Source organism: Rhinatrema bivittatum, chromosome 11 (assembly GCF_901001135.1).
Source record: "Rhinatrema bivittatum chromosome 11, aRhiBiv1.1, whole genome shotgun sequence".
Lineage (NCBI taxonomy): Eukaryota > Metazoa > Chordata > Amphibia > Gymnophiona > Rhinatrematidae > Rhinatrema > Rhinatrema bivittatum.
This window is the reverse complement of record NC_042625.1, coordinates 43,176,798-43,380,984: the sequence shown is the minus strand read 5'-3', so window position 1 is coordinate 43,380,984 and position 204,187 is coordinate 43,176,798. Positions and strand designations below refer to the sequence as shown.

Here is a 204,187-nt window from a genome sequence, read left to right as displayed (position 1 = left end):
AGGGAAGAAACAAGAGGCTTTACGAAGAGAAACCAAAATGGGATTTTTCTTTGGTTCAGACATGGAATCTGCCTCAGGTACTCTCAGCATTATTAAGGTCTGGGAAATCAGAGCCAGCAGTTCATCTCTATGGAAGAACTGTAGCTTAGTCCTATACTGCTCTAATCCTGGAGGAATTTCACCATCCTCAAGAGTCAGGATCCGCATCATCATCCCTGCCATCCGGATCTTTATTGGATAGTCCCGCTGCCACTCTAATCCCAGCACTTACCAGTCAGTCCAGGCAAGGTTTACACCTGTGGGAGCATTAGACAGGGCTGAGAACTGCACCTGAAGAAAGGATTGCAATCTCTGGAAAAACTTTACCCATGAAAATGTAGAAATATCCAGACCAGAAAGTACCTGAGGTGGACTCACTGAGCTGCTTTTCCCTGCTGAAGAACCAGTTAGGGGAGTTCCAAAATCAGGCACCGCACCTACATTCCAGACCTACCTCCAGCTGGGAAGAACTAGGCTTAGTGAAATCAGAGGAAGATAATTCTCCCTCAGCCTCCAACCAGCGCAAGGACAAGTCAGTAGGCACTTCTGGTTGAGATGCCCGAATATGACAAGCAGTGCAAAGAGAAAGACGCTTAGATATCTTAGATACAGGTGCCATTAGGCTGGCAGCATGCTGAACGGTGACTGGAAGCATGTGTTTTTTGTTGGGTTTTTTTTAGGCAGCCAAAAATTCTAGGTATCCAAGACCTAGGCGTTCCTAAGATAGGCACCGTAAAAAATTAAGTGCACAGCAACACTCAACTCAAGTGCAGAGGTAAATAGATGGCCACTTAAGGCACCACTTAACTTGAACGCACAGACTACTAGGCCTGCCTATGCGTCCAAAAAGTGGACACACAGCTAGATACACACACCGAACTGACAATCCTGTAGAGGGTAGCCTAAAGAAAGTGCGCAAAATGTTGTTGAGGCCTACCATGCGGCGCGCAGCGAAAAAGCCTCAGAGCAGGGCCTAGTCTACAAAGTCTGCTCAGCCCGCCAGGCTGCCCACATGCCTCGACCTCCCATGGTGCACTGAGCATGGAGACCAGGGGAGAGAGGAAGCTCTACAGCAAAATATTCTCCTTCTCTATCTCTGTATTTTTTTTTTTTTAAACTTACCTAACCTTAGCCTTCCCTAGCTGAGTACAGAAACAGTCTCCGGCTGCGGGGGGGGAGAGGGTATTTGCCTTTCAGCTGCTTAACAGCTAAGTCCACGCTGGCTGAAAAACCAGCTACCGGACCAAGGCACTCATTTGAGGGACCACAGAAATCACCTCAACTGGGGGAGGGACCTTTTGGTGTCACCACAGGAGAGCGAGGCAAATTTATTTTCCTTATTTCTCCTTTTATTTTTTAAATCGAAGCAATCCCCAGTAGGGAGATGCATGTCCACCATCTGCTGGAGACGGAGAATACTGGCAGGCTGTCACTGCAAGGGTATATACTGATGTCAGTTTACTCCATCTCCATCTGCTGGTAGAGATGCATAACCCACTTGTTCTGGATTCATCTGACTGAACGCTAAGAAAAGGGTGTATATCTCCATCCCTGGTCAGTTTTAGGATCTGATGACTCAGTTCTCCAGCATCTGGTATAGGTGGTCTTATTGGTGGGACCTGTGGCCCAGAGAGCATAAAAGGTTCACCAGGACCTCATCAGTGCACCTTGAGAAATGACTCAGATAGCTGTCAATACACCAATGGTTACACTGATGTACTTCCAGGGCAATGTTTCCTCCAGAACGCGCAGATGCCCTACTGGCACATATTTGGATGCTGCTTCAATGACACTTCTGATTTGATTGCTAGTCCTGTTTATTACACCTCAACATTGTCATACATAGGGGTTCAAATGCACCCCTTAACAATACTAAGTGCTGTACATCGATGGAGGTTTCCATGAGCTTCTGTAGTCCATGCTGGTGTCTCAATTAACTCACAAATCTTTGAAAAAGTGATTCTGGGTATAGCGCAGGTGGGAACAGGATCCTAGTAATGTCTACTGGTGGAGACACCTTTACACTGCAAGGTGGTTTGAAACCTCTCAGCAGTAACACTGCTGTTACTGTCACATCTCCTAAAATGTTTTCCTGATTATAACATTCTCTGTTATTTATTTGGGTGCTATATTTTATTTTACTGTTTGATATTAAATTCTTATGACTGATCATTGTATCTTAATGTTGACCATATGTTCTTTGTCCTATGTGGGTGGGTGGATAATCAAACAAGCAATGAATCTCCATGTCTCATGAGAGGCATTCACCAATTCCTCCCTCCTGTCCCCCCCCCCCCCCCCCCCCAAAAAAAAATTTTTTTTGAATAATCCAATTTCAAATACTTTTATTTTTCTCATTGGTGATATACAACTTAAAAAGTCAATAAGAGAAACAAAACATAAAACACATACGAAAAAAATTATTAAATATAATAACAACAGAAAATTGCTCAACATGTTCAGCATTACTTTCCAGGCAGTAATGCAGAATGGGGTCACGCTAACCCAACCAGGGCCAGGAGTCAGCTCATGCGAAGGTCTCCTGAAATCTATAAAGAGATGCTACATACAATGGCTGCAACTGTAACCAACGAGCAGAACACGAGGGAGCCGCTGCTTTACCCAGGGCTGCTGGTTCTTGGGTTCTTGCATGCCTCTGGCTGCCAACAGCAATAATAAATATTACAACTAGTGCAAGCCTATTATTTATGCGCACTCCCATAAAAAAAAAATTCACAAACGTGATGCCGAGGAGAAAAGACATCCACTTTTTGTGTTTGTTTTTAATCCGAGCAGATGAGCTAAATGTTCAAGTACTGAGAGAAAAGAAAGGTCTGTTGGTTGAAAGTCTGTAAACCACTTTTTTTTTTTGGAATATAAACATATTCAGCAATGCATGTGTAAAACAAATATGGACAGACATACACACTTCGAGTGGCAAAAGACTGCTCCCGAACGGAGGGAGTGACTGATGGCTGTATCCTCAGCAGAGGGGCAATACTGCTCCTGGGAATTGCTACTGCCCTCAACGGCCCAGTATCTCCTTATATTAGTGTCGGGCAATATCTGCTTCCCAAAGGGGTCTTCAAAACTAGGAAAATTCATTTTGGTGCTGTCATCCCATCAAACTTTGACTGCTGTGTGAACTATTACCTTGAGGGCAATAATTCAGCCTAGCTGGTCTTGTGACTTTTCTCCACGCTTAGCTGATTTAACGAGGACTTTCTTGGTGCATTCAAGTAACTTAAGGTACAGTTGGAAAGTTAGTGCTGAGTTGACAATTCACCCATCCTTGTAGTGGACAAAGCTTCCCGCCCTTCACAAGAGCTGAGGGGGAGAGGATGCAGTCTCCATCAGCGCTCGGCAGTGCATGCATAATGTGTACCAAGTATTCCTGCAAGTGGTACTCTCCCCAGTCGGGAATCACTAGGAATTAATTTTGGTTCCAGCAGCAGATACCAGAGTCCCTCCTTTTCTCTCGCTGCTACACTGGATCACCTGCTCTCCTGTTTAAAGTGGGCAGCAACAGAGAAGACATGGGATGAGCATGAGGTTAAAAAGAAACCCATGGAACCCATCTTTAAGCCTGTCTAGGATGTGCCTGCCTTGAGCCTGTACGCAGAAGTGCTACAGCCAATGAATTTGGAATGGATATTCAAAAACCCACTGAGCACAGGAACCTGGAACCTTTTTGAACTTGCTTCCGAAGGTGGAGGGCACTACTATGCTATGTACCCGCCATAACCGGGTAAGCTGACCGGCTTATCTTTCCATCGATATTCAGCCGCACTCCAGATGTGAGTGAGATTTGTGCAGCCAGAGTTACTTTGAAAGCCAGCTCCAGGAACGCCTGTGACCCAGCCCCCGTTTTAGCCTGCTAAATCTGTGTGGCGTACATTTCTAGCCAGCTAAAGGGGATGCATTTTTAAACAGGTCTATTTACCCAGCCAGTTAAATCTTTTGAATACCAACTCCCATGCACATTTTTGCCACAGTAAAAATAGTCATAGCTCCGAATTTCAGTAGCATCTTTTACTCACACAGGACATCAATGTGGGTGGGAATTTTGCCAAACCCACCTTATAGTTATAAACTGCCTAGTTACAGAGGAGCTAATGTGACTTGGTCAAGGTAAAAGTGCCACTGGCAACAGCAGGGGGTCTCAAATCTATGCATTCCCACCTCTTATAGTAACTAAGCCATATCTCAGAAAAATTCTAGAATGAGCTTGTTCTCTGCTGAAGAACATTCTCCCAGGATCTTTCGATGCGGATGGATCTTCTCCTTCGGCAGGCATTTGGATTCAATAGGAAACGTGATTTACAGCTTCCTCATCTTTTTCCAATGGAGGTTTTTAGTTTCATAAAACTTTTTTTTTTTTTTTCAGAGCCCTGTAAAAGTGAATCATTCCTGGACACACCAGGTCAGGGGACATGAGGGTTTATCATAGGTTAGAGCAAGTTACCCTGGTTACACTGCCTACAATACTGCCATGATCTCTGAAAACCCGAAAAAACACAACATCGAACTGTCAACTGGTGCACTCGCACATTCACACTATACACCTGTCTCAGTCATTCACACGGCCACATATTAATATAAAAACAAAACAACTCAACATGAACACTACAAAGATTTAAAAAATACACTTGGGAAGGTTGCATTGTCTGTGTGAAGTGTAGTAATATTCCACGGCTTGCGCTCCAGTTCTAGAACGCACAGAGAGGCATATTACATCTGTCCTTGAAGAGAAATGTAAGCATTTCTTGATATTGGATTTCAAGTTGGCTTTGGCAGATCGGGGTGCGATAGTTTCTTCCTGTGATTGCTCAATTATTGTCTTGTACCAGATAGCATACAGATAAAATGTATAGAAGACACACATATATATATATATATATATATATATGTACCCTAGTAGTGCAATACAAAAAATAATGAGGAGGTGGGAGGGGACAAGGTAATAAAATAACAGCATTCGTCATTCTGATGTGTCAGAGTTCTTATGTCTCCCAGCGATGCAGCTCAGCTTTTTAACGTCTTTGCTGTATGTAAAGTGCACCTGCAACTCACAAAGCATGGACGGGTTTTGCTGACATTGCGATTGTCCGAAAGCCGACTGTAACCAGAAGCAAAGAGCAGGGTCGCTGGGTAACAAAGTCAGTTTACAATCTTGCTATTAAAGACAGAAGAGGAGCATCCATTCTTGAACCTGCGGTACTTCGGCAGCCTACATCTTGGTGCAGGGATATGTTTATTCTAGCTCCCTGGATTCAGAGTCTCCAAAAGACCGGTAGGAGAGAGAAGAGCCTCATGCTCCATAAACCAAGGTTTCCTGCTTCTGTGAGATTTCATTTTGGCCATAAAAGCCACATTTTTAACTTAGTAAGAGTGAAGACAGTGATAACATGGTGTATGCTACACTTCTACATTTCTCTGTGTGCATATAGATCTATAGCTGAAAACAGAATGCAATTTTGCCTTCCATATTGTCCATGTGATAGTTGTATCAAACTTCATCTTCCTGTGTTTTTCACAATAGTTGCAAAAAGCAGACGTAAGACTGTACTGGCCAATTGGACATGCATCCACACATATTGAATGTGTACACACGTACATGCATATTTTCGGCTGTCTTCACTAAAGTTTTTTCATTGTGTCAGTGCACCTGAAGTTAGCTGAATGCCGGAACGTGTGTTCTCACATCATCTTGGAATGATGCATTTACAACACAGGAAGGTAAACTGTCACTGCAGGATTCACTGTACATGCAACTAACCAAGCACAGGACTGAGGGGAGAAAGCCAAGATCACCAGACAGCTTCCTATTGACTTTCAGAGCAAGGAATGCTGAAATTGGTTTTATGATAGGCTTTCCAGGTGTGGAACCTTTCTCCGTTCCGCCTTGATTATGCAACAGTGCTGATCCAGGGAAGGTGGGGGGAGGGCATGATAAACTGCCATCATTTTTAAGAACTGCTTTGTCTTTTCACAACTTGAACGACCATGGCACTGTTTCTCACCTCCTAGGCTTCTCATCAACTGGCAGTCTGCATTGAAGCCATATCAGGAGCTTCAGGAGTTTGTATGGGGTAGGAGGTGGAACACAGGTCGTTCTTGTCTTCACCAGTGTGTTCACAACACAGCCACATCCAAGGGCCTGGAAATAAAGGATGAGCCAGCTTATGCTCAGAGCTCACGAGCCATGGATTTGACCGAACACGAGTTGCAGGTCTTGGGCTGGGCTATCCCCAATACAGCGATGCGGCCCTTCAGCAAAGGATGCAATAAATTATGTTCAGCAAATGGCCGGCCGTGTGGAAGGAAGGTGTGGGAATCATGCACAAGCCCCTGACTCCAAAGCTGAAAGTCTTCTTTCAATGCACATTTTACCTGCAGAAGAAGAGGCAGACAATGAGCATTCTGTCCCCATCCACATGACATGATAATTTAGTTAACATTTGTTATAGGCCTTAAGCAGAGTACAGATAAAGCAGAGTTGCTTATCTGTAACAGGTGTTCTTCAAGGACAACAGGATGTTAGTCCTGACACATGGGAGACATCAGCAGATGCAGCCCATACCCAGCATGCCCTACACCACGCGCCCACACGGGGTCCCTCTTCAGTCTCGTAACAGAATTACAGTTAAAATAAAAAATAGAAACATAGGAGAAACCCTACTTCGCGGGGTGGCAGGTGGGTTTTGTGAGGATTAACATCCTGCTGTCCTCGAAGAATACCTGATACTGGTAAGCAACTCCGCTTTCTCAGAGGACAAGCAGGATGGTAGTCCTCACACCTGGCTGAATCCCTAGCTACAGGCTGTTCCCCAACACAAAAGGGGACGAACGGATACCTAACCAGGTGCCAATAGGCCCAACACCGGTGCTGTTGGTAACAGAGAGGGAAACAGTCTGAACCCAAACAAAGGGCTCTAGGTTGGGGGAGTTGGGTTCTCCATCTCAAATAGGTTCCGAAGGACAAACTGAATGTGTGGAGAGAACTCCACATTGCAGCCTTGCAGATCTCCTCCATGGGAACTGCTCACAAGTGGGCCACTGATGCTGCCATGGCTCTGACAGAATGAGTCTTGACACGAACCCCAAGATGTAGTCCCACCTGGGCACAACAGAAGATGCTGCCATGGCTAAACTTTCAAAAGGGAAACTTTGATAAAATGAGAAAAATTCTTAGAAAAAAACTGAAAGGAGCAGCTACAAAAGTAGAAAGTGTGCAAGAGGCGTGGTCATTGTTAAAAAATACCATCCTAGAAGCACAGTCCAGATGTATTCCACACATTAAGAAAGGCGGAAGGAAGGCAAAACAATTACTGGCATGGTTAAAAGGGGAGGTGAAAGAAGCTATTTTAGCCAAAAGATCTTCATTCAAAAATTGGAAGAAGGATCCAACTGAAGAAAATAGGATAATGCATAAACGTTGGCAAGTTAAATGTAAGACATTGATAAGACAGGCTAAGAGAGCATTTGAAAAGAAGTTGGCCGTAGAGGCAAAAACTCACAGTAAAAGCTTTTTTAAATATATCCGAAGCAGAAAGCCTGTGAGGGAGTCAGTTGGACCGTGAGATGATCAAGGAGTTAAAGGGGCACTTAGAGAAGATAAGGTCATCGCGGAAAGATTAAATGATTTCTTTGCTTCGGTGTTTACTGACAAGGATGTTGGGGAGGTACCCGAACTGGAGAAGGTTTTCATGGGTAATGATTCAGATGGACTGAACCAAATCACAGTGAACCTAGAAGATGTGGTAGACTTGATTGACAAACTGAAGAGTAGTAAATGTCGATACCAACTTCTGTAATAAAATCGCTAAACATTTTGAAACTAAAGTACTTAACATTTCTGCTGAATTCTCAAACCTTCCTTATCCCACTCAAAAAAATGAAGTACCCAGTCAATCATGGTCAGAATTCACCCCTACCTCAGACACTTCTATTCTAGCCATTATAAACAAACAAAAACCCTCCAACTCCCCTTATAATCCATGCTCTGGAGCCTTTTTCAAAGCTCTCAAACTTGAAGCCTGCTCTTTTCTTACTCTTCTAGTTAATCAATCTCTAGAATCAGGTGAATTCCCCCACACTTTAAAAAAGACCTCTATACTACCAATCTTAAAAGCTAAAGCAAAAGATACATCTGATCTCAACAATTACAGACCTATAGCATCTCTTACTTCCCTGGCCAAACTAATAGAATCTGTAGTACTCCATCAGTTAACCGATTTTCTTACAGAGCACAATATTCTTCATATTAATCAACATGGATTTAGAAAAGGTCATTCCACAGAAACACTTCTTCTATCCTCTTTTGATACTTTTTTCCGTGCATTCGACTCATATACAGACTACATTATAGTTTTCTTAGATATATCAGCAGCATTCGATACCATTAATCATCAGATACTCATTTCAGGTCTTCAAAACATAGGCATCACAGGTACAGTTTTGAACTGGTTTACATCCTTCCTCTCCAACCGACCTCAACAAGTCAATTATAGTCAGCACTGCTCTTCCCCATATATCATTAATTCCGGCGTTCCTCAGGGCTCATCTCTTTCTCCTATTCTGTTCAACATATACCTACTTCCTTTATGCTACATTCTATCCTCTCTTAATCTTCAGTTCAAAATTTATGCAGACGACATCCAATTTTTTGTCCCATATAAATCATCCTGGTCAGACACTCTATCTTTAGTTTCTCTATACTTATCTACAATCAACTCTTGGCTCTCCCACAATCGATTAAAACTGAATCCAGCAAAAACTGAGCTCGTATACTTAACTTCCATCTCTGATTCTTCATTAGGTCCACCATCACATCTTACAATTAATAATGTTACTATCCCCATAACACGCTCTGCTATAAGCCTAGGTGTAAACATTAATTCAGATCTTTCTCTAAAACAACACATATCCTCACTTACAAAAAAATCGTTTTTCAAACTACGTCTGTTAAAACATCTTCGTCCTCTACTATTTTACCGAGATTACAGAACCATTCTTCAATCCTTAATCTTCTCTGGCTTAGACTATTGTAATGCTCTCTTCCTAGGATTGTCAGACTCTTCAACTGATCCAAAACTCTGCAGCCCGGATACTAACCAGAACATCTTTACGTCATCATATCACCCCTATTCTACAATCATTACACTGGTTACCCATAAAGTTCAGAATAAAATACAAAATTCTCTCTATTATCCATAGTTTAATTCATAACCATAATCATACTTCTACCTGGCTTTGTTCAATACTGCGCATATACAAACCGACGCGACACTTAAGATCACTTAACCAAAATTTACTAGATATCCCTTCTCCTAAACAAGCCAGATTAGACCTCACTAGAAAAAGAGCCTTTTCAATAGCCGGTCCAACACTTTGGAACACTTTACCAAACCATCTTCGCTCGATATCCAACCCTGCACATTTCAAAAAATCTCTCAAAACATATCTTTTTCAACTTGCATTCAACACGTCTTCTAATTAAACTTAATCATCAATACCGAAATTACCCTCTTAAACATAGTTACACCCATTACAATCCCATTTATACTACACATAACTACAACATACCTGCTCATTCACACGTTTCCAACTATCATACCCTTCTCCCTTCTTCCCTTTATCTCATATAATTTTTACGCTCTATTTTCTCCCACTTCCCCTTCCTCCTCCCGTTCCCCCTCCCCCCCTTTTTCCCCTTTTCCCCCAAAACAATAAGCCCATGGTTCCAAACTTTTTATATTTTTAATAACCTTATATACTAGCATTCTGTCTAGTTATTACCAATTTTTATGTAAAGTTTAAAAATTCCATTTATTTTGATTATTTTATTTTTGGTTTTAAATCTGTGAACCGTTTTTGATAAAATTTCTTTTTTAAAAAACGGTATATAAATACTTTTTAAATAAAAAAATAAATAAATAAATAACCTGGACCGGATGGTATACACCCCAGAGTTCTGAAGGAACTAAAAAATGAAATTTCAGACCTATTAGTAAAAATTTGTAACCTATCATTAAAATCATCCATTGTACCTGAAGACTGGAGGATAGCTAATGTAACCCCAATATTTAAAAAGGGCTCCAGAGGCAATCCTGGAAACTACAGACCGGTTACCCTGACTTCAGTGCCAGGAGAAATAGTGGAAAGTGTTCTAAACATCAAAATCACAGAACATATAGAAAGACATGGTTTAATGGAACAAAGTCAGCATGACTTTACCCAAGGCAAGTCTTGCCTCACAAATCTGCTTCACTTTTTGAAGGAGTTAATAAACATGTGGATAAAGGTGAACCGGTAGATGTAGTGTACTTGGATTTTCAGAAGGCGTTTGACAAAGTTCCTCATGAGAGGCTTCTAGGAAAACTAAAAAGTCATGGGATAGGTGGCGATGTCCTTTCGTGGATTACAAACTGGCTAAAAGACAGGAAACAGAGAGTAGGATGAAATGGACAATTTTCTCAGTGGAAGGGAGTGGGCAGTGGAGTGCCTCAGGGATCTGTATTGGGACCCTTACTTTTCAATAAATTTATAAATGATCTGGAAAGAAATACGACGAGTGAGATAATCAAATTTGCAGATGATACAAAATTGTTCAGAGTAGTCAAATCACAAGCAGATTGTGATAAATTGCAGGAAGACCTTGTGAGACTGGAAAATTGGGCATCAAAATGGCAGATGAAATTTAATGTGGATAAGTGCAAGGTGATGCATATAAGGAAAAATAACTCATGCTATAGTTACACAATGTTAGGTTCCATATTAGGTGCTACAACCCAAAAAGAGATCTAGGCATCATAGTGGATAACACATTGAAATCGTCGGTTCAGTGTACTGCGGCAGTCAAAAAAGCAAACAGAATGTTGGGAATTATTAGGAAGGGAATGGTGAATAAAACGGAAAATGTCATAATGCCTCTGTATCGCTCCATGGTGAGACCGCACCTTGAATACTGTGTACAATTCTGGTCGCCGAATCTCAAAAAAGATATAACTGCGATGGAGAAGGTACAGTGTAGGGCTACCAAAATGATAAGGGGAATGGAACAGCTCCCCTATGAGGAAAGACTAAAGAGGTTAGGACTTTACAGCTTGGAGATGAGACGGCTGAGGGGGCATAAACATGTGAGGTCTAGAACGGGTAAATGTGAATTGGTTATTTACTCTTTCGGATAGAAAGACTAGGGGGCACTCTATGAAGTTAGTGTGTGGCACATTTAAAACTAATCGGAGAAAGTTCTTTTTCACTCAACGCACAATTAAACTCTGGAATTTGTTGCCAGAGGATGTGGTTAGTGCAGTTAGTATAGCTGTGTTTAAAAAAGGATTGGATAAGTTCTTGGAGGAGAAGTCCATTACCTGCTATTAATTGAGTTGACTTAGAAAATAGCCACTGCTATTACTGGCAACAGTAGCAGGGATAGACTTAGTTTTTAGGTACTTGCCAGGTTCTTATGGCCTGGATTGGCCACTGTTGGAAACAGAATGCTGGGCTTGATGGACCCTTGGTCTGACCCAGTATGGCATGTTCTCACGTTCTTAAAAAAAAAGCTGGGTGGACTGTTTGAGCTTCTGTCCACTCCAGGTAGAAGGCTAAAGCTTGCTTGCAGTCCAAACTGTGCAGTAGTCTTTCGCCTTGGTGCAAATGGGGCCTGGGAAAGAAAATTAGCAGGACGATTGACTGGATAAGATGGAAATCCATCACCACCTTAGGCAGGAACTTAGGGGGCATATGCAAGACCACTCTGTCATGTTAGAAGTTAGTATAAGATGGATAAGTCACTAAGGCCTAAAGCTCGCTGACCCTGTGCGCTGAAGTGACCAGCACCAAAAATATGACCTTCCAGGTGCACAGCAGCTCAAAAGGACCTTTCATCAGCTGAGGCAACACCACGTTGAGGTCCCAAGACATAGCGGGAGGCCTGAGAGGAGGCTTCAATTGAAGCAGGCTCCGCATGAAATGTACAACTATAAGCTGTACAGAGATGAGCGTACCATCTACACCCATGGTGGTATGTGCCAATCGCACTAAGATGAACTCTGACGGAGTTGTTTTTTAAGCCAGCCTCCGATAGGTGTAGAATGTAGTCAAGCAGTTTTTGTGTGGAACAGGAGAACGGATTTAGGGGCTTCTGTTCACATCACATGGAAAACTTCCTTCAGTCCCTAGGACTTTCTAGTGGAAGGCTTTCTGGAAGCTACCAGGACCCCAAGATACATCCTCAGAAAGATCAAGTAGCTGCAGGATTAACCTCTCAAGATCCAGGCTGTGAGCGACAGGGTCTGGAGGTTGGGATGCCGCAACCTGCCCTGATCTTGTATGATGAGATCTGGGGAAATCACCAGTCTGATCGGTTTCCGGATGGATAGCTCCCACAGGAGTGGAAACCAGACCTGTCTCGACCAATGAGAGACTATGAGGATCATAGTCCTTTGTCCTTGCAAAGCTTCAAGAGTCTTCACTGCTTAGGGAATTGGAGGATACACATAAAGAAAATCCCTGCCTCGATGACGGGCAAGGGCGTCCAAGGCTGGTTTGTCATCTGACCTGGACAGGGAGCAGAACCGAGGTACCTTCCGGTTGCAGGGGGACGTGAACAGATCTTATTTTTGGGTCCCCCAGAGGCAGAAAACCCGATTCGCTACCTGCTGGTCTAGGGACCACTCATGGGATCTGAAAGCTCGACTCAGCCTGTCCGCTATTTTGTTCTTCATTCCAGCCAAGTACATGGCCTACAGCACCATCCTCTGGGCTAGGGCCCAGGACCAGATCTGGACCGTTTCCTAACAAAGGAGGTACGATCCCATGCTTAACTGCTTGTTGACATACCAGATTGCTACTTGGTTGTTGGTCTGGATCAGGACAACTTTCTTGGACAGCTGATCTCTAAAAGCCCATAGCGCGTACCTGATCACCCAAAGCTCCAGGAAGTTGATGTGACAAGAAAGTTCCTGCGCGGACTATAGCTCTGGGTGCCGAGACCATCTACGAGACCCTACCCCAGGATAGCTGCATCTGTGGTTAGCACAATTTGAGTACAGAGACTCCGAAAAGAAATCCCCTGTTCCAGATTGGAGAGTACCTGCCACCAGGACATAGAGTCCTGGAGACACAGCGTGACTCGGATGCAATCCTGGAGGCTCTGAGTGGCCTGGCACCATTGCAGCCTCAAGGTCCATTGGGCTCTGCACATGTGTAAGCGTGCCAAGGGAGTGACATAGATGGTCGCAGCCATGTGACCCAACAGTCTCAACCTGTGCCAAGCTGAAATCTGCTGGCTCAGTTTCACCTCTGTCGCAATGGTCACCATAGTAACAGCCCTCTAGTGAGACAGAAAGGCCCTGGCTTGAGCCGTGTCTATCAGGGCTCCAATGAAGTCCAATTGAGGTGACAGCCTGAGTTGGGACTGTGGGTAATTGAGAATGAACTTTAGTGACTCCAACACCCTAATGGTCAAGCGCAAGGACCTGGTGGCCCCTGCCTGAGCCAATTGACCAGCCAATTGTTCAGATACAGGAAAACATGCACTCCCAGTCTGCGGAGGTGTGCCACCACCACGGCCAGGCATTTTATGGAGACCCGTGAGGCAGATGCGAGCCCGAACAGCAACACCTGGTACTGGAAGTGCTGTCTTCCCACCATGAATCGTAGATACTTTCTGAGACCAGGGAAGATCTCGATATGAGTGTATGCGTCCTTTAGGTCGAGGAAGCATAGCCAGTCCCCTTTTTGCAAAAGGGGGAACAGGATGCCCAGGGAAACTATCTTGAACTGAAGAGGGACCCAGTGTGGACCCGTGATATAGGGCATACTGGGCATGCTCAATGTGCCTAGTCAAAGTTTCTAGAAAATTGACATAAGTTTTCCGCATCGAGCTCCATCTGATGATTTCACCCATGTGTGAGGACTACCATCCTACTTGTCCTCGGAGAATAACATTCAAAATAAAAACCAAAAAACATAAAATAAAATACAGGAGAAACAGTACAGGGATGTATACAATGAAGAAGGAGAAAGTAATTCAATCCAATAACTCCCCTCAGGTGTGGACAGGCAAGCAGGAATACAAGCACCTTGGGAAGTTTTCCTGAACTCCTGCTAGGCTCCTCCCATCTTCTTTTTATAATTAATATTTTTATTAAAGACAATGGTAAGAAACAAACATGTATAGATAACATTGCTTGGCAAATAAATTCAGATGCATATACAAAGTGTGCAATAAACTGAAATATCACTCAATTCCGTGAGGACAAAGACAAATGATAAATAAATAAACAAAGATATACTTCTATCAGATAAAATGTAAGATCCAAATACATAATATTATGTAAGCAAATTAATACAAATCAATAAAATTAGCAATGCCTCAGAAGTGTGTCTTGGTTGTTAGGTTTTTTTAAACCCCTACCCTCCCTCCCGCCCGCCCATCATTTTACACTTTACATCTTAGAGGTCCCATATTTAGAGAGACAACTAGATCAAAATAATTATACAAAGTGGGGCAAGAAACATGGAAAAGGGAGCACATAATACCAGATTTTATATCACAGGTGTACAAAATATCAGAGTAAAAGAATCTACATTTTTAGTTTTAGCCTCCTTCCAGCGTACATAAGGAGCCCAAATCTCATTGAATTTAGCAATATAATTGTTTTTGAATGCCGTGATTTTGCCCAAGCGATACATACATTAGATCCAGCCGCGGTCTTATATCTATAAGTTTAGGAACTTGATGGGATTGCCATAACCTTGCAATTTTGCTGCGGCAGTAACCATACCATGTTATACTAGCTTTTGTTGCGGTTTGTCTCCAATCGGTATTGGGGCATTTAACAGGGTATGTAAAGGAAGCAAATCAAATAATAAATGTAAAATCTATTGCAGCTACTAAGACTCCTCCTGCCAAAATTGCTGGATAAGAGGGTAATCCCACCAAGGGTGAAAAAAGGAGCCTAAACTGAGACAGCCCTTCCAACACCTATCTGAAATTATGGGAGGGAACTTATGTACCCTTTCAGGAGTATAATACCAGCGTAGCAAGACCTTATATCCATTTTCTATAAGATTAGCCAAAATAAGACCTTTACCAGTAGCCAGAAATATAGCTCTCCATTATTCCTCTGGTAGTTTATGTCAAATATCTTGTGCCCAGGCTCTTATGTACATTGGTTTGAACTGAACTTCTCGATTTAAAAGAAGATACAACGTGGACAAAACTTTTACCATCTTATCTGCATTTCTACACATTGATTCAAACATAGAGACCCCTTTACATGAATTATTCATCATTTGAGAACTGAGTATAGAGTCTTAATTGTAAGTAAGCAAACACTTCACTATCCGGTAGTTCATATGAACGTTGTAATCTGGAAATTCTAGAAGGCATGGACGCCCCATTCATGCTCCCAACAAAGGATTCCCCTCTGCTTCCATAATTTATAGGATGGAGACACAAGTCCAGGAAGAAAGGTAGTATTATGTATAAAGATGTGCTATGATAATAGTCCCTATGGCCAGTCAAGTGTATTTTCCAGATCTTCCACACATGAAGTGTGTGATGCACCAAAAGGGGAACCGCATCTAAGCTCCTCCAAGTCTTTTTAGGTTGCCACACCATAGCAGTTAAAGGCATTGACCCTATTACTGCCTGTTCTAAGACTACCCAAGGTTTCTGAGCACTAACCTTATGCCACTTTATAATAGCCCTGAGGTGAGAGGCCGCATGATAACATATGAGATTAGGAACACCCAAACCTCCTTGACTTTTAGATTGAAGAAGGACAGTTTTGCAACTCTGGGTTCCATATAAACTGCATGACTCTCCTCTGCCAGTGTTTCAATACGGCAACAGGAACTTCTATGGGGAGTGTTTGGAACAAGTAGCTTATTTTGGGCAAAACATTCATCTTTATTGTTGCTGTTCTGCCCAACCATGAGATATGATATCTATCCCATTCTTCCAAACCTTTGTAGATTCATGCTAGCAGTGGAGGATAGTTCAGCTGAAATAAATCCTGGCTGATATCAATATAGACCCCTAAATATTTTATTTTGTGAGAAGACCATTTACAAGGAAAATGTGCCTGAAGTAACCTTAAGAACATAAGAACATAAGAAAATGCCATACTGGGTCAGACCAAGGGTCCATCAAGCCCAGCATCCTGTTTCCAACAGTGGCCAATCCAGGCCATAAGAACCTGGCAAGTACCCAAAAACTAAGTCTATTCTATGTAACCATTGCTAATGGCAGTGGCTATTCTCTAAGTGAACTTAATAGCAGGTAATGGACTTCTCCTCCAAGAACTTATCCAATCCTTTTTTAAACACAGCTATACTAACTGCACGAACCACATTCTCTGGCAACAAATTCCAGAGTTTAATTGTGCGTTGAGTAAAAAAGAACTTTCTCCGATTAGTTTTAAATGTGCCCCATGCTAACTTCATGGAGTGTCCCCTAGTCTTTCTACTATCCGAAAGAGTAAATAACCGATTCACATTTACCCGTTCTAGACCTCTCATGATTTTAAACACCTCTATCATATCCCCCCTCAGTCGTCTCTTCTCCAAGCTGAAAAGTCCTAACCTCTTTAGTCTTTCCTCATAGGGGAGTTGTTCCATTCCCCTTATCATTTTGGTAGCCCTTCTCTGTACCTTCTCCATCGCAATTATATCTTTTTTGAGATGCAGCGACCAGAATTGTACACAGTATTCAAGGTGCGGTCTCACCATGGAGCGATACAGAGGCATTATGACATTTTCCGTTTTATTCATCATTCCTTTTCTAATAATTCCCAACATTCTGTTTGCTTTTTTGACTGCCGCAGCACACTGAACCGACGATTTCAATGTGTTATCCACTATGACACCTAGATCTCTTTCTTGGGTTGTAGCACCTAATATGGAACCCAACATCGTGTAATTATAGCATGGGTTATTTTTCCCTATATGCATCACCTTGCACTTATCCACATTAAATTTCATCTGCCATTTGGATGCCCAATTTTCCAGTCTCACAAGGTCTTCCTGCAATTTATCACAATCTGCTTGTGATTTAACTACTCTGAACAATTTTGTGTCATCTGCAAATTTGATTATCTCACTCGTCGTATTTCTTTCCAGATCATTTATAAATATATTGAACAGTAAGGGTCCCAATACAGATCCCTGAGGCACTCCACTATCCACTCCCTTCCACTGAGAAAATTGCCCATTTAATCCTACTCTCTGTTTCCTGTCTTTTAGCCAGTTTGCAATCCACGAAAGGACATCGCCACCTATCCCATGACTTTTTACTTTTCCTAGAAGCCTCTCATGAGGAACTTTGTCAAACGCCTTCTGAAAATCCAAGTATACTATATGTACCAGTTCACCTTTATCCACATGTTTATTAACTCCTTCAAAAAAGTGAAGCAGATTTGTGAGGCAAGACTTGCCCTGGGTAAAGCCATGCTGACTTTGTTCCATTAAACCATGTCTTTCTATATGTTCTGTGATTTTGATGTTTAGAACACTTTCCACTATTTTTCCTGGCACTGAAGTCAGGCTAACCGGTCTGTAGTTTCCCGGATCGCCCCTGGAGCCCTTTTTAAATATTGGGGTTACATTTGCTATCCTCCAGTCTTCAGGTACAATGGATGATTTTAATGATAAGTTACAAATTTTTACTAATAGGTCTGAAATTTCATTTTTTAGTTCCTTCAGAACTCTGGGGTGTATACCATCCAGTCCAGGTGATTTACTACTCTTCAGTTTGTCAATCTGGCCTACCACATCTTCTAGGTTCACCGTGATTTGATTCAGTCCATCTGAATCATTACCCATGAAAACCTTCTCCATTACGGGTACCTCCCCAACATCCTCTTCAGTAAACACCGAAGCAAAGAAATCATTTAATCTTTCCGCGATGGCCTTATCTTCTCTAAGTGCCCCTTTAACCCCTCGATCATCTAACGGTCCAACTGACTCCCTCACAGGCTTTCTGCTTCGGATATATTTAAAAAAGTTTTTACTGTGAGTTTTTGCCTCTACAGCCAACTTCTTTTCAAATTCTCTCTTAGCCTGTCTTATCAATGTCTTACATTTAACTTGCCAATGTTTATGCTTTATCCTATTTTCTTCTGTTGGATCCTTCTTCCAATTTTTGAATGAAGATCTTTTGGCTAAAATAGCTTCTTTCACCTCCCCTTTTAACCATGCCGGTAATCGTTTTGCCTTCTTTCCACCTTTCTTAATGTGTGGAATACATCTGGACTGTGCTTCTAGGATCGTATTTTTTTTAACAATGACCATGCCTCTTGCACACTTTTTACTTTTGTAGCTGCTCCTTTCCGTTTTTTTCTAACAATTTTTCTCATTTTATCAAAGTTTCCCTTTTGAAAGTTTAGCACGAGAGCCTTGGATTTGCACACTGTTCCTTTTCCAGTCATTAAATCAAATTTGATCATATTATGATCAATATTGCCAAGCAGCCCCACCACCGTTACCTCTCTCACCAAGTCCTGTGCTCCACTGAGAATTAGATCTAAAATTGCTCCCTTACTTGTGAAGAGGAAATCGTTATCAGAGGCCATCCGGCCTGGGATAAAGCCTGCCTGGTCTGAATGTATACTGGAGGACATAAAAACATTAAGCCTATCAGCTAGAATCTTAGCCAAGATTTTTAAGTCAATGTTTATGAGAGATATAGGGCAGTACGACCCACAAACCATGGGATCTCAACCCGGCTTTGCTAGTATGGTGATACCGGCCAAATTAGAATTTTGTAGGAGTGTATAATCACCTCTGAGAGAACTGAGCATCCTAGTTAGGGGAGGGATGAGAGAGTCTGAAAATTTCTGGTAGAATCTGGCCGTAAAGCTGTCCAGGACTGGAGATTTACCAGGTTTAAGCTTCTTAATGGCATGCATTACTTCAATATGTGTCATTTCCCTATCAAGACCATGGCGTTGCATCTCTGTCATTGTAGGTAAAGAGACATCAGCTAGGAAATCATCTATCATCCCCAGCTCAATAGTTGAATTTGCACTGTAGAGCTCTGAATAAAAACGAAGGCATCGCTGCCTAATATCCTTATTGGCAGTTAATAGATTGCCCCACTTGTCCTTAATTTTGACTACATTATTTTGTGTAATTTTCCCTTTCAATCTATTGGCTAACAATTTGCCCACCTTATTACCACCCTCGAAGTATTTTTGAAGTGCTAATTCCAGACGATGAGCAATCATCGCAGAATCCATCTCAGCCAATTTTGTTCTACAAGGAGCCAAATGTTGCAAATCCTGATTAGAAAGTGTCCTCTTATGAGATTTTTCAATGGAAGATAGATGGTCTATTAACATTTTTCTCTCCTTTTCCACCAGGTTTTTCACATAAGTGGCTCTTGCGATCAAATGCCCTCGAAGTACCACCTTTAGACAGTCCCAGACTACTACCGGAGACATGTCCTGAGATTCATTGTTTTTTAAATAGTTCTGAATAGTTTCCATTAATTGCAGTCGACAATCCCCATCTTCCAGCAATCTATCATGCAACCTCCAATATAGTTGGCCTTTATCATAGTTATGAAAATGCAAAAGCAGCCAATTGGGGCATGGTCTGACCATGTTATGGGTTCAATATCAAATGCTGTCATCCTATTAACTATACCTTTATCCACAAGTAATAAATCAATGTGTAAATAAAATTTATGTGGGCAAGAAAAATAGGTATAATTCCTGGATCTTGGAAATCAAGATCACCAGACATCTATAATGTTCTCTCGGGAGAGGAGTAATTTTAAGCTACATCAACTAGCCCAAGAGTCCAGGGAGGAGCCAAAAGAATTAACCAAGGCTGGGTTTAAAGTAACATTAAAATCCCCTATAATTATATATCCAACTGCTTTCTCTTTAAGAGCTTCACCCAATGGATAGAAAAAGGGACCTTGCTTGAAGGCGGGAGTCTTCTGTGTCCTTGTGTCCCTCCAGTGATGGTAAGGAAATGGATTGATTCAAGTGAAATTGTAAGAAGGAGGGGACAGTGCGAAGCTGTACTGTTCCTGGAGTAAATCGAAGGAATGGTTTCCGACAGGATAGTGCCTGTAGTTCCGAGATGCGACAGAGTACCGTCTTTAGTGTTAATAGGCGTAGCGACAGACTGCGCATCGGTCTGAAGGACGGTCCTGCTAGGAAGTCCAATATTAGATTGAGGTTCCATAGAGGGACCAGCCACTTTAAGGGAGGTCGGAGTTGTTTAACCCCTTTTAGGAAACAGGCCAAGTCCGGATGTGCCAACAGATGGTTTCCGTTCACCTCAGCCCTGAAGCAGGGGAGGGCTGCTACTTGGACCTTGAGGGAGTTGAGAGACAACCCTTTCTTCAGGCCGTCCTGTAAAAATTCCAGAATCATGGGGATCTTGGCCATTCACAGGGGTACCCCACGGCCCTCGCACCAGACCTCAAATATTCTCCAGATCCGTATGTATGCCAGGGACGTTGAGAACTTCCACGCGCGAAGCAAGATGGCAATCACGGCCGCCGAGTAACCGCACTTCTTCAGGCGAGCCCTCTCAATGGCCAGACCATAAGAGAGAATTGAGACAGATCTTTGTGAAGAATCAGGCCCTGCTGGAAAAGGTCCCTGTGTGGGGGAGGCACAGAGGACTCCCCACGAGGAGCCTTCGCATGTTTGCATACCACGGGCATCTGGGCCAATCTGGGGCCACTAGGAGGACTAAACCTCTGTGGTGTTCTATTTTGCGGATGATCTTGCCCAGTAGAGGCCATGGGGGGAAGACATACAGTAAGTCCTCCTCTGGCCTGGTCTGGATGAGGGCGTTGATCCCTTGGGAGTACTGATCTCATCTGCGACTGAAGACCTGGGAGACTTTCGCATTATGAGTTGTGGCCAGTAGGCCATGGCCGGGAGGCCCCAGCGATTCACAAGAAGCTGGTAGCCTTTGGTTGACAGCGTCCATTCCCCCGGTTCCAGGCTTTCCCTGCTGAGGACATCCGCTGTTACGGTGTCTTTTCCTGCGATGTGAGAGATCGAGATCCCTTGTAGGTTTAACTCTGCACATTCCATAATGGGATCAATTTCCAAAGACACCTGATGGCTCTTGGTTCCGCCCTGGCGGTTGATGTAGGCAACCGTTGTTATGTTGTCCGACATCACCTGGATCGCTTGCCCCTGGAGCCTGTGGCTGAACTGCAGGCATGCTAGTCTGACTGCTAGAGCTTCCAAGCGGTTTATGTTCCAGCTTGCCTCTTCTTTGGTCCATTGTCCCTGGGCTGTCAGTTCCTGACAGTGAGCTCCCCACCCTTGGAGGCTCGCGTCTGTCATGAGGACGATCCAGTTTGCTGGGGATAGGTTTACGCCCTTGCTTAGGAGGATTTCCTGTAGCCACCACTGGAGCAGAGAGCATACCCTCCATTGGTAGGTGGAGGCAAATCGAGTAGTCTTGGGACAGTGGGTTCCACTGTGACTGTAAGGAGCTTTGGTGAGGTCGCATGTGAGCCCTCACTCACGGTACTACTTCCAGTGTTGATGCCTTGAGGCCGAGGACCTGAAGATAGTCCCACACCTTGGGGTGCATTGTGGTTGTCAACCGGCGTACTTTTTATCATGCCCATCAGTTTCCTCCTCCTTGGGGGAGGGAGGAAGACCTTGTTCTGCTTGGTATCGAATCAGGCCCCCAGGTACTCTAAGGACTGGGAGAGCTTGAGGCTGCTCTTGTCCATGTTCACGACCCAACCGAGTTCCTGTAGGAGGGACCTGACCCTGCTGGTCACCTGAAGGCTCTCTTCCAATGACTTCATCCTGATCAGCCAGTCAATCAAGTAGGGGTGCAACAGGATCCCTTCTTTCTTCAGCGCTGCCGCCACAATCTAGGGACTGTTGCCAGACCAAAGGGTAACGCCCAAACTGGTAATGGCGGCCCAGGCATGCAAAGCGTAGAAAATGCTGGTGGTCTTGATGGACTGGAATATGAAGGTAGGCTTCAGAGAGGTCCAGGAAGATTAAGAACTATCCCGGCTGCACTGCCATTATGATGGAGCGGAGAGTTTCCATGTGGGAGTGCAATATCCGCAGATGACGGTTGACGCTCTTGAGGTCCAGGATGGGCCTGAATGTGCCTTCCTTCTTGGGCAAGATAAAATAGATGGAATAACACCACATATTTACTTGGGGTGTGGGTACCGGAGTTATAGCCCTCAGACTGATGAGCCTTCAGTGTGGATTCCACTGCCAGTTTCTTGAGCTGGAAGTGGCAAGGTGAAATCATGAACCTATTCCGAGGGATGCTGCGAAATTCCAGAGCGTAGCCTTCTCGTATGATGTCCAGTACCCATTTGTCGGACGTAATCTTGACCCACTGCTGGTAGAAGAGGTAGTCGACCCCTATCTCCTCTTCCCGTAGATGGGTGTGCCCAACTTCATTGGGAAGCTCGGATCGAGCCTGAGTCCGAACCTGTCCCTCTTTTGGGTTGCCGGTTCTGAAAGGACTGAGACCTCCCCGAGGGAGGAGGTGACTGGAACGATGGGTTGCTGTAGGGCTGGAGGTGCTGGAAACCCCTGGACCGACCCCTCATGGGAAAGGGGCGCTGAGACCTCTTTTTCCTGTCTTCCAGTAGTCCGAGGCACTGGAGATTCGCCCCATCTACTGGCTAGCTTCTCCAACTCACTTTCGAATAGGAGGGATCCCTTAAAGGGCATCTTTGTGAGGTTCACCTTAGAGGTTGCGTCCGATGACCAGTTCCGCAACCATAGCCGTCTTCTGGCCGCCACCACTGAGGCTACTACACTGGCCGAGGTACGCACTAGGTCTGAGCTTGCATTGGTTAGGAAGGCTGCAGCGGGTTCAATCACCTCTCCGGCATGTAGCCCAGAGCTATCTGCCTCTCTTGAGAAGAGCAAGCAGGAGCGAGCCACCAGGGCACAGCAGGAAGCGATCTGTAGTTTCATTGCCATCGCGTCAAAGGCTTGCTTCAGGATGGATTCTAACCGCCTAACGTGAGCATCCTTCAAAGCTGCCCTTCCCTCAACAGGGATGGTTGTTTGCTTTGAGACGGTGCAGACCATGGCATCCACTTTGGGAAAAAGCAGGCATTCCTTGACCGCTGGGTCCAGAGAATACAAGGCCTCCAAGGCCTGACCTCCTTTAAAGCTTGCCTCCGGGGCTTCCCATTCCAGGTCAATCAATTCCTGGATGGCTTCCAGCACTGGGAAATAGCAAGAAGCTTTACGAAGAGACACCGGGATGGGGTTCTTCTTTGACTCCGCCATAGGGTCCGTGCCTGAAACTCCCAGTCTTCAGGGTCTGGGAGACTAGTGCCGGTAATTCATCTCTGTGGAAGAAACGAAGCATAGTCCGGTATGGTTCCAGGCCTGGAGAGATTTCCCCGTCCTCCAGTGGATCCCCATCAGCATCCGTGGTATCTGGATCCCTGTCAGGGATACTCTTGGTGAAGCATGGCATGTCTCGTGGCCCGCAGGCAGGGCCAGGAGAGCGAGGCCCCTCCCAGTTGGGGTTCAACTCGGAGAGGGACCAGAGCTGACTGCGCCTGAACAAAGGCTTGGAGGCCCTGAAAAAATTCCAACCAAGAGAAGGCCGCTGGATTCATATTTGTTCCAGGGGAATCAGGGTGGGGGCCACTGAACTGCCCTTTCCCGGAGAGGCCGCCTTCCCACAATTGCTCAGGTCCGGGGAGCTATCGGATAAGGTCGCGGATGACTCATCCTCCAACTGGGATGGGCTGAGTTTGGAAAATTTTTGAGAATCCAGCCCTCCCTGGGCCGCTTCACAGTGCTGAAACAGGCAGGATTCCAGGTCAGACTGTGTGGCTCTAAAATGGCAGGCCGCACAGAGAGAGTGTCGCCTGAGCTTCTTTGCTGCTGGAGCCATAGCCTGTGTGGCTTGTGCGTTCAGCCGGTTATTACCTATCGTGCACGCACTGACTCGCCTTGGCGCCATATGTCTAAGTGGTTGGTTGTGCGCGCGGTTATGCGCGCAGCTATGTGCGTATTTACGTGCACATTAAGCGCACAGGCCAGCCCACACCGCTCATAGACAGCCGAAGGGGGAAAATGTCACCTTACTAAACCGCGTGCAAGGTGGCACCGACACAGATCGCCATGGGGAGAGTCGACCGAGCCAAAAACGGGGCCTAGCCCATCGAGCAGGCCGCTCAACCTCCTCGGAACCCCCTTCCCTTGCCCGAACGGAGATCGTGAACGAAATCTGTACAGCGTGCCGAGCAAAGAGACCAGAGGAAAGACTTATCGAAGCCCTTCCACGTCTCTGGATCGGAGGAGATCGTCTCTACAAACCTGGTCTCAGCACTCACCGGCTTACAGAGATGATCTCCGGCTGCGGGGGGGGAGGGCTTTGGCCTTCATCACCACGCTCGGCTTCTGCACCCGCTGCCTTTCAGCTGCTTCAGCAGCTAAGTCCACACCGGGAAGCGGCTACCGGACCAAGGCACACCTCTGAGGGATCTTAGAAATCACCTCAGGAATTCTCAACTGGGGGAGACTCTTAGATATCGCCGCAGGAGAGCGGGTAAAGGTAAAAATTTCTTTCTTTATGTTAGTGCTGCAATCCTGCTAAACCGTGCTAGTGTGAGGATATCATCCGCATCTGCTAGGAGAATGAGAGATATTGAAGAGCTGAGGTCACTGCAGGGGTATATCTAGGGGGACGTCAGCTTTGAAATCTGACTCCATCTCCCATCTGCTAGCAGAGGAACACATAACCCACTGGTCCTGAGTCCATCTGGCTACACGCTAGGAAAGCACATATTACCCCACTCCCTCTTCCTTGTCTCCATTGCACAAAAGCTCTATGTATCACTGGTGTCACCCTCAGCAGTACGAGCTACACTCCTCCAAATACCAGCTTGCCTGGTTCTTTGTCCTGTAAAGCACTTACACTTGGTGATGTTCTCTATGTCCCCCTGCTCAGTCATGAAGTTCAGGATCCCGTCCATCAGCAGCAGCGCCTTGTGGTACCGCTGCACACAGTCCTCCCGGTGATGGAACATCTCGTCTAGTGCGGCAGACTGCACCTGTAGCAGGAGCACAACCGTCGCCGTTATATATCACCCAACAGACTGGACACAGGGCTGTGTTATCACTAAGCGATCCAGCTGCCCTTTCATGCTGCAGCCATTGGGTGTCAACATTCACATGACTTGACGGGTTCCAGATCATTCATTCATATGCAAGTAAGATGCTCTCACCCATACCAGGGCAGAAAAGAAAATGGGCGTTTTCCCTCAGGGTCCCGAAGGGAAAGGATACAATTAGCTAGCAGCAGTGCCACTTCCTGCCTCCCTTACCATCTGCACGGCATAGCTGAAGATCAGTTTCTCCGCAGTAATGCTGTTGATCCGATCCATCAGCTTCTGTTTGTCAGCGAAGAAGCGCTGCAGACGCAGATTCAGGCAGTGGCAGGACGAGACGCTGGATTTATACAGCTCATTGAGCTTCTTTACCACTGCAAGAGAGAGAGAGAGGAGAAGATGCCTTTCATCCTCTGCTTTCTGCCTTCTTACCACACTACATCTTCTCTCTCATGTGCTGCCTGCCTGTATGCCATTAACTGGTTAGCAAAGCTTAATATTTAATTTCATTTACATTGTTAAATGGACATAAACAGAAATTTAAAACCGTTAAATCGGCACAGAACCACAGGCTCTCCGATGCCGGCTAGTGGGGTCCTTACCATGTTTGACAGTCGAGGAGAGGCACAGCTTGCCGGCTTTGATTTGCTCCATGGCTGTTTGCAGGCCCACAGAGAGAAGCTCTGCTGCCTTCAGGTACAGCACCAGCTGCTCTGCGTAACTGGGAAGGAAAATTCAAATCACTCAGTGAACTCCGCTATAGCGTGTCCTCTACCCAAATGTTTGTAGAGACAAACGATTCTTAGCAAGAAAGACAGCAACCCGGGATAGACAGATTTAAAAAAATGGTGTTTCACACAGAAAGGGAACAACGTGTCTGCTTTTAAATGAGGAAACCAGGGATGCTGAAAGGACAGACAGGCTTCAGTGAGGGAGGGGGGTTCTGAGTGGAGAGAAAAGCTCCTCCTTCCTACAGAGTGTAGCACTGAGCGAGGGGTCTGCAGGACTGAGCAGCAAAGATGAGGACATTGTAACGATGAAGGGGACAGGACTTTGGCATAAAATCAATGCAGACAGGGAGGGGAAATGAGATCCCGAGGCATGGGTGAAGCTGTCACAAATTCCCTTTCTGTCTTAATCCCTGCATCACTGGGACAAGGAAAGCAGAAAGGGACTTAAGTGGTAGAAAGACAGAAAAGTGTGACCAGTTTACTCCCTCTTTCCACCAGTACAGCTGGTTTTGCACACAAAGGCTTCTTATGCTTGTGTTAAAGCTCACATGCTGAGCAAACGGAGCATCTGACTAAATGATGGCTCACTTCTGAATTCTGCGGTTCCCAGTAGTTTATGCTGGATTAAATTTAGGAAGGCGAGGTCATTGAAATGCAAAGGCCTAGGGGAGGGGCTGGGCTGCTGTGCGTTCTTACCTCCACTCTCTGCTAAGCAGGCTTATCTGATCCGCTACGACACTCTCCTGGAGCTGGTACTCGGATGTCACTGAGCAGCCGACCTCGCTGGTGCTGCCCTTCACTGCAGCGATCTCCATCACAGAGTGTACAAAGGCCAGAGTGAAGCGCAGGCTGTGCAAGATCTCCGTGTGCTCCTGCTGTTAAGGAGACCGGCGATACGGAGGTCAGTGGTGGTCATCGGGCCAGAGTCACCGCTAACGTGATCAGCAGTTGAAGAACCGGGTGCAATCACAGGCTGCATCCCATAAAGCTGCTGAACCTGAACATGACCTGCAGCAAGCCAAGCTCCGCCTTATTCCCAGCATCAGTGGGAGCAAGCAGCGGGAGGCAGCCAGGAAATGTGAACCTTGGGCAGGGGGTTTCAGAAATAGACAGGAAGCAATCTCCTGCTCTCCTACTCATGCAGGCAGTCTGCAGGCACAGCTCTTCAGAGCTGGCAGAATACATGCGACTCTTCTTTCCCAGTTTGCAAAAGCCCCCCTTAAAGCAGTAAACTAGAAATCTGAAGTATTTCTCTCTCACACCAAGAAGCAATCTTCTGCTCTCCTACGTAGGCAGGCAGTCTTGGTGAATGTCACTTAACGTTCCCCGCTGTTGCTGCTCCCCACACAGCCCTGCCAGCTCACCTCAGTCATAAATTTTAGCTCTGCTATTAAACTGACAAAATCATATTCTTGTTGTGAGAGAGAAATACTTCAGGTTTCTAGTTTACTGCTTTAAGGGAGACTTTTGCAAACTGGGAAAGAAGAGTTGCATGTATTCTGCCAGCTCTGAAGAGCCGTGCCTGCTGCGGGGATGATGCAAGTGGAACACACTGAAGACTCCAATGCAGCCCAGAGGCAGGCGTAAAACAGTCTTGGTGCCATCAAGTCAACGTACAAACTCACCACAACTGCAAACAGTCCCAGGTGAGAAAAGGTTAGCTAAATTGTACGTCTGTACGGGTGGGCTCTGTTCTTCATGAGTTTGTAAGCACAGAAAGCTCAACGGCTTTCTTAAGGTCAGTCACTCACACTTTGTATGGATTATGGGGGATCAAGTTCCCATATTTCCCGTGGTAAGGGGGTGGCCGCTTTCCCATTTTATGTAGAACCCCCCTGGCTGCCGTGTGGACTCCCACACTTAACTATCTGGAATGTAGACACTTCTGAACCTCCGATACAATCCTGACAGATGTATAATTTTTTAGTTACCAAAACGCTTAATAGTTGCTTGATGTGGACTTTTTTTGGTTTTTCTGGGCAGGGGATTGAGGGTAGGAGATGGCCATATCTCTCAAAGTTTGTAGTTCTGCATAGGCCATACTGACATTCTGGAAGTAAAATATTTTCCCTTCTGACATACAGAGAAGACTCTGTCGCTGGGAGGAGGGGGAACAGAAATAATTCCATGTATTCTGTGAAACCCTCTTTTCTCTGTCCTAGCACACTCTTGCTCTCTCACTCGGTGGTGAGAGTACTCCTTTGTGCTCAGCCTATCCCGGGCCACGATGGTATATACTCACCTCCATGAGCGTTTCTTCGGGCAGCTCGGGCACCTCGAACATCACTGCACCCTCCAGATTGGCCGCTAAAGAGTCAGCAAAAGGGTAGCGGAGGCTTGAGGGTCCTTCCAGCACGTCAACGCCAGCTCCTAGGAGAAAATGTCTGCCACTGAGGGACCCCCCAGAGCTCTGGGAGCTGGAAGACCCCACTGCAGAGAGAAAAGAAGGCTCTGATCACCCCGGGCATTAATACCAGAGGAGGAAAAGCAGCCGGCACTATGCAAATGAAAAGCCTGGAAACCTCAGAGTGCTCACTGCTCTTACTGGATCTCAGACACTGCTGATGCTCCGCTGGTGCAACCGAATTGCTTGGGATCTATTCAAGAGTGAAAACAATCCTGCAGGACCCTCCTGCCTCTCCTCCCACCCCACCCTCCGTCTCACATTCTCGAAAGTCATCACATTCAGCTGCCATTTAAGTTGTCCTGTACGGTAAGAAACACTGCCCGGTTTTTAGGCTGACCTATTTAGTTTAAAAAAAAAAAAATCTATCACCGCTGTCAATTGGCTGCCTGTTGTTCTGCGTTATACACACCAAATTCCCTAATTCTGCTATCAACTGTGAATTGGATTTACAATTTTATTATTATTAATAATAATAATAATAATGTTAAGGAAAACTCGTTGCTCCTTGATTTAGAGCACTGTGGTGAGGTGAGCAAAGAGAGGAAGCGCACAGAGGTCTTTCGGGGATGGGATGGCTGCAATACTAGGAGGCAGATCTTCACCTGAGAACAGCCGGGTCCTGGTAGTTTGGGGCGGTGTGGTACCACCAGGTGGGGATCCCACAGTGAAGAGGACTGGCGTGGGGCTGAGCGAGCTTCCTGCCTGTGCAGCGGTCTGCAGGTTTCCGCTGTAACCCGGAAAGGGAGCTGAATGAGGGAGAGAAAGAAACACAATGTCTTATTGATATACCTGTCACCTCTGTATGCCACAAACTTCAAGAAAGATGCCTGCAAAAGTAATTAACTACACCTTCCTGTCCAGACCTGGCATGGCCCCAACCTAGTTCCAGGGATGCTGACTCAGAAAAGGCAGGCCACACAAAAACCTTATTTATGTCACGGCAGCATATACCACATGCTTGCTCGCTTCCTCCTCCTCCAATGGGCAAGTTGGTTCTGCCACTGTTTTGCACTTTAATCATTCATAAAAGGAGAGCCTTGAATTCAGAGCACCCTACAGTGTTTCACATTTCAAACCCAGGAATGGATGCTGTGTAGCTAAGACCTGGAAGGGGGTTACAATGACAGCTGAAGTACAAACACAACACACAGGTAAGAAAATGTTATGTTCTGAACTTTTTCGAATCGGTTGGAAGGAAGAGAAGGACAGGGAGAACAGGTGAGGGACACCGCTCCCCCTCCCCCAGCCAGCTTTTCACTCCGCCATCCACGTCCATCCCCACAGGAAGCCAAGCAGCATCCATCACTGGATCCCCAGGTCACTAACTGTACCCATTGCTGGACCGTTGTCTACATGCCACAAACTGCAGCAGCAAGCGTGTGCTCTGAAAGAGCGGCATTTTCTCAGTGTTATCATTTCAAGGGTTCCAGCTGGGGATGGGAATAGGAGAAATAACAGGAAAACAGAGTCTATGACTTTACACTGCAGGGCCTGCCAACATCCATAAGCCAGAGGTTTACTTGGAGCTGATGAAAGCCACGGGTGACTGAAACCACAGGCTAAGGAGCCCAAAAGGTGAAGCCAGGGCCATGTTACCTGTTATCTCCATCGGTTTCTCGGCATTAAGGCTGTCGTTACTGCCAGTGTCTGGGACTTGACTTCCAAATGCAGCTTTCAGCAGCAGGTCCGTCAGCCTGCCAGTGCTAAAGGATCTGACAATCAGAAGAGAAAGATGTGGGGTTTTCTGTTAAGACACTTTCAAAGCTGCTGTTCTGCTTTTGTGCTTGCCAACTCAGGTTAGAGGATGGTATTATTCACCCTTGAAATCACATGGATGGTTTCTAGTTAACCCCTTAAGAGTTAAGCAAGCCATAAACTTGCTCACCAACCCACAAGGTAAATGATAAGCCCTGGGGAACTAACTCCTTATCGGCCTTCTTACCTGCCAAAAGGCCCTTTGGTATCCTCCAGGTGCCGCAGCCCCAGGCCTGCCTGCTGGCAGTGGTAGCGCCCCATCTCCTTGAGGTCTGGAAGGGTCTTGTTACGGGTTGGGGTCATCACCATTCCCTGGTGCGCCAGCAGCGTGATCAAGTTCTGGGAAGTCGGTGCCTTTTGGAACTCGAACGGTGATATGGTCTTACAGGAAAGACAAACAGAGGGCAGATTAGCACCTGATATCGGAGAGACTGTGTCTGATCCGATTCAGTGGCCCATTATGCTTAGAAAGCCAGCATTCTTTTTTCCAATGTATTCTCCCTTTATTAAGAATGGATATCTTCTCCAGTCTAATCCCAACATTTCCACATCTTGCTCAACTAGGAGAAGGCATTTAAGTAAAGAGCAACCAGGCCTACCAACTTAAAACCCCCTTCATTCTGTCGTTACCACCAGTCTTATTGCGGTGTCTGAACCCTACCACCCGCCCCAGCTAGCCGTGCTTCCTTTAATTCAAATTTATATGGGCAAAGCTTCCTTGGTCCCTTTCAAGATACCTGCAATATAACGATTCAGAATGCACCCAAAGCTTTTAACTTTGCTGGGTCCAGGAAAGGATTCCACGTCAAGTTACCTTTGTAGGGGAGCCTAGTATGGTTGGCAAGGGGCTTCTCTGCATGAATTCAGACAGCTTGGGCGAAGACCTCATCTGCCTGTAGGGCTGCAGGGGCTGACTGGCCAACGAGTGGCCACTGTTAGGTACCACAGGTTCTGAATGCAGCTTCTTCATCTTCTGCCTGCAGGACTGCACGTCTGACAGGTTGGGGGCACTGTGGAGCCTGGAGCCCAGACCTCGGAGACAGTGCTCTGGTGTGGAAGTGCCTGGGGATCCCAACACATACACAAGTTCATGCAAACACAAAACCAGGGCAGTAAATCCTACTACTGCTGTTTATCCCTGTGCTTTGCCCCGCTCTTTAATCTCTGTGCTTCCCTTTATCTTTTTTCCTCTAAACCTTGTAAATTATGCCTAATATGAGTTGCAGGTCCTTCATAGCTTTAACAGATAGGAAAATTGATTCTTACCTGCTAATTTTACCTGATCCAGAAATCCTCACCAACTACCGCCCCATATCAAACCTTTCATTCCTAGCCAAAACCATTGAAAAAGTTATACACACCCAACTAGATGATTATCTGGAGTCAAACAACATCCTACATCCATCCCAATTTGGATTTAGAAAAAACCTAAATACAGAATCTCTCCTCATCTCCCTAAATGACATTATCATCAGAGGCTTTGACAAAGGTGAAAAATACCTACTCATACTCCTTGACCTCTCAGCCGCTTTCGACACAGTAAACCACAATATACTGTTAGAACGACTGTCAAATATTGGCCTTTCTGGTAATACATTACAATGGTTCTCGTCCTACCTCTCTGAACGTACATACCAAGAAGTGATCAACAACCAGGGCAGTAAATGATTGACCTCAAAACTGGAGTTCCCCAAGGTTCAGCCTTATCTGCTACCCTCTTCAACATATACCTCCTACCCATCTGCCAACTACTAAAAGATCATGGAATCGCACATTTCCTCTACGCTGATGACATTCAGCTTCTAATTCCCATACAAAACTCAATTGAAGACGCATACAAAAAAACCTCAGATATACTTATCTCAATCAAGCATCTACTAAACTCCCTGAACTCATAATCAACTTTGACAAAACTGAAATCATACTCATGGATAAAAAACCCAATCCAACTCCGCAACCCCTGACAATACTAGATAAACAAATGATAACGATAATCCCTACCACCCATACCAGGAACCTTGGAGTTACCATCGATACTGATCTCTCTTTCAAATCCCAAATAGTAAATAAAATGAAAGAAGGATACCACAAGCTACTAACCCTAAGACATATAAAGCCATTTCTCAACCCTTCTGACTTCAGAACCGTCCTGCAGCTGCTTATTTTCTCCACCTTCGATTACTACAACTCATTACTTATTGGAATCCCTTCATCATCCCTCAAACCACTCCAAAATACTGCAGAATTCAGCTGCCAGAATCCTTACAGGAAAAAAAAGAAACGAACACATAACACCCATTTTATCCTCTCTTCACTGGCTACCTATTTCTGCACGAATTACCTACAAATCAATGACCATCATTCATAAAATCCTAAATGATGATCTTCATGGACTAAAAGGCTTAAACATAACCCCCCAAAACCCACAAAGAAACCTACGCTCTAACAACGCAGGATTCTTAAACATCCCCACCTTAAGAGTCGCTCATCTTTCAACTACACAAGAAAGAGCATTTTCCATTGCCTCCCCCAAAATTTGGAACACCCTACTCAAAGAACTGAGGACCCAGCACATCCTGAAAACATTAAAAAAAGACCTAAAAACATTTTTATTCCGCAAACTCTATTCTAACTATCTGACACCTGATCATCCCAGCCCTCAACAGAACTCGCAAGCATAATCCTCCTCTTCATGCTCTCCTGATGTACCCTCCTTTTTCACCCCTCCCTGCTCTCTCACTTGATTCATTAAGTTCATTGAAAATGTTCTCCTCACTATTCTGTTATTCAACTACTAAGAAAAAATGTTTACTGTTCACAATACTCTACTGTTCCCAACTACCATGTTAACTCCATTTGATTGTATGCTAATTGCATATTTTGTAAACCGTTATGATGGCTCTACCGAATAACGGTATATAAAACTCTACAAATAAATAAATAAATAATTTTTGTTCCGGTAGTACCACAGATCAATCCAGAATCCTGGGTTTTGCCTCCTTGCCAGCAGATGGAGACAGAGAAAGTTTCAATGACACTGTACATAACCCAGTGTGCCACCTACAGTCCCTCTGTACTGATCTGTACCCAAGCCAAGATGACAGCAACAACCATAAATTTCTAATCAAGCTTCTAAGCAAACTCGCTCCCCTCCAACGAGCTGGAAGAAGGTGAAGTTGCCCAAAAAGTCAATGGAAAACTCATTTCCCAAATTTAACATAAGCGATCAGCATTGAAAACCTCCAACAACTCCGCACTATATACAAAGCAACAGTACAAGCGGCGGATTCTCCCCCCCAGTAAATGGGTGGGTCTCTGGACTGATCTGTTGTACTACAGGAACGAAAATTAGCAGGTAAGAACCAATTTTCCTTTTCCTGTATGTACCCAGATCAGTCCATACTCCTGGGATGTACCTAAGCTCCCCTTAACTTGGATAGGATGTGGAGAGTTCCGCTTGTAGAACACATCAAAGCACATGGAAGCCGGAGCCTCAACATCCAAGTGATAATGCCTAGCAAAAGTGGGGAACGACTTCCCAATAGCCACCCAGCAAATTTCATGCGGAGAAACCTACTGTGACTCAGCCCAAGAAGTCGCCTGAGAACGCATCAAGTGCACCTCTAAAGCCCCCGGCAGCGGCTCCCTTTAGAAATGTAAGTTAACTTGATCGCTTCCTTCAGCCACTGCACAATTGTAGAATTAGACAACTTATTTTCCTTCTTTGGACCACTCCACAGTACAAAAAGGTGATACGATCTACAAATAGGTGATTGATCTATGGAAATCATAAGTGACCTTTAGATACCACAATAATACATACCTCCAACCTAAGCATGAGGCATAAAGGAATCTAAATCCATAAAAGCTGGAAGCTCTACTGTCTAACTAAGATGGAACGCTGAGACTACCTCAGGCAGAAAAGAAGACACTATGCATATAGATATCCCTGAATCAGACATCTGTAGGAAGGGATCTCAACACAACAGCGCCTGAAGCTCTGAAATTCTCCTGGCTGAACAAATAGCCACCAGGAAAACCATTTTAAGAGTCAAGTCCTTAACCGTAGCTCTCTTTAGTGGTTCAAACCAAGCTCTTTAGTGGTTCAAACCATGCCTCACACAATCCTCTAAGGACTAGATTCAGATTCCAATATGGACAAATGTTTTGCACCTAAGGCGCAAGTTCTTAACTCCCGAAGGAACCATAGAACATCTGGATGTGTGGACAGAGGATACCCTTGCACCTTACCCCGGAGACAACCCCATGTCGCTACCTGGACACTCAGAGAGTTAAAGGCCAGTCCCTTGACTAGAACCTTTCTGCAGAAAAGCCAAAATATCCAACACTGTAGTCTGACAGACTGAGGCTGCACTCCGTCAACAGCAGACCAGGACTCGAAGATCTTCCAAATTCGCACATACGTCAAGGATGTAGAAGGTGGAAATAACCACTTCGGAATATCCCCTCCATCTCAGTTGTCTCCTCTCATAAGCGAAGCCGCAAGACAGAAGTGAGCCACCTGACCCAAAAATATTGGGCCCTGGTGGAAAACAGTCAACTGATGTCTCAACCTCAGGGGCCCATCTATGGCCATGTTGATCAGATCTAGCTGATCCACCAGAGGCTATGGGAGGGAAGACAAAGAAGAATCCCTCGAGTCCACAGCAGCACCAGAGCTCAGATTCCTTTGTACTGTTCAGCGGCTGTAAAACCACAAAGCCTTGGTATTCTCTTTGGTCGAGATATTCCCATCTTCCGTGAATGAGACACAACGCTGCTTCTGACAGCTCCCATTCCCTGGGGTCTAACTTTCTCCAACTGTTTAAAAAAGGATTGGATAAGTTCTTGGAGGAGAAGTCCATTACCTGCTATTAAGTTTACTTAGAGAATAGCCACTGCCATTAGCAATAGTAACATGGAATAGACTTAGTTTTTGGGTACTTGCCAGGTTCTTATGGCCTGGATTGGCCACTGTTGGAAACAGGATGCTGGGCTTGATGGACCCTTGGTCTGACCCAGTATGGCATTTTCTTATGTTCTTATGTACCTGAACGTTGTTCACTCCAGCAGTGTGAGACACTGCCAGCCGCTCCAAGTATTGTTCTGCCCAGAGAATCAACTCCTGGGCCTCTCGAGCTGCTGCCCGATTCTTGGTTCCACCTTGACAGTTGATGTAGTCCACTGTCGTCTCATTGTCTGATAGGAGCCATACTGGATGACTGTATAACCTTGGCAGACAGGCAAGCAACACGAAATGCACCGCTCTTGTCTCTAACCAATTGATAAGACATGAACCCTCCTGTTTCAACCACTGGCCCTGTGCCTACTGATCTTGCCACACTGTCCTCCATCCAGAGAGGCATCCATTGGTGGTGACTATTATCCAATTAGGAATCTCCAATTCTGCACCACGCTCGAGATTGATGCAAGTAAGCATCATGAAAGACTGTCCCTGGCTTCCCCTTCTAACGGAAGAGGAAGGCGAAACTCTTCCAATAGTGGATTCCAGTGGGAGAAGAGCCCCCGCAAAGGCTGCATATATGCGAAAACCCAATGCATTAATTCCAATGTTGATGCCATAGAACCCATGTCTGTAAATAGTCGAAGACCCTAGGCACCAATAGCTCTAGCAGAAGCCTAATCTGATTCTGCAATTTCAGCAATCTCTTTCCTTGAGAAACACTCTCTCAGCCACTGTGTAGAACTGAGCTCCCAGATACTCCAGAGTTTGTAAGAGGACTAAATGGTTCATTGCTAGGTTCACCAAGCTCATTGGTAACTTTTGTACTGATTGTCGACAGAAGTCATTTGATTTCGCACGAATAAGCCAATCATCCAGGTTCTTGTGGCCAGGTTTGGCCTCTGTTAGAAACAGGGTGCTGGGCTTGATAGACCCTTGGTCTAACCCAGCATGGCAAGTTCTTATGTTCATATATGGATATACCAACATACCCTCCTTTTGCAATGCGGCTGCCCCCACCACCATCATCTTGGTGAAGGTACGTGGAGCCGCTGCCAGCTGAAGGGAAGGGCTCGAAACTGAAAATGTTCCCTTAGGATAATGAACCTCAGAAATCTCTGGTGCTCCAGCCTGATGGCTATGTACAGATACGCCTCTGTCAAGGCGAGAGTTGCCAAGAACTCTCCCTTGCGTACCGCCACTATGACGGACCTCAGAGTTGGACCTCAGCGTTTCCATGTGGAAACGGGGAACCCTGAGAGCTGCATTTACCTTCTTTAAATCCAATATCTCTTGAATTAGATACAGGGGGGAAAAGAAAAAGGATACTTAATTTAATTAAAATTGACCTCTGGCCACACTAAGCATGTTCAGGGTCTGAGCCAACAAACTCAGCAAGACATCTCTGTGAAAAAAGAAAAAAGCTGAGCTGAGTCCAAAGCGGCTCTCAATCATATGCAATTTCTCCCTCTTCTAGAAGTGAGAAAGCCAATTCCCCATCAGAATCCTCTGATGTCTCATGATCCACACCCCCTTGAACATTACCAGGGACAGCCTCCCTGCAGCATTTTCCCGCTGTGACTGACAAATGGGAGGCATAAGCATGTGATCCTTAAACAGTAGGTTGCTTCGCCTTCGCTGGGCACCCCTGCAGAAAGGTCTACAGGTCCTAGAAACAATCCACCCAGGAGGCAGCGGATGAATCTATTCCAGAGCCCATAGGCCCAACATTGCTCTCTCCAACCTCTCTCGGGGAAGCTTCTGTCCTTGAGAACAAGGGAGGAGAACTGACCATTGCCTCGCCTCCCACTCCACTCCCCCTCCAGAGAAATCATAGGTCAAGGGGAAGTTCCAACATAGGCAGAAGCTGTAGCAGTCAAATCGCTTTGAGCATCTAAACAGCACTGATACAAATGGAAAGAGAGTGAGGACTGAAAAGCTATCAGATGGCAAACCTCACAGATAGCAAGGTGCTTGGACCTGTTCATCCCCAGCGCCTAGTTCTCCTGAACTTTGCTTTAGGCAGCCTCCTGTGTGCACACCAATGCCACCTAGGTGTACACGCAGACCCCTCCAGGATGCACACAAATACATGCTGAAGACTAGATCACGGTCATACACTCACAAGTACAAGCACAAATACACGCTTATATAGGCCATAGTCATACAGGCACGTTTAGGTTGCAGTCTTATGCGTTCAAGTACCTGCGCAAATACGCACTCAAGACCCTGTGCAAATATGTGCTCAAGTCTAGGTCGCAGACGTACACGCTCAAATCTAGGCCACGGCCTTAAGCGCACAGGTCCAAGCACATGCAACTACCATGTGGTGAGAATGTGCACACATGCCTACACACGCGAAAAAAGAACCGCTGCAGTGGCCTACCACACGGCTAAGTAAAGCTTGCCTGAACCTTTAGCGCGTTTAGGCCTGGATTTATTTATTTATTTATTTAACATCTGGCACCGAAAATCATCAGCCTGAAGAGCTTCTCAACAGCTCAAGCCTCTTGACTGGCCGAGAATCCATGGAAACTGGGGCCAAGAACCAGCATCTTGCTTAACATGCTTTGCGTATAAGCAAATTAAAACCAGCAGACGACCTCTACCAAAACCAGAGACTCATCAGTGCAAGTGCCTCTCTGCACCTCCATGGGACAGGGAACTACTGGCAATAATAGGAGGGGATTCCCCTGCCTCTTCCACCGACGCTGCTAGGGAATCGAAAATGGCTGCCAGTTCTACATTGACGGGGAAAGCCTCAGCACTAGAGACCCCGTCACCCACGAAGCTTGTTCTACCGGTGTGGTCATGCTCGACGCACACCCCCGAATGCTTTTGCTGCACGCACACGCTGTTCCCTCCCGCATCCGCGGCACCACCAGCACCTCAATGGCAAGCAAGGGAACAGTCCTTCAGCACCACGGAGCCAACACCCGGTCTCCTCCACAGGCAGAGAAGCTGCTGAAAAACCTCATCGCTGAGGTCCCCGAACTGCTACGGTCGCTCCCCCCTGGAACTCTAATGCTGCTCAGATTCCTCTAACTAGTTCCTTGTTCTCTTTTTTTTTTTTTTTTGCACTCTCTGAGAACAAATAAAGATACACAGGGGCAGATGCCAATAATCCGTGCATAAAAGCGAGTGAGCGAACGGGTCTCCCTAATAAATGAAAGTATGACCCTGGAAAGTATTTTAACTGTTTCAAATAACTGTGCTGTAGAAAACATTGCAAATATTTTCATGGATGCTAATTCACATTGGCATAGCAGTGAGATAGGTGCTCAATTGGGCACCAAGATGGATGCTCGGGTGCCGAAAGGCACCTAGCCAGGGATGAACATGGACACTCGGGCTCTGAGCTAGGCGCTTTCTTGGTCATGAATCTATACGATCGGGCGCCTAGCTAAGCACTTGGTTGTGAATCTATACAATTGAGCGACCAGAAAGGCACCTAGCTAATTACCAATCTTGCCGCTCAGGTGCTGAGCTAGGCACTCTTCTGGCCATGTAGATGGCCGCTCAGGTGCCGAGCTAGGCGCTCATCTGGTCGCAATTCTGGCCACTCGAATGTCGAGAAAAGCGCCTAGGGAAGTACCTACTTAAGCTAGCCGTTCCAAAGCCCAGAAAAGCACCTAGCTAAGCTGGCCACTCAGACGCCAAGATAGGTGCTCAGTTAGGTGGTTTCCAGGACACTCGGACACCGACATAAGTAGGCCCCTCCGAGTCGGCGCTGACACAACTCATGCCCTGACTGGGACGGTAAAAAACCAGCATTAAAAAACCCGCACTAGCATTAGCGCGGCTCCCTGCATTGCCTTTGATTAGCTAATCACCTCCTTTGCATGTCATTAGTATGCATTCGCGCAGGAAAATCCGTGGCTCTGTAAGCGCGTTCGTACACGCTTTTTTCCTGCGCACAAAACCCTTATTACATCCCCCTATAGGGCTTTGCGCGGGAAAACTCATGTACAAACCCGCAGCAGCTTCAGCGCAAATTATTACATCGGCCCCAAAGAAACTAATACTTTCTTTTGGTGAAGAGATTCAGGTTCCAGGAGCGCAGGCCGCATGGCAGATCAGAAAAGAGCCAGACCACTGCCAGCAGATTCCGCCGCTGCCTGATGAGGGATCTGGACCCCCAGATGTTCACCCCAAGGACCTCTGGACCGAGCCATTAGATGGGTCACCAACCCCTTGCTTGTCTGCCTGAAACCAGGAGGATCCAGAAATCTTGTCTTTTAAACTTCTTTTTTTTTTCCTTCTCTCCATACTGCAGGTTTTACACCATCTACCATCTGCTGGAGACAAAGCAATACTTAGGGACTGCAGGTGACACACTAGGTTATATGGCAGTGTCAGTTAAACTTTCTGTTTCCATCTGCTGGCAGGGAGGCAAAACCCAGGAGTCTGGACTGATCTGAGTACGTACAGGGAACTTTGGAATACAGTGTGTTTGAAAAATAGGAGATAACTAGCATGAGGTCAATATTCAAAAGCCATTTAGACAGATAAATGAAAAGTTGTCTAAATAGCAGAATGGGGATATTAAACACTGTATGCAGCTAAATTCTAGCTACATAATGAGGTACGTGGCTAGAATTTAGTCGCATAAGTCAGAGGTGTTCTGGAGGCAGGCGGGAGGCGTTTCGGGGAGGAGTGGAGTCAGCTGCATAACTTATATTACTAACTCTGGTTGTGCAGCTGTCCTGTCCTCATAAACATATGCAGCTAATATTGAGATAGCTGGGAATATTCAGTGGTGCGATAGCCGGTAGGTTTATCTGGCTAACTAGTCGAGCCATTCAGTGGCTGAATATTCGCCAGCATGTGAAGAGATTAAGATATGTGGGGGTATGGACGAATGGGAAAAGGAAAGGACAGTGAAAAGAGGAGCTGGGGACTGATCAATCAACTTTTAAAGCAAAGGTCCTGTGATGGAGATTTATCACCCTGTGTCCAGATTCACCCAAAAGCCTGCAACTGGATTCTGGGTCACAGTGTACTGTTGGCTGGAATGAGGGACCTCTCTCATTGATAAGAGAAATGCAGGAGGGATGGAAACGTACCAGGCATGGGCGTCCTGCTGCTAGTCTCTCCTCCAGACAAACACGGCTGCTCCGGGATGGTGCCAACTTTAGGAGACACAAACAAGAACCAAAGATGTAGTGCATACAAGAACCTGTTATATCCCGTGAACATATCAGGGTGTAAGGGGGGAAGGCACTTTAACATCTCTCCCTGAGACCCAAGACAACTTGGCCCCTACAAGAAACACTGGATTTCAGACCCCATATAGTTAATTCCATCAATTCTACATCATTGCTCTGCTTATAAAACACCAAAGATACCAACAATAGCAATAAAATAGTCAGAATCAGCCGTAGGCATGAATTTGAAGCACTTTTCAATTTTTCACTGATCAGGTGCTGGTGAATTTCACCACGGCATTCACATGGAGTTTGTGCCTCTGAACAGATGGATGGCGTGAACCACCGCATAAGTGCTTGTTACACGTGCTGAAAAGTGCTAACAATAAAATCCCATGAAAATCATAATCTGTCGCTCAGTGCCCCCCCTGCAGGGAAGCCAGGGTTCCAATCCCACTGACGCTCCTTGTAACCTTGGGCAAGTCACTTCTCCCTCCATAAAGGTTTACTCCTTTAGTAAATGCTGAGAAAAATGCTTAGTAAACAAGGCCCAGAGACTTAAGTCCTTGGGGAAAAGGTAATAGTTATTGTACCCAAATGTAACATGCCTTGAAGTCAACTAAATCCAAATAAGTAGATAAATACTCAACTAGGCTGTGTTTATTCTTGCTCAGGGGCAAGTGAGCACCAACTTGTTTGCTAATTTTCTACAACACAGGTATTCTGTTTCCGATGCAAAATAAATCATCTTAGTAAGGTCACAAGTGACTGTCTCTTTCCTTGACTACAATCTTGTGGACAATACACATGCAAGCCCGCCTGCTGGCTAGTACATTTTTCTGCAGATCTCTCCTCCTAGGGATTTGAAGAATGACATCAACATTAAGCAAGGTCTCGCTAGGCTTTCTAAAGGAAAATTGGTTCTTACCTGCTAATTTTCGTTCCTGTAGTACCACAGATTAGTCCAGACTCCTGGGTTTATGCATCTTTGCCAGCAGATGGAGACAGAGAAAGTTGCACTGGCACTGCTTCATAAACCCCAGTGCCACCTGCAGTTCCTCAGTATTGATCTGCACCCAAGCATAAAGTAGAAAGGCCAATGCAAAACCAACTAATTAAAAGATTTAGGACTACTAAACTGCTTCAAACAAGTCTGTATGCATAAAAACAATACTACAGCTGAGCGGACGACTCTCCACCTTCTCCAATTGGACAGGTTCTGGACTGATCCATGGTACTACAAGAACGAAAATTAGCAGGTAAGAACCAATTTTCCTTTCCCTTTACGTACCTGGATCAGTCCAGACTCCTGGGATGTACCATAGTCCCCTACTTAGAGTGGGACATAAAGAGTCTCAGAACACTCTCACCAAAGGAAGGAGAACCTGAATCTCCCACATCCAAACGATAGTGTCTTGCAAGCCGCTACCCTGAAAATCTCCTGAGGAGACACCAGTTACACCTTCGCCCAGAAGGCCGCCTGCGAATGAGTAGAATGAGCCCGCAAGCCCTCTGGAATTTCACGACCGCAAGTAATGTAAGTGGACCCAATCGCCTCTTTCAACCAACACACAATAGTAGCCTTAGAAGCTTTGAAACCTTGTTTCGCGCCACTCCACAAAACAAAAAGGTGGCTGGACCTCCTGAAATCATTTGTCACCTCGAGATAGCACAACAGAGCTCGCCGAACATCTAACCGCTTGAGCTCCTTTGCATGTGGAGAAGATGCATCTACAAATGGAAAGGCTGGAAGCTCCACCGTCTGATTCACATGAAATGCGGAAACCACTTTTGGCAAAAAAGAAGGCACTGTCCTCAACAAAACCCCTGAATTCGAAATCTGAAGGAAGGGGTCCTGACAGGACAATGCTTGCAACTCCAAAATCCTTCTAGCTGAGCAAATAGCAACGAAAAAAACCACTTTGAGAGTGAAGTCCTTCAGTGTCACTCTCCACAGAGGCTCAAAGGAGCCAAACACAAACCTCAGAGGACCAGATTACGGTTCCAGGTTGGACAAACTCTTCTGATCAGAGGACGCAAATTCTTTGTTCCTCTAAGGAACCTAATAACATCTGGATGAGCTGAAATAGTGGAACCATCAATCTTACCATGAAGGCAGCCCAAGGCCACCACCTGTACTTTAAGCGAGCTGCGAGACAAGCCTTTAGCAAAACCATCTAGGACAAAATGTCAGGGACGGAGGACTTGAGGGCATGGACTCCATTAGCAGAGCACCAGGACTCAAGCACCTTCCATACTCTAATGTAAGCCATATTAGTGGATTTTCTTCTGGCTTGTAATAATGTAGCTATGACTGTCTCTGGATAACCTCTATGCCTTAACCGCCAACTTTCAAAAGCCATGCCGCTAGACAAAAGTGAGCAGCCTGGTCTGAAAATATGGGACCCTGACAAGAAGGCCCGCCAGATGACCGAAGCAAATCGGCCCATCCACCGTCAAGTTGATCAGATCCACGAACCACGGACGTCGCGGCCACTCTGGAGTGACCAAGATCACCTTGCCACGATGTTTCTCTATGCGACGCAACACCTTGCCCACTAACGACCAGGGAGGAAACACATAAAGTAAGGACCCCTTTTGGCCAAGGCAGATCGTCAATGCCTTCAGCTCCGAGCTTATGCATCCAACTGAATAATCAAAACGCCTTGGCATCTTGACGAGTCGCCATTAAATCCACATGAGGAGATCTACACCGATCTTGGATGAGCTGCATCTCGGCTTCCGACAATTCCCACTCGCCTGGGTCTAACTGAATCAGACTCAAGAAATCCACTTGAACATTTTCAACCCCGACTATGTGGGACGCAGTTATGTGCTCTAGGTGCCTCTCTGCACACCGAATTAACTCTTTTGCTTCCCGTGCTACTATCTGGCTCTTGGTTCCACCCTGCCGATTGATATAAGCCACTGTCATCACATTGTCTGAAAGAATCCTCACCGATCAACCTCTCACCAATGGCATCAACTCTCGCAAGGCTAGACGGATCGCCCTGGTCTCCAATCGGTTGACAGACCAAGCAGATTCTCTCGTGGACCAGGTACCCTGGACTGAGTGACGCTGAAAAACTGCTCCCCAGCCAGAGAGACTGGCCTCGGTAGTAACTATCATCCAGTCCGGGACTCAAGGTCCACTCCTCAAACAAGATTGGAAGTCTGATGCCACCAAAAAAGGCTCTCTCTTGCAAAGCCCTCGAGAGGCAACGGTAGTTGAAATTCCTCTGAGACCGGCTTTCAACGAGCCAAAAACGCTCTCTGTAACAGTCTCATATGGAAAAACGCCTGCGGTACCAACTCCAGGGTTGAAGCCATCGAGCCCAGAACCTGCAAATAATCCCAGACCTTGGGTACATGCAACTCCAACAATCGGAGAACTTGACTTTGTAGTTTTAGAACTCTCTCCTCTGAAAGATACACTTTGCCGAGCAGTGTCGAACTGAGCACCCAGGTTCTCAAAGGACTGAGACAGTGTCAAATGACTCTTCACCACGTTTACCACCCAACTGAGTGACTGAAGAACATCGAGAACCTTGTGAACTAATTGGTGAGAGAGAGCTTGCGACTTCGCCCTGATAAGCCAGTTGTCCAGATATGGGTACACCAGAACTAATTCCTTCCAAAGCGCTGCTGCTACCACTACCATCACAGTGCATGAGGCTGTGGCCAGTCCAAAAGGAAGGGCCTGAAACTGAAAATGTTGCCCCAGGACCATGAAGCGTAGAAAACGCTGCAAGTCCAGCTGGATGGGAATGTGTAGCTAGGCCTCCGTGAAATCCAGTGAAGCCAGAAACTCCTCCTTGCGAACCACCGCTATCATGGATCGCAAGGTCTCCATCCATAAGCGCGGCACACTGAGCACTGCATTCAAATTGAGCATTGGACGAAACGTACCATAAGAACATAAGAAATTCCCATGCTGGGTCAGACCAAGGGTCCATCAAGCCCAGCATCCTGTTTCCAACAGAGGCCAAACCAGGCCACAAGAACCTGGCAATTACCCAAACACTAAGAAGATCCCATGCTACTGATGCAATATATAGCTGTGGCTATTCCCTAAGGGGTAGATTTACAAAAAGGGCGCCCTCGCGTACTTTTGTAGGCGCATCAGGCGCAAACAAAAGTACGCGGGATTTTAGTAGATACGCGCGTAGCCGCACGTATCCGCTAAAATCCTGGATCGGCGCGCGCAAGGCTACCGATTTCGTGTAGCCGGCACGCGCCGAGCTGCGCAGCCTACCTCCGTTCCCTCCGTTCCCTCCGTGGCCGCTCCGATTTCGGAGCGGCCACAGAGGGAATTCGCTAACGCCCTCACCTCACCTTCCCCTCCCTTCCTCTACCTAACCCACCCCCCCCAGGCCCTGTCTAACCCCCCCCCCTACCTTTGTTGGGGGATTTACGCCTCCCAGAGGGAGAAGTAAATCCCCGCGCACCAGCGGGCCGCTGGCGCGCCTAGACGCAACCTGGGGGCGGTTCCGGAGGGCGCGGCCACGCCCCCGGACCGCCCCGGACCGAAACCACGCCACCGGGCCTGCCCCCAAAACGGCGCGCCGCTCGGCCCCGCCCCCCTCGGAAAACCCCGGGACTTACGCGAGTCCCGGGGGCTCTGCGTGCGCCGGTAGGCCTATTGAACATAGGCGCACCGGCGCGCAGGGCCCTGTTCACGTAAATCCGGGCGGATTTACGCGAGCAGGGCTCTTAAAATCCGCCCCTAAGTAAACTTGATTAATAGCCGCTAATGGACTTCTCCTCCAAGAACTTATCCATACCTTTTTTGAACACAGCTACACTAACTGCACTAACCACATCCTCTGGCAACAAATTCCAGAGCTTTATTGTGCACTGAGTGAAAAAGAATTTTCTCCGATTAGTCTTAAATGTGCTACTTGCTAACTTCATGGATTGCCCCCTAGTCCTTCTATTATTCGAAAGTGTAAATAACCAAGTCACATCTACTCATTCAAGACCTCTCATGATCTTAAAGACCTCTATCATATCCCCCCTCAGCCGTCTCTTCTCCAAGCTGAACAGCCCTAACCTCTTCAGCCTTTCCTCATAGGGGAGCTGTTCCATCCCCTTTATCATTTTGGTTGCCCTTCTCTGCACCTTCTCCATCGCATCTATATCTTTTTTGAGATGCGGTAACCAGAATTGTACACAGTATTCAAGGTGCAGTCTCACCATTGAGCAATACAGAGGCATTATGACATTTTCCATTTTATTAACCATTCCCTTCCTAATAATTCCTAACATTTATTTATTTATTTATTTATGTATGTTCTTTTTTATACCGAAATATAGCTGGGTGCCTTCATTCCGGTTTACAGTGTAACAAATTCATTACATTGAACAGCTAAATTATAAATTATAGTACAATACAACGAGCAAATATATATATAACATCTCAGCAAAAGCAGAAAAAAAAAAAGAAGAAAAACATTCTCTTTGCTTTTTTGACTGCTGCAGCACACTGAGCCGACGATTTTAAAGTATTATCCACTATGATGCCTAGATCTTTTTCCTGGGTGGTAGCTCCTAATATGGAACCTAACATCGTGTAACTACAGCAAGGGTTATTTTTCCCTATATGCAACACCTTGCACTTGTCCACATTAAATTTCATCTGCCATTTGGATGCCCAATCTTCCAGTCTTGAAAGGTCCTCCTGTAATGTATCATAATCCGCTTGTGATTTAACTACTCTGAATAATTTTGTATCATCCGCAAATTTGATAACCTCACTTGTCGTATTCCTTTCCAGATCATTTATATATATATTGAAAAGGACCGGTCCAAGTACAGATCCCTGAGGCACTCCACTGTTTACCCTTTTCCACTGAGAAAATTGACCATTTAATCCTAGTCTGTTTCCTGTCCTTTAACCAGTTTGTAATCCACGAAAGGACATCGCCTCCTATCCCATGATTTTTTAGTTTTCTTAGAAGCCTCTCATGAGGGACTTTGTTAAACGCCTTCTGAAAATCCAAATACACTACATCTACCAGTTCACCTTTATCCACATGTTTATTAACCCCTTCAAAAAAATGACTACAAAATAGATGGAAAAGTGTCCCGTGCGAACTTCCTCAGAGAGAACTGGGATTACAGCTCCCAAGCACAGGAGACGATCTAGGGTCTCCCGAACCACTGATTGCTTGCTCACGGGACTGCAGGGGGAAATTAGAAAGAGTCCGCAAATGGGCAGAGCAAATTCTAAAGCATAGCTGTTTCTTACCACACTGAGAACCCACTGATCCTGCGTACTTCGGGTCCACTCATCGTATAATTGAGTTAAGCGACCTCCTATAATAGGAACGACGGAGTGGACCAGCCTTGCCTCAATGCGAGGAATTACCGCCAGCCATAGACCCTCCAATGGCTCCTCAGAACGGCCTTTAGGCACCCGAAAGGACTGACCTCAAGGAGAGAACTGCCTCTGAGAACCGGGCACGGCCCTCGAGGGCCTCGATCTCCTATCGGATCGAAACCGAGATCGCACCTGAAAAAACTTTTGGCTTTAGGCTTATCCTCGACAAACAGAGGGCCTTATTATCTCCGAGTGACTATATCAGCTGCTCGAGATCTTCCCCAAACAAAAGGTGACTCTTGAAGGGCAGCAAGCCTAACTGCACCTTGGAGGAGACGTCCACTGCCTGGTTACGCAACCAGAGCAATCTTCTGGCTGCCACAGCAGAAGCCATAATCCTAGAGGAGGTACGTATAAAATCACAGAGAGCATCCGCCCCTTAAGCCACGGCTGCCTCAGCCCTGTCTGCGTCTTCCCCCGACTTCAGTAGGCTTTCCTGCATCAGTTGCACCCAGCAGAGGCACGCACGCTGCATGAAACTAGTACAAATCGCCGCTCGCAAACCCAAGGCTGAGACTTCAAAAATCCGCTTGAGGCGCACCTCTAACTTATGATCCTGCACGACCTTTAACACCGCTGAACCTATCATGGGGCTAGGTGGTCCTCTTAGTAGCCACAGACACTACAGCATTGACCTTAGGGAGAGCAAAATACTCCAAGTCCTGCTCCGGTAAGGGATAGAGCCTCCCCATAGTCCTACCTAATTTTAAGCCAGAATCGGGAGTCCCCCATTCTGTTTCTACTATCCTCTTAACCGACTTGTGGTATGAGAAGCACATCAGAGGACCCCCTCAACCCATCTAGGACCAGGTCCGCTCTCTCCAAATCCAGGTCCTCTTGGGGCATCTTGACCCCTAACACCTGAAAAGCCAAAGGGAGCAATGCATCCAGTTCTTCTCTCTTAAAAAGGCGCACCACCTTCGGGTCATCTGCCCTGGGAATAGGAACTACCGGGTCGTCTCCTTGTTCCGCATCCCCAGCTGCTGGATCAACCAGATCCACCGGTGCTCACTGGCTGGGCCGGTAGGGGCTGGGAATGCCTGACTTCACCAGCAGCCTGTTGCCTGGTTGTTGTTGTGGAGCAACAATACAAAATCAGTTGAACAAAGTCTCACTGCTCCAGCCCCTCCAGGGCATGAGGCAGGGACCGGCAGCAAAGGGCTTTCCTCCCCCTCTAGCTCCCCTGATCGTTCCCAAAGTCCGACCGGGCTGGAGACAAACGTGGAGGACCTTCTCCCACCCTCCCTGACAGCGCAGGAACAGCTGCTGAAAAATCCAAGATGACCGCCATTTCCGCACCATCCGGGTAAGAAGCAGGGCCTAGCCCAGAACCCAGGCATAAATCCGGCACTGAATCGCCCGACCTGCGACACTGCTTTGCAGCTGGGAGTCTGTCAGAAGAACCCTCCCCGCCCTCAGCACAACCGGCATAGAGCCTGTCCCTGTTAAGCCACGATCGAACAGAGCCGCACATGCAGCATGAGGCACCGCGGGCCTTTACTGAGGGGAGAAGCTTCCCAACGCGGGGAGACCCAGAAACTACCTGAAAACTCTAAAATAGCAAACCCCCCCTCGCAATTCCAGCCCCTCTCACTGCCAAACTGAGAGGAGGAAGTCGCCCGCACAGCCATGCTGTGCCCCGTTACCTGACTGAATCAATCACCCCTTTGTTTTTTTCAATAAAAACTTTACCTCACTGAGACACAGAGCCTATAAAAAAAAAGCAAATCTCAGGAACAGGGGAACAAAACCTCATTGCAGCCTGCAGCCGCCTGATCGGCCTCGTGAAGGGGAGGGATCTGGACAACCAGATTTACACCCCACGGGCACACAGACGAGCACACAGAAGGGCACCAACCCCCGGCTCGTCCGCCTCAACGGTACAGGGTAGAACCCACTAGGATTCCTAAAAAGAAATAAAGGAGGAAGACTCAAGAGAAAAAAAGTTATTCAAAACTGCAGAAAGGAAAATTAGTTTCTTTCCTGATAATTTTCGTTCCTGTAGTACCAAGGATCAGTCCAGACACCTGGGTTGTGACTCCGCACCAGCAGGTGGAGACAGAGCAAAACTTGTCGGGCTTCCCTACATATAGTAAGGTGCCACCCACAGCCTCTCAGTCTTACGTAATGTCAAAGCAAATTTAACAACCAAAATATCTAACTAGATCGCCCTAACCAGGGCCGGTACCCGTCCGTAACCAAGGGACACGAACTATAATCCAACCGCAACAATTGAAGCCACCGAGCAGACTCTCCGTTACTTCAGATCAAAAAACAGCGGGCGGGATCCTGGACTGATCCTTGGTACTACAGGAACGAAAATTATCAGGTAAGAAACTAATTTTCCTTTCCCTGTACGTACCAGGATCAGTCCAGACACCTGGGATGTACCAGAGCCGCATTACTGAGGGTGGGAACCTGAGAGTCCCGCTCGGAGAACTCTCTCTCCAAAACCCCCAGAATCCAATGCCTGGACATCCAACGTCTAGGAAAAAAAATGCGTAATGACTACCAAGTCGCCGGTCTGCAGATTTCCTGAGGAGACACCTGAGAAGACTCCGGCCAAGAGGCGGCATGTGACCTAGTCGAGTGAGCCCAAAGGCCCACCGAAACCGGCTTCCCTCGAAGGATGTAAGCCGAAGCGATAGCCTCCTTGAGGCAACGCGCAAAGTTGTCCAGAAAGCCGCACCACCCCTCTTTGGGCCAAAACACCACCCAAAGAGGTGGCCGGCGACTCGGAACGGGTTAGTGACCTCCAGGTAACGAAGGAGGGAGGACCCTACGCACATCGAGTATCCGAAGACCCTTCATCTCTGAACTGCTCTCCTGCGGGAAGCAGGGAGCTCCACCGACTGATGTAAATGAAAAACCGATACCACCTTAGGCAATAAGGAGGGAAACGTCCTTAAAGAAACCCCTGAACCTGAGATCCGGAAGAACGGCTCCCTACATGATAGAGCCTGCAACTCGGAAACTTGTCTAGCCGACGCGATGGCCACAAGGAAGACTGCCTTCAGTGTGAGATCCTTTAGTGTCGTTCACCTTATAGGTTGAAACGGAACCGAACATAAGGCAGAGAGCACCCCAGTGAGGTTCCATGACGGACAAGGCTGACGCAACGAAGGACGTAAAGGCTTAGCTCCTCGAAACCGAGCAATGTCCAGGTGAAGGGCCCGGGATACCCCCTGCCCCTTGAACCCGAGACAACCGAGAGCCGCCACCTGAACCCGAAGGGTACGACAAGACAGACCTTTCGAAAAGCCCATCTGAAGAAAAGCAAGTACGGCGGACACGGAGCTAACATAGTGTCCACCCTACGATTTCTGCACCAGTTCTGAAATACCGCTCAAACACGCCCATAGGCTAAGGACTTAGACTGTGTCCTAGATCTCAACAAGGTGGCCACCCCCGCACCCGAGTATTCCTTAATTTAGCAAGCGCCTCCTCTCAAACGCCATGCCGCGAGACAGAAGTGATCCGCGTCCTTCAAACAAAACGGGGCCTTGATGAAGGAGAGCCGCGGACCCTTGAAATCGCAGGGGAGGCTCCACCGCTAAGTGAAGTAGATCCGCAAACCATTAGCCAAGCCGGCTGTACCAAAATCACGTCCGCCGGATGCAACGCTATCCTTCGAAGGACCTTGCCTATCAGGGGCCAAGGAGGGAACACGTACCGCAAGACGTCTGTGGACCAGGGGAGCACTAGCGCAACGACTCCTTCGGCACCCCTTTCTCTCCGTCGACTGTAAAATCGTGGAACTTTCGCGTTCTGAGCGGTGGCCATCAGATCCAAGCGTGGCAGACCCCACCTTTTGCAGATGAGGCGATACGTCTGCCAAGTCCCATTCTCCTGGATTCAGAGGATGGCGACTGAGAAAATCCGCCTGAACGTTGTCCACTCCGGCGATGTGAGACACCGCGATGCTGCTGAGGTTCTGTTCCGCCCCGCCCATCAAGCGGTGCGCCTCTTCCGCCACTAGCTGGCTTCTTGCCCCCCCCTTGGGGGTTGATGTATGCCACAGATGTCGCGATGGCCACAGATGTCGCGATGTCCGACAACACCCTGACCGCCTTTCCCCGGATTAGGGGAAGGAAGGAGTGCAGCGCCAGTGTTACTGCCCTCGTCTCCAGACGGTCGATGGACCACCGTGACTGAGCTCTGGACCTTTGTCCTTGTACCGAGTGTCCCAGGCAGACCGCTCCCCAACCCGGAGAGACTGGCATCTGTCGTGACCACCGTCCAGTTGGGCACTAGTAAAGGAATTCCGCCCGTCAGACGGTCGGTATGGAAGGACCATTGAAGACTGTCCCTCGCCTCGTCCGTGAGCGGTAGCGGAAGCTGAAAATCCTCCGACACCGGCTGCCAACGGGAGAACAATGCTGATTGCCAACGGACGCAGATGCGCAAAACGCCCAGGGCACCAAGGCTGACGTAGAGGCCATAGAGCCTAACACCATCCGGTAATCGCGAACCAGGGGCATACGAAGGGACAGCAAACGTTTCACTTGACACTGCAGCTTGAGCACCCGCTCCGAAGGAGAGAGACACCTTGCCCTGTTTGGTATCGAACAGCGCCCCCAGATACTCCAAGGACTGAGTGAGCACCAACCGACTCTTGGCCAGATTGACCACCCATCCGAGGGAGCGCAAGAGCTGTAGGACTCTGCCGACCGCCTGCCGACACTGTATTGCGGACTCTGCTTGGATGAGCCAGTCGTCCAGATAAGGGTGCACCCGTAGTCCTTCTCTCCGGAGCTGGGCTGCCACCCTCACCATAACTGTGGGAAAGGTGCTGGGGAGAGCTCTAAATAGGTAGTGTCTGCCCAGCGCGCAAAAACCTGAGGAACCTCTGCTAAAAAACTGCTGCTTCGGTAAGATCCAACGACCCCCGGAATTCCCCCGGTCGCACAGCGGTCACCACCGACCGGATCATCTCCATTTTGAACCGTGGAATGCGAAGCCACCTGTTCACCCCTTTCAAATCCAAAATTGGTCTGAACGTGCCCTTTTTCCTTAGCACGATGAAATAAATGGAGCACCGGCCCTTTCCTTGGCGTCCGTGAGGCACCGGAGCTATTGCGGCCAGGGCATCTAGCCGTCAAAGAGTTTCCCTTATCGCTGCGTGCTTGACGCAGCCCGTACACGGGGACACGAGAAACTTGACTACAGGAACTCGTACAAAATCCAAGACGTAACCTTGACTTATCACGCTGAGAACCCACTGGTCCGATGGTAGGTAGGATCACTCCTCGGAAAACAAGGCCAACCTGGCCTCGACGTTCGGCACAGCCGCCCGAACTTGGACCGAGAAATGAACCGCCCTCGTTTCATTGGGGCCCCTTGGACCCTGCTCCCGCCGAGGGTCCACGCCGCCTCCCAATCCTTCTAATCCGAAAGTACTGAGGCCAAGACGACGTTCTGGAGGAGGCTTGTAGGACGATCCGGACGTTCTCTGCGGCCGCGATCTTCTATTCCCTCGAAATCGAGTCCGATAGGCGAGCCCCGGGCCTGTCCTCTGGCAGTTGAGAACCTTATTCTCTTCGATCGATTGCAACAGGTCATCTGCCCTTAAAAGGCAGCGCACCCAGGTGAGCTTTTGTAAAGAGCCGTCCGCCGCTCAATTGCGAAGCCAGAGAAGCCGGCGAACAGCCACCGCTGAAACCATGGACCTGGCCGACGGGCGCTGCAGATCATATAGAGTATCCGCACTGTAGGCGATCACCGCTTCCAGGAGATCCGCTGGCGCCAATGTCTCTTCTGAGGGCCCCGCATTGGTCAGCAGTACCTGGGCCCAGCGAAGTCACGCTCGCAGGGCAAAGTTATTACAAACAGCCGCCCGGACTCCCAGAGCCGAGACCTCAAAAACGTTTTTAAGCTGCAGTGCTAGCTTTCTATCCTGGATATCCTTAAGTGCTGTGGCCCCTGTGACAGGATCTCTTCGTCGCGGCCAAACACCGCTGCGTCCACTCTCGGAAGGCGAAGGAGGTCCAACGTATCCTCCGGTATTGGATACCGTCTGTCCATGGCTTTGCTCACCTTCAGGCCCCACTCAGGGGTGTCCTATATCGGACGCTGAACCACAGTACTGGGTCCATATTGGCCCCTCGCCGGGTCTCTACCGGCGGAGCCACCACATCCAGCTCCTGGAGAATGGCCGGAAATAGCAGCGCTAGCTCCTCTCTTCGAAATAACCGGACCACCTTAGGCTCATCGCCGACAAGTGCCAGAGTTCCCTGTCCGGTGCCCGGCTGACCTGGACTCTCTGCATCCGGTTCATCTGCCCCCCCCAGGGACTAAACCGACAGATCCGCAAGCTCTGAATCCGTAGACTCGCTGTCCGGGTCCTGAGTGGCGCCCCGCACCGGGCGCTTCCCCTTTGGTGAGCCAAGGTTCCTCTGGGCCGCTCTCTGGGGCCCTGGACGGTCCTCAGGACCCCTCGACTCCATCCTTCTGGAACGGTTACATTTTAAAAACCTTGCCCAGGAGAAGCGCAAAAATCTTCTGAGACAAACGCCTGCGCCCCAGAGGACTCTTCATCCGCACTGCCCTCCCCCGGCGACGCAGCCCCTTCCGGTGAGCCGCCCCCGGGTGGTCGCTGCAGCGGGGAAAGTGTAGGAGGTAGGCCGCCATTCCCTGCAGCTCTCCTCGTGGCCTCCTGCACTGCTCCTAAAATGGCCGCCGTTCCCGCGCTAAGCGAGAACGGGACGGCACTGCCTTCCTCACGCGGGCTCCGCCGCGGCGGCGATCGCGCCCTCCGAGATCGGCCCCCGACCGACCCCTGACGGCCCCTCGCCGCCCGAAACGCAGAAAAGCAAAACCCCGTTGCGAGACAGCCGCGCGCGCGCCTAACCGCACACGGGACAAGAAGAGCCCCGAGGCATCCCTCTAACGCGCCAAAACGAAGGAACGTCAAAGTCAACTAAATCTACTTTAATTAAAAACAAAACTTGCGAACCGCGGCGCGGACGGAAGGAACAGAGAGCTGGCGAGGTCAAAAATTAAAAACGAACATTTTTTTTTTTTTTTTTTTTTGTACTTACGCTGCATCTGCGCTGTCCCCGGTCCTGATGTCCTGCTCCCGCGGGGGTGAGTGAACCGGGCTCCCCGGTGTCACCCCCGACGCTGCTGCCTGCAAAAGGCCGGGCCCTCGACCCTCAGCAGCGGCCTCGACCAGGGGAGGATGGTCCCCTCAGGACCTTACAACCCCCCTGGGAGGCGTCCATGACGAGGGAGTCTTCTGAATCTTCTTCTTCTCTTGTTTACCTTTTTTTTTTTTTTTTTTTTTTTAACTTTTCCAATAAAATCCAAACAAATCCAACCAAATCCAATAATCCCTGACTAGCTAACTTCACCCAGGGATCCCAGAGGCTGTGAGTGACCCTGCCCCAGCTGCTGGAGACAGAGAAAGACTGAGAGGCTGTGGGTGGCACCTTACTATATGTAGGGAAGCCCGACAAGTTTTGCTCTGTCTCCACCTGCTGGTGCGGAGTCACAACCCAGGTGTCTGGACTGATCCTGGTACGTACAGGGAACTGCAGATTTAGCACCCTCTGCTGGAAACAGAGAAATACTGCGGAACTGCAGGTGGCCCTAGGGTTTATGTAGCAGCGTCAGTGAAACTTTCTCTGTCTCCATCTGCTGGCAGGGATGCATAAACCCAGGCGTCTGGACTGATCCGGGTACGTACAGGGAACAAAGGTTTAGCTCTCATGAAGTTGCCCATCATGGGGGTAAACCTACAAGAAGTTCCAATGGGCTCTCCCCGGACTGTTTTCCTTGTGTAACACTAGGAAAGTTTGCAAGGGAGGCAGGATAGCATGGACCTCCTGCAAAGCAGACAGTCAGAATGGGCTGTAGGCTACAGTGATACGCTGTAGGCTTGGGATGGATTGTGACACAGATGGGAGACACTGCAGACCTGTATCGTTGAAGATAAACTGTAGGAGGGAGAGGAAACAGCACAGTCCTCCGCAGACTGAAACAAGAGCTTTCATCAAGTCAACAAGGCACACAAGTCTGAAGTCCATTCTTACCCTGAGGGACCAGCATATACGGTTTAGCACCTCCAAACGAAAGCCTTCTGCACCCAGGCGTGGCAGAATGCTCTGTGAGGAAAGGGGGCGAAGCACCCGCCTTCCCAAAACCGAGTGGGCTTGTGCTGCTTGACCTCCGCACCGGGCCAGACCTGTTTGGAAACAAAAGCTTTCCATGAAATCCCACAGCAGTTCGAGGGAGGAATCCGTGAATACTCTTCGTGCGTCTAACGTGCACTTGGCAAGGCAGCAAACATTAAATACAGGGGTCAATTTTCAAAGGGAAGTGCTTTACCCCAGGAAAACTGCTTTGAAAATTGTGGCGTTTCCTCCCCACCCCACCCCCCAGCATGCGAAAGGGAGTGAGGCCCAGAAAAGAAGGCCCAGGGATTGCATTTTTTAAATCCCCACCCGCAGGGAATACACGGACTGTGAGGCTCTGACCTTGGAGGGTGGAAGGCCTGAGGGTCAGACTATGAGATTTTACTATTGGAAGGGGAGGAACACAGATAGGGGGGGGGGGAGGTGGGACACAAATTGAAAATCTCTTACTGCAGGGAGATGCGTAGAAGGCGAGATTCTTACCTTGGGGAGGTACAAGGATTGTTAGATTGCAGATTCTGTTCGATCCTCATGTAGTTTTGGATCTGTGTGGGCACCGGGATGGGAAGGGACGGGCTGGGTTTGCTGCCTGAACAGGAGCCTGGCCTGCTGCAAAAAGCAGAATGCAAAGAAGACTGAAATGGAAGGAGGGCATTTCCCTGCCTTTCACAAAGTGCAACTGGATCCCTGAGACCAGGAAAGCTTGAGCAGAGGCAGTACTGGGGCATTTCATGCAGGTCTGTGTCCTGTGATGACCTTCCCTCTGCAGCTTTAACATTGTGAAATGGACTTTGCATATCTTCCATTCTCAGGCTGGGGAGAGGGGTTTATCAGTTTCTATATTTGGTCTCTGTTGGGTGTGTAAGGAGTAATTACACTGCACCCTGTAAAACCTTAACTGACCTGCTCTGTGAGTGAAGGGGGGGGGGGGGGGGGCGGGGGCAGGAGGTGAGAAAAGCTGCCTGAGATAAGAAATTAATCCCCATCCACACAAAGGTCTGCTCTGATCCCAGCCGAGGCTATTCATTTTCAGAGGTTTGGAGGCAGGGCAGGGCAGGGCAGGGTAGGGTAGGGTAGGGCCGGGCCCCCCCCCCCCCCCCCAGGCAGTTTCATATCTGCCAAACAAGAGCCCTGAGCAGAAGAAAGCGTCCTACAGGCTGTGTGTGCTCTACCACAGAGAGCAGAGAGCGGGCACCGCTTCACCACCATCCCTGACAACAAAAGCAGCTCCACACAGGGCAAGCTCATGGGTGCCACCATCCCAAGGGACAAGGGAAGCTACAAACTTGTGTCTGACGAGCAGGCACACTCGTGGAGGAGAGGCCTTGTGGCCAAAGCAGTGGGCATCCAGGGCTCAAACCCCACTCATGCTCCTTGTGACCTTGGGCAAGTCACTTCATTGCCTCAAGTCCAAACTTAGGGCCGGATTTACCAAGCACTTTCCCCCTAGACACAGAATGGGAGAAAAGCCTTAGTAAATCCGGCCCCTAGATTGCGAGCCCTCTGAGGACAGGGAAATACCTGCATGTCACTCATCCTGAGTTATCAATGAAAAGGCACGAGCTAAATCTAAAAAATACAAGCCGGGGGCTCCACCAAGATCCACCTATTTCTGCTTGCTTTGAACAATATGTAAAAGAAATACGCCTCCAAACACAAGGGGGGTAAACATAAACTAAAGTAAAACCTGCATTTAAAGCACAAATAAATTAAGTCTTAACCAAGAAAGGCTGCCAGGTCATACTGTGGTGTGGTGTGGTGCAGGTGATGCATTCTGGCAGCGCTGGGAGGGGCACTGCAGCTGCCAGGGGGAGGCTCACACGTCACACAGCTAAGTCTTGTTCTGTCTTACCCCGATGGGCTAGGAGAGCCGCAGTAAGGTGGAGAAGGGGATGGGGTTCTTCCCTGACTCTCAAGGCCTGCTGACGTCACCAGAGAGCTCCTGAAAAAGAGAGAAAGGGTGCAGGAGGGAGAGGGTGAAAAGACCCCAGAGAGACAGAAAGGGGGGGGGAAGGGAGAGAAAATATTCTTCAAATGTTTGGAGAAACTTTGCAGCTCTTGACGGTTAGGAAAATTCTGTCATTCCCCAACTCAATTTGCAAGACAAGCAGTGTCTTCAGAGCTGTGACTGCAGGGGGCGCTGCAGTAAATCCAGACTTCAGTTTATGTATGGTCTATGCATCACTTGGTTCTGAAGGCTTAAAGCCCAAAAGAACCAAACTGTTAAAATGCTGTGCATGCATCCGATGAGCTGAACGCAAGCTTCAGAAAGGCACAGAGAAAACTACATAAGAACCTAAGATTTGCCACACTGGGTCAGACCAAAGGTCCATCAGACCCAATAATCCTGATCCCAACAGTGGCCAATCCAGATCACAAGTAACTGGCAGGATCCCAAGAGGTAGATAAATGCCGGGCTGCTTATTCCAGGGATAAGCAGTGGATTTCTGCAGCTCCACCTTAATAATGGTTTATGAACATTTCCTCCAGGAACTTGTCCAAACGCAACTACACTAACAGCTTTCACCACATCTTTAGCAACAAATTCCAGAGTTTAATTATACGTCGAGTAAAAAAAATATTTTCTCCGATTTGTCTTAATTGTATTACCTAGTAATTTCTAGGCTTGTGCGTTCGTTACATCGGTTTCGGCGGGCACACCAACCTTCTGGTACACGTGGGAGAACGGAGTATGCATTAATTGAGATCCACGCATACTCTCCGTTTGCGAGGTAGGCGGGTACCCACTGAAACAGAGGTAATGAATGCACATCCCTAGTAACATCATTGCGTGCCCTCTCGTCTTTGTACTTTTTAAAAGAGAGTAACACCCGATTCGCATGTACTCGTTCCAAAAGTGCTCCCGGAGTGTGTAACAGCAACGTCAAGGGTCTCCCCTGATACAGCGGTAACTGATGGTGCAATGGAAAGCAATAGACGCCTCCTCCCTCCACCCACTCCTGGGGCCACCCAAAATGTGGCTGCAGTCAGGACAGGAAGCATAAAGCATGAGGCACCGGGTAACAGCCCTAACAGCAGTCTTATGTAAGTTCTACACAAAAAATTGATGTTAGAAGAGCAGCAGTTAAGCATGCGTGGGACAGCTGTGGGGGTGCAGTAATAAGAGGAGCTTAGAAAGTAGGGGATGGAAGCAAAAAGGGAAGAGGTGTGTGATGAGTGCCGGGCAAGTTTTAAAGCCATTATGTGTAGATCACATGGCACACTGGATGGCCAGAGAGGGGGGGGGAGACAAAGCCAACACGCCCAGAGCGGCGACAGGGCAGCAGCAAGCTTTCGCAAAGAGGAGGCAAGGGCTCTGGGAGAGATTCTCAAGCAGGGAGACTGAGTGGGGCAAATGGTGCTCATCTGCCAACATCTCTTGTTATTAGAGCTAAAACACATCCCTGATCACTGCAAGCAGTTCACAAGGACCCCGGGACCCCGCCGTTAGGCACTCTGGCAAAGCTGCTCCCTTTATAGCTTCCATCTTGCCTGAAGCATCAGTGTAAATTCTCCCACTGTAGCACCCATGCTATTTGGGTCCCAAACAGTAGCTTTATAAAGAGGGTCTAGTGACCTGCAAGTCTAGTAGAAAAGGGGCTCTGATGCTCCGGGATTTCAAGTCTAAAGCTGCAACAACCTGCCTTACCCACTGTACATCAGGCTGTCCTGAACAGGCTTCCCTCCTGCAGCCTCGGCGGTGAGATCACCTGCATAGCAAACAAGCAGAGCGAAGGATTAGGTTTACCTATGAGGCAATGGGGTGCTGTTGTCAGGCAAGCTTTAACCAGTGAAAATGTTACCATGACACCCATGTGGTATCAATGAACTTCCTGGTCAATCCAGTATCTCCCCTCTGATAGCAGCACAAAAAATAGCGCTAAGGATACCCTAGTGCCTTTCATGTTTTACATTACTGAACAGAGCCTTTCAGAGACAAAGCAAGACTGGAACCAATCAAACGCTTTAATTTTTCCAGTAAACTCATCCCTCACCATCTCTACCATCCCTCCCTACAGCCAGGCGTTGACTGTAATGAAACAGAGTAGGAAAGTGACAAAGATGGTGGTGTCCAAACAATGCCACTCACCAATAAGCTGTGCTTCAAAAAGCCACCCACAATATTTTCTGCTTCCTTATTCTAGCTCTTTTCCATTTCACATGGTACTCGAGAGTTTGCGATGGAGAAGAGCCAAACTGAACAGTATCACAAGGCTCCCCACCTCGTGGTGTGGATGACAATCACCCGCTGTACGCACCGCAAGCGGCTTAAAGCATAATTCTCAGGAGAAACGCTACTCTACAAACACTTTGCATCATTTAAAAGAAGAGTGTGTTTTTGCTTTATTTTCAGATTTTATCTTGGTTCTTCACATCCCGCCTGAGATTAGGTGTGGTCAAGCTTGGGCAAAGAGGACATGCCGTACAAGACTGGCCTGCGAGCCACTGGCACGTCACAGGCTACCTACTGGCTTCTGACTGTCTAGTGCTTCAGACTGAAAGTCAGCAATCGGGCTTTGGAGGATCTGAGGGAGAGCCCCCTTCTGTCTGTTTCAAGAGCGACGGCGCTGATGCGGTCCAAGTCCCCTGCCTGAGCTGACTTTGCAAGAAATGTAATGACAGCCTAAACCCGTCCCAGCGCATCCCCATAAGAGAATTTCCGGGTCACTTCTCTGCAACATTTCATCATTGCACATATTCTGCTTCAGGTAAGCCCCTGCTGGGTCCCCTCAGCATCCACCAGGGTCGGGTAGGCCAAACAGGAGAATGGCAAAGCAAACGTCACTAAAAAAGATTGGTGAAATCAGTTTCTTTCTCTGTAAGGCTGAATCACGGGAGAATGGGAGCTACAGGGTCAATATTTAGAAGAGTTAGTTGGTTAAAATCATCCTTTAACCAGTTAAAACTTCCTCTCAGATGTCTAAGATCTGTTGGCATAAAATTGCCGAGAGCACAGATTTAGCCAGACATTAAAGGGGCTGGGGCATGCCCAGAGCGGGGGTTTTCAAACTTTAGCTAGTGAGCCTAATATCTAGCACTAACCGATTAAATCTGTCCATTTAATTGTGATCACACAAATAGCTATCCTAAATCTAATTGCATGAGCTTTGTGCGATTAGATTTAAATGAATATTCAGCCCGCAACTTTAACCTCTTAGCTGCAGCTGAATATCCAAAAGTATCCGGGTAACCTTGCCTCTGAGCAGCTCTTGAAATATCTATCCCTACGTCTCCAGTTCTTAGTTAAGAAGCAGCAAGCAGTCAAGGCCCCTGAGGGGACTGCTCTGAAGAGCTGCTCCGGAGGCTGAATGGACAGTATCAGTCTATATACCTCCATCAGTTACATTAGTTTAAAATAACAAAAGTGCATCCCATGATTCCCCAAAAATAAAACTGTGTGTCCCATACTGATGATCTTACTGTTTGTCTGAGTGCATGAGACCAAAAGCAGAAAAACAAACTATGAAGTTATCAGCAATGCAAGTCGGAACAGCGAGGCAGCCAAAGGTTCGTCTTTAAGAAACATCCACAAAGCCTGCATTACTGGGCAGGCTGAAACCAAACCCCAGTTTGACTCGCTAAGCAGCCCGGCTGTAAGCCGCACTCGAGTTTCGGATCCAGGCCTTCCCTGTTTCGCACAAGCTGCACATGCCTAGGGCTAAGCTGTCTCGCCATGCATTTTCGGCCCCGACCTCCAACGAGCACTTCAAGCCTGGCTTACTTGGGAACTGTGCGGGGACCATGACAAAGTCATCGGTGTCACAGGATGAGTTCTTGCTGCTGCTTCCTGCAGAGTCCTTGGAGCCCTGCAGAAACCCTGGGGAGTCCTGGGCAGGGTCAGTGAGCGTTTTCTCCTGCAGCTGATGCAGCTCTCCCAGAGACTGGTTGAAACATGAAAAGAAGAGGAGAAAAAAAAACCAACCCTGAGATTTAGCTGGCTATACTCAAGATATTCTGCAGACAAGGAGAACAATTGATTATCCAAACAACTCCTTTCATTAATGGTTTTGGTGGCTGAGGAACTCTTGACTTAAAGGCTTGCTTCATCTCAAGACAATGCAGCTTTGATTTATAAAATCTATAACTGCTGCTCTTTTAAGCTGTAGGGCAAGATAACATACTTAACAGGATCCTCAGAGTGTATGGAGCTGTTTTATAGCCCTACACATCCTTCGGAGATTAAAAAAAAAAAAAAATGAGCTTTTAAAGCTTCACAAAAATTATCTCCTTCCATAGATAGTTCTCTTTGTGGTGGTGGGCAATATTCCCACTGCACCCACCGGCGGCAGCTGTCTACCCTTCCACCCTGCCTGGGTCTGTTATGGGAGTCAGACGCAGATCGCACACAAACATGGGAAATACACTCTAGATGGGCTGAAGAAGTACTAAAGAGTACGAGGAGTGTACAGCCGTGGGAGTGGCATTTCTGCCCGACCAGTATGAAACTTGCAATCGCCACACTACACCGTCAGATCAGAGCAACGCACAACGTCCGACCTCCCGGCGTTCTGCTTGTGATAGGCGGGGGACACAATCTCCCCATAAAGCGTTCTTGCTATACTTTGTACAAAAAAACCCTACAAATCATAAAAGAAATGTGAAAAAGCCACTCTCTTAAGCCAATTATTTTTCGAAGGATGGGGCTCCCTGGAGCCCATATTCAAGGAAAACTAAATAAATAAAGACCCCGACACGTGCTAATAAATCCCATCTGCCAGCAAATAAATACCTGCATATGGTTGGGGTTTAGGATCATGGACGTCTGGCTCGTCTCTCTAAGGTGTCTGCCTCTCCTCCCACACCTCTGACTTAAAAGCCCTGGCACGACACTGCCTCGAGTCTCAAGGACCCACAACAGCAAAACATTTTTCTTTAGGCAGGCGTACTTATAACGCCACAGGAGTTCAGGACAGTCCTGGACACTTGTTTTATCATGAAATTTCCATCTCCTATCTGCTGATGCTTTGTAATATTGTTTTTATGTTGCACTTATGCATGTTTGCTTGTGCATCACCTCTAGGGCCTAGGCAGTAGGTGTTTCACAAATCTGTAATAAAAGATAAAATAAATACGAATGGAAGGCAAGTTAGGGCTAAGAGCTGCCTTCCACAGAAAAAAAAAAAGCTGCCTAAGCACAGGCTCTTGGCCTCCTCTCCCACCTCCCCAGTCATCCAGTTCCACCTCAGAGAGTCAGAGGGCTTTGTCAACCTTGAGTTACAGGTAATCAGGGAAGAGAGGTCCCTTATCACCAGCTCACCAGAGACTGGGTCCGAGTCCAAACTGGCAGCTTTGTAAAACACTTTTTGATCAATGCATTTTGAAATATGGGATGGGATTCATTATTTTCTAGCTGTGCAAGGCTGTGGGGAAGTTCAGGCAAGCAGGATGGCTGGTGTTCTAACAGAATCTGTTCACTGCCTGCTATGCTCTTGAGTACAAGTGACCTTTAAACCTCTGGATCACAGCTGTGCATGCTGCTGATTCTCTTTGACAAGCTGAAGCATTTAAAAGACCTTACAGCTTGCTGAATTGCCCCTTTTAACCAGTTCAGGATGGGGAAGCCTTTTTATTAGTTATTACTGTACAGCTGGGTGCTTGACACTAATAACTTATAAAATATGCTGGAAACAGTTTTTTTTTAATGGTTGGCTCATGGAAGTTAAAAGCTCTGGGGAGTCCACACAGATTGAATCACCTATATCAACAGTGCCAAAGGGAAACAGGAAGCTGATATAGTAAATTTGAGGTCACATTTTCGGCAGTATTTATAAGTTTTTACTATGAAGCACAGGGCAGCGCAAGAATAACATAATTGGTTGAAAGGGGTATATCAGACCCTTTAAATGGAGGAAGAAGTGAGGCGAGAGAGAGAGAACCCCACTGTTAACTAATGGAAAATAAAGTTGTTTAGCAGACAAATACAGACACTGGTAAGTGTGTTATTTCTAAATTCAGCAAATTAAGCTGCATACTTGGCAAACATTAGATGTTCAAAGTGTTCAAATGTTCAATGGCCAACTTAAAGTGAGAAGTTTCACCAACTACTCAGGCACTTTTTTCTGCTTGATTTTTAAAAGAAAACACGTCAACAGCACTCAAGGAGTTAATAGCTGGAGGGTTATATCCTGGAGCATACCACACAAAAGGAGCCTCTTGCAAGTCATAAAAAAGGCAACAATGCTAGCAGGAGGACGAGCAACATTTGACAGCTTGCCTGTTGGCATTACCTACCGAGGGAGAGGCCAAGTGGGATGTGGAGGAGCTGCTGCAGGAACTTCCAGATCCTGAGCTGGGGTAAGAGGGCATTGGCACAGGGGCAGCTGGAAACAGAGAGAGGAAAAACAATTCATCAACACACTTTTCTTCCTGGTGCTCCAATTTCCTCCCATCCCTCTCTCCTCCGGCTCTGCTCACTCTGCAGACTGACCCATTTTCAGAAAGAGAGTCTGGGCGTGCTATGTGGGACACTGCTGTCAGAGAAAGGCAAGCTTAATTCTTTTGGGAAAGGCATTTTCAGAATCTGGGTGGCATTCCAGTCCCACGTATGATAACCCGGCCAGAGCCCAGCTACAATGATTCATACACGGTAATTAGGCTGCCCAGGCTAGTTGGTGTTTTGATAATTACCCCGGGGGCTGGCATGCATAAAGGTCATGCAGAAGGGATTCCGTGTGTATTTACCTGCATAGTTCAAAGTGACGTTCCCAGAGGTGGAGTTGGGGGCGGGGAAATCATTTAGGTGCACACTTTTGATTTTCGACAGTACGCATGCAAGCGCTTCCGTGAACTTTTACACTTCCTTCCTAGCAGGCATCAATGTGCACACCTACGCTGCGCAAAAGGTACATGCAGTTCTGCTAAGCTTAAAAGCCAGCTTACAAGTGTAAGTTTGCTTTTAAAATTTGGGCTGAGGTCCATGTGTACTTTATATATTCAGACTTCAGTCCTAAAAGCATTATTATAAAATTGGGATCCCTGGGCACACCATCGAATTCAGGGTTTCCCGGTGACCCCACGGTGAATCTGGTTTTCTGAATATCCATAATAAATATGCATGACAAATTTGCATACATTGGAGATCCAAGATATGCAAATTCTGTCATGCATATTAATTGAGAATATCCTGAAAATCCAGTAGGGGTCACCAAGACAGGTTTGGGAACCCCTGATGTAAACCAAGAGTTGGTAATGGTTTTGGGCAAAGCGTCATAAAAGAGGGAACTTCTCTCCAGGAGATGCCGTGTGCCAACGCCTGCTTCGGGGGAGGAGGGAGGCCTCTCCCAGCAAACACCTGCATCCTTGGTAGGGGCGGAGGAGAGAGAGTGGCATGCCGAGAGGGAGGTCTCTGGGTGCCTTGCCGGGGGATATTGATCCCTGATTTAAACTAACCGTAGTCACACAGAAGAATACATTCCATTCCAAATATGCTATCGACACCCTGGGTATCCGGCATGCCTCAGAAGGGCCTTGTCACTGGTCATGCTGAAAGATTTGTATTCCAAAACGGTTTTACTTGACTATTATCTCAACCTTTCTATGCAGAGAGTGGTGCCTTAATCCAGTTTATTGTTTGTATCATGGGAATAATGTGCTCAGTACAGTAATTGTGCACAGCACAGAGAGGGTAAACAGAGTCAGCCTCCCTCCCACAGTCCCAAGAGCCCCATATATCGTTAGGCACAGTAACCTGGCTCAGCCCAGTCTTGGCCACACCGAACACTGCCTACGTGTAACGTGAGCCAGCCGTCAAGCAAAGGTTGCCAGGGCACACCCTTTAAACTTACACTTTTTCATAGAGGCACTCACATCCAGGAAAGAGTGATGGAAAAACTCATCTGAAAAAAAAAAAATAAAAACAGGAGGTGCCAGTCAGACTGCAGTCTTGAACCACTGTCACAGCTTTAGAGAGACTCTCAGGGTTGTATCGTGCCATAAGGTCCAATCTGAGCTCACAGTCTCTTCCCTTCAAGTCCCTGCAGGGCAGGTAATTCCTGCACCCACAGCCCTTGAGATCACAGGCAGTGCCCCTGGGGCTGCATCTGGTGAGGTCAAAAAGTCGATGATCCTGCTTCTTTCCACTCATCCACCCTTTTGGTCGGTTTTGCATTTTCAGCTCTAGAAGTGGCCCCCTCCTCCTATCTGACTGCACCGCTCTTGCAAATTATCATCCCAGAAACACATTTTCTTTTCCAATGCCAAAATACACCCATTGAAGGCCCATTCACACAGATACAGGATAAGCTCATTCTCTTCCAGCAAAGCCCATATTCTGGCCTTCTCTGTATGTCTGTGCCAAGGCATTTTCCCTCTATCAAGGTCTGTGAACTTTTCTGATCCCTGAGCAGTGCTTCTCACATCCACTTCCTGGCTGGCTCAATAAGAGGAAGGTGTTCAATCTGGAGGGGTTTTTTTGGTTAGAAACAGTGCCCACTAAGTTTCCCGTGTCCATAAACTGGGATTAGGCCACACATTTCGGCGTCTATACACACACAGCCACACGTTAAGGGGCCGTGGTGCTCTGCTTCTCGGATGTCTCCGTTCTTTCTCCTTGACTGAAATAAACCATCTTACCAAAGTCCATGCGGTCTTTGTGGTTGCGCTGCAGAAGGCCCAGAAGGAGCTGCCTCAGATGACTGGAAGTCTCCCTGGGGATACTGAGATACACACAGATTGAGAGAGGTTAGAGGACAGAGGCAGAGAAATCCAGTCTGCTCTCTTCTACTCTGCCTTGTCAAAAAAAAAAGAAAAGAAAAAATCTCCTGTACAAGAAAAGTGAGGTCAAAATACATCACAAAGGGTTTGTGCACCAGTGACTGGGCTGTCTCCTTTAAGGGTTACCTTCTCAGTCAAGACAAAAGCTTTAAGAAAGGGCTCAGGTGTGGCTGCTCAGAACAGACAGTGCAGGGAGGAGGCCTTCAGTATTCTTCCTGGACTCCCCCTGCCCTATTCTCGCCTGCAGCCCACACAGCAAGAAAGATGAGGGCCAGCACCCTGGTTTCTTGTACTACACTCGAGGGGTTGCTACCAGACTGCCAGATTTTCGTTTTCTGGATTCCTTGCTGTGACTTTTTATTTCTTGGATAAAGTACTGTGGCTGCCATGATAGTCCACTTCAATGCATGGAAATAAAGGCTAAGAAAATATGTGTATATATATGTGTGTGTGTGTGTGTATATAGGTATATATATAAAAAAGGTAACACCTTTTTATTGGTCAAACATTATACTCCTGGAAGCAAGTCAAGAAACATATTAAGGTAGTCCAATAAAAAGACAACATCATATATTGGCATGTCCTTCTTATTTCTCGGCAGTATATGATCGGTGGATGGGCTTGGGGAGAAACACAGAAAAGCTGCAACCCATCCTATAATGACCCCTGCGTTCTCCTGGCACTCCTGGGCATCTTGCACTCGGCCTTCACTCTCTGCACACCGTGCACTCAGTCCCCCAAGTGCTTCCCTTGCCTTCTGACCATGCTGGGTCGAGTTTCCCCTGTCCCGGAGAAGTGACTTTACCTGGGATTTGCCACCCTTTCCCATTAAATGCGATACCGCCTTGCCTCTGGCGCTTTTGTGCAGAGGCATTGGAAGAGATGGGGGGACCGGTGGCACAAAGTGCTGAGTGGTGAGGATGTGAACACCGACTTAGTGAAACATGAGAACGGAGGGGGGGTCCTGCCAGAGCTATATTTAAACGTCTCCAGCCCTTCTACGAAGTTCCTACTTGGCCCGTCAGATGAATTAATTGGTGCCCTGCAATTCCAAGAAATGGCAAGGTCCCCCAGGGACAATTGTTCACTTTCTTTTCCAGCTCCCACTTCTGTATCTCTAAACTCCAAACCCAAACCCAGAAAAGAATGAGTAAAACCCCCCCCTTTCCCCCAGAAGCACTGACCAAGAGGCTGCTGCATAACAGAACTGATTCCCGGACAGGGGAGGTATCAGGGTCCCAGCTGAAGGCCCCTGCTAGCCCAAGTGAGAAGCGTACTGTGTGTGTGAGTTTGTGGTCAGCAATGAACTGAGGCAACAAGCCTAGATACTGACCCTTACCCATACACCTTTTACCCCTGAACCCCCGCAGAACTTCCTGAAATCTTCAGTGCTTCGCTCTGCCTCGCTGCTGTGGAGAACGCACAATGCTGGGTACTGCCCAGTGCACCAGAGGCCCTGCCACCCAAGCTCCGGCCTCATTCTGCAGCCAAGAGGGCAACTTGCTGTTGGAATCTGTGACTCTACATTTATTTGCCAGGCTGCGGGTTATCGCCCAGTTCAAGGCAGTTTGCAGACAAACTGATAAGGACGATCAGTGGGGGCACTACGGTCCTGATTCAAGGTTAAATCGTAACCATACCACACCAGACCGACCCCTCCCAAAAACAGCACAAGAATGTGCATATATGTGTGTGTATATATCTATATATAGATAGACAGACAGATCGATACACACACCACACATTATGTGTGTGTGTGTGTGTATATGTATAGTATATGTGTGTGTATATATCTATATATAGACAGACAGATCGATACACACACCACACATATGTGTGTGTATGTATATGTATAGTATATGTGTGTGTATGTATATGTATAGTATATGTTTGAGTATGTACATATACACACCCACAGAGTACCTGCATATCTGGCCCAGCAGGAGAGGGAATCATTTCATACAACCTATAAAAAATGTTGGAGGGGGAGGGGCTGCCATAGTTTTCGATGGACTCCCATTAATACCCTTACCACAGAACAATTCCACAAACAAAGTATTTACAAATAAGGCGAGTTATGATACTTATAAACAAGGGAAGAGATGAGTATTTATTTAGCCTCTCCTTCCTTATGCCATAAAAGCCTATTTTCATTTTGAATAAGGGGTGAAATTCTGTGCACAGATAAAGAGTGGAATCTGGGGGAGATCATAGCCGATGATCTTAAAGGTGACCAAACAGGTTGGTAAGGTGATGGCAAAAGCCAGAAAGATATTTCAGTGCAAAGAGAGAGGAATCGGTGGCAGGGAAGAGGAGGTGATATTGCCTCTGTATAGGTCCCTGGCGAGGCCTCACTTGGAATTTCTGTGTAGAATTTTGGAGACCGCACCATCAAAAGGATATAAACAGGATGGGGTCGGTGCAGAGGGTGGCTACTAACATAGTCAGAGGTCTTCGTTCTAAGGCATAAATATCTAATTTATGTATATCCTGGAGGCATGGGGGCAAATGGGAGATATGATAGTCATTTAAACACCTCTAAGGAATAAATAGTCAGGAGGCAGGTCTCTTTCAAAAGAAAGGAGGCACTGGAACAAGGGGGCTTCTAAGGAAATATTTCTTTATAGTTCAGGCATGGAACAGCCTCCCAGCGGAGGTGGTGGAGACAAGGACAATATCAAAATTCAAGGGAATCACAGAGGAACTCCGATGGAGAGGAAGAGTGCATGGGCAGAGTGCATGGATTGCACAGTCTTTATCTGCCATTATGTTCAATGTTTCCATGTAATAAAGCAGAGTTTCTTACCTGTAACAGGTGTTCTTCAAGGACAGCAGGATGTTAGTCCTCACACTTGGGTGACATCATCTGATGGAGCCTGGAACTAGAAACTTTGACTGGCACACTGAGCATGCCCAGCATGCAGCTAACCAAAGTCCATGCGTGGTCCCTTTTCAGTCTTGTAACATAGAATTTGTGAAAAAGTAAAACAACAAACAGACAGAAAAAAAATAACTCTGTGGGGTGGCGGGCGGGTTTCGTGAGGACTACCATCCTGCTGTCCTTGGAGAACACCTGTTACAGGTAAGCAACTCTGCTTGCTCCAAGGAGAAGCAGGATGGTAGTCCTCACACATAGGTGATTAAGTAGCTTCAGGCTGCTCCCAACGTGCACAACTAGAGTTGCAACAACCAAAGGAGCAGGCCTGCACCCATGGACAGGGCCCACGGAGGGAGAGTTGGGTTTTCATGGTTGGATGAGATTATGAAGGACGGATTGTCGGAATCAACTGTCCTGCCAACCATCCTTGTCCAGGCAATAATGCGAGGTAAATGTGTGAAGGGAATTCCAGGTCGCCGCTCTGCAAATCTCATGAATGGGGACTACACTCAAATGAGCCACCGAGACTGTCATGGCCCAATCAGAGTGAGCCTTGACGTGACCGTCAAGCTGTAGGCCCACCTGGGCATATCAAAAGGCAATGCAGTCTGCAAGCCAATGGGATAAAGTCTGCTTGGAGACAACAACCCATAGCCTGTTCTTATCGAAGGTGACAAAGAATTGAGTGGAGAGGCAGTAAGGCGCCTTCAGCTCTAAGTAAAAAGCCAGCGCTCTCTTGCAATCTAGTGTGTGCACAGCCCGTTCACCCTGGCGAGTGTGAGGCCTTGAGAAAAAGGAAGGCAACACAATAGACTGGTTGCGATGGAACTCTGAAACCACTTTGGGAAGGAATTTTGGATGTGTCCAGAGGACCACTTTGTCGTGACAAAGTTTTGTATAAGGTAGATACGAAGCTAGGGCTTGCAGTTCGCTGACCTTGTGAGCCGAGGTAATTGCAACCAAGAAGATGACCTTCCAGGAAAGGTACTTCAGGTCACAAGATTGCAAGGGCTCAAACGGAGATTTCATGAGTTGCGAAAGAATGATGTTGAAATCCCAGGAAACCGCTGGAAGGTGAGTGGGGGCTTTAGTTGTAATAAGCCCCTCATAAACCGCCCCACAAATGGATGAGATCGCAGTACTAGCTGTACCCCTTGATAAGCTCCTATGGTGCTGAGGTGAACTCTCACCAATGTGGTTTGCAGACCAGATCCGGAGAAGAACAGTAGATAGTCTAAGAGGCTGGGAGGAGAGCAAGAAAAGGGATCCAGACTGCGTCCCTTGCACAAAGCTGAAAACCTCTTCCACTTCATATTGTAAGATTTTCTGGTAGAAGGTGTTCTGGACTCCAGAATAACCCGTAATACCCCTTCTGAAAGGCCAAGGGCCTACACAGTCACCTGGTCAACATCCAAGCCGTGACGGCCAGGGCTTCTAGAATGGGGTGACAGAGTCTGCCCAGATCCTGAGTGATTAGGTCCAGAGCCATCCCCAACTGGATCGGGGGACATGAGGCCAGGTCCCATAGGGTCGGAAACCAGATCTGACAGGGTCAAAAGGGGGCGATCAGGATCATGGAGCCCTGATCCTGGTGAAGCTTCTGGAGTATTTTTGAGATGAGAGGAAGGGGAGGATAAGTGTACAGCAGCCCGGTGCCCCAGTGAATCGAGATGCATCCACCAGCTCTTCTGGCCTAGGGAGCAGAAGCTGTCCACCTTCCTGTTTTCCAAGGAGGCGAAGAGATCTGTCTGGGGTCCACCATGAGTGAAAGATCCCATTCGCCACCCTTTGACTGAGGGACCACTTGTGAGGTTGAAAGACATGGCTTAAGGAGTCCACCAGGGTGTTGTCCACCCCTGGGAGTCACACCACCCTAAGGAGGATGCTGTTGTTGATGACCCACGACCAAATGTGGACTGCCTCCTGACAGAGGGTGAAGGATCCCTTTCCCCTATGTTTGTTCAGATACCACATAGCTACCTGATTGTCGGTCTTAACAAGAACCACCTTGTTCAGGAGCTGGTCTCGGGATGCCTGGAGGGCGTACCAAATTGCTCGCAGCTCCAAGAAGTTGATTTGAGACTGTGATTCTTGTGCAGACCAGAGCCCCTGCGTGTGGAAACCCGCAAGATGTGCTCCCTACCCCGACCAAGACACGACTGTGGTGAAGGTAGCCTGGGGTTGTGGGCTCCAGAAGGGGATTCCCTTTTCCAGATTAGAGGGAGTTGCCCACCACTGGAGGGATTCGCCCACCACTGGAGGGAATGACATAGCAGTGTAGTGATTAGGACATGAGCACGTAACCATTGAGAACATAGCGTTCACTGGGCCCTGTGCAAGTGTAGTCTAGCAAAGGGAGTGAGATGAACCGTCGCTGCCATATGGCTCAGCAAACGGAGAAACTGCTGTACCGAGACATGACAGCAAGTGGAGACTACTCGAGAGAGAGCCGAGAGGGTCTCCGCTCTGTCCCGAGGCAGGAAAGCCTTTGCTTGGGCAGTGTCCAGTCGAGCCCTAATGAAGTCCAGTTGCAAATGAGATTTTGGATAGTTGATCAGAAATCCCAGAGTTTCCAAAATATGGATAGAGGTGCATGGGCACTCTGTGCCCTGTCTTGAAGTGCTCTTGATAAGCCAATTGTCGAAGTATAGGAAGACATGAATCCCCCATCTCCGAAGATATGCACCAACAACCGCTAGACATTTGGTAAAGACATGGGCGCGGATGCCAGCCAAGGGCAGAATGCGATACTGGTAGTGACTCCCATCGACAAGGAATGGAAGGTATTGTCAATCTGCCTGAAAGGTGGGGATATGGGCATATGTGTCTTTTAGATCGAGAGAGCAGAGCCAGTCTCCCACTTTGAGAAGAGGAATCAAGGAGCCCAGCGAGACCATTTTGAACTTCTCCTTTACCAGAAAATGGTTTAAGGCCCTCAGGTCTAAAATGGGCCGGAGAACCCCCCCCCCCCCCCATCTTCTTGGGGATTAGAAAATACCTGGCGTAGAACCCCTCGCCGTACTGACTGGGCGGATCGTGTTCGACCGCTAGGGCTAGTACAAGGGCGGAGAGCTCTACCCAAAGCATTTGTAAGTCCCCTGTTGGTCTCCACCGGGGACACGGAGGCGAGTAGGTAGAACTTGCTGGAAGTGCAACCTGTAGCCCTGATGCATGATGGACAGGGCCCAGAAGTCCGATGTTATCGAGGTCCATCAGTCTGCAAACAGTTGGAGCCAAACCCTGACCGGAGGGTCGGTGTCATGTGGTAAGGGCTGGCTCATGCTCCCTGGCTGCCAGTCAAAACCCTGTGGAGGGCTTCTGCGGTGGAACTGTGGCTGCCCGGGGTGCCCGAGGCTGCCTGGGCCTCGCTCTGGGAGGACGTCATTGAGGTCTGGCCCTCTGTGCTGGCGGGTACTATTTTCATGGCCGGTAGAAGGGCCTTTCCAGATATTGCCGAGGGAGCTTCTTGGGCGGCTGGCAGTCCTGGATTTCAGAGCCTAAGTCTGAGGCACGTAGTCATGCCATCTGCCGAGTCCTGATGCCCGCCGCGGCGGTTCTCATGGCTGTCTCAAAGACGTCATAAGCAGAGCGAACTTCGCACTTATCACGCTCCAGGCCCTGCTGCATAATTTTTTGGAAATCCTCCTGGTAGGCGTTCACTTAATTTAAGGGCTTGTTTCCACAGGTTCCTGGAGTACTGCCCCATGTACAATTGGTAACAAGCAATTCGGGCAGTTAGCATTGCACCCTGAAAACCCGGCATCCAAAGGCATCAAGTGCCCTATGCTCTCGCCCTGGGGGTACTGAGGCATGGGTGCGGATCCTCTTTGCCTTTTCCAAGGCTATCACCATAGATTGGTGGGGGAGCTGAACCCAGTGCTTGAACCCGGTGGTAGGCTGGTCTAGGTAAACTGCGTCCGTCTTCTGGTTCACCGGTGGCACCGAGATGGGGTGCTCCCAAAGGCAGGCTACCAGCTCCTTGAAGATATCATGGACTGGCACCATCACTACCTTTTTTGGGGCATCCATTAATTGCAGAATCTCAAGCATCCTGTGCCTGTCTTGCTCTATTAAAAGCTGGAAAGTCACCGATTCTGCCATGGCTTTTACGAACCCCGTGAAGGAGAGATCCTCCGGTGGAGAAGGCTCTGAGGGCAGATCCTCCGACTCCTCAGTGGAGGACATGGACGCCTCCCCTTCCCGGGGTTCATAAGGGGCCCTCCCCCTCACTGCATCCTTCCGGGGATGCGGGGGGGTCGAACACCCAGTGGCGTTTGAGATGTAGTCCTCAAAGGCACCAAAAAAAGGAACCTGGAGCATCGGCAGGCCTCGAGGCCATAGAAGTGCTGATGGGTCCAACGGCGTCTGCGGCACTGAAAACACCAATGGAATCAATCCCGATGGCCCTGGGGGAGCTGGGAGGTGGCAGAGCGCCATGTGTCCCCGAGACGCCATCAAACCCAATGGCCCTTCCTCCTCTGAGGAGTCGCTCATCGGGTTAGGGGCCGGTGGCAGTGGCAGCAGTGCTCCCTTCAGCCACGAAGGGGCTTGGGGCATTGATGCCGCCTTGTCGGTAGAACACAGAGTAGTATATCGAGCCATTCCAATAATGGTGCAAGCACTAGTGAAGTCGGCTCCTGCGGTGGTGGCGGTCCCGATGGAACTGGAGGCTCGAAGCCCTACAGGGCCTAGCCAACCACCAACTGCACGTGCCTCTTCAACTCCTCCTCAAAGGCAGCCAAGGACAAAACGGCTTGAGGAGGAGGTGGAATCAGGACATCCACGGGGAAATGGGGGGCACTGATCCCTCCACCAGTATCAGTGGAGGCTGCCTGGAGGTTTCAGAGGGATCATAGGGAATCGCTTCCTCCGCCTGAGTCAGTTTCGGAGGAGGCACTGATGTCGATGCCTGTTCATGATCTGGCTTAGAGGATGATGACTGATGTTGATGTTTCTTTGAGCATTCTCGGTGGTCACTTCGGTCTTTTCCTGGAACTGAGGGAGACAGTGAGGAACCCGACCGTGAATGGGATGACAAAGAGCGCAGTCAGTCCCTGGCTCTGGTCTCGGGGCCAGAGAGCAGTTGCAGGGTCGTTCAGAACCTCCTTCCCGAACAGGGTGGAGGTTCCCAAAGCAGACGACGGATCCAGTCTTTTGGAGCCAAATAATTTTTCCATTTTGTCAAGACATGCCTGATGGCCCTTAGGGGTCATCTGGGCACAGAGGTCACAACCGCGGACATCATGGGACACCCCCAGGCAGAGGACGCAGATCTCATGGGGGTCTGTGATGGACATAGTCCGAGGGCACTGGGGGTACCAGCGAAAACCGGTCAATGCCATCGCAAAAAATACACGGCACGCTGTTGATGGTGGGCGGACACTGGGAGATGAAACCATTGACGATCGACCGCAAATATTTGAAGGACTTGCCAGGTCACGGAGAGCGGAACCGAGAAAAATACGAGGGACCCTACGCGACGCGGGAAGAGCTAATAGCAAAATTTTAGAAAAAACTGTGGAAAAGAACGTAAGCTCACGATCGCGAGGCAGCAGCTTTGCAGAAAGGAAGAGTCTGAAGAGGGACCCTGCGTGGATGCGTGGTTAGCGGCATGCTCAGTGTGCCAGTACAAACGTTTTCCATGCCGGGCTCCATTGGATGATGTCACCCATGCATGAGGACTACCATCCTGCTTGTCCTGGGAGAAAACTGCAACCCCAGAGCAGGAGTAACTACACCGCTTAGCTGGTGACATCACTGTTTGGCTGGATGGACAAAACCAGTGCAGGAGAAAAGCCCCTTATGCCTACAACTATGCTGTCCGTTCTGCCAGGGAAAAAGCTCAACATTCCTGGGTTGAAATTAGCAGTCAGGGATATGCCAAGCCTATTATTAAACAAGCATAAGCAAGCGATGTATGTTAAAAGGGAAGGCAGGGGGTAAAGGTTAGGAAAGGGAATAAATCTGATTCAGCCCTGCACTGTCTCAGTTGCACAGGAGAGGTTAAGGAACAGAGGCCATGTTTTCAGATCCATATGCCGTGCGGGTGTAAATACAGCCACTGCTCGCTAGCAGAAGATGCTGGTAACTTTAGACGTATGCTTACTTGGGTATTAAGCTCTTGTTTTTCTCGTAGAAAAGCCGGAGATCCTGTGGACTGCTCGCCTAGAAAGGAAAGAAAAATCATTTAACTAGACAGACAATACCAGCTGCAGCACACACTCATTTTAGCCCGCTGCCAGCAAGGCTAAAACTGGCAGGGCAGAGCTGCATGACTCTCCCTGAGAGCAGAATTTCAGCTGGACACACTACTTCCTGCTTCTCAAATTGCTTTAAAATTATAGAATCCTAATACTGGCTAAAAAGCTATAATGACAACTTTTCAACTGGCTGGCATTTACTTTAAACACACACGCACACACAGAGTTATTGTGTTCTTTACTGAAGTTTTTCCTTCTAATTTACAGGAGGGATAGAAACTGGAAATGTTTCAAAGATTCATAATCTCCTCCGGAATGCCTCCTGTTTATGGGAGATGTGACAGAGACATTCAAACATCTCAAAGGTTTCCATGCACAGGAGGTGAGCCTTTTTCAACTGTTCTAGAACAAGGGGGCATGAGATGAGGGTGAAAGGGGGTAGACTCAGGAGTGATTTTAGGAAATATTTCTTTACAGATGGATGTGTGGAACGGTTTTAGGATTTATTTTGATTTTAGGAAATATTTCCTTACAGGTGGATGTGTGGAACGGCCTCCAAGTGGAAGTGGTGGAGACAAAAACTGCATCTGAATTCAAGAAAGCCTGGGATAAATACAGGGGGATCTCTAAGAAAGTGATGAAAATGATAAAGCTAAATTAATTGGACAGATGGGCAGACTGGATGGGCCATATGGTCTTGTTCTGACGTCATGTTTCTATGTTAAGAACATACATGCAGAGCTTAAGGCATCTGAATGTCCACTGACATGCAGAAATTCTCCCTGTAGTAATTCCTTGAAGCCAATCTGCCTGGAGTTCCAGGCACAATAAAGGATACATGAGGCAGATGAGAGAGATGGACAGACACATGGCGCAAAAAGTGCTCCTTAATGACTCTCTGCTACAATACCGGGGCTCGATATTCAGCCATATCTGGCTAAGTTACAAGGAATATTCAGTGGCATGGCTATGTCACTGAATATCCGCACACAAATCAATATTTGGCTAAGTTAGATCAGCTCTATGGCTGAGATAAGAGTGAGTAGCACCGTCTTGATCGGCCCGTATTTTATGCAGCTAAAAGTTAGCCTGATAAGTGACTTATCCGGGTATTCAGCGGCCCACTAGATAGCCAGGAAGTCCTACTTATCCAGGTATCGAGCACTGAACGCACTTCGAATACGCTGCCACAGTCTTTTTGAAAGGAAAGTGATCCTGCTGCAGTGCAGACAGTGCTGCTGAATTTGGCATCAACAGGGCCCACTGTAAGAGACGGTGTTTGTCTAAAGACCCTGTTCTGGGCGTCCTACCTGTTCATCCTGCTCAAACTGCAGAACAGCACAAGTCCAGCGACACAGTTTATAGAACAAAGTGAAATCCAGGTCTATTCCAGACACACTGGCGGGGGGGCTAGGTCAGAGCAGAACCCAACCAGTCCCTGCACTGCCTGCAGCCATGCCGCCTCAACCAGGTCATGCGGTTTGTTAACGCTCTGATTTTTCTATCACACAAATGCCCACTGAACTGTTCAGTTCCCATGGAGCGAGACAGCAAAATCTCTAAATGAGACTTGAACACCAAAGAAAACCTCCAGTTATAATTAGGGGGATCTTCAGAGGCTTTAAAGCACATTATAAAGCTTTCAGAAGAATCTTTTCATTTTGTTGAAAACATTAAAATAAAGCTGGTTTCTCTGCTATTCATTTCAATGGGAAAGGCTGATTGTTCAAAAGGCACATGACAGACATTCAAATGCACGAGAAGGAAAGAATGCTCTAGAACACGGCTCCACGGGAGCAACATCAGAAAATACGTCAACACTGAAAAGGAGGTAAGTGCAAGGAGCAGCCGTCCAGGGGTGTGGTGGAGATAAAAACAAGAAGGCCTGAGAGAATCATCGCACCAGGAAGTAAACTGGGCAGACTGGATGGGCCATAGGGTCTTTATCGGCTGTCCGAGTCTGTCTGTCTGTTTCGTCCTTACTGCAGAATTGGAAAGCACAGAATATTAAGGCAATCCAATAATTTGATTCACTTAATAAATGTTCCATGCATCATTCAGTGTGATCATATGTTATGTCACAATGCACAAAAAAAATGAACTCCTATTTATATCCCCAATACAGACATGTGTATTCATGGTCTCCCAATAAAACAAAACGTGCACACAGGAAGCCTCCTATAAACAGGAAAGGTTTCACCACTGGCCAGCTCTTTGTTCATGTCAACTAAACAGAGCCACCCAGGCTAGTCGCCTCCCTCCTTCACTTCCTGCCCACACACTTTCAATAGTCCAAAAATAATCAGTCATGAGTGCCAGCAAAAATGCAACACCTTCACATCACTGGCTGCCTCCAAGCACTCACCCCACCTTCCAGGGAGATAGTTATCAAGAGTATGGGCTGAAGGGAGAATTCAGAATGCAAAACCAAAACACAACAGGCAGCACCTTAAAAATTAACAGGTGCAAGTGTACTCCGAGGAACTCGTGACTGCAGCTGGCCCCGTTTGGCTCTCGTTTACCAGATCCCAGCACCAATACAACTTTCTGAGCGGAGATAGGCCTCTATCCACAAACGAACGCCAATGCCTGCAACACACGGCACTGAAGTGCCTGAGCACTGTTCTGCTTTTGGTACATGAATGAATATTGATAGGTTTTAAAGATTTGCAATTACTCGTTTGCACTTCGCTTTCTCAGTTTTGCTGCAGACTCACCTGCCAGTCTACAGATAAATCTGGCCTCGAAGTCCTCCTACGGCGCCCAGATTTTTGTGATTGTATCTTTATGCTGCTTTTCCATGGGAAAGTAGTTTTTGATTTAAACAACAGGATCTCATTCTCTCTCATGTAAACCAGAAAGGATCTGTGGTTGGTTTCCCTCACTTTAATTGTGAATCACGGCTAAAAACAAAGCAAGGTTGTTTTGTGGCTTTAGCCTAAGAGCATCTGTCCCCTCCCCACAATCCCCAGCACTGTTCACAGTCCCAGCAACGAGCCATGTACAAACCATCAATAGGAGAATGACAAGAAGACCACAGTGGTGCTCTGAGGCAATCTTCCACCACAGCCCTAGAGCTAGCACAAGGCAGTTCAAGCCTCAGCACAGAGAGTTTAAGGGATTTGTTCAGGTGTTCCCATCATTTGCATCTCGCTGCGGGCTATCCATCAGCACTAATTCACTTCTCTCTGTTCCAAGCTTTTAACCAACTATACGCGCCTTGAAAATTCCCAGGGTCAGGCCAGGCTGCTGGATCAGTGGCGAGGCTGTGCAGAGTGGAAGACCCAGGTTCAGAACCTGGACCAGGCGTTCACTCCCCCAGGCTGGCCAGAGCTGCGTGGGGGGGGGCAGCGTTACCTGCCCCCCCCCTAGAGTAAAGGAGTTCCAGCCACTGTAGAAGCGTGACACCTGCTGAATCAACTGTCTTTCTAACCGAGGCGTCCACAGGTCACTCAGGTTTCTGAGCGCAGTGGGCAAGGCACCTGGGCAGGCTGTGGAGGATCTTGTGCAAATTCTTGCAGCCTCCAGCCACCTTGCATTCAAGATTGAAATCAATCCTTTGCCGGCCTCCTGCACCTGCCCACTCTCCTTCTTCCTTTTTACAGAAGTCTCTTCCCGCATGAAAAGCTTTTCTCTTTTTCCCCGGACTTCCTTAAAAAACAAATCTCAGTTTATGGAGTGAAAAGCATTTGTCCCATACCTGGACCTTTCATCCCTACCAAAGCAGGGAAGCAGACCCTGCTGAAAGCTCCTTCAGAAAGATCTGTTCTATCACAGAGCACTCGGCCGGTACCGACTCTTCCTTCTGACAGGGAAGGAGCAGCTTTGGGTCTCTGTAACACTTATTAGTGTCTCCAAATGGGTTTGTTCTGTGCATATCATGACAGGGACTAACCTCACTCTTAAAGCAGAGTATACAGAGTCTGATCTGTCTCTCAGACTGACTGCTAGTGCTCTTCTTAAGAACCTGCATTGTGCCAAAGAGAGCTTCCTTTTGGTTTAACATGAACAGGTAACTTAGGATCACGTTGTGTGTGGACATTTTCCTGGTCTCTGATTGCACCTTTTCTGTCTCGCTGTGTGGCTCTACACTAAACGAAGAGCAACAGCCCGATAGTTACTAATTATCCTTCTTTCAGCTGGCAATCTCCAGCTCATCTATGCATTGTAACCGAAAAGAAAAACATATTTAAAATCTCTGTGCTAAAACCTGGGGAAATTCTAGGAGAGAACAAAAGTCCAGAAAAGTCCTTCAGTTCATCCTTCAGTTTTCGTGAGAGAGACCAATTAGGAGGAGGAGAAGGCTCTGAACTGGCACATTATGTTCCGTCTTTTCTTGGCCGATTCAATCGTGCGTAAACAAACGACGCCAAGGAGAGACACGCTCACCAGCTAACGGCAGAAACCAGCTACACAAAGAAAAGAGCGTGCAACTAGAAGCCTTAACTTCACTGGATTAAGTTCTCGCCAAAATGTAAATGCAGAGCAGCATTAGAGGCCCTGCAGTTATCCAACTCTTACGGGCCGATACAGTAAAGTGCGCTCCCGGTGGCGCACACTGTTAGCCCGCTTTTGGCCGCACGTTTTTGACGCGCTGTTTTTACCCCTTTTACAGTAAGGGGTAATAGTGCGTTGAAAACACGCGGCCAATCCCCCCCCCCCCCCCCGAAACTAATAGCGCCCGCAACATGCACGTGCATGTTGCGGGCGCTATTAGTTATTCCCGCGTGACCCAGAAAGCAAAATGTGCATCCAAGCCCACTCTCCTGGGAGCGAGATTCACTAAACCGAGGCATGCAAATGAGGGCCCCCGGTAAAAGGAGGTGCCAAGGACACTAGCGTGTCCCTAGCGCCTCCTTTTTGACAGAAGCAGCGGCTGTCAGCGGGTTTAACAGCCGACGCTCAATTTTTTCGGCGTCAGTTCTCGAGCCCGCCGACAGCCATGAGTTCGGAAAACGGACGCCGGCAAAATTGAGCGTCCTTCTTCCATCCCGCAGGCCGCGGGCAGATTTAAAATTTTTTTTTTAAACTTTTGGGGCCTCCGACTTAATATCGCTATGATATTAAGTCGGAGGGTGTACAGAAAAGCAGTTTTTTCTGCTTTTCCGTACACTTCCCCGGTGCCGGGGAAGTGTACAGAAAAGGCAGGCGTTAATTTCGGCCGGCACCGGGGAAGTGTACAGAAAATCAGAAAAAATTGCTTTTTCTGTTCACCCTCTGACTTAATATCATAGCGATATTAAGTCGGCGGCCCCAAAAGTTCAAAAAAAAATTTAAAATCTGCACCTCCTTTTACTGCGGGCCCTCATTTGCATGCCTCGGTTTAGTGAATCGCGCACCCAGGAGAGTGGCCTGGGCACGCGTGGGGAAAGTGGACGCTCGCCGGCTCTCCCGCGGGTTTTTCTGTATCGGCCTGTTATTCTGATGAAGGGCCGGTGTAGGGCTTCGTACAGACCAAAATTAATAATATATCAGCAAACCAATAAAAGCCCAACCAATCCAGGGATGAAAATATGAATCTCACTGGCCCCGAATGCGCTATTGTCCTTTTTGCTTTGTTTACAATCTTAACAACGAAAGCTGCCAAAAAATAAATTCACTAAACTATCCATAAGGGATTAACCCTATCAGATTATCTTTGGTGGCACCAGAATGATCAGTTGCCATTCAGTTCTGACTGCAGCCGATGCTCAAACAAAACTTTCAATTGCTGGACCAAGCACTCTTTGTGCTTCTAGAAGGCAGAGAGCAGCTGTCCCTGACTGAAATAATCACAACATCGCCGGATTTCTCAGCAAGCACCACACACCTGCTCACTGCGCACCAAAACGTGAATCGGTGCCGGCTGAGATGACTCACGATTATTATACGGCACTGAGAGAGACTGGCATCACATTCACAGCAAGGAAGCAAGCGGCCTCTCCCACAGCACCAGTCGACCGAACTCTGTCTAGACTCTGAGTTACAAAATAAACTGAGCCAAAAACGAGTCCTGTAAAAATAATTTCATGTCAGTGTGAGGGAGTGTACAGAAGACTCCCTCAGACTACCTTAAAGGACCGGGCCCAGCCGTCTCGCCCAGTCCTCAAGGTTAAGACCCACAAGGAATCCTGGGTGAAGGGAGGAGCCCTTCATTCAAGGCCTAGAAGGGTTAAGCTGGTCCCGGGGAGCAGGCAAACACCCACCATATGCTAAGGCCTATTATGTGTGAGGACTGTGCATTACCTGAAGCTAAGGTGAGCTGTGTTTGTTTTGAGTTGAGTTTTTCCACTGTAAATAAAGAGCACCTAAGGTATAGCCAATCTGCCTCCGTTTTCCTCTAGCTGTTCCCAAGCCACTACTGCTCGAGTTACCGCAGTCAGGTAAAACAGCACGAGCAATGGAGCCTGTGGGCCCAAGGACTACACGGGAGTCTGGGACCACGTCTTGGAGCATATAGGAGTGAACCTTGGCAGTGCCAGTCCAGCTGTGCACAAACCAACAACGGCAAGACACGTGTCCATGTGTAAAAGCTGGGCCGTCAGTAAAAAAAAATACTTTTTAACAAGTCACTCTGGTTCCCCCCAACAGGAAGGGAAAGAGAAGTGAACAGAAGGGGACGCTGGACCCGTTTTCATCTCTTGATCTTAGGAATGAGAATTAGGGGAAAAAAACAAGACAGAAAAGGGAGACTTGCCACAGACAGCAGGGATGAAAGTGGGAACAGCTTTGTTCTGCCCTTACACACTTCATGGGAAATGGACAGCAGACGCTTACAAGAAACCAGAAAACCTGCCCACAGCTCTCTGCATCCCGCCCTACTCTTTACTGGCTTCTTCGGTATTTGTTGCAAACCTCAACCAGCGTTTCGCCATCTGTGGCAGGAACAAATGTCTGCAGAACCCAAACGGAGAAATAGCTCGGACCAAGAAGGAGTGTTTGCAGGTCACGATGTCAGGAGGGCTACAGACTTTTTAACAGAGACCAAAACTTTCAGTCTCCAATAATAAAAACATCAGAAATTTTTGGTTAGCGCAGTTTTTTGCCCTGGCGTGTTAAGCTGGATTGACACAATTCGCTTTGCAGGTCAGAGCGCCACAGAAAAATGTGCAGCCTTAGGTTTGCCATCAACCTTTGAGGGCTTCCAAATACATTCTGCAGACGATTATCGACTTTTGGACCTTCAGCTGTCAGAGAAACCCCAGGATGTTGTACAGCAATTCTGAATAAATCATCACAGGGTTTACCGCATCAGACATCAGGCTCCTGGAAGATTCCCCAAGTCCTCCCCCACCACAGGCTCTCAAATATAAATTAGGTAGAACATCCACAAATACACAAAGCCAACTGGCCCCCTTTTTAACTTCCTCTTAGTCAAACAAAAAGTTTTCAGGACAAGTCTATAAACAGAATCTATTTGTGTGCTCCTTTCCAAAACACAGCCCTGGATGGTTAGAGATAAGGAAGCGCAGATAGCTGCTTACCATGCAGGCAATAAAATACTTTATTATGACAACATAAACCAAAGCACTCATCCCCTGCTCAAAATGTATCTGCTGCTTGTGTACACCAATATGCGAGGCAATCTAGAGTGCATCTAAATTTACCTCCCTGGGGCACTGAAAGAGTCTTGCCAGCTCATGTTCTGGGATCCCTTTCCCCCACATCCCCTAGGAACCCACGGAGAACATCCTGCAGTGGGACAGAAAATACGCTCGTTCTCATTCATTCTATCCAGAGAGCAAGACTTATCCCACCATCAGCTTTCACACAATGGGTCAGGGATACTCCCCGAACCTGTCACACTCAGCAAAGAGAAGAAAAATGCTGCATTTCCCTAAATCACCCCAAAATGGCTATTAGTTTACTTCGGTGGTTCCTGTTTCCAGCCTGTCTCGGGAGCGAGGAAAGGTGTGGTCGAGACTGAAAAGCAGGTCAATGTGCATGCCTGCAACGTCTGCCTATGCATCGCACTTCCCCAGCCCAGCCCAGTCCCTCTCCTTCCTATGGTTCTGTCTGACAATCATTTATCTCCCTCCAAGTCTTTAACCCCAAAAGCACTGTCCTTTCTTGCAGGGCCTGCTTGATCATCTGGCCTGTTCAGACTAGGACACCCTGAGGCCTCTGGATCTGGTTGCCAAATAATTTAAGTAATAGTAGCCTGTGCAAAGCCTTCTACTCTTCCACTCCCCACTGAAACAAAGGATTAGGCATTTTAATTTAGCTTTTATTTATGTAAAACTTTGTTCTTAGGCCAGAATTGCTTCTTTCATCCAGGCCTTTCACAAGATGATTTTATTAAGTTTGCTGCAATAAGAAGCTATCCCCATTTACTCCTGAATAATGTCCTCCCAGTACGTAACCAATCTCAGTCCAGTCTTTTTACATAAACCCCACCTGAGGTCTAAAGCTTCTTAACACTCAGTATCCCCAAAACCCAAGCAGGGAATAAAAAACATTCAGAGCATAGCCTGTAGCAAGATACTTTTGTGGTTAGACAAATGACATTATCTGATCCAACTGAAAAGTTGGGGTTTTTGGGTTTTTTTTTGAGAATCCAACAATTAACTCCAGAGTGCAGAGGTGCCACATAACTGACCTGGAAGGGAGCCTTTCCTGTCAGGCACTGGTAAATAATGGTTCCTACGCTCCACAGGTCAGCCTTGCCATCGTAGTGCTGGGACATAATCACTTCGGGCGCCTGTGGACCAAAAACACAGAGAACGGTTAAATACTACAAAAGACAAAATCTGCTTTGATTCTTGCTAGCCACACCAGCAAGAGCTGTCCTACGTGAGGCTGGCCTGTGGAAATCCTGTATCACAGCAATTACGTGCCCCGCTCTGTGCATGTGATGACTCCAGACCCAGCATCTGGATTATGGATCTGATGGGGCCTGCTAAGCCAGATGTTGGGAGGCTCTTCTCCCTCATAAAAGGCAACATACAAGTGGTGATCTACAGCTTTTTCTAAAAATAAATACTTCTTTCTATGTACACATGGCACCATCTTGCAGCTCCACGTGAACGGCTAGACTCTGGTGAATTCTGTGAAATTTCACAGGTGTGAAAAAATGTCATGTCACAAGTACATTTGGTATTGAAAGCTAAACAAAATTCACTAATGAATTCATTTCAAAAAATGCTCACTTTTAATCTCTAAAATATATTGTACTTACATACATATTCTACAAACTGCAAACTTGCACATTACCCAAAAATCTAGGCATAAGAACATAAGAAGCTGCCATACTGGGTCAGACCAAAGGTCCATCAAGCCCAGCATCCTGTTTCCAACAGTGGCCAATTCAGGCTATTAGTACATGGCAATTACCCAAACACTACATATATCCCATGCTACTGATGCCAATGGCTATTTTCTAAGTAAACTTGATTAATAGCAGCTAATGGACTTCTCCTCCAAGAACTTATGCAAACCTTTTTTAAACCCAGCTACACTAACTGCACTAACTACATCCTCTGCAACAAATTCCACAGCTTAATTGTGCATTGAGTGAAAAAGAACTTTCTCAGATTAGTTTTAAATGTGCTACTTGCTAACTTCATGGAGTGCCCCCTAGTTCTTCTATTGTCCAAAAGTGTAAATAACCGATTCATATTTACCCATTCTAGACCTCTCATGATTTTAAACACCTCTATCATATCCCCCCTCAGCTGTCTCTTCTCCAAGCTGAACAGTAAATATTACATACCAAAATGGACTTACAAAAAGGTGCACCTAAAACATGTTATAGCAAAAGATCTTTCTCAGCAATAACAACAAAAAAACAAAACAGTTGAGAAAAAAAATCTAACTCGGCAAAATCTCTGTTACAACATTAAATTTAAATGTTCTCTAACAATATCACTGTTACAACAAATCACAAAATTGTGAAAAAATCTCGTTCAGCAATATTGCTGTTACAACACTAGAAGAACTCCATTTTTATATAAAGTGCATAAAAATAATCATCAAACATTCCCCCAATCATATACTATCAGTCATACATGCTATACAAATCTGCACTTATATGTTACCACTCAATGTATTCATTAGTGGGTCTTTTTCAGTTTTGAATATCTTGAGATATATTGGACCCAGGCTTTGTAACCTCCGCATTTGGTTTTTCTACCTAACAATTAAATTTGGGCCAGAAACACTCTGAGCCAGCCCAAACATTTATTCTGCTTGAGGAGGCCAAAAACGGTTCTGGGCCCAGTCTATCTAAGTGTCCATTTATTTCTAGTGACTGGGTCTAAATAAAGGGTTATGAAAAATAATAAATCCATACAGTTGGCCCTTTCTATGTCTGAGGAATTTTGCAGAAGGTCCCATGACTGCCTTTTGCCAGCGGCTGGCTGGTGCCGCTGACAGGACCTTCGTGGCACCGTGGATGGACGTGGAAAAGCTCAGTCTGACGAGCTTGTCAGACCCAGCACTTTTTCGCCAGTCTTCACTCTGAGGACATTTTTCAAAGCCTTTTCCATGTACATCGGGGATTTCAAAACGGCCCACCCTCGGGATAAGTGCCCCGCCCTGCTAGCCACGTTTAAGGGAGAAATCCCTGGGAGCATGCTTTAGGAAGGATCAGAAAAATAACGCCCGTAGACTGCATTTTCAAGATACGCTTTCTCTGCAAAATCTACCGGCATAAAAAGCAGTGCAACCCCATGGCAGGCATCAAAGGGGAGCCACAGACAGATTTTCCCTTTTAAATTTGCTGCATAGAGCATGGGTAAAAAGTCCCTGTGGCTGCAGGAAAAAAAAAAAAAATTTACCCTCTAAGCAAAGTAAATTAAGACAAAAATACATGTCAACCAAGAGGAGGCGTAGAGAGGAGGAGAGGTCCAAAGAAACAGATCGGAAATTGATCCAATATTGCAGTAGCAACCAAAGAAGAAGAAGGATCAATAGACACCAGGAAATCTTTATTGGGCACAGAACGGAATAAAAGCCCAACTCAGGCCGAGTTTCGCTCGTTGAGCTGCTTCAGGGGCTAGCAAAAATAAAACATTTATAAAAACATATAAATACACAGACATACAAATAAAAACATTTAAAAACATATACACCATACATAAGTATATTATATGAAATAATATACGATAAAAGTAAAAACCAATAAAAACAAACTTAAGACAGACATGTGTCATTGAACCATAATAATAAAAGTTTTATATATTATCTGCAATGATTATTATATGTTCCCATATTGAACATGCTTAAAAAATGTGCAGTCTATTTAACTCATTGGTGCTATCTATGGTATCAAAAATAGGTGCCACAGAAGATTTTTTTACCTATTCATTCTATTGCTGATAGTTAGTCTCCATGTGTCTGGTGGGCTTTGTCAGTGTGCTGAAAGACCAGACATAGTTAACATAAGACACATTCCTCTTGTACTCACCATGTACATGGGGGACCCGCAGAGGGTAGCCGCCATCATATTGCTCTGGAGGTATCTGGCAAACCCAAAGTCAGCTGGAATTGTAAACAAAGAGGCGCAGCGTCAGTCAGGAGAACAAGGATCGGTACAGCAAGAAACATTTCCCTACACCATCTCGGCTGACACCGAGCCTGAAGTGTTGAGGCCCGTGAGCGTGGAGAGAGAACGAAGACCGTCATTCTACATTCAGGTCCCATGTGGTGCTGCTACTACCACTTAACATTTCTATAGCGCTAATCAACATACACAGCTATAGCAATAGCATTCCTTTAATATCCACGTTCGCAGCCATGTGTAGGGCAAGGTGTATGGAGCCTCACTCGTCACTACAGTATCTCAGGCCAAGAGCCTATTTTTTTTATCCACAACATAGTAAATACAAGACCACATTGTTGGTGGGTTCAAGACTTGATCTAAAGCTTTTGCAGCTGAGGATAAATCACTGGTGTTGGGTATGACTGGGGCCCATTTAATAACCTGGGTAGTAGCTTTTACCTGCTATGAATACGTTTTCAAACCAGAAATTCAATTCATGCCACTTAGCTCTGTGCATATTCCTGGGTAGTGGGGCAGACGGCCCTTTCCATCTCCACATTATTATGCTTGTTTGGAGCAGATAAAAAAAAAAAAAGAGGAATCTTGCTTGAACATCAATATTTCTTTCTCGAGATTCTTTCCACCTGCTTCTACTTTCCAGTAATATCGAGGCAGTTCTTGGAAACCATGTCCAAATTCTTAAAAACAAAGGTCACTACTGGACTTTGAACAGGTCCAGGACTGGAGACCAGTAATGTGACAAACTAAGGCCGTGTTAGTGCGGCAAAGTTGTAATAAACGATTCCTGGAAACTGGTGGCTTCCTGTCAGCTACTGCACCTGCAACATAACTCATCTGCCTAGCAGGAGCTACAGCAAATAGACACAGCAACCTATTTCCTCACACAGCCCAGGACCATAAAGTACCTCTCATTTGCCAGTTAGTGGAACTTTTCTTATCTGCATCTCCCAGGCAGGAGAACAAAAAAAAAAAAAAAGGAACGAACGAAAAATCAAGCCTTGCTATTCAAGTTAAGTGCACTTACTTATTTATTGGTAGTTGAAGGTAAGTATTTTCCCTGTCCCCAGAGGGCTCAAAATCTAAATCTGGACCTGAGAAATGGAGGATGACGTGACTTGCCCAAAGTCACAAGGAATGGTAGTGGGATTTGAACCCTGGCTTCCCTGGTTCTCAGTTTGCTGATCTAACCACTAAGCTACTCCTCCTCGCCACTTAACTTTCAATGGTACAAAATGAGTGCAACACTGCCCCTTCGCCATTCTAAAATTCCTTTATAATTATTGTACTGGATGTCGTGGAATATAAGACCATGTAAATCAAGAAAGAAGTAATCACAGAAGCCACTGTCTGTATTTTTCTGGTCTAGAAGTAAGGAATATGTCAGTGACCCACCTATCTTGATGCGGATGTTGCTGGGGTTTGACTTCCTGCCACCGGTACAGGACAGCAGGATGTTCTGTGGCTTCAGATCTCGGTGGATGATGCCCTTGCTGTGAAGCATCTTCATGGCGCCGGCTATCTGCTGAAGGAAGAGCCTGATGGTGTCCTCGCTCAGGGTCCGCATGGCTGGAGAAGGTAGGCAGAGAAGGGGCACAGTCAGACATGCACCTCATTCTGGCTTTCCTATGCCCATCCCAGTGCATTCCAGTCCGTGGCTTTGCACGGAGATACACGAATAGTGCCCTGTGCCACTGACCAGTTGTGCTGCCCAAGAAGCCACTGCACTATACATAGAATCACTAAGTGGCTTCTGGGTGGGCATTGGACACTCGGTCAATCCTCTCAATGATAGAAATTCTAGCTTGATGATGCACCAAAAAGAATTAAAAAAGGAGAGACAAAAAAGATCAAGATACAAATTTCAGAACGGTCCCAACCCAAAAAAAATCTGAAAAGAAGAATCAAAGAGATTTCAAACAAACAATTTGAGCTGCATTGCACAAAGTGTATATACTCCAATGTACAAAAGATAAATATATATAATGAAGCTACAGTTTCCATATACAAATCAACTTTAACTGCCGCTTGAGAAACCCGTTGTTTATTTATACAGCTCGCTTGCTCAAAATGGTGTAAAAAACAAACAAACATAAAACTATCATTGGCCCATAACAGAGAGCGCAGGTGGCAGCAGCAAAAAAAACCCTGAAAAACAAACCCTGACATGTGCACGGCGCTGTGCGCTCCAGTCTCGTGACCCGTGTGCAACCAACATTCAGACCGACGGCGGTCCTCCGCTCAATTGTGACTGCCACGGCAGTGGGTGATTTATGCACAAGTGAGATTCTTTCAGCTTCCCCCCAAACTGAATTAAAGAGCACCCTGAAAACTGTTCGGGAGATTCCCGAAGACTCAGGGAGGCAATCTGTAATGGTCCCAGATGATGAGAAAAAACCCTAGAAGTCAATCTCAGGGAAGCTCCAGGAGACAGCAGGCCAAGGACAGCACAGGTGCCTATGAGGGGTGACATCGGCAAGCCTGTTCTCTCTGTCTCCATCTGCTGGTTGGTGGGCCTAATCTGCTTGCCTGGACTGGTCTGACTGGATGAAGAGGAACACTGTTTTACCCGTATAACTGGGCACTTTTACCATGTGTCTTCAGAGGTGATCCCGGGATGGGATTTGGTCAGGGGAGTTACTTGTGAATAAAACAAATCTACCCACACAAGTTTTCTTAAACAAGTGCCTGCATACAAAGCAAGTACCAATGTGTGCAGGAACTTTTCATGGAGCAATAATTAAAGCTAAACTACCTATGCAGTTTTGCTTTATTTCAGCAAACCCTGAGAGTAAAAACTAAGCATTAAGCTGCTTGAGCCCCCTACCCCACCACACCCTCTGTACAGTACTGGCAGCCATGTACAGAGGGTGGGGTGGGGTGGGTCTTGGAGAAATCCTGTCTTCAAAGGATTAGAAATAAGCAGGCTAATACAGTAAGAATCGCAGGAGAGCGAGCACACTGCGCTGAGCGCCCGCTCTCCCGACGCGCGCCCAGCCACCTCTCCTGGGCGCTCCATTCTTTATTTAAATGAGGGGTCATGCTAATAAGGAGGTACTAGGGACAATAGCGCATCCCTAGTGCTTCCTTATTAGCAAAGAGGTGGCTGTCAGCAGGTCCCGACAAACGACACTCTTATTTTACTGGCGTCGGTTTCCGAACCCGCTGACAGCCACGGGTTAGGAAAATGGATGCCGGTAAAATTGAGTGTCTGTTTTTCTAACCTGCTGACCGGCGGACCGATTTTTTATTTTTATTTTTTTAATTTTTGGTTCCTCTGACTTAATATCGCTAGGATATTAAGTCTGCTTTTCTGTACACTTTTCCGGGTTGCTCAGAATGTAACGCCTGCCCTAATTTCTGAGAGTAAAATGTGCAGCTTGGCCGCACATTTTACTTTCAGTATCCCGGGTGACTAACTAATAGCCTCATCAACATGCATTTGCATGTGATGAGCACTATTTGTTTTCGGGGGGGGGGGGGGGGGGGGGGGGGGGGGTTGGCCGCACGTTTTTGACACACATCTAGTACCCCTTATACTGTAAGGGGTAATAGCACGTCGAAAACGAGCGGCCAATCACGTGGTAAACGGTGCGTTCCGCCGAGCGCACCGTACTATATCGGCCTGAAAGAGGCTGTGGTGCAAGGAGACCACAGCATTGCCTTCTTCAGACTTCCCATGCTCCCTACATCAGGAAATTCATTATAGCAGGGTTCCAGGAGATGTATTTCATCCCACAATAGTAATAATCAGTTCTGGGGTAGGACAAGGCCTAAGCTTCCACAATCAAAATGATGGGAAGTGCTAGAAAGAAACCAATAAACAAGACAATTTCAGCCTGCAGAGATTGCTTTATAAGCTACATCTGCAAAAGGCAAGGGTCAGGGTATATGTGGACATGAGCCTCTTAGCTGGGCTGAGAGAGGTTACCAATCTCTATATAAACAGACATCGGAGGGAGAGCTGAATTTTTTATGGAATCCTCTCTCTCTCTCTCCCCAAAAGCTTCTTAACTGCGGCTGCCACCAGCATCAAACCCTCTGGTGCGCTGTCTTAGGCTATAGCTGGAAGGGAGGAATCCTTAGAGAAACAAAGACTGTTAGCAGAGAGCTTTAAAACAACACAGGAAACAGAAGTTTTCACTCCCTGCTAACGTGAGGAATCATGGGCCCAGCAAGTCAGAAAAACAAACTATAAAAATTCCCACGCTGGTTTTTTACTGGAGGGAAAGAGGACTTCAGTGAGCATTTCAATCAAACCATTATCCTGGGAGGCATCAAGCACAGCCCCAGGTGCTGTCCTATTTCTGAGGCCGATAAGCTTCCTGGAAACACTGTGCAACGCGGCTCCTCCCGGCTTCGTTACTGCACCAGACAGCGACAATGAATGCAAAGCCCAACCCGTCTCAGGGCGGAGCAAGAAGCCGGGTGCCATCCCCGGCCATGCTCAACCTCGAGGCCTCTCCTGCTGCCACCAGCCCTGCTTGCAGCCTAAGCACGCTGGGAGTGCGCGCATGGAACGCATCAAGGGGATGAGCCAAGACCATGCAGGTGCGCTCCTTCCACGTCCTCAAAGGGTCAGGCACGGAAATTCAAGGCGTGGGCTAGGGTAATTCCAGGCCTCTGAAATCTCTCACACAAGACCACTTTATTACCAGGGGAAAATGAGACGTTACAATTAGGAAATATTTACCAAAGAACATGAATACACGGTTAAGGCTCTTGATGCCTCGGCTTTAAACACCAACCGGCCAAAAAGCGCTCACTTTGCACGCAGCTCTCCAGGATGTGGCCTGGAGCTGTTAACTGCTTTCTGACCCAAGTGCTCTGGATATCAGGGGCTGGATCGTGGGCTGCCACGCAGGAGCCCCAGGCTGCGTCCCTTGGACCGGCCAGGCCTGGGGATGACATGCAGGAGGCATTACCAGCCCCCTCCAGGTGGGGGGGGGGGGGCAGGGAGGGGGCATGTGCAGTCTGTAGTGGCCCCAGGTAGGGACCGCTGTTGGAAGGGGGGCACAATTATAAAACAGAGCAGGCCCAAATCTTGAAGCAAGGCTCGTGTCACCAGAGCCCAAAAGAGGTCGGATCCCATGGAGCCTCCAGGATCCCAGGCAGCCAAAAGATGACTAAAACAAACCCCAGTCCAAAACGACGAGTTGCTGGTTGGTGTTCGGGCACCGCTTTGTTCCAGAAACTTCTCTCATTTTTTTTTTCGGTTTCTAACTACCAAGGATTGTTGCCTTAACCCATTTCAGAATAGCCAGGCATGAACACGAGACCCTGCCCCCATAACCAGCACAAAGGGTCAGGAACCCACCTTTCACCTTACCCCCAAGAGGTCTGGAAGCAGCGCAGCCTACACTAAGGGGCAATTTCCACACTGCCTGCAGAGCTGCGCAGCCCCTGGCTTTTTACCCGAGGCCTTTGCACCAGTATTCAAAGGAAAAGCCGGTGAGGGCTTTCGCTCTAAAAATTGTACAGTTTGCACCAGCTTTTCTCATGGGAAACGACGCGTGCAGATCTGAAAATGCGATCCTTGGGCGTTATTTCCCTTCCCTGATCTACCCATGCCCCCAGGAACGTTTCTTCCTAAAAGCAGGGGTGCTGAGGAACCCCGCAGACGCTTTTACTCACGTTAGGGGTGGATAATGTTCAGATGTTGCTTTTACCCTGGAACATTTCCCTCCCCATGCGTAAGATGTATTCCCAAATGGGAATGGGAATACATCTTACGCATGGCGACTGCAGCAGCAAAGTCAGCACCATGACTGCAGGCACCCGGTACCGGTCCTGGATTCCCTGAGGCAGGAGCTCTCCCCGGGACAAGGGTCCATGACATCGCAGTTTTCAGGTTTCACGCACCAGAGGCTCTCTCGCCGTAAACCTTCCTCGCTTCACTTCTCCCAAGATTTTCCTGGGGGGTTTTCCAGTCTTTTGCATCGAGTGTCACATGTTTGATTTTTTACCCGCCAGTGAGAGATCGTATTTATTTATTTATTTATTTATTTAAGTTTTTTATATACCAACATTCAAGACAATAGTCCCATCATGCTGGTTCACATGAAACAGGAGTGCAAAATAAACTTAAACTTGAACAATAGTGCGGAAATAGCAGTTACATGTAACAAGGAAAATTGAACTTGGAATGAGAAGGAAAAAGGAAAAAGGAAAACCAGCTAATTACATATAATTACATTGTAAGAGGTAGCTAATAGTGATGTTGATGGTGATGTGATGATCGTATGTGTGCATGGTTAAAAGGAGAGGTGAAAGAGGCTATTTTAGCCAAAAAAAAAATCCTTCAAAAATCGGAAGAAGGATCCATCTGAAGAAAATAGGAAAAAGCATAAGCATTGTCAAGTTAAATGTAAGACATTGATAAGGCAGGCTAAGAAAGAATTTGAAATGAAGTTGGCCGTAAAGGTAAAAACTCATAATAAAAACTTTAAAAAATATATCCGAAGCAAGAAACCTGTGAGGGAATCGGTTGGACCGTTAGATGGCTGAGGGGTTAAAGAGGCTCTTAGGGAAGATAAGGCCATTGCAGAAAGACTAAGGGGCAGATTTTCAAAGGGTTACGTGCGTAGGGGGGTTACGTGCACCGGGCCTATTTTCAAAAGGCCCGGCGGCGCACATAAAGCCCCAGGACGCGCGTAGGTCTCGAGGCTTGAAAAAATGGACAGTCTGGGGGCAGGGCGGTGGCGTGTCCAGAGGCCTTTGCAAGGGCGCTCGGCCGGCGTGCGCAAGTTACACCTGCCTCTAGCAGGCATAACTTGTCAGATGAAGATACAGGTTTATTTTTTTTTCGGGCTGGGGGGTGGGACAGGTAGGGGAAGGGAGGGGAAGGTGGGAGGGAAAGAGAAGCTCCCTCCGAGGCCCGCTCCGATTTCGGAGCGGACCTCGGAGGGAACAGGGAAAGCCAGCTGGTCGGCTCTGTGCGCGCAAGGTGTACAAGTGTGCACTCCCTTGCGCGCGCTGACCCCTAATTTTATAACATGGGCACGCATGTTATAAAATCGGGCGTACATTTTAAAATCTGCCCCTAAATTAATTCTTTGCTTCTGTGTTTACTAATGAGGATGTTGGGGAGATATCAGTTCCAGAGATGGTTTTCAAGGGTAAGGATTCATATGAACTGAACCAAATCACTGTGAACCTGGAAGATGTAGTAGGCCAGATTGACAAACCCGGGGTTCTGAAGGAACTAAAAAATGAAATTTCAGATCTATTAGTTAAAATTTGTAACCTATCATTAAAATCATACATTCTACCTGAAGACTGGAGGGTGGCCAATGTAACCCCATATTTAAAAAGGGCTCCAGGGAAACTAGAGACCAGTGAGCCTGACTTCAGTGCCGGGAAAAAAAGTGGAAACTATTCTCAAGATCAAAATTGTAGCGCATATAGAAAGACATGGTTTAATGGAACACAGTCAACACGGATTTACCCAGAGGAAGTCTTGCCTAACAAATCTGCTTCATTTTTTTAAGGGGTAAATAAACATGAGGATATAGGTGAACTGGTAGATGTAGTGTATTTGGATTTTCAGAAGGCGTTTGACAAAGTCCCTCGTGAAAGCCTTCTAAAGAAACTAAAAGTCATGGGATAGGAGGTGGTGTCCTTTCGTGGATTACAAACTGGTTAAAAGACAGGAAACAGAGAGTAGGATTAAATGGTCAATTTTCTCAGTGGAAAAGGGTAAACAGTGGAGTGCCTCAGGGATCTGTACTTGGACCGGTGCTTTTCAATATATTTATAAATGATCTGGAAAGGAATACCACGAGTGAGGTTATCAGATTTGCAGATGATACAAAATTATTCAAAGTAGTTAAATCACAAGCGGATTGTGATAAATTGCAAGGGGACCTTGCAAAACTGGAAGATTGGACATCCAAATGGCAGATGAAATTTAATGTGGACAGGTGCAAGGTGATGCATATAGGGAAAAATAATCCTTGCTGTAATTACATGATGTTAGGTTCCATATTAGGAGCTACCATGTAGGAAAGAGATCTAGGTATCATAGTGGATAATACATTGAAATAATCAGCTCTGTGTGCTGCAGCAGTCAAAAAAGCAAACAGAATGTTGGGAATTATTAGGAAGGGAATGGTGAATAAAATGGAAAATGTCATAATGCCTCTGTATCGCTCCATGGTGAGACCGCACCTTGAATACTGTGTACAATTCTGGTCGCTGCATCTCAAAAAAGATATAGTTGCGATGGAGAAGGTACAGAGAAGGGCAACCAAAATGATAAAGGGGATGGAACAGCTCCCCTATGAGGAAAGGCTGAAGAGGATAGGGCTGTTCAGCTTGGAGAAGAGATGGCTGAGGGGGGATATGATAGAGGTCTTTAAGATCATGAGAGGTCTAGAACGGGTAGATGTGAATCAGTTATTTACTCTTTCAGATAATAGAAAGACTAGGGGGCACTCCATGAAGTTAGCATGTGGCACATTTAAAACTAATCGGAGAAAATTCTTTTTCACTCAACGCACAATTAAACTCTGGAATTTGTTGCCAGAGGATGTGGTTAGTGCAGTTAGTGTAGCTGGGTTTAAAAAAGGATTGGATAAGTTCTTGGAGGAGAAGTCCATTAATGGCTATTAATCAAGTTGACTTAGATAATAACCACCGCTATTACTAGCAACGGTAACATGGGATAGTCTTAGTTTTTGAGTACTTGCCAGGTTCTTATGGCCTGGATTGGCCACTGTTGGAAACAGGATGCTGGGCTTGATGGATCCTTGGTCTGACCCAGTATGTTGTTATGTTCTCCTGCCTTTGAACACAGCAAAACCTTCAAACAAGCGGGGGTCAGCATTTTGGTCTCACGATCTGGCCGTATGCACTGCTTCCACCCCCAATGTAAATTGCGTCAGGAAGATCAAGGTGGGGAGCAGAGGACTCCGCCTCATGCCGTGTCCTCCTCCATCAAATCGTTTACGACACGGGGGGATGAGATCATGAGGTGTGTTGGTACCAAAACTGAAAAGTGGAGGGTGGAATCCAGCCTGACTAGTTCAGCAACCACGGCACGTGGGTAAAAGGCCTTAGACCTGCATTCATTGGCTGTCTGCAGGCTGCCCTCCCTCACCACGGCTGAAAGTCAGGGAGTTGGGCCAGGGGCAGGTTTAGGTGGGGGTGGGGGACGTGCATGTGCAGATTCCTGCTTTGAGAACCGGTACACGGCCTACAGGTAAAACGTCAGCACGGACTCTGTTGCAGCGTGCTCAGTTTGGAAATTTGTCCCCTTTATCAGCGTCACATCTCCTGCTAGGGCAGCAAACATAGTCTCGCCACGTGCGATCCTTAATGCTCTGGAACAGGCGAAGAAAAGAAAAATGCCAGCAGCGGCTTTCATACCTCAGAATTACCCGCATGAATGAGTTACTGTGCAATAGATTTGGAAATTCTCTTACTTACATCAGACGTTGTTTTTCCCTTTCATGATTTGAAAGAAGCAGAGGTTGCTGCGAGGATCAGGCCAGGCAGGCAAAGGAAAAAAGAGGCTTGAATTATGGGATTTCAAAGTTGATCCCTCATAAGCCTCTCAGACAGTGACTGGAGCCCGAATTTGGCCTGGAAGTCATTAGACACGCACTCGATCCAACCCCACCGACCACGCAGTGCCATTAGGACGTAACTCTATGCAGGGCTTTTACTTCCTGGGCTTGCCAAAGACAGGGACTCACCTGGGGGACTTACTTTATTTGGCAGAAAGATGGAAGTGGGACAGGGGGCTGAGGCTGCAGGACTCAGTAAGGGCCTCAAGGCCTTCATTCAGCTCTCCGGGCTGCACCAGGGAAAGTGTTGCCCAGGAAGGCAGCCGTACCCACTGTGGCATGCACAGTCCTGGCGAGGAGTAACCAGGGAGTGAGACCCTGGTCTAGATTATGAAAAACTGGCTAAAGCACAACTAACTCCACTCTAGAAGTTTTCTTTGAGACTCCAGCATTGGATACCTTGCTAGCTTTTTAAAATGTTTATTTTTAAAACTAATTCAATCATCTGATGAATCAAAACTAATTTTAAATGCCTTTTTTTTTTTTTTTTTTTAATACTAATTCCTTTTTAGCTTTTGGAGAGAGGGAAAATGTTTGACGTGTTGGAAAGAAAGCTCCTGCTACTCAGCCACTTTCTGTCATCACTTCATTTAGGTAATTAGGGAGCTGCGGTGCTGATCATCACCAAAAAAAATCTGTGAGACTGCCAACCAGATAAAAGAACAGTACCAGCATTGTGAGATTAGTGTATAAGAGCCATAAATAAAAATACATACCGGTACATCTTTTATGTTCCACCCTGAGGTGGAACATTCAATTAGGATTTTGGCACTCAGTTTGTAAGATAGATTGCAAAGGAATTAAGAACTATTAATAATACAGAATAATGCCATCACCCAGTTTCAGCTGGCAGAAGGTGACAACCTGCTCTGCCTCGCAGGGTCAAAGGTACAGCAAGATCTGAACCCAGGCGATCCCAGTTCACTCCTGCAAAAAGGAGAACGGGTAGAAGAAACAGGCCCTTGCTGTCTTTAGCTGTTCTGGTGTTTTCACTCTCTGGCTATAAATGATCATCTCCCTGTTTCCTCTCCCTCCTCGTTTAGCTGCCAGGTCCACGTTTGCATGGCCTGGCACATCAGCAGAGATCACAACCCTGATATCCTAAAATATCTTAAATCTCTGTTTTGCCTGAGATATGGCAGGAACCTGCCGAGGCACGTACGGATGACAACAGATAATAGCTCCTGGCAAAATGACAAACAGCAAGCTCCCCACGCTAACTTCAGCTTCCAGGGCTGTAATAACAAGCGGTGCCCACCGTGCTGTGCACCGCCCCTGGGCACTCCTCCTTCCACAAGTGTGAAGTGTGGGTCAGATGTTGCTTTAATTTTAGCAAAAGGTGATAAGCTGAGTCCGGTGTTTTAGGGCCTGACGTCATGGGGGTGGCCTAGGCGTCATCTTTGGGAAAGTATCTTATTTGCACTCGGGCACGGACTTTTGAAAATGTAATTTCATTTTGTTCACAGGAGAGTTGATCCTCCTGCTTTGGCAGAGGTCGTTACAGCGTCATTTCCCAAATGCCGGCGGGGCATTAACTTCTCCCGTACTGTACAAGTTCAGGCAAAAAGCCCCAAAGCTCAGAACCCGTACTCGGGACTCGGCTAGCGAAAGACGGAGAGCGCTACCTCCAGTTTATCGTCAATCTGAAGAGAAATCGGAAGATAAAAACGCGGTTCCTGCAGAAGCAGACGACACTCAGTGAGCCCCGGCGAGGGCGCAAGGCGCTCCCAAAGCCGCCTCCTACGTCGGCAGTGGGCCCGGGTGTTCCTTACTCCTGTGCGCTTTCCAGCAAGCATCTGGATTTACAACTTAAAAGGAAAAGGGTTGCCGTGCCGTGTATGTAAAACAGCAACGGCTATCAAACAGGCAACGGTTCAGTTTCTGTTCAGTGCAGAAAAGATTAGAAAGACCTCATTTGGATATTCATGAGCAAGCTTTGTATTCTCCATTCATATATACGGGGAAGGGGGTGGGGGCTTTAAATCTGTCTCATGTCAATACTCGTCTGCCCATCCGCATGCACAAACACTAGTCCATAGTCCACCGGTGCCAGTTCAGAAATGGGGCTCGCCGCTGCACGATTCAGAAAGGTGTGAAGGAAGTGATGCACAGCAGAGTCGCCAGCATCCCTCAAGATAACACAAAGCTTTTTGCATTTCCAGGAATAAACAGACTGGCTGCTTGCACATTTTCCCACTGGGTATGTTGCAGAATGGAGGTCTGCGTTGCTAGTGGTTGTACCACTAATTACAGTCTGTACAGGGCCCTTTCTCTCAGAGCTGAATATGTGCAGACGCTCACCTGCAGTGAACCATGGGACACGTGCACAACAAACTTGTCCGTGTAACTGAGGTGTAAACATCATGTACTCACTGAACCCCACATATGTATTTAGCCCATTTGATACTTTATTATTCTCCCCAGTGAGGGAAAGACCACGTGTGTCATTTAGGGAAAGCTTCCCCGGAACAACTGAGAATCTTTCTGGATTCTATCTGGGCCGTGCAAGGGTTCACCGGCACCTGATGTGGCCGTGTCAGGCTTCTTACCCTCCAGCGTCAAGCTGCCTGGGCGATGGCACCCAGCTGACAGAAAAGCAGGACAGGGCGATGTGTGTCGGCTCCTCCAGGCCAGAGATGAGCTGTTGCATCACTGCATTCCAGCTCCAGACCGGGGCTTAAAGTTCTCAAAACAAACGCATGACATGTTTCCTAGAAATCTATTCCATGGGTGTTCAGAGAACAACTGAGGCAGTATACGTGCAAATCTCTCTCATGCATATTCATAGTCCTGACCGATACTGGAAGTGAATACCACTATAATATATCTTTTATACACTCACAGACACAGATATATATTTGGACGTGAACTGCACACGTTCACATAGCTGAAACAAGTGTTAATAATCATCTGAATGTGATGCCCACCTGCCTGTATACCGTGACTAACCTCGTTGTACGGAGAAATGTCTCCAGGTGCTGGTAAACCCTTCCCCTCCCCCCACAATGGCGCACATCAGACAAGAAGCTGTTACTGCTACCCTACATTATTCTTTTGTCCGTGGGAATATTCTTGTTATCTAATTTTCCAGAAAATCTTTTTCTGATGCATTTCACAAAAATAATAAAAAAAGGATTTGTTTTAGAAGGAGATATTCCTTTTTCATAGTAACATAGTAATGACAGCAGGTAAGAACCAAATGGTCAATCCAGTCTGCCCTTATGTTAAGGGTATCAACTGCTGCTCCGTGCAGGTTACCCCCAAGCTTTATGTAAGGGTAATAAAAGCAAGATTAGCACTTATCATAAACGGTGTTTTCCGCAGATAACAGGATGATTTAGCCATACTGTCCTGGGTGATGTCATCTGGCATCACGGGGCGGAGCAGTCTCTCCAATTTCGCAGATCTTTCCGCTTGTGCGAGCCTCCTCAGTTCTTGATAAAGCTGATTAACATGGTGTAGAAAAAAAGACTAGAACTGGCTATTCAGGGAGGTGGGAGGGCTAGCATGGCTAAATCATCCTGCTATGGAAAACACCGTTTACGGTAAGCAAATTTGCTTTTTTTTTTTCCGTGGATAAGCAGGCTTATTTAGCCATGCTGTCCTGGGAGTCTCAAGCTGAGGCTTGCCTCGATTAGTCTCTGTCTAAATACTGTATTAGCAATCCGAGCTTCTGGTGGACAGCTGTTAAAATCTTTGGAAGTGATGTAAAACTGCTGATCCCAAAGGCACTGTCTGCCACTGATTGTTGATCTAGACAATCGCGAGAAGTGAAGGTATGAATGGATGAGCAGGTTGCTGCTTTACAAATGTCCTGGATTGGAACATTACGTAGGAGCACTAACAAGGTTGCACTGTAAATGCATCCGTTAGCATGGTAGCGTGCACGGTGTAGCGAAAATGAAAACATTTATTTATTTATTTGTTTGTTTGTTTGAAACTTTTATATACCGGCATTAGTATGCAAACATCATACCGGTTCACATTGTAACTAATAGGCTGAACGTACAATCAACAGGGAGGGGAAACGGGAGGGATTAAATACATGGAGCAGAAGGCATTGAGAATTACAAGCATTAATATAAACTGTAACAGGCTATTTACAAGGTCTATATATATAAAGTCTTAACAGGCTAATATATATAAAGTCTTAACAGGCTAATTACAAAAGTCTATATACAAATGGGTTCAATTTAGGCAGGGGCTGTTCATGGAGTGGAGGGGGGTGAAAGGGGGGAAGATTAATCTGGGTAGGCTTGGAGTAGCATGGCTCAAGTCTGAGTGTGGTCGGGAGGGCGTTCCATTGTTTAGGGCCTGCAATGGAGAGTGCGCGATCCCTTGTGGTGGAAAGGTGGGCTTTTTTTTAAGGGGGGGTATTGAGAGGCTGCCTTTGTTGACAGATCGAATGGGTCGTTCAGAGCGTATGGGACAAAAGGGTTCATCAAGCCAGTTAGAGTTGTAGGAGTAGATGGATTTGTGTACTATGGTTGTATAGACGTCTTTTAGATAATGCTTTCCCTGGGTTATTTGGATTAAATGAGATGAAAAGCTGGGAAGTTTGTCTGACTGCTTGAGTCTTAGGTAATAGGCAAGAGCTCTTTTGCAGTCCAATGTGTGAAGGAGTTTTTCCCTTTTATTCGCATGAGGTTTGGGGATGAAAATGGGTACGCAGTAAGACTTTGTCATGGTGAAACCGCAAGTAGGGAGAATAGTTCACTAATGCTTAAAGTTCATGCACTCTCCCAGCGGAGGTGATGGAGACTAGGAAAAGCACTTTTCAAGTGAGGTATTTTAAGGAAATGGATTCCATAGGTTCAGATGGAGCATCCAATAGCCTTCCCAAGACAATATTTATATCCCACGGTACAGGAGGTTTCCTTACTGGCGAGTGCATGCATAATACATCCCTTATAAAACGTGTATGAGAGGATGTGATGAAATGGAGTTACTCTGTTTTGAAGTGTGATATGCTGCTATTGCACCAAGGTGTACCCATATAGAAATGACTGAAAGGCCTAATGTAGAAAGTGAATGTAAGTACTATAGTAAGTCAGCCGTAGAGCTAGTAAAGGGGTCTAGAGCCCACTGGCTGCACCAGTTAGAGTACCTTTTCCATTTAAAAGCATAGTTCCTTCTTGCAGAAGGCTTTCTGGATGCTATCAGGATATTTATGATATGAGGTGGAAGTTGGAGATGTTTTGGAACTTCCTGCTCAGCCTCTATGCTGATAGTTGCAGGGACGAATGCATCGGATGAACGAGGCTTCCGTTCTCCTGGGTTAGTATACGAGAACAGTCTCCCAGCCTTGTCGGGGTCTGTGTGGACAGCTGTACCAGATAAGCGTACCACGGTTGTTGTGGCCACGCTGGAGCAATGAGAAACATGTTTGCTTTGTCTGAGATACACCTCTGTATTGTTCGAGAAATTAGCAGACTCAGAGGATACGCATACACGAGTCCTTTTGACCAAGGGATCAGAAATGCGTCCTGTGATATTCTGTGGTCGCTGAGTAGAATCAAGCATAAATTGATCAGTTTTGTGTGTGTTCCGATGCAAATAGATCTATGTATGGTGTTCCCCAGCGGCTGAAAAAGTCCTCCGCCACTGTCTGGTCTAGGGACCACTCATGCGGGTGAAAAATTCTGCTGAGTCTGTCCGCTTCCGTGTTTGCTAGTCCTGGAAGATAGGACGCTTGAAGGAACGTGTCGCTCTTTTCTGCCCATTCCCATATCCAGACCGTTTCCTTACACAATGTCCTGAACCCGGACCCTCCTTCCTTGTTTTTATGGAACATGGATACTTTATTGTCCATATGGATCATTATAGACTTCTCCAGAAGAGTTGGGGCAAAGGTGACTACTGTGTTTGTTATTGCCCTTAACTCCAAAAAAATGTATTGGGGATTGAACTTCTTTCCAGACCCAAACTCCTTGTGTTTTTGATGAAGATGATGGGCTCCCCCGCCCTTCTTGGAGGCATCGTTTGTTAGAATTAACTGGTGACTGGGGTATCTGAAAGATGCTCAGATTGTGAGTATTGAGGGCCTTAGCCACCAGGATATATCCTTTTTCACAGAGGCTGTGATTTGAATCCTCTTTGACATGGGTTGTTTGCACTGATTCCACTGTGACTTCAAGTCCCATTGTGATCGTCACTTGTGTAGACGAGTGCGAGGGATTACATGAATTGCCACTGTCATGTGTCCTAATAATACTAGAACATGGCGAACATTTGTAAAAGTCTGACAAAGGGGCGTTGTGCAGAGGACAGGTCCTGGTGATGAATGAGCCGACTCGGATGGTGAAGGGGCATAGGGACCCGATGCTTCCTGAAGACTCAAGATCTGCCACTGCACTCTGGGAGACATTATCCCACAATCTCTGCAGGCCATCTGGTCGTGTTCAGGACCAAGACACAAATAACAATAATTGTGTCCATCGATTATTGACATTACCTTCCCACGCTGGCAGTGTTTAAACCCCGGCGTTTTCAGCTTTGCAGCACTTAAAAGTGCTGTTTTTTTGGGGGGGGGGGGTTTCCTGAGGAGAACCAGGAGAGACTTGTCTGCGTGCCCAATGTGAAGCGGAGAAGAAAAAGAACTGAGGAGACTCGCACAAGACACACGGGAAGAGACACGTAGCCACACAAGCGGAAAGCTCTGCGAGCTTGGAGAGAGCGCTCCACCCCGTGATGCTGGATGCTCTCACCCAGGACAGCATGGCTAAATAAGCCTGCTTATCGATGGAAAACTGCCGCTCCATGCAGGTTACCCCCAAGCCCTATTTTAAAGGTAGTAACTGCCACTCCGTGCAGGTTACCCCCAAGCCTTATGTTAAGGGGTAGATTTTAAAAGGAGACCGCGCACGCACATGGTCGTGCCAATTTTATAACATGCGTGCGCTGGCACGTCCATGTTATAAAATCCGTTGGCCGTGAGCACATGTGCGCCAGATTTTATAATCCGCGCACACATATGCCCCTTTTTCAGGGCCTAGCACTTGTCCACGTATAGACAGCTACGAACGTGGCTGGGCCCTTTAGAAAAAGCGCACAGCACGCACAGGGCCCAGCCACGCACATAACTGCCGGTATTTGCACGCGTGGCCCTTTTAAAATCCGGGCTTAAGGGTAGTAACTGCCGCCCCATGCAGGTTACCCCCAAACCTTATGTTAAGGGTAGTAGCTTGCTCCATGCAGGATACCCCCATGTATATGTTAAGGGTAGTAACTGCCGCTCCATGCAGGATACCCCCAAGCCTTAGGTTAAGGGTAGTAACTGCCGCTCCATGCCGGTTACCCCCATGTATCTGTTAAGGGTAGTAACTGCCGCTCCATGCAGGATACCCCCAAGCCTTAGGTTAAGGGTAGTAATATTAATCAAAACCAAGCAACTGTCAAACCCATAAACAATTACCACTAGCAACATTTTTACAGGGTGACAGCCTTCTTGATAATTCAGAGAATGCTGTTTGATCGTGCTTTGCTTTTGGACTTGGCCATAGAAGCAATCCTGAGCTTTTTCCCTAATGTCCTGACCGTAAAAGTCAGGGCCCAGCGTTGGTTGTCATCTGAATCTAATTCCCTCCCCCATCCTGCCATGAAAGCGGAAAACGATGCTGTAGTTTTATCAAAATCATGTAAGCTAGTTGGTTAAGAGGAGTAATTCCCATGCCTTCTGTTAGGGGTAATAGCTGCCATTCCCTGCTGGTTACCCTTCCCATGCAACCTTTTCTTAATTTCCAACTCTAGCCTTCAGGGATCCACAGTGTTTATCCCATGCCTTTTTGAATTCGTTTACTGTTTTTGTCTTCACCACTTCTTCTGGCAGGGCATTGTAGGCATCCACCAACTCCTCATGCAGGCCCTCCAATCTGTACTAGCACCCATGGGGTAATTATTTTGGAGGCAGGGGAAGAGATGGGTGAAGCAATGCAAGCTATGGGGCAAATGTAGAAAGGCAACGTTGGGTTTAAACATTCAGTTTCTAGCTGCTACCCAAACCGAACTGGAAGGCCTCAGATAGTGCCTGGAGGAATTTGTTCTTGCATTAGCACCTTTGGCAATAGTAAGGGATTAGTGCTTCAGATAAAATCTTACTAACTGGCCCACACAGGAAGCGGGGTTAAAAGAAAATATAATTATTTATTTTTAAACCCAGCAGCTTTAGTCTAGCACTTTGTTCAAAAACACAAAAGTAGCAGTCAGAAAAGAAAGTTATGCTCCACCACTTTATAATGCTGCCAGGAACACCAAAGCTCCACCAAGGTAACTGGAAGAGAGGATTACAGATAGGGATTTACTTTTAAAAGCAGCCTTTCCCACCAGCGATCCCCAAAGCACTTTAGAATGCCTGCAGAGGTTTTGCAGCTGTAGGGAAAACAGTGCAAAGCAAAGGACTGAGAATTATAGGGATGCGGCCCTTCCTGGCTCTTGCTACCCCTGCCTTACTATCAGCCCGATGCAATACAGGCGCACGTTTTTTTTTTTAACATGCACACTATCACTTCTCCTGGGCACCGATGCAATAAGCAAATGAGCTGCTAAGCTAAAAGGGACACGCTCAATTTACAATCGCTCATTCTTTCCAGCTGCAGCTATTTTACCAGCACAATATACAAGACCTGGAGTATGTATATTGTGGATGTATACTCTGTGTCCTGAAATTCGTTTTACGTCAAGACTTTTTTTGTTTGCATGGCGCTGCTTTCTGTGGTTCTTCCTACTTAGTATCGACATGATACAAAGTAGGAGGAACCACAGAAAAGCTTTTTTTTTTTTTGTTTGTTTTTAAGTTGAGCCCTTGATGTGCAAAAAAAAAACATTACCCCTGCTCCAGGGCAGGCATAAAATTTTACAGGTTAATTATTGCGCCTCGGGTACAGGGGGATTTTTTGCATTGCAGGACAATAGCTAACAGCCTCATCTACAAGGCTTTTACATGTGACAAGTGCTATTAGCTATGCCTTTGTTTGGGTGCATGTTTTGGATGCGCTGATCCCCTTATTGCAAGATCCCTACAGCTGTGTTCTGGATGAATTGTAATTGCCTTAAAGATGTTTGAGGCAAACCTACATAAACGATCTTACGATAGTCCAAGGAGGGCGAAATTAAGGCAGAGAGTTTTAGTGGAACATCAACTGCTTGCCTGACAGCATGGAATGGGACTGGAAGGGGCTCTCTGAGGCTGCTCCTTGCACAGCGTGAGACGGGCACTCCTACAGGAGTCAGCCATCACTCAGAGGAAGGGAGCATGCTCCATTAGCTGTTAATCTGCATCTTAATGAGCTGTTTTATAGCTGCTATGCAAATTTTATTACCACTTTAAATGCTTTCTTTTATAGATCTTCTTTGAAATATTTAACTAAGACTGAACTTACCCAGGAACACCACCATCCGGATCTTCCCCTCCCCCCCATTTAACTAGGCTTCCCTCCAGCAGCAGCAGCACCAACTTCTTCCCTGCACCTTCTCATTGTTCCTAGCCACTGGATCCCAATCACAGCGTTTGTTTGTTTTTTAAACGAATTACAGAGGCAGTTGCTTGTGTACTTACTATGCAGGTAATCCGCCAGGTCACCACCATTGCAGTACTGAAAAACACAAGAAGAAAACCTTTCTGTGCTCAAGTCCCCAAGGTCACTGGCATAAAATTACAGCAGAAGAACGTCCTGCAACATTAATAATCCAAAATCAGGGCTGAGGAAGAGGCACAGCCGAGGGATGCCGGCTAGCGTGCTACTGTCGGAAACAAGTCTTCTACCACAATCTGAGGGCAGAGACCTGGCAAATCAACACTCCCAGGAAGAGGTTGCTTCAGTTTTGCACCAGCACTTCTGCAGGAAGATACTGCGTCAATTAAATGTGGAACGGTTTCGGCTCCAGAGCCAATCCTTGAACATTCCCTCTGATCGATGTTCACAAATTTCTAACGGGAAGTGCTGAAGTGAATTCAGCACGGGACATTTGACAGGCCCAGCCGCCATGATTGGTCAACCATATTAGAAGAAAGAACTATTTATTTATTTGCACTAATTAATAGCAAATCTGGAAAAACTACTCAGTGCAATATATGCAGATACATATTACAATATATATACATATATATATATATATATATATATATATATAACACATACCCCACCTAAGAAGCATCCCAACCTCCACATCCCCGCAAATAAATACAATTTCATCAATTATTCATAAAATACAGAGTGACATACCCACATTAAACCACCAAAGATACCACCGCCTCTGGTCTGAAAATAAAATCTTCATACAAAAATTTAAATCTACCCCATGATTTCTTTAGGGAGCCAATGGAGACTGTTTAACAGTGGGAAAACATGAGCCCTATTGCCAAGGCCACCCAAGATCCCTACAGCTGCGTTCTGGATGAATTGTAATTGCCTTAAAGACATTTGAGGCAAACCTACATAAACGATCTTACGATGGTCCAAGGTGGGCGAAATTAAGGCAGAGAGTTTTAGTGGCGCACCAACTGTGAATGCTGAAACGTTCAGCTCAGCAGCACAGTAACTTGCTTCTTGAAAAAGATAATTTGGAATCCACCCAGACACCTAAATTACTAAAGGAAAAGCAATGGAAGCCCTGCTCAAGGGAAAAGCTGTTTTATTAACACAATAAAATCACTCACCTCCATCACCAAGTAGACTGAATTTGCTAGTTCCTGAGGGGAGAAAGAGAGGACCAATTAACACAGGGACACACGATTTCTTGTATCCATTTGCCAAAACCTTTCCTTTTGTGACTTATCTTCTGTACGTTGGAATGGATTGTAGACAACACTGTTTGCATTTCTACTGTTTTATAAAAGCTAAGTAATTACGAAAATACAGATGGATTAAAGCAAAACCCTCTTATTATCACTGCTCTTTTCATGGGGGAAAAGTAAGGGCTCCATTAGACATTTCATGATATCAGGAGACAGCGTTTTCCCCAGAATCTGTAATGGAAACCAGAAGACAATTAAAAGACACTGCCGAAGAGTAGCAGATTACTAGATAACGAACCTGAACTAGCTATTTGCAGCCTGTAACCTGTTGTGTAAAAATGGGGAAAGAAAAAGCAAGCAGGGTGATCCCCCACCTCCTTCAACCCCAAAAATAATTAACACAATGTGGGGCTAGTGACGGATCTCCTCATTAGCCCCCAAATTAATTAAAAAGAACTAGCCAGCCATAACGGCTGGAGGAACCTCCCCATTTCAAGATAGTTCAATTCAGGTCTCAACTTCCCCACACTCCACCTTCCTGTCAGCACCACTGCCATCCCCCCCCAGGTACCCCAAGGCCAGCCAGAGCGGTAGAGTCATTCCACTTCAGCCGCCTCCAGCATTGCTCTGACAGTAATGTTGCTAGAGCACGGTACCAGCGTCACAGTCGGAGCAACACTGGATACTGGTCTTGTGAGGTTGAGAGGGTGGAGGAAGGGGGGTGTCAGTTTGTCAGGAGGAGGAGGGTTTGGGAACAGAAGAATATAAACTATGCCATGCTGGGTCAGCTCAAGATCTATTGAGCTTGGTATCCTGAGTCAAACAGTGGCCACTACGGTTCACAAGTACCCGGCAGATCCCAAACAGTTGATCTCTTTCAGTCCCAGAGATATGCACTGGCTTTCCCAGGCTACCTGGCTAACAACTGCTTATGGAGGGCCTACTTTCAACTGAAAAATCTTGCGGAGGTGTCCTTGTGCTGCTGTGGCCTGCTTCTTGTTTTCAATTAATTTGGAGGGTTGGGAAGGGGAGGCAGGAAGAGCAGCCGGTGAGGATCAGCGTGAGGGGTCGCCCCCTCCCCCTGCAGGTGTGAGCGTTTAAACGCTGGCGCGCCACCTCACAGCCTTTCCCCTCTGCCCGCCCACCACCACCTCTGAGGGCAGAAGGAGCTGGCTGCAACACCAGAGGTTCATGCGCTCCGGTCCCAACATCGCCGGAGCCCCAGTGGGGGCAGGAAGAGCAGCCGGTGAGGAACAGCGTGAGGATCGCCCCCCTCCCCCCGCAGGTGTGAATGTGTGAACGTCGGTGCCAACCGGCATGCTCCACCTCGCAGTCCGCCCCTTGCCCGCCCACCACCACCTCCGAGGGCAGAAGGAGCTGGCTGCATCACCGGAGGCACTTGCGCCGGCAGGCACATGCCCTTGGCACGCACACACAAAGGAGCACAACAAAAGAGCTTGCCCCTTTGTTCGCCCCCTTCGTGCGTGCCTGAAGTGACGCCTGAGGATATTTAACCGCAATTTCTATTTACAGCAATAACCTAACATTACACAAATGAAGGTAATCCATCCCACTAAAACAGTCTCAGGACGAGGAAACCACTGCAATCAACAGAGAATTTAGAACAACAAGGGAAGCGAAGAAAGAAACTTGATCTACCCTTAGTTAAGTTCAAATACTCCTTAAATCTTCTCCAACCTAATGTTCATACTACTATTACTAAATGCTCAATCACTATAAAAAAAAAATTCCCTTTATAAATGACCTGCTAGAGGAATTAAACCCCACTATTTTCTGCATCACTGAAACATGGCTGAAAGACTGTGATAATGTCCTCTTAAACCAAATTATCATACTAACTATGAGCTATTTCATTTCCCTAGACCCAAATGAAAAGGTGGAGGCCTCTTAATAATCTGCAAAAAAGATCTTAAACTTAAACCATACAAAGTGGAGATGAACCCACTGAACAAAACTGCAATACTTAAATCTCCAATATTAAATATTGGTCTGATCTATAGCCCACCTAGAACTCTTCAAAGACTGTTTACCTTTAATCGAAATCTTCACCAAAGTGTTCCCAGCACCTGAATCAACCCTAATTGTAGGCGACTGTAAAATTCAAGTAGACAACATGCCAAAATCTATTTCATGTGAAATCTTCCTAGATACAATGGAGGCCACGGGGTGGACACAATTCATAACCAGCCCCACCCACTAAGCTGGTCACATCCTCGACCTAATTATTTGCCAGTCGCAATAACTGCAAAATTAATCTTTCCCACAAAATATTACCATGGTCTGATCACCAGCTAATAAAGGCAGAAATATCTCTCCTCACCATTCAACAAACAAAAGCACACAATAATAAATCTTTTAAGTACCGAAAAAAAGATAGAACCTGAAACACTCAAAGAAACCATTAAAAACAAAATATCTGAGTTTGAACATGATAATGCTTCCACATCTTTTGACTCCTGGGACAAAATCATCAATGACATTGCCAATACTCTATGCCCAATCCAGGAAAAAAAATTCCAAAATGCTAGCTACTCAACTAAACAAAAAAACTTTGGTATAGCGAAGACCTAAGACATACCAAACAAACCCTGAGCAAATCTGAAAAGCAATGGAGAAAAAAAAACACTCAACAGAAGATCTAAACAAATACAGATCGCTTTTATCTAAATATCGTGTACAAATCAATCAAGCTAAAAAAAGAATACTATGCAAATCAGATTCATGGTCCATTGTTCAATTCAAAACTACTCTTTGAAACAGTCAACAATCTAATCAAGGATCCTTCCTCCTCCAGCTCAAACGACTTTGATTTCACAAAGACATCATGCAATGAATATGCTAATGCATTGGTTAACAAACTCAATGCACTCAAATCACAATTCTCCACCCAAGAAACATCAAAAGAACCAGAAAAACAACCTGTCCAAACGAAATGGAACTCTTTGGACACAGTATCGAAACTTGAAATAAACCAATCACTAAAATGAAACCAGCGACCCACTCACTGGACCCTATCCCAGCAAGTACCCTGAAAAAAGTAAACAGCGTAATAACCCCAATAGTCACAACCATAGTAAACCATTCACTAGCGAAAGGTTTGGTCCCTAACAAGGTAAAACAAGCTGTGATTAATCCAATTCTAAAAAGCAAACCCAGCAGAATCGATGACTGGGACAATTACTGACCAATTTCAAACCTACCTTTCATCGCGAAAGTTCTAGAAAAAGCAGCTTTATCACAATTAGAAGACCACCTGGAAGACAACAAAATACTATACCTAAACCAGTTTGGATTTAAAAAAAAAATCACTCAACAGAAACCCTACTCATCTCTTTATAACTAATCCTGTGCTACAAGCTTTGACAACAATAAATCATTTATTCTGGTACTAATAGACTTAAAACCAGCATTCGACACTGTTGACCAAACCCTGCTATGCCACTAACTGAATGAAATAGGAATAGGCGGAAATGTCATTAAATGGTTCTCTTCCTTCTTAAAAGATAGGACTTTCCAAGTCAAATTAGGTAATCAAATCTCAGACACCTTTCCGATCAATACAGGCATCCCCCCCAACATTCAGCATCTATCTCCTGCCTATATGCACTCTACTAATAAACTTAGAAATCAGCTTCTTCCTATATCCAGATGATATACAATTTTACATCCCTTTTGACAATACATTTGAAAAAACTGAGGCTACTCTGGCAACATACATGAATGCCATACAACAAAAGCTTTCCCAACTGAAACTAACTCTTAACACAAATAAAACAGAAATTTTATGGCTAAGGAGAGACAACCCATTACTCAAACTGCCAACCCTAAATCTTGGAATTGCCAATAATAGTCCATCAGGTGAAGTTCCAGACCTGGGAATTCAAATTGATGAAAACTTCACTATGAAAAAGCATATAAGCAAATTAATCAAAACAGGCTACTCTAAGTTGAGAATTCTACATTGACTAAAACCTTTGTTAACAATACAAGACTTCCGCACTGTCTTACAAATGCTTATATTCTCAAACGTAGACTACTGCAACTCCCTTTTGCTAGGCCTCCCCGTAAGTCTACTAAAACCACTACAGTTACTTCAAAATGCATCAGCAAGACTTCTTCTAGGGACAAGGAAATTCGAAATCACCACCCCCTCGCTAATATCTCTGCACTGGCTTCCTGTTCAATCTAGAATTCATTATAAAGTGTTGTCATTTATATTCAGCATCATCAGTAATATTGATCCATGCCCATTAAGAGTGACACTACAACTCTATTCATCACAGAGAGTCCTAAGATCACAAAACAGTCTCCTAATGGTACCCTCCATTCAGATCACACAGTTATTTATTTATTTAAAATTTTTTATATACCGCACAATGGGTAGAGGTCTATCTGTCTAGGCGGTTTACATAGTTAAAAATACATACATAAAATTATAACGTAACAATCATTACGGACAACAAAATAAACATAATGCTTCAAGAGTGAGAGTCTGATCTAGTATTGGAATATCATTGTGAGTTGAATGCTTGAGTAAATAAATGAGTTTTTAAAAGTTTTTTAAATTCTCTGTGATTGGAGGTTAAATGAAGACAGTCTGGGAGAGAATTCCACATTGTTGGACCAGCCACAGAAAATGCACGCTTTCGAGTTAAGGATAGACTGACAGATCTAATAGAAGGGATTTCTAATATACATTTATCGAGGGAACGCAGCTGTCTGGGGGGTTCATAGATTCTCATCAGAGAGCACAGCCAAATAGAGTCAAGTATTGTAGATTAGGTTATGAATTGTTGACAAAATTTTATAAGATATCCGGAATGGTATTGGAAGCCAGTGAAGATTATACAAAATCGGTGTGATATGTTCTCTTCTTGAAACATTGTATAGCATGCTAGCAGTCGCGTTTTGTACTAATTGTAATGGGTGAATAGCAGAATGAGGAAGGCCAAGATATAGTGAGTTACAGTAGTCAAGAGAAGATAATATCAGTGCTTGAGTGACCAGTCGAAAGTCATTTGGAAGAAGTAACGGTTTTAATTTTTTTAACATTTAAATTTTAAAGAATGATTTTTTTACAGTTTCAGATATATTATTAGTCATTGCGAGCCTGGTGTCAATGATAACTCCTAAATTTCTTGCATGAGATTTTATGGTAATAGCTTGGTTATCAAAAGTAAATGTGGATGGGGGTTGATGGATAGAATCTGGCACAGTGGAAAGATAGATTAACTCTGTTTTGTTTGTGTTTAATTTCACATCTAATGTTAATAAGATACCTAATGTTTGCAATATCAGGCCCCAAGCTGTGGAACTCTCTTCCAGAGGCATTACATCAGATAACTAAAATAAAGAACTTCGAGCATGAATTGAAAACATGGCTGTTTAGAAAGGCTTACAACTTAACCTAAACATCTATAATGCTGATAACTGCATTAACAATTCTAGAGACAATACTTGTTGACTAATCATTATATATTAAATGACATAAAGGGATTACCAGTAGGATTAGGGTTAGAATCTATTTTCATTGCTTTGTAGACTAGAATGAATTAATATGAGCTAAATTAGATAGGAACTACTGTGATAGCCATGATGATACGTAATTATGATCTAGAACATGTATTCTCTATGGTGTTGAATTAAAAAAATGAATATTAACATAAACCATATGATTGTTGACCTTGAATAAGAGCCCTAATAATGTAAACCGTTGTGATCTTCTTTTGGAACGATGGTATATAAAATACCTAAATAAATAAATAAATAAATAAATAAATAACACTGTGTTAGTTATATTTAGGGGTGGAGGTGGCTCTGTTTGCCTTTTCCCTCCACATTTTTATTTAATCAGCTACATACTGATATAGATAGTTAAGGTTTGAGTTTTCCGGATAAACGTACTGGAATAACTTTAGGGCTGCTCTATGGCAGGTTTTATCTTATCTGGATAACTTAGACAGATAACGCTGAATATCAATGTTATCCAGCTAACTTATTCAAATAAGTCTTGTTTGCCCCAGAGCCCCTCTAATTTATCTGGATAAATATTAGCCAGCTAAGTGATTAGCCAGATATCTTGGGGATGTTCAGACCAGTGTGAAATTTAAAACTCCAAGGTTTGTCCAGCTAGGTCCCTACTTAGCTGGACAAACCCCTTTGAATATGGACCCTTTGGGTTGGATACATCTATTTCTATAGACATAGAGCGGGAGGAAAACTTTAGGGAATCAGGCCCTACTTGGTACAACACTTATAGTACTGGTCCCTTGGTTAGGATATGCTAAAGAATTCTGTGTTTTTTCCATTTATAATTACACTAAAAGTACCACACATTTAAATAATCTGTGCTCGGGATCACGTGATGCCATGGTAGGAGCAGGATGTGACTCTGTTGGGCTCCCAGGGCCCACCCACCATCAGCCCTAATCCTCATTTTTTCTGCTTGCTCCTCTCAAATTGTTGTCCTGTGCCTGCAAAGAGGTCTTGCCAGATAGTACTGAGCTGTTTCGCTACTGCAATAGCTACCAAACCTACCCACAAAGAAAAGGATAAAGTGCGGCCTACCGATCCTAAGATGGCAGACTGTGAAGACAACCGCACGGCTGGAGATCTTCTTAACAATGCAGACCTGATCGGGACAGTGACTGCGGCGATGGTGAAAACCTTAGACGCCAAATTTGATCAGGTTTTTGCAAAATTCGATGAGATTCGTGGCTTCTGTGGATGTGGTAATCCGCTGGGTGAGCAATGTGGAGCAGCAGCGCGTATCAGACGCAGAGGATGACGCACTTGAGAGAGCGACGGCCATAAAAGATATGCAGGCCAAAATAGCACTTAATTGGGTTGAGGACCTAGAAAATTGGTCCCGCCAGAATAATCTGCATCTGGTAGGCATCCCCGAATCGACTGTGGAGTCTGAGCTATGCTGTTTTTTTGGAAACGTGGCTGGTTTCAGAATTACAACTGGACACCTCGACATGCCCAATATTAATCGAGTGGGCACACAGATTGGGATCATGGCCAGACAACCGGTGAGACCTCGGGTTCTCATAGCTCGCTTCTTGAATTTTACCCACAAGAGGGCTGTTCCACAGGAGATCCGGCGGGGTACACAACCAAAAATAGGAGCTTGTAGAATTTAATTTTTCAAGACTACTCAGTGAAATTGATGGGCCTGCACAGAGCTTTCTCGCACATCTGTACCTCGCTATATGAAAAAAAAGATTCAATTTGCCTCACAATACCCAGCCAAGCTCAAAGTTTCTCATGAGGAAAAACTACTTTTTATGCAACACTAGTAGAGGCACAGTAGTTTCTAAACACTCTAAGTGGCACCGCGGCAAATGGCTCTGCTGCAATTGAACAGTGCAGCTGATTTGAATCTGCGAGGGAAATTATTTTTTCTCTTTTCTTATCTGGTCACCTTTTTCTTTTTTTTTTTTTTACTGGTGGCTAGGTCACACGTTTGGCATAGTCTTCTTCCTCTATTTTTATTGTTGGAAGTGAGTTTGCTTTAGTTTGACATTATCTTTGCATCTTAGTTTGATGCAACGGATCGGTGAAACAGATTGGTCGCTTTTTTGGATTAGACATTTTGTTGTCACTGCCATGGCTCTAGTCTACCTGGAATATTACCTTCCCTTGGACATGGTTTCTGCTTTCCAAAGGAATTGAAGACTATTTTTTTTCTGTTGTTTCTGTATTGGCCATGATTTCAGAGAGGAACGAGATGATTTATTTTCTGGATTTGATAGTATTAAAGGTTTAGCAGTGCATGTCATGTTTAATTCCTTTATCTTTATTTTTGAAGGCTGTACTGCTATATGTATTTTTCCATTTACAAGAGAGTTGGGGGGTGGGTCTTGTGGCATAATGTCACGTGATCCTCTTCTCGGAGATGTGGGGGTGGAAGAATTTGGGGTGGGATAGAAGGTGGGCAAAAGGGGGGTGTTGGAGGTTGGGGAAGGGGGTGGGAAGGGAGGTGGGAAATCAGAGATCGAAGGGAAGTGTTTGATTGAGGTATTAAGTAATAGTTTATCTGATGGTATTGGAGAAAAGCGGACAATAGTTTTTTCTATGTTAGGACTAGATGGAGATGGGGTCCGTCCTAGGCTGAGGGAGACAGGCTCTTATTATTGATGAGTAGTTTTGTGGGAAAGTGTTTATGCTGATCAATGCCTAAGGAAGGTATCCGAGGGATTTCTTGGAAAGTAGAAAAAATGGGCTCTTAAATCAAGAGACACAAGATTTTGAAAGCTTTGTTAAATCATAATGCAGATATTGGTATGCTGCAAGAAAGCCACTTGAATGATGTGGAGCATGGCAAACTGGCTAGATGGTGGATGCTTACTGGGCTTCTTCAGGTTTCAAAAAAGTGGGAGTGGTCATTTTTGATTCGGAAGACCTTGACATTTCATGTTCAGACTCAAATCAAAGATCCAGGAGGTAGATATTTAATCCTTCAGTGTTCTCTGAATGGAGAAAACATAGTATTGTGCATCTTCTACGCACCAAATGTTTTTGACCATGACTTTTTTAGTAATATTGTTCACAAATTACAGGCTCAGGAGGGAGGCCCCTTTATTGTTGGGTGGAGATCTGAATACAGTTTTTGACCTTACCCTAGATAAATCTCTGCACCCATCATAGAAACATAGAAATGACGGCAGAAAAAGACCAATTGGCCCATCCAGTCTGCCCAGCAAGCTCCCACACTTATTTTCCCATACGTATCTGTTTCACCAACCACCAATTTCAGGTCCCTTGTTGGTAACTGTTTGATTCAAGTTTCCTGCCATCGTGGTAAAACATAAAGGGGTTGCTATGCAAACGATTAAATCTTCCTGATGCTTGGAGAGTTCTTCATCCCTCTGAGCGAGACTACACACGTCTCTACCTGCTGACCTTGAAGCCTCTGCTTTCTCAGGTTAAACAGGTGATTATTGGGCCATTTGAAATTTCTGATCACGCTCTTATTTGGGTGGATTTATTTTGGGGCAAGCAGCTGGGAGGTCCAGAGAGGTGGAGGTTCCCGGCCCAGTTATGTGGTAATCAGGACTTTCAGGAATTTTTGCATCAGAAATGGCAGGAATATCACAGATATAACATGGGACATATCAATAACCCTATTCTTTTTTGGGAGACAGCAAAAGCTGTCTTACGAGGTGATATCATTGCTTACGTGAGCTGGCGTCAAAAAATGACTGACAAACGAACCCTGGCTTTAGAAAACCAGACAAGGCAAGATAGATTATTTGCAGATTCCCCCACCCCCAAAAACAGATCTGCATATGTGGCTTCTCAAGCAGCCCTGAAATCTCTTTTACACCAGAGGGCTCGCAAGTCCATGTTTTACTACAAATATCAATTATTTAAATTTGGCAATAAATCTGGCAAATTACTAGCATCCTTGGTTAAATGGAAGGAAGTAGCCCAGTACATCGCAGCAGTTAGAGATAAGCAGGATATGATGGTGAACCTTTCTGAGGGGCTTTGTAAAGTCTTTAGGAATTTTTTTCGGTCCCTATATGCCAAAGATAAAGTTGAGATGGGGAGAAGATTGGAATTTTTTGGCAATATTTCCTTACTTCAGTTGACTGCTCCCCAGTTGGAAGCCCTAAAATGTACCATTGTCCATCACAGAAATACAGGTTCAAATAGGACAGGCAGCACTTTACAAGGCTCCTGAGCCGGACAGGTATGGTGGGGAAATTTTTAAGATTCTGAAAGATCTGATTGCGCAACCCCTACATGCGCTGTTCACTCAGTTGGTTGAGAAGCAATGCTTTCTCCTTTGGAGTGAATAAAGTGTGGTCACAATCCTTCCAAAGAAATGAAAAGATGCACTCCTCCCAGAGTTGTATCGCCCAATCTCATTACTTAATTTTGACCTTAAATTATTAGCTAAAATTTCTGCGGACCAGCTAGTCATTTACCAGCTCTTATAACAGAACATCAGATAGGTTTTGTGCAGGGCAGACATTCAGCATTTAATGTTAGGAAGGTGCTGGTCTCCGTCTCCCAATGCCTTCAGGCTAACAATTTTTGATGCTGAAAAAGTGTTTGATAGGGTGGATTGGGATTATCTGTTTTTTTGTACTGGGGGAATTTGGGATTTCAAGACTCTTTTGTGATGTAGTGAAATTATTCTATTTTTCTCCCAAATTCTGGTTAATGGGCAATTAACTGAGGAATTTGATATACAATGGGAAACATGTTAGGGTTGCCCCCTATCACCTTTGCGTTTTCTTTTATTTCCGGAGCCACTGTGGCGGTCAATCCAATTAAATAAGATAGCAAGAATTCCTGTTTGTGATCAAGAATTTAAAATAGTGGTCTTTACTAATGACTTGCTAATCCACCTTTCCAAACCCCGAGAATCTTTGGATGAGTTACTGAATATGATCTCCTTACTTGGCTCTTTTTCTGGTTTTAAACTCAATATGGAAAAGTCAGAGGCCTTGACTTCCTAACATCAGGTGAAGTCTATTGGGGAATGGATTTTCCAGTGCGTTGGCGGACAGTTCATTCCGCTATTTAGATATAGTTCTCACTTTGGATCTACCCCAACTGTATGATTTAAATGTGCTCCCCTTGTTAAAAAATATGAAAGATAAATTGTTGCTAAGGAATTCTCTGCCATTGTCCTTGTCTGGGCATATCAACCTTTTTAAAATGATGTTGTGGCCAAAGTGGCTTTACATGCTGCAGGTTTTACCTATTTATCTACAAAGAAGGGATATTTGGTTGTGTTGTGCCATGCTTCTCTGGCAGGGGAAAAGAGCTCGAATATCGATTATTCATATGGGGGGGGGGCGGGAAGGGGGATTGGTGGTCCCTAGAGTTCAGCTTTATAATATAGCTTGCATATTGCGTCATTTGCGGGATTGGCTCTTCAACGCCTTTATATTTACCCATTGTACCTGGGAAGAAAGGTGGGTAGCGCCTTTAGGGTTTTGTTCTGTTCTACACTCGGATATCTTGGTTTTGCCCGCTCATATTACGATGCATTACATTGTTTTAACCATTAGGCATGCATGGCATTTCCTATGTGATAGGCTACACGATGATCCCCGGGCGTCGGTTTTTATATCCTTATAAGGCAATGGGAACTTCTTACCGGGTTCAAAATCTAAAGCTTTTGAGTGGGCGAGGGATGGGTTATGTCATGTTGTGTGAATGGTAAATATGGAAGGTCAATTTATTTCCCCTCATGATATTTGGGATGAATATGGGGCAAAGTTTTGCTTACCATCAATTGAGACATTATTGGAGGTCTTTGATGAACACTAATCTTCAGGAACACTTTAAAACACAAGTTGAGGAGTTTTTTCAAACTGGAATACGGAACATGATGGGGATTTCTCGGCTCTATAAGGCATTATCTCAGCTACAAGACCCAATTACATTTGGTTCTTTATTAAAAAAATGGAAGGCTGAACTTCCAATTCAAATGACGGAGAAGCAATTGGTTTCAGATTTTACAAAAATACCAGGATTGGTGGGGAATGCGACTCTGAGGGAGATGCAATATAAATTTTTACTGAGAATCTATATGCCCTCAGTTAGGTTACTTAAAGCAGGACTCCTACCATCCAATGTATGTCCCAAGTGTTTCTCAGCTAGGGGCAATCATTATTTTTGGATGTGTTCTATAATCTAAGCCTTTTGGCGCAAGTTGCACAGATACCTACAATATGTCCTTAAGAGCTCTTTGTCCCTTACCCCAGAAGGTGTGTTATTTGACTGTAAAGAAGCATTTGTTAATGCTGGGGGGTGGAGGGGGGGTGGAAGGGGAGACTGTCCTTTTTTGCTTAAGGCTTGGTAGCTGGGGAAGAAAGACATACTCTCAGTGTGGTGTACTGCAGACTGTCCTGCATATTGGGCATGGAGGAATAGTTTGCATTCTTTAATGCAAATGGAGAGTATGGACACCACCAGATCCTTTAAATGCAAACTGCGGTTTAAAGCTATATGGGATAAATATATCCATTGCTCTCCCCAAATGCGAGAAGTATGGTGCTTAATTGCCCTTAATGATTGATGACTATATCTTCAGCTGTAAAGCATGGTTGGATAATCAGTGTATACTGTTATGTTTACTCTCTTATTTGTATATCTGTTACCAGCTGTTCGAGGATGGGGGGATTCGGAAGGGATGGGAGGGATGGGAAGGGGAGGGAATATAATAATAATATGTCTGTAAGCTGTCATTTGATATATGCTCATCCTGGTGTGCATCAGAGCTCCATGTATATCAGTATTGGGTTTTTTTGTAATGTTCTTGCTTACGATAAAAATATTTGAAATAAATAATCTATGCTCACCTACCATTTTCCACTGTGAATGAAATATATTACAAGCAAATGGGGATTCCAGACACCAGAACTTTTACCCCAGAAAAGCTGCCTCACGTGGGAATCACTTTCTCTTTAACATAGAAGCCTAAACACAGGGTCAGTGAGAGCACAGAGGAGACTCGCTCTGTGAAAGAGTTTAGCCATACATCTTAGAATGGGGAAACCCTTTGGAAATCTCTCCAACTTCATTCTGGACTGACAAAGAGACCAGACTGATAATGACCTGTCCCTCATTAACCCCATCACCCCCCACCTCTTCAACTCTCTTGATTGATGGGCCATATCACAAGGGGTCGTACACATTGCTGACCTCTGGAAGTCAGAGGTCAGCTGAGAGACCGCAGGCGCCCAAGACAAGAGACAGCACCCAAACCCCCAATGTTGACGTCATGGCTTCTATTCCAGCATGGTTTTCCACACATTTAGACTGCAATGCCTTCAGCTCTATGGACATTTGTTTTTGTCCTCTAGAGTCTGGCAATGCAGTTTTATTTTTATTTTTCCAACGTGAAACCCAATTTTACAAGCGCCTGGGTGAGGGAAGTTAAGACCCTAATTCACTGAGGACTGTCCTCCATTTTGTGTGTACGCGAAAGAGAACAATTGCCAATGTGATTCACATGAGTGGAAGGCATTTTGCCCATATTAGTTTTCTGCCTTAGAATCTCCCTCCCTCCATGCAGCTAAAAGTTTGTGCGTTAATTTTTATCTTTAGCTGCGGTACGAGGAGGCCTTCCAAGGACACAGCTAAGTTGAGGAAGGAAACATACGTGCAAAGAGAAACTTTTTAACTCCTTACAAAGCAAAAGAGGGATCAAGTGACCACGCACACTCTGTGCCCGCTGCAAGTTTCAATGTGAAAGTCCACTGAGCAAAGTGAAAAGCCCCGCAGGCAGGGCCGGTGCAAGGGGATTAGGCACCCTAGGCGAACCTTCTGCCTTGGGCCTCCACACCCCCCTCCCGGTCACGTCACCCACGGTCTCGGCCCTGACTCCTACCTCATTCTCGATCATGCCTGCCGGGTGTGTGGTTTTCCAGGCAGCGAGCAGGTTGGGCGCTGTTCGCAGCCTGCCAAATCGTCACTCCTCTTTGCCGCCGCTTGCGGCCCCATATGGCTCACGCCCAGTGGCGCACCAAGGGTCTCTAGCACCCGGGGGCTAATGCATTTGTGTGCCTCTCCAGCACCCCCCCCCCCCAAACTTTCTTGTACTATTGCTTAAGGCCACAGAAAATCAGTGGCTTCTCTAGACAGAAGAATTGGGGGGGGGGGGGCAAAATGACTTTTCCTCATCACACCCACCTCCATAGCATGGCCCCCTGCTTTAAAATTGGCTATAAAAAAAAGTCTTAATAAGAAAGACCAAAGGGTCTTCCGCGTAATTTTAAAAAGCTGGCCAGTTTCACACCTCTAGTAAAACTACTATTAAAATTATTTGATAGCTTTATTCAGCTAATTCTATATGGCTATGAGAGGGAAGTTTGGAAAGTATACAGGAGGGAAAAGAATATAAATCCTGCACCTCCATTTCTGTAACACACTGTGCATCCATGGAAATTCCCCCAACAATGGAGCCTGGGTGTTTCCCTTACAACTCACCAAACAAAAAAATGTTTTCAAATTCTGGTGTCACCTCACAGTAACAGCAGCACAAACACCTTCCCCTACCAGACACATTGTGAACCAACACAAAACCCCACAAAAAAAGACACTCAAAATCTATACTGCAGTCCCATTGTAACACAACAGTAATAACACCAAGGACTCAAACAACAATAACCCTACCTGTGAAAAAGCAGCACTGAAATATTACACTGGGTCCCAGAATATCAAATCACCACTTACCGAGGAAAGAAAACAACCCCGATTGCTATAGATCCCTATACAGACACTACATGCTAGCAGAATCTCTCATCATGGTCACACGCACAGAGCAGAGACAAACCCTCACCAAATACAGAATAAAGGATCACAAATTAGACAAACTGAAATGGAAACCCCCAAGAAGCCAGATTCTGAGTGTAACAATGGAAAAACAGAACCACCATTCCTCATAAAACAAATAAAATCAAGAAACATAAAGCATCAATTATAATAGTAAAACCATACTAATAAAAGAATATTTTAAAACTACTGATAAACAGAATAATTTCTATTAATTAAAATCAAATACATTTTTTAAAAAACAGCATACATAACAAATAACATCCAGTAATGAAAACTAATAAGGATTTAAAATAGCCCCTGCTGTCCATACATGGGGGCTCTTGATTTCCAGTCACCCTGATATTGTCGAGGATTAGGAGGTTATCCTCTCTCTCTCACACATACTCACATGTACATTCTCTCTCACACATACACTGTCACATACATACACATACATGCTCTTATACCCACCATAACCTCCCTCTCTCTCACATACATTGACACAATCTCAGGCTCTAAGTCCCACTGCTCCCCCCCCCCACACACACACACCACCCGCACACAAGCTCTCACTCCCCTGGATTCTCTCATACACATACATGCTCTCACTGGCTCCCTCACATACACACAAACACACACACCCAGGCAAGCTCCCAATCATTCTCACACACACACCCATATACACCCACACTGACCCCCAGGCAGCTCCCATTTATTCTCACACCGCTCACTCCCCACCCCCCAGGCATGCACACATTCATTCTCACACACACATACCCCACACACAGGCAGGCACCTATTCTCACACAGACAGACCCCAGGAAGACACCCATTCGTTCTCATACACAGATACAGCCTCAGGCAGGCACCCATACATTCACACATGTACACCCCCAGGCAGACTCCTATTCATACACTTGCACACGCTGAAGGCAGACCCCCCTTTCTTTTGTCAGGAACCTTAGAGCCTCTCTCATTCCTCTGCTACAGTTGTCACTGCTGCCATGTGGATATTTGGGGAGGCGGTGATTGCTGCTACTGGCACTGAAGCCCGTTCTGCTGCCTCCTCTGTGCAGGCCCCGCGGTATTAAATATTTGCGGGCTTCCACTTCCTCCATGCCAATCTCGTACATTGCGAGATCGGCATAGAGAAAGTGCTACTCGTGCACATTCCCAAACATAACATATGCCAATCACTAAAAAGTAATTTTTTTTTACCTTTCCTGTCTGATCTTAGTTTTCTAATTGGTTGGTCACAGGCTTTTTTTTCCACCTTCCCTTTCTTATTTTTTTGCCAATTCCTTTTACAGGGTCTTTTTTTTTCTATTTCTTTTCTCTCAATTCTGTCTTCTTCCCTCAAACACACAATCAGGTTCTCATTCTCACACACTGTCTATCTCACACATATACACACACACAGGCTCTCACACTCACATGCAGTCTCACACATCTACAGCTCTCACTCTCACATGCTCTCTCTCATACATGCATACACACTGTCTCCCTTGTGCACATGCTGTCACGCTCTCACACACACAGGCTCTCTCACTCCCACATGCTGTCTTGCTCAAGCACAGGCTCTCACTGTCACATTCTGTCCCTCTCACACAGAGGCTCTCACATGCTGTCTCTCCAAACATTTAGGCCCTCACTCCCAAACACATTCAACTCACGCTCACACACACACACACTCTACAGGCCCTCAGCCTCTCTCTCACCTCTGGGCCTCCTCTGCACGGGTTGCTGCAAAATGGGCTCTGCGACGGCCCTGATCTTCTCTGGCCACCCGCAACGTGGAATCCGTGGCGGCCCTGCTACCGGGTTTCCTCCTCTTCTCAGGTCACCGCGATGTGGGATATGCAGCGGCCCATTAACACTGCTCTTCTTCTGTACATGGCCGATGCTCCTTCTCCTTCCTGCCCATGCGGCTCCGGCAACGTTTTCTTCTGGGGCCGCGCAGGCAGGAAGGAGGAGGAGCATGTGCAGGTTTGAACGAGACCTTTTTCTTCGGGCCGTGGTGAGACTGGAAAATTGGGCATCCAAATGGCAGATGAAATTTAATGTGGATAAGTGCAAGGTGATGCATATAGGGAAAAATAACCCATGCTATAATTACACAATGTTGGGTTCCATATTAGGTGCTACAACCCAAGAAAGAGATCTAGGTGTCATAGTGGATAACACATTGAAATCGTCGGTTCAGTGTGCTGCGGCAGTCAAAAAAGCAAACAGAATGTTGGGAATTATTAGAAAGGGAATGGTGAATAAAACGGAAAATGTCATAATGCCTCTGTATCACTCCATGGTGAGACCGCAACTTGAATACTGTGTACAATTCTGGTCGCCGCATCTCAAAAAAGATATAATTGCGATGGAGAAGGTATAGAGAAGGGCTACCAAAATGATAAGGGGAATGGAACAGCTCCCCTATGAGGAAAGACTAAAGAGGTTAGGACTTTTCAGCCTGGAGAAGAGACGACTGAGGGGGGATATGATAGAGGTGTTTAAAATCATGAGAGGTCTAGAACGGGTAGATGTGAATCAGTTATTTACTCTTTCGGATAGTAGAAAGACTAGGGGGGCACTCCATGAAGTTAGCATTGGGCACATTTAAAACTAATCGGAGAAAGTTCTTTTTTACTCAACGCACAATTAAACTCTGGAATTTGTTGCCAGAGAATGTGGTTAGTGCAGTTAGTATAGCGGTGTTTAAAAAAGGATTGGATAAGTTCTTGGAGGAGAAGTCCATTACCTGCTATTAAGTTCACTTAGAGAATAGCCACTGCCATTAGCAATGGTAACATGGAATAGACTTAGTTTTTGGGTACTTGCCAGGTTCTTGTGGCCTGGTTTGGCCTCTGTTGGAAACAGGATGCTGGGCTTGATGGACCCTTGGTCTGACCCAGTATGGCATTTTCTTATGTTCTAAGCTCCACCACACAGCACAGCAGTAGTTCCCTGCTCACCTGCCAGTGAGATGAGGTCCACCATCGGCGGCATGGGCCTCCATGTCGGCCATCAGCACCCCCCTATGGCCCTGCGCCTGGGGGCATTGGTTCCCCCTGACCTCCCCTCTGAATACCACTGCTCGCGTCCCCTATGCTCGCGCCCTAGGCCCAGGCCTAGTTTGCCTAGTGCTTCCACCGGCCCTGCCCGCAGGTATAAAGTACATGCCATCCTTTCAGCAATGCAACAGTCTGAAAACTGCTGCCTTAATGAATCGGGCCCTAACTAATCAAAAATATGGCTTATTTAATTTTTTTATTTCTTATACTTCTAAATTGCCTCAACCCAAGGACTCAAGACGGTTACAGGAAGTCGTCTGAAAGTTCTGAAACAGAGCTGGATTACCTGTGATGGATGTAAAAACCCTGCACTGGATTACTGAGCCCCCAAGGTCCTGGAGGAAAGCCTGTGGTCGGGTGTATTATTACAGCATATACTGGAAGAGGCTCTAACGAACGCTGGTACGGAATGGGAAAAGATCTGTTACCAACCACCGCTGACCAGGAACACGCATGCAAAGGCATCCTAGGATCCCAGATGTCTATCCAACGGTCGGGTAACGCCCACCCCCTTCCCGTCAAATAGTCAGTACACAATGGGCATAAGGAAGCTTGGAAAGACGGACCTTACAGAGCACCCATTACCCCACTCAGCGGCAGGACTGCATCATCCCGGGCATGGTAAACGATTATGAAATCGACAGTGGAATTTCAGCAAATGCAGCCAGCCAGGGTTTCAGGGAGAGTTATCTGTTCAAGGGTTCAGCATCTGGACTACACGTTTCACAATGCAGTGACATGCGAGGTAAAAGTGAAGCCGGGGGGGTTAGCAAAACACCCAGAGCCTTCAGCATGTCTGGTTTCTCTTCAGCCTTTCAGGCTGAGTGAATCCTAAAGCTCACACAGCAGGTAAATGGGGGCTTTCTGCACTTAACTATAATAAACTGAAGAGGTTAAGGTGCAAAACAGCAGCTGTAGGGCAGGGTACACATGATGGGCTCATCAGGGACTTTCCTATGAGGTCCTTGGACAAAGATCTTCAATTCTTCCTTCCGTGCACGCCTGAAAAGTGAATGCAAAAACAACTCCACCTGGATGACAAGCAAACCAAACAAAAAAAACCACAACGTGGTCAGGAACGGCCGTGCACAGCTGGCTCACGGTGACTGACAGACGGCCGCCATCTCACTGTTTATTTTATCTTCCGCCTTTCATGATGCTTCAAAGCGGATTACAGTCAGGTACTGTGGGCATACACCTATCCCCAGAGGACTTACAATCCACGACTGCACCTGAGGCAATGGAGGCCACAGGAGTGACACTGGGATTTGAACCCTGGCTTCCCTGGTGCTCAGCCCGCTGCTCTAACCACTCCACATCACTCAACCATCTATAGGAAAGCTCTAGATTCCTCGACTTAGGCCCAATTTTCCCTTTAATCCGTCAGGTTTGTGAGTTTCAAACTCCCCATAACCACTTATACTGCCCAATGGCAAGAAAAGGAACACCAGCTCTGCACATTTCCAACTAGAGGAATTGTGTACACAGTGTATGAGAGCTATATAAAAAAAAATAACACGCACACTATGCAGCCATCTAAAATTATTCCTTAGAAATCTTTTAAAAAGTAAGCAGCGCTGTCTAGCAGGGAACATTAAGAGAACTATTTCTTAGCCTAAGCTGAACTGCTGATTTAACAAATACTGTTAAATAATTTACCATCCCAGTGGCACTGCACACAGATGGCACACACAGACGCCAACAGGTGGGCAGCGCAGGAAAAAAAAACAAACAAATTGGCTTGGTTCCAAGTAAATATGCCGTAGGAACACCAAATAATAAATATTAGAAAGGAAGATAAAAAGATTTTAAATTTCCTGCCAGGTTCAATCAAGCAGAGGGTAAAAAATCTGGGAGCCTGGTCTGACTGGCTACTCGTTACCGGCTGTGTAACCCGCACCCCGTGCCCACCCTCATCCAATACACGCTTCCGGGGCAGGAGGCCATGTAATCACATATCTTGCATAGTGCTGTATAATGTATATCAGGACCCTACAATGTACAAACGCAAACAGGATTTCCTGGATCCAACCAGGTTTGTTAACATTTTAACCGAATATGGACCTTCATCAGAATTTAGGTGTTGAACATTAAGGCTGGTTCTGTTAGATGTATGGGGTTCTTAGGGTCTATGCTCTCCTATAACGAGTGGTAAAATGTTACATTAAACCGAGTGGGGAGTCAGGAGTCAAGGACCAATCCATTCAAAAATGCAGGAACCAGTCACCCAGCATTTGCATGCCAATCGGCTTATTAGCATACTCCTAGTGCTGGGAGCAGAACGTGCAGTACTTAAATATTGCATGCTATCGCTGTGTGAGGCTGTTTACTGCTTGGTAAATGGCCTAGCGCAGCTTAATAAATGAAGCCCTTGGATTATAAACCCTCTGTGGATTGAGAAACATCTACGGTACCTGAATATAATCTGCTCTGAAGAGTCACAAAAGGCAGAATATCAATCAAAAATTAAATTTAAATAAATCGAAATTAAATCCTATAGTCTTCTAGCCACAAAAACAATCTCAAAAGCATCCAACTCATGCGCCTTCTACCAGGTAACAGGAGATGCCCCAACCCCCAGCACCTGATCCACTGTCAGCTGTTGGGTAAAGATAGCAAGGCTCTATGCTCCTTCTGCTTTCCAAGGAACAACAGGCTGGGAGCCAATAAATAAATAAATCAAGAGGAAGGCTGCAATACCCTACACACGTAGACCTCAGATACCTTACCATGCACATCACCTGCTGAGAGTTAGAGAGGGGTGGGTAATCGGCCTACATCACAGATCTGCACTTGCCTCCCCTGCCAAGGCAAGGCACTAGATTTGTAAAAGCACTTTTATGCAACAGCTGGCAGTAATTTTTCATTGATAACCTTTTTCACATTAAAAGCAATAGAAAACCTGATCCAAGTGACTATTCTCTTCCAAATTCAACCATCTTCCAAGTAGGAATGGGAGATATGACCCCCCTCAAACCCCATGACAGATCTTGGACAGAGACACAGATGCATAACCCCTACAGCAACGCTCACGCCCCTAACCTGCTCGTCTCTTTCTTGGACTGCTGCCTACCTCCTCCTAGTCACTTGCTTTGACCAATGCCTTGCTCTCCTTTCAAATTTAGCAGTTATCTCTGCCTCCTAATCGGCCCTTCCCCCTTTCTCTTCCCGCTCTATTTCCCGCCTTTCCTTGCCTGCCTAACTTTCCCCTCCCCCTTTCTCTTGCCCGCGCCTCTCGCGCGGTTGCCCCCCACGTTACTGTCGCGGCTCCGTATCGCCCTCGCCGCTTGGCTTTAATTATTTTCTTAGTGCAACAATTGTATGCTAAAGTGCAATTTTTGTGAACTAACATAAAAATGAAAAAAAAAAAAAAAACCCAATCTTAGCTTGTCATATTCAGAGAAGCCTACTCATTTTAGGATTTTAATTGATACCTTAAAAGGGGAACATCACATGTCTTTTTATTAAATAGTACAATACATTTCTGACAGCCCCACCCCACCAAATATACTGATAAAATAATATTTCCATCTGCAAGTAACTCCAGAATAGCAAACCTCGGCCCCCACCATCAGAAGTGAATGTCATAGTGCTCTATATGAAGCCTAGAAACAGGCATTACTATTAACAAGGTTATAACCACTCTATCATGGAAAAGAATCAATAAGATGGAAGCCTCGCCTCCAGTTACTGTGTTAAGTGCAGCTCTTAAGTAAAAATGATTCTCTCTGTAGATAGACAGTGGGATGTTGCAGAGAGGATCTCCCTAGCCGTTTTCACACCTGGCACCGAGTCTAAAAACAATATGCATCTGACTTACAATCTACTGCCTCTGCCACACACTCCATTTAACCACTGCTCATAGGAGAAAACAATGCACAAGTTCACTTAGGCAAATAAAAGCAATTCTCCCATCCTCCCAGACACCTGTAACCTTAAATCACCTGCAGTCCCAGAGTGGCCATCTGGACCCCAGGGCTTTCATCAACAAAGCAGAGGCAGCCACCTCTATAAACAAAGGCTTTTACCTTACTCACGGGCAAAGGACAGGCCTGCTGACTGCGAATCTGCAGGATAGACACCAAGTCCTGCACCTGACAGAATGAGCAATGATAGTTACCAAGAAAGGCTTACACTTAGACCTAGACCCATCTAGGCTTGGCAAGGGACAGCCGGGCATGCAAGAGACAACAGTTAAAGCCACTGATAGAATGTGCCCCAGCAAAAGTAAATCAAGTTCACAGAACACCCACCAATCTTTTTACAAAATGCATGTTCCAACCCTGCCTGACACTGGAGCTTCCACTGCTAAAACCACCATCTTCCTATGTGACTGAATGTGAACAGAAAATACACAATGGAACAGGATGCAAAAGAGTAATTACCAGTTTTCCTAAAGTTCAGGATTTCACCACCCTTCATCCTTCTGTGGCTGCAAGAGTCCGTAACTGTGAGATCTGGGCATGCCACAATCTCCAGGTCACGTGGTTGAATCAGCCACAACTAAGAAATGTAGAGGTCCATATTGAAAAGCATTTAGCTGGCTAACTCAGAAGTTACAAACTGAGACACAAAACCCTGATGCGTAACAGAGGCGCCTAAGGCAGGGGGGGAGTGATGCAAGTGCTAGCAAGAAACATACTCTGCATCACGGAAAACATTACAAGCAGGGTTTCAGAGCAGTAAACCCTGATAACAATAGTAGGTCTAGAACCTCATGGATACAGGAAAAAGTCTAGAGATGTAAACAAGACTGCATAGTTTCCTTCAGTGTTATAAGACAACCGAAAACCCAACCGGGGCGCGAGAGCTCCCCAGAAAGAAATGGCGGTCCACTGGCATTTGAAGGACAGAATGCATCTGCAGACGTCAGACGTGTGCCTATGTTTGGCTGATAGGCACAAATGGGCAGAAAAACCCAAGCAACGCTTGGAAGAATAATCAGCAAGAATGGCAGGGTCTGTGACAGACCCTACGTGCCAAAGTACCAACACAGCTGGCCAATCAGGACAGCATCAAGAGTTTCAGAGGATGAAAGGCAATCCTTAAATGGGATCGCTAGCCCAAAACCCCGAGCCGAGAAAGAAGATAGGCCTGAAGTTCACCCACACTGCACCAAGTCAAGGATAGTTCAGGTGAGCAGGAAGGCATCTTGGACAACCAAGTGAAGTGAGAAAAGCTAAAGGCTGTACTGGCCAGAACTTAGTGAAAATATAGGGAAAAGTGTTGTATCGTTCCCTGCAGTCATACACTAAGATACACCACGATTGCCCTACCTTTTCGTCCCCTCCACTCGACATTCCAACTGGAAGTCGGAAGGAGTGAAGAACACAAGGAGGCAGACGGCTGAACTGCAGGGGTAAGAATAAGTCGCTAGATTGTATATCTCAATCCCAAGCAAATAACTCCCTGCCGATTCCTCTAGGGAGTAACCCACCAAGATAGAGCCCTCAGCCTGCTTGGAACAGCTGAAACTGAGGGTGAATCCCCCAGGGAAGAAATCCAGAAACACTCCACCAAGAGACAGGAAGCCGGGGTGCTACAAGTGCTAACCCCTGTCAAACAGGATTTCTTCACCGGCTTGGAAACCCTAAGGTACCAGGGCAGAGTCAGTGTGATCTTGGAATAGACTACCCACAAACCTGGCTTAGGTATTAATACCTCCACCATGATTACATATACTTCCCCCAAGGAAGCACATGGTCCAGGTAAATGGAACAACCGTTGCATGAACCAGGACTCCCTTGTCCACAGACAGGGTTATCCCTAAAATGGGGACATACAGCTTGCAAGCCACTGCAAACAAAGAGTAGCACCTCTGTTGCAGGGTCCCTTGTTCCCCAACTCCCTCAACCATGGATAAGGTGATACACTGAAAGGCATACTTGCCAATTAGATGGACTAGAACCTTCCTCACTGAGGTAGGGTCTCGCAGGTGAGAATGACTGGCAATAGTGGTCCTCCACAAAAAACGCCCATTGAGCTCAGCAGGTATCAAAGGTGACTCCTGGACAGGAGAAATCCCTAACCTTCACCGGGGAGCTACCCCAAAGACATAGTATGACGTGGAGACCGAATCTGGATAGGCTCCCTCACGAACCAGATCTGCTGTGCTTTAGGAGGACCAAAGGACTACTGCCCGACTGGCCCTAGGATCCCGCGAGGAACCCAGACCGACTGCAAGTCAGAAGCAGTGACATCCCTTCCATGGGAAATGGAGAACAAGGCCATCCCTTGTAGGGGTAGACAAGCAGCCATCCAGAGGGGGACCCATAAGGGTCGCCCTGGAAACCCAGTCATATCTCCCCTTCCTGAAGGGACAGGAAAGCAATGGGAATGGGGGCCTCAAGATCCTGGAAAACCTTTTAACTCTCCAGGTGAGAGTTGAGCTACAGTCACTGATCACTGAAGGTCAGAAATGACCAATCTGCCACTTGAAGCCACCCTCAGATGGAGTAAGCCACCACGGTAATCAATGGAGAGACCCCCAGCAAAAATGGTCAAACTGCCACTGCTGTCCCCCCAGTCCTGGCCTACAAGGAGATGGAACAATTCAAAAGAATCAAGGCTCCATTTCGGCGATAAACCTGCAAAGGCCGGAGCCTCAGGGGCTTCCCCACAAAGGGGATTTCTAACATGGGAGGGGTTGAAAGATATATTCCTCTTCTGAGGAAGGAGAACACTCCCAAATACTATCCTCCTGGTATCCACTCCCCTAGGAGTTCAACCAGGGATGCCGTCTTAGGACAGTCCTGTGCTACAGCATACAACCTGTTGTGCTCCCCAAGAGGGAAACGCACACATGCCTATACAGTAGAGGGCACCTGGAAGAATAGTGCCCTCCGCTGTAAAAGCACGCTAACCAGAACTCATAAAGTGGTATCCCATCCTATAGATGGCGGCACACCTATGAATCCACTTGCCATGCCTGTGGGTAGAATCCCACGGCACAACAAAGACCTAGCACCACTTGTTAAGAGTCAGTGGCAGCACGTTGACAAAAAGCAATCACAGATTGTGTGATGGCACCTTCCTCGCCAGTTACAGAACAGATGAGGAGGCTGATACCTTGACACGACGATGGCAGTGTACTGCACTGACAGGGAGAATGCCACCTGCCAGCACCGAAGCACTTGGAGTAGATGCCCTGCTGTACCCAATCGCGCATGCTGCGCTCCATTGTCACACTAACTCCCAATGGAGTGGATAGGAACAATGACGATGGCTCCCCAGTGCCACTGGGAGACCGATTATGGCATGGTGGTGGGTGGCATTCCATGGCGTCACCCCCATGGTATCCCCAGTACTTGATAACCCTCAGAGGCGGACACAGTCCTGGAATTGCATCGAGAATGGCTCACCACCATTTGCCTCATGAAATGGCAGCAAAGAAATCCATGGCGACTGACGGTGCCCCTGGGGCTCTGCGATGGTGTCCTGAGGCATCTGTCCGCATCCACTAGTGCCCACTGTTAGGAATTGTGGACCCTTGGTCCAAGATGGGGTTGTTGCTACCTGAGGAGTTGGGTCCCATAGGTCCCCACTGTCGGGAGACGAGGCTAGCCGGGAACAGAGGCAAGCTGGAACTTCACCTGTGCCAACCCTCGTTCCCCACTGGTTGAGCTCTTGGGTGCCAGGGCTGGCAGGACTTAGGAGCGCCCCTGTGTGGCTGGTCCCGGAGAGGGTAGGTGAGTGCATGCAGAGAGTGCCAGAGAGATTAGGCACAGCTGGAGACAAGAGCACTCCAGGAGGCGAGAGGAGAAAGAGTCTCAGGGAGTGCAAGACCACTGCCGCTCTGAAGAGAGTAGAGCAGGACCACGTGGGAGTGGCCTCGAGATGAGGAGATGCAGATGAAGAGACATGAACTGTAGTCCGCTGGATAAAGGCTAGAGTGGGGAACCGCTGAAGCAGGTACCTGGAGGGTAGCAGTGCTGGGGTACTGCCCGAGACACGGCAAGCCGATGACAGGTCCCTCTGTAGTGGCAGTGCACAAGGATGCCCCAAGGAGTGGGGCACCGAGATCCAGTCTGGAAGTGTACTGCGCTGAGCCAACTCCCGAAGAGAGAAGGCATTGTAGCAAAAGTCCTCAAGGAGAAGTACCATGGGGATTCCCAGGAGCAGTGGGCACTGCGGTTGGAGCTCACAAGTAGAATGGCGCTGAGCCTGGCCCCGAGGAGCAGGAAGCGCTGAGAGAGAGTCCAGGTTAGGTTGCGCTGAGCCAGGCCCCGAGGAGCTGGAAGCGCTGAGAGACAGTCCAGTTAGGTTGTGCTGAGCCAAGACCCATGGAGCAGGAGGCATTGAGGGAGAGACCGGATAAGGTTGCGCTGAGCCTGGCCCCAAGGAGCAGGAAGCGCTGAGAGAGAGAGTCCAGTTAGGTTGTGCTGAGCCAGGGCTCGCAGAGCGGGAGGCACTGAGAGAGGAACCTGGAAGGAGAAGTGCAGAGGTCCGACGACAGGAACAAGGTCCATGGAGAGAATGTGGCACCAATAGGAACCATGGAACTTGTTGCCAAGTCAGTTAGTGGTTTAAATATCCCAGGTCAGTGTAGTCATCAGCCAGGGATGAACCCGGAGGTTCCGCCATAGGCCCTATAAAGGAAGGGCAGATAGCGTGCGTGAACGCCTAGAGAGGCCCAGGATTGGAGCACTGGTCGGTGGCGTCCCAGCCGCCACATGGAGTGCAGAGAGCCGGGAGGAACGCAGTGGTGGTGACTGGCCACCGCCGCGAGAGCACCTGAGGTGGAGAGCCAGGCATATCATGACGTGAGTTGAGCCTGCCCCAACACGCTTCATCAGTGCCCAAAGGAACCAATTATTGCCAGCGCCATCGACCATTCTCTTCAGCTCGCCTATACGTTCGTGGGTGTCAATGCTGTGAGCTTGATGGCATCCCTCACCAGCGGCTATGGCTGTTGATAGCTTTGCTAGCGCTCATTAGAACCGATGGTGCATGAAGGCAGGTGGGGCCTCCGATGCCCCCCATCCCAGCGGCTCAGGGCCCCCCGAGATCATTGACATCCATAGTGACCAACAGCCTTAAGCCAGTGATGGAACAGTCTGATGCCCCTCGGTGCCCCATCTGGACACCACAAAGGAGCCTCGAGGGCACCGGAGTACTGCACCTGGATGCTTCAGCGTTCCTGGGTGCCTTGAGTAGATGGCAAACCTGGCACTCAACAGCACCAAGTTCATCCAAGACTGAACCACCTGTCGCCTGAAGGCTTCAGTAGCACTCAAAGGCTCTCAGGCCCTGGCAGTCAATGGCCTTGAGGGCAACTAGGGAGCTTAATGGCGATCCCAGTGCCTCGTTTATGGTGCTCGACATTGTCAAGAGAGGCAACGAATGGATGATGGCCTCCATGGTGGCCCCGCACCTCATGGCCTTGAGGGCAGCCATGGCAACAAGGCCATGGACCTCGATGGCATTGAGGGCACATACCTTGATGGCATCAAGGGCGGCCACAGCATCGAGGCTACGTACCTCGATGGCCCACACAGGCATCTCAATGGGATCGAGAGCATCAACAGCATCAAGGGTAGCTCCGATGCCATCGAGGGGAACCAAGGCGCTCGATGGCAGTCCTGGTCTCTGACACTAGAAGTCGGATGCCCAAAACGCTCAATGAGTCCATAGATGCCTAAGGCACAGAAGGCCCTTACAACATCGAGGTCATTCATGCACCTTAATGGCATCAAGGGCACCTCAACGGCATCAAGGGTGACCATGGCACTCAATGGCAGTCCTGGTCCCCGATATGGTCCTGATATCGACATGTCAGATCACTGGTGCACTGGTCACAGATGGGCGTGGGCAACTGTTATTGGGCATGGCACCAAAGATGCAGCAGCAAGCTGATTGGCCAGGCTCTACTCACCCTCTCTCATAAAACGGCACTGCCATCACAGGCAATCAGGAGGGGAGACTATGTCATCCAGGGCTCCTACCCATGAAGACTAGTTGCTTTGAATGTGGGGAAGATGAGCTCTCCCCCTACAGGAACAGTGTGGTCCTCAATCTCTTCACTGAATCTCCATTGATGCTGATCGATTGGTGAAACGACATGGAACTCCTGCCCGGGTAGAACTCAGGCAAGTCCCCAGGTTCAGCGGCCTACATGGATCACCCATGGACTGCATTTTATCAGTCCTGCCAGCACCTGTCAAAGGTACAAAAAACAGACAGATATGTCTATCCAGCTAACTTAGATAAATGGATAGGATCTGAATACTGACCCCACTGTGTTTAAAAATACAACACAAGATACAGAAGCCACAAACAAGTCCCAAGAAGCTTGCTTTTGTAATGGCTGAACTCAGATCAGCTATCACATGCTGTGCGTTTTGTGGCCTGTAATATTGGTGACAACCTCCGCTGGCTGCACAGACCCAAAGCTCTGCTCTGCCAAATGTAAAAAGTAGGTTAGAACGGGCATGGTTTGCTGCCAGGCAAGGCTGAGCACTAAATACAAATTAATGAAAAGCAGTGAATGCCAGCGACTCTGCCTGCAGAAATCTTAATCGGGTGGTGCCACCGCTCCCTGAAACCGTCAGCAGAGATTGGGTGCAGTTTAGGTCCTGCATCTCCTCTTGCACAGTGATGATAGCCAAAGTGCTTTATTGCTTACTTGTATCCTTGTTTCCCCTCACGCTAACTCACAGGCTGGAAACATAACCAGCAGAACCTGTTGGCACCCCCAGGCAGAAGGTTCTCAGACCAAGTTTTTCTTCAATCCAGGCTGGCTAGCTGCCTCCTGAAAGTGTAATTTTCTGTAAAGAACATGCATCTCTTTACCCAGTAACCCGGCGGCCGTGGAACACTGCTGGGCTTTCTCCATGAAGTGCTCTGAACCAGAGCTTGTCATATCCTTTTTATTTTTATTAACTGTATTAAGCCTACCTGCCAAATGCACTGCTGAATAGTGCTACAGTCCTCAAGCAGTAGCTTGTGGGACATCTGCAAGCGAGTCAGAATCTAAAGTTCCAATGAGAAAATGGAGGAAGCAGCACAGGCAAAAAAACCAGAACAGCCGTGGTTTGAGAGTACTTATAGCCTAAGGCTGTTAAATTCTGCCGAGCAGTAAGCAGGCCTGATGCAGGAACCCTGGGCAGTCCAGGGAGGGATTGGGAATGGAAGATCTCCTCCAAAATTCCGGCCAACTTATGAGAGCTGGGGGAGGGGGGGGATCCCCTTCTGAAGTTCCAGCCAGCTGGAGGGAGGGGTGGGGGTCACCCTCTGATGATGCAACTGCACAAGAGCTTACTTAAGAGGTACCACTCCCTCAGCAGCTGTGACATGGTGCAGAAATTTTGTGTCCACTGACGAGGTGCTTTTGCACCCAACTCGCCTGCTCCTTGTAACAGCCCAAGCCTGATGGTCTGTACAGGAAAAGTGAGACTGCCGCTCTCCAAGGGAACTCAAATAAAGAAAGAGAACTAGACAGAAAGATGGTTATGACAGCTGGAGTCGCTATTTCTGAACACGTTTCAGAATGAAAGTTTCTACATTTTGGCACCAACAATAAAATCTACTAATGTATATACACACATACACACACACAACGGGAGACCTTAATTTTAAGTATCAGATTAGAAGAATTACTGACACCCCAATAAAAAGAAGCCTAAGAGTGAAGCAGACATATGCGCTCAGGCCACCTCGATAATCACGCTTACCCTCAGCTGGAACGGATTTTACAGTATAAACCCCAGGTCAGCTCCAGTGGTTCTTCTGCACGTTTGGAACAGAATCTCTTCCACTTTCCCTCCCAAGCTGCAGGGCTTTTGCCTTTTTGTTCCTTCTGGGTGCCATTGCTTCAGATGTTTCTATGTATTTATTATGAAACTGTCAAACTCACTTTACTAGCAGGGCACTCAAACTGAGGTGCAGCAGAACATTAAAACAAAAACAGGATCAAAGCTGGATATACAGTAAAGAACATCTCCAACCAGTAACATGCTGGGGCGAGCTCCAGTTCAGCAAAGGAGATACCATAGCCAAGGTAACTGAACAACCATAGCACAAACTCAGGTTCGCAGGTGACCCTGGCTGCAGGAGGTGGAGATAACTGACATCCGGCAAATAACAAGCGTGAGGAGAAAGAGGAGACGGCTGCTGACATAGCAACGGTTATTGTTTTATGATAAAACATGAGGCTGCAATTAGCTATGTCAGCAGGAAACCCTGGCTGGACTTATTTGCACGGCCTACGCAAACGGATTATGTTACCCATTTGTCCGTGCACGTCTCCAAGGGAGGCAAGGACAGACAGAATCAGGCCCAAGAGGCGCAATTATATGTGGGGCGGGGAAAGGCATAGAAAAAAAAGTCATCCTAACAGAAGAAAACACAAGAAGGAACGGGAGAATGCAGCCATTTATAGCTCACATTTTAAAATGCCCATCTAGTCAGCTCAAGGCAGTGTAGAACATCAAACATACCAGGGAACACACAGAAAGCAGAAATCGTGACTGAATAATGTGGCCTACTGAGATGCTGGATTGCAGTTTGCCTGTCACCTTTGGTTGTAAAGTGATTTCTGTAATGGAAGAATATAAGAATTTATGCTTCGGCGGCTGCCAGCTACAGCATGGGCTAAGTTTAAGACAGTGGCCCTTGCGCCTCAGGTGCTGAGAGGTATTTATGAACAAACTCCGGTGGGGTTCAGGCCAGGACGAATGCTGCGTTCTAGTCGGGTGGCTTTGTTGGAGATTTCAGAGCATGTTCCATAATTGCGGCTATCAATCCGAGATGAGGGGCTGATTGTGGCCAATTTTGAAAGAAATTAAAAACCCGGATTTTTCCAGCTTTACATTAGATTCGGGGCAGGGGGGGAGGGAGGGGAGCTGGATGGCTGACTGCTGCTTGAGGTTTCAGAGGATGGCTTGGGGATGGAGGTTTGTTTTTTTGATAAAAGCTGAATCAGAGTGGAGGGGGTATGGGTATTGTTTATCATCTTCGCTTCTCCTGCTCATTTTGCTGCATGTTTGTTTTATGTACTGTACTGATGTCAACTCTGTGCACTGCTCTGGGCGATTACTGCGTGATCAAGGAAGCGGTTTGTAAGATTGCTCAATAAAGAAAACATAAAAAATCAACAGTCTCCCTGAAAATGCAATGCTCAGTGCACACATACAATGCAGAGCAGCAGAGAGACGAGTATTCATCCCTGCCGTGGGCCACAGCCACGAATCACGTGGCATCAGAAGAAAGGGATCTCTGAGGTCTGATTATAGTCTTTGTATTGATTCAGTAAAAGGTGTCTGATCACAGGGATATGGCATTTTATGAGTTTAAATGTTCGTATTATTTAAGTAATCTTGATAATTTATGTAAAGAGTGGGTGAATTACCATATGTAGGCTAAAGATAACATTTGAAGACCATGAGCCTGTGTTCTGCATCCTAGTCCCTGCCGTGCTGCAGACTGCAACTTCAGGCAAGTCACTTTCTCTTGCTTTAACAAGTTACAATGGGATAATTATCATCAGTGTTGTTCCCTCTTCTGCTCAGAAGCTCTCAGGCAGTGTCCTTCCAGCTTAGAGGTAGCTGCAGGCATGGTCTTTTAATCTAACCTGATTCAAGACAGGCTCTATTATCTTTCTGTGCCACTTTTAGGAGGCAAGGAGCATAAAGTATGCACAGGAAACCCAGGTTTATGCATGTAAGTGACCTTGTGAAAATTACTCTGGGGGGGGTAGCCAAAAGCGATTTTGCTTTGCGCGTGCTTTTGTGTGCACTTCGAAGAGGGATTCTGAGGGTCGAGCTGGGGCAGGGGAAACCACTTAAGCACACACTTTTGATTTTCAGAAGTATGCATGGTCGTCCACGTGCACACGTTTGACCCTGCTCTAGAGCAAGTGTAAAGGTGTCCCATGTGCACTGCCGCTGCTTTCCCGCACACCCAGGACTCTGCACTGAAGGAGAGATTTTTGGACCACCCGCAGGCCTGCAAGTTGATTTCAAAGGGAGACTTCCTGCGGCATGTCTGTTTTGAAAAGGTGGCTGGCGGGGGCATTATCCGCCTCTTTATTTTTATTGATACATGATTAATCGCAATTAATTACAAAATGTAAAACAAAGCGATGCACAAATAAAACAGGCAAAGCTAACGAAGCAATATACAAATAAAATTAGTAATAACTACAAACCAAATAAAAAAAATTACAATAAAAAATAACTAAATACAGTTAAAATTCAAATAAGAAAATATAAAATTTTAAAAAGTGGCTGATTTAGTTAACAATCCATTGTGAAAAAGCAGGTGCAAACAAGTAAGATTTTGGTGCCTCCCTAAATTTAAAAAAATCTTTCTCAAGACGAATATTAACAGGTAAAGAATTCCAAAGGTGAGGAGATAGGTAAGAAAAACAAATTACACATGAGTATTCAAAACAAATATTACAAATAGAAGGTAGCACTAAAAGTTCTTGTTGTGAAGACTGTAATTAACGAGAAGGAAGATAGGGAGAAATAGCAGAGGCAAGATAAGAAGTAAGGCATCCAATTTTAAATACGATACGAAAAGATATTAGAAGCCAATGTAAATTAAACTGCAGAGGGGTGACATGATCATATTTAGATTTGTGAAAAATGACTTTAGCAGCTGTGTTTTGTGCCAATTGAAGTCGTTTGAGTTGCAGAAAGACCATATAATAACGCATTACAGTAATCAAGCCTAGACATAACAAAGGCATGAGTTAGAATTTTTAGATCAGAACTATCCAGAAATGGCTGGAGATGACGTATAAACCTGAGAAAAAAAAATAAACAGACTTGAGCACCTTGGAAACATGATGAGAAAAATTGAGTTGGTTGTCAAAAGTGAATCCTAATGTGGTGATTGCATTTTTTATTGGAATAGCACAACCTGCCATCATCGGAATTGAAAGAGCATAAGAAAGAGAAGTGCGAGTGAACCAAATGGCTTCAGATTTTGAAGGACTGACCTTCAACTTGGAGGAGTACAACCAGTCTGAGACTTTAGAAAGACAGCCATTGAACTCTGACATATTGCCAGTGGATGAGAGTTTAACACTAGCAAGAATCTAAATATCATCAGCACAGAAGTGCCCCGAGAAACCCAAACTCTGAATTAGAGTAGCAAGAGGAGATAGAGATAAATTGAAAAGTATGGGAGAAAGAATACAGCCTTGAGGGACCCCACTAAGAAGTGAGACTGAAGCAGAATGCTTAGAGTTCCAGCTTACACTATAAGGGCGTTTTTCTAAGAAAGATTTGAACCATTGCAACAAATTTTCCCTGACACCGCAATCAAACAGTCGATTCAGTAGGAGTTGAAGACCTACTGCATCAAAGGCAGCACTGAGGTCAAGACAAACGACAGCAGCTGCGTCACCTCTGTCCAAACAAAGACCAATCTCATTAAGAAGAGAGGTAAGAGATGTTTCAGTACTATGACCCTTCCTATAGCCCAACTGCTTAGGCTTTGTGCCCAAAGGTGCTAAATGCATGCGTTAAAGTACACCTGGGAGTTCAAAATGAAATGAACCCGTCAATAGCTTAATCAGGCCGATACAATACAACGCACTCAGCTGAGCGCATCGTTTAACCCGCAGTTGGACACAGATTTTGGACACGTGTCCACCACAACCCCTTATACCATGAGGGGATTAGCGCATCCAAAAGGCACGTCCAACCCCCCATGAAACTAATAGCGCTCATCATATACAAATGTATGTTGATGAGGCTATTAGCTATTCACCCCAGATCCAAAAAAAAATGTGCACTCGATCCGCACATTTTTACGCTCAGAAATTAACGCCTGCCCAGAGTGGCGATATTAAGTCGGAGGAACCAAAAAGTTAAAAAAAAAAAAGTGTGCCGGTGGTCAGGATAGGAAAAAAGTACACTCAATTAATGAGCATCCACGTTCTTAACCCGTCGCAGTGCACAGGTTAGGAAACAGACGCTCGTAAAATTGAGCCTCCATTTTCCTAACCCCTGACAGCCACCTCTCCTGGGAGCCCGCTGCCAAGGAGAGGTGGCCCCTCATTTAAATATTCTATCATGCTAATCAACGGGACTTTTTAAATAGCCCTATTCAAACCTATGAAGTTTCCCAGGTCATTATGGCCGCGCCAACGGGGAAATCCCCAGGACCTGATGGGTTTTCCTATGACTTTTATAAAACACTTTGTCAAACTATAAGTACCCCATTGGCTAATTATTATCAGGCTGGACTGCACCAAGCGTCCTTCCCGTCTCGGTTCAAGGAAGCCCATATTACTGTTCTATTAAAACCGGATAAGGATCCATTATGCCCTTCCTCATATAGACCCATTTCTTTACTTAATTGCGATTATAAAATACTTACCAAAATTCTAGCTACGAGGTTGAATGTGGTCTTACCCCGCTTGGTATTAAGTTCCCAGACAGGCTTTGTTAGAGGCCGGAAGCCTACGGCGAATATTATAAAAATTATCACAGCTATGCAAATATGCCAACAACAACATATACCGGCATTGGTGGTGGCGTTAGATTCGGAAAAGGCCTTTGACCGGGTAGACTGGTCTTACCTTTTTTCACTTTACAATGGTTTGGGATACGAGGGGACTTTTTACATTACCTTACCTTACTTTACGATACTTCCACCTCACGCATATTGGCTAATGATTGCCTGTCTGAGGTGCTAGAGATTCAAAGGGGGGTCCGTCAGGGTTGCCCCCTTTCTCCCCTCTTATATATTTTATCTTTAGATCCATTGCTCCGGAAAATTGAGTCTAGCACTCAAGTGCAAGGATTCGGAGGGCCTATGCACATTTTCAAAATAGCTGCTTTTGCAGACAATCTGTTGCTGTTTCTCACCAATCCCCTCCGGTCCCTTTCAGCAGCAATGGAAATTCAAAAAAGGTTTGGCGCTTTCGCAGGCCTCAAAATTAACTATTCCAAATCCGAGGCTATAGATGTTGCGGGTCAGCTCCGTGCTAATTGGCAGGGGACATTTCCCCTTCGATGGGTGACGGACTCCTTGAAATATTTGGGAATCCTACTCCCCACGTGTATAACTAATTTATATAGGATAAACATACAGCCCCTTATTAAACAGACCCTGGAATCCTTGCACAGGTGGACGTCGCTTCCGCTATCTTTGTTTGGCCGTATCCAATTGTTCAAAATGATCCTATTGCCCAAGTGGCTGTATACTTTCCAAATGATACCTCTTTATCTGACAAAGTCCGATCACCATCAGGTTAAACGAGCTCTCAAGAAGTTTGTGTGGGGTGGTAAGAAGGCCCGGCTAATGATGGAGACCCTAACTAGTTCAACCGAAAGGGGGGGGGTGAAATGCCCCAATTTGTTATTGTATAACTTGGCGTGTAACACTCGCTATGTGAGGGACTGGCTCTCCTCCACTTCCACTTATACACCACTAGCGCACCTTCTAGAGTGGTATGGGGTGCATTCGCTAAATCCCTTATTACAAATAGACACCCACCTCATTCCCATCCATCTTAAGGCTCATGAATTCCTACGTACATGCAGGCTGACCTGGTTGATGATATGTAAAAGAGGGAACGTGCCAACTCGTCTGACGTCCTTGCTCCAGATAACTGGGCACGCTTTGTTCCCACCGGGACAGGAGACAGCAGTTTTTTTGAGATGGCAAAAAGTTGGCCTTACTTATATTTATGATATGTATGATGCCACGACGGGCTCTCTTCTTTCTTTTGGCACACTACAACAAAGATATATTGCCTAATACAGATTCCTTTGCATATCACCAATGGTGCATTTCATATGGCCATGAACCGAGAATGCAGGACACCCCGCATACTCGGAAGATCCCGACATGGTTCACATTAGTGGCATGAGAAAGCCATCCCTTTCCTTTTTTTATAAGCAATCCAGACCTGGGATACCACTTCTCAATTGCTCCCTGTTTACACCAAATGGGTTACCTGGACACTCTTCTCATTAACGCTAGCAGAATTCACACAGTGCTTTAAAGACTTGTATGTTTATCACAGAGAATGTTACGTCTTACGCGAAGTCCAATACAAATTTCTTTGGCAGTATTATATTACCCTACCCCTACTCGAGCAGCTCAATGAAGACTGCTCCCTCGGCAGCCTGCCCCAAATGTGCGTCAAAGGACAGTCATTATTATCATTGCTTCTGGGACTGTGGGGGAAATTATTCAATTATGGCAGAAGATAAAACGCTTCGTTCTGTATTACTTCATGAGGTGTTACCTTTAGACCCTAGCCTGTGCTATTTGGGGTTCAGTCCTCGCCACACGTGCATTATCTCTGTCCCAGACCCTATTCATAAGGAAAGCCGGAGTGCTGGGGAAAACAAATCATATTAACCCCACTGGTTGGCTTCTCAGAGTCCCCCCATTTGAACATTGGTTTAATAAAATGGTAAAACTGTGTGCCTTAGAGTACTCTGTGCTGGATCAAACTGTCTCACATAAGCGGATCAGTAACCTCTCAGATATGGGGCGGGATTCACAGCCTATCTAACCCCTGCTATTGGACTTGTTTGTGATCCTTGGAAGGAGACTCCACATTGTCTGTCACCTGGGGACCCTTCTGATGCTGGTAGCTGATCGTCATAAGAACAAAAGCACTTTGGACATTTAATGGATTATTAATGCCGACTTAGACAACTCACGGATGTTGGGCAACAGGGGAAGGTGGGAGGAGGGGAGGGGGGTATTCTTTTCTTCTTTTCTTAAAAAATATTGTTCACCTGGATATTTATGCTGTTCAAATTGTTACTGTTCATATATAAATAAAGTTTCAAAAAAAAAATATTCTATCATGCGTTGAAGCGGCGGGAGCCCAAAATGGACACACATTTTTAGTGCATCCGGATTGTATCGGCCTGAATGTTTGCTATTGCCCTGATTCCTTCGCTGGAGGAATCTAACTCTTTCTTGTGCAGCTCGGCACGTAAGTGGTTTTTTAAGCTTCAATTTAAAATATGTATAAAACCCACCAAAAGAAAATGAATATCCAATCCAATTATAAAAATACTTTAAAAACTAAGATCGCCTTATTAATAGCTTTGATTTCCACAACTATTAGAACACATCGCAATTTAAGGAACTGAGTTGTCTGACTCCCCCCAAATTAAAGATTTCAATGGGTTTGTGCTATCACCACAAGCCTCCAAATCCCAACAGAAACAGTGAGCAAACCACTACTAACCAAACATCCTTATGAACAGACCCAAGGCTGCACCATAAAAATCTCGTTGCATAATCCAACCCGTGTGACCCATTCCAGTCCCACTTGCGAGGTTTTACCTAACCACCACTCTCACTAGAGCTGGAAAAACAAAACAGCATGTTCTCTTTCCTTGCCTCTACAGCTGACCGAGGTGAGTTAGAACATCGGTAGCCAATGTGCCATAATAATAAGAATGAGATCATGATGAGTAAGGCATCATTAGAATGTTTCAGACAGGAAAATGCTATATATGATGTTAAGAGACTTCAAGGAACAGAATATTTTATTGATATGAAGTCAGCTGTAATTATACTAAACAGAACCCCAGAACCACCACATACACAGCTAAACCAAACTAATTTACCTTGCCAGTTTTATCTGAAAAATACATTTTCAATAAAGATTTTCAGCCACTCAAAACCTAAGAACTCAAATGTTAAAGCGGAAAATAATGTGAGCACATGCTTGCAGAGCTACACATCCCACGGATACTGACTATCCCTCCTAATTTCAGTGTTCCTGATGCCATGGTTAGCCCTGCCTGACAAGAGCAAAGAATGAAGTTCATCAGGCTGAGTGTCGGTGACATCTGATCCAGGCATTTTACAAGTGTTGCCACCACGTCAAACCTGCTCTACCTTATTGTATAATACAGAACCCACTGAGGCACGCCCTGGACTCCTCTAGATTCATCTGCTAAAAATGCCACAAAGAGCTATTTGCATTCTGTTTGCCAGCACCCTGTGTGACTTGGCCATCGTTCCATTCATACAGCAAAACAACTAATTCAGCCCAAAATAGAAAGTAGTCTGACAGCAAGCGAAAGCAGGATAATAAGCCAAGTCCCCCTGGAATATATCACCAACTTGTCGTACATTAAACCATAGGCTGATTAATGGAAGTGATCAGGCAGCTGGGCTGCGTTTTTCTCTCTAATCCCCCCCCCCCCCCCCAAGTACTAGTGAAACAACTGAGCCTAGGAAAGAAATTGTAAATTAGTATATAGGCAATATCTCCCGTCAAATACTGAATATGCAACCTGATGTTTTGTAAGTGGAGTGAGATTAAGGTCTTCCCCTCTCCCCCAGAAAATGCTCCTCCAAATGACTTAGAACGTCTATCAACTCTACTTAGCTAGTGCAGCTTTCTTGTTTTTAGGGTAAAGCACCTTTTTTTAAGTGAAATAGTTTCAAACCTTCAGACCTTCAGAGAGAGTGTACAAATCCTTATTCTGAACTATACAGTTAATGTATCCTTTGTGAAAAACCACAGGCACAAGTTATCACAGCAAAATGAAGTAAGTGCCTCTGTTTTCGTTTCTACCAGTATCTGCCTAGTTAACTCTTCATGCTTTCTGTTTACATAACCAAGACTGGCAATTATATGCTCTGAAACCTCGATTTCTTTCTTTCTTTCCTTTACTATCCAGTGGGATAACAAATCTTTCATAATCACCGTCAATGTCTTTCATTCAAGAGGCTGGAGATAGCAGACAGCTTCACAGCAGTAACGTGCACTCCAATCACCAGATACAGGATGCAGAAAAATGCTGTCCATAAGGAATTACCACGTTGGCCCAGGGTTTTCAACACTTTGCATGTGCAAAAGCCCATTTTATTTTATAATTCATGGCCGAAGGGCTTCCCCCTCTCCAATCCTGCTGACTGCTCCCCAAGCCCCAGCCAGGCTCCCCCCCCCCCCCTCATTTCCTGGCCAGCTACTCAAGATGCTGAAGACCTCCTTGGGTCACTGCCAAACTGTGCATGCAACCGGGTTCCCCCCCATACAGAAATCACTCAGCCAGCCAATGAAAAGGCCAAACTCCATCCTGGACCAGCCTGCCTAGCCAGGCCCCACTGAATCCTCTCTGCTCCTGCTCCCTAGGCCACCAATAAGTCAATAATAAACAGAGAGTATGTAATCAAAATTACAGAAAATGCTTTCAGTTTTTAAGAATAGTGGTAAATTGTATAAGTGCCATGTGAGTTCTTTACCAAGCCCACTGAAGTCCCCAACTAGCAGAAGTTTAGTGGTTAGAGCAGCAGGCTGTGAACCAGGATAGCCAGAATACAAATCCTGCTGACGTTCCTTGTGACCTTGGGCAAGTCACTTCACCCGTCACTTCACCCTCCATTGCCTCTTGTACAAACTTAGGGTCTTTATCTACTAAGCATTTTTCCCATAGACACAGAATGGGAGAAAAGCCTTAGTAAAGCAAGCCCTTACATTGTGAGCTCTCTAGAGGCAGGAAAAAAATACCTCCTGTACCTGAATGTAACGCACCTTGAGCTTCCAATGAAAAGACGTGAGCTAAATACAAATAAATAAGGCTCTGGCTGCTACAACAGACCTAACAAGCTGGTGGTGAATCTAATTGCTACACAAACAAATGGATCACAAGGACCAATATTATAGTATCAGTGCCAAACATGGACTAACATCAAGCTATGAATGTCTAAGAATGGCATTCGGAGTGACCCAAAGAGACAGAATCAGAAATGAAGAGATTCAGCATAGAACAGGTTTATAGATTGCACTACAATATTTCAAACAAGAAGTTACATGGTTTGACCATCTTACAAGAATGCCCTGCAATAAGTCCATTGTGTTCTTATCCATCTTCTACATGGTCTTCCTTCTCTAAACAAATATAGTAAATGATGGCAAACTCCAAACTGGCCCATCTAGTCTGTCCAGTTGAGCTTCTTCCACTGTGGGCAGATGCACATATCCCCACAGGCACTCCAACACCTCTGACCACTATGTGTTTTACCTAACCTCACAATCCTTGTCTTATCACCACCCTCCTTATTTGTCCAAAGCATTTCCAAGACTTTGTTACAGTGATTACCTCTATCACCTCCACTGGTAGGTATTCAGGCTTTGCCATCTTCACCTTTGATTTGCACAAGTATCTGGCTTTCCATCCATTTTGTCACTGTATATAAACAGCATGCTGAACCAACATCAGACATGGTAGCTGCAAATTCAAGAGCTTATAACCACTCCTTGCACTTGGAGTAGTGCCTCCAAATGGGTTTAATGAACCTCACTCTTAAGCCAGAATGTGATCTCACTAGGTAGAAGAAGACTGTACTCTTTAAAGTTTTGCAAGGTACTTTTTCATACCTGTCAAGCTACTTTATATTTTGATAGTCCACTTTTAGAACACTAAAGCAATCTATTCAAAAGTTGGCTGCACAACTTATCTTACTTCAACATTGTTATGGCTATTTAATAATGTAATATCTCTTCTCAAGTCACTAGATTGGTTCCTTGTCCACTTCCATATACAGTTCAAGCTTCTCTTACTCGTCTAGAAATGCATTCACTCTGCAGCTCATTACTTATCTCTTCTCTCTCTCTTCACCCTTCCTTACAAACTCCAGTCACTGGACAAGTCGCTCTTAACTGTGCCTTTCTCCTGCACTGTCAACACCCAAATCCATGCTCTATACCTTGCTGCACCTTATTTCCTGTGCCAGTGCATCATGCTCCCTCTCCAGCCATATTCAAATTCAGCCTAAAACATCACCGTTTTGGAGGCCGCTTTTAAAATCTTAACTATAATACACTTTTGGTACTCTTATTTATATCCCGCCCCATCCAAACATAGATCTGGTTGGTTTACAATTAAAACCTGCATAATGCGTCATTACAAAAACATAAAAAAATACATACTGAGTACTCTTGTTTATCTTGACTAGATTGTAAACTACATGGAGAAAGAGCTGTCTAGGAGACTTTAGAAACCATAAGTAGTAGTAGCAGTATAAGATGTTTGAACTCTTTGATTCTTTTGTTACAATGTAAAACAAAAGATTTTCACCTACATTTATTGCGTATTTAGCTCACGCCTTTTCATTGGTAGCTCAAGGCATATTACATTCAGGTACAAGTATTTTCATACTATAGGAAATCAAATATATGCTGCATGAACTTGGGTCTCCTAAGTCTGCTGACCATGGAGACAGGGAAGGGGTATTCAAGTTTACATTCCTATGTAGCATTTTCTAATTGTTTTTCTCAGATTGCTGGGGGCAGGGAACGGGTCGTGCTGTAATCGGGCCAGTACGGTGCATCCAGGAGGGAGGAAGGGCACAAGGGCCCTGATAAATAAAAACAAACAGGCTCGTGCAGGCCCCCGATAACACAATCCCTCAGCTGTGTCACACAGGCCTTGCAATAACCTAAGCGCTTGTCTCCCGACGCCCTTCTTCCTAACCCCCCACAACTTCCTGTCATTTCTCGAACAGCAGGGGAGTGGGAATTAGATTCCCTTCTCTCCCCTCTCTTGCCAACATAAACACGCCCCCCCCCCCCCCCCATCCCCCATCCGCTCTGACAAGCCAGGCCTCGCCTCCGCCTTACACGGTGCGCACACGCGCGCGCCACCGGGTAATGTAGTCCAAGCGCCGGCCTCCGGCCAAGCTGCAGAAGAGGGGATGATGGGGAGGGACTACAAGTCCCAGGCGGCCATGCGGGTGCCGGGCCAGAGAAACTCGAGCCCGCTGAGGTCCGACGTCAGGCTCCTATCTGACCAATCCGAGCGCGCGCCGAAGAGAATGTCAACAAAACAAGGAGTCTGCCACGTGACAACGGGGCAGCGAGCCAGGGCCAAGCAGGCGCACTATGGCAGAGGAGAGGATGGGGGAGGGGGCAGAGACTGCTGAAGAACTGGGCCTTCTCCCACCGCCTCGCGATCACTTGCTTCCCAGGAACCAGGAGGTGCTTCCATTGCAACATAAAAACAACAACAATCCCCACTGCCAACTCCAATCTCCCTAATCCTGCCTGTGCAACTCAGTCCTTTTCCACCACCCAGGAAAGCAGTGAAGCGCAGCTCTGGGCTCAGCAGTAAAGGTTGCCAGCATCAGGGCTACTCTCTAGAACGCTTCCCTTCAGCCTATTGTTTAAAGCATACTTCAGTTTCACCCACCACCACCATGACAATAAAAACGGAAAGCAAGAGGTGCAACGAAATAAAAAAACAAAACAAAAACCCTCCCTCCTAAAGACAAGCACTGACAAGATGCAGGTCCTTGACCTTTTGCCTAAGTGACCTTCCCCGATCAAATCATCATCCTCAGCAGAGTCTGGCTCTTTCCAGGCAGCACATTACATGTGTTTTAAGAAGGGCAGCAATTACCTGGAAGTCATACAAGGCGACAATATTTTCGTGTTTCAACTCCTAAAAGCAATAAAAAGATACACGATTAGCCTTCAACAGCAGCGCCCAGGGACCGGCTTGTTCCACTCAGAAACGATTTGTGGGCACTGACCTTCAATATTTTGATTTCTTTCCCCAGCAGAGTCTGCGATTTTGCAAGGTTTTTCTTTTTGATACATTTTATTGCAACTTCGAGATCTTGTTTCTGATAAACAGACAAAATATATATATTTAATCAATTCTCAGACCTAATGATGGGGATTATGCCTGGTCCAAATGGATGGTACCATAAGTAATGGATCCAAACCACTGCAGCCAGACTTGTCCAGACTTGCCTTTTCCTGAATTACAATCCCTTTTATCCCATTAAAAGAACGGCAAAGTTTTTACTCCTTGTTTTCACAGCCCAAACATAAGAAAGATGTTGAGATAAGGGTGATGAGAAAGAAAAAAAAAGCCTGAATGCAAAGCAGATGGATTTTATTTCTCTTCGGTTCCAAGAAGCAATACTAACCTTAGCGAAGTACTCAGTTTTGTAATACAAATGTGCCTATTAAATTGCAAGGGTGAACGCGCAGGAGAACACATCATATGCTATTCAGGGAAGATTAATTTAGTAAATAATATTCCTGGTGTTCTCTCCCTTCCTCCATCCCCAGTCCCATCACCACAGTCACACTTGTCAAATACCATCTCCCCCCCCCCCCCCCCCCCTTCAAAAAAATGAAAGAGCAATCGGGGATTGTCCCATAAATAGAAATACAGATATCTAATTCCGTTTTGTTTTTACCTCTTTGTGCCTCCCTTTGAAAACTACTGCAAAGGCTCCATGGCCGATCAGATCCTTCCTGCTGAATTCAAACTTCCCCACCGTCTCCATCCTTCCAGCTTCTGATCCCCTTTGGCAGGGGTTATAGAGGAGTATGCATATAATAATCTCATACAAAACAATACAAAACAGAACGCAATAAAGCAAATCGGATGGAAATCAAGAGCTGGGGGCCAGCTGGAAGAGCAGCGCCGCTCTCCTGTCAACCTCCCGGCAGTCCAAGATGCGGCTCCTGGCTCCCACTTGCATGGGCTGCTTTCCCCTTACAGAACAATCCTTCTGGTTCATGTTAGGATCCGGAAGAAAATATAAAAAAATAATAATAGTGATAATAATTATAAAAATAAATAATAAAAGGAGACACTGGTCGGCGAGGCTACCACCAGCTCTGCCTATCGCTTGCCCATGACGGCGGCGAGAAGTGGTGGTGGGGGGGCGGGGGGGAGATCCTCGAGAACTCGCCCGTTCCACCTTAAGCGCACTGCCGGGGCTTCCCGTCACGTACAGGCTGCGGCGGACAATGGAAGCGGCCCGAGTCCTGGGCTCCGGCTGCCCCGAGCGCCGCGCAGGCGCAATGTGGGGAAAAGGATTTAAAGGCGCAGCGTCTCGGGTTCCGCAGAGTGGAGCCTAACTGGGGGTAGAGAAGGAGTGACGCGGAGCTGCAGCCCTTCACCGCGCCCCCTCCCTCCTCCCTCCTCCAAGTCAGCCCAAAGGGTTGGTGCGGGTCGCCTATTGCCACAGTGCATGCATGGATTTGTAATTCTCGCTCTGTCTTCAATGGGAGAATGAGAAATTCAAATCCGTATTGGCTCAGCCTCTTCGGTAGACCTGCAGGTAACTAGAAGGGATTGGTCGAGAAAGGAACCCTTGGTAACTTTCGCTAAGCAGGGGATTGCACATGAACATTAAAGATGACCCTGGCTTAAGACCCATTCTAATGTATGAAAATAGTCCTTTCTTTTTAGATAAATATAATGAAATAGTAGCACACCTACTCGCTCTTTAAACACAAGGAAACCCATTTTGGAGGTTCATGGCTTGCTGTGCCAACTTATAGAGCTGACCTCAGGAAAAGATGAGAGGGTCAACTTCAAGATGCCCCTGAAAAAAACTGAACACAGCATTTTAGATGTAAATGCTAAGAGCAGAATACAGAGCATCTCATAGATAAACCGAACGTTAACATACTCTCCTTTCCATAAAAAAATAATTTCCCCCATCAATAATAACATATCTCCCCACATCAACGACATCTCATTTAAATTTATAGAAATTAGCCCACGCTAAGCTGTTTTTATGTACATAATTTAATTCAGTTTGTTGATTAGCACCCGGTTAACCTCAGTTATACCCTGTTTGTTTCAACTGTTGACAAATGACCTTGTATATATTATTGACAAAATGTACTAAGTTGTTATATCTGTAAACCGGAGTGAAGGCATCTAGCTATACTTCGGTATAAAAAAAACCCATTCAAATAAATAAATAAACATGTAATTTAAAAAAAATCACAGTTGAACAGATTTGTCACACATTGAATATATTTTTTTCACCTTTATTGCCGATTTTTCCTCTTCTCACACTGTGCTTTTAGCTTGTCTTCCAGGGTTGTCCTTAGGCTGCAGTGGGACCTGGTGCAGTAATAAAATATGGAGCTTTTCATAGGGGAGCACAGGGCCCTAAGAGCCTGACTCATGAGTTGCGCTACCAATTCCCCGCTTCAGAAAAGACCTGAAGTAAAGAAGAGGTGGGGCTCATATGCCCAACCCAGTCCCTCCTGCTGCCGGCCCTGGCCCATGCTCCAGGGCCATCTTGAGGCCTATGTGACGTGACCACTGCAGGGCTTTTTCCAGCCATGGGAACCTGCACCATTCACACTTGCCTGAAGGCACCACTGTCTTCTCCTGATTCTGTTTCCTGGTTTTCTTTTCCATTTACATTTTCCTTCTGTGTGTCTTTTCCTTTCTTCATCTCTCCTGCCATCTAGGTTTCCTATGTTGTCTTTTTCATCTGCTTTTTTTTTTTCCAATTACGTTTTCCTTCTGAGTGTCTTTTCCTTTCTTCATCTCTCCTGCCATCTGGGTTTCCTATGTTGTCTTTTTCATCTTTTTTTTTTTTCCATTTACGTTTTCCTTCTGAGTGTCTTTTCCTTTCTTCATCTCTCCTGCCATCTGGGTTTCCTATGTTGTCTTTTTCATCTGTTTTTTTTTCCATCTGCTTCTGTCCTCCACACCATTCCTCACCATCATGCCTTTAACCTCTATCCCCCCCCGCCAGCTCCTCTTGTGCAGCTCTCACCTGATTCCTTCTACCCCTCCCTCCAGGGCTGCTCTCGCGCTCTGTTTCACACCACCTCGTGCCTGTAATGCCTCCCAACCCTTACCATACACTGTATGGGGCTGAGACAATATAGTGCACTCAGCCTAGCACACAGCTTGACGTGCGGTTGGATGCATGTTTTGGACACGTTAAAATAACTCCAGCTGCAGTAATGGGATTAGCGCGTCCAAAACGTGTGTCTAAACCAGCACATAGCTAATAGCGCTCGTCACATGTAAATGCCACGAAGATGAGGCTGTTAGCTATTACCCCCCATACAAAAAAATCACTGAGTGCCGACATGCACTTTTCAACACGGCAAATTTAACGCCAGTCCCAGAGCTGGTGTTAAGTCTTGCTGTGTCTCAGGGGCTCAACAAAGAAGCAAAAATACTGCTTTCTCTTTTACTTTGTCTGCAGCTATTTTCACCAGCGCATGCAGGTTTGGTTTCTATCATCTTGCTTCTAATCCCTTGCCTCATCGAGCCAATACACCTTTTTTTCTTTTCTTTTTTACCATTGGGTCATGCGCCTGTAAGTGAAGGGATTGCAACATGCCGCAGAGAGAGTGAGCTAGGTGGCGTCAGGGCGTGCAGCTCGCACTAGCATCCGTTTTCCTAACCCGCGCACAGCCAAGTTTTCCTGGGCGCCCGATGCTTTGGAGCACTAGGGACACGGAATTTCCCCTAGCGTGGCCTTTGTAGCGTGGCAGCTCGTTAGATCATTGCGTCAGGTGCCCAGGAGAGGTGTTTGTGCGCGCGTTAGGAAGCCGAGCGCTCATTACGGGTGCCCGTTTTACCGTGCGTCATATTGCACCGGCCCCTTTCTGTCCAATCGACCTCACACTGCTGATAACCATTGGCCCACAGCCTGGATGTAACCTGGAAGATCTGTTTAATGCTTTGGGAAACAAGAGAAAGGACAGGCGGCATCTGGATCTCCTGTATGTACTGAGTGTCTTGGCTGGGTATGGTTGCTTTTTTTACACAATGTTTTTCAATGTAAACAATCTTCTAAATTAAGAATAATTAAAATTCATTGGACAACTGGAAAGTTCTCCTTGGTCAGCACAGGATTGCCCCTCAGGGAAGGGCTTGCTTTTGCTTTTCTTGCAGGCCCCTCCTGAGGCAATAAGTCATGGAGCTGCCCTTTTCCCAGTTGGGCAGAAGACCAGTTCCAGGGATAATGGTATTGTACCTAGAGTGACCACCTGGCTTCAGGTCATCTGGAGCAAGTGACGCCATCTCTGTTTTCCAGCCATCCCAAAACTCTAGAGATGAGACCTGGAAAACCAGGACTGACTCACCTGTTCTTTCTGATGTGGAGCTGGGTTCTCTTTCCATGAGGCTGAGGACTGGTCTGGGGAGGAGGCGGGAGAGCGGGCAGCTGATAGCCCTGCTTCACTTCCCCCTCTTTTTCCTGGTGCATGATCTGGAAATCAGTTCCTCGGGCCATGTTCACTGAGTCTTGCCTCCCACCTCACCCGGGTCAGCCCAACGAGGCTGCTTGACTCCTGGTCTTGCCCCATTGCAATCATAAAGATGTAGTTCTGATTCCCTTAATTAGGGACTACAACTCCATGCATGCAGTGTGGGTAAAAAAAACAAAACAAAAAAACAGGACTGGATCAGTCTCCTTGGCCTGACCTGAGAGTGACGTGAGAACCCGGAGGCAGAAGAATCAGTGTCAGCACCAAGGAAGAGAAACAGAAGAAAGAGGAGGAGAGGCCAGAGGCGAGACCCCAAAAAAGCAGATGTTTTTTTAATAACAGCTGGATGTTTGCACCACGGGAACAGACCAAGCAGACATTCGGCGAATGACAACCGAGCTAATGTTTCTACATTGGCTTTAATGCAAAGCAGTGAAATGAATGTGTTTCTTTTTTAGGTGGTGGGGGGGGGGGGGGGTCAATGGTGTTATTAATTTTAGAATTAGAACTTTACATTCCCGTGCAAGAGAATCAGGAAACCAGCTGGCACAAATTATTGCAAACTATCTCTCCATGCCTACAGCCTCCCTACTGGAGATTCGGGGATCCTCTGCTGTTGCTGGACACTCGGACGCTGTAAGACCAGGAATGCAAGCTCGCCTCTTCATATCCGATTCAGGGTAACTTAATGGCTGCCTTTTCAGAAAGGAAAGCAACAACAAAAAATTGCCCAAGGCGGAGTATAACATAGAACCAAATCCAGGCCTGTGGTGCCAGGAAGACGCCGTGTTTGTCCAAGGCAACTCCTTTTGGAAGGGACAGACTGTTTCCTATTCCACCTCTCTGCAGACGAGTAACTGCTGGCCCTTCAGGACCTGAACAGCCCTCAAGGCACGCCTTTTTATATATATAGTTATATTTTTTTTATCCTCACACAACTTAAAAGATGCCTGAACTCCCACCGAGGAGTCCCTGTGGCTGCAGGCTCCTGAGCCGACTCTTCTCATGGCAGGTCCACCGTGGACGGGAGCAGGCTGGAAGATTGGCAAAGACGATCATTGCAGGCAGGCCAGAGGGAATGGCCCTCATCTCCTCCCTAGGTCCCGCTCACCCCCATTCCCTGGCTATGGGAGGCAACCTAAAGCCGGGCAGGAGGGAAAGCAGGAACACCAGCAGCCTGGGGCTATTGCATCTGACTTCCTTCAACCCCAGGCCACTACTTTCTGAGACGTCTGGAACCTTTCTGTTTGTTTGGGTTTTGGGTTGTTTTGTGGGTTTTTTTTAAAACTAGAACAAAACTCAAGATGCAGTGAAATGGATTTTAAAAGGTCCCCTCAGGTCACAAAAGTCCCCCTGAGTCTGTCCCCCTGCGGCCCACCATGATCTCTCCCCCACTCACCCCATGGTACAAGATGGGTCTCCTCAGAGGAACTGTATTAAGAAATTAGAATTGCAAGTCCATGGCAGGCCTGGAGCAGCCGGTCTTCGATGGCGAGGAGCCTAGGTAAATATCCACAAATTAATCACCCACTTCCGGCTGATTAGTGATTCAGGGCAGGTGCTGGGGCGAGTTTGTCAGTCTGCGTATGAATTTCTATTTCTCCTCGGACTGCACAAAGCAGAATTAAAGTGATGGCAATGGCTTGGGATTTGGGGGTTAGAAAATCAGGACTGGATGAACCGGCAACGCTGTAACGTGGCACACATCAAACACTGCTTGGATCTATTTAATGTTTAGGTACTTGCGACTTGGTTTGGCCTCTGTTGGAGGCAGGATGCTGGGCTTGATAGACCCTTGGTCTGAGCCAGTGTGGCAGTTCTTATGCTCTTATTAATGTGAAGTCAATAGCAATAAGATGCAATTTCAGAGGTTCACTGAGACCTCTCAGAATGGGCTTTTGACTCCCCTGCTAACTTGCCCCTTTGGTAATGCCAGGGCTTTAATAAGAATAAGTCTTTTCCCTTTCTGCTAATAAAGGCATGATCCAGTGTGAGAATAGATGTAACTCAGGGAAGGCGCAGTTCTTTCAATCAACCCTCCCTATACATCCATCTTTCTCTGTCACAGCTGCTCTCCGACGCAGACTTAGAGCAGGCTCGGGGCCGGTGCAAGGGTATTAGATGCCCTAGGTGAACCTTCTGCCTTGCGCCCCCCGGGGCCAAAACCCACCGCACCATGGCTGGTTGTTACCCTCCCCTGACTTCCCCATCTCCTGTGGTCTCCGGTGCCCTGGGCTTTGCTCCTCTTTGCCGCGAGCAGGACAGGCTCCGCTCGGGGCCCCTTATGGCTGCTCTTCAATGTCCCCTAATGGTCAGCACCTGAGGTGACTGCCTAGTTCGCCTAATAGGACGCGCTGGCCCTGAGCGGACCGAAGCAGTCCATGAGGACTTGGCTGGACTTGCATTTGGCCGGATGAGTACTTATCTGGCCAAGTGGTGGGCAGGAAATGCGTGTTTCGGGGAGGAGTTACTTATCTGCTTAACACTGCCAAATATTCAGACCTATCTGGTTAAGTTAACTTGATAAGTCAGAACTGATCAACAGCAGGTTTAAAGTTAGTCGGATAAGACTTATCGGGCTAATTAATGGGGGGTTTCAAGGTTATTCAGCAACATAGCCTTGCTGCTGAATATTCCTTGTAAGTTAGCCGGATAAATCTTATCCGGCTAACTTAGTTATCTGGATTTTTTTTAATATCGAATCCTTAAAATAGAGCCAGTTAAATGGCAGAAAAACAACTCCCCCCCCCAAAAAAAATAAAATCTTTGTGGGTCTGCAGGCCCAATTTACCACCTCCACCCTGCTAAATCACTGACGGCGATGTTGGGTGTGGCAGCTGAGACCCCCCTCCCCCCAAGTCCACGTAAAGATTTTGAAAAGTAGCAGGACGAGCGACCCAGGAGCCTCTGCATCCCTCCCCCTCTGAATTCATCAAATAAACGTGGCCTCCAGACCCCATTCTCATTCTCTCCTTCCCTGCTATCCCTCCTGCTTCCCCCCGCCGCTGGGAGCAGAATATGAGCGTAACTGTACTGGGGGCATGCAGTGTTGCTCCCAGCCGGGGGGGGGGGGGGGGGGTGCCGGGGGAAGCAGGAGGCGAGGAGTGGGGAGAGGAGAGGAGGGGGCAGGATGAAGGCTCAAATGTATTTTTTACACAGGAGTGATGTCATCATCGTTTGAGCAGATGGAAAAGATGAGTTACTGTTGCTGTTATGATTGCTATAGCACACATCAGATGCACGCAGCGCTGTACAGAGTCACAGAATGGGCAGTCCCTGCTCCTTGGCGTTTACAGTCTGTGTCCTGTGCGCATTGTCCTCCACCTGACCCGTGCACCTCTAAAAGAGAGTCCTCTGCGTCCATGGGACAAGCTCCAGCATTGTGGAACAATGATGCTGAATAAGGCTTGGTGCCACTCCTACTGCGTTCTGCCAGTGGAAATTCCCCATTAGCGGAGTTATAGGACGATAAGGATTGCCAAGCTGGGTCAAAGGAAAGGTTCCCCTAGCCCCCCACACCGTCTCGGACAACTGCAAGCAGCAGGAGGGGCTGAGAGAGCATGTGTAAGAAACAGAGTGGGTGCAGAGCTGTCTATCTGCTGCCTGACTCATAGGAATGTAAGAGATGCCATGCTGGGTCAGACCAAGGTCCATTGAGCCCAGCATTCCCATCTCTGACATTGGCCACTCCGTGTCACGGGTACCCGGCGGATCTTCCCAGGTAGCCTTGGTTTAGGGATGCACAGGACCCAGGGTGCTATCTGCAAAGGCCTGTGACTGGTCGAGTTTCCCTACATGTGTCTGATCATTTCCTGGCACCTGCATATTAGCATGAGGTCTTGGCTCTGACTGCGACACAGGCCGACTTGGGGCATCGCCCCTCTGCCGTCACCTGTGAGTCAGCTCAGCCTAGTGCTGCCAAAATCTGCCTGCAGCACAGGAGAGTGATAAATGCTGCCTGATGCAATTTTGCTAATAGATTTGAAAGAGCTCTGGAATGAGAACCGGTTTCTACAGTAAACAGTTGTTCATGAAAGCAGAGCATGGTCTGAGTCACTGTGTTTTTATCAGCCGGCTAACTCCATTCCAGGAGCCAGCAAAGAACCAACCAAAACCACCTCAGGGCTCCTGCAATTATAATATAGTAACATAGTAATGATGGCAGAGAAGGACCAAATGGGTCCATCCAGTCTGCCCAGCAAGCTTCCCATGGTTTGGGACATCCCCAGGTTTCTCTTAAGGGCAGTCCGTGCAGTTACCGCCAGTCTCCAATTATTATTATTATCATTTTCTGAGCCTAGCCACTGTTATCTCAGATGCTGTAAATCCACCATATAAGCGAGACACGCATTTATTTAAATAACTCAGACATTAGTTGCAAGGGCAAATAAAAACTGTTCTGCCTTTCCAGGCCGGAGAGTGGTGCTGGCAGTGGCTGGGAAAGACGTAAGGTTCATCCTCTCTGTCATGCTGGGGAGATACATGATGAGATTCTGGCAGTAGGCTGTGCGCTGCTGAAGAGTGCCAGCAAATCTCCAGAGCTGCACTGAGTGGACAGTGTCTGAAAGACCAAAAGTCACCGTTGCTTCTCTTGAGCTGGGACACAGACACCTCTGCTTCTAAGCAGTGCCAACATGAACAGGTCCTTCTGCCTAACGGAAGTCCGAGGCCTGCACAGAGCACAAGCTGGTGACGGCACTGAAACCTCTGAGGGACAGAGATGAGAGACCTGCTTCTCACTTATATAGGCGAGATATACACCTTTAACCGGCTCTCACACCAGGCAGGAGGCTCATCAATACCAACCCAAAAAAAAAAACGTAAAAATGAAAACATTGTTATTTTGGAGAGAGCGGGCTCCCACAATTTTAAATTTCTTTTAAACCAAACCAGAAGAAATAGAAGCATGGAGAGTTCAGATCTGAAATTAGGTTTTTAAAATTATTTTTGAAAACCGAGTAGGATCCATTTTCATCTGCCTGTTAGTTAGCACCTCCTGCTGGCATGTACAGTTGCACGGCCACACTGCTAAATTTTAGGGATGCACTTTTGTTTCATGTCATTTTTTTAAAAATAAGAAAACGAAAACAAACTACAAAATTGTTTTTTTTCATTTTTAGTGCGCACTATTTCAAGTTAGTACTCATTAATTCCAAATAGTGCTTACTATCTGGAATTAGCACATGCCGAGTTAGTGCAAATTGATTTGAATTTGTGTGCATTAAAAACAATACTTAAATTTTAAATCACATTTTTTTTGAAACTAAATAAAACAGAAATAAATAAAAAAATGAAACAAACGTAAAACGAAACAAAAAATGTTACCATGCAGTAAATTTACCCAACTATTATCGAGAATTTTCCTGTTTGGCACTAGAGGAACTTTTAGACAGATTCTGGTGCCAAAACAAAGCAGGGAACTTAGGGGAAATCCCCTACTATTTTGCTGCAGTCAGATTTTCACAGCAAACCATTCACGTTGTGTCCTTTTGAAAACAGAGCAAGCCGCAGAGCCGGGGCACTCAACGCACCCACCTGCTTTGCACCTTTCGTTTTGTGCAGGTGGCCAAGAGAGGAACAAAATAGCACGTGTGCATTTGGCACACAAGGTCAAGTATGTACCCTGTTTTACTCCCTAAACCCAAAAAAAACGCTCATGGGAACCCCTAATTTATCCCGGCTGCAAGTACACATAGCTGGGAAATGATCATTTAAGCCAATTTACCCAGCAAAATGGGTATGTAGATAAAACATTTATCATTCTATATATGACTGTGGCTTCTCAGCTGCTGATACTGCACCAAAAGCTGGTGCGGTGCAGCTATTCCCACACCTGTCCTGGACTCTTGGTGACCCCACACTCAGGAAGGTTTTCAAGATGTCCACACTGAATATGCAGTAAATCAGTTTGTACGTATGGCCTCCAATGAATGTAAATTTATTTCATAGAGATATCCTGGCAGCCCGACTGGCTGTGGGGTACTAGGGCAGGTTCAGGAACGACTGATGTTGTGTTAATCTTAGACAAAATAGCACCTGACAAAAACTGACACGAAAGACATCACAGGCATATAACAACTTCTCTGCTGCCCTCCTGTGGCTGTTCTGGTGAACTACACTAAGCTACAATGCATGCATTCGGTTTTCACTGTTGTGATCTATAAATATCCTTCAGTCCTCAGACAGCGAGTGGGCAGTGACCAACTTTTGCAGCCTTTACCCTTTAGAACTTTTGATGCTATACATTTTGTTTTGTTTTCACCAAAGATCTAACTAAAAAAGTAGCATTTTAACAGTTGACCCTAGCTCAGCTTTATTAAAGAATGTACCTGTTTCTATTAGCATCTATTCATTTTCCACAAAAGCAATTACTTAAAACAGGTTTCTCTCCCTGCAAATGTTCAGGGCTTCCCTGCTGGACCTTCTAGGGACTGCAAGCAACTGAACTCAGCTCAGCAGAGGGCCAGCAGGGAAAGAGCCAAGACAGGAAACTCACTGGAAAACACGAGCATGGCTATAACCCCCTTTTTGCCCTCTCATACTTCTTTACATTAGGATGATGTCGCTAAGCAGTCGGGGGAATTCTGCTGCTGCTGCAGCTTCTCAGCTCCCATTCCTGATGCACTCTGGGATTTGAAGGCTAGCCTTTTTCTTTTACTAGGCATACTAGGATTGCAGGCTTCGGGAATGCTTTGCAGTGGGAGCAGAAGGTGCAGAGCTGTAACAAAACATGGTCCTGCTGCCCAAGTTGCCATTGCCATTCTAGTGTGCCACAGCCCTCCCCACCCTTCTCCCAAGCCTTTCAGCGTAGCTGGCACTCCTTGGGCAGGTATGATACCGAACTGTACTAACAGGAGCTGGCGTAACTTATGGAATGACAGATGTCTGCATGGCTTACTCTGAGCTAGCCCAGTGCCTCTCAATACCTGGGGCACTTTATGTCTTCCCCTCTCATACTAGCAAGTGCATCTCAAGGCACTGCTGGCCTGCTCCGTGTCACCTGATTTGCCTCTGTAGGACCATGATAGGACCTCTGCCTATGGCATGAATCTCACTCCTCTCTGCTGCTTTGCTTCACAATGGTTTTTTCTTCAATTGAAAGTGGCCCTATGAGGGATACAAATAGCTGCTATGAAAGGCAAAGCTCAGAATGGTTCTTTCAGGAGCTGACATCATCAGTAGGCCAATATCAGCAAGGAAGAAACACAGCTTGCACTTCCTAATCCATTGCCACTCTGCAGTAACTGCATTTAAAAAAAACAATTGTGGCTAGTAAACTGAGCAGATATCACCATGAAATCTCAGTGCAGTAATACCCAGACAGCTTGAAGATTTGCAACTCTGTGTTTGTGTTTCCTCACTCCATTACATCAATTCCACTTTCACAGTACCTAAATGCTTCTTTCATAGATGCAAACTTCCATGATAAACCACCTTAAACACAAATGTGCCTCTTTATTTTTCAGTTGCGTGTTGGACATCAAAAAGAAGCAGGCTCCAGACCTTGTCATTTGGTTGTTATTTAAAAACAAAGTACAGTTTATTTCTCATGGAGAATTTCAAATCTGACCCTTCCCCATTGCTAGGAATGTTTCCACCTTCAGCCATATGTGATAGTTTTGTCTGATTTCAGGCGGTAGCTCTGGCATGAACAGTAGTCCTTGTCCAGCCTAGGGCCAGGGGTCATAGTACAGTGGTGAGGAACACTGCAGTCCAGAAACTTATCGTGAGTCCCTTTGGGAGCCGATGTGACTGCCGGGGCCACAGGAAGTGTGCTGAAGAGGTGCAGGAGCAGACCTCATAGCCGTTCTCAGCCCTGCTCTCATCATGGTGCCCTTGCCGGGGTCTGGCTCCGGAGCTGGGGGAGTCGGACTGCATGCTCGTGCACACCAGCCAGTCTCGTGCTGTGGACCGGGGGGATCCTGCATCTGTTTCCATGCTGCTGTCCACCACTCTCCAGTACTCTTTGCCTCTGAAGAAATACGTTGCCCCTGAAAGGACCCATACAGAAAGACTATTACGAGCCAGTCCTAAATATAGAGAAAAGCAGGAAAATACGGAGCACACCTCGCATGCCAAGCACACCTTGAGAATGCGGCCTGCACATATCATACCCTGTGATCTCCAGAAGGAAGCCGTCATTGGCAGATTGCATTGGAAAAATGAGGGGGCACGCTAAAAGGAGGCGCTAGGGACAATTGCGCACCCCTAGCACCTCCTTGGAAAATGGACGCTCAATTTTACAAATGTCCGTTTTTCCTAACCAGTGCACAGCCATGGGTGAGGAAAATGGACGCTCGTAAAACTGAGCGTCCGTTTCCCTAACCTGACGCGCCTGCACATTTAAAAAAAAATTTTTGTTTTACCTTTTGATTCCTCTGACTTAATACCGCTACGATCTTAAGTCGGAGAATGTACAGAAAGGCAGTGTTTGTGCGGATCAGCCGCACATTTTTTTTTCCTGTATCCCGGGCGAATGACTAATAGCCTCATCCTCATTCATTTGCATGTGATGAGCGCTATTAGTTTTGGAGGGGTTTGGACGCGTGTTGTGGATGCGCTAATCCCCTTACTATATAAGGGGTTGTGGACACGCATCCAAAATGCGCGTCAAAACCGGGTTAAAAAGTGCACTTAGCTGAGTGCACTTTACAGTATCAGCCTGTGCACAAAACAAACCCGTTAGGAGACACTGAACCCTAGAGAGATTACCCCAGGGCTCAGCTCCCAAGAGGTCCATAGGCAGTGGTGTCAATTCCACCCAAGCAGCTCCTGCAGTGTTGGGTGGAGGGAGGGAGGCTGGGGGCCTGGCACTAGCTGATCACTTGGTTAGTTTGTTTCCATGCATAACCACTGCCCATTGCGACTGTTCACTCACCGTCTGACCACCTCATGGCATCGTCCAGCATGCCCGGGACTCCCTTCCACGGGATGGTCTCTGAGGGATACCCAGCGTCCATTCGCCGCTCATGGTCATCGTATCGCCAGCAGAGGTTGCCCTTGAAGAAGTAGGTTTTGTCATTGTGGGCCCAGGAGAAGGCGGCGTCAATCCCTCCCAGCGGTAACCCAAAGTCCGTGATGGGGCGTGGATAGCCTTCCTCCACATTGTTGTCTTTAAACACCCAGTACCTGTCTCCTGGAACGGGAGGAGAGGACAGAAGAGAAAGTGATCTTGCAAGAAGACGCTGGCTGCCACACATTTCAACCTGGGAGCTCTCCATGGGAAGGGAGTTTGGGTAAAACTGCAGGGGGAAACGCTGGAAAGCATTGGGCAGGGCCCTCCCTGTTCACCGCATTAGCCTCTTCCCCCTTTAGGCAGCACAGAAGTGGAGGAGCTGGAGAAGGGAGGAGAGCTTCACCCCCTCCTCTTCTGTCCCCATTGGAGGCTGGTCAGGTCAGTATCATTTGCAGCCCGAGCTGGCAATCCTATTTGAGTGCCTTTCTCGCTATGCGCCCAAGTAACAGGTTTTGGCAGCAGATGGGAAGTGTGGTGAAAAGATAGAGAGGAAAGAAAGCAGGGTAATGAGCGCCCGAAGCCCTGGCTTTTGCTCCCACCTTTGAAGAAGACGATCTTGTGGTCAGTGGTTCTCTCGTACACGGCGTCCAGGCTGTCCATGTTGAGCGGCAGCCCCCTCCAGAAGCGGTGGATCTGCGCAGGCTGCAGGGACACCAGGTGCTTGTTCCGCGTCAGCCTCCAGAAGTACTTGCCTAGATGAGCACAGATGACATGTTACGGCATGGGCGTGAAGCTGGCTTCTTCTATGAAGGAGAAGGGGGAAGAACGGATTTACAGTCCCGCAGGAGTACCACTGAAAGAGGTTATTTAGTGTAGAATTATTATCAGGTTTCTCAGGCTCCACCGAGTGACGGAGAGGCATGAGATCTTTAATCTGTTGGGCAGAGTCACCACATGGCTCCATCTCATCAGGACTCGCCTGAACTAGCCCTGGTTTGTGCCCCACTGTATCTAGGAACAAGTGGTCCTGATTATCTGCTGGAAATCCATCCTCTCTCTTTAACACTCCCTTCCATAGCTGGGCCAGCTCTTCCAATGACTCCCCTGTCTCTGCGGGTGCAGGATGTAGCTCCCATGAAGCAGCCCCCTGTCTGAGGAAAATGCTATCTGCAGCCAGAGAGGAGGCCATGCGCTGTTCACTGCGAGCCTCCACTGCTAGGCAGGTGCCCAGCACGGTCTGAAAAAGACTTGGTCCTTCTTCTGTTTCTGGATGGCCCAAGGCTCTCAGGAGATGCGCTGCTCCCTTCTTCAGGCAGTTTGCCTTGGGCACATTTACGGGCCGATACAGTAAAGTTCGCAGGAGAGCAGGCGAGTGCCCGCTCTCCCGGCACACGCACAGGACACTGGCCTGTGCGCGCGATTCAGTAAACTAAAATATTTAAAGTAGGGCCGGCGGTAAAAAGAGGCGCTAGGGACACTAGCGCCTCTTTTTGGACAGGAGCGGCGGCTGTCAGCGGGTTTGACAGCCGCCGCTCAATTTTGCCGGCGTTGATTCTCGAGCCCGCTGACAGCCACGGGTTCAGAAACCGGACGCCGGCAAAATTGAGCGTCCGGTTTTCGAGCCGCGGGCTGATTTCAATTTTTTTTTTTTAACTTTTTTTTTAACTTTCAGGACCTCCGACTTAATATCGCCATGATATTAAGTCGGAGGGTGCACAGAAAAGCAGTTTTTACTGCTTTTCTGTGCACTTTCCCGGTGCCGGCAGAAATTAGCACCTACCTTTGGGTAGGCGCTAATTTCTGAAAGTAAAATGTGCGGCTTGGCTGCACATTTTACTTTCTGTATCGCGCGGGAATGACTAATAGGGTCATCAACATGCATTTGCATGTTGCGGGCGCTATTAGTCTCGGGGGGGGGGGGGGGGTTTGGACACGCATTTTCGACTCGCTATTACCCCTTACTGAATAAGGGGTAAAGCTAGCGCGTCCAAACGCAGGTTAACAGTGCGCTCCGTCGGAGAGCACTGTACTGTATGGGCCTGTTAGGGATTTAGATCACACAGCTCAGCTCAATCAACTGTGCAGGAGCGCACCCTGCAGGAATTAAGGGCAATTACAAATCCTTTGGCAGCTAGTTGGAAACTCTAGTATTCCAATTGTGTGCCTGGGATTTTATTTCTGTAGAAAGGTCCAGTTAAATTAAGATGTCCTTTGAATAACCAACTAATCCTTTGAGACGGAAGGGCTCGGAGTGTCGTTACCTTCGATGAGATGGTACGAAGGCTCCACCAGTGAGAACAATGGCTTTTCACTCTCTCAGATACTAAGACAGTCACCAGTTTAATAAATCTCTTTCTTTGTGGCTGTTCACCCCAGGGTTGTCTAGTGCGAGCCCCTCCCGCCCCGCCCCCCCATTTCAGTGGTGGGATACTGGGGTGCATCTCTTTTCTTGAACTGCTTTTGTAGCTACAGCCCATGTCAGCTTAGCCGTTCCACTCCTGGGTGAGACCAGGGCTTGTGCAGGAAGGAACCGAATGGGGGGCCTACAGTTACCCACTAATCCATCAGTTTTCCTAATAACCAGATGACGGCAGGGAGTTACTTTTTAGAAATGGAATCCGGGCAAAGGATGCGACTATTCTGCAGTGGTAAAAGTGATACAGTTAATATGAACGGCGCGCCCCTGGCAGATACACAGAGCAGCCCAAGCAGGGTAGGGTGTGCATGGTTAATCTGCTGAGACGGCTTGGGACTCCGGTCTACTGAAAAGAAGGGAGAGAGAGAGAGAGGCATCAGAGGGAGAGAGAGCTCTTTGGGAAGGCTTTCTCAGCTTGCTCCGGCACCAAGGTGATCCTGTTAGGCTGCTTAGGTACTGGCACCCGTTAAACCGCTGGACTCCGGGTGGTACTGCATTGTCTCTTTTACCCTGCAAGGACAGGTTGCAAATAAGGGAAAATGCACCCAGCGCCTAGCGTAACCCCAGCTGGGAGAGGGTTGATAAAAATAACAGGGACAGGCGCCGGACCTCACCTTTGAAGAAAAACGCCTCCCCTCTGATTTGTGCCACGGCATCAAAATGGGTCGTACACCTGTCCGGCTCATCTCTCCTTGGCCTGGAGAGCAAGGGAAAGAAGAAAGTGAGGAAGGAGATTCACCAAGCTTCCAACTCCCCCTCCCGCACATTTACCTACATTTCTTAAAATGTCCCTCACAAGAACTGTTCAGAACTGACCACTGATGACGACTATCCAAGTGTGTGAACGGGCCAGGGCTGGGTGTTTCTGGGATCCCCCAGCCTACATGGGCAGATGCCATGTCAAGATGCTGTCAGAACGGTGCCACTTTAGACAGAAGCAAATCCTTCTACCTCAGCCCCCACCCACCGGAGTCTAAAACAAGGTCTCCTGCTGGAGTGAGGAGCTACCTGCCGGCCTTCTACTCGAGAAGCCTGCCAGCTGGATGAGAAGGGAAAAGAATGTGGAGTCCAGACAGGAGAGCTGCTCAGTTTATTGAGCTACCACCGATGGGCACTGAGATAGAGCACAATCCTTATAGCCCCTTAGAGGGCCCTGGAAGGCTTTCCATCGCGGTTTCAAAACCCTCACGCAGATGTATTTGCTGCTCAAATGGAAAGAACCTCAGGCTCATTTGAGGGACAGTTAAATGAGGACCAGACTGTACCTTGGGACCTTTAATCTGCCGTTCTTTCTGCCACAGGCTGAGATGCAGCAAACATAGAAGAAGAAGACAGATAAGAGCCTAAGACTTGCCATACTGGGTGAGACCAAAGGTCCATCAAGCCCCGCATCCTGTCTCCAGCAGTGCCCAATCCAGGTCATAAGTACCCAGCAGGATCCCAAGGGGTAGAGAGATTCCAAGCTGCGTATCCCAGGGATAAGAAGGGGAGTTCTGAAGCTCTACCTTAATAATGGTTAAGGGACTTTTCCTCCAGGAACTTGTCCAAACCTTTTTTAAACGCAGCTACATTAATAGCTTTTACCACATCCTTTGGCAACAAATTCCAGAGCTTAATTATGCATTGAGTAAAACAATATGTTCTTTTATTAGTTTTTAATGTACAACTTAGCAACTTCATTGTGTGTCCCCTGGTCTTTGAACTTTTTGAAAGAGTAAACAACCAATTAACTTTTACATGTTCCATTCCATTCATTATTTTATAAACCTCTACCATATTTCCCCTTAGTCTTCTCTTCTCAAAGCTGATGAGTCCTAGCCTCTTTAGCCTTTCTTCATAGGGGAATCATTCCATCCCCTTTATCATTTTTGGATGCCTTTCTCTGTGCCTTTTCTAATTCTGCTGTATCTTTCTTCAGTTGTGGTGACCAGAACTGCACACAATACTCAAGATGAGGTCGCACCAAGGAGTGATACAGAGGCATTATGATATCTCTGTTTTATTCTCTATGCCTTTCCTAATAATTCCTAGATAAAGATTGCAGAGTCTATTCAGTCTACAGCAGAGATGGAAGTGGGACAGAACTCACTGGTGCTTTGTATCAGCACTTCTCTGCAATCTGTTTCAGCTTTGACTAGGGCCTGGCATGACACATCCTATTCGTTTCTGAAGATGAGACCTGGCTGATTGGAACCCCCTCTTAGGCTATAGCAGGCCAGCCAACAGGGATTGTGTGCGCTCCTGGTCCCCAGGCCTGATTTCCTTCCTATTTAGAAAGGAAGGTGGAAGGAAAGATGGGGCAGGGAGATAAGCTTGGAGAGGAGGGACAGACATGAAGATGTGAAGGAGAGAGACAGATAACTGAGAAGAAAGAGCGAGAGAGTTCAGACATGTGTGGATGGGATGGAGAGTGGTACAGTGTGAGCTGGGGCAGGGGTGGTGGTGATATACTGTGCTGACATACCCCTGACTGCCATTCTACAGACCCCCTAGCTGGAAGACCTTCATTGCCGGCATGCTCAACTCACTTTTGCCTCATTCATAGGGAAACCGGGACTACATATCCCAGAATGCCTTGGGATATGTGCCTCCCCCCTCCACTGGAAGAGGTCTGAAAATAATGAGCTTCATTTGGGGCTCTATGGTCTTTATTCAGTCTAAAGCTGCCTTTAATGCCACCGGAGAAGGTGGTGCCAGCTCTGTGTGGCCTTTGCTTACTGGATGATGGAGCGATTGTCAGGCAGATCCGGTAGGAGAGGGTGCTCCTCGTTCGTGACATCTGGCCTTGCTGTTGGGGACACGGATTCCCGGACACCTGATTTCAAAATATTAATACAATGCACTTAGTACATAATCTAATTAGTTAAAATCAAGAAATAATGTAACCACTTTCTACCCTAGTTTTAACTAATTGTTCGATAAAAATGTTATGTATTTATGCAGGGACGGTAACTTTTAGGGGTATTTCTGTGGGTAAAGCAGAGTAGAAATAGTGTCATACAAAATTGCCCCCATGATATGTGGGTAAACGTATGCACACTGGGGATAGGATGGGAAGCATTCCCAGCAGTGGGGTTCGGAAGGGGTTCCTCATCCTTCTTCCTCCTCTTCGTTCCTTGTCTCATCGGACTGGACTTCTGGTTTTGACCTCAGATTGAACCTCTGGCTTGACCTCGGATTGGAGCTCACTGCTGCTTGACCTTTGCCTGCCCTGACCACTGCCTGATCCGGACCCTGTTTTGTTTTCTGCCTGCTCTGACCATTGCTTGTCTTGATTACAATGTTTTCTCCATGCTGGCCTGCATCTTCTATGCCATGGATTTTCACCTCCACAGAGGCCCACATCACCAAAGTCCAGCCAGCCCCTGGTACCTGACGGCTCAACCTAAGGGGAACGAGGGCTGGTATTGGTGAAGCTTCAGTTGGGCCTCTGCTTCAGCCAGCTCCGTCTGCCAACGGTGGGGACCTGCAGGGCTCCTCCCAGCAAGTTGCGCCAACTACATCTCAGTCAAAGGGTCCATTCCCGCAAGACCGTGGGCTTATTTAGGTGCCTTGTTTCCCTTTGAAAATTAAGCCCATGGGTACAAAGATTGCTACTGTTGTACAATTTAACGAGTTTAAAGGACACCAATGCAATAGCTGAACAGAGTACCTTTATGAGGCTAAAAATATTCAAAATTCCAACTTCTTAGACTACTGATATCTCTTCTTCCTTTGCCTGAGAAAAGGATGTTTAGCAGACATCATATCTTGCAACTTTCAAACATATGTTAGCTTTTCAAAGGGGTTGCGGGTAGACAAGAGGTCCTAATGCGAAACTCGAATGGGGTAGGCTCAGGAGTAACATTAGGAAATATTTCTTCATGGGAAGGGCGATGGCCTCATGGAACAGCCTCCCAGGGCAGGGGGTGGAGTGCAAAAACAGTAACAGAATTCACAAAAGCCTGAGAGAGGCACAGAGGATCTCTGGTTATGATGACAAGAAGGGAGAGCTGAAGATCAACTGAAAAATTGGAGAGAGACTAGATGGGCCCTATGACGCTTATTGCCATCACATCCTATGTTTTTATCTACTCCCAATTACATGGTCTGTTTTCTTTTAAGTAATTATATTCATATGGGTTACACAATTTTCACTTTAATAGGCAGCTCTCACACAATATTTACCTACTACAAGAAACTGAATAAGGAACAACTGAGGAACAACTGAGAAACCTTATGAATGCATTTTAAAAGCAAAGCACAATTTCAACTAGAAAACATAGAAACATAGAAATGATGACAGAAGAAGACCAAACGGCCCATCCAGTCTGCTCAGCAAGTTTCGCACTTTTTTTTTTTCCTCATACTTATCTGTTACTCTTGGCTCTTAGTAACCTTTTGGTTCTATTTCCCTTCCACCCCCACCATTAATGCAGAGAGCAGTGTTGGAGCTGCATCTAAGTGAAATATCTAGCTTAATTAGTTAGGGGTAGTAACCGCCGCAATAAGCAAGTTACACCCATGCTTATTTGTTTACCCAGACTATGTAATTCAGTCCTTGTTGGTTGCCTGTATATAGATCCCCTTTTCTTCATTCCCCCTGCCGTTGAAGCAGAGAGTTATGCTGGATATGCATTGAAAGTGAAGTATCAGTCTTTCTCCCCTGCTGCTGAAGCAGAGAGCTATGCTGGATATGCGTGAAGTATCAGTCTTTCTCCCCTGCCATTGAAGCAGACAGCTATGCTTCAACCTGACGCCAAATCATCCTTCTAGTGTTATCTAGAATCCACAAACCTGGGAATCCTGGCAGACCAGTCAGAGCTGGTACTGGCACACTCACAGAGGAAATATCTGGATTGATACAGGGGATTCTCAAACCCTACGTACACAACACCTACAGCTTCATACAAGACACCACAGACTTTCCGAACAGGTTAAAGAAGCCCAACAGCTACCTCCTGAGGTTCTCCTGATCACAACGGATGTAGAATCACTATTTAACAATATTCCCCACAGAGATGCCATAACTGCATGTTACAGATTTCTGCAGACATTCATCCTGGACCATCAAGACATGCTGCAAACTATTACAAAATTAATCAGATTCATCCAGACCTATGACTACAGCTTTAATTATACCATCTATCTAGAGATCATAGCCACTGCTATGGGCACCAGGATGGCAGAACAGCAATGCCAACCTTTTCATGGAAGACTGGAAGAGACATTTTTGAATGGATGCCAGACTAGACCTTTCAAAATACTACTGGTAGTTTAATGGCATGTATGACCCATCCTTCAAACAAATTTAAAATGGACTACTCCATGGAAAGAGGTAACTTTTTTGGATACCACAGTCAACAACAGCAATTCACAAACATCTGTACATGGGAAACCAACTGGGTAAGACATTTGAAGTTAGAATGATTACCCATAACGGACATGAGGACAGTTTGTGAAAGTCATTTACCTGGGGAAATCCTGATTTCCCCAGGTAAACAGCTTTTAAAAAGTGCTCACCTTGTTCTTGTTCTCAGCACCCATAGCTTTTTTTTTTAGCTGCAGCTGGAGGAGATGCCCCTGGGAGTGTGTTTAGGTCAGGGGCACTTTCCTGGGAAAAGTAGGCGCAGATGTCTGTGGGATATTTTGTCCCCCATAGGTAACTTTCAAACCAAAGGCAGGTGTGGATTTTGCAGCCATGTGGATGGTTAAAAAATGAGCCCCAAAAGATCTTAACAGAGACGTTGTGAATTTGTGAAGCAGTCCCAGATCTCCGTCTTCTGTCTCTAACATGTGAGCTACTACCCTTCACCCTACCCTTGCAATGTGCTCCATCATTCACTTGCATGTTCAGGCAACCTTATCCTTGGTTCTGACCATCTGAGAAAGGGCATCTCTTCTCCTGAAATTTAGTCCAGAAAGCTTATATAGTTTGTTCTCTGTTATATTTATTTATTTGTATCCTGTACTATTGAAAATGCTGTGCAGCGTACAAAAGCTAAACAGTCATAAAACAATACACTGTGGGAACGAGCGGTGATTTCCACAGGCCTCATTCCAGCCTTTCTTAAAACACTTATCTTTATTACAGCTTCACAAATACTCAACAGTAGACTGTCTTCCCTTCAGAACAGTGTATTCCTTTTACTTACAGTTCAGTACTGCTTCCCTCAGTACTCACAGTTCAGCTTCATTTCAGCTCAGTGTTTGGACAATGTTACGTTACAGGAGCTGCCTTCTTCCTGGAGACCTGGGCCTTATATCCCCACATAAATCCCAGCTCTTATTCCCCAGTCTCCAGTTATGCCCTCTGAGCTCCACCTGCCCCACAGGATCCCACTCACAGAGCATACTTTCCTTAGTGGATTTAAGGTGGACCAGGTGTCTAGCCTAGTCCTGCACAGATAAATAGGGGAACACTAGGGGCACTATCTCACATATCCATCCCCTCAGCTTGGACCAGCATTCATACTCCCTCCAAGATCCCATCCAGGAGAGTCCAAGACATCCCATTCCCCTTCCTCTGGCTTCCCACCAGCTATGCTTGGAAACAGGGACCTAGTGACATGCTCACTCTTATCTCTTAAGGTTACCCTCGACAGTGTCATGACCACCACCCAGTGTACCATTCACTCAGTGCACATCTCCAGTCCTTTAACTAAGCCCTTTGCTGACTCTTGGTTCAAATTCCACCTTGATGATCTTTATAGACTGACTGAAGAACCACCAGTGTTGATTCCTTTATAACCATCTGCACAGGTTTCCTGGCATCTGGTTGCTCTGTATCCTCAGTTACTTGAGTCTCCATAGTGCCATCCTCTGGGCTTTCTGAGGACTCTTCCTCTAGGTTCTCCACATGACCTCCCACTGGTTTCTCTGCAGTTTTCTTGTCTATAAACTCTGCAGCACCTCCCTCTGGGCTGTCTGCAGTTTCCTACTCTGGCCACTCACTCATGCCAGTTGCTGGCTCCTCCATAGCCTCACTCACTGGGGTCTCCGCAGCACCACCCTCTGGGCTCTCCATGGCATCTCTCACTTGTCTTTCTGTGCCCTCTCTCTCTGTGTTTCTCATGGGAGTTAGATCTTGGCTCCTGGCAGTATTTGGGCACCCTACAGGGTCTTCCTCCAGATCTCCTGTAGTGCCAACTTCCAATTCTGCCTCCTCCTGGTGTTATAATTAGTGAGGTTTAGGTGGTTCCTTCGACACTGTGGCAACTGACCACGCCCATGGGGGAAGTCCCATGGCCACAGGTCAGGCTCAGCTTAGGACACACAAACACAGAGATTGATCTTTTATTAGACAATCTGGTGAAGCCACCAGAGGTGGCAGTAGTGAGCAGTAGAAATAGCCTGACTGGGCTAGTATCCCTCAGGCGCTGGAACAGTGACTCCTCTGGTAGCAGTGTTGTAGTGGAAAGAACTGAGAATAATGAGTATAGTGGAATATGCACAAAGCCCCAGTATGGAGAACCCCAGGAGAGCAGGCCCTCGAGGAGCGAGTACCTGATCATTGAGAGCTGAGAGGCTTGAAGGTTCCACTTAGGAGATGGCACTAGGGCTAGAATGGAGGCAGGCCCTCGAGGAGCAAGTACCTGGTTCCAGGGAACAGCTCTGAGTGAAGATGGTAGTACTCACTGGTGTTGAAGATAGTGAATCCTTCCAGGCAAAAGAGAAGGTAGAAGCAGGCAGTGAGTCAGGGAACATGGGCCCTCGAGGAACGAGTACCGGTTTCCTGATAGCGACCTGAAAAGCAAGTGAGGCCCCTGAGGAGCGGGTACCCCGTTAGCATTAAGAGGCCAATGGAAATTGGAGGCAGAGTAGCTGGGTACGGAGAGCGAATCCCATCCGTAAGATTCCCCCTTGCTAACTCAAAGGCTAGCAAACATCATAGGCTTTATCCAGGCAGCATGAAGTCATCACAGGGGGACGCCCCTGAGGTTCGCGCCAAGTAGGAAATAAGAGTGAGGGCCGCGCGGCGCGTGTGCCCTAAGGTTCCAGTGGAGCATGGCGGAAGGTAGCGCCCAAGCCGGTCCGGGGACGCCGGAGAGGACGGCAGGCAGACGCCGCGGCAGCCAGGCATCCATCCACAGCAAGAGGAGGTGCAAAGAAAGAATGGTAGGTGGAGTGAAGCTGTCGGGAAGGGACGGTTGCAACACCTGGGCCATCTGTCACCCTCCCCAGAGCTCTCTGTGACCCTCTCTCTGGGTTCTTCACCGCCCCTTTTATGGGCTTCTCATGGAAGCAGTCTCTGGATTCCTAGTAGTGTTTGGGCACCCTACAGGGTCTTCCTCAGGATCACCTGTAGCGCCAATGTCAAACTGTTGCCACAACTCAGTCAGCTCGCTGGACCCCCTGCCAGCCACTCATCCAGTTCCTCCATGAGCTGCTGGTACTCCTTGTCCAGCCAGTCTAGGCTTTCACTCTCTTGCCTGGCCTGGAGTCTTGGGAGTGGGTTCCTTTGCTCCACTACCCTGGCAGGCCTTTCCAGCTGCCTAACCCAGCTCTTGGTACTGGGGAACTCCCACTACACAGAAATACATGCTGTTCTTTCCTTTCATCCTTCTGGTTGCTTTTGCTTCACCGGTTGCTGACTGCTCTACTCCAGGTTTTCCTGTGGCTGCACATCTTCCCTGCAGAGTGGCTTGCTTGCTGGAAGATGTCCCTGCCCTGTTGCCATTCACTGCACTCACAGCCCACTCTGGCAGCTTTTCCAGGGCCACACCCTGTTCAACACAGCCCTGCTGCACTAGTGTTCCTTCCTCTTTTCTTTTTCAAGGCAACAAAAAGTAAAAAACAAAAAAAGCCTGCATAGCCAACAATAACGAAATCACTTGTAATTCCCTATCTATCTCCAGCTGGGCTTCTCGCATTAGCCAGTACAAATCTACCACTTTCTGGCTGTCCCTGCAATCAGGCCCACTCACAGTTTCCTCTCTACATGAAACTTTTAAACTTTGGGTTTTTTTTCTCTAGTGCAACTTCTGAACCACACTCTTTCACAAGCTACCATGCTCTGTGCACCTCTGCACTCTGTACTTTGTTTTAGAGCTAGAGGCCCCCTGTGTTCTGTACTATGTTTAGAACCACAGGTCCTCTTCACAATTCTTTCTGTACTCCAAAGAGACACTTTCTTGGAGGCTAGGCTTTTTTTTTTTCTGTGCAAAGCTTTAGAAAACATCCCATGCATGACACATATGTGGGAACAGGATCCTGTCCACAGAGCATACTCTCCTTAGTGAATTTAATGTGCATAGGTAAATAGGGGAACACTAGGGGCACTATATCAATACACAAAAAAAAGTGCAATCAGACAAAACAACTAATATCAGACAACATTATCTGCCCTCTATAATGGTTTGCATAAATGTAACCAGTTTTAGTCACTCATGCATGCCACACAAATACAACAGCTGTGGTTTCTAAAATTTAAATATAGAGTTCATAAAAATGTAACTATATCCATTTTAGAGTAATTAAATATTACCTTCGCCCAGCCTTGACTAGTCACCAGTTCTGGTCATGCCTGCATTGCATATGTTAATTCCTGTCAGAGTTAAAATGCCAAACAGAATATGGAAAGTCTCAGGAGCAATTTATTAACTGATTAGAGAATGAAGAGTAATGGTTGGACTGTCCACTGGTGAGCTTGTTATGGGATATAAAGCCCCCTGAAGCAGATGACAATGAAACATGATGCCATGCCAGGGAAGATCTTAAAGTTTAATTTCACAGGAGAGGTAACTGGGCTATTCACGGATACAGTGACTTATTTTTTAGCTCACCTGCTTTTGTGAATATTTAAGAAACAACTTTTGTTTCAGATATTTATGAAAAATATTTTTACTTGCATTATACCAAAATACAAAAAGTGGACCTTATTTGATACAGCCTGTACAGGTATTGTAGGCTGAGCGAGTGGCAGTCCACATATATATCTATAACTTGATTCTTTTATTTTCTCTAATCACTTAATAAACTACTACCAAGACTTTCCATATTCTATTTGACATTCAAATCTCAGATTTTGTAATTACAATTTGTGAGTTTGTTGTTTAGAGTTAAAATGCCAGCATGTATACAGATCTGCTGCTCCAAAGATCTCTGGGGACATTGCGTGCCGGCCTGTTACAAATGTTGACCACCACTTGGCTATGAAGAAGCCACCACTGAGCACTCAGTACAAAATACTTTTCACTTAAGATGCTACAGTTTAGCTGATCAAGTTTTGGATAACTTACCGTAGAGTTGCCAGATTCGGACTTTGTCTTCATAAGGTAGGTCGTACTTAAGTGGGTCTCCTACAGGTCCCTGGTAATACGGTCTCATGATGGACTCGATAGCAGATATATGGGTCAAGCCAATGGCATGGCCAAACTCATGGACTGCCACGGCAAAGAGATCCATCCCATGGGCATCTTAAAAATCCCAAATAAAGACAGGACTTTGTAAATAAAAGTGGCAGTAAAAACAATCAGATCAATGGGTCAAATTGCTCTGGAATTCACCAGTCTTAGGATTCAGGCAGGGAGGAGGATTGGTGGCCAACTCCTGTCCTCCAGAGTCACAAATGGACCTGTTTTCGGGATATCCATAAATGACTATGCATGAAATACATTTGCATACAATGGAAATCTATCGCATGCATATTCATTGTGAGTATCCTGAAAACCAGGGCCTGTTTGTAACTTATGAGGACAGAGTTGGCCACCCCTGCCCTAAGAAAAGCAAGACTACAAGTCCCAATGTGCTGCGGGGATAAAGCCAGGAATGGATAAGCCTGTTCTGAAAATTGGAAGCCAGTTGGCAACTCTGGCCCTGTGTGACTAGAGGTGAATTATTTTATCTCCTTGTGCTTTTGGAACCTAACTAAAAACAAGGAGTTTATCTTCTTGCTTTCCCAGGACACACGTTAATTTGGTTATGTTAATGCAAGACTTCCATTGATTTATTGTCCTCCTTTTGATGAATGACAACATGTGAAAACTGCTTTGCTGTTTTCCACATTCCTTGATGCTTTGCAAGGGGCCATGTTGGCTTTATTCAATTATTGAGAGAGAGGGAGCCCAAATACAGAGCAATCCTGAAGTCTGATTCATTTTAGCAAGCTGTTCTCCCTCTTCTAGTCAGGCCGTTTACTGGTTTCGCTGACTTCTGCTTTCTGAGATACTTTTATTTACAGCTTCACTGCTCTTGTGCCTTCATAAGCAATGCCCAAAACTAAGAAGCAGAATTTCTCCAGAGGAAATATTTTGGTCCATATAACAATACGGGTTAATGAGCTCTTTTCTCACCTATAAGAGATTTTCTGCATTTTCTTTCCTCTGAATTTCTGGATTATTCTTTAAAAAAATGTTTTTATTTCCTGCTAATTTTGAGAAACATGGGAGTGAAAGAATTGGTTGGCTGGCTTATCCAGAGGCGTAGGGGTGTGCCCCATGCAAATCTGACCAAAAACTGAATGAGCTGACATCCATGCTGTAAGTGAAACCTTATTGGGATATTTTGGACGAAGGTTGATATGAATGATCCCAAGACGTTAAAAGAGAAACAGAAAACATTGGGCCTGCAGAGCTTGGTTTTTTAGGGGACTCTCACCACATTCCTGCAATTGTTATGTCAGGTTTTGAATGTTGTCCCCAAAGCCTGAACGCATATTGATTTCCTGTCATGTCACAATTATTAGGGGATGTGCAGTCAAATGATGTAAAAACACCGAGAAAATTTCGTTTCATTTTGTGTCATTTCAAACCGAACACGCACAGCAACAAAATGTTGTTTTGTTTCATAGTTTTAGCGTGCACTAAATCATTTTAATGCATGATAAATCATTCTAAGAAGTGCTAAAAGGATAAAATGAAACAAAAAAATGGTATTTTTCCCATGCACACATTTAATATTTCGGGCCTGATTCTCCCATTCTGAGTCCATTGGGAAAAAGCTTAGAAGCCGATATTTAAAGATTGCTGAGCTCCTTGAATTAGGCGCCAGGCACTTATTTTCAGCCAATCTTATGTGCTTAAATGTATGCCAGCTCTTGAATTCTCTAAGGCTAGGACAGTTAGATGCCCTAGCACTGGAAATCAGCACTGAGCTCCTAACTTTGTTCCCGGTGACCCGCACCGCCCTCCCCCAAGCCCCACCTACTCTTTAGGAGCCTAAATTTAGGGACCTTTTAAAATTAAGCATCTAAACGTATGGGCTCAGCAGGGGAGAATTTGTATTTCATCAGATCTGGGTAATTCCATATGAGTCAGGTTCTTAATGCACTTGTGTCCCAGAATCCTTTGCAGTCGCAGTGCTGTAAGAGAAACAAGCATTACTACAACTCTCTTACCCTGACATACCTGATGACCTAAAGGTCCATGACTCGTCGTCGTCAAAGTGTGTGTCTCCGGCTGTATGGTGCTCCCCGGGGAAAAATGCATGGGCCACCGTGCCCCCGGGCCCGTCGAATGGGTAGCCGTCATTGTGGTCGGCTTTGGAGAAGTCGATCTGGATGTCTGCGTTATTCCCCGCCACCTCGTGGAAATTGAGCGGGGTGATGTCACTCCAGACCTTCAGGGCGTAGTACATCAGGGCCCGGACGGTATCGTGGCCCAGGTGGGAATCTCTGGGGAAGGCCCGAACTCTGTGACGAAAAAAGAAAGAAAAAAAAAAAAAGATAAAAGGAGGGAAACATGGCATAACCTGAATGAATTCTTGGCACTGCGTGACGGAAAAAGATCTTGCAGCTGTCCAGAAGTGTAGAAAGTGCCATGGTAATGGGATGCACGCTAGCACCCTTCCTCTAGCCTAGCGTCTGCCCATTTCTTCGTAGTCCACTGTTTTCACATTACTCTACCTAATGCTAATGCTGAAATGCTTCCTTTTTATTTATTTGATTTCTATTCCGCTTTTCGGCACTTCAGCGTGGATTACATTCAGATACTGCGGGTATTTCCCTCTCCCCAGAGGGCTCCTTGCCCAAAGTCACGAGGAGCGGCAGGCAGTGAGGGTGAAAACTGCAGATTGATAAAATGTGATTTTCTGCTTTAATTTCTTGGGAGCACAGGCCAGGGATGGGAGCTGGTAGCTTCCACTTTGGCCGCCTTGCGGTCTGGGGCTCTTTGATAAGGACCTACGGGGGTGGGAGGGGGGTGGGCGGGGGGAATGCAGGCACCAGGACTAGAAAAAGCAATGAAACAGTGCCTGACACCCCCCCCCCCCCCCCCAATGATGCAGCATTACAGGGCAGGGGTGCGCGCAGAGAAAATCTCCTTTTTGTGTCGTCATGTCATTTTTCTGTCATTTCGGCTGGGGCTGTTTCATTTTGTTTTCTATTTAAGAAAGAAAGATGGCGGCTCCAGGCACCCTCTGCATCCACAGCCCCTCCCCTGATCCTGCCACAGAACCCTCCCTGCTGAGATGGAAGCAGGACCTCCCCCCCCCCCCCCCGATTTCTTTTTAAGGGTGGGCGGACAGGAGTGGGGCTGGGGATGGGGAGGCCGGGCCCTTGGATCGGACAATAAGGTTTCTAAATGACTGGAACAACAAAAATTTCATTATACCAGGGCTTCCCAAACCTGTCCTGGGGACCCCACAGCCACATGGTATGCAAATGTATCTCCTGCATATTCATTGTGGATATCCCGAAAACCTGACTGGCTGGGGGGGGGGGTCCCCAGGACAGGTTTGGGAAGCCCTGCATTATATGGTTTATGTCATTTCAGTTTCAAAACCTCACAGATCACATGAGAAATATTGTTGATATTTCTGTGTCATTTGAGAGCAAAAGTACATCTGTACCATTAAGCAGATGACACAGTTATTTGCAGATAACACAAAATTATTCAGAGTAGTTAAATCACAAGCGGATTGTGATAAATTGCAGGAGGCCCTTGAGACACTGGAAGATTGGGCATCCAAATGGCAGATGAAATTTAATGTGGATAAGTGCAAGGTGATGCATTATAGGGAGAAATAACCCTTTCTATAGTTACACAGTTAGGTTCCATATTAGGTGCTACAACCCAAGAAAGAGATCTAGACGTCATAGTGGATAACACATTGAAATCGTCGGCTCAGTGTGCTGCGGCAGTCAAAAAAGCAAACAGAATGTTGAGAATTATTAGAAAGGGAATGGTGAATAAAACGGAAAATGTCATACTGCCTCTGTATCGCTCCATGGTGAGACCGCACCTTGAATACTGTGAACAATTCTGGTCGCCACATCTCAAAAAAGATATAATTGCGATGGAGAAAGTACAGAGAAGGGCGACCAAAATGATAAGGGGAATGGAACAGCTCCCCTCTGAGGAAAGACTAAAGAGGTTAGGACTTTTCAGCTTGGAGAAGAGACGGCTGAGGGGGGAATATGATAGAGGTGTTTAAAATCATGAGAGGTCTAGAATGGGAAATGTGAATTGGTTATTTACTCTTTCAGATAATAGAAAGACTAGGGGGCACTCCGTGAAGTTAGCATGGGGTACATTTAAAACTAACTGGAGAAAGTTCTTTTTATTTCAACCTATTCATTGCTAGAGAATGTGGTTAAGGCAGTTAGCTTATCTGGGTTTAATAAAGGTTTGGACAAGTTCCTGGACAAATCCAAAAACTGCTATTAGTCAATTTAACCTAGGGAATAGCAACTGCTTATTACTGGCATTAGTAGCATGGAGTCTATTTAATGTTTAGGTACTTACCAGGTACTTGTATCCTGGATTGGCTACTGTTAGAAACAGGATGCTATGCTTGATGGACCCTCGGACGGACCCAGTATGGCATATATCTAATGTTCTTATGTTTTTGTATTACTAATAAGAGGAATATCCCTATGATGCAGTTTTACAGGGACTGGCTGTAAGGAGAATAGCACCCATGATGCAGTATTACAGACGGGCTGTAAGGGGAATAACCCTCGTGATGTAGTGTTACAGGGACTGGCTGTAAGGGGAATAACCCTCGTGATGTAGTGTTTCAGGGACTGGCTGTAAGGGGAATAACCCTCGTGGCTGTAAGGGGAATAACCCTCGTTATGTAGTGTTACAGGGACTGGCTGTAAGGAGAATAACCCTCGTTATGTAGTGTTTCAGGGACTGGCTGTAAGGGAAATAACCCTCGTGATGCAGTGTTACAGAGACTGTTCCTGGGAAAATGATCTCTCTCGCAATGCCTTGGGAAGTGTGGAATCCTCCATGCTCCATGGATTGATGCTTTTCTTCCAGCATCTGTGGTTTCTCTCCCAATTTAAATCCGTACAAGAACACACAATTGTTGGGGTTTCTATCATGAACCCCAGTCTGTCGACTCAGTTCCTGCCTGATAAAGGAGGAGATGGACGTGAAAAGAATTTATTCCAATTCTCGTTTCGGTATATTTTTGGGTTCCAAGCAGTGACATGGAACAAGAAATCGATCCAGGCTTAATGAAAACACTTTTTCATGTTCTGTAGTGCTGAGAAGTGGAAATAAAAGCAGAGAAGTCCTGATAACAAGCAAGCAGAGCAGGTGCAGGTGCTCCTGATAACCCGTGATTGATTTTTGTGGAGGAGAGACATTGTCGCCAGCCTGGTCCTCACCATGAGGAATGACTATGCTGGGAGATGATGTCCCTCTCATTTGGACAGAGTAATTGCCCTGTTTCCTTGGGGCTGGCTGGGTGATGCTCTAGTCACAGCACTAAGCTATAAAGCCTGGAGACTCTCTGCCCTCCCTTAGATTGTAAGTTCTTTGGGACAGGGACTTGTAGCCGTGTGGACTGTTTGCACAGCACCGTGTACCCAAATATTATTTAGGGTCCTTCCTAATCCACTTAGTATTAACATGGCTTGAGACTCTGTATTCTGATAAAAATGGGCTTTTTGGGGTGACGTTGGTACTGAAGCCTGAATTCACTCTTTCAGTTAGTTAGTTATTTTATGGCCTGGAAGTTTCCCCCTTGCTCCTGTGGACTTCCAGCTCAATTGGATCCGATATCTACTGGGTTACAGCCATCATTCCCAGCTATCCTGGGTTTTGTCCATTTTCTATGGCCGCCCACATCTATCCCTACCCGTCCAGCTTGGCCAGGGATCACCGGTTGTGACTCTCTCCACAGTGTTTGCACCCTGATGTTGGCTGCTAGGTGTGGCTGAGAGTCCCCTCTCCACCCCACTCGCCACTTCCAAAATATTGCCCAGCCTTGGCTGAGGGTGACGCACAGCAGCATACAGCGGTGATAAGATAATATATAAGAGGTCCTTGCCCCCAAATCAAAGTGGGCACCTGAGATAACGGGACATGCTCAAGGTTACAAGAATGACAGGAATAGAAGTGGGATTTGAACCTTGGGGGTCTCTAGTTCTCAGCTCATTGCTCTAACCACGAGGCCACGCCTCCATCTTTTTAGCTAATCCACTAGCCACACCTGAACAGGTGTGAAGGCCCTCGCTTAACCTGTGCAGCTAAGGAACTGGAGCATGTCTAGTGCAGAGTTATTAGTCCCGGGGAAAACTGGGATCTTGGCAGATTGTGGTTCAAACAGAAGAATTATCCACAGATGCCCTACAGGAGCCTTTGAGACCACACAAGTTCCATCTTCAGGTGATGTCTCAAGAAGGGCTCTCTGTGCTCTCGAAAGCAACCATTTTTTTTTGGACAGTTCTTACACTAGCCGAATGAAATGTATCGCAGGCTGAGAAATAAAATGTACAATAATGCTTCTCCTGGATGTGGCTGTAAGCAGGTTGGGTGTACTGACCCTGCTTGTTTTAATGTTCATGATAAATTTATGTGTATATATGAGAAATGTAGGTGGAGAACCCTAAAGGATGGTCCCGTTATTGGAGGGGGAAAAAAAGAAGTAATGATGGGGGTTTTAGCTGGAAATGGTGGTGTCTCAGACTAGAAAGCCCATTTTACCGTGTGCACGCTTTAGTTATCCCGACCTTATACTGGCTCCTGGTTTTTTTTGTTCCCTAGGGAAGGACCCTTGGGCATCTAAGAATGAGGCCTGTGTATGGAAAAGTAGAAAGGGTGCCTCTGCCCATCTTTAAGATGTCTTTCTGGAACCCTTTGGGTTTTCAAGTTATTCTACCATTCTCTCTCTATTTTAGTTGCCTTTTTCCAGTACCCTAGCTCCCAGGGACTCAACGCGTTCCATCCAAAGGGAGTGGGGTCTCTCACCCAGAGAAAACCAATGGACTATTGGAAGTCCTGATGGAGGAATGAATCTGGGTTCATGCCTGGGGGTGAAGGAGACTGTGGAGAGGATCTGTGGCCTCCATGCAGTGTTAACCACATCTACATCATCAGGTAGTTGAAGGAATTGTGGAGGTACCCTGCGGGTACCAAGGAGGATGGAGAAGGCGTAAGAACTTTGTCCTGAGCATCTGCACTAAAGATAAGTACTTCGGGACTTTACTTTCTAATATCTAAATTGGGAGTGGTCATCCTATCCACCAAATTCTGGGAGGAAGCGCCCAAAACTACCCCATTAATTGGCAAGGATCAGGAATAAACAATTAATTGACTTCAGTAACGGCATGAATTAACTGGAAGCTTAAAATCACAGATTTATTAGAAGATCTAAAGCTGTAAAATGGATTGTAAATAGGAAGAACTTGTAGACGAGCATCTTGCTCAAATCTCCATCTGTAATCAGTAAACGTTACGTTGCTTCCAGCCTGATTCTTACTGCGGTTTGCCAGAGCATGAAATACGGAATTAAATATCGAACGATGCTCAGGGCCTAGAAGATAATCCTCCCCCAAAAGGGAATCTTGGATTTGAGAGGCTTAACATCAGGAGAGGAAAGTTACCCGCTTAAGCCCGTAACTGAGGCGTGGTCTTTGGGGGTCCTGGGATGGGGCTCTGGCACAGGGGTGACGTCTATCGTGTGCACCGCTTCGTTTCCTTGCTGTTTAATAATACGCTTTCTTATGTCGTAATGTGGCATGCTTGACTTTTGTTGTGATCCGCTGGGAGCCTCTGTATCGATCCAGCGGACTTGAAATTGAAATAGAGAAGAGATGCCATGGCTCAGATTGCTCTACATGGTTCTGTTGGGCATGACACCAGGATTCCTCTCCCAGCCCGATGGTAAGCAGTCCACGTTTTTCCTGGAGGTGGGCGACATGTTTTTCTTTCATACCATTAGAGGGCACCATAACTCCATGCAAATTCCATTTATTTTAAATTTTTTTTTTATGTATCTATTTGATATTATATTACACCTTTCAGGCACTTCAAAGCAGATTACATTCAAGTACTGGAGGTATTCCCCTGTCTCTAGAGAGCTTAAAATCTAAAGTCCTGATTTACTAAAGGCTTTTTCTCCCATTCCGTGGGAGAAAATGCTCAGTGGCCCTAAGTTTGTATCTGAGGCAATGGAAGGAGAAGTGTCTTGCACAAGGCCACAAGGAGGGTCAGCAGGATCTGAACTGTGGCTTCCCTGGTTTTCAGGCCCCTGCTCTAAGCACCAGGCTACTCCTCTACCTTAAGAAGGGCAAGCAGAAGGGACACGAAACCCTGTGTGTGTCTGTGTGTGTGTGGGGGGGGGCTCAGCGCTGCGAGGGTCTGCAGAGCGCATTCTATTTACAGATAACAGGAAGCAGTTAGGAGGGAAGGAGTTTTACAAGATTCCAGGCCCGCTCCAGAGATTTGCAGGAGGAGTTAGAGACGGCGGAGGAATTTGTGTTTTATGCATCCAGCTGTGCTCTGGAAGGTTCTCGCACAAAGGGCCTTGTATGGCACTGTACACTACAGAAGATCTGCTTTCTCTAACACGGGGCCTGTCAAATGTCTTTATCTGTAATGGAGGTGAAGGAGTGGCCAGCTCCCTGTCACAGGCCAGCTGGGTAGAGATGATGCAAATGTTTAAAGAGGCAAGTTTGCCGCTCTGCCGAAGTCCCTCTCCTTCCTGGATGCACATCTTAAAACAGTCATTAGCTTAATTAACAGAAGGTTTCCTCTCCAGCCAGCTGCTTTGTGAATTGTCTTTTAACGGGTTTTAATTTAAAAAAAAACAAAAAAAAACGCCTCTTTCCGTGCTTGGTTTTATTATGTCAGCCCGGGGTGGGTAAAAGGTAAGCTCATGGTGCCTTGGACTTGCCCACCTGCACGCAGAGCAAGAGACAGTGCGGGGACCAGTGCTCACAGGGTCTGGAGAAGAGCCATCCGCAGCAGAGGTCGTGTGATGCATCAGGCACTCATCAACGGCAGCTCCGGTCACTTTAGGATGGGAAACAATTGGCATTTTTTAAACCAAAGGATGTGAAGGTCCTGTGTCCTTTGGCTCCGCACTTCCTGTCCTCTCACATAACTCTAACCAGCTGACTATGGTTGGAGAGGAAGTGGTTGCCCCTTGAGGTAGCCATAGTAGTTCCAAAATAGCCCTGTGGGGTGGGTTTTTTTGTTTTTTTTTTTAGGATAGACTTATCCAGTCCTGGCTTTACCTCATGGGCTTGTAGCTCTGATTTTCCCTAAGAAAAGCAAGAACAGTGGCTCCAGACTGGCAAGGTCTCTTTTAAGAATAAAACGCGGAGCCGGCTGGAGACTCCATTAGCATCTGTGAAATTCGCTAGCATGCAAAAAGATTCAGCAGAAGGGATGGCGAGTCTCCTCGGGATAAACCAAACATTTTTGACTGAGAAAATATGCCAGGAGTCAAATTTTCAGCCGGAATTGTGCAGAATGGAGACCGGCGTGAGTGGGCCGCAGCCCTGGATCAGGAAGCGGAGCTGAAGCCCGACGGATGTATTTTGAACCATGAAAGAACCCATTCTGACACAGTCCTGCTCCACCTCCCCCGCAAACCTGACTTAAGCCAGCCAGTTCGGCATCTCATGACCACAATGGGAGAGTGGCAGGGCTGTGGCCTAACAATTACATCACTGGGCTTCGGTTTGGGAGAAATCCTAGGACAGACATTAATTTGAGTCTTCCCTGCCCTGGATCATTCTCTTTTGCCACCTTGGCCTAGTCACTTTATTTCTTTGTGCCTCGGCTGAAATGAAGGTATTTTTTCTTAGCAAATTAATTATGTTATTCTTACCTCCAGGACAGATTCCTTTTGTTCCACTTTGTCAGGGCCGGAGCGGTTCGCCTCCGCCTCGTTGTGTCTGCCTCTGAGAGATCGGGCAGTGAGCAGCGTGGCGTTTTCATCAGTTCCAGAGTGGCTTTGTCTGTGGGGTTTTTGTTTTTTTTTTTTCAAAAGAAGCAAAGAAAGAGTATCAGAATCTTCCTGGAAAACCCAGCCTCTCCAAGGGGGCAATCTGCCTTCTCCAAAGGTCAAGGGTTAAAGGTCACAGGCCATTTGCACAGATCATCAAAACTTCTCAAAAATCTAATCAAAGGGGAAAACAAAGAGGCCTGAAAGTGCTCAGTCCCATATGTAATCAGGACAGAGAGCTTTTATCAATCTTGTAAGCAAGACATTTGGCTATTGGTGCAGCTCGGGAATTTTGCTGATTGGTAGAATCTGTGGCTAGCAGCAGGAGTGGCCAGCGACATTGGTTGCTTGTTCGACACAGCAGCACCGGGGCACAAAACGCATGCAGCCTAGGGCTACAGACTAACCCCATGCTGTCTGGGCAGGCTGCGCCAGTCTTATAGCCAGAGGCTTGTAGTCAACGTGGAGAAACTGAAAACTGTAGCTTCATGGATGCAACTGGGGCAGAACCAGATGGCAGGGAGCCAGTTAGAAAACAACCCTGCAGCCAACGGTGATGGAAACCCGTGAGGCCGCAGGCACCCTGATGTCTAAGCCAGCCAGGGAAGTGGACTTACTCTGTTCATGAAGCCAAGGCTGGTGGTATCCACAGACGCTGGATGTAGCCGTCTATAAATGTACTGATGGTGAAACCCGGAATAGCTCAGCTCATCTCTTATGATATGGAACTTGTTGGCATCTCTCATGTCCATCCATTTATCCTCTGGTAACCAATGCAGATTGTGCTCAGTGCAGAGCTAGAGAGAGGCAGTACCAGGCAAGGACAGGAGCAAGCTGAGCGAAGGGTAGAATAAAACCACCACTGATAAGGTCTTACAAAAGATTGCACCACCAGAGCTTTGTGTCATGAAACAACAAGGGAAGGGCTCTGGGATATGGGAAGGAAGCTCCAGGAGGAGCTTCATCATCTTCCCTCCTCACCCCCGTATCCAGCAAGCATCCCTGAACAGTCTGTCACGGGGGGGGGAGAGGCTGCTGCTGGGCCTCCAGGACGTCCGAGGGGACATGAAAGGGATGGGAACGCTTAGGGGCACTTTCTCCAGCTGGGTGCTGGGGGAGGAGGCGGGCGGCTGGTGAGCGAGACCAGCAGCTGCCTGCAGAGGAAAGGGGGCGGTAGTGCTCCTGTGTTCTTTGCCTGCAGGGCAGGAGGCCTAGCAGTCCTCAGCTCCCCTCCCCCCCCCCCCCCCATGCAAGGCAAGGCTGTGCAGCCCAGCAGGTCTCCTTAATGACGGAAAGGGGATCCCATCAGGCTCTCGCAGAGCAGGCTCCCTGGGACAGGACAGCGAAGCACAGCTGAGCTGGTCTAATCTCCAGCAGAGGCATGTGAGATAATTCTGTGAGAACACCAGGGCATCGCCGGGCTCTGTTTATATAACAGGGATCATGGAGGAAGGTTGAACTATTGCAATGTTTGCAGAAAGCACAGAAGTTTGGGGGGGGGGGGGGGGGGCATTTTTCACCATTGTGACGTCAGTAACTTGTCCCTGAGATGCTTTTACAGGTATAAGATGTGTGTGTGAGCGGAAAGGAAGGAGAAGGCATCTGATCACAGGATGTTCTCAGGCCAGTCGTACAAGTTTATTCCCACTCCTGGTGTCATGAGCTGAACTGTAAATCCACAGATAGCGAAAAATGCTGATTCTCATTGTGAGCACGGGTTCCCCACGGCTCCTGCCCCCACCTGGATATCCAGCCTCACCACTGTCCCTTTCTTGCAGGCATTACACTGCTCTCAGGGTATCTTGCGTTGTTAAAAAAAACAAACCAAAATAAAATATAGACAGCTATTTAACAAAATGGGGCAATGCTATAGCCCCCACTCTCTGGCTTGCCATTCACATTTTCAGAATTAGGACTCCTTCATGTTTTCCCACACTTTCATGATCTCTGTTAACTTTTTTGTCTCTTACCATCACCTCCATTCAGGTATCCACCACTCAGTTCTGTGCTCAGTGCCTTGGGCCTAGCTTTAGAAGAAGGCAGAATACCCAATGCTCATCAATATGTAAAATAAACCCAGTGCAAGGAATCCCCTTTGAAAACCTAAAAATGCTAAGGCTGCTTATGTGTAATAGTGACTTCCAAGTCATGGCCTTGAGATCATTTTGTGCTGTGGGACATTGCTACGGTGCAGGGAGGATGAATGCTGCAGTTCAGGGAATGCTCTCCTTGCCCGAGGTAGCAGCTCAGGAAGGAACTCACCCTGAGCTTTGCATTCTCTGTTAACTGCGCAGGAAACAAGGGTTCAAAAGACAGACATTGCCAGATGGTCACACAGTAGCTCCACTTTGACAACCTGAAAAGTTTTCAAAATAAAACATATTTTGTCAGGCCCGGATTTAAGATTACGGTGCACATAGACAGAGGACTGGGGCTGCAGGGGTTTCACCACTGGAAATCAAAGAACAGCGGGCGGGGGGTGGGGGGGAGAGTCCCAGTTTCTAGGTACATTGAGAATTTAGCGCCCTGGGCGTGTGCCTCTGTTGCCTCTGTCTAAATCCGGCCCTGGATTTTTTTGTCCCCCAACAAACGTCTTTTTATCACCGGAGTTTCACTTTAAAACTGTAAATCCAACCCAGGGATTGTCCCGACCAACACTGCCCTCATTCGTCCGTTCCCATCCGCACACTGCCTTGCCTTGGAGCCTGTACTAACCTAGCACGCCAGTGGCTTCCAGGCCGCCGAACCGCTGCATGGCGCTGATGGCCCGGGTCAGTTTCTCCTGCGTCTGCAGCTGCCCAGTTACAGGATCTGGAGGAGGCAGGTAGCCAAATCTAGTCAGCCAGTCCTGTGAAGGAGAGGAAAAATCACAGCGTCTGAGGTCCATTTCGGCTACGCACAAAGGGAAACGACATTTAATCTTTCTATGCTGCTGAAGCCAGCATGGAGCACTGATTTAGAGATCAGAGGTTAGCGTTCCAGTCTGAGCAGCTAATGCAGTGCTAGTTCAGTGCTGATCAAACATCTGTCCAATGCTTTCTAGATTTCCAACTACTCAGTGTATCACACCCCCAACAGTTGCCTTCTTGGCTTAATGACAGGTACAAGCTTAAAATTAATATTTCAGATATATAACGGACTGGCTACCTGTTACATGGTAAGAGAAGGTTCTGGGCAACCTAGAAGGGATTGATGGAGTGAGGTGACAAGTATAGGAGCATTTCAGGATACCAGAGTCAAAGAATATCTGTTAAACTTTAGAGAGATTAGTGAGATTTTGGTGAGATTAGTGTTTGAACTTGTGGCCAGGTCTTCATATTCTGTGCTCAGAGCACTCAAGTCTGGGCAGCCAGCGCTAATGCGTCCGATGGATGGGGCTTGGAGGAAGGTGATGAGGCCCATTAAATCTGCTCATGCTTTAAACAACAACAAAAAAATGATCACGTCTTCAATCAATGCAAAACTCAGAATAATGCTAATGGGGGCAAAGAGTCTAGAACTTAGAAAAATAAAAAAATAATGTTATGATCGAATTATTAATCTTCTTCAAAACTAGGAGAATGATTTGGCCTGATATCATAGCAGGGCTCGGCAAGAACACATCACACTATGGACAGAACCTCCAAAAAGGCCAGCGCTAAAACCGGTGGGTTGGAAGAACTGGTAATCAGACAAGACACGACAGGAGAAAGCAGTGTGGCTGCTGTGCTAGTCCACTTGAATGCATGGAAATAAAAATTGACTAGCTTTTGGGAGATATTCCTTCCTTCCTCAGTCCAGAACAGAATGAGCAAAGACGACATTACTAGGAACAGAAGTGAATCATAAAAGACATTTCAGTGATGGTGTGAAAGGGATGGGGGTTGATGGATGATCAGAAGGTGGCGATCTGTATAAATTAATGGCTCCTCTTTATGAGATAAGAAACCCAGGTCTTTGTTGAATCCTCTCTTGTCAGCTCCAAAGTATCTGACTATTTTAACTTCAAAACTCTGACATTCCTGGATTGTTTTACATTTTCCTTTAATTATCCTGATCATAAGGTCATTGTTGCAGTGGTCTGGGTCTCAAAAGTGCGACCCCCATGGTGGTGCCGCCTTCATCTTCCCTGTGGCGTTTGATCTTGCATCTATGTGAATTGATTCTTGCCTTTTAATGTCTGGCAACAGAAACTCGGAAAGTGGCAGATACCCCTTGCAATGTGCCATGCTGCAAGCTCTGCCAGCACATATCACAGGACCCCATATTACACCCACATGGGGAAAGCATTCAGCATAAGAGGATCCTACTCATGCTTCTCCTCTAATGTAATGTACTATTTGGTGTATAAAATGCAAAGACACATGCTAAACTGATGGGACAGACCAGATGTTAAGGGCAAAAAAACAATTCAACCAGACACGAGATCTAAAGCCAGAGGGAAGAGTAAGGAGGCACCTCTGTGGGAGAGCACTTTTGAGAACTAGATCACTGCAACAATGACCTATAAGAACATAAGAACCTAAGAATATGCCATACTGGGTCAGACCAAGGGTCCATCAAGCCCAGCATCCTGTTTCCAAAAGTGGCCAATCCAGGCCATAAGAACCTGGCAAGTACCCAAAAACTAAGTCTATTCCATGTTACCGTTGCTAGTAATAGCGATGGTTATTATCTAAGTCAACTTAATTAATAGCAGGTAATGGACTTCTCCTCCAAGAACTTATCCAATCCTTTTTTAAACACAGCTATACTAATTGCACTAAACCACATCCTCTGGCAACAAATTCCAGAGTTTAATTGTGCGTTGAGTGAAAAAGAACTTTCTCCAATTAGTTTTAAATGTGCCATATGCTAACGTCATGGAGTGCCACCTAGTCTTTCTATTATCCGAAAGAGTAAAAAAAATGATTCACATCTACCCGTTGTAGACCTCTCATGATTTTTAAACACCTCTATCATATCCCCCTCAGCCGTCTCTTCTCCAAGCTGAAAAGTCCTAACCGCTTTAGTCTTTCCTCATAGGGAAGCTGTTCCATTCCCCTTATCATTTTGGTTGCCCTTCTCTGTACCTTCTCCATCGCAATTATATCTTTTTTGAGATGCGGCGACCAGAATTGTACACAATATTCAAAGTGCGGTCTCACCATGGAGCGATACAGAGGCATTATGACATTTTCCATTTTATTCACCATTCCCTTTCTAATAATTCCCAGCATTCTGTTTGCTTTTTTGACTGCTGCAGCACACTGAACCGATGATTTCATTGTGTTATCCACTATGACGCCTAGATCTCTTTCTTGGGTTGTAGCACCTAATATGGAACCTAACATTGTGTAACTATAGCATGGGTTATTTTTCCCTATATGCATCACCTTGCACTTGTCCACATTAAATTTCATCTGCCATTTAGATGCCCAATTTTCTAGCCTCACAAGGTCTTCCTGCAATTTATCACAATCTGCTTGTGATTTAACTACTCTGAACAATTTTGTATCATTTGCAAATTTGATTACCTCACTTGTCGTATTCCTTTCCAGATCATTTATAAATATATTGAAAAGTAAGGGTCCCAGTACAGATCCCTGAGGCACTCCACTGCCCACTCCCTTCCACTGAGAAAATGGTCCATTTAATCCTACTCTCTGTTTCCTGTCTTTTTGCCAGTTTGTAATCCACGAAAGGACATCAGGATAAGATCATAAGAAATTGCCATATTGGGTCAGACCAAGCCTAGTAGAGATGTGTATCGTGTGATCGATCGTCTTAACGATCGATTTCGGCTGGGGGGGGAGGGAATCGGATCGTCGCGGATTTGTTTTTATAAATATCGTGTAAATCGGGGGAGGGTGGGAAAACCGGCACACTAAAACATCCCTAAAACCCACCTCGACACTTTAAAATAAATCCCCCACCCTCCCGAACCCCCCCAAAATGTCTTAAATTACCTGGGGTCCAGTGGGGGGGGGGGGGTCCCGTTGTGATCTTCCACTCTCGGGTGTCGGGCGCGTTGATAGAAAATGGCGCCAGCGCTATCTTTTTCCTGTCATATGACAGGGCAAAGGTAGCGCCGGCGCCATTTTGGTTCCTGTTCCCCGACGTCACGAGCGTAGGAGATCGCTCCCGGACCCCCGCTGGACTCCCAGGGACTTTTGGCCAGCTTGGGGGGGCCTCCTGACCCCCACAAGACTTGCCAAAAGTCCAGCGGGGGTCCGGGAACGACCTCCTGTACTCGAATCATGTTGCCGTACGGCCGGCGCCATTTTGCTGTACGGCAATATGGCCATATGGCTGGCGCCATTTTGCTTGACTGGTTTAGAATGTGAATCTCTCTTCTCCTTAAATATTCTCATGGTTTTGAGTTTAATTTCCTATAAATTTTGTCCTTGGACAGCTCCCCATAAAGTGGGCTAATTATGTTTGGTTTATAAATGAGTGTTAAAGTGAAAGTATTTTCCTGAGTTATATTGTATAAACCATTCCTTTTCCTTTTTCATGTGCATTTGTTAAAATGACAAGAAATTTAATAAAGTATAAATTAAAAAAAAAAAGAATAGTTTCCACTATTTTTCCTGGCACTGAAGTCAGGCTCACAGGTCTATAGTTTCCTGGATCCCCCCTGGAGCCCTTTTTAAATATTGGGGTTACATTGGCCACCCTCTAATGATAGGTTATAAATTTTAACTAATAGATCATAAATTTCATTTTTTAGTTCATTCAGAACCCTGGGGTGCATACCATCCGGTTCAAGTGATTTGCTACTCTTTAGTTTGTCAATCTGGCCTACTACATCTAGGGATGCGCATGGGGAAAAAAGTCATTTTGATTTTTTTTGTTTGTTTCAGTTTTTAAATTTACTTTTTCATTTTATTTTATGTTTATAAAAAAATAAATGAAGGGCCTGAGTTTGCCAGTGCTGCCACAATAAAAAATGTTAACCTTCCTCTGAACCTTCCCCATCTCTTCACCCTCTCCGTCCCCTCTTTCTACATCCATGGAATTGAATAAGTCAAAATGGGGCAGAAGGGACCTCCAGTCGCTCTTGCCCTGCCTGCTGCCATTATTAAAACGGCACTGGCTGCGCCTGGGGTCAGTGTCATTTTGCTGTACAGGCACAATTTGAGGGCTTGAGGTTGGTAGTGGCCGAGGGTGCATTCCAAAAGGAAAGGATGGATCCACTGAATTTCATTGATTTCTCTTTTCATTTTGTTTTGTAATGATATAAAATGAAATGAAGTGTTTCACTGCATTTTTTGTGTTTCAAAACAAATATGCATCCCTACAGGATAAAGGAAAACTATAAGCAATCCAGGAATGTAAGACTTTTGAAGTTGAAATGATCAGAACTGACAAAAAATGACTCAAAGACATAAGTTTCTTCTTAAAGAAGCGTGCGCGGCCTACATGTGCGCTTGCTACCTGGTGCGTGCAAGGGGGTGCACAATTATGCACCTTGCGCGCGCCACGCCGCCTTCTCCCGTTCCCTTCCCCCTAGCCTGACCTTCCCACCCCCCCTGTCCTTTGTCTTACCTTTTACGCCTGCCTCTGGGCAGATGAAAGTTGTGCGTGCCAGCAGGCTGCCGGCACGCGATCCTCCGACAGAGTGGCAATGGCCACTCTGTCGGAGGCCTCTATCCCCACCCCCGGACCGCCCAGGCCCATCCCCCGGACCGCCCCTTTTGTAAAGCCCCGGGTCTTACACGCATCCCGGGGCTTTACGCGCGTCGCTGGGCCTTTTTAAAATAGGCCCAGCGCGCGCAAAACAGGTTACGCGCGTAACCTTTTTAAAATCCGGCCCTTTGAGTCATAACATTATGTTGATTGTCATCATCTGATCATCTATCAAACCCTCCACCTCCACCCCCACCACCCCCTCTTCCCCTTCACTCTATCACTGGAATGCCTTATATGATTCACTTAATGGATATTTTCTGGTAAATGTCATCTTTTACTCATTCTATTATGACCTGAGGAAGGGAATATTAGCTGATGAAAGCTTGTCAAGAAATGCATGGAGTTAGCCCAATGAGAAGGTAACATCTTATTTTTCATTGTGTTCTATTTATTAATCTTTATTTCTAAAGCATGATAGGGTGAGAACTTGCTTGCTCGTGATAAGATGGGACAAACGTGGTCATTAGCTGTTGGATGAAACAATAGGAACAAGTTGGGAGGACAGCACAGGTAGGTGAGATGCCGGTGGGAGGGGCTCTCATGCAGAATAGCAGAGGGGTCCCTGTGCCCCTCCCTGGCTTCAGTACAGCAGAGGACACTGATCCACCCCCATTTGAGAAGTGTGCTGGTGATCATGTGGGAAAATATCCAAGGTTAATCAACCTCCAAATGACTGCACTCATCATGGCTGTCTACTTAAGAACCTGGGCTTCTCGCCCCAGTAGCTAACTTTGCTGATTCCTGGATCTATTCAGTTGTCTGCCTAAAGGCATTTTCCCCACTTTTATCACCACTTTTATCACTGGAGTGATATAAATGTACAGGTGGGCTCTCTTAGGGTCCATTTCTTTCAGTGTATACAGAAGCAAACCTAATGAGCAATAAATCTTCCACCACTGCCCAACACAAGGCTGCACCAGAGGCAAGCTCTGCAATAACCTTTCTTAGCAACTCACATCCCATCAGAGACTATTTGCAGACTATTATTTGTTATTAAGCAGTCGGAGCTTTCATTTTTTCTCTCTCTCTCTTCTGCTTTCAATGTCTTTTTATTAATTTTTCTGTTTGGGGAGTTCCTTTCTCTCCAGCCCTGGGCTGCTTTGATATAATTATGAGCTTTCTCTCTTATCAGTGGCAGCTTTAATATTGTATCCTGCAGGGAGTCCATTTAATAATTTTTTTTGACAGTACTGGGTTTGTTCCCTTCTCCAGAGAGGCCGTATGAGGAAGGATTATAGGGGATTATCAGCTTCAGATTTGAGTCATGGGCAGTAAACCGTAGTGCAGTTATAGTGCAGTGCTCTACCACTCCACACTGCAGTTACAGTACACATCCACTAGTGTGCAATGGACCTTAACCAATCAATAATCAGGGATCTACATATATGGCCCACCCTTTTTTTTTTCAGGCTTTCTCCAAGCTCATGATAAATCCTATATGCAAATTTCCCTCTTCTGATAGGGCAAAGTCTGAATCTCTGCTTCCAACTGATCAGAAAATTGGTCGTGCCTCACTGTGGTCTGAAAACCTGGATACAAAATCGGGGCTTTTTAAAACTGCAGGAACACCCTTCCCCCACCATCACCCTGCAAACTATTTTCTTTTAGATATTCTAAAGCTGTAAAGTGCAATACAATAATAAGAATAATGAATACCTGTTTCTTGGCCAAAGGCGTATCAGACAGTGGTTGAAACTGCAACCCTTGCACTCATGGTTTCTCTCCTGCTCTGAGTAGTAGAATGGGTACACCATTCATCAAGCTGATTGACAGGCAAGGTAAGGATGACGCCAGCCTCTCAGTGCTACTGCTCTGTCTTGTTCCTTGGGAGACTTCTAACGTTGATCTACTAAGACACTGGCATTAAGGGTTCCCGCTCCCAGTCCTCATCCCCGAGTAGCATCCAATTACAGCATCTTTTTGAAGGCTACAAGATGGGAAAGTAAAGGTCTTCTTTACTCTCGGCCTCCTACTGGGCTGCCAGCGATAAGTATGAGATGGGCTGTTTCTCCCCCAGTTCAATGAATAACGTTGCTGCGTAGGAATAGCTTTATATATGTTTTTGTGACATCTTAAGCAGGATGAGAGAGGGAAAAAAAATAACAATGTGCCATCTCTTAGCTTGTATTTGCTGGTGGTGAGGGGCTGAGCAGACAAGAGATGTGGTGATAAATAGAAGGTGATAGCGAGAGGGAGGTGAGCACGTGTTCCCTGCCGTTTATAGATAAACACCTGCACCAAACTCTTAAAGGGAAGCGCGGAGGTGGCACAGGGCATGGCTGAGTTCTTGTTTGCAAGCAAAAGTCATGGGGATGCTTCATAGCCCTAAAGCATCTGTTTCTCTTCGATAACACTTTTTTTTTTTTTTTGCTGCAGGAGTTGCCTCTTACCCTCGGGTAATCCTCTACCATGCATGGCTCAGGCTCTGTGTGCGCGCGTGTGGGTTCTGCTAAGCCAGGCTGCCAGTTGCCTCCATGGAAATGCTATTGACGCTGCTTGGGGTCGAAACGCCTGCACGCGTGCTGGCCCTGTGGCAGGAGTCGGTTTCACGTATCCATTTCTAATTCCTGTTGCCTATTTGGTTAACCTCCTCCTCTCAGACTCCAGACTGAAGCCGCGCCCTCATTTCCATGATCTTGCCTTGGCAGAAGAGAGGGCGAGTTACGGGGCAAGCAGACAGAAATATTTGAAACAAATAATATTTCACAAACAAAAAAGAAATGCTCTTATCTATTGTTTTAGTTTCAGGTAGATATATTCATAGTTTCCAGTAACCTACTCTAAGTTTCATTAGAACAATCTTACAGGTTACCTAGTTGGCCGGAATGAAAGAAGGCCCGTCTAATCTTCTGCTAGCTCCCTAATAGTTACATCGTTTTGGTAATTCAGTGGAAAGGAGACAAAACAACGTGAATTGTACAGCACAGTGAAAAGAAAAGACCTTCCTGTACCCACCAATGGTGACTGGCTGCTCCTAGATCAGCACTTTCCCTAGAGCCACCAATTCTTAGGCTTGGAGAATCACGAAGCTGTGCATCTTTAAGACCATCCCTACAGTGGTCCTTGTTGGAGGCCCATTAGCACAACTAAAAAGCAGCCCTTATAACAGGCTTTGACAAGAAGTGATTACCAAATTGGTATTCTGATGTCCCAAGCCAAAGGCATGAATATGAGGCAAGAGCAAATATTATGGTACCAAAAATAAGTGGAATTTGTAAAATCAGTATTAACAGGTTGCAAGGTCCATGCAGTGTCTGCTGAACCTTGCCTCTGATTCAGTGAAAGAAGCAACCACTGTGCCAAAGGATTTAAATCAAATCCATTCTCTTCCAGGGCGGGTGCAAGCATTGCTGGTCTGTGCCTGTCTCTGATCTCATAGCTGCTGAGGCTACCATTTACCTAGCCAGTTCTGATGGCTTTATTGTTGGCGGACACCTAGCCATCGGGCCCTGGTTGAAGACTGGCAACCTACGTCTTCCCCCCAGCGATCTAACCTGGCACCTGCTGGGAAGGGAAAGGTTTAATGCTGTCTGTGCTTTATAATTATTCCATCTTTTCAGGCTGGATAGGCTGTCACTTTAATGTGTAGGAAATCCTAGAGCTGGGCTGTGGCAGAGTTTCTATCCTGAGCGATCTGAGGTGTGTAAGGTCCCTGTCATTCTGATTTTTACGGTTTCCCTCTGAATGGTTCCAAGGCACAAATGTGTTGGAAGAAATTACTCGTGCTTAAAATCTGACTGGCACATTAAATGTTGAAGTTTACTGTTAAATCATCTAGTGTGGAAAATGCATTTTCAAACTTGGCTGTCTCGCTCTCTTTCTATGTACAGTATATGATCCTTCTTTTGGATATGTAACTGTTTATTATGGTATCTAGGAAATAAACTCACCTAGTGCATCTATAAATGCATATAAACACACTTGTATATATCATGTGTGTATTTGACGGTTTATTTCGTTAAGAGCTAGCAGTAAACTTTTCAAATTAAATCATTTATTGTTGAAGTATATCAGGAAGTTAGACCTCCCTAACAGAAGCACTGAAGGAATGCTGTACTAGCCCAAAATGTTATGAACCCTCCTGTAGCGGGGTTACGGGAGGCTCCTTACCTCTTCCTGGAGGCCGCTCCAAGCCAGGGTCTCGCCTGCAAACTGTCCAGGATTTGCTCCAGGGCCTGGGAGGCCTCGATGTCCGTGGGGCCTGCCTGAAGCTGCTTGTGCTTGCATGGACTTCCTGGTTGAGCCACACCCTTCCCTATCGGCCGGCCCGCAGCACTTCTCCGTAGTTATAGGGCCAGCTAGGTGTGGGCCTGCCAAACTCCTCCCAGGGAGTCGCCGGTCTGCAGCCCTATAAAAGGACTTCAACTTCAGTCTGTCTTGGCCTTGCATCATTGTGACTTCCCTCTGGAGGCTCTTGCCTGCCAGAGCCTTGTAAGGTCTTCTGTTCTTCGTGGAGTTCCTCGTTTTGTCTGCTTTTATGCCACGTCTTCATGTCTTGATGTCTTGCCTGAGGTCCCTGACCATGTCCTGATGTTCCGCCATGATCTCCCTCGTCCTGATGTGTCTGCCTGCCAGGATGTTCTTCCCTGCATCTTCGTCTGGTGCTCCTGAGCCTTCCGTCCTGCATAGCCGTGGTTCTCGGATAATGTCGTGCCAGAGAATGGAGTGGCCTGCAGGTGGGATTCGTCCCTGTGCTCCTGAGCCTCTGTTCCCGCCAGCCTTGGGGGAAGCTTCGGATGACACTGGCTTCGTCAGTGGAGTTCCTCTTTGCCTGGACCTGCCCTGCATGTGTCTCGCTCTCCTGGGACAGGGTGGTCCGCGACTCAGTCCCGCGGGTGGGCTGAGTAGGGCGCCCTGAGAGACAGTGCCGATGTCCTCCTGCCTTATGTCTTGTCTTCTGTGGATCAAGTTCCTCGTCATGCGTGTGACGCCGTCGCATCAACCCAGTCTTGTCTAAGATGCCGTCGCATCAATCATAGTCCCGTCTACGTGTCAAGGCCTCCGTCTGCCCTCAACCTCAGGCCCGGCCTGCTGCTCCAATGCCGATCAAGCGGCAGGTCCGAATGGGCTCGGAACAGTCGGAGGACCGTTCCCCTATCAACATCATGTTGTTGGCGCTGGGAGCTTGCAGGCCTGGCAGAGGGTAAGACCGTGTTCAGCCATGCGGGAGCATGCCGTCAACCCTTGGCCCGGCCCTGAAGGTCTGGGCCCGGGCTGAGGCCCAAGGGCACACACGAAAAACCCCATTTCTCAACACAAAATGCATTTCCAAAGATTTGAACATATATTTATTAGGACTAGCATTCTTACAAATGTACATAGGGGAATAAAGGCAAAATTAAAATATTTTAACTTTAAAGATGCTTATGACAAATAAAGAGGAAAAGTGCACAAAGTCAGTAACCAGCAAACACTCAATTTCCAATTCTCCTGCAAGGATCACAGCAGCTCAAGGCATTTTCAGAGTTAGGGTAAGCGAACGGGTGAACCAAGAGAAAAACGGAGCTTGCAAAATACAGTTACTAATCATGGTGACCTGTGGGGCATTGCAGCTCTTCTGGGAATCTGTTCTTCAGGCGGGACCTTCTTGGCCCATGGAAAGGGTTAATAATCTGCATCCAGAGGTTGACATATCCTCATCTTCCAGTGAACACTATTACCAAGATGAGGAGCTGCCTTGATCAGAGCCAGGGGGACCGGCTCCCTATCTATGGAGGGGTGGGGAGGCTGTTCTAGGTTATGAAATGAAAGAGTAGGCTCCATTCAAGCAGCTAAGCTGAGCTGCTCCACTGCCTCCATCTAGCAGGGCTAGGTAGTGCTGAAACTCTTCTGAAGAGGAAATTATTTTCAAATGCAGGGGAATCTGGGTGCTTCAGTAAAAATCAGTCTCCCAAAACAAAAGAATTGTCCTGCAGGCCCAATGGGCAGCAGAAACAGCACAGAGGGACGAATTTCTGAAGGATGATTCACTGCAGGCTCTCCTCAAATGCACAAAATGAGCTGACTTGGAAGCATCTTTCAATTGCTTATTGAATCTCTGGTGCTCCTATGGTACCTGTGGCCCCATGCACCTATAGTCTCCTGTAGGTCTCTGTCTAGCCCCTGTCCTGGGCTCCTGTAATATGCCTGGTTCCTTTGATTCTTTCCCTCAGAGGGACCTCCTTTGTGCAAGAGGATAGTGAAATCGGTTTCTAGCAAGCAACAGTAAAAATAGCCCTAAATAATACGTGACTCATTTTGCTATCTCATGCTCAGTCTTAGGACCACATTTTTTCCTTGGTGTGATGTAGGTGGGAGTCAAGAAATCTCTAGAGCAGGCTCCAAAGGCAAAGCTAACTCGACCGCCGACCCTCGTTTTGATGTGCTATTTGATTCTGAAATCTGCTCCTGGCAATGCCCGTTTCTCTCCCCCCCCCCCCCCCCCCCCCACACCCTTTCTTCCTGTTTTGATAACATAAGCGCATATTAGGGGCCCAGTCTCCTCCCTGAAGGTATTCTTTTTTTTTGGGAATATTCAGCCTTTTCTTGATTGGTCCAGAAGCTGGTTGGAACCTGAAGAGTTTATATGAATTCATCAGCTCCTCTGGAAATTCAGATTCTAGGGCAACTGCTATCCCCTCTTCAAGGTGCCCACAGAAATTCCATTGCCTTCAAGAAGGATGCAGACGGGGCTGGACGCATGCTTGTGACAGCTCCCGCAGGGCTCACGGCCTGGTTTTGGATCTTGGGCTTGGAGCTTGCAACTACCCGTCGGCACACCAGGGCCCCCTACCATTGAGACAAAGCACCAGCTCCTCCGAGCTGGGCCAGCAGGCAAACCCTGTCTGGGCTGCTATAGCCTCGTTGCTCATCTCCTTCCTGTCCTGTCGTAGTATTTTTTGGGCATTTGGTCGATGCTGGGGGAAACAGGAGCTGTGTAAATATGGTAACAGATTCCATTCCGTTAAAATGCTTTATGCAAACCGGCTCATATTGTTTATTAAATTGCATCTTATCATGCAGAATGCCTGATGGAGTCTCACATTCATGCATTAAACATAGGCCTGGTCCCCCCTTTCCAGGACCCCTCCATGTGCACTTTGTCACAGCCTCACCTGTTAGGCTATTACCACTAATGCAAATTAAAACCTGCTCTACTAGGAGTCAGCACACAATGCAGCTAGTGTTGGCAGCCAATTCATAAATATGAAATGAGATTTTAGCAAGGTGAAGCGACTCGGTTCTAGTGAGGAACGGCTCGCGCGCTCCTTTCCAGGTAAAGATAAGGGCGTGCATGGTGATCTCAGCAAGCCATTACAATGCCGATCCTGTTCCTGTCCAGCTGAGCACAGCCCCAGGTTTCTAACTCTGCACGCTGGGGATTTTGCAGATCCTACTCACTAAAGAACCAGAATTCATTGGGGGAAGGGAATGCCTCATGATGGAGTCTCTAATTACTTTTTTTTTTATTTTGCCTCACAGCTTCCTCCTTTGGCTTTGCAGCTCAGTTAAATCCTTCTCCAGTTGGGGCTTTCACCCAAGGAACTGTACTTCCCAGGACAGATTGCAGTTCTGGTAAATGTGCATCCTGAGCCTGGCTGCTGCCTGATGGCTGTCTCGCAGGAGCCTCACCTTTGGTTTTGGTTTTTTTTCAAACTTGGCTGCCCCAAATTTTTACATTAAGACCAGAGTACACCCCTAAAGAAGTTAAGTAAAGCTTCATTAACGTACTCTGGTCTGACGGTGCACGATTCTCATGCGGCCTTCCCAGCTCACAGACTCCTAAATCTGGAGACCAGATCTAAACAAGGAACATCTCAAAAGACTTGAAGTTTCGGGTTACGCAGAGGGGCATCTCTGGTGGAAACATATTACATAAGACATATTCTGGACCTGCAAAAATGCTGGTAGCTCATCATGGCAGCTGAACTTGGAATTGTTTTGCGAATTAAAACGAGGAACCTTTTGCCGTTCAGTTTCTCCGAGCCTCACCCCTTTTATGGCAGCCACATATCCCCTGCCTGATTTTAGAAAGCTTCATCCTTAAGATCGCTCCTCATTCCCTGCTGGGGGTTCTGAGGAAAATCAGTACAGCAACACCCCTAATTTACTTAAGCTCATAATGGTGGAAGGAGATAACCAGCCAAAGCTTTCAAAAATTGCAAACACGGGGTGCCCAGTAGGGAGTGCTGCGTGCTGCTCTGTGGAGGTCCTGGCTTTGCTTTCCATGCCAGGACTCTGCTCCCAGGGCCGACAGGGGATGAGGAAGCTGTGGAGGCATTAATGTCAGTCCCTGGTGGGAGGGGGATAGGGAGTCACAGTCATTCCACAATGGCCACACCTAAGGCCGGATTACGCGCACCGGGCCTATTTTATAAAGGCCTGGTGACGCGCGTAAAGTCCCGGGACTCGTCTAAGTCCTGGGGCTTGCAAAAAGGGGTGGGGCCAGAGGCCTCCAACACAGCGGCCATTGCCGCTGTGTTGAAGGATCGCGTGCCAACAGGCTGCCAGTGTGTGCAACTTGCGCCTGCCCAGAGGCAGGCGCAATAGGTAAAATAAAACTTTGGGGGGGGGGGGGGGTAGGGTAGCGGGGGGAAAGGTTAGAGGAGGGAACGGGGGAAGGCAGCGCGGCTCGGCGCACGCAAGGTGCACAATTGTGCACTCCCTTGCGCGCGCTGACCCCTGATTTTATAACTTGCGTGCGCAAGTTTTAGATTCCAGGTAGCAATCTTTTAAAATCTACCCCCTAGTGTCCAGATTTAGGGTTCATAATTACAGGGTTCCAGAAGGAGAATTGGATGGTGGCCCCAGGCTGAGGACTGTGGCTGCAATGACTGGAACAAGTGAGACCATAAAATAGGAGAACCACCCCTGACTCCCCCCTTCCCCAACAGTCGTGAATGGAGGTTCATGGAGATCCCTTTCAACTGAGCTGGAAGCCAGAGGAGGGAGAAAAACTACTGCACCAGGAAAAGAATAGCAAACAAGGCCAAGAGCTCAGGAAAGAGATCAAAAGCAGAAAAGGGGGATGCTTTAGGACGTTAGCTGTCAAAATAAATGCTTGGAAATGTTCTGCTCTAGTAACAGTGCTTTTTAAATGATGTTTATACATTGCTTTCATCGATTGCTGGATGTGTCAGTTCCCTCTGAGTTTATCTTTTGGCTAAGGTCTCATTCCTGCATTAGACATCTCAGACATCTTCCCGGGAGGCTTGAGGTGGTGAAATCGGCTCAATATCAAAGCCTCAGGGGTGGAGTTTTGCAATTTATTTACAGTACGTGGCCAAGGCTGCTCAGAAGCCTGAGCTACAGCGGGGACCGTCCCAAGCATGGAGAAGGGCTCATTGGTTTCTGTCTTGCCTTGTCCCCCTGTCCCTGTGTTACTGCAGAAACTTCAGAGACAGTGGTCCTAGTGCTCCTGCCTGATGCTGACCCGCTCTTCTGATAGCATCAATCAGCAATTAATGCTTTCAAAGGACAACTGATCCTAAGCTCTCCTCTTCTAGGCAACATTGCCAGCCTTGAGCCCGTCCTGCTTTTACCCACACGCTATCTATGGCACTTGAAATTACAAGTACAAGCAGGACTCGCTCAGCCTGTCCGTTTAGGTCGGACGTGGAGCTCTCTAAGCAGTCGACATGAAGGCTGGTGGTCCCAGAACAGCCAGGGACCAGGGTAGGGCTTCCCAAATCTGCCCTGGTAAATCCAAGTCGGGTTTTCAGGAGATCCACAACGAATATGCAAAAGATAAAATGTACACACATTGGAGACATTTGGATACAGTGGGCCTGTAAAGTATGCAAATGTTTATTTATTTTATTTATATACCGTCGATTTGTAGACCAGCTAGACGGTGTACAATTAAGTCATATAAATAAAAGCATATAAGTCATACATCATAAAAGAATCTAAAACAAGGTTACAATTAATCAAAACTATCTGTAAAATACATTGTAATTAATAAAATATAATACAATAAAATTAAAACTTAAAAATCTAAATGTATCTCATGCATATTCCTTGCGGATATCCTGGGTGTGGAATCACCAGGAAACGCTTTGGGAGATGCCGTAACGTCCAAGATTTAAATTTTCCAGCGAGATCTAGCCTGGCCCTCATTCAGCTGAAATGGTCTGGAAAGGGCTTCCAGTCCGCTTCTGAAGGTCAGGCTGCTCTATAATGCCTGCTTTATTTTTTCCCCTCTCTCTCTCCACTCCCCTGCCCCCAGCCCAATTGTCAAAAGGTGAGAATTTACCGTGCCTGAATGCAACTTGCTTTGAGCTAAATACAACAGAAATCAATACATTTCATCTTGCTTTTTTTTCCAAACACGGTTACAGTGGAGGAAAATCTTTGCACTTTCAAAATTCCCAGGTCATCCCTCGCTTTCCGAAAGCCGAGCGGTGCTGCCTGCGACTTTCTGCACGCCAGCGAGGAGCCCGCAGAAGCTCAGGTGAAAGACATTGATCTGCAGTCTATCGGCCACACAGGTTGTCCAGTGGAATTAGGTTTTAGAAGACATGGAGGGCAACAGGGGCTGACCCCCATCACGGCACTCAACGTCACCGCTTCCTACCAGTCATGTTTCTTTCTTCTCAGTATTTCCTATTGTACCTACGAGCCTGAAAGAATGGTAAGGCTGGAAGCACGGTTTCTAAACTAGGAACAAAATAAATCCCTATTTCTTTTTTTTTTGCTTTCTGTTTGCAGAGTTTGGACCAGCTTATTTTATTTTCAAGATGGCCAAAATAAATATGAATGCATTGGACACCCAGTATACATACATTCATCTTATGAATATTCATTGTGTCAATCCTGAAAACCCGACTGGCTATTTGTGCCTCAGGACTAGTTTAGGAAACACTGATTTCCTGAAGGCCAGTGGTTCACAAATTTATCGTGGGGCAATGAGTATGCATAAGATAGAGGCAGTGCATGCAGTGCATGCAGATCTATCTTGTGCAGCTTCACTGCAGATCTCCTTGAAAACCCAAACAGGTTTGGGAAACACTATTGTAGGACCTTCCTCTTATCTTTTAATTACTGGTAAAAGCTTTAAGGAAAATGCTTTTAAGCAGCACACATAGCTGAATTTCCCAGAGGGATGGATGGTGGTTTTGGTGCCTGTGGTATATGCAGAACTGCTGCTTTTAATTTGGTACAACAGCAGTTCCCAGACCTGTCCTGGTGGCGCCCCCCCATCATCTAGTCAGGATTTCAGGATTTCCCAATAAACATGCATGAGAGAAATCTTCATGTAATTGTAACTGCCTACTTTCTCCCCCACAGCAAATATGCATGAAATAGAGCTGCATGCACTGGAGACCAGCATATGCAGATTTATCTCATGCATATTCATTATGTATATCTTGAAAACACAACTAGCTCTGGGGTACCCAAGCCAGGCTTGGGAGGTGCTGTTTTAGCCAATCTGGTTCCATTGCATGCAAATCTATCTCATGCATAGTCATTGTGGATTTCTTGGAATCCATACTGGCTAGGGGTACTCCATAACCAATTTGAGAAACATTGGTTTATACTATAAGAGTTTAGCTGGTTCAGTATGAATTTGTTTCAGCAGGAATCCTACTGAACACTGCTGGGACGTCAACAATAAATGCAAAAATCGCCTTAGCCATTGGTTAATGACATACAACTGCATGACTCTGGGAACTGACAGATATCACAGTCACATGAGTGCTACAAAAGGATATTCTCAGCGGGGGAACAAGATGGCCGCCCTGACTCGCCGCTCGTGAGACGCCCGACGGAGCCCAGCCGTTTTTGCCTTGAAAATGCCCCACTCTGATAGAAAAAGGAGAGCCAGAGCGGGGTTTACTTGTACAATCGTCGGTCGTGGAGGCTCGGGGACCGATGGACTTCCATGTCCGACATGGAGGAGTTAATCCGGGAGTGGGCTCGCTGGAGGAGAACCAGCAAGCAGAGGAAGCCGGTTTGCTCCCTGAGCTGTCAATCTCTCTTTCCCCGGAGGAGCGACCGGCCTCCTCCAACCCTGCTGAAGCACACACTGTGAGCTGGCCTAAGGGAGAACAGGCCAAGAGAGATTCTGGAGATGCTGCAATGCCTTCTGATTCAGCGTTATTTCAAACAGCGCCGAATAAGGATTCAGGAAAGGATAGGGTTTCATCTGTCGACAGAGTAAAAAGGCAAGGGGAAGATTCCGCGTTTCCACAGGTAGCTTGCCAGCTTGTTGAACTGGTAAGACCAACATCTATTACTTTAGACTCTTTATGGGACGCTATCCAGTCTCTAAATTTGAATTAAGCCAGTTAAATTAATTCTGTATTTAACTCTTTCACTAACATGGATACCTGTATTAAATATATGGAGGCAGACGTGGTTGAAACAAAGAAGAATTGTGACTAAAATAAGGCTGAGATGGGAAAACTGATGAGTTTGCAACAAAATGTTATAAAGGAAAATCAAACGCTCGCCTATGGGCTGGAAAATTTAGAGAATCAATATAGAGAGGAAAATTTACGTTTTATTAAC

General features: G+C 46.5%; 2 protein-coding genes across 4 annotated transcripts; both read right to left on the bottom strand.

Moving 5' to 3' along the window:
* Nucleotides 1-2,367: 2,367 nt before the first annotated feature.
* Nucleotides 2,368-149,370, bottom strand: ULK1 (unc-51 like autophagy activating kinase 1). Of its 3 annotated transcripts, none has more exons than XM_029619486.1 (28): nucleotides 148,775-149,370; nucleotides 148,097-148,189; nucleotides 147,964-148,005; nucleotides 106,170-106,202; nucleotides 105,069-105,105; nucleotides 87,342-87,515; nucleotides 85,854-85,927; nucleotides 83,046-83,147; nucleotides 74,374-74,432; nucleotides 65,249-65,331; nucleotides 64,462-64,512; nucleotides 62,909-62,997; nucleotides 60,399-60,558; nucleotides 58,326-58,386; nucleotides 56,529-56,618; nucleotides 55,160-55,285; nucleotides 54,575-54,726; nucleotides 40,079-40,144; nucleotides 30,864-31,111; nucleotides 30,237-30,430; nucleotides 29,891-30,006; nucleotides 28,897-29,040; nucleotides 28,130-28,317; nucleotides 26,584-26,759; nucleotides 25,759-25,877; nucleotides 25,373-25,530; nucleotides 24,964-25,099; nucleotides 2,368-6,432 (listed from the first exon to the last, which is right to left on the bottom strand). In XM_029619486.1, the coding sequence occupies exons 1-28, from the start codon at nucleotides 148,862-148,864 to the stop codon at nucleotides 6,377-6,379; spliced, it is 3,117 nt and encodes a 1,038-aa protein (XP_029475346.1). In that variant the 5' UTR covers nucleotides 148,865-149,370; the 3' UTR covers nucleotides 2,368-6,376. The 3 variants fall into 3 exon arrangements, with proteins under 3 accessions (XP_029475346.1, XP_029475345.1, XP_029475344.1); XM_029619485.1 differs by having other exon boundaries at nucleotides 26,584-26,762; nucleotides 55,160-55,282; XM_029619484.1 differs by having other exon boundaries at nucleotides 26,584-26,762; nucleotides 148,775-149,369.
* A 10,665-nt stretch (nucleotides 149,371-160,035) lies between these two features.
* MMP17 (matrix metallopeptidase 17) lies at nucleotides 160,036-186,929 on the bottom strand. Its single transcript, XM_029619060.1, has 9 exons — nucleotides 186,758-186,929; nucleotides 183,926-184,055; nucleotides 176,260-176,543; nucleotides 174,154-174,330; nucleotides 166,652-166,748; nucleotides 164,548-164,630; nucleotides 162,117-162,269; nucleotides 161,440-161,697; nucleotides 160,036-160,552 (listed from the first exon to the last, which is right to left on the bottom strand). The coding sequence occupies exons 1-9, from the start codon at nucleotides 186,927-186,929 to the stop codon at nucleotides 160,245-160,247; spliced, it is 1,662 nt and encodes a 553-aa protein (XP_029474920.1). The 3' UTR covers nucleotides 160,036-160,244.
* Between the last annotated feature and the right edge of the window lie 17,258 nt (nucleotides 186,930-204,187).

What these genes read in the sequence shown, in the direction of transcription:
- ULK1 (XM_029619484.1), bottom strand. Translation starts at nt 148,864, where the DNA reads ATGGAGACGGTGGGGAAGTTTGAATTCAGCAGGAAGGATCTGATCGGC. An exon ending in GCGGGTCCCCCATGTACATG is followed by an intron (nt 83,148 to 85,853) that starts GTGAGTACAAGA and finishes TTTGGTCCACAG; the next exon opens with GCGCCCGAAGTGATTATGTC. An exon ending in CAGGACCCGGCTGTTCTCAG is followed by an intron (nt 28,318 to 28,896) that starts GTGAAGATCTGC and finishes TTCTCTCTGCAG; the next exon opens with TGGGGTCTTCCAGCTCCCAG.
- MMP17 (XM_029619060.1), bottom strand. Translation starts at nt 186,929, where the DNA reads ATGGACCTCAGACGCTGTGATTTTTCCTCTCCTTCACAGGACTGGCTG. An exon ending in ATGGACCTTTAGGTCATCAG is followed by an intron (nt 174,331 to 176,259) that starts GTATGTCAGGGT and finishes GGGATTTTTAAG; the next exon opens with ATGCCCATGGGATGGATCTC. An exon ending in GACAATCGCTCCATCATCCA is followed by an intron (nt 164,631 to 166,651) that starts GTAAGCAAAGGC and finishes CTTGCTCTCCAG; the next exon opens with GCCAAGGAGAGATGAGCCGG.